General features: G+C 39.8%; 7 protein-coding genes across 11 annotated transcripts; 4 read left to right on the top strand and 3 right to left on the bottom strand.

The window, feature by feature from the left end:
- The first annotated feature begins 1,005 nt into the window (after positions 1–1,005).
- On the top strand, positions 1,006–7,685 carry prelid3b (PRELI domain containing 3). The gene is made up of 6 exons (XM_030729594.1): positions 1,006–1,234; positions 2,489–2,657; positions 3,843–3,932; positions 5,137–5,207; positions 5,335–5,437; positions 6,222–7,685. Exons 1-6 carry the CDS (start codon positions 1,203–1,205, stop codon positions 6,336–6,338), a joined length of 582 nt encoding a protein of 193 aa, XP_030585454.1. The 5' UTR covers positions 1,006–1,202; the 3' UTR covers positions 6,339–7,685.
- Positions 7,686–9,743: 2,058 nt separating this feature from the next.
- On the top strand, positions 9,744–22,088 carry aurka (aurora kinase A). 4 transcript variants are annotated; one of them, XM_030729609.1, is made up of 9 exons: positions 9,744–9,810; positions 10,462–10,527; positions 12,309–12,654; positions 12,784–12,826; positions 12,927–13,118; positions 20,803–20,941; positions 21,121–21,269; positions 21,434–21,608; positions 21,700–22,088. In XM_030729609.1, exons 2-9 carry the CDS (start codon positions 10,465–10,467, stop codon positions 21,880–21,882), a joined length of 1,290 nt encoding a protein of 429 aa, XP_030585469.1. In that variant the 5' UTR covers positions 9,744–9,810; positions 10,462–10,464; the 3' UTR covers positions 21,883–22,088. The 4 variants fall into 4 exon arrangements, with proteins under 4 accessions (XP_030585469.1, XP_030585468.1, XP_030585467.1 ...); XM_030729608.1 differs by having other exon boundaries at positions 9,755–9,810; positions 10,459–10,527; XM_030729607.1 differs by having other exon boundaries at positions 9,757–10,102.
- A 2,134-nt stretch (positions 22,089–24,222) lies between these two features.
- Positions 24,223–28,862, bottom strand: slc32a1 (solute carrier family 32 member 1). The gene is made up of 2 exons (XM_030730141.1): positions 27,888–28,862; positions 24,223–26,743 (listed from the first exon to the last, which is right to left on the bottom strand). The coding sequence occupies exons 1-2, from the start codon at positions 28,278–28,280 to the stop codon at positions 25,556–25,558; spliced, it is 1,581 nt and encodes a 526-aa protein (XP_030586001.1). The 5' UTR covers positions 28,281–28,862; the 3' UTR covers positions 24,223–25,555.
- Positions 28,863–62,297: 33,435 nt separating this feature from the next.
- arhgap40 (Rho GTPase activating protein 40) lies at positions 62,298–87,747 on the bottom strand. 2 transcript variants are annotated; one of them, XM_030728483.1, is made up of 15 exons: positions 87,570–87,747; positions 76,516–76,745; positions 75,568–75,800; positions 74,840–74,918; positions 73,873–74,021; positions 72,650–72,815; positions 72,019–72,110; positions 71,627–71,704; positions 69,870–70,029; positions 68,913–68,995; positions 67,727–67,933; positions 66,835–66,975; positions 65,976–66,127; positions 65,791–65,846; positions 62,298–65,252 (listed from the first exon to the last, which is right to left on the bottom strand). In XM_030728483.1, exons 2-15 carry the CDS (start codon positions 76,724–76,726, stop codon positions 65,146–65,148), a joined length of 1,914 nt encoding a protein of 637 aa, XP_030584343.1. In that variant the 5' UTR covers positions 76,727–76,745; positions 87,570–87,747; the 3' UTR covers positions 62,298–65,145. The 2 variants fall into 2 exon arrangements, with proteins under 2 accessions (XP_030584343.1, XP_030584344.1); XM_030728484.1 differs by lacking the exon at positions 87,570–87,747 and adding an exon at positions 76,824–76,900.
- A 16,531-nt stretch (positions 87,748–104,278) lies between these two features.
- Positions 104,279–196,889, top strand: ppp1r16b (protein phosphatase 1, regulatory subunit 16B). The gene is made up of 11 exons (XM_030729916.1): positions 104,279–104,415; positions 137,106–137,510; positions 164,595–164,665; positions 175,181–175,326; positions 177,218–177,321; positions 183,956–184,080; positions 191,372–191,497; positions 191,610–191,685; positions 191,866–191,995; positions 192,319–192,466; positions 193,131–196,889. The coding sequence occupies exons 2-11, from the start codon at positions 137,243–137,245 to the stop codon at positions 193,602–193,604; spliced, it is 1,668 nt and encodes a 555-aa protein (XP_030585776.1). The 5' UTR covers positions 104,279–104,415; positions 137,106–137,242; the 3' UTR covers positions 193,605–196,889.
- A 7,450-nt stretch (positions 196,890–204,339) lies between these two features.
- On the top strand, positions 204,340–219,145 carry fam210b (family with sequence similarity 210 member B). The gene is made up of 3 exons (XM_030729443.1): positions 204,340–205,023; positions 215,854–216,047; positions 218,267–219,145. The coding sequence occupies exons 1-3, from the start codon at positions 204,502–204,504 to the stop codon at positions 218,481–218,483; spliced, it is 933 nt and encodes a 310-aa protein (XP_030585303.1). The 5' UTR covers positions 204,340–204,501; the 3' UTR covers positions 218,484–219,145.
- Positions 219,146–229,448: 10,303 nt separating this feature from the next.
- Positions 229,449–252,042, bottom strand: LOC115779975 (serine hydroxymethyltransferase, mitochondrial-like). Its single transcript, XM_030728882.1, has 4 exons — positions 251,980–252,042; positions 234,015–234,206; positions 230,340–230,419; positions 229,449–229,647 (listed from the first exon to the last, which is right to left on the bottom strand). The coding sequence occupies exons 1-4, from the start codon at positions 252,040–252,042 to the stop codon at positions 229,449–229,451; spliced, it is 534 nt and encodes a 177-aa protein (XP_030584742.1).
- Positions 252,043–254,083: the final 2,041 nt, after the last annotated feature.

Here is a 254,083-nt window from a genome sequence, read left to right as displayed (position 1 = left end):
GCACATCCATCCATCCAAACACATTCCAAAAAGAAAAAAGAAAGGAAAAAAAAAAGCCTAGTTTGTTTAATGTAATTTTACTGAACAATTTTTTTTGATTAACTACAAGCTATAAGGCTTAGCTTAAAAATGTACTTGGAAGTGTCTCGTACTGCAAGAGATAAGGACACCTGCTTTTACACGACACAGCATTCACAGGAAATGTAAGCAGTGTCATGTTCCAGTTGTAACACGTGAATTTGCTAAAATCTTGCCCTTGAGAAATACCGTCAATAGTATGTTACAATAATTTAAAAAAAACAAAAAATACTAAAACTTATGGAAGCTTTTTTTTTTTTTACCAGTGGTGGAAGCTTCTATAAAAAGTATCAAGAGCTTGAAAAAAGGTGACTGGACTTCTTTAAAATTTTTAAGATGTCTTTTTAGAACCGAAGAAGCCTCTTGAGACTACCATGACCTGGATTACTGAGAACCTACACAGATATACCTCCATAAAAACTAATACTGTAACTAATAAAAACTCAACATTTTCAAATAAAACCTAAAATGAGCAAACCCACTCTGGAAACCTCGTGTTTAATTTTAATTTTAGCTAGATTGTTGCTGCAAAGCAAAAAAGAAAAAAAAAAGTGAAAATAAATCCTGTTTTCAATCAATAAAACGACTCTGTCACTTCATAACTGTGGAGAGAAAAGTCAGAAGAACGTCATTTAAAATGCATCTACAAAGCCTGCACACATATAACTAAGTGCTGATTTTTTACATAAAGATTTGACCCCGTCACTCGAATCTGTTGCGTCAGATGACAAGGACGCAACCTTCAGCTTGAGTTGCGTAACAAGCAAGGTCGATCTCCTCAGAGGCTGCAAAGTATGATGGGAAACAAACTTAACATGCATACTTAAGGTGAATTGCTATAATCATGCTCTTCTTACATCGGTTTGGTCAACTCTTCGTGGACTTTCAAGATAAAATATTTCTTATACCGCTATTTCCAGGGTCAGTGGACTCGTACGGCATGTGCCAGAGTAGCGGAAATGCGTCACGGACTCGTGTGACTGCTGCGGTGTGAAGGGAGTGGGCATACGGGTGTCTTTCAACGTGGATCACTGGTGTCTGTCAGTGTCGCTGTGCCTGTCTGTCGGCTCTTTATATTCACACGTCGACTCCAGCTTCACCAGCACCGACCAGCTACTTAAATCATGAAGATTTGGACCTCAGAGCACATATTCAAGTAAGTATTTTATCTCTGTGGAGCGCTTTTATGTCCGGCTTGGCAGAAGCTCGGTGTCTGGTTCAGGCAGTTCAGCAACGCTAGCTTTAATCCGGTGAACAACATATGCGTTTATAACACACAACTGTAACCTGTAAGAAGCTCCTAACCTTAACTCACAGACAGCATATGAGAAACGTAAACTGTCTGTGATGTAACTCTAGTGTTGCTAGTTTGGATGCTAAAAGGCGAAGCTAATCAAGTTCCAGATGTATTCTATTTGGTGCCGGTTTGTGGGTTGCCTTTAAAAATAATACAACACACACAATAAAAAAGTCACACAAGAGCACAGGTAACGTGCTGATTTTCAAAAATACTAACACAACCACGGTGAGTACGGAACTGCCGGCTTCTGGTTACAGATGCTTTTCTACTTGCGTAATCAGCCGGTCGGTCCGAGCCCCCCCTCCGCCGTCGCGTAACCTTTACCCTACATTTCCGTGTGCGTCACTGGGATACGGGCCGGTGCATAGTAACCATTTAAATCAAAGCGCTGACTTTACCGGTGTTTTGTTTTTAAGTGTGTGTGTGTATATATGTATTTTAACTTACTTCTGTTACATGTTTGAAAAATAGGAGATGTGATGTAAAACACACCAGTTTTATATTTTTAAGCCACAAATTCTTCGATTTTTTTTTTTTTTAAATTAGTAATTAAAACTCTATTTTTTTAACTGAATAATGAACTAACTGGTTAATTTATCGATTATTTAATTGTTACATTTTATATACTTATATATTGTTATTATAAGTGCCTTCAAGCCAAGTGTATTGTTAGAAAAGTAAGTTTAGGAGTGTAGGAAATAATATTCATATTATGAAAATGAAGTAGCAATTTCACGCACAAAATACAATGTGACAAGACAGTAGTTCAAGGTTATGCAAAAGAAAGGGGTTCAATTAAATAGTTAGAAGTGAAATAAAATGAGCTTTGAGAATTCTATTTCATTTCATATTAATGGACTTTTAATAGTAATCTGTGATCTCACTGGTGGAGTTGACCCCAGCTGAGCTTATTCTACCTACTTATATACTATCAAGCTGTTCAGTCAGGAACAATGTTTTTATTATGTTACAGCCTACATGAAATGGTCATCTGTAAACAGGCTTATTTTAACTGCATAAGCAATTTGTGTAAATGTAATGATGTGTGCATTTGGCACAGTTTTTATTACTGTTAAAATATTTATTTGTATTTTGGCTTTGCATCAACAGCCATCCTTGGGAGATGGTAATTAAAGCTGCTATGCAGAAGTACCCAAACCCCATGAACCCCAGTGTGGTTGGAGTGGATGTTCTGGACAGAGATATCGACAAACAAGGCCGCCTCCATAGTAAAAGACTGCTCAGCACAGAGTGGGGGCTTCCATCCATAGTGAAATCTGTGAGTATCAAACCCAGACGTGCATCACTGATGAACACACAATCTTCTCACGTTGTAGAAAAAAACACATAAGTGTATTAACAGCAAAAGGTTAAGGCTTTTCCATTCAGCGTGTGCAACCTTACCCTAATGGGTTATCAGGTTATTTCTGTCCAGGAGTAGTGGCAACAGCTGACCTGACTGCCCAGGCGGGTTCATGGCTGTGTGCCATGGCTCGTGCTGTACAGGACACGGTAGTGCCATTTCTTTCATTGCTCAGATGTAACCCTTTCCGCCGTGTGATGTAACTTTCCGTCTGTGTGGCAGCCCAGTTAAAGCCAGCGGTCACCTGAATTGGAACAGTGACAGAAGCCTCATCTCATATGAACTTTTACCTTCTAACGTTGACTTTAATGATAAGGCTGCAGAAAGCTGATATCATGTCACGCTGTCTTGTATTTGCCTTCTTAAATATTAGGAAATCAGTTGCTGTTCTTTAGAACTGACCTTTGCTTAGATACCAGAGTGGAGTAATGCTCACTGACGACAGCTAGGAATAGTCGCTATAATTCCAAGGACAGACACTGACCCAGTGATTGATAGCATAGTAATGTAGTCTTTAATCAGATTGTCTCCAGACAAATCACTCCTGAGCCTCGCTGTCTGCATATGAGCTAGATCCATCATATGGATGTCACAGGTGTTCAAGGTCTACCTTTATGTGCTTTTAGATTGAGACAAAGGCTTCAGTGGGAGACTAAGAAAACATACTGACAGAAACTCCAGCATCAATTTGAAGCTCAAGCTAGTGAATACAGAAACCTATCTTCCTGTAGTGTGTGCAAGTGTTTTGCCCCTTGTACCCAGAGGTCTGCCAGGAAAAAAATGGCTTGAGTTACAAGAAGTTAAATTATAATCTGGTGCAAATTTACATCTCACATTAAAATGTCAAGGTATCAAATAAAAAACCTGTTTGGGAACTGACCCAGCTGAGTAGTAGTTTAGTGTTAGCATGATGTTTACTATACACTGTTGAACTACAGCCTTAGTATTTCTGCTTAAAACATAGATTAAGTAACACAGTCATCGGGAGGTCATTTATACATTATAACACATAGATTTAATTTGTAAATAAAGCTTTCATATTCTCAGATTCTGCGATATCTGTAAGGTTTTTGTAACGTGGATCTCTTTCTTTGCCCTCAGCTCGTTGGTAGTGCACGAACATACACGTATGTTCAGGAGCAATCAGTTGTGGATCCCAAAGAGAAGACTTTTGAACTTCAGTCCACAAATGTGAGTATTTATAAAAAATAGAACATGAACTGTGGAGAACTGTAATTTCCCCATTGTGGGATTAATAAAGGTATTCATTCATTCATTCTCTGGAGCTTGAAAAAAGGCAACTGGACTTCTTTTTGTTTCTTGAAGACATTTGACCTCTCATCCTAAAGGCTTCTTCAGTTCTCAACCAAATGATGGAGAGACCCCTGTGGGCGTAGTCCCCTGGAGGTGGCTATGACCCTTTCAGATGAGAGGTCAAACGTCTTCAAGAAACAAAAAGAAGTCGCCTTTTTTCATGCTCCAGAAACTGCTATGACCTGGATGACTGAGAATCTACTCATTCATTCATTCATTCATTCATTCATTCATGGCATTAGCAAGCAGGAACAAATCTAAGGCTTTACTTCTCTTGACTGTTACTGCAAGATGCATTAGTAACTCCTAAGAATGGGAGCATTTTCATTTTCTTTCATACATGTTCTTATGAGACCTGTTTCACATGCTGTATTTTGGCTGTGTCAGATTAAACCTGTATGCACCCTGTTTAGATGGGTTTCTGTGACCTCACTCTGACTCAGCTCTGCATGAGCTCTATTGGTTAAATTATTCCCAGAATGAAGTCCTGCTTGTTACACAGGGTGATTGCTCACTTGTTAGCAGAGTATTCAAAATGCTTTTGTGTAACTTGTCTGACTGCTCTCACTGTGACTTTTGATACTGTATGGCAGGAGTATCAGACTCATTTCAAGCTATTGGAAGCATGCAGCCCAGTTTGCTTTGAGGTGGACAAGATCATTAAAACCACTGCATAAAAAGCTACCTTCTGATTACCATTTACAAAAAAAGATGAACAGCCTGAGACGTCACATGCTCTAAGAGCAATATTGATAGTTTCTCAGTATTCAGTATTCTATTATTATTGCATGTAAACTACAATTTGCAAACCACAATGGATCTTTAAAGGCACATGCAGAGTATTTTGGAACTAAATAAAGACCTCAGACAACTCATCAAGAGCAAGAAAATCCTGACTTTCCATGCATTTTAACTGTTATGTAGTAAAGCGCCCATCATCACACCAGCATTAACATTGTATTTTATTGGACCTGTAGTTTTCACATTTCACAAACAGTTATCCATTGGCTGCATATTTGGCAACTCTGCTGTAAGGCATGGCCTGCACATAATCTCACCATTTGCAGTCTCTTCTCACCAGATCACATTCACAAATATGGTGTCCGTGGATGAAAGGTTAACGTATAACCCACACCCTGAAGATCCAGAAAAGTAAGTTGTACTTCTTTTGTTACATACTGTTGTTGCACTGATGTAACTGTCTTTTATAAACACTCTGAGCCTGAAGTGTCAGGTTGTTAAAGGCATTTTTTTTAACAATGATTTCATCTTTTTTTAGAACAATTTTGACCCAGGAGGCTATCATCTCTGTGAAAGGGGTCAGTCTCAGCAGCTACCTGGAGGGAGTTATGGCCAGCACCATCTCTACTAATGCTGGAAAGGTAAGAGGTTCCTTCAGACTGTACTGTGATTGGCACGTCAGTTTCTGGTAGTTTTGCATATGACTAGTGTCAGCTAAAAAAAAAAAAAATGTCCACACTAAAGGTATTCCTTCTTATTCACATCAAGCATTTAAAGTAGTTTCAAGGTCAAGCTTTTGGCTCATAGGAATTAGGGATTGTACACTGACCACATTATTTGAAGCTTTGGCAATATTTTAATGAGCATCCACCTTTTTAACTGTGTATATATGACAGAAAATAAGGAAAAGCACAAGAGGTCCTCTTTTAAATGGAGCAGTGTTCGTTTGTGGCTCTGGGACATGAGGCAATCTACCCTGTTCAAATTTTTCTATTAGTTCTTGAAACTGTAACTAATATCTGACAAATTAAAAAAATAAATATTGCATTAAAAAACAACCTAGCTCTAATTACATGCTATCCAAGCACATATAAAGGCAAAAGTGTTCATAGCTGGTGCAAATCACAAAAAAGGCGGAGAGGTGATAATTAAGATGGGGCAGTAACAGCATCTTTGTGGTCTTGTACATCGAAAAGTATTTGTGTGGGGAAAAAAAATCTCTAAAGTATGAGATGACTAGTCGACATCAACATCTCGACGTTCTCTTCAGGCCAGTCACTGCATGACGTGGGTTTGCTTGTTCAGGCGTGCCGTCCATTTTATCCCATTAATCCTCCCATGGCCTTGTACATCTCATCTTTTCTTGTATTCTACTTGACGCAACTCTTTTCCCATGGACTAATGTTTCATTTTGTTCTTGAACAGGGCCGTGAAGCCATGGAATGGGTAATCAGGCGACTGAATGCGGAAATCGAGGAGCTTGCAGCCACAGCACGCGGGACCATCCGCACCCCGATGGCTGCTGCAGTCACAGAGAAATGACACCAGTACAGCCAGCCTCTTTTTATGATGCTTTGGTCCTATTTTGGTGCTTTGGAGGTTTTTGTATTGTTTAAGGGGTACAATTCATCCATCTTGTATACTTTTCCCATCTACATTAGATATATTCTAAGCTGGAGACTGCACCATGAAGGGATTCTGCTGAGTGTTTTCAGGTGCTGCCCGGTGGGACTGCTTTGATAGGGGAAACTCTGTGCTGAAAAGTGGGTGGCACACTCAGGGACATGTTCAAATACTGCTGCCATGTTTGAATACAGGTGCAGTGTGGATGAACTGGAAACACAAGAAATGTGCCAAAGCAGACACTGCTTTTTTTTTTTTTTTTTGTCTTTACAAATGCCTTCTCCAGCTGTGTTTTCATTTGGCAAAACAGTGTCAGAATGCCAGCATGTCTCTTCTGGTCTGAGCGCTGAGTCTACAGCAGCAGAGTCAGAAAGAAAACACAGTTCATGGTGAGATGTATAGAAGTGACTGCGATAAAGACGAACACGGGGAATGGCCGTAGACTTGGCAGGTCAAGAGCACCGAGTGTCCCAAATACATGCAAGCAGGTCAGAGTAAATGGTTTGGGTTATTGACAGTGACCACAGTCAGGTCAGTCAGGTGTTAGAGATATCAACAACGTTTTCCTGTGGGACCTTAGTAACAACAACACACTGTACTAGCCAATGATGAGAGCTTGATACTAAATTGTACTGATGTATTGTAATAACTTATGTTATTAAGGTATTTAAGTGAAATCAAGGGATCAAAGTAGCTGCCATATTTATACTTTTGAAGTTTTGTAGGACGACCTTCTCAAATGCAGCTTTAATGTAACACACGAATCTGTTTACGGTGTAGAAACAAAGGTAAAATTTCTTTTTACACACTAAACCTGAGCTTGTTATAACTGAAACAGTTTTATCAACATGTGCGTAACACTGTCAGTGTGATCACTCTGCATAGAGGCCGAGAGCTTCACACTGATTAATAATAAAAGCTGCTGTGCATTCTGGGAGAGCATTTTGATCAAACTGTTTCAGTGATTACTGTGTATTTGAGAGTCTTTTATTATTGTTGTATACTGGGAAACGGTGTGGTGATGGTGAACGCACAAGTTTCTATATATAATATATTTAAATATATTTTGTACCTACACTAGGAATATTTATTTTGGAAAACCATTTGTTTTGAAGAAGTAAGTTATGAGTTGCTTGATTTTCTTAAAGGCCGACATCACATGCTCAGCTTGTTATTTGTGCATTTTGAATGTGTAAAAAGATTCTCTTACAATTCTCTTACAAATGCACAATGTGGCAATAAAATGTTTGAACCTGTTTTATTTAAGAGCTGTGCCAGTTGTTCTTCATTCTTGTTTGAATTCTTGACTGAACCCCCCCCCCCCCAAAGACAATCACTTAATTTATACATCTGCACAGTCAGCTGAAGGCTATGACTGTATATTTTGGCATATTCTCTGAGTTTAGACACAGAGGAAGTTAGAATAGATGGAAAAACACCACACACTTGACAGGATGCATGAAGTTCTATCTTCATCATGCAGGAGCCACGTGTTGCCACATATGGGACAAATGTAATACCTACAAATTAAATGCTGCCAGTGGCTATATTTAAGTTACTTGTGTTGTTTTTGTGTGTCTGAAAAGGGGGCTTTTAAATACATTTTGTCCATTGTTAAAACAAGTAGTCTGAGGAGCAAATATCTTTTGAGTTGTATATTTATACAGGAATAGAACCAGAAAAATACTGAACACCTAGTCAGATCCAGTCATTTTGAACCAGTGTATGAATAGCTGTGTTACATATCCAGCCTGCAAAAGTACCTATAATAGAATATCCTCTCTCTTTCACGCATAAAAACAATCATTTTAAAAAGCAAATACAGTGAAAAGAAGCACAGGCTCAATGTTAAAGGCAGGTGTTTTCAGACTTACTTGAGACCTCTTAGAGGTAAGACCTCCCTATAACCCTCAAAACCTAAATATCAACCTAAATACATTAAATGCTTGTGAAGTGTCACAAACAGAATTTCTGCTGGCACTAAGATAACTTGAATGTGAGTAAAATATGGTTATTAAAATATTATTTGGGGACCCCTTGACTATGGGTCACAGTACCATGAGAGTTTGTGGACCCCACTTTGAGAAATACTGGTCTAAGGAACAGTTTTACATATGCAGGTGTAAAGAATTCATCATATACACATTTTAAGACTAAAGAAATGGCATCATAACTGCAGATGCACAGTGTACTTTGGTGTCATTTTGGCTTGATGCACCCCCGATTATCGCAATGAATTATATTTCGACTGGGCTGATGTAACCCCACGTCACAGTTAGTTGTTAATGGCTAGAAACTAAACTTCAGCAGTTATATTTAAGAACTTTAGCTCCAAGTAGTAATACAAGATCTGACTACAGATACATTTATTAGGGATACTTCATATTAATAAGTGTTCTGATATATTCTTGATGAGTGTCTTAGGTTTTTGTTAGGGTTTTGTCTGTTATTTCTATAGAAAAAATGTGAATAAATGTGAAATTTTCCCCATTGCACAGCCAGTTACAATATTTGTAATCTGTTTAAAATCAGAGAAAATGTAATTATTTTCCACAGCTGAGTCATTATCACAATTCAATAAAACACCACAAATGGAAAATGATTTCTCTGTTTAACCCACACAAATCACAACAATATCCTATGATCATTCAGAACCACTTAGATGCCTGTTTTGCTGGATATATCTGACCCTGTTTTACTGATAATGCAGAATTTATCAGCAGTTAATTAGATTAATTAGCCACCAAAAGATGTTCAAACATATCTTGCTACAGGAAATCACTTTTCCTTAATTAATGTTTAATTCTCCTCAGATATATTTGCATCTGAACCAACAGTTGGAGTTTCTCTTACATTAAAAACACACCTCTTATTAAAGACGCAAAGACCATGTCATTGGAAGATTCTTTGTAGTTTCCAATTAATCATTTCACATTTGGTTATAAGAGCATTTAGTAAATAGTCAATGCAATGAAACAAACAAACAAAATGTATGTTAACAATAATAAGAAATACAGTAGCATAGTTTAAGTAATAATAAAAGTATTAAAAAAAAAATTTTCTTTACTGTTGTAATAGTCATGCTTTCGAGCAAGTCTGACCTAAAAATATTCCAGCAAAAGCTTTTTTTCCCAAAAGGTAAGTTTCTCTATCCTGTCTATGGTGTAAAATATGCTGAAAGATGACTGTGGGCTGCCCCCTACTGTTTTGGAAGATTCCCTCCGACGTCATGACGTCACGCCCCACCGTCTGTCGTATATGGCCTCAGCCAATGGTGAGCGAGTATAGAGCATTCCCTCAGCCAATAGGAAGCAGTTGTGTATTTAAAGGTTTTAAACGGAGGCCAGTTTGAAATTAAACAAGCAGCGTTCAAAGGGTTCGCCAGTCTTAGGTAGTATCTGAACTTAGTGCTTTGATTTGATTGTTTTTTTGACATTTATGTAGCGTTTTTAGACTAAAAGTATACTAAGGTAGCGTTGTCGAAAAGGACTCTAAGTAACATCTCAGCGGAAAGTCCTTATGTTTGTAGCTAGCCACAAACGCCAGCTGTGGTCCACTGTCCGACGTAGCTGCTAGCTTGCCGTGATAGCGTTACCCTCTCTTGGCTGCTTTCGACCCTTTTAGATTCAGGGTAAATTAACGGTCAGTGATTTGCCCCGGTCATTGTGCAATATTATATTTAGGTAAGTGATGATATCATACGACTAGCTTACTGACAAATGTGGTGGTGTACGTTTTGATTTGGTGTGATTGCTAAGTTAACGTTTGGCAGCAACGTGAGGATGATGACTACTGTTAATCTTTCATCCTATAATGGCTGACAGAATAAACCATGTAGACTTTGTAATCTTTAAAGCTACTACCTTTGAGACAAATACAAGATCATCTGTTATTTATATATTATTGGTGTTTAGCCAGAAAAACGCGACGGGCTAAAGAGTTAAGTAGACTGTATGTATGTTTTTCTTCATTTCGATAACTTTATTTTTTTTTCTTCTTTTTTTTAACCCTTTTTTAACTCTCTCTACATACCTTTTAGCAGATTATGGACTCTGCTGCCATGCAAAAGGTGTCTAAAGGCACTAAACTTCAAAGGCCTGAAATTAAGGTAATGCATCATAACCACACATTTGATTTTAAATGCGTTTTTAAAAACAAACAAAAAAAAAACATTGACTCCTGTGGGAAATTTTGCTTTGAGCTTTCACCCACATTTCTTTGTGTCTCATTTAGAAAATATGTTTTGTATTTAGTGTGTGTATCACCAAAAATAGAGCTAAGAGAGAATTTACACACTGAGTTGCATGGGTGAAAATGAGCAATATGCTACTGAACATGGCCAAAAATAGTAGTGATCATAGGAATACCGATGGAGTGAACCCATCTATAGATGGGCTTTTAATTGGTGTCATTAAAATTGAATTGGTGTTTGCTAACTTAGAAACCTTGGTTTGATTAAACAAATAATCATTAAACATTAAAATGTATCGTCTATCAGCTTAGGGTACTCGCAAAGGTGAAGCTATTTGGAGAGTTTCTCATGCCTTCATTGCAACTCGACTGTTGGAGTTTGGCTTTCAAACTGGCACCCGCAAGCAAAACCACGTATACCTTATACTGGCTTCCCTACATTGGCTGCCACTTGATTTAAGAACCAATTTTTAAGATTTACTTTGTTTTTTAAAGCATTACATTGGTTGCCAACTTCTTACATCTCTGACCTTTTAACTTCACACACTCCCATTAGATCACTGAGGTATGCTGAGATTAGGGCTTGGTGATATGGACCAAAAGTAATATCTTGATATTTTTTAGCTGAATGGCGATATAGGATATATATATCTCTATTTTTTTTTTCTTCCCGAAAGGTATAAACAAAAAGGCGAAGGCTGTATGTATACAAAACACGACAACAGCTGAGGATTTCAGGTTTCCAAAACTCTCTAAAAGTCGCTGATGTCACCCGGAAAAGTCGCTACATTTGTTGCAAGTCGGTGTTTGGTTTTAAAAAAAAAAAGTTGCCAGTGGGGTCTGAAAAGCCTCTAAATCTAGCGACAAAGTTGCTAAGTTGGCAACACTGCCATGCTGTTGCTTCCTGCATAATTTACGGGTGAAGCAGTGAGGGAGAGAGGCAGGGCAGTGTGAAGTTGTGCAGAGACAAACAAGGATGACTGTAACGCAACTATATCAATATAAACGATATTGTCTCATCTTATATCGCGTATGAAAATATTGATATTTCTTAAAAACTCGATATATCGCCCAGCCCTAGCTGAGATTAAAACAGAGGCGATCAGTTCTTTGCAGTGGCAGCTACTAAAAGTAGAACCTCTTTACATCTGAACCCTTGCAGCATTAGACTCTTTCAAAATCACTTCGAAAGCCCCCTTTAATTTGTTGAATTTTAAACCTGGCTGAGTTCAGACTACTTTTTATCAGCCTTACGTTACTCGTTTTTTTTTTGTTTTGTTTTGTTTTTGTTTTGTTTTTCTATGTATTTTACCCATCTAGCTCAGTTACTATTTTTAAGTGCAATTATAAATAAACTTCTCCACACTGACTACACCTTTTCTAGCAAAGGGCATTGTTAATATGTGCAAAGTGTTTTTTTTTTTTGTTGTTGTTTGTTTGTTTTTAAATTAAATAAACTGGTTGTAGGTGTGAATGTGAGCATGAATGGTTGACTCTGTTAGCTGTGACAGACTGGCAGCCTATCCAAGGGGCACCCAGCCTTCCACCCAATGACAGTGTTTTTTAAAAAAAAAAAAAAAAAAAAAAAAAAAGGTCGGTGGGTGGCATTTTCAAAGTAGAAATAATTTTAGGGTGTATCCAATGTGTGATTTTAAAAAAGCAGAGAGGAAAAGGTGAGACATTTCATTTTTATTGCAGTCAATCTGTGATGGGCCCAAGCGGATTCCTGTAATACACCAGTCACAGATGATTCAGAAGGCTGTCGTCACACCAACTCAGCATCAGCGGGTCCTAGGTGTATCGAATGGACCTCAGCGCGTTCAGCGGCCCACGAGCTACCAGAAACCAGTGTCAAACCTCTCCATTACTGCCAAGTCTGCACACCCTGCTGATCAGAACGTGAACCCCGCTACTCAGAATGTAAATCCATCACCACAGCTCAAACCTAGCACCCAGCAAAACCAGTTGAAGACACAAATGCCCAAGGTGAAGTCAGAGTTGACAAAACCCACATCAGAATCAGAAAAGCCAGAGAAACAGTGGGGTAAGTGTAATACTAAACAGGCAAAACTAATTGATGGTGTTTCTGTCCATGTTTTTTTGGGTGCTAAAATGTATCTCCCCCCCCTCCTTTTTTTTTTTTTTTTTTTTCTCTTTTTCTCCCCACCCCCAGACAAGCCTCCCAAGAACGATCATGCACAAACCTCTGCATCCAAGTATGTTTAAGAGTGGTTCCTTGTCTTATCCATATAATCTTATGAAAGATTACAGCTTTTGGTACTCTTGCTGTAACTGGGTGCTGCTCTGCTCATACAGGAAGCGATGGAGCCTGGAAAACTTTGATATTGGTCGTCCTTTGGGCAAGGGAAAGTTTGGGAATGTCTACCTGGCCAGAGAGCGGCAGACTAAGTTCATCTTGGCTCTGAAGGTGCTCTTCAAACAACAGCTGGAAAAGGCCGGGGTAGAGCATCAGCTGAGGAGAGAAGTGGAGATCCAGTCTCACCTCAGGTAACGTCTCTCAGATTGTAGTCAACTGACATTTTGTTTTTAAATATTATCTTGTGTCATTTCCATAGACACTAAAACATGGATCTAGCTTCTGAATGAGAAATGAAGCCAGTGTGGAAGTGCCTAAAAATCTGCACTTTTGAAGGCCACCAGTTGGTGATGGCTGTGGTTGCAAAGAGACTGAGCTCTTAATGAAGTCTATGGGAAAACCACATTCTGACTTAACCTCAGTAAACTGTTAAGGTTATGGACTCAGACACTTGTTTTGAGTCATATTGCATAAAAAAAAGAAGTGTTTTGGGAAATCTTGGTCATACCATGCTTCAAAATCAGGGATTGTTTGTGGTATGAAACCGCAAGCTCATTTGTATATGAGCTGTCAATCACAGGTCAATGAGCGTCTGGCTTCAGTCAAAAATTAATTTGTTCCTATTAATGTGGGTTATAATTGCACTTAATTCTTTTTAGTTATGTGTATCTAATAAATTGAAGGAGTGAAAAATAATTGAAAGCAACACTTTTTCCTGTAATTGCATAATTCAGACACCTGTATGTACAGTTCCTACGAATCTTTAGAAATTCTGAAATTAAAATCTAAGAAAAGTCTTAAAATGCAGTATTTCCCTGTAATTTTGCATTTCAGGAATAATTAACCTTTTTTTTTTTTTTTTTTTTTTTTTTTTTTTTCTCCATGTGGTAATAAGACTGGTAGAAGTCTGAGCCCTTTAGAAGGGAAAAAAAATGTTTGGGCAGTGTATCAATGACAACAGAATTACTACTAACCTTGTTCACGCAGAGTAAATGGCAACAGGGCGGTTGCGATTGTGGACCACCTGCACTGCAGACATGTGGCATATATGGTTGTCTGCTCACCCACTGAGCCACTCTGGTGCCCAGGGTTGAAGCACTTCTCCCACAGTGATTGGATTTTGCTTCAGATATTGAAAAACCTTACAGGTGTGCAGTGAGAGTGTTGGCTCTCACTGCGGTATTGTATCACTTCCTGTTCCTGTTTCGGAGCACAGTGTTTTGCTGTCTGTTAGCTGTTCTATCTGTATAACTCGATTTATCTGGATAATAACATATTTTAGTGTAATCTTCACCTACTTTAAATAGCATACTCTTTGCTGAATCACCTGTATTCACATTATTCACTTTATTTGTTTTTAGAAATTCGCTAGCTTAGCTCAGCTAGTAGCTTAGCCCTTAGCCGACTCACTACCAGCATGGCTTCTTCTCCTGTCCCTCCTGCACTTTCCTGCTCTGGGTGTCACATGTTTAGTTACTCCTCGGCGTCCTTTAGCAGTAACGGTACTTGTAATAAATGTAGTCTGTTTGTAGCTCTGGAGGCCAGGCTTTCTGAATTGGAGACTCGGCTCCGCACCCTGGAAAATCCTGCATCTAGCCAGGCCCCTGTAGCGGGTGCAGACCATGGTAGCTTAGCCGCCGTTAGCTCCCCCCCAGCAGATCCCGAGCAGCAGGGAAAACAGGCCGGCTGGGTGACGGTGAGGAGGAAGCGTAGTCCTAAGCAGAAGCCCCGGGTACACCACCAACCTGTTCACGTCTCTAACCGTTTTTCTCCACTCGGCGACACACCCGCCGAGGAACAAACTCTGGTTATTGGCGACTCTGTTTTGAGAAACGTGAAGCTAGAGACACCGGCGACCATAGTCAAATGTCTTCCAGGGGCCAGAGCAGGCGACATTCATGGAAATTTGAAACTGCTGGCTAAGGCTAATCGTAGATTTGGTAAGATCGTTATTCACGTCGGCAGTAATGACACCCGGTTACGCCAATCGGAGGTCACTAAAATTAATATTGACTCGGTGTGTAACTTTGCAAAAACAATGTCGGACTCTGTAGTTTTCTCTGGGCCCCTCCCCAATCAGACCAGGAGCGACATGTTTAGCCGCATGTTCTCCTTGAATCGCTGGCTGTCTGAGTGGTGTCCAAAAAATGACGTGGGCTTCATAGATAATTGGCAAAGTTTCTGGGGAAAACCTGGTCTTGTTAGGAGAGATGGCATCCATCCCACTTTGGATGGAGCAGCTCTCATTTCTAGAAATATGGCCAAATTTATTAACCCTCCTAAAAACTGACTACCCAGGGTTGAGACCAGGAAGCAGAGTTGCAGTCTTACACGCCTCTCTGCAGCTTCTCTCCTCCTGCCATCCCCTCAAAACCCCATCCCCATAGAGTCGGTGCCTGGTCCCAGACCACCAAACACCAAAGCTAAAATAAGCAAAAAGCTATTTAAGCATAAAAATTCAAAAACAATAAATAATACAGCTTCATCAACTGCACCAAAAAATAAAACAATTAAATGTGGATTGTTAAACATTAGGTCTCTCTCTTCCAAGTCCCTATTAGTAAATGATTTAATAATTGATCAACGTATTGATTTATTCTGCCTTACAGAAACCTGGTTACAGCAGGATGAATATGTTAGTTTAAATGAATCAACACCCCCGAGTCACAGTAACTGTCAGAATGCTCGAAGCACAGGTCGAGGAGGAGGATTAGCTGCAATCTTCAATTCCAGCTTATTAATTAATCAAAGACCCAGACAAAGTTTTCATTCTTTTGAAAGCCTGACTCTTAGTCTTGTCCATCCTAATTGGGAAAATCAAAAACATGTTTTATTTGTTATTATTAGGGGTGGGACTCGATTAAAAAAATTAATCGAATTAATTACAAGCTTTGTAATTAATTAATCGAAATTAATCGCATTTCAATATTTAACATGATAAATATTAATTTAAGTTTAGTTGATGAATGAATCAATATACATAAGCTTAAACTTCAAGATTTTGTTTATTTTCCCACCAGTCTACTACACAGACCAACGAAGGGTGGAAGTGCTCCTGTGATAAGCAAACTCCTGAAATTAAAGTTAAGCATCATAACTGGATAGTTTTATTCAACATTAATGTCTCACTTGTTATAATGGAAATTAATCATTAGCTCAGCTGTATTCCTTGATGTTGAAATGTGTTATGCTTGTTTTAACAGCTTATTTTGAATTAAAGACTTAAAATTAAACCACAAAAAGGAGAAAAAGTTCGTTCTCCGTTTAACCAGCTGCTTTTACACAGCTGTGCTTCGCACTCACGCTTGCTAGGCGACATGAGCTACGCAGAGGTGACAGCAGGCGACGCTGATATGAAGGCTAGCTGCTCACTTCCGGCCTTTGTGGGCTGCGAAAGACGTGGCCGGGTCCTTCGCAGGATGCGGCCCCTAATTTGGACATTGTGCGTCGATATAATCTGTATGCCTGGAACTCGTGCACTGAGAAAAGTTCCACGGTGCAAAGTGCGATTAAAATGCGTTAAAAATTTTAACGCGTTAATTTCCCCATAATTAATTAATCGAAATTAACGCGTTAAAGTCCCACCCCTAGTTATTATCTATCGTCCACCTGGTCCTTACGCAGAGTTTCTGTCTGATTTCTCAGACTTTTTATCTGATTTAGTGCTCAGTTCAGATAAAATAATTATAGTGGGTGATTTTAACATCCATGTAGATGCTGAGAATGACAGCCTCAACACTGCATTTAATCTATTGTTAGATTCAATTGGCTTCTCTCAAAATGTAAAGGAGCCCACCCACCACTTTAATCATACTCTGGATCTTGTCCTAACATATGGCATAGAAACTGAAGACCTAACAGTATTCCCTGAAAGCCCCCTCCTGTGTGATCATTTCTTAGTAACATTTACATTTACTTTAATGGATTACACAGCAGTGGGGAATAAGTTTTATTACAGTAGAAGTCTTTCTGAAAGTGCTGTAACTAAGTTTAAGGATCTAATTCCTTCATTGTTATGCTCTTCAGTGCCATGTGCCAACACAGTGCAGAGCAGCTACCTAAACTCTGCTCCCAGTGAGGTCGATTATCTCGTCAATAGTTTTACATCCTCACTGCGTATAACTTTGGATACTGTGGCTCCTCTGAAAAGGAAAGCTTCAAATCAGAAGTGCCTGACTCCGTGGTATAATTCACAAATGCACAGCTTAAAGCAGATAACCCGAAAGCTGGAGAGGGAATGGCGTCTCACTAAATTAGAAGATGCTCATTTAGCCTGGAAAAAGAGTTTGTTGCTCTATAAAAAAGCCCTCCGTAAAGCTAGGACATCTTACTACTCATCATTAATTGAAGAAAATAAGAACAACCCCAGGTTTCTTTTCAGCACTGTAGCCAGGCTGACAAAGAGTCAGAGCTCTGTAGAGCCGAGTATTCCTTTCACGTTAAATTTTAGACATTAGAGAAAAAATTATTCATAACCATCTCAAAGATTTTTCTTCATGTTTGGCTGCTTTCAGCACTGCTGGTATTTGTTTAGACTCTTTTGCTCCAGTTGATCTTTCAGAGTTAACGTCAATAGTTACTTCCTCCAAACCAGCAACATGTTTGTTAGATCCCATTCCTACTAGACTGTTCAAAGAAGTCTTTCCAATTATTGATGCTTCAATCTTAAAAATGATCAATCAGTCTTTATTAGTTGGCTATGTACCACAGACCTTCAAGGTGGCTGTAATTAAACCTCTACTTAAAAAGCCATCAGTGACCCAGCTGTCTTAGCTAATTATAGGCCAATCTCCAACCATCCTTTTCTCTCAAAGATTCTTGAAAGAGTAGTTGTAAAACAGCTAACTGATCATCTCCAGAGGAACGGTTTATTTGAAGAGTTTCAGTCAGGTTTCAGAATTCATCACAGTACAGAAACAGCATTAGTGAAGGTTACAAATGATCTTCTTAGAGCCTCTGACAGTGGACTCATCTCTGTTCTTGTCCTGTTGGACCTCAGTGCAGCTTTTGATACTGTTGACCATAACATTTTATTACAGAGATTAGAGCTTGCTATAGGTATTAAAGGTACTGCACTGCAGTGGTTTGAATCATATTTATCTCATAGACTCCAATTTGTTCATGTAAATGGGGAGTCTTCTTCACACACTAAGGTTAATGATGGAGTTCCACAGGGTTCTGTGCTAGGACTAGGGCTGCAACTAACGACTATTTTGATAGTCGATTAGTCATCGACTATTAAAACGATTAGTCGACTAATCGGATTATGAATCACATAATTATGAAATTGCACTTATTTAGCTATCAGCTTTTACATTTAGCATAAGGTTATTTAAAATGTGGTAGTAACACATACTTCATTCAAAACCTTTAATCAGGTTTGCTGCTGATATAACTAACGGTCCATTTTTCCAACCATAAAAAAATATATATATATATATAGTACTTTTTTGTCCCTGTAAAACAAAGTTTGCACAGTTTTACCAGTATCCCTCATCACTAAATGTGCGGCTGAATGCTATCCGGTCTTTAACTCTGACGTCGTATCTGGGTCCAAATGATTCTAAATAAACAGCAACGGTATAACTCAGGGGTCGGCAACCTGCGGCTCATCCAGGCTTAATGTGCAGTACAAATAAGTATCCAGTTGAAGTGCATTTTGTTTTTCTCAGTTCGGCTTTTGTTGTAGTTTTAAATTGGAACATTAGTGTGATCTTGAAATATTAAAATAAAATCATTTTATTTATTTATTTTAGTTTCTCAATATATGCGTCACTCGCGGTAACCTCTACCGGCTTTGGGTAGCGGCTACCGGCTTCCGCTATTATTTGCGGCTTTTCCGTGTAAACCGGGTTCAAATGGCTCTTTCCGGATTACGAGTTGCCGACCCCTGGACTTTAACCAATGACTGGTCACTATTAAAGATGATTGTAACATACTTTATCAACTGCAGCTATTTCCGCTTCTCTTTCTCATCGGTAAAATCACAGCTGAGTGTGTTTTTTTTTCGAGTTAAAACAACCAGGGACACGGCATTGCGGCAACTTGATCACGTGACAGTTTGGACCAGGAAATGGAATTCTACGTCATCACTTAACCGAATTGCCCATGTGTGAAGCTCGCCAGAGAAAGACGGACAGGAAGATGTCTCACTACGTTTAAAAAAAAAAAAAAAAAATCACCAGTAATAATAAACGACTATTGTCGACAATTAAATTCGTCGGCGACTATTGTCGATTATTGTCGACTATGTCGACTAATATGTATAATGTAAATAAAATTGGTCCTAGCCAGGGCTGCAACGATTAGTCGACATAGTTGCAGCCCTGGCTAGGACCAATTTTATTTACATTATACATGCTTCCCTTAGGCAGTATTATTAGAAAGCACTGCATCAATTTTCATTGTTATGCAGATGATACTCAGCTTCACCTATCAATGAAGCCAGATGACACACATCAATTAGTTAAACTGCAGGAATGTCTTAAAGATATTAAGGCCTGGATGACCTCTAATTTCCTGCTTCTAAATTCAGATAAAACTGAAATTCTTGTTCTCGGCCCCACAAATCCTAGAAACATGGTGTCTAACCAGATACTTACTCTGGATGGCATTACTTTGGCCTCCAGTAACACTGTGAGAAATCTTGGAGTCATTTTTGACCAGGATATGTCCTTCAATGCACATATTAAACAAATATGCAGGACCGCTTTTTTGCATTTGCGCAATATTTCTAAAATTAGAAACATCCTTTCTCAGAGTGATGCTGAAAAGCTAATTCATGCATTTATTACTTCTAGGGTGGACTATTGTAATTCATTATTATCAGGCTGTCCTAAAAGCTCCCTGAAAAGCCTTCAGCTGATCCAAAATGCTGCAGCTAGAGTACTGACAGGGACTAGAAAGAGTGAGCATATTTCTCCCATATTGGCTTCTCTTCATTGGCTCCCTGTTAAATCTAGAAGAGAATTTAAAATTCTTCTCCTCACCTACAAGGTCTTGAATAATCAGGCACCATCTTATCTCAAAGACCTCATAGTACCATATCACCCCAATAGAGCACTTCGCTCTCAGACTGCTGGCTTACTTGTGGTTCCTAGGATACTTAAGAGTAGAATGGGAGGCAGAGCCTTCAGCTTTCAGGCACCTCTTCTGTGGAACCAGCTCCCAGCTTGGATTCGGGAGACAGACACCCTCTCTATTTTTAAGATTAGGCTTAAAACTTTCCTTTATGATAAAGCTTATAGTTAGGGCTGGATCAGGTGACCCTGAACCATCCCTTAGTTATGCTGCTATAGGCCTAGTCTGCTGGGGGGTTCACATAATGTTTCTCATTCACCTTATTTACTTTGTTTATACTCCACTCTGCATTTAATCATTAATTGATATTAATCTCTGGCTCTCTTCCACAGCATGTCTTTCTCTCCCCTCAGCCCAACCGGTCGTGGCAGATGACTGCCCCTCCCTGAGCCTGGTTCTGCTGGAGGTTTCTTCCTGTTAAAAGGGAGTTTTTCCTTTCCACTGTCGCCAAGTGCTGCTCATAGGGGGTCGTTTTGACTGTTGGGTTTTCTCTGTATTATTGTAGGGTCTTTACCCACAATACAAAGTGCCTTGAGGCGACAGTTTGTTGTGATTTGGCGCTATATAAATAAAATTGAATTGAATTGAATTGAAATTGAATTAAATGTGGTGAGACAGCAAGTGCAAGAGTGCGTGTGTGTTTTTAATACACCATATGGACTCATTTGCAGAGAAACTGCACTACATTGAACCAACTAGATATGTTGGTAGAGTTCATTTAGTCTGGGCAGTCTTTAGATATTACAAATATTGATTGTGTCAAAATTTCTAATAGTCCTCATCATTTTCCCGTAGGCACCCGAACATCCTGCGCCTCTATGGCTACTTCCACGATGCTTCTCGTGTGTACCTCATCCTCGAGTTTGCACCCAGAGGAGAGCTGTACAGTGAGCTGCAACGCTGTGGACATTTTCCTGAGGACAGAAGTGCCACAGTAAGTGTTGCCAATTTGAGACCTTTTCATAATTTTAATTATTCTGTGAAATAAACAAGTAACACAGTGAAAATGGTAACCTTTATTTATGGAGTATCCAGTTTACAAAATGTTTAATGTTCACTAATAGGATATCAGCTGCAGTGCCTGTTGTATGCTTAATACTTGTGCTGTTCTAGTACATCATGGAGCTGGCAGATGCCCTCAACTATTGCCACACCAAGAAGGTGATCCACAGGGACATCAAACCAGAGAACCTGTTACTGGGAGCCAGTGGGGAGCTCAAGATTGCAGACTTTGGCTGGTCTGTTCACACACCCTCCTCTAGGTACGCAAATGACACTTTCACTTGTGATCACATTTATGTTGGAGGTGAAACTGTGGAAGTGTTTGTCTGCTCATGTCACCAATTAGATTATCTGTGTGTCTAATAGATTTTTATTTATTAATTTTCTTAAACTAATGACACAGTTTTTATTTATTTTTGTTCAGGAGGTCTACTCTGTGCGGGACACTGGATTACTTGCCTCCAGAGATGATTGAGGGGAAAACCCATGATGAGAAGGTAGACCTGTGGAGTCTAGGGGTCCTTTGCTACGAGTTCCTAGTTGGAAAGCCCCCCTTTGAAGCAAAAACCTACGAGGAGACCTACCGCAGGATTTCAAGGGTATGACACCCCAACACCCACAGGGCTGCATTACTCCTTCTCTCAAAAGTTGATAAATATTTGTTTCCATTTTCTGTCTTTAAACATCCAGGTAGAGTACTCTTACCCACCACTGGCCAATATCAGTGCAGGAGCTAAAGACTTGGTTGGCATGCTGCTGAAACACAACCCCATGCACAGACTGCCCATCCAGGGAGTCCTGTCCCACCCCTGGGTGGTCGAGTACTCAACCAAGAAGCCAACCACCTTGAACAGTGACGAGGCCAGCCAATGATCCAAAGGTCTGTACCTGGCAGCGTATGTGATGGAGGGTGTACAAATATGAATATCAGGATGTAGGTGGTTTATGGAAATTTGCTTGTACTCTTGAGACTATAAAACCACTTCATGTGGACTTTTGTTTTTGGTCTGCTGACACCTTGAGCCACTATTTGTTAACTGTTTTTTTTTGTTTTATTAATAAAGTTTTAACGTTTTTTGTTTGTTTGTTTTTGTTTGTTCTTCCTATGGCATTTTCTGGCCTGTAAATATTTCACTGTCTTTGCATAATTATGACTTTTACTGAGCTTTTGTAAAATGCCATTACTTGAAATGAAAAATAAATTCTCCATGCATGTCACTCTGGAATTGGCCGGCGTGTATTAATAGTGATGACTGTTTTGTGTTGTCACCTTTGCATGTCAAACTCAGCTGTTTTATTTGTTAAGCCATCTTTACACTATGGATGAGTGTGGGCTTTCATTAACTTCACGTGCCTCCCGGCTTGCATCCATTCCTTGCCTGGTTTGTGTAGCTGCTGTGTCCAGGAAGCAGAGGGCGCTAGAAAACCACGATAGCTGGGAGCACAGTACAGGTGCTGGATAAGTGGTTTTCTGTACAATAAAATGTACAGTGCAGAAGAATTATCGATTTATGACCAATGAGTGTAACTTGTTGCTGCACAAGTTTAAAAATTAAATGAAAATGTTAATTTTAAAGTTGTTATAGTGTTAAAAGTTGTGATTTGTTTACTTAAATACTTGCTTTGGGGGAAACCAGAGGACCTAATCTGTGCAGCCAAAGTCCTAAAGTGGAAGCATTGTCTCGATTGACTTTTATTTCAAAGGTCGCTGAGACACTAAAATTACACACATAGAATCACTAATCAAAAATGTAAAAGCTTGTAAATCGTTCCTTCCCTGCAAGTTCTGCTGATACCATCATTTTTGCTCTTGTGAAAGTCAGGATTCTCTGAAATGGCATCTAGATTTGTAAGTGGATAGCGCTGAACCCTCAACTGTGCTTTTTACTGCTTTTACACAATGCTTAGCGGGCTGCTGACACTTTGACAAGCGTAATTGAGCATCGAACCACCGACCTTCCTTTCAGTAGCTGTTTTGCTGAGCAACAGTCATGGATGACGGAGTCACTCGGCACGATTTTACAGATTAATTAAAAGTTGTATTTAACAAGGCATCAACACCGCATTGTATCTTGTTTTTATTTAAAAACGTAGCTTTATCCGGGGGAAGACACGAAAGAACGCACGTTAATATAAACATATTTAAAGAAATACTGGAGACCCATATATATATATATATATATATATATATATATATATATATATATATATATATATATATATAAATAAATAAATAAATGGCTGCAGGTCACTGCATACAACTGTCATTTGCAGTTTCTGTCCGCTAGGAGGCTCCCCTGTCATGTGTCACTGATAATCATGGGACGACTTTGGTTTTGTGGCTCATTTTTTAAAGAAAAAATTGGTAGTTTTCCTTCACGCATGCGTGCAGTAAATGCTCTGCTTTATGCCCATAAACTGCTGGGGCGTTCTCTTGGCTTATTGAAAATCCTGATGGGTGATGGATCCGTATTATTTCAGACTACATTTTTTTTTTTTTTTTGCACATTGGAACCAAATCACCGAGGATGTTTTTGCGGCGCGAGCTATGCGGCATCTCTAGCTGTTAAGAGCTATTTATCACAACTGAAATATTGAACTTTGTAAAACCATTATTTCTGCAGTAATTTGGCCCTTAAATGTGCAGTTACTTTTGATGGATTGCGCGCTATATGGTAAAGTCATACCTTACTAGTGTGTTGTACCTGGTATAGCTGAATCTAACAGCTTGAGAGGAGGTACTATAAAATCAACAGAGTGGATGAACAGGTCGGCCATCAGGCCCTGATGCATGCCTGCAGCACAAAATCTGTCGACATTTTATTTGAGCATGCAGGAATGTGAGGCCTAGTGGAAAATGTGCGTGCTCTGGATGTCTCTGCAGACTCAGGTCTATAACAGATAGAGCAGAAAGTGTAATCGGATTGTGAGCAGTAGTATGACCCCCCCCCCCCCCCCCCCCCCCCCCCACACACACACACACACACACACACACACACACACTCACACGCGCGCGCACACATATTGTACGGTTTTGTTTTGTTTTTCTAAGTCACGGGCCCGCGCAGCCTTTACTCTGCGCCTATAACCTCACTTTGAATCCAACAAATATGAATACGACTAACCATCATTTTCTATGGTTTATTATAGAGAAAAAAAAACATGTTCTGACCGATTCTCGGTTTACATAAAGCCACACACATTTTTACAATATAATTTCACTTATTTCTTTATTCTTTAATATTAATTTTCACGATATATGATAACGACTTTGAGATATACATTCCATCTTTTTGAAACCACAATAACACACTACACATACGGTTTTATAACATTTCCACAGGACCCATTGGATTGCACAGAATGAAAAATGTCTGTATGCACATTTTCCTCTTTAATGATCTCTTTCTCTCTCTTTTTAGATTTTCAGACACCGAGTTTCTTTTTTCGAGACAGGAGTGTTTCAAAATTAAATTGAAAATTTTTAAAAAAATAACAGGCCATATGTGTTTTGTTTTATTTTGTTCCTTTTAAATGGGTGTGTGTTATTTCGTTCAGGGGTTTCCATGTAGCTGGGATCTGCGGGGCTGCTGGTCAGGTGATTGTTGCCGATTGAAAAGTTATTTAAAGTAAATAGCGAAGGGAAAAAAAAGCAGGCCTATCAACAAAGCGTTAATATTACACGAGGATGAACCGAAATTTAGAGGATTCTTACATTTCCACTTCCCAGTTTCATTATACTTGTGTGTCTAAAATATCATACATTCAATGCATAGTTGGTGTAGCTGCTGTGTACTCTGATATTTTGCATCGCCAGAATATTAAATAATTAGGAAAAGTCAAATTTTCGTATTTCTAAGGAAACGTCATCATTATTTTATTCTCTTTACGCTGTCGTGTGTTTCTACTTGTTATTGCCGTTATGTTATTTTCTGTTCTTTATCCACCGGCGTTTTATTACTCTGGCTTTAACGCCACATTCAAAGCCCGCAGTCCTATTGCAAATCACCTAGAAGAAGTGGCGTTGATTTTTTCTTTTTTTTAAAATCCCTTTAAAACATCTTAAACATCATTTAATCACATTATGTCCGTCCATCACAAACTCGAGCGTTACATAAAGTGAAGTCTCATGTGGGGAAGCACCACAAGAGCGACGAAAAGGCAAACTGCCCTTTTTGCAATTTTGTTTAAAGTCAATATTGTAAACGTTTACTCCACTGGAAATATGTACTCTTGTTGGCATATTTATACAACATGTATTGTCCGTAGGCTAAAGTGTGTTGTGGATGCATTAGATTCCCTCACTGCCACCGACTATGTGTGTGTATTTGTGTGTGTGTGTGTGTGTGTGTGTGTGTGTGTGTGTATAGACTGATGCAAGCACTGTATGAGTGCGAAAATGTCCGCGTGTGCTCTGTGCGCGCTTTTACGCATGAATTAAGCAGAAGGGACTGCGCTCGCCGGGAAGTCGTGTGTTTTATTTTATTTTATTTTTTCACTAAATGGTGACTTGCAGTTAACATCTAGTTCCAGCAATGACTTACGTCTAATCTTCTATGTTATATTTAAAAGCCTCTATGAGCCCCTCCATTGAGTGGATGAAACCAGATATGCTGCATATACCTCCTATTACAAAGATGGCGACATCAAAGAAAACCTGGTGCCATAGCAGCTTTCTCCATAAAAGCTTGAGGTGGAAGAGACTGGGAAGCAGAAAGCAAAGGCCTGCACCCGTCAGGCTGCCGGTGAGACCCATGAGGAGGGCGAAATGTGGCACATAGATCGCCATGAGCAGGGTGAAGACAACAAGGCTACATCGGAGAGTGAGTCCCCAGGACTTTAAGCGTCCATCACCTCCGTAGCAATCTGGAAAGTACGCACGTCCCCCATCATGGAAAAACGTTTTCTCTAATACCTCGACAGCAGCGAAAAACGGCAGCGGATACGACAGCAAAGCTTTGGCTACAAGGAAGATGTTAACGACAGCTCGAATGGTTGGGGGCAGGTTGTCTGTGATGACCTCCTTGGTTTCGTCAGCCCAGGTCAAGTAGGCCACCAGGGCGAACAGACCCTTAAGGATGCAGGCAGCGATGTGAGTCCAGTTCATCATGCAGTGAAACTCGCTCGGTTTTTGCATGTTCCCCTCCAGAGACGGCAGGAAAATCTGTGAGGTGTAGCTGAACACAATAATTCCAATGGAGATGGGGAACTTCTTGACATCGATATAAAACTTAACTTTGTCCCAAGCCCAGTCCCTTGCTCTGGAGAGGCAGTACGCTATCACGAGGATGTTGATGACAAAATGGGCCAACGTGCAAAGCAAGCTGAACTTGGAGACGGCTTTCAGATTCTTGAGGAAGGCGCAGGGGAGGAGAGCAGCGGTGGCGATGATGGCCCACGACTTCTGGGAAATTGGCATGTTGGGGAAGCTGTTGTACATGAGATTGCCACTGACCACCACGTACAGGATGCAAGTCATCACTAACTCTATGATTTGGGCTACATTCACGATATGGCCACCTAAAGAAGGGAATCTGGGCGCGCAGCAAGCGTTGGCAATGTCCACATAGGAGTCCCTCACACGGACGAGCTGCCCGTCTTCGTCTTCCTCGTACAGGCAGGAAATGAGAATTTTTCCCGTGTAACAGCACACGACGGCGGCGAAAATAATGAGAAAGAGTCCGAGGTATCCTCCGTGTAGGATGGCGTAAGGCAGGCCTAGAACGAACATCCCCTGCAAACACAAACAAAAATACAAAAAAAAGCATCGTTAATATTAGGCCGTGTGGGTTGAATTAAAAGTATTAATTTAAACATTCATGTCTTTCTCAATAGTTTTTTTTATTAGTGTAACCCGATCGTATTTTAATGTTTGAGGATGCTCGGCCTGACTTTTCAATGAATGTCACTCCCTTTTTTCATGTTGTGGGTTTTCCACTTGGCTTTGAGCGCATCCGCCCGCCTCTGACGTCATCACGAGCTGGAGGAGACACACTCTGACGTCAGGATGACTGCCGTGACCACAGCCCCGATAAGGCATAAAAAGGATTGCGTCGAGGGGGATTTTTGTCGCAGAGCCTCCACGCACACAGTAAATTTAAGTGTTGTCGGATATTCCCACATGAAAAAAACAAACAAACAAACAAAAAAAACACTTCTTTTTTTTTCTTGGAAAAACAGGTTTTTGCACACATTGTTCTTTGTGCCTAATATGAAATTTCACATTTTCCAGCTGCTTCTTTCCTTATTTTATTGCTAAATGTCACTTATTTGACTTTATAATGTAGACGATTTCCCTAACTTTGGTGTCATACTTGAAAATAATTTTGCTGCATTTAGTCTTTAAACAGCGGGCACATAATTATACATAACGCATTTTTTTAAAGAAATACAAGATTTGGTTTTCTGTTTACTCCAATGACTACATAATAATTCCCTCTTCCTCTTATTTATTCCCACGCGGACTAGTGTTTGAGCTTTTATCAGGGACGTGCATCGGTGACACTGGACATTACTACAGACAAAGAATGTGCGTGCTGAGGAAAGGAGGGGGCACAGGGCATCAACTATGTCCCCCTTTTTCATGGCATAAACGTTTAAAAAAATCTTTGCACTGTTCTGATAAAAAATCAAGAAAACACACTTAAAAAGTTTAAAGAAAGGCTGAATATTTTCCAGGTATTATTTTAAAAACAGCCACTTGACAGAGTTGCTTCAAAGGGACAAAGCCTGCTGATGTTTTACTTTATGTATAATTAGTTCAATGGCCCTTTTATGCGTTCGTAGGTGTTTGTTTATCTCGAATTTCCCAGATTCTTCGAAGGCGGCTCAGGCAATTAGCACCTAACCCGTTTATAATCCGTGGAGCGCGTCTTTACCTGGATTGCATTCGTGACGTTCCAGCCCGCCTCCCAAGCAGTGATTTTTGGTCTGACTTCAGTCAACTCGTTTGTCGGATCTCCATCCTTTGAGGCAGAGTGCGGTGGACCGGTGCCGTCCCTCTGGTAGTGGCTGTCCCCCTCCAGCACGCCTCCATCTCCGCTCCCCTCTCCCCCCATTTCATCGGTTGTTAAAATGTCCATCTGCATACCTTGCCGGTGGTCGTAGTCCAGGTCATCGCAGGCGGCAAAGCCCAGAGCTTCTTCGTCGGTGGCGGCCTGAAACCCCATCCTGGCGAACATCCCACTCACCTTTGCCTGGGATTTGTTGGACACAGCCGTGGCGGCATTTGACAGTTTATTAGAAAGCTTGCTTCTGATTAACGTCGCCATTTTTCGAATGTCTCCTGACTCTGTACTGTCCGCAGCTTAATTCGTGATTTTCTCCTCCAGGCAGTAAAATCAATAAATAAATAAAAATAAAAAAATAAAAAATGAGGCTACTTTGGATTGCAGCTCTTGATTCTCTGCATTAGAGAAAGCCACGAGGGAAAGCGCAAGTGTTGTTTGAAGACACCGTCGGTTTTCAGTTGCTATCTCCACTTTTTGCTCACTGTTCGTCTGCAGCTTTTCGTTATCCCCAGGTTCATGTCACCTTCAGACGTCGCTGCTCCGTTTCTGCATCTTGGCACTGCGCTCTGATGCTCGACGAGTAGCGCACCTATTCAGTCTCTGAGGCAGTTCAGCGGCGTGCGCAAAAGCTTTACGCACGACAAAAGGCGAGCCACAGGTTCCTGCAGGGCCTGTAAGATCGCTTTCTTTTGGGTTATAAGGTGGCAGGCAGCGCTTCCAGGAGTTGCTCCTCGGCTTTCAGGTGCCTTTACTGATGCCAATGCGGTACCGTGGAGCCCGGGAGGGGGGAGACAGGGAGGAGACACGTGTCTTCATCAGCCTGCCAATGCAAAGCACGTCTCCAGCCCTCCCAGTGCCCCACCAGGAGAAAACGGGAGAGATTTGCTGCATTTCTAGGGGAGGTGCTTGCAGTACCCCCGCCACCCCAACCCATAATCTATAATACCTCATCCTAACAACCAATGACATTCCGGGGGCCTCAAACCTTGCATAACTTTACCCGTATAAAAGGATGCTGAAATTTGACGAAAACCCAAGCTCTCTGGACCAGATTGTATATTATAGGAATCAGAGGTGTAATTATTTCTTCTTTTATCAATGTTGAGAAGACGACATGGGACAGCATAATAGTTGCCTTAATTGTTTTCTGGGATTACGTGGATCGGGTTTTAAACATCGCTTTGAGGTTGATTGTGATCAGGGGAAATATATTCTCGCGTTTTGTCTTTGGTTAAAGGTGGTAAGATATAGAATTTGAGTTTATGCTTTTGAAACCTGCAGCCCATTTAGTATTAAGTGAAAGTGGCTCTATTGTCAGGCTGAAGCCTTCATTCAGGATGCTCATTCATTCACTCATTCATGACTTTGTATCTGTGGCGTGACAGTCTGACCCATGGCGACGTTCCCTTTGAGAAAATTATATTTCCCTGCCAGGAGATTTATTCATTAAGAAAAAAATATACTGTTTGAACAGGAAAAATTGACAGAGGGTGAATGTTATGTCAGGGGGAATTACACCCTGATTTGGTCTAATCTTCTATTTGGATGCCAACAAACTATACTCTATATAAGTAAGTAGAATTTCTTGCTTGATACAAAGTACACCGTGATTTTAACTTTTAGCTGTCACATTTAATTTGCGTTGATCTACAAAAAAATGCTTGAAATCCTTCGGCTTTTTATTTGTTTTATTAATGTAGCTTAAGTGAGGCGGTAGCAAAGGCTCAAATTGCTGTAAACAGTTTGTTGACATTGCCTTGTCACTAGCACTTTGTGCAGTGAGCTCACCATGTTCAGTGTTTCCTCAGGCTGCAGTATCAGAGTTCGTCGTCATAATACAGAGCCCGGGCCTTGCTCAGTACAATAAAATGCCCTGAATTAACATAGGGAATGCTGTAATGCGGTCTATTGGGTTTCCATCCTGGCTATTTGCTTTGGACTTGAGAATAAAATAATACTAAAAGCTTGCGCACTGGTTTCTTCAATAGCTTGTAACCTGATAAGACCAGTGGTGCGACGCCCTAATAGAAATACAGACTCATCTCCAGCAACCACAATAACATTACAAAGTCTGTTACGGTGTTATTATTGTTTGCACAGATTAGTGTGACAGGTCACTTAATTTACGACAGATAGAGTGCCAACATGTCAGGCTGCTTTGTAAAATATTATTTAAAACTTTATTTTAAATCAATATTAACTCGAGACTAAAACGTGTTATTTGCGAAATCTTTGACGTAAACCTTTTAGGAAAATAGCTAGAAAGATCTCATTTATTTAATTTCAGCATAACTGAATGGTGTTAAGCCAAATCCACCCCGAAGCCAAACTGCATCACTACGATCACACTGACAGGCTCAGACTGGAGTGCAGGCCGAGCTCTATCGGGCCTTTGCATCAACATTAAAACCTTCAGCCCGATTTAAATCACTCTGAATCATAAAATACGAGGCAAATGCACCGCTCGCTCGGACGCGCCCTTGCTTTTGTGTGTGCCTTTTTTTTTTCTCCAAACTTCCAGTTGTGGGAACAAAAATGGCTTCTTTCCCCTTGGCCTGAATGAAGGAGTTAATGACAGAGGCTGTTATCAGCGGGCTGCAGCCCTCCTCTGATCTGCGCTCTGTGCTGTCTGATGGAGTGTGCTGCGAGATGAAAAGAGCAGCCGTGACACCACCAGGCAGCAGGTTACAGCGGCTGCAGACCTTTTCACGACCTGCTGTACACATAAAAATAAAAACAATAACAATATTAATAATAATAACAACAACAACAATACAATAACAATAATGTTACATATTAATATTTGGTTATTTAGTCTCACACGTGCGTGCGCGCGCAAACTTGTGCACGGAATTTATGCACCTTAAATTCCTTCTATCAAACAAATTAAAACCTATTTTGGGGTCTCGTTATTTTATTTATTTTTTAAATTGTTACAGTGGCAGAACAGTTTGGGGGGGGGGGGGGGTCAAACCTTATTACATAACCGTAAAACAATACCAATATCAGTTTTGTTTGTATCCGCGCACGCCGCTCTGATATCCTTGGAGGAAAGTTTATCAGTTGATCACCCATCCCGAGAGGTGTCAGAGGGTCAGGGTGCCACGTGTCAGGAGGATCCACATTTTTGTCGATACAGATATGATCGATCAAAGGTCTTTATCTGGTTTACGCTACTTTTGTGTGTTGACTCGCATGTGCGTGTCCGATATCCACTGGTGCAATTCGCCTCTTTTTTGTGATAGAAAAAAAAAATTGCGTCGTGATCTCAGTTTGTCGTCAGACTCATTTTTATCCCAGCGAGCCCACACACCCACCACATGCACCCCCCCCCACACACACACACACACACCCCATCTCTCTCGCTGTGTTTTTTTTTATTACACACATGGGTGAGCTGGCACAAGCCCCTCTCCAACCACCCCACCCTCCACTCCACTCCCCACGCCACCACCAACCCAACTCAACCCCCTCCCGCATCTTTTCCTCGAGTCACAAAATCACAAAATAATTTTCGACTGCAGGAAAAGCATTTTCTCCCAGATCATTCCGAGAACAACAAAGGCTGAACAAACAAATCACTGGATAAACCGGGGCGACAGTTTGCTTTGGGTGGTTACCATGAGGTACAGTATAGAATGAAAAGGAAAATTATACATAGTGTAGGCCTTTTGAGGTCTTTGAGCTGGTGCCATGTCAAAGATTAACAGGAGTTTTATGTTACCATGGCATCGCTGACTACAATTATAGTCCACTACAGGCTTTTGTTGCGTCCATACCTCAGCCATTAATGTTTTCAATGAAACAATATAATGGCATGAGACTATTTGTGTGTGTGTGTGTGTGTGTGTGTGTGTGTGTTTGACGCACGAACCAAGCCGAGTACAGACAAGACAGTGATGCCAGCAAAACGTATTAACGATATTAATGTAGGGACTATTTTGGTTAAGAAATGGTTAAAATTTCTGGAAACTAAAGCACCCGTCCTGTGTCATATTACCTTTCATTTAACCCATGATTGCCTGGCTGCCGCCTCTATCTGCCAGCCCAGCGAGGCAGAAAATACCACCCCAACACTCCTCAATTAATAAGGGACAGTGAAAAGGCACTCTTGGCTCTCTGGGGATTAGAGGAGGGAAATTAGCCCACATCAGGCTAATCAGGGGACCTCAGAGTCCATTAACATTTGCATCACAATCACAGGTAGCGCTCTGACTGCGCTACCGACTGGATTGTGCGTTGTCTGCTGTGAACCGTTTTGAAAGCATGGAGAGAGGAATAATTTTCTTTGTGCAATGTGAAGTCCAGGGTACAGTTCCCTTAAAGTGTAAATGTGCCTGAAATATCATTTTTGTTGCCTCCGTGGGTTCATTCTTGACACTGAGACTTTGTGAAGCCTTGGAGTCGCTCAGTTGTTGGGGATGGGTGTGTTGTTCCAGTGGTTTAGGGTTTTAAGGACCATAATCTAAGCAGCAAGTCTTCTGAATTACCTCACTACGCACTGATTTCAATTGTGTGTGTGTGTGTGTTTATTTAAAAAAAATTTTTTTTACTATTGCTCCAGGATTTGTGTACAGAGGACATTATCATAAGTCATACCCGAAATCCGAATTGCAGCTTTGACCAAAAACAGGCATCATATTAACTTGGGGGCCCTCAAAGTGGACTGCCACCTTACGAGAGGTCGTCATCAAAATATGTTCACATATGAATGCATCATTTTATTGTGTTACCCACAGTGCCACTTTCCCTTTCACAGTTGAAGGTTTTAATTATAAATCAAGCATTTAAAGCTTGTATAGATATTCAGATATTCACAATATCAAATTTTACAGGTCTCACTGTGCTGCAGCCGAGCCGTTAGACAATGTCAGCCCACTTCCACGGAGAGAAAGCCAGGTGGCATGCAGTGGTAAACCACTAAGAGCCTTTTCATTACTCCTAATGTGCCTGTTTAATGGCTTATTATGGGCTCCCGAGAGATTTCCACCAAAAAGGGTTTGTATTAGTCCTGCTTGGTGGCTTCTGTCAGCACGAGAATGACAAATAGCAGAGAAATTCTATCTATCTATCTATCTATCTATCTATCTATCTATCTATCTATCTATCTATCTATCTATCTATCTATCTATCTATCTATCTATCTATCTATCTATCTATCTATCTATCTATCTATCTATCTATCTATCTATCTATCTATCTATCTATCTATCTATACTGAATGTGAGTGTATTCTTTCTCCTCCCGCGTGTGTGTTTGATATAAAACGTTCCCCAGACGTCGTTTTGCTGTTAACCCACGGTGACTCCGCTCTCTCCATCAACCTTTGACGTCCCTTTGCCGGCTCGGCTCGGGTTTACTCTCCTGCTGCGACACATTAACATTGTAATTGCCTTTTTTGAGCACAATAAACGGAGCCAGTCCGCGGGGACCTGCACGGCCTGGGGCTGGCACAAAGCTATACCATCGATTTTTCACACACTGCCAGCATAAAAAAAAAAAAAAAATCTCTGCCATCAACAAACACAGTCCTGACCTGAGCATGCGTGTTTTTCCTCTCAGCTCAAATGATGTAGATCATCTGGTTTACATCTGACACTTTCCTTGGGGCAAAATACATGAACAGTCTATTAACAGAGCTAATTATTATTTTAAATGCTCTATTAATCAGTTAAATATCAAGCATTAATTTCTATTTTTGTCAGACATAATGATGTGTAAATGCAAGTGGATGACAAAGCAAGAAGCATCAATATCTATGACTTCACATCCACTGGGATACTTCGCTACAGTAAGAACTCCTATTTATGTGTTTATTGTCTAACTCTCTCTCTCTCTCTCTCTGTGTGTGTGTGTGTGTGTGGTCTTGTCACCCAGAGTCAAGTCAATAACAGAGCAGACCTCAGTGGCTGCTTAACGGATGTGTAACAGTTTTGTTCTCATTAAAGTTTTATGTCATGAAAGCAGTGACATCTTGTCACTCTCACAGGGATTCCCATGCTTCAATCAGGCTGCACTTTGACTGAGAGAGCTGAAAGGTTCACACAGTGTTTCATATTGAAGCACAACACACATGCTGAGTGGAACAGCGAGCGCGATAAGCTCAGTGCGTGTGCTGTTTTCAGGACATTTTTTAAAAGCATGGATTTATATTATCCATTCCATGGATGGATGGATGGATTTATCTTATTTATGTAGATGGCTTCATGTAGACACCTTATAGAAAGAATTAAATAATAGGGTACCTGATATAAGACCATCACTTTTTGTTGACAGTGATGGGATCTGGTGGCTTATGGACAATTATACTAGTAGGCTCGTTTATCATAATTAAAACACCAAATGAAGGAATATCTTTAGCAAGAGTGGTGTTCATTTCTTCAATAGAGTTCAGTTCTGGTAGTCCCAGGGTTTACTAAGGCACTTTGATAGCATTTCATTTAATTTGTCATTTAATTACATTAAATATAAACTTAGCTTAGCTTAAGCTCTGTCCAAACTCAGTCTGAATGAGCAGGCTTCGGTTGTGTGCAGGTAAACAGTTCATATGGAGAGGAAAACAGATAAAATTTCTGGTGTGTGATCTCAAAATCTTTGGCTATTGGCTGGAGACAGTTAAAAATTTTTATTAGCCTTTTAAAATGTATCTTCATACATAAATGATCACCAGCACACAGAACAAGAAGTCTTGGCTTATATCTGCTGGCTATAACAGAGTCCCACAAAATAGCCAAGTAGTCAGTAACTAGAAGTTAAAGCTTAGTTTACTGTCACTGCATTGGTTGTTGCATATGACAACTGTGGTATCACCACAGTCCCATAAAGGCCTGTTTAAACCTGCTGTTGTTGCTCTCATGAACAGGAATGCACGGCTAAAGTGATGCCTCTACTGCTGGTGCAAGCCACGCCTTGGTGTGTTTCGGCTTGTCACACAACCTTGCTCGGGTGGCTTGGGTCTGCTATGCCCTCGGGGCCAGTATGATGCTTGTATTGTGCTTGAGCAGAGGTAGTGTGAAGGCAGCCCACAGGCAGTCGCAGACTGGCTGTCTACCTGCAGAGAGCGACTGTTGTCAGATGGAGGAAGTGTCAAAAACATGTGGTACAGACGGTCTGTGGGCTACTCTTGCTTGTTCTGTTGTTGATCTGTCAGCCAGCTGTGGAGAAGAGCAAAGTTATAACAGACAAAGTGACAATAAAAATGTCCATTGTAACCACAGTCTGTACTTTTCATGCTGTGTTTTTGATCTTTGATTTAAAAAAAAAAATCTTTTAAAGCTGTTGCAGCATCTCCCTCTGTATAATCTGAAGCTCTCACTGAAATGGCGGGAAAGTGCAATAGGATGGTTGCAGCAGCTGTTAGGCCACTTTCAGAGCACCCTGCCCTTTGCAAGCATGACAGCGGTAAGTATAAATTAGGTGTAAGTTAGCAGAGTGCTAACAGATGGGTTCCTGTATTCGTCTGCATAAGAAACCTCTGTTGGTTTCTCTCTGTTTTTAGTATTTATGCTAAATTAAACTAAGCTAAGATATGCTAACTGCAGAGTTCTATTTACCCCACAGACACAATCACCTATTTAAGATCACTTATTTAAATGTGGGCACAAGAAGAAAGTAGACTACTCCTCAGATTTTTGTTTCTTTAACAACATGGGTTGCACACACAAATAAAACAAATAAAACTGTAGCTACCAAATCACTGTGACGTCTGTCTTGTCAGATAAATAAGATTTTTAGTTAGCCTTATTTAAATCAAACAGGTGGTACTTCCTTTTCAATAAACTAATGATTTAAAAAAAAAAAAAAAAACTTTCTCCAATCTAATGTGTATTTTTTAGTCAGTTGTCATTACTGAAAAGTCAGTAACACAGACACAGACTCAAAATGTTTCTTTCAGATGCACTTCCATCCATCCATCCATTCACTTCAGCTTATCCTGTTCAGGGTCGCGGGGTGGGGGGGTTGGAGTCTATCCCAGCTGACAAAGCTTTAATTGGAGCTAATTTATCTGAATTTCAGGAGTGGGACCACACCTCATATACTCCGCTTCCAGTTCCATGACTATTAGCGCGTTCCAGATTAAGTCAGACGTCTGAATTTCCGAATTTCCAGTCAGAAGTTTCATCTCCCTCAACCAGGTTTCCAACTTGGAAAGTCAGAGCAGCTCCATCAATCCAAGTTGATGTTCCAAAATGACAGTACTGAACATAAACAGTAGCAAAACTGTTAAACGTTTAATGTGTCCTGCAACTGTTGTGTATTTTTAACTCTCTTTATAAATCATACTCAGAGCACTGAGCAGGCTCTTTACATGACTGTGCTGCAGCAGTGTTTTTTAGTGCAAAAAAAACAAGTATTATGCTGTATAAGTAGTGAAGCATGAATGGTTCTACCTTGCTAAGAAGCAAAACAATCCTGTTTTTCATGGTTTTCCATCTTTACTACTGGAATGCATTAACCTAAGCTTTGACTTGTTTATACCTTTGGAGAAAAAAATATCAAGATATATTTCGTATATCGCCATTCAGGTAAGAAAAATATCAAAATCTTATTTTTGGTCCATATTCCCCAGCCCGATTAGTTCTAAACATATTTAGGGTGTTTTTTTTTCTTCACTTTTTGTCTCTCCAAAGATGTTATCCCTCTCTCCTACAGCCTGGCAACTACATGCCAATAACCAATTATGCAAATTGGGTGATGACGTCACATAGTGGCTTCTAGCCACTTTTAGGACAGCCAATAGCTACTTTCCTTACTGAGGAGTTGGCAACAGTGCAATGTTTTCATTCGTACCTGGGGATCTACCCACCCGGGAGCTGAGGCCTTCCCCCAAACCGCAGTCCCAGGCCCAGATCTATCTGTACTCCAACCACCAATCTCTTTCAAGAAACACTGTTAGTCTAATTGTGGATGTGATCCCTCTGAGTAAAATCAGAGAGTTTTTATGGTATAGAAACATCTTAAAATCAGTTGAGACTGTACAGAAGAAAAACGCAAATAGCAGGAGAGTGATTGCAGTTTTTTTTTAATCCATTAGCAGAAAAGAAATCACTGAGAATAGTTTGTTATATCTTTTTTCCTGGAGTTACTTGCATTTGCTAACCTTTATGTTTCTAAAAAGTATGCCAAGTGGTTCTTCTGCTAGCGTAAATTGCTATATTTCATTTAACAAGAGGCTGGATCAAAGGAGTAGATGAAACAAATTCAGGTGAGTGATACAGGGAATCCCTTATTTTTTAAATTAGCTGCAATGCTTTGTTTATTCTAACACATCCCAGTGTTTTTATTAGCGTAACCCCTCCATTTCCTCTCCCCATCCAGTCTGAATGATTCATTGAAATGCACATCTTGTTTGCAATTGACTACATTCACAACCTGCTGAAAGCTTTTTGTTCTGTCCCTGTGATGTCGGCAGGCCTTCAAACAGCTTTGATTTAATTGAAACTCGCCGTGCTCGTGGAGAGTGCTTGCAGTCTAATAGAGGCAACCGCTGGCCATGTTGCATACAGGTTTAGGAACAAAAACCATGTATGCTTTTGAAAATGGGTTTTTCCCCTCCGTGTCCTCCCATCCCCCCAGCAGTCGAACCGTGCAGCCACTCTGGGCTATCATTAACTGCTATTGTCAGCAGCACAATCAAGAGCGGGAGAAAAAAAAAAAAAAGAAAAATACTCCAGCACTTATCATGAGCTCAGCCACAGGAGCCACACACACACAGGAACACACACAAAAAAAATGCCCAAATACACACCAGGCGAATGGCTGTTACTATTGATTTCTGGGCTGATGTGCGAGACGTTGCACAAATACTGAGGTCTGGCTTACAAAAGGTGTTTTGTCTTTCGAGTGCTATAATTGTTCTGCAGCACCAGGCCAATGACTGGTCTATATTTAGACTTTAGGTCAGCAAAGCTGTGGATCGCTTCAGTCTGATTTCATCCACTTCTGCCTTCTTATAGAGATAAGTGTCTGCTCAGTCATCAAATGGCAAAAACTATCACATGTATAAAGTTACAACTGTGAACAAAAATCCAAGCAAGACAAGAAAACTCAGAGTTCAATCAGCTCAGAATGCTTGTTTTTCTACCCTTAGCTCTGTATGATGTCAGTGAGAGCAGATTTCCTTAATAAGGTCACCTGAAATATCATATTTGGATATGAACACAGCAGCCCCACCCCCCTGCTATTCAAACCTTCTGTTTGCAAAGAGCAGTCAATGAGAAGAAAGTTGGCTTAAAGGGAAGGGGAGCTAAAATAGCTTGTTTCAGACAGCGGATGAACTGAGGGGCTGCACCAAGGCCTGCTATAAGATAAATAAGGATTATTTTTAATTGTTAATTATGCTAAACTACACTAAGAGTAAAATATGGTGAGAGAATGAACATTTTTGGTCCATTGTAAAAACTCCCCTTTAAAAATATTTTCTTTAAAGTCTGATGACATTTCATTTTCTAAATATGGTCAGCCTGCTCCATTAAAAACATTATGCTGGTGCTATAACATATTCCTGTGTAAACTGCAGACTGTTAGCCCCTAAACATTCACTCCCTTCTGGGGCTTTGCACTTTCATTTATGTTGTCAGAAGAGGACTGTTTAGGTGTTACTTGATCACATTTAATTTTCAGCAGTGCAAAAAATGTGAAAAACTGTTCAAACTTTGTAAGAAAAAAATATTGATTAAAGCAGTCCATCATCAACATAAACAGCTGACTGAGAATCTTATAAAAAAGACTATAAAAGCAGTGCTGATCCATGTGTCACACGAGTGTGTTTCTGTTATTCCCTTGAGTGCATCTTTCATTCACCTTCATTGACACGCTGAAGTTAATCTCTCCAGTTGGTTTCTGCCTCAGTTGTTCTATAGTGAGCTGCATCCCTGAGGGCGACTGCAGTAACACATCTCATACAAACCTGTCAATAAGCTCAACTTCTCTGACTCTGCTCAACACGGGCCCTCAGGCTTCCTCCTCATGTGTCTCTACATTCACCACCGATTGCTTTTTGATCTCCCCCTTGTCCTGTTTGAGCAGAACATTAAGGAGCACATGCACAACTGCAGAGGGCAAGTGGACACACAAAATGCACACCTTTCCAGATATTATAGGCTTTTCAATACCTCAAGAGAGTTTTCCAAAGGTTAAACAACCCCTTTGTTAGATATAATGTGAACCTTTGTACATTTAATATATAAAAAAAAAAAACTTGAAATAGGTATGTTGAGTTGAGCTGAGAAGAGAAGAGTTGAGAGGTTTTATTGTCATTTCAGATATGTACAAGTATATACTGAAACAAGACAATGTTCCTCCAGGGACCAGGGGTGCTGCATAGAACAAAAAGTGCAAGACAGATACAGTACACAGTGCAGATAAACAGTACAATAAATACAAAAAAAAAAATACACACTACAATAAATACAGAAAAGTTCCTATTCTAAAAAGTAATAAAGGAAGAAGACAGGACAACGGAATGCAATAAAATCCAGATTCATTATTTAAAAATCATACATTGTGATTTTCTGGATTCTTTTTTTTAAGATTCTGTCTCTCACAGTTGAAGTGTCCCTGAGATAAAAATGACAGACCTCTCTGTAGAAGGGAAAACTTGCAAAATTGGCAGTGTATCAAATAATTATTTTCCCCACTGTACATTTAGCAGCTTAGATTCTAGCAGCAAGGTAAAATGTGGAAACAGAGTAAGTACAAATTGCAATATTGTGCAAGGGTGCAATAGTGCAATAGTGCAGTCACAGTGGTGCAATAAAATAGCTGTGTGCATTAAGCTGTGTTTCAAGAGTCCATCGAGTATGTGTGTGTGTAAGTCTATAATGTATGTATGTGTGTGCGTATCAGAGTCCGTCGTGTGTGTGTGTGCTTGTGTGTGTCCGAGTCCATCAGGTCAGGTTGGAGTTCAGGAGCCTGGTGACTTGTGGAATGAAGCTGTTGCGCAGTCTGGTTGTGTTTGTGCGGTGGCTGCGGTACCATGTGATGGATGAGATGGGTCATCCACAATGCTGAGAGCTTTGTGAATGCAGCGCTTGTCGAACCTGTTCGTGAGAGATGGAAGAGAGACCCCGATGATGTTTTCAGCTGTCCTCACTATGTATGCAATACAGTCATCGAGTATTTCTTTATTTATGGATTATTCCAGCGAGAGATTTCTTGGTTGACATTTGGAGATAACCATGCTACATTGCAGCCACGTCTAGCTATAAATCACAGTGAAATTACAGCAGAGAAATGCTAGATATGCATGGAAAGAGGCACCGTGCTGCCCCTAGTCAACTGCCCCTTTTTCTTATATCCGTTTGCTCTCCATGTTCCATCCCACTGTTTTTCACATTTTCCATGCTGCTGTTTTTGGATTCTTGTTTTGTTTCTATGACTTTAGAATTTTGTTTCTTGGTTATTTTGCATCTGCTTGTTGTTTATTTTCCTGAGTCTATCCCATACCTTTTTTTGATCCTTATCCCACTTCTCATGACACACACTTTGTCCACTGATGAGCTCAGAATAATAAAGATGTACTTGACACTATTGGAAGTTACCACACATTCAGTCATGCAGCTGAAAAGTTACCTGAGAAATTAATTTGGGGGATTGAATCCTTTTGAAGAACACTTTAATTGACTAGATGTAAGGAAATTATGTTCTTACATTTCATTCATCATTCCATCCTGTCTGCTGCATTCCTATAAAAACTGGCCATTTCTGCAGCAACAGAATTCAGACTATCAGATTGCACCTCTCCCTAATTCAATCTTGAACGTGGCGTATCGTGTTTCCACCGTGATCTGAAATGTTTTTCACCCTACGGTGCACGAGATAACATCTCTATCGTGCGCTTCTGTTTAGCTCAGATAAACAGCAAACAATATTAAACACCTCCATATCTGCTCCCTACCCGTTCTCTCTTCTCACACAATCCAGATATCACTCTCACTGCTGACTTATTGCATTTCAGTCTCGCTGCTCTCTATATTGTCCTGTAACCCTCACACCCACCTCTTCTGAATATAGTAAAATTACTGCCACCACCATTAGTGTAGTTCAGTCAGGACCATTTATAGTCAAAATTATATTGTTATTTGTATCTGGAGTAATTTATACACTGCCCGGCCAAAAAAAAATCCGCCACCTGGATTATGATCTGGGTTTGCTGCAGTTGGTCAGGTCTAGGTTCAGCAACATTATGTGCTCAAAGGATGAGGTCAGCTGACCACCTGAATGTACTGTATGACCAGGTTATTCCATCAATGGATTTTTTCTTCCCTGATGGCATGGGCATATTCCAAGATGACAATGCCAGGATTCATCGAGCTCGAATTGTGAAAGAGCAATTCTGGGAGTATGAGACATCATTTTCACACATGGATTGGCCACCACAGAGTCCCGACCTCAACCCCATTGATAATCTTTTGGATGTGTTGGAGAAGGCTTTGCGCAGTGGTCAGAATCTGCCATCATCACTGCAAGATCTTGGTGAAAAATTAATGCAACACCGGATGGAAAAAAATCTTGCGACATTGCAGAAGCTTATCAAAACAATGCCCCAGCGAATGCATGCCGTAATCAAAGCTAAAGGTGGCCCAACAAAACATTAATGTGACCTTTTTTTTTTTATGGTGGCGACTTTTTTTTTTTTTTTTTTGGCCAGGCAGTGTATTTGATGTTATGCCTCTGTTCTACTTTTAGTGTACATATGTGGGAAGCCAGAGACAGAGGAGAGCAGCAGCAGGCATCACTGTCAACACAAATGACACTGATCAAGACAAAAACAGTATAAAAGGAAAAAGTGGGCTGAAGGTGGGTTGCAAAGAGACTTGCAAATGGTGACTGGTGACCTGTCCAGGGTGTACCCTGACTCTCACCTATGGCACTTGGGATAGGCTCCACGCACCCAACCCTGAATAGTATAAAGGGGAGAATTGGAGGGATTGGTCATTATGTCAGATTAGGATATTATAGACTCAGAGACAGAGTACAAGCTTATCAACAAGCAGGAATATCTGCATGGTGCCAGTGACAAATTACTGGAAACAATAAGGTACAAGGTGTTAAGTTACATCTATAAAAATCAAAAACCACACCTGATTTATTTGGCTGTTTTCTCCTTCAAAGTAGTCAGTCATCTTCTACAAAAATGCACCTCTCCAAATACTTGTGCTTGTGTTTGAAAGTTCCTGTGTGACCAGGTAGCAAAGAGCACACTTGTTATTTTACCATGGACCTCAACCTTGCGCTGCGAGCAAACCTCAACTTCTGTGCCAAACAGTCGAGGATCATCACTGCTAATGAGAATCAGACACCAAAACAGCAGTTTTCAGAGGTTCATCAGGTGAGGAAGGTTTACAAGGTCGCACGCTATTTTTCCCCAGTGGGGGGCTGTTAACACCTAGTGACACTTTAATGTCCTGAGGTGACTGAAGGGGAATATTCAGTGCAAATAACCTTAACTTTTAGCAGTTATGCAACTGTGGGTCAATGATGATCAAAAAGGGACTTTGAAAGCAGCGGGAGTGCTTGGAGGATGGAGCAAATATGTCTGCAAGGGTTCTCAGACAAACAGATTAGCATATTCTTGTCTCTTCCAAGAGGCTTCTCTATAGTTCCAGGTATTTAACCCATAGTGGGGTTAAATACCTGGAACTGTGTGCTTAGAACCACCTCCAAAGAGGACAGACCCCACTAGGGGTTAAATATCTGGGACTCTTTGCCAGATTTTTTAGTTAATGATTTAAATTAAATTTACAAGTTTAAATTGCTTAATGTGTTTATTAGAAAGTGCTACCAGATTTTTTAAAAAAGACACAAAAAGGCAAGGTTAAATCACTCCATAATATGATTTCTGCCCAAAAAAGTACAGCATATTTGTGATGGAAGATAAAGAAGTATTTTTGTTTTTGTTTTTGGCAAAATTACCAGGAAATTATGTATTGCTTAAAATTTATTACACACTACTTAAAATTAATTACAGTATAATTATTTCTTTGTGTCCTGTAAAAACTCGACTTGTTACTCCTTATTCTAGTGTACCTACCTTTAAGTAGTTATAGGTAGATATAATTACATCCTAGTTACAAATACAACACATTGAAATACCACCCTTAGTCTTGGGCCATATTCTAAAGAACTTCATTTGCAGTAAATGCATCAAAAATATTATTCATAAAACTGTTTTTTATTTTCATTGTTCCCCCACTTGTCCACAAGTGCACCACATTTTAGTGTTAATTCTACAATTAGGGTTTGGCTATTATACTTACTTGTAATTATGGAGCATTATAAGTAAATCTCTGATCCAAACTGCCAAAAACTCTCTGGTTATAGAAATGTTTCATATTCATTTGTTTTCATATCCTTTCTTTTGCTTTCTATATCTTTGTCTGTTGGACTATTTGGATAAAATGGGACAAGTCATCACTTTGGATCAACAACTTTCTGATGTTTTTTGGGCCAAATTGTTTGGTAGTTCATTTAGAAATTAATTTTCTTATTAGTCAGCAATGAAATAATCATTGGTTAAAGCTCTAAACTGTCAGGTAGGTTTAAGTCTCTCTCACAGATATCCTCTCTGTTTTTGGTCATCAACAATTCTGCCTTGTCTTTGTCTCCTTCATATCTCCTCTTTTCCTCCACACAATCCTTTTTCCTCTTTCATTGTTTTATTATTTAATCCTCATCCCCCCGTATCCCCCCACTTGCCCTTGCTCCCGTCCCTCTTCTCCCCTCCTGCCCGTGTCCGCTTTCTGTTTCTGTGTTGTGATCATACCTCCACCCAGGCACCTGACTGGAGATAATCACCCAAGAAGAAGAAAGAGAAACGCTCAGTTTTTATCTGCAGCCACAGCTGCAATTCATTGTAGAACTGTGAATGACAGAGAGAAATTAATAGCACCCCCCTCACTCTCTCCATCTCTCCCTTTTCTCCCCTCCTTTCCTCTACTTTCAGTCAGTGCTTTCTCCTACAGCTGGTGCTTTCTGAAGGGTGAAAAGACCCAGCTCCATTTGAATGCCCCATTTTGAATTTGTTGAACAGCAGCTGTAAATTATGGGCTGCTGTAGGAGGAGATGATGATCATGTCACGCATGAAGCTGCACATTTTGAAAGCAGAAGTATCCCCTCCACATATTTTACATATAGTAACAGACTAAATAAGATGAGGTTAAAATGTTATGAAATTTAAGTAAGTTTGTTTACAGGAAAATTAAAGCGACTTGTAATCAAAGCCTGTTTAAATGATGGAAGGAGAAGGGAGGTGCTATTAAAAGACTCGTTTGCTCTTGCAATTACAAAAAGGACAATTTTGACCCAAGGCAGCATAGCTCAGTGTGATTTAAATGGCAGAGGGGAGGAGTGGTTTGCAGGGCTCTGTGTAAATGGCATGCTGGCAGGTTGAACAAAAACACTTTGCTGTGGCTCAGACAAGAGGGGAGACAGAACAGATCCAGGCTACAACCTGCGCTGACTCCCTGTCCTTTTCTACAAACATCACATTGGACCTTCATCTTTTTGATTTTTTTCTACTTTTTAAAGTTCCTGACATCGAATTGGATGAAAGACACTGATGGAAATTTTTTTTCAAACTTGTTCATTTGGGAGTCGTTTATGTAAATCACAGCACTCTAATGAAGCTCTGTCATCACTGAGTTAAACGTCCCTACCCTCTTTACTAAACAACAACAAAAAAGCTCTTCTATCGCACAGGCTACGGCTAATGACATGTAATGACAACTAATGACTAATAGGTGTCATTATCGTGACAGATGGTTGCCCCTCACTGAGACCATTTGACTGACTGCTTCTTCCTGTTAAAATGGAGTTCTTCCTCCAAACCACCATTAAGTATTTGCTCATAGGGGATCACTGGCTCATTGGGGTTCTCCCTCTAATATTGTAGGGTCTGAATTGTGTTGTGATGTGGCTCTATACACATAAAATTTGACTGAAAGATCAATTTATTTGCTGAATATTCTCTCAGTGGTGGAATACATCTATCACACGGTGAACTGAACATATTTAGTTAACTATAGTTAAACTCATCATCAGTCCCCCTCTCAGATGGTGTTCTACAGGGCTCTATTCTTGGCCCTATTTAATTTCTGCTGCCTTTACATAAGCCTTTGAGAGTGCTTAATGGTATCTTTTACCACTGTTATGCTGATGATATTCGGGTATACATCACTTTTAATCCTTAGTTTGTTTCTTTAAAATTGGACTGCATAATATCCTGGATGTTAGATAACTTTCTCCAGTTGAATGAGGATAAAACTGAAATCCTTATTTGTGCCCTAGCCGGCTCGGTCCCCCAGGTCATTCAAAATCTGGAGTCACGCTCTTCCTACAGCATATTAAAACAGCTAATAGAAACCTGGAAGTGACTTTTGATGTCACTGGGTTTTGAATATCAAAGGACTGGTCTGATCCTCTTTTTATCAACGAAGAAACATCAGTCAAGTGAGCCCTATTATATCAATTTCTGAGATGGAGATTCTTATTCATGCTTTTATTTCATCTCACCTGGACTATTGGAACTCTTGGAACCTCCCTGGATCATCTGCAGCTTGTACAAAACACTGCGGCAAAGCTCTCCTGCCTCACACCTCTGTTGATTTCATTGCACTTATTTCCCAATTAAATAAAGAATTCAATTTAAAGTTCTGGTTTTCAATTGCAAGATACTGCATAATGAATCACTTACCTTTGCAGGCATATGTCACCAGCAGGACTGTAAGATCTTCGGATCCATCCCAGAATATAGACTAAAAACTAGTTGTAAAGCTTTCCGTTTCATATTTATTTTTCTCTGATGTCCTGGCATCATTTAAATCTTGGTATTATGTCCGTCACTTTGCTGTGGCTAAGACACAAATCACAGGGTTTTATTCACCCTGTGATTTGTGTTTTAAAACTCGCTATCCAAATAAAATGTACTTGATAAACCAGACAATAGTTATATCTAAGAAGCAAAAAACTAGAAGATTTTAGCTTTAAACGGAAGGTGATGATTATTTTTTGTCTGTTGACTAATTATTTATTAAACTAATCATTGCAGTTCTATGTGCATCTGTGCAGCATATGCACCACACTTTTGTGTTCATCACTTCAGAGTATATTAAATGTGTCAATCCTCATCCAACAACACAATGCCTCTGATTGTGTTTAAATTATGGCGCTGTCGCTCCAGTTGACTCACTGATGTGAAATGATTACACAACTGTTGTGTGATTTTCTTTTGCTCCTGACTGAACGTGTAACATGTGATGGTTGAATTCTTGCTCATGGGAATCCAGTTTACCCTCCATATTGCACCTGCATCACTCAATAAGAGAGCGGGAAGAGGTGTGAATGAGGTCTGCTTTCAGTGTGCAGCACAGTGTAAAGCTGCCTAACTCTTCTTTCCCGACTCAGTCACAGAAACTGAGTCAGCGTGGCAAAATTATTTCACAGCTTTGGTTTCATGAATGTGAAAAATTTAACAAAACATTTTATTTTATAATAATTCAGTTGACACCTTTACTGAGAAAGTTTAAGAAGTGAGGCAAACTCAACAGAGATATCAGCTTTCTCCTTGATTGAAAGTCGTGAATACACAAGTCAGCCTGGTATTTTAATCAGAAGGCTTTTAGACCAATTTGACCTGAACAAAAATCTTGTGGGCTGAATTCTTGACTTTTTAACTGACTGGACTCAAATGAAATTCTGTCCAATCAGGTTTTTGACTGAATTCCCACAGAGATGCACGTTTTTACCCTTATTATATATCCTGTACACAAATATGTGTCAGAGCAGGTATGAAAACAGGACCATTTCAAAAAAATACAGATAGCTTTGTTATTGTTTGTCAGCCCCCGGATAATGAGACCAACCATGGCTCAAATGGTGTGATGAGTCATATCTTCAATTAAACATATAAGACAAACAACATGATCACTGATTTTAGAAAATGTACTCACACACAAGAGATCACATCCATTAAGGGTCAGATGGTGGAAAGTGTTCAGTCTTATAAATACGCTGGCTGGTGAGCCACAGTCCATCCTGGCATTCCCGTACACCAGCCAGTTACAGCAGTTAGATGGTTTGATTTTACTCAGCATGGTGAGCTTTAGTTTCTTCCCTCTGGATGAAGGTTTATGGATGAAGGTTTATTAAACCAGTAACCGCTACTCAGATGAGCAAATCATGTTTTATTATTTATTTTTCATTATGTTGTTTGCGCTTTTCTGTTGTCTGTGTCTGAGAATGGATGACTCACTGCAGACCAACTCTACCTAAGGGTACAACACTAACCTGAACCTCATCCAGTCAACTAATCAAATTCAGAAAACAACTGGACAAAACCTCAGTTAATGTATTTAGTGTCAACATGTCAAACTCTTTGGAACCACCCCAAACAAACACAAACAAAAAGTCTAATGTTTAAGTATATGTTTTGCTTGTATCTTAATCTAAAATGGCTCAATTTTCTTGCAGCCTTCAGCATTTTGTCACTTGCTTGATCCCATCTTGATATTTATTAAAAATTGTGAGTTTTTCTTTATTCGTCTCAAATGAACCACAGAATATGCAGATTCAAAAATAACTTCTATGTCTGTTAAATATAATTTACCTCAGTGGTCATTATCGCAGATATACTGCCGTGCTGCACTTTTTTTTATCATCTGAGATGTGTTCTGTTCTCAAACACTCTCAGATTATTTCCGCCTCATGAAGTGGCGTGGCTCTCCACTCCACTGTGTGAAGGGGTGTCTGGGGACGTGGACACGGGTCGCAGGCAGCACCACATCAGGGCATCGAGCTCCAGCCGAGTGGGAATTCATGTTGATTTTCATGCTTGACTAAGCCTGTTTTGCCAGCTGCCATTTATGTTCAGACATTCATTCTGTATGAGTGACTCTGTGCGTGTGTGTGTGTTTATGTGTGTGTGTGTCCTGTTTTGGCCAGCATAATGTGGCCTCCAGATTAAAATAGAAAGTGTCATCAGAGCAGAGCGTTATCATCAGATCCTCTTCGAAGACAAATTAAAACTCAGTTTTTTCTTATAAAGCTTCAAATGTACAAACACAAACACAGGCTCTGCAGCATGTTCTTATTCCTATCGCTTCAAAAGAAGACCTGAGAGCTTTTTCTTCCCTGCCCGACATAATTCCGCTTGGCGTCTAATTCATATTATTACTGAAATTGCCTCAAATTTGTTGCCATGGTTATTTTTCTCTCCTCTCTCTTTTAAGCTTTGTGCCTCCTCGGTGGCCAATGATTGGAGCCGACAGCAGCTAGAAGGAGTGTGTGTGTGTGTGTGTGTGTGTGTGTGTGTGTGTGTGTGTGTCAATAGGACGACAGATAGGCTGCAAGGCAGTGACCTGGTAATAGTGAATGTATCCACAGGCCATATTCCAAGATAGTTGCCATGGTCACAATAATTGGGAAGCAGAGCCATCAGAGAGAGGAGGACCAAGTGTGTGTGTGTGTGTGTGTGTGTGTGTGTGTGTGTGTGTGTGTGTATGTGTCTTCAGACAGCGGGAAAGACAAAGAAGGAAAAAGAGAGCGACAACAATTGACCTTAAGAAAAGGAGGTTTGAAGCAACACTGCAGACTAGCAGCAGAAAATAGTACTACATTAGCAGTACATGAGTACTGAGTGCTGACAAAGACACGCTGAACAAAGCATAGACAAATTAGGCACCCCTTGCTGTATTGTAATTCAATACAAGACCACACGCTATAAACTTAAAAAGTTGAGTGAGTGCTGTTCTGACAGCCAAAGAAATGATAGACTTCCCAAAGATAGGTACAGTATATCATCAAAATATTCTATTATTATAGTGCCAGGTTTTCATGTCCTCCCAGATTAACATTATTACTGCTTAAGGTTCAAACCCCCAAAGGACCAGAAACCTGTGACATTTATATCCATTAATTATTTATTTTCTTGTGGTGCAGCTCAAATTGCGCAGGAATTTGGCCCAAGAACTGGAAAATGTAAATGCTCATTCAGCCTCATGGTAATGATATAATGTAAATGCACCAAAAAGACAATGCCCTTCACACACACAGCAAGTTCAACTAACACATATATATCCAGCTCAGTGTTTGGAAGCTTGCGTCCACCACTGATTTCCACTGTATGTAAATCAAAATCTTAAATTTTTGACGTTGGGGTTAGAGGTTAGGGTTGGTCTGTGACTTAGCAACTCAAAAAGCTCAGAAAAATAACTCAAAATTGACCAAAAAAAAAAAGTTAAGTTGAAATTTTGAAATAACCTGAAATTATAACTTACAGATGGCAAAAAATGATTTTCTTTTTAAGTCACAGAAACAGGTTTCCATATATTTCAATGTACTCTACAATTTAAAAATGCACATAAAAATCCACTGTGAGGGATTCTTTCCTAATTTGCTGTAAAGTCTACTTTTTGAATCTTGATGCAGCAACAGCAGATTTTATATAGAGAGTTTAAGGACTGATTTACACATTTGTAGCATAAATGGGCAGAATAAGGCCAGTGTGATTGTGGCCACCATCATCAAGACTTAGCAAAGCATTTCTCAGTGAAATTGCCATTTACCAACACAAAGCAGGCAGGTCCTGTGATAAAAAACAAACAAACAAACTGCAGCTCCTCTAGACCACTTGAGGCTGGCTCCAAATCCCTTCAGACGCCCATGTTAAAACGCCAAACTTTATGACATTAAAGAGAATGCTTACACCCTGATACAAAAAATGGTTTTGGCCTCTGTGGGCAGTGTGACAACCCTCCGACTGTCTCAAGAAAGCCCTGGCCTGTTATTACTGATAACTAGCAGACATGGGAGGATCGTCAGCTAATGCAGCTCACCTGTGTCTTCCAGGCTATAAAAACTGGTCCTGATGAACTTCCCAGTCACTTGCTTCCACTTCATCTGGCATTAAGCCTCCATGCAATGTGCTCACATTTATATACAGGAGCACTTTTCTAATCTTACTGAACCCTCAAAATACCTTAGACAACAAGTCCTATTTTAACCACATTCACAGATCTCTATTCTAAATGCTTCAAGCACTTTATCTGCCACACATCCCCAATTTGGAATCACCAGTTAACCTAACATGCATGATTTTACACTATCAGAGCCAGTGCCTGTACCTGGAGAAAACACACAAACTCCACACAGAAAGAAGGTTCGAACCTGGAGCTGTCTTGGTGTGAGGTGACAGTGCTAAGCATTCCACCACTGTGCCACCTGAAAGCAAAAAGCCTTTCAGGGCCTCCTTATTTTTTTTTTTTACTCCCATAGAGCTTGTGCAGTGGAGGCTGATGTTGTCACAATGTCTATAAACTGAGGAGAACATTAATACACATATGTCTTGGGCTGCATAGCCCTGAAGCTAAAATGCCTTTGACAGGGTGGCTGATATTGTTTTCACAGTGTGAGTCTGTCTGCCTATTTTTCTTTCAGTGTGTGCATGTCAAATTGTAGCATAATGTGGTCCTGAGGACACCTGCTGTAACTGGAACTGCCACAAACATCTTTCTTTGCAGGTGTCTGATTTTGTTAACCCAGTAGTGCAAGATTAAAAAAAAAAAAGGGGGGGGGGGGTGTAGTCTGACCCATGAGCAGAGAGTATAGGGCCCAGTTGTAAAGGGCTAGTTGTCACATCCGCTTTTTTGCCCTTTCCCATATTCTTTCATTAGTGTCTATATCTGGTGTATACACATCATATTTTTGCATATGTGTGGTCCAAGCAGGCATTGTTATTGTGGCCTCTGGTGTTACTTTTGCAACAGCCTAAGGTTGTGTAAAAAATGAAATCCTCCAGCTGTGTTTTTAGGCTGCGCCCCTGAGTATTGTGTGTAACCCTCTCTGTATGTCTATCAGCCCTGCCATAGTCAGTCTGCAGCTGAATGAAGCGCTCTGCCCGTCTCATTGTCACAACATAAGAGCAGCAATATTGTCCTCTCTCACACTGCCATCACAGGGGTATCCCCCACCCTGACTCATGCACACACACACACACACACACACACACACACACACACACACACACACACACATGTATTTGAGACTGGTTTGCTAACCTCCGGCATCCAGCTGTCATCATTACTACTGTCCACCCACGTCTTCCCCTCTCCCCGCCTTCCCCATGCTGTGGCCAAGAAAAGCCCCCTGGACGGAGTTGTGCAGCGTGGGTGCTTCTATACGCTATGCATGCAGCATAAAGTGAAGTGACAGCCGGAACAATGAGGCGATGACGTTGTAGGTGTGTATTGAGGTTGTGGTTTTTCATTGGATGTTGGATTTACGTTGCACGATCACAACTGTGGTGCAATGAGGTGCTGGACATTTGAGGGCAAACCTGAAGGACAAAGCTGCTTATTCAGCTGTTCCCTTTTTCAAACTTTTATTTCCTTTTATTTGTTCCCATCTATCCATCCATTTCCCTAAATGCTCTTTTCTTTCCTTTCTTTTCCATGTGGGAAGAAAACAAATGTCAAGTGTACAGTATTTGGAGTGTGGGGGTATTTGATGTATGTATGGTGCAGTCTTGATGGCGGTGACGCATTGTGTGTGTGTGTGTGTGTGTGTGTGTGTGTGTGTGTCGGAGGTGGAGGGTGTGGTGGTCTCAAGTCATGAGTCATGTTGAGGAGGAGAAGCACAGTCCCCCTCCTCCTTTGGTAGGGTTTTTGAAATGAGGAATGTCACACCAACATCATGCTTCAGGGTGAAAGCTCTCTATTGTTGCTGTGCTGTACAGATAAGGTGTGTGTGTGTGTGCGTGTGTGTGTGTGTGTATGTCAGCCTGTGCAAAGGCATGCAGAAGCACACAGAAGGCCTCCTTTTCTTCTTTGAAGTGTGAATGCATGCACTTGTGTATACACACAGTCAGATTTGTTCACAGTGAGAAGTGCTGTCAGTCTAAAGTGTTGCTGCTTGTCTCTTTGTGTGTATGTGTGTGTGTGTGTGTGTGTGTGTTTGTGTGACCCAAGGGATGAAGTATCTGTCACTGAGTGAGCTGTACTTCCAGTAGTGTGTGTGCTTGTGTTTGTGTGTATTTCTGATTCCTGCCACAAATACATCAACATCCATAATCCAGTGCCAGTGCATGGAGGCAGTGAAAGGTTATCAGATCTGTAAAAATGATCTTTTAAATATGCAGTTTTACTGTAGCTTGGATGTTTTATTTGTGTGAAGCGACTTTTGGCTGCTCCCTTGTCACAAGGGGTCGCCACAACAGGTAACGACATGTTTGATTTGGCAGTATTTTTATTTTATTTATTTATTTTTTTACATCAGATGCCCTTCCTGACACAACCCCAAAAAGGATATGCATCTCCAGCTGGAATCAAACCAGTGACCTTTTATGTGCCGAGCACATGTATTGACCACTGTGCTCTCTGTGTACTTTCTATGATGTACTTTCTTACTCTTCTTACACTGGTATACATTAAATGTTCTATTTGTAATTAAAACATTTTTACTAATTTATATATTGGACCATTGGACACACACTTGGGATCAAAACTTAGCCATCCTTTTCATTGCACTTCTCCTGTTTGTTGTCCAAATATGAAATAATTTGTAGTAATATGTTCTTTTAGGTGCTCCCTTCTGTCAGATTTGCTTAGAAACCACGACCACCACATGTGGCTCAAGTGGTAGAGTGGGTCAGTCCTTGGCTCCTCTAGTCTGCATGCTGACATATCCTTGGACAAGATGCTGAACCTTGAGTTGCCCCCAATGCATATATATATATATATATATATATATATATAAAATAGTCTGACAGTGCATGAATTGAATCCCTTCATCAACAATGATATATGGATCGAAATTAGTTTATGAAATATTTTTGAATATCTCAATATTTTGTGTTTCAATTTGATATGTATTTGTAAAGATATGATCTAAATTGCCGAATTTTGTCTTGCAATAGTAAAAAAAATTTAAAAAATATAAATTTCTGGATCCAGATCAGGCATCGACTCAAAAAGTTTATTACTTCTTAGATGAGCCAAGCCCCAGGTTAAACAAACAGCCAGTCACATAATTCCCTTGGTGAAGGTAATTATGACTTGTATACATTACAAACTATGAGTGATAAACACTCATCTGATAGAAATAATTCAAATGTAAATTCTTTATTCTTCAAGTCAAATTCTTCTCAGTTCAATTTCCTTTCAATATCACATGTAATTATTTTCCCCATGCAACATTTCCCATTTACCACACAGCCTTTCCCATCTTTCACATGCAGTGGCAAAGTGGGAGGGGAAATTTATTGTGCCCCTGTTTCTGCTAATAAAGCTCACATTTATTTTCTTCGTGTGCAATGTTCTGTGATTCACAGCTGGAAGACTTTTATGTCTCAAATTGGCTTAAAACTCTAATTTGAATCATCAGTACAAAGGATCAACAACTGCAGCAAGGTACATTACAGGCTTGTGTATTTACTTACTCAATTTTGGGTCTGCTTTTGCGTTACTTGTGATGAGAAGATGAAAAACAAACTAGCACAAGCCAGTATTTTCCTAGTGCAATCCCAAGCCTGGATAAATGGGGAAGTTTGCATCAGTAAGAACATCCGATATAGCATCTTTGCCAAATCAAACATGCAGATCATCAAGTATGAGATTCATACCACAGTGTACATAGAAAGAGAAATGGAGTTAGTGCAATCTTGAAGGAAGAGTATGTATATGAATAGTGTTGTGGAGGTGACGAGAGTTTCAGACAGGATCATGAATTTGAATTCTGGAGTAAGCTGGATGAAATGGTAAGAGAGTGGTGATTGGAGCAGAATTTAATGGACATGTAGGTGAAGAAAACAAAGGTGAAGAGGAGGTGTTGGACCTTATGGTATTAAGGAGAGAAATGAGGACGGATAGATGTGGTGGATTTTGCAAAAAGGATGGAAATAGCTGTGGTGAACACATACTTTAAGAAGAGGGAGGAACATAGGGTGATCTAAATGAGTGGAGGAAGGTGCACACACGTGGACTACATCTTATGCAGAGGGAGCAGTCTGAAAGAGATTGCAAGATGATGTCAGGGGAGAAATGTAGCTAGGCAGCATTGGATGGTAGTTTGTAGGATGATGTTGGAAATCAAGAAGGGGAAGTGAGTGAAAAAAGAGGCAAGGATTAAATGGGAGAAGCTGAAAAGGAAGAATGTTGCTCAAAGTTCAGGGAGGAATTGAGATGGGCTCCGGGTGGTAGAGAAAAGTTGCCAGATGACTGGGAAAGTACACCTGAAGTGGTGAAAGAAACTGCCAAGAAGGTGTCTGGCATAGCCTTTGGACAGTGGAAAGAGGACAAGGAGACTTGGTGGTGGAATGAGGAAGCACAAGGAAGTATTTATAAGAAGAGGTTAGTAAAGAAAAAATGGGATATTTAGGGAAATGAAGAAAGTTGACAGGAGTACTGGGAGGCTAGGTGTACAGCAAAGAGAGAAGTGACAAAGGAAAAGAAAAAAAGGCTTATATTAAGTTGTGTGTGAGGCTGGACACTAAGCAAGGAGAAAAGTACTTGTATCGATGGGCTAGGCAGTGAGATTGAGCTGGAAAGGATGTGCAGCAGGTTAGGGTGATTAAGGATAGGGATGAAAAAGAATTAAAGAGTGAAGGGAGTGTGATGAGAAGATGGAAGGAGTACTTTGAGCAGGTGATGAATGAAGAAAACCAGAGAGGAGGATGAATGGAGAACAGTGAATCAGGACATGCAGAGGATTAGTAAGGAGGAAATTAGGTCATCTATGAAGAGTAGAAAGGCAACTGGTCCAGATGACATATCTGAGGAGGTATGGAGATGTCTAGGAGAGAGGGCAGTGGACCTTGTAACCAGATTGTTTGACACAGTCTTGAAGAGTGAGATGATGACTGAGGAATTTAGAAGAAGCATACTGGTATCGATTTTCAAAAACAAGGGTGACGCGCAGAGCTGTAGCAACTACTGAGGGATAAAGTTCATGAGCCATACCACGAAGATATGAGAAAGATTTGTAAGCTAGGTTAAGAAGAGAGGTGACGATTAGTGAGCAGCAGTATGGCTTCATGCCAAGAAAAAGCACTATAGATGTGATGTTTGCTTTGAGAGTACTGATGGAGAAGTATAGAGAAGTTCAGAAGGAATTGCACTGTGTCTTTGTGGATCTAGAAAAGCATATGATCAGATATCAAGAGAGGAACTGCGGTACTGTATGAGGAAGTCAGGGGTGGCAGAGAAGTATGTGAGGGCGGTGCAGGACATGTACAAGGACATCAAGACAGTGGTGAGGTGTGTTATAGGTGACAGATGGGTTCAAGGTGAGGGTGGGAGCCCCTTCTTGTTTGCAATGGTGATGGTCAGGTTAACAGATGAGGTCAGGCAGGTGTTTCTGTGGACTATGATGTTCAGTGACATTGTGATCTGTAGTGAGAGTAGGGAGTAGGTGGAAGAGAACCTGGAGAGGTGGAGTTATGCACTGGAGAAAAGAGGGATGAAAGTCAGTCGAAGCAAAACAGAATAGATGTGCATGAATGAGAGGGAGACAGGCGTAACAGTGAAGGAGAAGAGGTCGTGAAGGGAGATGACTTTTAATACCTGGGGTCAACCATCCAAAACAACAGACAGAGAATGGCAGGGTGGAGTGGGCAGAGACGAGTGTCAGGGGTGATTTATGATAGAAGGATAACAGCAAGGGTAAAAGGGAAGATTTACAAGATGGTGATGTACGGTTTGAAGGGAAAAAAAAAGAAACAAAAAACAAAAACAAAAGAAAACAGGAGGCTGGAGGAGCAGAGTTGAAGATGCTGAGATTTTCACTGAGAGTGACCAGGATGTACAAGATTAGAAATGAGTACAGTAGCAGTCAAAAGTTTGGACACACTCAGAGTGTGTCCAGACCTTTGAGTGATACTGTATATCAGAGGGATAGCTAAGGTTAAGCAGTTTGGAGACAAAGGCTGAGATGACAAAGGATGTTTAATATGGAGCTTCCAGGCAGAAGGGAAAGAGGAAGATGACAGAGAAGGTTCATGGATGTAGTGAAGGAGGACATGTAGAGGATTAGTGTGACAGATGGGGATACTAGAGATATGGTGAGATGGAGGTAGATGATCCACATTGGTGACCCTTAAAGGCAGTAGCTAAAAGAAGACAAAGAAAAGGCTCTGGTTAAACTTTTCAAGCTGCTAGCCAATCAAATTAAGTTACACAAATATTCCAAGATAGCAGATAGCTACCATGATGTCACCCACTGGTTTTGGACTCTGCATTTTGAAGCTTCAGCTTTAGTGTTTTGGCTCACATGTTGGTTTTTTGAATGAAGAAGTTACCTGTATGGGGCCAATGCACAGACACACATACTGGCTGATTAATCCTCAGTAACACCCTAATAAAAACTGAAGACTTCTGGGATGGTCTGTACCACACAGTAAATATTAGTCAGATAATCCATTAAAAGTGTTCCAAAAGGCACCATCAGCACAGTGAAAAGCAATGACTCAGAGGCCTCGTAGACACCAACTGTCAGTTAATGTGGCCATACCCCAAACTTAATTATCCAGGTGGATGAGTTATAAAAATAATTTTCCATACTCAGAGTTGTCATGAGGGGGGAAGATATCTATAGAGTCTAAAACTGTTTTTTGTACCAGGCTGTAAATATACCTCTTAATGTTGAAAAGTTGGACATTTTAACTTGGCAGTCTGTGGGGACTGACTCACTTTTGAAACCAGCCTCAAGTGGCCACTAAAGGAACTGCAGTTTTTGCCCTTCTAGAGGTTGCCCCTAATAAAATTAAGTAGCATGAACTCCCTTTTCAGTCAGTGAACTTGCTAATTTTTTTTTAACTTAATTTATTATTATTTATGTGAATGTATATTTAAAGAGGGCAGCACAGTTGCACACTGCTGCCTCTGAATCCACCGTCTGGCTGGGGCCTTTCTGTGTGGAGTTTGCATGTTCTCCCCATGTCTACCTGGCTTCCTCCCACAGTCCAAAGACATGCAATTAGTGGGGTTAGGCTAACTGGGGATTCTAAATTGCCCATAGGTGTGAATGTGAATGGTTGTCTGTCTCTCTGCGTTAGCCCTCCTACAGACTGGTGACCTATACAGGGGATACCCTGTCTTTTGCCTTATGGCAGCTGGGATAGGCTATAACCCCCCCCCCCCCCCCCCCCCCCTTCCCCCCAACCCTGAGAAAGAAAATGGATGGGTGGATATTTAAATACATATTCTTGGCCTATTGTCTAACCTTTTGCTATTTTGCGGGGGGGCTCCACACCGGTATCTTTCACCTCTCAGTTACAATATTAATATTGTGGGGTTTTTTTTGTTTGTTTGTATTTTATTTGAAAACTAACTATATTTCAATAGAGGAACACATCTTGAACAGCTAAAATGAGCTCACATTCCTGTCTGCCTGAATAAATCACTCAGCATTATCTTCACCGGAGGCAGCCTCCTTTAAGCATATTTGCACTGATGAATATTGAAAGATAAAAATGGGCTTTTCCATGCAATCATTTCATCTTTAATTATGTGTTTTATTAATGGCACTTTTTATATGGAAATGCGATTATATTACCACTACATACGTACTGCGGGTTTATTTAAAGCCACTCTTCTTTTAATTTGGCACATTTCCTTCGAAAAAATAAGGGCCGAAGTGTCCATTTGAATATCTTTGATGTTCTTTTCAGTGTGTCTTCCTGATGCAGATTCATAATCAGCCTACCGCCTGTCTGTCGGTTGTCTGCAGGAGTGATAGCACTCTCTTCATTACGCGCTTCATTAATTTAAATGCTAATTGATTCTGCGAGGGCCTTTCAGACTGAGGGCCAAGTCTTGTCTTCTCCCATTGATTGTATGTTTGTATTTGTTCGTGTGTGTGTGTGTGTGTGTGTGCGTGCGTGCACCTGCTGGATCCTGGAGTGACACGTCCTGATAGAAAAGCCTCTCCTGCCTGTCTGTTTGCCTCAAGTGTGGCACTGATATTGAGTGCTGCAAGCCTGAGAGACGTAGTAGGAAAAAAGAAAGCTCACCAACAACCAGATGAGAGTTTAAGAGGCCTCAGAGGTGGAAAGAAATGCATAGAAAATGTGAATAAAGGCAGTTGGCATACTGCATGTGACAACTGGATGGATAAAACAGAGGATGCAAGGGCAGTTAAATGATCCATGCTCTGTTGCTAGGAGACATCGGGGCTGGATGGTAGAGATAAACGCTGGGATCCACCCCTGGCAGTGAGTGGAGGGGTGGGATAGAGTCGGGGGAGGCAGAGGGTAAGAAAGAGAGTGTGGAGGGTGTGAGTCATGTGACAGAGACAGAGGCATTTTTGTTCATTGCAGATAAGCGTCCCTGTTCTCCCTCCATTACCCCCCTTTATTACCCCTCTTGGTTTTTTTTGTCTGTCTTCTTCTTGTTTCTTATTCATCTGTGCCTGATAACAACCCCCCCCACCTCCCAAAAAAGAACAAATTGCATCTACTACATCTTTCTTACTGAAAAACTGAATTTGTAAATTCATTGTTTCATAGGTTTAATTAATCAGCTCAAGTTCCCCATAGTTAGCATTTATTTCCAGGAGCTTTTTAACACAATAATGTAGCAGCACCTCCTGTAGGAGCCTTCAGGTATGTGGTGCTCACTGCAGAGCCAAATATGGGACCTGGTCCAACTGCATCTCTCTTGTGTACCACACATTGCAATAATGCAAACCTGGACACCATGAGGCCACCTACCGATTTGTCAAGTCCTGTTTTGAAACTTCGGTTTTAGCATTTTAGCTCTGGATGGTCTGTTTGTGCAGTTAACTGCAGCAAGCCATATTATTTAGATCATTCAAATAACTGCATTAATTTTTTTCCAGAATGCAACCACACCACAGCACAGTTGGGAAGTTTATTGCAGCGAGTTGAATTAGTTGAGGTGAAGCCTGAGTGGCCACACCCCTAATAAAGAAAACTTTTAAAAATATATATCGTCACCCTCTTAAGATAATAGTCTAAGTTGTCTAAGATGTCTAAGACATGGGGTGTCTGGCCCGTTGTTATGAGCCATTCAGTCCCTGTACAACTGCAACAAGAGCTTGGGCTGCATTGCTGACAATAAAACTGACTCATTTCCGGTGGGTGTTGGACTCTGCCAGGGCTGACTTTTGTCACTGATTCTGTTCATAATGGACAGAATTTCTATGCATAGCCAAATGGTGGAAGGCTTCCACCTTGGTGGCCTCAGAATCTGAAACAATTTATTGATTTACCGACAATCGATTTACCGGACTATGTCCTTACCCTCACCTATGATCACAAGCTTTCAGCAGTGACCGAAAGAACAAGATTGCAAATAGAAGTGGCAGAAATGAGCTTCCTTCAAAGGATGGCTGGCCTCTCCTTGAGAGATAGGGTGAAGAGTGCAGTCATTCAAGAGGGGCTCAGAGTGGAGCTACTACTCCTCTACAATGAAAGAAGCCAGTTGAGGTGGTTCGGGCATCTGGCTATGATGTTTCCTGGGTGCCTCTTGGGTGAGGTGTTCTGGGCACATCCTACCAGGAGGAGGCCCTGGGGTAGACCAAGGACACGCTGGAGAAATTATAACTCTCGTCTGACCTGGTAACACCTGGATAAGCTGGAGGAGGTGGCTAGGGAGAGGGAAGTCTGGGTTTCTCTGCTTAAGCTACTGCCCAGCTCTGGATAAGCCAAAGAAAATGGATGGATGGAAGGTGTAGTATATAATGACAAAGCCTTCTTCAGGATGAAGTTTTGGTGGGTGAATGGCTCAACCACAGACCTTTCAACTTAGGTTTGATAAGGTTTGTGCAGCAAAATCTATTGGTTATTTTTTAGGAAAGGTTTATGACTCAGGTTAAAAAAAAAGAGCCTTTCATAACCTTTTACAAAAAAATTCTTCCAAAGCCTTTTTTTCAGTGTGCATGCAGCTCAGGTAGGTCAAACTCCACTTACTGGCTCTGCAGTGAAGCAGCCTCTTCTGTAACTGGTTGTGTATATAAATAAAGGAAATGAATGATAAATTCAATCATAAGAGAAGCTAGAAAGTTTTATAAATATTAAACATAAAAAAAAACAAAAAAACAGTTGCAGTCCATTTGTCACTCACATCATTTGAAAAACTGGACACCTGAATTTTAAACTGACAGCATGTAATTATGTACATGCAATTAAAAGACAGATTTAAGGTGAGCACAGAGAAACTTGCACTCCACTATCTAACATCAAACTCTGATTATCATGATTCTGGTTCTGCTGGATGAAGAGTTTATTCAGTCCATCCATCCATTCTGTTCCACTTATCCTGTTCAGGGTCACAAGGGGGCTGGAGCCTATCCCAGCTGTCATAGGGCGAGAGGTGGAGTACACCCTGTACAGGTTGGCAGCCTGTAGCAGGGCTTACACAGAGAAACAGACAACCATTCACACTCACACTTATGGGCAATTTAGAATCACCAATTAACCTAACCCCACTAACTGCATGTCTTTGGACTGTGGGAGGAAGCCAGGTAGACTGATTCTGTGCACCCGATGTTTAGTTTGAATCATTTGAGTAACACCTGTTCTTTGTTTTTGCTATTTATTTAAAATATAGAAATAATTAAAAGACCTAAACTCAAAGTTGAGCTCCAAAAATCTTTCAACTGTTTTGTTTTGTTTTTTTTTAATGTGTAATTTGTCACATAAAACGTCCTCCTCAACTCAGCAAAGCCCCCACATTACCCAAGGCGACACAGTGGTGTTTAAGGCTCTGACTCACAGCGAGTAATACTTGAATCTAACTCAGCTGGTTTGAACCTGTAATCAAGACTAGGAGATTTTCTTTGGGCTCAAAGTCTCTGCTCTCTCATCCTATTCCAATCAGGATGAGCTGCAGTCCTGCAAACCTGTTAATTTTTAGAGCAATGCTGTTTCCTGTCTCACTTGAAATGATCATTAGCAGAAATCTGAAAGAAAACTTTACTTTTGTGCAAACTGTTTCATTGGTGGTGACTCCTTTATAGCCGGTGCCAGGAGGGAAACCGTTGCTGCCACCATGTAAGCACAGGAAGGAGCTTCATCTCAAACTGTCATTCCCTAGTCAATCCGGTCAACTTGACACAAAAAAGACAAAAGGAGGAGAAGAGTGCTTCCTCCATCAAATGTGAGGGAAGTAGCGAGCTCCGAGTGCACGTCATGAGTAGTTGTGAATGGAACGCAGCAGTCTGATTGGCGCAGAGAGCCGGGGGTCAGGCGTTCTGCCAGCAGCTCATACAAGGCTGCTGATTGCTATTCATCCACTGATTACAGTAATTTAGATCTGCAGCAGGCCAAAGGGGCCTACGTCTGGCAGGCTGGCTGCTGTCTGATTTTTTTTTTTTTCCCCTTTTCTTGTTGTCAAAAATGAGTGAATGGGACTTGAAAAGGAATCAAACACACAACACATTCTCAGAGAAAAAAAGATGTTCTGAGGGAGAGTAAGTGATGTGAAATATGTGACCTGATCTGGCAAAACGAGTCGCAAGTCAATTCTAATTCTAATTCTTAGGTTAATAACATATGGATCAGCAATGTATTGTGGGTCATTTTCAGGTACACGGGACGTTCTTAGCAACAATGGACACACTCTGCATATCTAATATGCAAAATAAATTTAATGATGGGTCACATATTTATAATTTTCTCATTTTTTTCCCCTTTATCTTTTAATATCACAGTCGTCAGGCATGTTTTAGATATTAATGCTGACATTCCAAAATTAGAGAATAACCAGTATTGGTACCAAGAAATTGTAAATGTCTCATTTTTGGAGGCTTAATTATTTCTCTTACTTGTAGTGCATCTAAAAAAAAATATCAAATCTATCTCTAAAAGCTCATTTTTAGAGATGCATTTGATACGTAAAAGGTGCCAGAATGGTATATCAGTTTTGCTTTTTGTCTTCCAGGCGCCTTTTTGGACACGCTGAGACCTTGAATAATCGAAGTTGATGAGGCACTTAGTCGTAAATGGTTTTTCCAGGAGAGCTGGTGATGATTAATCAAGGAACTGAGCTGCTCTGGCCTCTTCACGTGCACACATTATAAGGTTAATCTTGCTATTGATTATTGCAGCAGATTAAACTAATGCTTCACCACTGATTTTCTCTGTTTTCACATACATGAATGTTTTCTGTTTTCTCTTGGTGCATAAGTACGCAAGGGGCGGGCGGACAGATGTAACTGTAGTGCTGATGAATGACGCTTCTGTTGATGGTATCTTTCCAGCAGCCATTAGCTCATATTGAAAAAAATAAATCATGTTTTACACAACATGAGATTCACATTTATTGACCAAAAAGGGAACATTTTTCTCAAAGTTTTTCTTTCTACACAAAAGTATTTTCACAAGCTTATTAAAAACTGTAACTGTCCTTCATTTAGTTTTAAGAGTCCCTGGGTAATCACACAGATAACACTGTTTCAGAAAGGAAGCATCCTTTCTCTCACACACACAAATACATTCACATACAAACACAGTTCATAGAAAGCTGCTGTAGTGTGAACCTGTGCCCTCCGGTTTTGGTTATGTTGTTCAGCATGTGTGTTTAGACAATGCGTGTCCACGTGCTCTGCTCCTCAGGGTGCTCGCCCTCTGGGATGCTGCATCAGAGGTGACCTAGTTCTCCTGATTGTCAGCAGAAGGCAGTTTCATCAACTCGCTTTGTGCTGAGGCACTGAACTGTGCCTGGGACCCTGGGACAGGCCAATTGGACTTGTGTAATGAAGCTGATCACACACACATGCATGCGTGCACACACGCACACACACACACACACACACCACTGTCATCAGGTCCAGGACAGCAGAATTCATAACGCCCATTTATTACCTCCTGCTTTATCAAAGAAATGTGATTCCTCTGTGTGCGTTTCTGACGCATGCACTGCGCTGCCATTATTGTCCATTACAGGGAGGTGACAGAGATGGAGCGGAGGGTGTTGATAGATGGTGCTGGGCCGGCTGTCATTAGTCCGTCTATTGAGTGGAGTGTGTGAAACACTTCCCACAAAATGGCCGCGGCGCTCCAACATGGCTCCATCTGCGAGGAGCAAATGATTCACATCTGGCAATTGGTACAAAATGTTAAATACATTCATTTGCTGCTCGAGTGTGTTTGGAAAAAGCTTCGAGTAGCTTCACAACAAACAGTTCTACTGCAGAGATTTATCCTTAAGGTGTGTATGAATGAGCCATGTTTATACAATTTATCCTACTAACAGATGCATTAAAAAAGTCAGTGCATGAAGAAATATGAACAAAAACACCTGCAAATTCCCACACTGAGTATGGGTGACTTAACACATCATACTATTACACTGAGTCTCTCTATCCTACACAACACTCACAGAATAAGAAGCAACAATGGTAGTACATTCATATAAATAATAATAATAATAATAATCCCAGGATACCCCAAAAGTTTTCGCCTTCATTCATGTGTTTAAAAAAAAGACAGGAAGACCAGCTTCACTGTTTGTCCTTAACAACTCCCTTTGGAGGTACAGTAACTGTCCTTGAGGTTGCAACACCAAATCCCTTGGTGTCCAAAAGAAAAGTCTCTTTCAGCACTGCTCTGTGCAGGTCAGGAAGTCCAAGGATTTTATTTTTAATGCCCAGGAGATCGCAGGGTTTCACAGATAAAGGGATATCAGTTCATCTGGGTCTTTTTCCCTCATTGAATGGCACAGGTGAAGAAAGGAGTCGACGCAGACCAACCTCTGTCTTTGTTTACTTTGTCACCAAAGCTGCAGAACCAATTTGGATCAATAACTGGCTAATTGATCAGTATGAAACTGTCTGTTTCCAGGTTAGCTTCTGCTCCGACAGCTTTAAGTGTCCAGAATCTTTTCTCATTATTTTAGTTTCAAAAAAATGATACAAGGGTTTTTTTTGTCCATATATGTTTACACTGGCAGGCAGGCTACAGATTGCTTTAGTCCTAAAGATCATGTATAAATGGAAAAACTTGTTTCTGAAGCAAAGATAGAATTAAAAAATAAAAAACATACCAGCCAGCTGTGGTTTTCCTGAACACCTGTTTCTCAGCTGTGTATCATTTCTAATCAGCTTTTAACACCAACGTGAACAGGCCTCAGACTGGTAAAGTAACACTGGTGGGTGAAGAAAAAGATCAAGGCACAGAGCACCTCATGTATTACTTCCTACTAAAACTCTTATGCTCAAAGATGTTTATTTTTGTCTAACAAAAGTTGAGAAAGCCTGAATTCTATAATAAGACTGAAACTAGAGGAGGTACTGACCTGCTACATGTGTCAGTGTTCACTAATTACCTTCATATCCAGGTTTCTCTGTATAACCTGGTCATGTAAGTGCAAGAAAATGATCAAGTAGTGGTAACACTGGAGATAGATATCATAATTACTACTTTGATAACACAGCTTAATCACTGGTGCTGCAGCTGTTGAAGCTTAACAAAATTTCTGGCAAATATTTACAAATGAAATCTTGTATTCAGCCGACTTTCAGTATGCAATTAGATACTAATTTTTCTTCAAATATGCACATAAAACTCTTGTATCATGTTTCAGCTTTTTACAAAGCCCTGATGGGTCAAACCCACAGTAGAAAAACACTTTGCATTTGTGGAGCAGAGGCTGGCCCGGCAGAGGGGGTGGGGGTATGACTTGGGCTCTCCATAGCCAGAGGTGCTCTGCATCCCCATCTGCTCGCTCATGGTTGGATATAATTGCTTGAGAGAAAAGATGGCGACGCAAACTGTCCAGCCGGTCTCTCTCCTCTCTTCTGTGCAGCAGGTTCTCTGTTGGAAGCAATGAGTCGCGTCGGAAGCTTTTGGCTCTCAGCGTTGCAACGCAGGAGAGAAATGATGTAGTGAAGGGAAAATAAGATGGGGAGATGCAGAAAGAGAACGACACAGGGAAGAGAAAGAGGGTAGTGTATGTTCATGTGATCACAGACAGTTTTTAGGCTCTGCTCCAGGCAGATTCTCCATCTATCTGTTCCTGCTTCCTCCATCTGTTTCCCTCTCGCTTGTTGCTCACGGGATGAACAGGACATGAATCAGTGATGGCTGCTTTGAGTTGTTGCTTTTTAATACCGTCGTGTTCATTCTGAAACCGAGTCCTTGTACAGTCCATCCGATGCTGCACAGCGTTCACGTCACAGCCCCCTGCTGCCGTTGGGTCTTGTTTTGATGATCCACTCTCCTCCAGGATTACTGTTGTACAAATCTTGAAGGTGTGTGTCTGGATCTAGACAGTGCTCACCTACAGAAATAACACACAAAAATGGTACTTAAGGCCCAAATTTACTGCCTTTACAAATCAATTAAGGCAGCCACTACAATTTTGTCCATCAGCGTAATTAATTTATGGATCAATCAGTTAATCACAAGGATCACCGTATGATTTTGTTTACCTTAAACAAAAAGGAACACAGCTTGAAATGAAGATTAATAGATCATCTGAATGGTTGCTGCCTGGTTTTCTGTCAGCTGATTATGAATGTATTAACTGTTAATGAATTCGCATCCTTGTGTTTGTATCAAAACATAAAGTTTAGAGGTTTTCAGCCACAAAGTTGGACAGAATGAAAAAGTTTCTGTTGTACTGTGTCAGCTCTCATGTGAGTGCGCAGACGTGTGTAATAAGCATTTGTCTGCTCTGATAACTGCAGATGCACTGCTCTCGTCTCTTTGGCGCTTGTACACTTGATTATATAAGACCTTGGTACACTCATCAGCTCAATGAGCAGAAAGACATGCAAATGTCAGCGCTGCTCCGATTGGAGAACACTTTCACTCACCTATATTCCCTCCCACTTCGTACAGGGCACAGTCTGAATACGCCACGGAGCCGTTCCTGTTGAGAGACACGCACACAGCACCATGTATCAGGTTCTGTTTTTGCACTGCTACATAAAATAATCACACTTATGAGCAGCCAGATTCATGCAGCATGGCTAGATGACTTAAAAACTAATTATCATACCTTCGCATCTTGCCTTTTCCATTTTCAGGGCTTCTGAGGAACTGCCGGTAAAACTGGGCAAGCAGATCAGAGGCTCTTGAATTTAAGTTAAGCTGGAAATCCATTGTGCCGCTATCCAGATCTCCGACCTGGATTTTCACTGTACGATGCGGCTGTAGCACAAAAAAGGCATACAATTTATTCTCTCTTTATTTACTCATCACCTGAACTAACTTTGAATATTTAGTAATAAAAAATCGAAATAATGATTTCTGAAAAATTGTCTGAAATTTGATCTAGATTTCTGACTCATTCAACAGCTGAGCACACTTGTGTCTCTCTTTCTGCAAAGAAAATTAAACACTGTTTAAAAAGTTCACCAAACACTGTAGAATTCTCCACAAATGTGGCGCACTTCCAGGTTACTTTGCTGTACCCTTCAGTCCAGTTCAGCTCGATGGAGTTTAAGTCAGAAAAATCTGTCCTGCTCTGCCACCAGTTGAAGCCCAGTGTGTTTTCCTCTCCTGATATTCTGGGTCACTATTTTTATTTTTTATTGGTGGACTAACCAGCCTGTTCTTCTTTGTGACCTTCCTAGTTTTCTCATCACTCTGATGTACAGTTCTTCCTGCAGTACAGTGAATGTAGTAACAGTCTGACTCTGCTTTTTTTTTTAACTAAATAACTGAAGTTAGGGCACCTGCAGTAACTCTATGCTTTGCTTTCATTTTTTATTTTAGTTAACTATAGTAAACTTGGTGTATACACCTCTTGAAATTTCAATGAAATTAAAGTTCCTAATGCTCAGCAATCAGACAGTCCTTTAGGCCTGCTTAGAGTGAAAGAAGTCGTGCAGTGCAGCACTGTGACACCAGCTCACCTCTGAGTTTTTCTCCGGTTTTTCTCGGCTGTCCGTGTGAATCTTTCTCAGCAGGTTCTTGAAGCGACGATCGTAGAACTGGTAACGCCGGTTACTGTTCTCATTCAGCCTACGCACCTGGCTCATGAGGAAATTGGGGATCTGAAGAGAAAACAACATGATGTAATGTTTGTGATGAGTACACTTCTCATGCTACGAAATATTCACACAGTGTTTGCCAGACAAAACAGCGCAGGTTCACTTCTCTGGAAAGTTTTAGCCGGGGAAAAAAAAAAAAGTATAGTGACCCTGTAAAATTACTTCAACTTATAAAGAAAATATATCAGGGTTTGGTAGTGTGTTACTATAAAAATATCTTTATGGAGCTTCAAAATATGTTTAGGCCTTATTATGAAGGAGAGACAGCCTATTAGGTATAAATGAGCCTATCAGGTAAAAATTATTAAAATTTTTTACCATATGACTACTCTGCAGATCAAGTAGACCAGTAAGCCAGAGGTGTCAGAGGTGAAAGCAAACAGAGCTGTTAAATTCTGTACTTTTTCCCATGACTACTCTTTTCGTTAGTCTTGGAAACCAGAGCCAGCTACTCAGGATGAGCCATTTATGTGTCCATATCCTTGTCATCAACCGCTATTGTGGTTCAGCAAATTTGAAAGGATAATACAACATAGGCACATCTGAGTTCACAGAATATTACGTTAGTTTTATCGTTGTATAGGCTGTGCATTATTATATTTGGAGAATGTAAACAATCATGTAAAACAATTATAAATCCAAAATTAAAATATTCACGGAGATTGGCAAAAGAGCTGCACATGGCTGCGGAGCTGCAGGTTCACAACTCCTAAATACACTGAATAAATTGTTATCTCTGTGTGGGTGGTCCTACCGTCCAGAGCAGGTCCTGGTACCGGATGAGGAGCCTCATAACATCAGCCGCCTTCTCCGCCTGTCCTTTCTCTCCCCCCTCAGTCAGCCTGCTGGGGACGGCCTTATGGAGGAAGAGGTTGGGAGCCATGATGGTTGCGACGGCCCACAGGTTCATCCTGTTCTTCTTTTCCTTAAAGACCACCTTACTGAGGAACTCCAGCAGAGCCTAAAGAAATCACAGATGCAGATATGTTATAGATGTTTCAGTTGTTTCAGAATGTATTTTTCTTTTGTTAAATTGGTAAGCTTGAAGGTTTAATACACTGATCCCTCGCTAAATGTCTTTCAAAAGGATAAGAGACCACTTAGGTGAAGCACAAAATACAGTGAAGTATCCTAATGCACAGAAAGTTTCAGCTGTGACCGCTGGAGTCAAAGTAATTAGTTCAGGTGGGTTTTATGCTCCTGGTTGCTATAAATGGAGATGACTGCATACTTGTGTTTAGTGAAAGTGAGTCATGGTTAATGCAAGCCATTATATAACAGAGCAGAGTGTTTAAAATGTGGAATAGGAGCAGAAGAATACAGTAATGCGTTATGAAACAGTGCTTTTGCTCAAGTGTCATCTGGGATATATTTCTGGCTAATCTAAGCAGAGTCTGTAGAGTGTAACATCAAACATGGCAGAGCTTGTTGTTCACAAGTCCAGTTCTAACACGTGGGGTCATTCACAAATCCTGTAATACTCCTGTCATGTTTTACACTTCAAGATTTTCTTCTTTCAAACTTGACTATGACTATGACTTTGGTAGATTGTCTCCAAGTGCATGCATATTTTCAACCTTTACTCAAGTGAAAGTAGCTACAAAAATAAAATAAACTACAAAAATAATACAAATCCAACATGAAATTTACATTGGAAACTCCATTTCCAAAGATGTTCCCAAAGAATGCAGTGCAGAAGGTGGTTATCATCTTGGTAAAATAAGTAAGGCTTTCCCTGAGACAGCCGCAGAGTGGATGGCATCTTATGTTGCTCTAAAACCCATGTATACTCTATATTGTTCACCATTAATGAGACCTTTACAGATGTGAAGATGTTCTTCCACGCCTTCATGGATTTTGGTATTTTGAATAGAGTGCTGCAGGGACTGCTACCAGAAAGATGAGATTTTGATTCACTGTCTGAAATGTGTTGTCTTTACCTTTAGTGTGTTTCTGTTGGGCTCAGGCAGCAGCAGGATGAGCAGGTTCAGCATGTGAAGTTTCTGCTTCAGCTCTGTGATTTCTTAAAGAGGAAACAAATAGGTAAGACACACAGACACACACACACACACACACACACACACACAGGCGCATGGGCACACACACATACACACACAGTTCATTTCCTCTGTTTGACAAGGAATAATGGTATATCTAAAGATTAATGACAGTATGACAGGCAGCCATTAGGTTTGTTACCTTATGTCTCTGGTCGCACATCATTCATCACTTTACTCTGATCCTCCTTGCAAACTACACATCAACTAGATTATATTAATATCAATCTGTATTTTTATTAAAGTGAAACTAATGTGAATCCACTGTGCTGCTGTGTCACTGTGCATGTATTTGTAATGGCGCAGGGACACCTCTTAAACTGGTATCAACTTGTTCATCTTAATGTTAATTTCTCAGACAGAGCAGAACAGATAAGCGTCACACAGCGCTGCTGTTAAGGTGAAGAGACTTAGATAATTATGATTTGAACCCTGCTGAGCTGTCTACAAAAGTGGGCAGCAGATTGCTATGAAAGGGGGGGGAAGATGAGCTGATGCACTGCACAGTAATTTGATACAACCGGGCAACATTTGAGACACTATCAGAGGTCTAATATGTAATGTATCAATGATCCAAAAAACATACTCATTCACGTCAGTGTTTCCACTTTAACAGTGGCATACCGAATGACGGTATGGCTGTACTGTAAATATAAAGCACTGTCCTAAGATGGAAACATTTAAGGCTTAATTTAAATGTGAGACACAGGTCTTTGTCTCTGAAAAACAGCCTCATCCAAATGACTGCGGTATGATAGGTGTGTAAGTGTGACGCAAGACTGTTTTACAAATATAAAAGATATTTTAACCAGCAAGAGTTGTCACATAGTCTCCACTGACCCCTGACAGCACTGAAGGTGTTGAGGTACTCAGCGGTGAGCAGCGGAGCGGGCAGTTCCCGGATGAACTTCTTTAGCAGTGCAGCGGCGTCGTTTGGACTCACTTCATCCCAGCTGACCTGCCGTGAGTAGAAGTTGGCCTCCAGGTTCTGCTGCAGCAGCTGCAGACAGAAAAGATGTCTGTTTCAGTGCTATGTGGCAGCCTTGACCTTTTGGGGTTTTTTTGTATTTTTTAGTCACTAGCAGCCAAATGAGACTATTGATTAACACAGATCAGGCATAACTCGGTCATCATTTAAAGTTTGCAGTGTGAGTCAGTGTTGACATTTTTTAAAACAAACTCACCTGTATTGATTTAAAAAGTGTTTAGTAATAAATTAACTCTCCATGATGATGCACCTTAGGACAAAAGTGTGAATGTTGTTTCAAATAGCTTCACAAACTGAACTCACCTAAGCACGTGCAGGTTTAACTGACAACTGTCTTTAATTTGTGCCTTAGGTAAGACTGCAAAAACACTTTTACTATTAGCTTTAATTGTGTTTGAAAAATCATGCAGAAAATATGCTGAGGCACAGGACAAACGGGATGAACGTATTGACAGCAAGATATACTTTATGAACTAAAATACACTGATAATTTAACTCAAATTTACTTAAAAATAGTTTTTCTCTTTATTTAATTCAAATAATTTTCAGGAACAGCAAATACTCTCATGTTAAACTTTCATGGAATAATAGTTTGTGTTTTGTAATAATTTCCTTGCCATATTTTGCTTAAGACCCATCTAAGAACAGGCATAAGTGGCCCCCTGTGGCATTGTTAGGTTTTTTTTTTGTTTCTAGTTTTATTTTCTCCCAGTGCCTTCTGTGTTTCTGTCTCTGTATTCACGTTTCAGTGTAAATTATTTGTCTTTTTGGTTACTTCCTGTCTGCTTTGATGGTTGATTTTTTTTTTCATGCCTCTCTAGTTTCACTTTCTGTTTTTGTTCCTTTCCCTACTTTGATTGTCTGCCTCGCCCTCATTAGTTTCACCTGTGTTAAATTGTTCCCACCTGTGCTTTGTTTCCAATCATTCCCAAGTGTATACAGTCCTCTCTTTAACTTAATCTTGGTCAGATTGCCTGCATTCCTTTCTGACTCTGCTGTCTGTGCTCCTGTACTTTTTTCTGTCCTGCACTTTCTGCATTTTGCTTCACATGTCTGCATTTCGATCCTCATTCACACTAATCAAAACAATAAATGTTGGGGGATGACAACAGTTTACCTTGTGTACTTATAAAAGTAAACATTAAATACATAAATATATTTTAATTCTTTGGTGTGCTGTCAAAACTATAAACTAACCAAAGAATAATCGAGTTAAATCTCTTTGTGTAATCACTGTTATCAAACCCAGTATTAGATCATCTATCTAGGCCATTTTTCCTTCTTTAGAGCTAACTGGCACCCTCTTGTGGCTGCCGTTTAATTGATTCAATGTCACTTGTACATGAAAGGATTTAAATACGGTATCATGAGGGCTGCTTGGCACCAGGAGCTTAAAAAGCAGTATTGATTTTATCTCATTGGACATTGTTTTTCTAAATGTCAACTGTAGTTAAACTCAGTAAAATCCATTTATTTTTTCTCTTTGTTGATCAGGAATTTCTGACATTTTACAATGTCAATAGTTTGTCTGCCCCAAAACATTTTTTCTATGCTTTATAAATGAAATAATTTAATACAGTAATGATGTGTGTAGACCTTGGTATTGTACCTTGGTTCTGGACTGAGATCCTGGAACCCGCAGGATCCCCTCCGAATCGATTCCTTTTTTCTCGAGAAATGACAACAACTGCAGAGAGAGAGAGACATCAGCAGAGTCAGGCGGCAGTAGATAAGAATCTCTCGATCACCTCTGCTGGTTAAATTCAGTAACTGCTGCTACAAACAGGGTGTGGTCAAAGTGTTTCACATGCAGAGGACACAGAGACTGTTTCTGTGTAAAAATCTATTGTGTGATCAATGCATCTGAATAACAAACATCACACATAGAAGACAACATGCATAAACAGTGTGTTACATATGTCATTTATCAACTGTAAGTCTTTAGGCTGTCGAAGGACATATATGTGGTCATATACACAAATATTTTTTCTGAGTTCTTACTTCCTGCAGAAAGAGAGGAATCAAAGTGTTGGGCTTCAATTTCTGATCGTTCTCCAGCAGCGTGGCCAGTGGGACTCCAAAGAGCGGGCTCTCTGTGAAAGACCAAAGAGTCAGGCCCATCTGCCCTTATATGAACATTTGGTCTGAACAGAAGGGACATGACATGTCTCCACATTGTGTGTGACATGTCATGGCTTGTAATGCTAACCCACATTTCTGAAGATTATTTATGACTGATTAAAAATAACTAAGAATATGTAACCATAGTTTAGCCTAGCTTTCAGTGCTATTCTGTGTGGAAAATCAAGTACAAAAGATTTAAAATATACTCAGCTTATCAACAGTTGTTAAATTCAAATATCACACTGGACATAACTGCAGTTAGACTTGTTAACTATCAGCTAAACAGCAGGAATAGTTGACAGGTTTATATAGAACCACTTCTTTAGTCATTCTTTCTGAGTTGCTGTTTTGCTTTAATTTGATTACCTCACAGTCAAAATCTAAACACACCCCACATAGCTAAAGCATTATTTTCTTCCAGTGTATTTATTTTTAAAAGGTGCTAGCTTTACAGTATGCCTCACACATTTCTTAAGTCCTTCTTTAAGGACTGTGAGTGAAACCACACCTGGGTTTTTCCTCTTTCCAGTTTTGTGCCTTTTGACCTCCAGCTCTAGGAGGTCGCACAGCGCTGTCATGTCGATGAGAGCCAGCTGACGCACCTTCTTCATGTCAGCGTGGGAGAGATCTTGAATACGAGTCACTCCTAGACGGCACTTGGGAAAGATAACCCGCTGGGGAGGTGAGAGTGGAAGGAGAGAAAACCAAAATGGGAGAGAGTGGAGTTGAAATTTAGAAAGTAGAGGTGAAGAGGGAGAGAGTACAGGAAATGTACAAAGCAAAGATAAATAAATGAATAGGGGAAAAAAAAAGCATGAAATACATATTAATTTATATAAATAATACATTAATTATAATGTACTTTACATAATATCTCTCTGTGCAGGGTGTTTAAATAAACATGGCAAAAGGATATCCACGCACACTTAACATCAGTAATTAAAACCACTAATTCTGCTCTTTTTGAGAGCAAACATTCAGCCTGAAATAGAAAAATAAATCTGCTGGACTCTCTGACACAACTCTCCTTTTGTTTCCAGCTAATTCCATCATTTCTTATCTGCTTAACCCTGTTATCTAAGCAACAGCAGAGGGCTGGTTGTTGCAAATGGCTTGCAATAACATTTGTGTGCTTGTGTGCATGTGGTTTTACTTGAAAATCTTGATCCAATCAAGGATTGAAACATACACTGGTTTCTGTTGGTGTGGCTCTCACTGATCGATTTTGCCCTAAATAGCTTCTTTTTTTCTTTTTTTTTGACAAGAGTCAAAAAGCGCCTGCAGGTTGGTGACACTGCTGAACATTTGAGATCTCAAGATGTTTTATGTAGGACTTAAAAACTTTGGGAAAAGAAAGAGAAGCTTTCTGCAAAATATTCTTGCTAGTTATATTGACGAAAGTTTGAGTAAAACAAGCTTTTCAGCCCAATGATAGTCAGTACTTTTACAGCTAAGCATTCAGATTTAGAAATGTTCCTCTAATTTAGTACATCTAATCTTTAAAGAACTTAAACTGGATTAAACTGCCCACCTGATGCACAAGCCAAGCTGTTAACAGTATTGTGTTATTCTTTTGAAATATTTTCTGTCAATAGATTTGCTTACTAAAAGAAATAAATGTATTTCATTAGTGGACCATTTATAAAACATTTTAAAACCTCCGACGTTTGCCCGAAGCTCCAGCTGTGCTGGAAAATGAGTGTGAAAGGTGAGATTTGCATGGGTGCTTACAGGCAGGGTGCCGTCCTCTTTCCTGCGCTGGCTGTTATTCTGTGGCAGTTTGGCTTGTTTGAGGAAAATGACGGCCTGCTCACAGTAAGCCACATCAGTGATGAAGTATTCATCTTTAGGAGTACCTCGCTGATGTTCTGGTGTCACAGCTGAGCAGGAAACAAACCCATAAACACACACACACACACACCAGTCTATTAGTTCAATTGGGAAAATCTACTGTAGAAATGTCACAAAACCAAAGACAGAAGCAAGCAAACAAACAAAAAAATATGAATGCTTATTTTATGAGGGAGCATGACTAAGAAAATGGACAGAAATTCTTGATATAAGGAAATGTTCTGTAAAGTCACTTATCTGGCAAATCAGGGAAACACATCATTACATAAGCACATAAAAACAAGAATACTGATGTCACCGTCACCATTAACTGTGGCAGAAGTTCATCTGCAGCAGCACTGCAAGCAGTTTTGATACTAGTGACGCTTCTAAAATAACCATGCTACTGGTTTAATTAGGACTGTTGCTTGTTAACAGATGTCTGCATGTGTTCAATATTAAAAAAGTAAAAAAGTGAAAAGCAGGATTTTCAAGTTGGTGAAAAACACACACAGATAGCATCAAGCATGGACAAGTAGTTATCCAGGTATTAATCTGAAAACAGATGACAGAGCTGTGGCCTGATCCACCCTCATCAGGCCCCCCCCCAGCTCTGATGTTCACCTGATTTCATCATGTATTACAGTTAAACCTGCGTGTCATTTGCAAAATAACCCAGTGATGATGGACAATCCCAAACAAAAGACTGGTTTGATTCAGCTATTCAACATTTGATTAAATTATTTTAGAGAGACGCCTTCAGCTAGCCTTTTAGAATAGGCTTGCACCCACCTCTTTGTTATTCCCTTTAGTATATATATATATATTTTTTATATGACAGTAAGTAAGTGAGGTAACTAGCTCTTACCTGATAAAGGTGACTTTGCTACCGATGCCATGCTGTTTTGGGCTGGGTCTTCACTATGTTGAGACTCAGGGAGAAGGGTCTATTGAAGGAGAACATAGACACGTTGTAAACAAATGTAGCCTACTATCCGTTCCATAATAAGCCACACTTACAAATATCAGTTTTAAATGTGATCTCTATTCCTGGGAATGAAATGTGTGTTTAATTTTGTCCACTAAGTGAAGGGGCATGGCCTGTACAGGGTGTTTCCTTTGATAAAGCACTGATAAGGATCAGAAGAACAGTATCTCTGTTCCCTCTAAAGCTGTCTCAGACAGGCAGTGAGGACAAAGCATGGCCTTTACATGTGATTTGCCTTCATTGTAACAGATCAGCCTTTCTCCATCAAACAAGACAGCACAATACACTGGAACAACAGAAGTCCTCAATGAGTCATCACAGTCACCTGGGAACTGGGTCTCTTACATTTTACTGTATAATCAAATGCCTGTGAAGCAGAAACACTGTGCTTGCTGTAACCTTGCTTTCACACACTTTCTGCAGAAGTTCTGAAACTGGAAACCTGGGAAACTAGTTGATGTACATGTATCAAGAAAAGCTGCATGGCTGTGAAAACTTACCTATTTTCCTTAAAGTAGCCGCAGATATCCTAGGATGTGCAGCTACTTAAGACACATTTTTCTGTTCAGATACAGTAAAGGATTCACAAAATATATCATCATTCTAACCTGAGAGATGGGTGAACTGAATATGTCACGAACGTCACGGGGTGGTGGTTTGTTTCGTTTACGGAGCGTATAGGTCTCAACTCGACGCTTAACGGCTTCGGCCTGCGTCCGGGTCAGAGTGGACAGCAGGGCTGCTTTGTCTACATCCTCACTGTCCTCACTATCCTCACTGATGAGGGTCGACAAGCCAGCATCAACCAACCACTGCTCCTCCTGTTCTCCTTCTGAAAACACTTAAATACAACACTGGGATGTAAAACAACCAACAACATGATGTGGATAAAATGAGCATGCAGAATGGGTCAACACTAATAACTCTGAAGCACTTCCATGTATTTTAATTATGACTGGATTACTATAACTAACTATGGAGCTTTACTAGGACACATTTTGCTTAAATTTAAAATTTAGCATGTAAATTGGGTACTAGGAAAGCGGTCCAATAAAAAACAAAACAAAAACAACTAGCTCTTGAACACTTAAAACAGTAGTTAGCGAGTATTTAGCCATAAGAAACATAAAACTAAATGAACAATCAGAATGTATTCATTAGTGGCAAAATTGAACCAGCACTCCTGTTATAAAATGACATGAAAAGGATCCATTGAATGGCAGAATTAACACAATCAGATCATCTGAATGGGCATGATTAAAAAAGCACTCCCATTAAAAGTCAGTATTCATCAATGGCTATTTAGCTCCTGCATATAAAACACTCCCCGCCACAGACTGTTTGATGGTGTTGTCATGGTGATGAGCACTACTTTGCTGCATGAGAGAAACCTGATATGTTGCCATGGCTAATGCATCATTTCATGGAGGAACTCCACTAGCAGTTGTGTTAAACACTAATGCATTCTAATGCTATCACATTAACTAATGAGGTTTTCTTTTCTTAGCTTTTTCTTTACATTCTTACTCAATCAATGCAGGATCTGCATTATTTACCTTCCGCGTGTCTTGAGTCTCTCCTGCTGCAGTCAAGGTCTGCGTAGCCACTCCCCTGTTTGATGTGTTCAACCTCACTCCAGAACGAGTCCAGGCAGAGTTTATCGGGGCGCTGCTCCTGATCCTGGGAGGGTGGCGTGTCTCTGTGTTCGCTGTGCGAGAGTTCAGCGGCTGCCTGGTCCTGCGGGCTGGCCCAGGGCTCCACGCTCATCTCGGTGGGGCTGCGATCTCTGGTGCAGACATACACACACGTAAAGAAATCACACGCATGCATGCAAACAAATGAGCAGCAACACAAAGACACATACAAACACAGGATGAATGGTGAAGTCTGAGGTGGTGCAGGGAGGGTGAAACTGCCAGAAGAACCCAGAGAGATGGAGAGACAAAAGGAGCGGGATGGAGGGAGGGCAGGAGTGTGGAGAGAGATGCCGAAAATGGACACAAAGGGGGGGGATTCTCTATTGTTCTTGTGAAATGTGGCCTGGAGGCAAAGTACCCTACAAATCCACTAGATGTCAGTGTAATAATGTGTAATCTGTTTTCCCCAGGGTTACACCCTTCTATCTACCGAAACACATCTGTGAATGTCACACTCTAACAATGGAACATAAAATATGCAATGAACAGTTAAAAAAAATCTATACTAAATAAATTTGCTATTAGCGTCTTTTCCATACACATGCAGGAATAGCAGCCTGTATTTCCAGTGCAGGACTGAATAACAGGGGTTTTGTTCTCTGCCAACAATAGGACACACTCAGCTGGCAGAAGCACTCGCACCCTCCAGCATTAAAATGTGACCTAGTGATTGCAGACACAGGAAGTAGTCAGTCTGCACACCAATGATTCACTCCACGAGTGTGCAGTCTGGTCACATTCTCTAAGTCTTAAAAGTCATACCAGACCATACTGGTAAATATCTGCGGAGTGTCCCATGCTTTTTTGTGAAATCATCATACTTTCAGCTGTGATTCTGATGAGCTTATGAAATGTTCCTCGTACATGCCCACATCAACTACCAGTCAACTGAAGCAAGATCTGGTTATTTTTTAATCAATGCTTCGATGTCCTGAACTGGTTTCAGAGGGGAAGGGGCGGGGTTGTAAGTTTCAACAAATTTTCAATGACTGATCCTTCTCATGGCAAGTAACAGAAAGAGGAAAGAGACTCGGAAGTTTATATTATATTTTGGTTTCACTAACAATGCACTATGCACTACAAGAAGCGTCACCATTAAACATGATTAAAATCAGTTACTAGATTACTATTAAAACAGATTGTTAACATTCGAAGTGGTACTGTTGAATCAAAACCTCGTCATTTTTCAGAACTGTCGAATGCTACTAAGTAACAGCTCCACACAGATTTATTATGCAAAAGATTCGTGCTAGTTGCTTCCTGCCCTCTAAACTAGTGAGGTTACATTCCAGCTTATATACAGTACACCAGCATACAGTGTAACCTGACCCTTATCTAATGAATTTCAATAGAAACTCTCAAAAATTTCAACAATTTTCTGAACCTTTCCCAACGTGTCCCCCCCCACAATACATCTCAACCAAGAAGAAGGCAGATCATGAATTATTTACAACAGACATTAAATTAATTGTGAAAAACGATGCATAGACCCACTGTAATAGATTGGTACCTCCAGTGACATTGACATCACTCTGTCAGTAATGGCACTGTCTGCCTGTTATCTGTAGGATAAGACTCATCCTGCTAACCATCTCTTCACCCTGCTTCCTTCTGGCAGGCGATTCCGGGCCACCTCAGCCCGCACCTCCAGATCACCGAACAGTTTCATCCCCAGGGCTATAACAGAACTAAATAACCAATAACTCTCCAACCCCTACCTAGCACAACTGCACTTTATAGGAATATGCAATACCCAATGCCTTGATATTTCTGATTATTTATGCTTTTAATATATATCTATGTGTGAATGCGTGAGCGCTTTAGTGTGGTTGCCGTGTGTGGATGTGAGCATTGATCTTTTAGTACTCACATAAGCAAATTTTGTCAAGTGTATCAACCACATAATAACAATAAAGTCTATCTATCTATAACAATCAGAAAATAGAGGAAAAACAACACAAGAATCCCACAGCCAAAAGAAAACAGGTGTTTAATCACCCAACCTAAAACCAACGATATTCATTTCACAATTGCATAAAACGAAGAAGACAGTCCTCACATTTAAGAATGTGGAAGCAGCAGATATTTGGCATGTGTGCTTGTTAATTTAACCTCAACATTTTCCTATCCCCTCAGTGACTAACATCCTGTCTGTGAATGAGCTGTTTCAGTTCTAGTTGACCACACTTATAACACACAATATCTCAGTAACATTTGCACAAAATTTGCAATCCTTAAAAATCTGACATCAAAATATCAAAATCCCAAGAGAAATTAATTTGTATCACACAAATAACTGTAATGTAAACTGTGACACAATTAGCACATTTTATAAATGTTGGGACAAAAATCCAAACAGTCACCTTTGTAAAACCCATTGGTAAGTGCAGACTTCTCAACAAAAATAAACACACCATAATATCAAAGAACCTTTTTTTTGTCTTTACCACAAAATCTGTCATTTACGCTACTTGTCTTTCAGAACAGCCAGCACTCCAAAGATTCAGCAAAACTGAACCAGCTTTATCTCTAACTCTCTCACAGACCTACCCAAATTTTTTCTTTTGAGACGATGTCTTCATGTGCTTGACCCTCACTTGAGTCTTGCGTGGACGGAGCACAAGGCGGCTCAGCGTGGTGCGTGAAAATTGCACGTTGGGCATGTTGGACCCAAGTCTGTTCACCACTACCTCCTCTTTACCTCCCATATCGACGCCACTAAAGAAATCCGGGCATTAAAGTCTTGCACAAAACGAGCTTTATCCAGTCCCAGTGGCAGGACACTGAGAGAGCGAGGCAAATCTGTCTGCAGCTCTAGTTTCTCTGTGTGGTGACAGGAAGTGATGTCTTTAGTGTTGCTCGAGCCTGTGTGGCATGTTTGTGGGCTGAGCTGGAATGCAAGAGGGAGTGACAACTACCCTGAGTATTTACATATCACTCACACCTGTCCCCACCTTGCTACTCTGAGAGTACATGCCTGATGGGAATCATCTCCCTCTCTGCTTCAAACTGACATCTAATGCACTGCCACATTTTAAAACCCAACTTAAAATATGTAGCCTGAAACATTCATTGTTTTAGGACAGTAGTAGCCTCAGTGGACACAAACAATGAACCCCTGAGCAAAAGCTGATTCACTTTATGCGCCTTCATATGTTTATAGCCCTTCAGACACTTTACTGACCTTTCAGCATAACCCTGACAATGTTTGTTAAGCTCATTAATCAAGAATTCGTTGAAGGCCAGATGACGCACTCTAATCACCTCTTTATGTTACTGTATGTGCCCAGAAATAATTTAATCAAATGATTCTAAGGATGAGGGTTTTTTTTAAACATAGCTGTAAAGTTTTGACAAACTGCACATCCCTGCAGTCTAACAGCTAATGAGGTAGTAGGTTAAAATCAAATCATGCCTCATCTGTAGAAGAAAGACAATTACTGCATGTGTAAACACAGCTGCAAAGGTTTGACAAATTGCTCATGCTTGTGGTCTGACAGCTAATGAGGTAGTAGGTTAAAATTTAAATCATGCCTTACATGTAGAAGAAAGACAATTATTGCATTATTCATGCTCTCATACCCAACTTCCTCATTCAATCGCATACTTTGACACGACTAAATGTCTGATGAATGACTGTAGCATGGCTTTGAGAGGATGTGATGCATGTTGACAGTAAGAGAAACATAAAGTGAAAGTTTCTCAAGTGCAACAGGTCTGTCAACATTTCCATTAGAACGAAACCCCCCAATGGCCTCACTCAATCAGTGGCTCATCCAGGCGCTCTCAGTCTCTATTGTCATGCTGATGACCTACACTTTAACTGAGGACGTAAACAGCCACCTGGTAAGTGAAGAGGACAAAAACATCACAGTGGTTTTAAAAAATTATTTAATTAATGACAACTATGCATGTATATTTTTCAGGTGTCTGCAAATAGATTACATATTTCTGTCTGCTTTAATAAAAGCATGAAGAAACAACCTCATATGTTGCAGCTGTCATGTCTGCTGTGTCTGAATTTAGAATCAAAATTCAAAACTCTTGTGCAAATCTTATAAAAACTGAAAATACTACAGACCTCAAGCTAAAAAAAATACCTCTAACTGTGATATGGACTCCCCTCAGAGGACAGATTATAAAGAAGAATAAAGGTAGTTTTTTTTCCCCAGGCTGTCTTATTTTGCCTCAAGAACCAAGAGGAACAGAAGAATTGTTTTAGCGTTAAATCAGGCAATACTCCTGAGCTTGCCAGCAAGCCATATAGCTTGGCCACAAAACAAAGCACATCCTTCATGCTAATACTAAAAAAAGGACTACTGAAAATGTCATGCAGCTGGGACTGTTTCTTGTTGAATGGACCGCCTATTAAGACCGAGTATCAACAGGAAGCCATCCACACTGAGAGAAGAATGGACAAAATGTGAAGCTGTTGTCTACCTTACTCATTCTCAGCATGGTGGGAAACACAAAGTAACCCCAACAACAATTCTGGTGAAGGAATACAGTAATCTACTTAAAAAGAGGTCTGTGTAGTAACACAGTGTTTAATCCGTATGGATGAATTCTACAGAAAGCCTCTTAGCGTACAGAGAATGCAACAATTAGCTGTTAAGGCCTTGAGCAAACGCTTCTTTTCAACTCATCCCAGCATAAAAGATCTATGATATGGAAAGTCAAAAACACATGTAGTAAAGCTATAAATTGCTTAAATTTTACAAAGAAAAAAGCACTACAATACAGATTTCTGGCACAACTTCCCCTAATGCTAAGGTGTGCAGACAAGAGCATAAAACATCTAGCGGCCAAAGCTCAAAAATGCTTTTATTTACTATTTGACTCAAATAATAAATAAAAGTCAGTCAATAAAGTTTTTATATATACTACAAGTGTCACTGCAGCTTTAACCTCTTCAAAAAAGAAGAGTAAAATAGCAAAACAGTGATACTATAGAAGCAAAACAAAACTTCCCATCAAAGACAGTCAAACAAAAGTGGCACAACAGTTCAGTCTAAGACAGTTGGTTTAGAGATGAGCCTCAAGCCCCAGCAGACCCTGATTACACAGCGCCAAGGCTAATCCTACCTGGCCTTGTACCGTCCGATAACCCTGCCAGAAAACAGCAGCAGGGCCGCCGAGCCACTTCTCCCCCATGGCATCCTGCTGTTGTCCCCCGAAACCGCTGCGAGCTGTAGGAAACAGCAGCTGCCTGCCCCTGGCAAGCTGTTTCCTTGTAATCTCCTCAATGCACAAACACATTAGAACAAGGCCAGTCTGACTCTCCTGGCAGGCACGTCACTACATCACATCCTGAAGCAGGAAAGGAGGTCTGCAGGGGGGTCAGCAATGCAAGAAGCTGAGTGGTTGAATAGCTGACGGGGCTGGGACAGACAGAGGGAAGATATCGTATGAACGGTTTGTATGGATGGAGCTCCAGCTGGGGGCTGAACGGATGGATGGAGCAGTGCACATAACAGCTGTTTGTCTTACTGGCCTGATGGCTGGACTAAAGTTTTGGATGCTGGAGCTTCATCATTCACTGGAACAAAGAAAACTGTGAAACACCCTTTACAGTATTCATTTACTGATTTACTCAAACCCAAGTACAGGAATCTGCAATTCTGTCTTTAACTTGACCTTGGATCAAAGGAAACATCTTTGGACGTAAACCAGCTTGACATGCTTTTACGCTTTACTAGTTTAAACAAACTGTAAAGCTTAAAGTCATTAGTCATTATACTAAGCTGCCATAAAATCTGAGTTTCTGACTCCTTTAATTCCAGACATAGTTTTTAAACATGCATGTCTTTGGACTTACAACTTTTATGTTGAGAGCGCACAGCGCTAACCACTACATCATTGTCCCACCCACCTACATTTAACCTACTTAACACTGAGCATCTCCTGAAAGGCAATGTTTATTTTCTTTGCTTAATTCTTTTTATATCAGTACTTCTTCATTGGCATCTTCACATGGCTTATTTTAAATATATTAAGCTTCTTTGGTGCATGAAATATGCTACATTAGGAAATTTGTCTTGTTTGGTTTTCGGATGAAAGATACCTCATTTGAGCTGCCCTTTAAAAAGTCCAGTTTCACACCCCAGTGTTCACAGTTCCTGTGTTTCTGCTGATGAATGATGGTGATTTAGCCACTGGATAATTTGTCCTTACATTGGATTACGTCACAGGTGGGCAGGTGCACAATACATTACTTGGTGCTCAAATGAATCAGATGTTATGTTTCCTATAATGGGTTAACCACACTCATTATAAGAGAGAACTAAGTATAAAAGGCTACGTAAATACTGTGTGATTTTGGGTGAAAGATGAACAACAACATAAAATTGTGGATCTCTTTGGTTATGGTTTTGATGGTGGTCCTACATCATGACCTACCATGCAACCAACAGGAATGCAGCATGAAATGACATGCTGATCAGCACTGCACCGGCACAGTGAAAACAAATATCTGGGATTAAAACACAGAAGGAAAATCTAGTTGAGTTGTGGTATCAGACACTTGTTTGTGTGATGTGTTCCCTGCTGTTATCATAACTAGTAAGATGTCACATGGAGACACATTGTGGGCAGGGTATATAAAACTTTGGTGCCTATTAAAGAAGCTTTGGCCTTCCACCAAGAGACACTCACCGGGAATTTGATAAAGATATCTGTAATCTTTTTTTCACTCAAACTTAAAATGCATTTTTGTTTATCCAATCGCTAAAAGAACAGGAAGATGGACTCTTTTCCTTTACTGTTTGCAGACCAGTTATGGCTACATTATGTAGTCGACCCCAAAGGCCAGATTTGAGCCAAGAAAAACCCCAACAGAGGAACAAAAGTAATGTGTTTTTCTTGTGTCATCAGGACTGCAGTGAACCTCAAAGGCTGCTGAAATCTCACGCCTACAATCTCACACCTAGGCACCTTAAAGACTGGACTTTCTAGGAGCATATATGAGCTTCTCAGTGGTGTAAACATTTTTTAACAGGTACTCATTTAGATTTTTCCCCAAAAGATTTTTTTTTTTTAGGAGAAAATGTATCACTGACGCAATGAAAAATGCTTTTGTTGATCAGTCACAGTTTAAGTAAATATTATCTGTTCTTGCACGCAAAAAAAAAAAAAAAAAAAAAAAAAAAAAAAAAAAAAAATCACCCATTAAAAAGCTTCCATGTCTATATTTCAATACATGTCAAGCTGTACCAGTCACGCAACACATGGCATCCTGGTGTTGGCAGTATATCTGGTGGAACTGGTATATGATCTTTGTTACTGACATCTCAGCTCTTGGCAGTTGCTCAGTTTGTGTGTAACAAGACAAAAATAGACTAGAGACCACAAGGACGCCTCTTCTGCATCTACCTTTCTCACCAGTATCAATATGCCAAACTGAAGTCCCTCTTTTTGCATTCTCCATGACTTCCTAACCACTTAAACTAAACATTAGAGCCATGCTCCTTTTTTTGTTGCTTCCTTAAAATGTTAAAATGCCTCTTCTCAGTCTTTGCTGACTGTCTTTCCTGTGAACTCCAACCCCTTTCACACCTTATCTGTCAATCCTCCTTGGCTCAGAGACACGCCAAGAGGAAAAGGAGAGTAGAGAACGTGATGGCATGTCTTCATGTGACCCCACAGATGGCATGTGACAGCCAGCTCAGCCTCGTGCCCTGCTCTCTTCTCCTCTTGGCAAACAGGCCACTGAGCCTTTGTGGAGTGGAGGGGAAGAGAAGAGGAAGACAGAAAAGTGAAGGAGAATTGAGGTGAAGAAGAAAAAAATTCAAAGATAAAAGACAACAGATGAGAATAAAATGTGGTTACAGGGCAACACAGTCTCAAAGACATTTGTGGAAACACAAATTTTCATCAGATCACTCTAACACATACAGATTCCTTCCAATTTTTATAAGATTTGTATTGTCCACCTTAAAGAGTGAAAAAGTCCACATTTGGAGGCCAGAGACCGCAGCTAACATCCTACAAGGGAAGAATTTGGGCAACATTCATGCTGCAGATGCAAAATAGTCCTGCTGACTGACATGAAAAAAAAGTTACAATTGTTTGTTGATCATTTGTCTTAATAGAAACTGTGTCTCAAGAAGAGATTCTGACTGTAAATTAAAATAGCCATGCAAGTCAGACTGAGGCAGACTCCTCCACACCTCCGGATCCAAGCAAATGATGACAGTGTAAATGGAAACAGCTCATATTCACAGTCAGAGACCTGGCAGTGTGCCAGATGTAGGCTCACTTAGTCACAGGCACAGAAGCTCACAGAAATAAAGCATGTGATAAACTATATCATCAAATAATCATGCAACCCATGCCGGTGTGTTTTGATTTCAACCACAGTACAATTCCACACAAACCAATGAGGCATATCTGCAATGAACATGTGCAAAATGTACAAAATGAATCTGAGATGAGGGTTACAGAACATTTTTCTTGGATGGAAAAAAAAAAAAAAAGAGTCATGAACATGCTTTTTTTTTTCACCGTATACATACACACGAGCAGAAATAAGCTGCAGCAATCGAATTCCACACTAGTTTGGCACACTAATTCATCTGGGCTGGGCGGTGTGGCTGAACTTCTGAAAGCACAGATGGGAAGTGAGTTGGGGGGAAAAGCTTTAATTATCTGCTCATACAAAAATAGTGATGCATCACTCAATGTCCCTGTATGAAGCTAACCCAGTGCGTTGCTGTTATATTTTATTTCTTGTAGCAAAATTGCCCCTGAAGCAGGGGACCTGAAACTGTTTTGTTTCAGTTAATTAATGAATCATTTCCAATTTAGCTCATTAAGGCTTGCAAAAAGTTTTAATTTGGATGAGAAAATAAAGTAGCCCAGTAGTAGATCCATTTCTTGAACATTACTATGGCCTGCACCCCTCATGTGTAGGCAAATTCAGTTGAGCTTACTGCTTCAAGAAACTATGACTGGTATGAAAGACACGCAGGCCTGGTTAGTTCATAAAAGATAATAACCACCCTAAGTCTGATGATAACAACTCGTAATCTCTGAAAAGATTCCTTCTTTCCCCACCCCTTGACACAGAATAGAACCTATTTCACTGTTGACTTTCAGTTCTATTTTATTTTTACTTTATTTGTCAATGAAAGGGCAAAGTACATATGCAATGAGCATGTTTTTCTGAAACCCTAAGCTTACATGATCATAACCACAACAAATGATTGGGAACATGATCTGCAGCTTGTAACCATATAGCTCCCGCCCGGGTTAAAAAAAAAACAAAAAAACAAAAAACAAAAAAGCCTTCCATGATCATATCTCTTTCACTGAGCAGTTTTCACAAACACACATTGTCCTCTCTGACACTGGCAAATGGCAACAATTGAAGCAATCAGAGGTCATAGGTTAAGTCTTACTATGTAATACATCTTTGACATAATTATTCTTTTTCTTCTGAAAACAGACTCCATGTTGTGCCAACCAGAACAAAGATGTGTCTGCTGAGCAGTGCATGGCTTAAGCTACTGGTAATGAAAGCTAGAATACGTTCTCCTCTGCCATATGGCCATAAAGTGGATTACAAGACAGCAGTACTTTGCACTGACTCTTACCATTTAGACCTGGAAGCACATGCTGTTTAGCCTAGCTTTTTTCAGATATTAACAGGGCAGCAAAGGTTTTTCTGATTTACAGAGAACATTCACAGTGGTCACATCTTTCCATCCATGTCACTAGTATGATAATGGCCAGGAAATTCAAGTGTTTAACTCCATTTCCTAAAAGTCTGCAAAGCTACCTAATGCCAGTAATGCCAGTCTGAAGCAAAGTTAATTTTAAAGCCACTGAGGCAAAAACAACCAAGTATTAATGCTATTTTACTTTGCTTTTTTGCATTTTATATATTTCAGTTTATTGATTTCAAAGTAGTTTCTACAGATATTTGATTTTACATTGTATGCTCTATTCAATTCTATTCTATTCTATATATTCTACTTATTTAAGGTATTTTGTTATAGGGTGTGCTAGCTGCAATAACAAAAGAATTTTCACACCACTGGTAATCAACCAACTATGTCCCTTCAGGTTTACCTTTTGTTAAGGGGAGGTAAGATATACTTCTAAAAACAGAACTTGTTAGGCTTGTTATTAAATGACGTCTACTAGAAACATTAGAAATGCAGCTGTATGGAGCATAGTTGTTTTGAATTAACTAGACCCCAAATAAGACTGCATAAAGCAATGAAAACACTGTATTCTTTGCCACTCTTAATGACAAAATTAACACGGACATAAATATTTAAACAATAAGAAACTTTCTTTTTTTAAAAATGCTGGAAACTCTGCTGTTGTGTAAGTTCTGCTGATGTATATTTTAACGTTGTTTCCTAATGCAATCCCTTTTTGTGCGGATTTTAAGTTGCTTTTCAGATATCTTGATTTGTTTTCAATTGGAACCCGGAAAGACCAGCAGTGGTTTACGGCACAGCTAATGGAGATCATAATAAATAAATACTACTTAAGCACCAGAGATTTTTTTTCAGGTAAGTTGATCCTTTACTGAGCGCAGAATTTCAATTTTTTAGATGTAGCTTAAAACATGCTGCTCAATACATATCTTTATCACAAGTGAAACAGGTGAATCCACGCGTATAAGCTCAGACTCACTGAGCACGAGCCCACAGCTGCACGTGCGACGGAAAACGCCCATAGTAACAGGTTCTGAGACCCTAGCAACCAGAAACCCCTTGTAAGCTAAGAAAACACAAAAGGACAAACCTCTGCCACTATTTCTAATAAACGCAGCTTACTGTGTAGGTTACCACTTGTGTTTTAACCAGAAAAATCACCGTGTTTAACAAAGTACACACAAAAAAGGTAGCTGGCTAACTGAAAGCAAACAATAACGCGATAAATAAAAACTGTTCAATTACCTGTGAAAACGCAGCCGACGCCCCCGGTGTCCGAAGGCTCGACCGAGCGTGAAAAGAGTATTTTTCCATGTAGTCCAGGAGCAGTAGTGAGTCTTTCTGTGAATGATGACAACAGACAGATGGCTGGAGGGATGGAGCGAGATGAGATGTCCGCTATCTGTCCACGTTCTTTCTCACCTTGCGGCTGACGTCACTCCGCCGGGCTCAGCAGCAACAGACGACGTGCAGTTGTACCTCAACCTGCGCTTCTAATGGTTTTTAATTTATTAATAACCAAAAAACAACTTAAGCCTCAAAAACTGCGGCTAACAATATTAAAAACCGAGCATACAACTCTTATACATACAACTTTATATCATCAGAGAAATGTGGTCTTTTTTTTTACTCATATGGATTTAAAAATAGTAATGATGGTAATCTAATTTTAAAAATAGTGAAATGTTAGTCTAAATATCGAGAGCTGCAAAAATCCTTGTGTCTAATATTTATATGAAAGGTTGTACCAGTTATTCAGATATTTATACACAAAATATATGCACACTTTACACATTATATACATACTGTAAAAAATACCAAATTATGTACAAAAATTTTTATATTTCTTTTATGATTCTCATACTTGAGGAAATTTAAGTATTACACTGCTCACTAGACAAATAATTTAATACATGCTCGAAGTTAAAATTTTGCTCTTTTATCCACTTTGTTCATTTATATTTTGATTTACAATTTTACAATTTAATTATATATAAATCAGTGTAGTGTTTATCTTGAATACTTTATTATATAAAATAAATATATTGGTTTTGTTACCTTGGTTCAACTTTTAATATGTTCTGGAGGAGAGATTCTGCTGGTATTCATTCAAATGACCGTGCACTATTAGCTACTTTTAAAAAAAGTGCTATTTATAGTGAAGGCACCATTTGCCTTACCTTTTATGATGCAGAGGCACATTTGGAGAGGAGCCTAACATCTAATAACATTATTAGTCTATAGAGTACCCTGTGAAGATGAATACACTGGCCCCACTGATAATGAAAAGTCGTGTGACTACATGCAAACGCTGCTTAGATAAGGTATATCAAATTTACAACATTAAAGAAATAATTTTTACTTATTCGTGTACTATCTATCCACATGGATTTTATAGTACTCACAAAAAAGATGTCTCATGAAACTGCAAACAGCTGAACTTCAGCAGCTGTCACAGTGATTAGCTGCAGTGAATATATAGAGCCTGAGTCTGAATGACTAAGCAACAAAACAATATGGAAAAAAAATCTCACAAGCACAAGGTCTTTATTCCCTGCGGAAGGCTGTAAGGTGCAGCTAAAACCATGAACGTTTCAAGGAAATGCCACCTACACTAATAATCTGTTGTCAGACTGCCATTTCCGAGGTCAATAATCAACCTTCATGCTCACATTAAACAATGAATCAACTGTATACAATGGCACATTCGCATGTATCTGTCTGTCATGTATCTTCCTGAAATACATTCACAGTTGTGTGAAAATACTGCATTACGGGTTATTTTCAGCCTCAGCTGGTCAAGGCTAAAATATCTAAACACCTGCTGCGTGAACTGAGATGAAACTTTGTACAGCAAACATGTTGCCCACAGGATGACTGATGGTTTATGAGCAAGCACCCACGGGACTAATGACATTTCCATCTTTCTCACCTGGAATTTGGGTGCTAACTAATCCGCTTTCATTTAGCTCAAAGCACCACTGTGACCTAAGCCTGTCTTTCATTCTGCCCTCTCGCTGCAATCTTATAACTCTGTGAAATCACACTTTGTAGACACACTAATGCACAAGGTATGACTTACTTGCAGATATCTCATTCCTAACATACTGTAAAACCCAGTGTGAGTCATTCACTCCACCCCTGCAGCAGTCTGCTTGCAGCTTTTAGGTGGAAAAGATCCATCCTCCTGGACAGATAAATTCCTTGTGGCATCCTGTTATTGTTTTTACTGACCTCCTCAGCTTTCCTACAGACAGTCTGGTTCATTGCAATTCTCTCTCTCTCTTTCTCTGCCTCTCTCCACTTTTGTGCTTGTGTGTGTGCCTTTCAGATATACTGAGACAAAAGGAGAGTGTCCCACAGCAATAGAGGGCACACAGGACCAGTAAAGCAGCCCACTCTCTTCCTGCTATTGTTTCAAGGACCCAACTGAGGCCATGGAAGGTTATGCCTCCTAGACATCAGCTTGCTAAACCTCCTGTTGGCATGCTCCAACCTCCTACGGCTGCTGTGCATTTCCATGGAGGCAGAATATGCCCAGAGATGATTGCATTCCCTGCTGAAAGGTATCTTGCAGACAGTAATACAACCATATAACCTGAAACTTAAAATCAGACTGTTGAAAACAGAGACAATTTATGTGGTGAATCCTGAAAACAAGTGTTGTTCACAGTCAGTGTATTTCTTTGAGAGATGGATAAAATATAGCCTTTTTTTAAACATTGTGACAGTGCTCTTTGTGATGATTTTCTGATGATTGTAGTTTCTGTCTATCTTCCTCCTTCCTTCCTCCTTCTCTGTGTCCACACTGAAATGTCTCAGTTATATGCATTGCATAAAAATTATGGTGCCTAGAGGATGAATCTTAAATCCCTTACATTTTCTCAAATCCACAAGATTTTTGTGGATCTCAGGGCAATACGTCATGTATAAATTACCATGAAATCAACATTCGATCCACAGTGAACTGTAACACTTTGGACTCTCTGACTTTTCACCATCATTAATTAAAAATAAGAAATGAATCCAGTATCTTTGCTTATAAATTATAACAGTGGCCCACACATCAGTGAGCAAGTGTTTGTGAGCATGAACTCAAAAAATATTGTGGTCTGTACATATTTCAGGTGTACAAACATTTTTTATCCATCTGGAAAGTGAGCAGTAAACTTATTGCGATGCGTGTTTCTCACTCAAACATAGCCCAAACTGTAAAACAAACTCTCATTACTGTTTCATTAATGCCTGACTAACATACATTACATTACACTACATTGTTTATATAAAAACAATGTAATCCAAATAAATTGAAAAATCATAGGGAATTAGGATAAACATTTGGCCACAACATTTTTTTAATATGCTATTGCATGACTGGATGGAAGTGTATGTGTTTATATGCATTTCACTGCCCTTTCTTGCACACGCACATGGGGTGTCTGTCTGCATGCATCCATGACCTCATAACAAGCGAGGCAAATGACTGAAACTCAGCCTGTACTCTGCCTGTTAGCATTGACATTTCTTCCACTGAACCATACCTGGCACTTAATGTTGTTACCTGGTTCATGTCAAACAACAAATTGTTGATGCACTGGAGTTTCATTAGCTTACACTGACGTGTGCATTAAGCTGGATTTCTAAATCCTTCAGGCCTTTGGCTTTACAGTAGTAGTCCTGGGCAGAGGGCCAGACATCTGCTGCCTGGCTCACATCAAAACGGCACGTGAAGCCTGCCCTTCTTATGTGGTATATAATGAACCCTCATTTGAATGGCTTGCAATGACTCCTGACTGTTGCTGTGAAAAGACTGTTTGTAGGTTTTTATCAAGCATATCCAAGCAAGCATATATAAGAACTATAAGGTGTTCATATTGGACATAATTCAGTAACAAGGTGATCTTTTCTGACTAAATTCTGGTTGCGAAATCTAGTGCAATGTGCTGTGTTAGGAAAAATAAAAAATACTAAGTGTTTTTCCAAAACAATTTAATCTGTTGAGTTATTCATCCCTATTTCACTTTACTTATCACTGTTGTGCTATGTATGTGGTTTGATCACACACATATCCCGTCACAGAAAAGTAAGAGATTTAGCAGGAATGAGGAGATTACGTAAATTTCCAGACAATAGAAACTATTCAAGCTGTGCTAAAAATGCTTGCTATATTTAACTAACTCGCCTTTCATTCATTTTAATATCCTGCTTTGGGATTAACCCTCACTTGAACTGGGCAACAAAGTAGTATTGGTGAGGTGTGAGTTCAGCAATGAGTTGCAGTGACATTTGACATGGGAAATTAAAAAATGTGAAAGGGGGGTGGAGAGGAGAAATAGCAAGCAAATAATTTTTTCCCCTCTGGAGTTATAAATGAAAATGAACTCAGTCAAATGTGTGATGACCAATGAGCTTGTACTCCTTTCTCCATATTGCTCTCATAGATAGATGGTCAGCAACAATCCCCCACACCATTACACCATCACAAGCCTGAACCATTGCTGCAAAGCAGGATTAAATTCAATTCCTTTTCAATTCAATTCAATGCAATTCAATTCAATTTTATTTATATAGCACCAAATCACAATAAACAGTCGCCTCAAGGCACTTTATATTGTAAGGTAAAGACCCTACAATAATTACAGAGAAAATCCAACAGTCAAAACGACCCCCTATGAGCAAGCATTTGGTGACAGTGAGAAGGAAAAACTCCCTTTTAACAGGAAGAAACCTCTGGCAGAACCAGGCTCAGGGAGGGGCAGTCATGGATCCATTCTTTCACAATTACACCAAATTCTGACTCTGCAGACAGTTACTGTTGCCTACCTATCAGCTCAAATTAGTCAACTAGGCATTTTCATCAAGAGAACACTACCCATTCTCTGCAAATTCTGTGGTTTGGGCAGTGGTCAGGGATAAAGGCCCTGGTAGTCTGATCCCTGGCTGATGAATCTGGCTACAGGAATATAGAATATCACCTCTCGGGTAGGGAAGGACCTTCAGCTAGTGCTTGAGGTTGAGAAGAATTGGATAGATATAGTCAGGCTCACCTCAATATATGACTTGGACTCTAGAACCAGTCTCCTGGAGAAGGGCCAGCATTTGTGCCACTCTGGAGTTGCCCTCATGAGAGGCAGTGGGCAGAGGTGGGTGTACTTGTTGGATGAGAGGGTTACTTCCCTTTGCCTTCAGGTTGTGGAACCGATCCTGACTGTGGTTTATGCTTGTGCGCTGAATGACTGAATGACTATTGTTCAGTGTACTGTACTATCTGCTGCTGGGGGACTTCAATACTCATGTAGGCAACAACAGTCAGACTTGGAGGAGTGTACTTGGGTGGAACCGGCAGCACCATCTTGTGCCCACTGTGGCCACAAGATGGCGGACACCAGAGGTGAAGTGAGCTGTCAAGCTGAACAGGGAATCCTATGAAGCTTGGCTGGCTTATGGGACTCTGGAGGCAGCTAACAGGTATCAAGAGGCCAAGCAGAGTGTGGCCTCACCTATGGCCATGGCCAGTGACTGAAAGAATGAGATTGCAGATACGGTGAAAGTGAGCTTTCTTCAAAGAGTGGCTGAATTCTCCAATAGAGATAGGGTGGGGAGTGTAGTCATTCAGGAGGGACTCAGAGTAGAGCCGCTACTCCTCCACATTCAGAGGAGCTAGTTGAAGTGGTTTGGGCACCTAATTAGGATGCCTCCTATGTGAGGTGTTTCAGGCATGTCCTACCAGGAGGTACAGCCGAGGTACAGCCTGGACATGATGAAGAGATTATGTCTCTCGGCTGGCTTGGGAGCCCCTTGGTGTCCCCCTGGATGTGCTGGAGAAGGAGAATGGATGGATGGATGGATGGATGGATGGATGGAATAATGTAAATCCCAGAGATGGTTGTGTGGGTAAAACCCAGTAGATCAGCAGTTTCTGAAGTACTAAGGCTGGGCCTGTCTGGCACCAACAACCATGCCACATTCAAAGTCACTTAAATCATTTTTCTTCCTCATTCTGATGCTCAGTTTGAACTTCAGCAGGTCCTCTTAACCATGTTGACATGGCTAAATGCACTTAATTGCTCCCATTTGTTTGACTGATTAGATATTTATGTTAAGGAGCAGTGGAGCAAATTTAATAGTGTGTACCACATTACCAAACACCAAAAACTAAGAACCATACCAATATATTTTGGAGGTTTTATACTATTCAGTGTTAAAGAAAGCCTTATTATACTATTAAGAAGTGATTTTTTTGTGGCTTTTGCAGGATAAATAACCATACATTGTCCCTATATGCAATGCTTTAAATAACAATTAACACCACAAAATCATCACCTTCTTTCTATCCACACGTGTTTCTATGTTATTCATAAACAGAATGATTCAGTTAGTATATTATACTGTGCAGGGAAAGTGCTATTTATGTTCAGTTTTCAACCTTCAGTTAGTATCCACGCGTATTTAGTGCACTGCTGCAGCGCCGCCTCATTCCCACAGCAGGTCTTCTCCTTATTCAGCAGCATGTAAAACTGTTGCTCAGTTGTTGCTGAGGTAAGTAGAAAGCAGAGGGAGGCATCGCTTCCATCAGCACCACTTTGTTGTTTGAGAAACAGTGTCACACAACACCAGCACCCCTCTGTGTCACAATGTGGCTACTACAGTTGAGTGCTGAAAAGAATGTGATATCCTTTGCCACTTGAAACATTATCTGAGGGCATAAAGATACACAGTGACTGCAAGTTATACTGCATGTCTCACATATTGGCGGCGTAAGTATTTTTGTTCAGCTCCTAGCAGCTGGCAATCACTGTTCCAAATGCTTCTACATGTAATTTCTTTAAAGTGCCACTAGAAGGAGTCCTTGCCTTTCTGTGTTTGTAAAAAGCTGCAGGGTGCAGTCAAAAAGCAAATGAGGGTGAGTCGAACCCTTTCATCATTACTCTTTACTAACTGGTGACAATTCCCTGAAATTTTTTTGGAACTTGTGTCTGCATGATCTGTCGTTATTCTGCTGTGAACTTCAGCACACAGTGCTAAACAGATCAAATATTTGCTTGTTATTTTTCAGATTTTAGGTGCAGCTGTTTCCACAGTGCTTTCTTAAGTCATTTCGCTGCAAAACAAGCATTACTGGTAGGGATATCTGTAACGAGAAGGAGCAGAGTATCTGTGTTATTTGAGGAAACGTGAAGAGTGAGTTAGTTCAGAGAATAAGTAGAGATTCTCTGTTTTACTGCACACTCTTACTTCACTGTAAAGGTCCAGTGAGCTGCGTTCACAGGTGTCCCTTCTTCAAATTTCAGTCAAAATCTAAGGTGAGGTTTTCAAAGCCAAAACCTTGATGCCACGCCAAAGGAAGCTTTACTGCAGGGCAAGACCGCAGCATGCTTCCAGCAGAGAGCAAATTACACCTCTGCTGCTATTGCTGTTATGTGTTTTTAAGATTTGGAAAACTGCTGAGTCATTTTTGTGCTTATTGAAACAGGAAGAGCAGCTTTCGTGCCGTCACTGCCAGGAATGAAAGGAAGTCTCGACCACGTTCTAAACACAGGTTTACATTTTAAGCTTTAACAGTTATTGGCACAGTATACAAGGTAGAGCCATGCAATATCAAGACGAAAAAGAAGCCAGAGGAGAAATGATTTCTATTGTTGCCAATGCAGATGAGAGAGAATGACACAATGTTGAAGCACAACATAATCTGGTTAAGTGTCAAATCTGCCAAAAGAATGCTTAGACCTTCAGATCTTTCTTCAGAGATGCAATATTGTTCCTTTCAGCGTGTGCGTGATAATCACTGATTGCTTTGGCAAGATGGAGAGGAGCTCAATGTTCGGCTCAAGTGCCAGAATTTGACACAGACTGAATATGGTGCCTGCAGTCAGTGGTGGGCAGCAAGTGCTTCACTTATCTTAATTTTATGCCGCCACCTCTACTCCACTACATTAAAGGGTGAAATATCATACATTTTTACCCTGACTACATTCTTCTAACAATTATAGCTGCTAGATATTTTTCACATTATGGTTATACATTAAAAAGCCACATATGAGCTAATACAGTACAAAATGTTGTTAAAGAATAATAATATTTATTATAATAGTAATTTCTTATAAAACACTTTCTCATTGGGGTCTCTTGTTATATTTCAGTTGTCTGTGTGTTCTTAGCAGTACTACCATAGAGACGCTTCAAAGTAACTTTTTATGCGTTAACTATCATATATTTTTTATTTTTCTTACCACTTTAATCAGCTCGCAACCTCTCTAGTTTCTCACCTGCAATCCCTGCAGATCAGTTGCTCCCAGTGCCGGCCCTGCTAAATGTCAGTTCAATAAATGTCACACAGAGTTCGTTATTTAAGTTGCTTTAAACTGCTCACAGTTGCCACACATCTGCAAGCCGCTTTGGAACTGGACCTCCACCTCACCTCCACCTTTCATAGTGTGTCTGACTTAATCAGTGTCATGTTTGTTATCACTGATTGTTCTGATCTACACGGGGGTCTTGGTGCTCCTCTTGTGACCTTTTGCTTTCCATGTATGTGCGTAGGGGTAGGGAGGCCCAGGACAGAACCATACCCCCCAAAATACAAATTTCTGCAAGTGGAAATAATGTTAACTACAGTCATCCTTTAACAATAGTGGACCTGAATAAGAAAATTTTAAAGAGTCAGTGTAGACATACAGAAACATCTGTGGATGACAACAAAATGAAATTTCAAAAAGTCAGGAAATGACAAGAGGAAAAAATCCCTTTGTGCTTGGAAGGCTTTATTTTGTCTGCTAAATTCTTCTTCTTTCTTCCCATCTGAAACATCAGCAATATGCAAATAACCTTAGCGTAAGTGCTCTCAGGAAATACACTCTTGTGTGAATTCTCTTTCCTTGGGCCACAATAATGACACTATCTTTTCTGTTCTCAGAAGAATCGCTGGCACAGCAGAATTTCTGCAGAAAAAAAATCCCTACTATTTCTAAAAAAAACTCATGGGTGTACAGGTTTTAAGGTCAGCGGCTGCTGTAATTTTTCTAGAAGAAAATGCATGTGGTGAAATGTCCACTTTAATGCTGTGGCAAAAAAGTTTAAAAAGTCTGGATAAAATTTTATATTTTCTTGAAGTCATTCTAACCAGACAAGCGGTAATAAAAGTTAGTTTGTGAGAGTAACCAGAAATAAGAGGTCAGTTATGTGCAGCTATTTCTCTGTTCATTAATCTCCATCCACACTTAATTTGGTGCATTCACAGTTCATTTCACCTTTAAAAGTCTCTGCCTGCAGGAGATGTTCCCCCCTTTGATGCTAAGGGACAACGTGTCATTTGCAGCTGTCACTCATAGAGTCTTGTGCTTGCTTTGAGACTTTATGCAAGCTGTAAAAGTCCCCTCTTATTTTTTTTAAGTCATTTGCATAGTGTTACTTCATCTAGATGTTTGAGCTTCACTGTGCAGAATGATGCATGCGCAGTGTTTGACAATAAACACTAAATCTGAATTTCAAGGCGTGTACATATGAACATGATTTTGTGACATAATGACTAGTTTGGAAATCTAACTTGTCAGTGAAGGGGGAGATGTCTTGTATGAAGCACTGTTGTGTATTTATACTGTCAGTTGCTATAGTGGGATTTTAAAGCTTGAGCTTTAGGGCCATATTGTGAAACACTCTGTATGCTGAAGTTATTGATCATTCTGCCATTTATATTTTTGCTGCCATACAAAGGTTAGTTGACACACTTCAGTGCACCTATCATGATAGGGATGAGATGTGATTGGTAATCAATTAAATCTAATTCAATCATACTCACACAGCCCTTACGCACACTGTTTTTACTGTCTGAAACGGGCCTGGTTAATTAAAGTTGTTTTAAAAACTGCCTTGGCTTCACATGTTTTGTGGACATTTCTCTAAGCTATTTATCTGTTTAATGTGACTAAATAAACAATAATCAAATTTTAAAAAGCTGGATATACCTAACCTTTGCAGGTTAGGTATGTTCAAAGGTGCTAACAGTCTGTGGCTGTAAGGAAATAAAAGACTAAATCATCTTAGGTTTATAAAAGATCATCATTTATGGTCAAAAATTGACCTTCTTCCAGTGATGCAAGAAGCCTACAGATGTAAGCGCTGCTACGTGTGTATTCAAGATCCTACTGAAATTAAATAAGAAACATATGGAGTGGGACGGTAGTGTGGTGCGGTTGCTATGATCACCTCATAACAAGAAGGTACTTGGTTTAAATCCAGTCTGGGGCCTGTCTGCATGGGTTGTTACCAGGTGCTTCTGCTTCCTCACACAGTCCAAAGTCAGCAATAGGTTAAGTTAACTGGGGGATTCTAAATTGACTTCAGGTGTGAATGTAAGCATAAATGGTTGTCTGTCACTATGTGCTATCCCAGCAACCTGTCCTATTGTGTTATCCTGCCTTTTGCCCTATAACAGATGGGATAGACTCCAGCACCACCAGCATCCTTGAACTGGATACATGGAAGAAAATGGATGGTTTAAGGTTTGAAAAACCACTGTTCCTTTTGGCAGACTGCTTGAGGTATATGACCAGACAAAGACATGAGACAAGGGAGAGAGAAAAGACATGTACAGAAAGCATACGTGCAAATAAAAAGTGACTGTTTAATATGCAGTGGAGCAGAATAGCCCTTCTGTGTTATACCAGTATGTATTATATTATTTTGGTGGCATGGTATTGCTGTGGTTAGTACTGTTGCCTCACAGCTAGCAGAAGTAAAACCACTATTAACCAATATTACAATTAATTATATTCTGTTGTCCAAGTGAAACAAAAGCAAGTAGTTCTTGTAGTCTAAAACAGATCACAGTTCAATTAAAAAAAAACAAATCCTCAAGCTTGTAACTGTAGCAGTTGGATAAATCTGGTGAAAGGTTTAACATGTGCACTTGAAATGTGTGGAGCTTTAAAGCAGTACTAGGAATATTCACATAAAGTACAAGTTTCGAAAAGTATGTGGAGAACTTGAGTAGTGTTGTTGAACTGCACTGGTCGTTTCTATTGTATGGGAATGAGTCATCATGCATGTATACTGTCTTTGTTTATGTTCTGTTCTGCACAAACAGAAACATATTAACTAATTAAAAAGAAAAGCAATAGCTTGAGAAATATTACATCCACTTCAGTACTCAGCCCTGTTCACTCTATTGTAAACCACATGAGGCAGCTCAGTGATATATGCTGCAGCAGCCTGCTAGAAAGGACAGGGTGTGAATGCATAAGTTACATTATGATTCATATACAATTGATTGAAAAAAATTAAGTGGTTGATAATAAGAGCGTACTCCATCTTCACTGATGTATTAATATCTTAATGGGGGAGTTAACAATATGGACTCATTGCTCGTGGCAGCTTCTTGGCGCAGATCCAGTCTTCAAAACAGAGAAAGAAGACAAAGATATGGAGATACATAAAAGAGAGGGTGGATCACTGCTGGACTGAAAGACGTGCTGTGTACTGATTTATAATGCAGTTTTAATAGCATCACACAAAGAAAAATGATCTTTCCCAAGATGCTCCTTCAAGAGGAGTTCAGGCATAGCACTGGGTATTTTCTGTGGGCCTTCTGGTTTCATTAGTCAAACAGTTTGTCTTTTTGTCCTCTGCCTGCTATGAAACCAATGATGATGGAGAGCTTCTGACTTCAAATTTGCTTTCAAATCCATTGCTTAATGATCAGATTCATCATTTTTTGAACACATCTCAATAAGCAGCTCCACGCTCTCCTCAACCAGGGTAAAGAAATCAGTTCCACGATATGACTCTCATGTCTGTCCGCTGGACATAAAGCTGGAGCCAGAAGCTGTTTAGCCTAGCTTAGCATGAAGACTTAAAAAAAAAAAAAAAAGAGGAAAACAGCCTCTTTCTCTGCTGATACTTGTGGACTTTGTTTTGTTGGTTATCAACAAAACAACTACCTTTTTCTGCTCCTTGGGAAAAAAGTGGGCCAAGTGCAAATCCATTAAATATGTAAAGAGTAAAGTCTTAAGCCTGCACACCATTTAGAGCTACCATGGGACCAGGAAGATTGGGGTTAAGAGGTAAAAGGGGAGTATGTAGGTTTGAACAAATCAGCCATTGCTGACCCAGATTCTCAGCTCACAGTGTGCGTGTTGTTAACACTTTTATAGTTTACATAAAGTCTTTTGATTATTGTGTTTCCTAAGATGCAGATCAGGCAAATTTGTAAATGTCTTTTAGCTGTTCTTCCTTAAACACTAAGATCATTTTTCATCTAGTGAAACATGCAGGTGAAATAATAAAACTTTTCTTGACAGTACTGTCCCCAGAAGCTTCTTGGGTAGCAATAGTAATGGAATCATTGGATGATTAATAATTTAAAGGCGAAAAGAAAAGGCAATCCATTTACCTTCTCAGACAGCTTAAGGAATCCAGTCTGCCTGTGGATACTGAAGAACTTATAATCTAACTGTCCTAACAGGGGGCATTTGGCATGGGGACTGATCACGCAGGGGCTCAAGAGCCTGGCACTGACTGGTGTGCCTTCAGGTCTACACTACTCACTGAGCACAATATATGTCATTAGTGCAGGTCATCACCAGGGTATCAAAAAGTCAGCATATCCTCTTTGAGCACATTGTTATATTAAAGGTAAATGTAATCATTTCAAGGGTCTGTGGTTCAATAAAATCATACTTGTTGCAAATTCAATGTAATTTCTTTCACTGACCATTGTGTGTATAACATTTTGTCATGTTAATTCTGCTACTCTAATTTGATCATGCATATTCACACATTTTTAAAATAGAAAGATTTCGTTCTTTCACAAATTCCTTTGTTTTGTTAATTTTATTTTTTTTTACATTTTCCCACAAATCGTACACAGCAGCGATGGATTAAGAATGGATTCACATATTTGTGAAAGGCCTCCTTTCATACATTGACTCTCATTAAAAAAAAGAGTTTGCCTGGAAAAGAGTGATCGCTGCAGTTGCCTCGCTGTCGCTGAGAATGAGAAAGGATCCTCAGTGATGCACGACCCATGTTTCTCAGTAAATTTTAAGCACAGCTCCAAACGACACAGTTCGGTGAAACTGCAATGAACTTAATGTGGCTGCATAATGACAAAAAAATGGTTTGCCATAAATTTAGTGATGGATTCCAAACATTTCAAATGTGACATTTAAGCGTTTTCTAATTGCAAATGTGCTGTTTAGTAAATCAGACAGTGTTGTCCTGCTATATTGTGGGCCTTTATATACACATTTTTCCATGAAAAATGTTTTGCCTTGTCAGGGTGTACTTGCCTGAGAACATAATAATTCAAAATGGGCACATTTTTGTTTAAGGTTTGAAAAACCACTGTTCCCTTTGGGAGACCGTTTGAGGTATATGACCAGACAAAGACATGAGACAAGGGAGAGAGAAAAGAGACGCAAACAAGCACAGAAGATACAGAAATAAAAAGAGTGACAGATGAATGGTGACTTGCTTCCGTTCTCATATGCATCACATCTCCTCTGAGGTTGGCTTTTTCAGCAGAGAGTTAAGGTGGAGCAGACAAAGCCAAGTAGTATCGTGGAACAATATACCTGCAAAACGTATATTATATAGTCTATACATTATACAACCAATATCATTCTGAAATCATGAGAGATTTTTTTCTAATACCACAAAGGGCAGATGTGCAGATATGAGAGAGAGGAAATGGCAAATATAAATGTGTTCCTAATGCTAAAAGATGGTTCATATTTCTTAATGTGGGACAGCTCAGGCTGAAATCTGGGACAATCATTAGGAGTCTCATGAAATCATACAGTAAAAAAAAACAAACTTCTCTGGTCTAAAAACAAAACCTGTTAGGCCAATGTGTAAGAATCAACAGGCAATCAAAAGACTGTGTCAAACAACAAAGTGTTAAATTATTTATTGCACATCAAATCATGAAATAATTTATTAGAATATTATGGGTTAGCATTTATATAGTGCTTTTGCAGTCTTTCTAACCACTTAAAGCACTTTAGACTATGACTCACATTTAACTATACATTCATTCAGCACTTTATTCTCTGCACTTTATCTAGCTCAAAGCCACAGGCAGTTTAGAATCACCAGCTAACCATATGTGCACATCTGTGCCACCCAATATTATATGGTGAACAAAACGCAGGATCTATGAAAAGTTGATTCGAAGGATATACGAGGTGGAGCCGCACTTTGAGTTTAGTTTTCTGTCTATCTGTCTGTCTGCCTGCCTGCCACCCACCAGATAAATACTCAGTATATCAGGATGAATATCCGTGTTTATCTGATTTGTTTTGCGTACATTCATGTGCTTAAATATCCCCTATCTAAGAATGTCCTCCAAAGCACATTTTCCAAAGAGGAACAGTAGAAAAAAAGGACTAAAATAAAATTTATTATAATACATTAGAATACATTAATTATCATATCAGCTTAATTTATGAAATATTTGCTGTTTGTTTGCTGTGATTTACCTGTTGCCTGTCAGTATCAAGCCAAACTGGACTCACCGCAGTTGACTGGCTGCACAGTTTACAGCTGTTCTAACACATTCCTGACCTCACAGGTGCAACTTCCTGTTTGACGATTGCCCCTGTTTATAGAGCCATCTGTGTAAAGTCAAGTAGATTCATGACTAATCTTGACACCCCGTGTATGTGACAACAATCCCATTCATTAGCATGTTAGAACAAAATACAGAGACCATTAAAACATGTAACAAATTAAAACAAATTCAGTGACCTCACTCAAAAATTGCAGTCAACTGTCCCAGTGTGCAGTGAGTTCAGTTCATCTACTTTCTGCACCCCGTTTGTCATCATTGTATTTGTATTGCAATTGTATTGCAATAATAAATTTATAGCAGCTTTCAAAACAAAGTTACAAAGTGCTTCACAGAACAAGATCTGAAACAGACAACAAATAAAAGATTTAAGAAGAGATTAAAGTGAAACAAGAACTAAGGTAAAGGAATACTGGCAGCACAAAAGGATAAAGGGGAGAAATAAAGACAATTCAAAATGGAAAAACTGGTAAATAAAAAGCAAATCTAAAAATTGATGGCCAGCAGAGCCCTGGCTGAGAACCTCAGATTATGACCAGGAGCATACAATGACAGAAGAGTTGAGATATACTTTGATGCGAGCCCACAGCAGGCCATAAAGGTCAACAATAAAATCATAAAACCAGTTTTAAAAGTAATAGGTAACCACTGAAGGGAAGCTAAAATAGGAGGGATGTGTTCTGCTTTTTTGGTTTAAATAAGAAGTTTGGCTGCTGCATTTTTGACCATCAAATATCTAAGACAGTTTTTTTTTTTTTTTGCTTCTAGCTGCTCCTTTTAAGGGTCACCACAGCAGCTCATCTGCCTCCATCTCACCTTATCCCTAGCATCCTCTTCTGTCACACCAACCCTCTGCACGTCCACCTTCACGACATCCATGAATCTTCTTTTTGTCATTGCCATCATCTCTGAACCATTCATCATACCACATCTCACTACTGTCGTAAACCTTCCTTTGCACTCTTGCCACAATCCTTCTGTCACAAATCACACCAATATTCATCTCCACCCACTTCACCCACCGCAGGGCTCTGCGGTGTCTTCTTCACTTCTCTTATAATCTGTTGCTGTGATTGCTTGAGCCCAGGTATTTAAACTTGTCTACCTTCGCTACCTCTGCTCTTTGCATCTTCACTGTTACACCTGTCTCCTCATTAGCCACACGTATTCTGTCTCGCTTCCACTGACTTTCATTCCTCTTCTCTCCAGAGTACACCTCCACCTCTCCAGAGTACACCTCCACCTGCTCCCTACTCTCACTACAGATCACAATGTCGTCTGCAAATACCATAGTCCACCGATTCTTGCCTTCTGTCCCATCTGTCAACCTGTCCATCACCACTGTAAACAAGAAGGGGCTCAGAGCAGATCCCTGATGTTATCCCACCCCCACCTTGAACCCATCTGTCACTCCTATTGCACACCTCCCCGCTGTTTCGCTGTCCTCATACATGCCCTGCACCACCCTCAAATACTTCTCTGCTACTCCTGACTTTCTCATGCAGTACCGCATGTCCTCTCTTGGCACCCTATCACATGCTTTCTCTAGATCCACATGGTGCAAACCCTTCAGACCTTTTCTATACTTCCCCATCAACACTCCCAAAGCAAAAATCGGAAATGTTGTGCTTTTTTCACAGCATGAAGCCATACTGCTGCTCACTGCGAGTCACCTTTCTTCATATACAGCACCGGAAGTGGTCTTGTTCGGCTTCTGCATTGGGCCTATATACGTAACCGAAAAACCCCTCTCAACCCTACACCGTAGCCTACAACATAACCTACGACGTAACCTGACGTGCACCTCTGGAGAAATTTAACTACACGTCAGGTCAACGCAGCCTGCAGGGATTGTGATTACTGTGTAGGGCTCAGAGTGGATTTCCAGTTATGTATGATGGAACTCTCTCCATTTATCCAGGCTTAGGACTGGCACTGGAAGTTCACTGGATTGTGGCCCCCCTGTGGCTGTTTTTTTTTTGCATTTTCTATAACTGTGGCTACATTTCTCTATGAGCTTGCTATCAGTGTATGGTTGGTTACAAGTCCAGTCCATATGCTCCTGGTTGTTCACCTCACTTATGAGATCTGAAAACCATCTTTGGAACTGTCCCTTTTACTTGGACACAGATATTAAGACCCCCCCCCCCCCAAAAAAAAGACTTTTGGTTTCTAAAGGTGAAAAAGGTCTCTGAGGGGGACCACTTTGTGTACCACTGGCATCCGCTGTGGCTGCGTCTGCGCTTCAGTCTCCACCTCCCTCTTAGCGCCGCCCTCGAGGAGTGACTTGGTGTTGAAGTAGGGGGAGAGAGAGAGATGAGAGAGAGAGAGAGAGAGAGAGCGGGGGGGACTGTGCAGACTCATATACACACTCACACACACACACAAACGGAGGCATACACGCAGGGCTCTTCACGTCAGCTCTGCTGTGGCTTTACTAACGGGACAAGTTTAAACCTCCTGGATATCACTGTAGGCTCTCTGCTCTCCTCTCTGCTCAATGTGAACATCTCGACCCACTCTGAGGTGAGTGCAAACATCTACACATGTTGCCAGTTTTCTTTTCAAATTCGGGTGTGTTTGCTGTGAACCGCTTGAAACTAAACCAGAGGAGAGAAGAGGGGATTTTTTTTTCTCCTGTAGAGGAAAAGGGGCAGTAGACAGACAGGCAGGAGGAGAGGCATGTCCGGCTCTTGCTGGAGCACTTCGAGCTAGCTCACTTTACCGCCTTTAATGGGTCACCAAACGCTTCAGTAAGCTGTGATTAAACCGGTGAAAACCGTCGTTTCCGCTGCTGGCGCCAGTAAACACAGCTACACGGGTTGAGATTAGCAGAGCGGCTTTAACATCTCCTCATGGATGTTGGTGTAACAGTGCTGCAGTGATACACATGGTCCCCCCCCCACCAAAAAAAAAAAAATATATATATATATATGAGCACTCCAGCGTTTCTGGTTTACTTTGGGAGTGCTCGCTGGCTGACACCAGCACTGTTTGCAGCGAGTGAAGCTGCAGATGTTTATTTTGCTTTTACTTTGTGAGTTTGCGTCCCGCACGCCGAGGCTGTGGGGACTGATGTTCGGGCTTTGATACCGAGGTCTTCATGGGCGGAGCAGCGTCTTCTTAACTTTGAAATGGGAACGCATATAATTTCCGCTTTATTGTGAGTGCTCATTTATTCCTCCCTTTTTTACGTGAAGTGATTAATCTTATGTTTTATTTAAAAATAAATTATTACAGTAAACATATTAAAAACAACCCCCCCCCCCCCCCCCCCGCAGTCTCAAATTAATGTGTTCAAACTGCCCATTTTGTCCAGCTAACAGCACAAAAGCCTGCAAAGACTACCCAGCAAATGCCAAAATCAGCTAACAGCCCCACCTCTTAGACATTCAAAATACACTGACATAAAATCACTTTGAGAAGCTGTAACTAGCAATACCTGGCAAGGCTGCAACTAACAGTTATTTTCATTGCTGATTGAGTTGTTAATTACTTTAGACCAAATCAACTAATGGATAAAGTGTCCTTCACATTTTTTAACACACAGGTGGCACACACAGGTTTTTATTTTGTAGGAACACTTGTCCGAACCCTCAAAACACTGCCTTTATTATAATGCAGCAAAACCCAAATCCCTAAATTTGACTGACAGTCCAAAAGCCTAAAGAGATTTACTTCACAATGGCACAAAACAGGAATTCTCATGTAAGCAGCTTTAACCAGTAAATATGTTGGCTTTTTTTTTTTAAACATAAGTGTATAAAATGTTAAACAGATGATCAAAATAGCTGCTATTTTTGTTTCGTGATGACAACCAATTCTAAGCTTGCTACAATGCAGATCAGGCCACATTAAACAGATGTTTGACCCCTAGTACTGTGATGACATCAGTGGTGTCCTAATGTGCTGCTTCCATGTTTGCATATCGATGTGCACCAAACATCATCAGCGGTGTTCGTCTCAGTTTGTGCCAGATGCACTCGTTGTTACGACAGGTGGGCTCCTTCCCTGGCTGAGTTGGCCTTTAAATCTTTGATGTGCGGAGACATCCTGAACGTGTTCCCCTGCCGTTCCTCTCAGCATCTGCACCGGCTATTGGTTCATGTTAGAGAGGTGGTTCAAGCTGCTGTCCTGTGTGTTTGTCCACTGTACGTAAATGCAACAACATAAGAGCGATGAAGCGTATCTTTACATGCAAACACTTGAATCTGGACTCCTGCAGGTGTGCGTCACAAACAGGAGTCCAGTTTTTCTGCTGCTAAATGTACTGTGCCATGATTATGCACATTGTAGTGCAAGTTAGTGCCTAACCAGATAGTGTTTGGTTACGGCCAACCTGTGTTGCTCACATGTGGAGCTCTGTGTGCACACGAAGACGTGCAAAGCAAACAAGCAGACACCTTAGTCTAAACGCTGAAACTGACCACGCTTGGTCAGCTGTACCTGCTGAGCTCACTCGGAGACAGGGTGCAGATGCAAACTATAGTAAACATAAGGGTGCACTGCATCACTGTGAGCAGGAAAGCCCCAGGATGGATCAGAAAAAAGGGCAGTTAGACAGCATTACTCTGCCAAGGTTTAAAATGGCCTCCATGCTGCAGTTTAGTTTCCAGATTAGTTTGAGAACATCAATTTTTCTTATTTTTATTTGTGAATGTATGGCACGACTCCAAAAGTTGATTACTTCTAAATTGGGTCATCTTAGATTTGTATTAAAATTGTATCAATCTATAATGTTTTGAGTAATAATGATCGTGATCAAACAGAAATTCAATCAATCACATCCTTGGCAGAAGTAGCAACACAAGTTTTGCAAAGAAGACTGTAGACCCTTGAATATGATGATGATGTCCCTGATGTCTTTTTCTTCCATCAGTTGTTATTTTCCTGTAATGGCAGATGCCATCCTATCAGTTGCAGATTAAAGGTCAAACCTCCAGAAAGTGTGTAATAGGGGTGCTTTAATGTCGTGGTTTAATTGACACGGCATAGTATGGGGATATTTTGTGTAGTGATATTGAATTGGTACACCAAATATTGATATTCTATTAAATACATTAAAATACTCTGGGAATACTATGAACAAGAGGGCTCATCTCATGCACTACCGTCCTGAGATAACATTAGCTGAGCAAACTTAGATTAAATGGACTCAACCGAAAAACCATCCAACACTGGACACACTTAGCTTGAGAAAGCTACCTGCTAATTCAAAGCTAGCTAATGGCTCAGTCACACAAGTAAAAATAGGATAGCAACCTCCATCTACAAAACATTGTGTGCTGAACTTGTGGTGACTAAATGGTTGCCTGTACATAGTTACATGTTGCATGTAGTTGCCAACTTGACTCCATTCAATTGCAGACTGGCAACATTTATTGCAGGTTTTAGTGACAATCTAATTTTGCAGTAAAAAAATTTAAATAAATAACTGAACTGAGCGAACTTTATCGTATTGGATAAAAACAGATATTTTAAGTTTAACTTTGAGGGTATACTTTGCAGTTGAAAAATGAAGATAATTGCAGTATATGCTATTGCAAACGGTTAAAAATCGCAGTAATATTGTGTCGTGAGTATTGTGATGAACCTACTGTTTTGGCCTCGTAAATGTACTGTAACTACAAACTTTGTTTACATTGCATTAGAAAGCTGAAATTGAAACTGCCAATAATAAATTTCTGTCTCTATAGTCAGACTCATCGCAGGAGTGATATGAGTTAAAGCTGCATATTTGGTGACATTAGGCACAGTAACTGATGCCACATTTGAATGTAATACTGCGGTGTCTTCCTCCCAATATTGTTTAGCTCATGCACAAACCCACACAGGCACATTAACATGGCACTCCTCCACATTACAAACAGCAGTTATACAGAGTAATGGCAAAATTATATTCCTCTGAGTGTCTGAGTGAGTCGTCTCTGATCTCTAAGGACTCCCACTGCTATGCTTCACTACTCCCTCCTTACTGCCTCCATATATTCTCTGCAGTTTTGTGCCCTAACTGATGTTTAATTATTCCAACACGGTGATTTGACTGTTGCTCATAAAATATTGAAACAGAAGCAGCCCTGGAGGCTTGCTGAAACACTGCCCTCACTTCGTACTTAAATACGACCCGCAGTGAAACGGGGCATCAAAGCAGGTCAACACAAGCATGAAATAAAATTTCTTTTTCTCTGTATGAATTGGAAATCTGTTTCTCAGCCTCCTGCTGCTAAACATGTCTTATCTGAGCTGCGCCTGAAACCGGAGCGCTTTCTTACTATGGAAAAGCGATTATAGTAGATCAGCGTTCTGATTACAGCTAGGAACGGGCACTGACTGCTAATCTGTGGTCTTAATACTAAGACGGGCAAATTGCAGGGCAGCTATCAAACCTACTTAGAGGCCCTCTAAGTCCACAGCCTTCCTCTGATATATATTTGTTGATTTTCATTCCTGTCTTCATTTTTACTTCAAAATGGGTTTGAGTGTGAGTATTTTTATTTTGTGGTTGAGTCTAAATCACCAGTGAAGGAATGTTGGTCAGGTAAATTTGGTTTAAGTGCACTTTCACACCTATAGTTTGTTTGCTCTGGTCTAAATCTCTAGATGACTTTGTAAACTTGTAGCTTTCCCCTCTGGTATGACTTCTTTTAAGGCATGAAAAAAATAAAATAAACAAGCCAAAATAAATCAATGCAAACACATAAGAACACTATGCTCACTGATCAGAAGAGGAGAGCAAGGCATAAAGTAGGTCTTTTTTTTTGTTCTGGATTTGAAAGAGACATTGGTTCATTCTCTGCTTTTAGCTTAATTTACACATAACCTTTTTTGATTAATCTATTGGTTCACGTAAGAATAAAAATTGTCTATCACAATTTTCCAAAATTCTTTTTTGTCTGTCCAACAGTCCAAAATTTAGATACTTAATTTCCAATCTAGGAGGATTAAAGTATACTTTAATCCTTCAATACTGTGCATTTTAAGTACTGTGGTGTTTCTGCAGATATTTATCTAATTTATACAGTTCTCTGGACTGTTTCTGAAGTGGTGGGTTTCAGCTAAGTAAATACTTAAGGGATCAGTGGGAGTAGTGATGGATCCCCTGCTGACTGATGCTAGGATATCTGAACCCCCCACCCCCCACCCCACCCCGTGTGACCGCTCGCTGGGAGGATAAAACCACAAACATCAGTGCTTTGCAGAGAAGAGCTTTAGCCTCTTTAGCACCACGCAGCTCTAATCAATCTGCCCAGTGGGTGCAGGTTTGGATGCGGAGCTTTTAATTTGCAAATGGTCACCGTCCACTTAAAAGCCAGCAACTCCAAATGTGATTGTTTTCAAGATGCCACCTGAGTTAAGCCAGCATTTTCATTCAATTTTTGAAACGGCAAAGTTGACACTGTTCAGCGCTGCCGAGTTCAGCTTCAGTGAGTTGTGATGTGACTCTAAGCTGCTGATCAATAAGACAGTCGCACACCGCTGGATGTCCCAGCATGGTGACAGCAGTGTAAATGGACTGGGATTCATATATCACATTGCTCTGTGTTCTCGCAGGGCACTTTTAAACTACAAGCCCCATTCATCCATGCACACATTCATACAACACTTTTATTCTGTGCACTTTAAGCACTGTTTATCTGTTGCGTACACTCTCTAATGGATGCATCAGGGCAATTTGAGTTTCAGTATCCTCCCAAGGAGCCTTCGGCATGATGACTGTAGGAGCTGGGAATTGAACTACTACCTTCTGATTAGACCCACTCTACCTTTCTCGCTGCATTTAGTAACTTTTTTTTCCCCCTCAAAGAAAAAAAAAAAAGCTACAGAACAACACGTACCCATTTATACCGACATTACTTCTTTTCTATGAGGTCTTGCTCTCCCCGCGCAGGTACAACTCTCCTTCTGACTCTGCTCTTTCTTGCGAGTGAGCGAACAGTGAGGTTTTACCACTGACAGAGTGCATTGCATGGAAGAAAAAGTATGACACATTCTGTGATGTCCAAGCTTCTCTCAGTCATTATTGTGCATCTGCAGCCACAGTCTTCAGCTTGTTTGTGTAAGGTGATTTTTGACTCCCTGGCACCCACCCCCAGCTTGCCAGACAAAGCTTTAAATATCCACCACTGAAAGTCCAAAGCCCAACAAAATGGCATTTGGGACACTGCTGCTCTTTATAGTGAGCTTCTGAAAGGCTCATAATTGTGTTTCTAGTGACTGTCAAAGCTCAACCACACTCCCCTCACAGCGAGTCTGACAGCTTCTCATGGCTGGTTAGCTCTGACTAGCAGCTCTACGTCTCTGTCCGGGCTACATTGTAGTCCCCCGACCCTCCCTCTGTCACACACTAACCACAGGGGCTCATCTCCTACAATCATTGGTCTTGCTTCTCTGCTGTATTTTCTGAATATCATGGAGAGGGACCTGCATGACTTTGAAGAGGTATATGCCCTTAAAAAAATGAGTTGTCCATATTTTTTATAGCAGAGCTGAAGGTTATATTTTATCTTGTGTGGTGTTGTCATTAAAGCAAAAGCAACGTGTCTTTATAGGTTTTCATGCATATTGAGTGTCTTAAGGATTCAGAGTTTTTGCATCTTCTTTGGGACCACCTATTATAAATATATATGTTTCAGCTTCATTGTTTCTCTGTAAATTTTTTTTTCAGAAACAGACCGACTAACATTGTCAGTGAAGCAAGCTAGTGAAAAGGAAGTGAGCTCATAGAGTTTGAGGCTTACGCTGTGCTCAGGAAAGCATTTGACTCTGGGGGGGGATTGTAAAGGTTTTTTCCTCACATTGTTGTGTGAAGCACACTGAGCCTCTCTGGTCTTCTTTGACTTCAACATATAGGTCTTTGTATACACATGAAATTCTTGGATTTTTTATTTTTTTTTTTTGGACCCTATTGATGGTATCTAATCTATAACTTATAGAAAACACTGTATATCAGCCACTAGTGAAGACTCTGGTAAAACCTGTAAAATTGTCAGTGTTGACAGTGTAATGCTTTTATTCTGCTCTCCTGATGAGCAAAATGTCTCTTAGATTAGATGGCCACAGCTGTTGCACTTCAAAGGCAAAATTCAGCCAACACTGAAAGTGTTGTTGAAACCTTCCCTGGGTGTGTGTGTGTGTGTGTGCATGTGTGTGTGTGTACATCCCTGCTTTTTGATGGCTTGTTTTTATGAATTCTCCCTGCGCTGTTTGAGATGGTTCCTTTAATGTCTGCTTTGCTTCTCTGTCTGTGCTCTGCACCCATTGGTCTAAAATTGACCGCATGCTCTGGTGCTTGGTTGTGCCTGGTCGTGCCAAGGCTGCAGTTGCACAGTAGTTGTGTGTGTGTGCCTGCATGTGTGTGTATGACTTGTGGTTTGAGCTTTTGTGCTGTTCCTTCTGCTTAGACCTTGCATGACTGTAGATGTGTCACCAAGTTTGTCCTTTTTTGACTATGACTGTGTGCTCAAAACTCAGCACACCCGCTAGTGTTCTTAAAAATAGTGATAACTGATTCTCTTCGGCTTTGATTTAAGTGTAGGATCCCTTCAAAATGTTTGCAACTGTATCTATTTAAAAATTGATGAGTGAGCACAAGTTTATCTGAAAGCTTCCTTTTAGTAAACCTCAACAGAGACCAAGTGTTTTAAAGTATATCTGCGTCTAGACATGACGATGGTGATCTCCCACGTGCCCTTGCTGACACAGCAGTTGTGGCATTAATCTCAGAAAGGACAGAGAGTAGAGATGTACCACAGTTACAGTGACGTGGTCATTTCTCTTCTGCTGTGGTTCACATTCCCCACAGGGTTGTAATCCTCCAGCTATCAAATTACCTCCTCTAAGGATGTTATGTTTTTCTGTACTATCTGGGAGGGGGATGTGTTAAGTCATGCCAACAGATTTAAAAAATAAATTTGATATAAAAGACCAAACGTTTGACTTTAATTTCTTTTAAGTTATTTCCTGATGTTTCAAGCTATGAATTTACTATACTCTGTTCATTATCATCTACTTTACTACTTTAATGTAAAAATGGCGTGCTATTTTCATAATTATGTGGGACATAATTATGTGTATTGATGCAAATCCTTTTCTAAAATTAACAGTACAAATTTAGAGCACTGTAAACACTTTCTGGTTGAACTGTAGTGTGATGTTTATTTAAAAAAAAAAAAAAAAAAATCTAGCAATAATCAAGTCTTATAGAAATGCATCTAAGAAGTCAATAGTGACGCTTTGAAAAAAGTATTTTGGTTAAAACCAAAGTTGAGTTACTTCTGTCTCACCTTCTCCTGAACCTGCTAATTTGCTTTCCTACTTTTATAACTTTTGTTCCAGTCTGTGGTATGTTTATATTATTCACTCCTTTTCAGAGGCTTTTACCTTCCTTTTTTGTCTCAATGGAGTAAGAAATAGTGCTCACCAATAAATCATATTTTTTATCTTCTTCTGCTATGCATATTAACAACTGAAATATATTCCTACCAGCCAACTGCCACATCCTCCAGCTCTTCTGGGGAATACCAAGGTGCTCCCAAGCCAGCCAGTGAGAGCCTTCTTGGGAATACCAAGCCAGGACATGGTAGAGAACTACAGAACATTCCCTCTAGCATGTCCTGGCTCTACCTTGGGGTTGCCTCTCAGTAGTACATACGTGAAACACCTCACCTAGAAGGCATCCAGTAGACATCCTCATGAGATGGCTGAACTACTTTAACTGGCTCCTTTCAGTATGGAGGAGTAGCAGCTGTACTGAGTCCCTCCTGATCAACCGAGCTCTATCACCCTTTTTCTAAGGGTGAGCTCAGATACCCATTAAGGGAAACATACTTATTCTGCTTCTATTGGCAAACGTATTTATTCTGTCACTACAAACAGCTCGTGGCCATAGATGAGGGTGGGAATATTAGCTGACCGATACACTGACAACCTCACCTTTGTGCTCAGAGGTTCTGCTTCTGAAATATCACTTATAAAAAAATGTTTTTACTTTATTTTTCATTTTTCACTTGTTCTTGTGAGAGATTTTCAGGTGTTTCTGACTTTGTTTCCTGTAAGATTTGCTGTTGCTGCTCTAGCAACTAAATTTAATTATACTTCATAATAAAATTGTTCCATCTTTTTTTTCTATTTTTGAAATAATCAAAATAGTAATGAAGAAGATAGCCATAACAGGTCAGCAGCAACCTCCCCCCTCCACTTTGGGAAGATTTGACAATCTTCACCCCCCCCTCACCTATGTAGCCTTAGCCCCTGTGTTTAAGAAACTTGAACTACACTTTAGTGGAAAGTGCAAAGTTGACATGACCCATAGAGCTACAACTGCAAATACACTGGGTGGAAATAAAATGGAATTATCCTTTAACAAACCCCAAATGACGCATATGCTCATTCATCTTTCACTCACGGAGGAGCATCAAATTACCCAGCAGGAAGAACAGATTGTGGAGTTCCTTTCTTTTTCTGCTATTCTGAATCTAATAAATACAGACCGATATTTGTTTTGTAAAAAAATTAAATGAGAAATCTGCACGTAAGCTCTGACTCTTGCTATGCCTGCAGTTACTGGGACAGTGCAGGCTCACTGTGCACCCATCTTGGTTTAGTAGAGGATTAGAAGTGACACTTACTGCAGGCTGGCTGACTCTAACCCTTGTTTACTCTGGCTGGGTTTTAGCCGGGGACTCAAACCGTTATTAGGCAGTGAAATGACTCAAATGCGAGACAGATATCCAGACAGGCAGAGAGGAAAATGAGCAGGAGGAAAAATTCAGCGGAGATAAAAACCTAAAAGAGAGAATATATTTCCTGAATTTGCCTGGAGATGGAGCACACTGTAGGACTCCGGGGAGGGGGTATGTAGACCCTTGAGGCCAGGGCGTGTCGTGGTCAAACCCTTTTATAAATAAACAAAAAGATTGTTCTAAAATAAACACAAATTGCTCATGTCAGTGTGGATTGACAAATAAGCCCACCCAGTATCCAGAGAGGGCAGCAGGCACTTAACATGGGCTGCTGTTGTGCAGAGACACTGCAGGTCAAGCTTTCCTTGCTTTGCCGTGAGACCTTTAGTGAGACACCCCCACACAAGAAAAATGTGGACCTGCTGAAAACGCCCATTTCAGACATGCATCCATTCAGAATTGGACTCAAGGGAAAGAGGAGCAGTGTGATGTTTTCTGAAGAAAGCTTAAAAACACCAGGTGTAAGCTCTGGATCGCCCTTTTTATATATATGTATATATATATATATATATATATATATATATATATATATATATATATATATATATATATATATATATATATATATATATATATATATATATATAGCTATAAACCTGCATGCTGTTATACTGATGTAACAGAAAGTAATGGGCTCATGTAGGCAGGTGAAATAAAAGCTGTACATTTATACTAAAGGAGCATCTCAAAGAATAAAAAGGAGCCATCACATATTAATGAAGATGACAAGCAAGTGCAGCCCACAGATGCACATAACAACAAAGCAGAGTAAGAAGAATAATTAAAGTGTTTTTTTGGATGTGGCAGGACATGAATCTTTACTGCAAAGTGCCTGCTGGTGAGAGGAGGTGAATTATACTCCTTTAAAGTTTGCCTAATGGACTGTAAGACAAGAATACAGATGACTCACACTAGATCAGAGGACTTAAGCCTCTCATGCACAGGGAACTCGCAAAAATTCTGTTAAATTAGCTGAGAAAACAAGTAGTTCACACATACTGTAGGACCTCCAGTGTATATAGAAATGACATCTTCACCTGTGTTGAATAGATTGAGATACTTTTGCATGACATACCATATGTCTTGTCTGACAGTGTAATGACAATTTTTAAATCCACCCTGTGAAGTTTTTTGACCACTTGTAGCATGACTGAGTGACTTTCATCTTTGACTGTTTGTCTCTTGTGAATGAGGCAATGGAAATTCATGCCATTAAGCTAATTGACTGTTGGTGCAAATGTACCTTCAATGTATGACCAGTAAAAGACCCCAAGCTAGCGCACTTTGGATGTAATGAGTACAGGAAATTTTCAAAAATGGCTTTACAAATATTTTATGAAGAAGGAAACGCATTTAGACGTGAAAGGCTTGGTCCATTTATTGATTTAGTGCCTTCGATTTGTATTGATTAGGAAAAGAATTGGAAGCAATTTTGATAGATTAATGGTATTTTAAAGGGTAAAAAATGCCGAACTGTCTTTAAATGCATCTTCTTGAATGTGGAGTTTCCTTTTCTGTGTTTCAAAATAGTTGTTGATAAAATAATTTCATACTTTTTATAAGTAAAAAAAAAATTTTTTTATTTTTTTTTTCCTTTTTTACCTCGCCCACTGATAGGTGGAGAGAGGCTATGTCTGCGGTCGCATTGATCTGTCGGTTAATTTAGAAAATTATGAATGGATTTTGGGGTTGTTGGGGGTGGTACAAGAAACAGTTGATTAAACTGGTCAGATCACGATCTGGATCCAGGATTTTGTGAAAGGATTCTTTATCGGGCGAGGTATGTGCTCTACTGAGTGGCCTTCTAGTTTCTTGCTTCAGAACTAGTTTCATAGACTAAATGCTTGAAGGAGAGATGTGAAAATGAGATGAATCCATGATTAATACTCAAAAGGCACTCAGTAGATCGCCTACCTCACCACCCCAAATTTTCTTTGTACTGATACTATACTACCAAAATGTAATTAATTGTTCCTTGTACCACCCCCAGCAACTCCAGAAATTTTTATTGAAATCAGTTTATTATTTTCCGAGTTATCCTGCTAACAGACAGACCAACGCAACCAAAAACAAGTCTTTCCATGTATCGGTGGGCGAGGTCATAATGATAAATTGGTTTGTTACACATCAGTTGCCTTCATTTTGGTGAATATTGCTGAATGCATACTTAACTTTTGTTTGTTTTCTATTTAAAAAAAAAAAAAAAAAAACCTATGAGAAAATGTGCTCTTCTGTGTTCTGATGGGGACCATTAATGCTTTTGTCCTCAAAGCCATGAAGGAAGATTTCCGAGAATCTTAATACAACCCCCCCCCCCCCCACCCCCCCCCCCCACCCCACCCCCGTGTTCTAATGAACACCTGCTTCTAAATAAAGCAGATAAGAATTTAAAACACATACTACCAGATTAAGGGGAGCAAAGATTGCCTCTGAAGGAGGGATGCCATAAAATTTCTCCATGCAGGAAAAATCCTGCATTTCCAAAGAGTTTTAAAAATTTTCTTCTGAATGCTGAACCTGTGCTAGGCTGCCATACTGGACACTGGGAACACAAGCTCCAGTTTAGCCAGACTTTTGAAGTCAGGGTTATGTCTGCCAAAAAGGGAGAGTGAGAAATCAGAAAGACTGACCATTTCCAGATCCTACAATGTAAAGTAGTATAGCTACTCTAAAATTATATTTAAAATTATATTTGTGTAAATATTAAAAATGAATTTGAGTCTGTCTTCTCAAGTCGAAAGCATGCTTTATACTATTATTAAGCATACAAGAAGTGAAGGATTTTTGACACACACACACACAAACATGTCGAGCTTTGCTTTCTACAATTTTTTGCATCTCCTAAATACATCAGCATTTATGGACAACTGTTGCACTTCAATGTGTCTTTGCATTGGTTATACCGTTCATGTATTCTCAGCACACCTGCTTTTAGTTTACCAGTTTATTTACATCATTACCCGTTTTTTTTTATTTTGGGTAAATGCACAATTTAGAGAAGAAAATAAGTCAGAAGTAAGAAAACTCATTTTCTAAGTTAACCACAGGAAACCTGTGAAGAGCATACAAAGTGTTTTTCTGGCTGTTATTTCCTTCCACTTTTTATTCACAACACACAAAAGAAAGAAAATGAATGGCATAAGTCAGCATGTTGGAAGATTTGAGCGAGAGACTTTGCCCATGCAAATTTTCATGTATCTTTTAAGTTGTTGCTTCTTGAATTTATCCCACTAAAACATTGTGCGCCTCCATGATTCAGCAGAAAGGCGAACAAATGAAGGCATCAGATCATTTCAGCTGGTGGTTTAGTGCCAGTTTAGGTGCAGTATTGGATGCCTGTTGGAGGAATAACTGGTGATATCTGCATCCTTCCTCAGAGAAGGCTGTCAGAAATCCAGTGGCAGAATGAGGTCTAACACGTCTTGCCCTGTTTCAACTTCTTTAAATGTTAAGATGAAGTACATGTAGCACTGTTTGTTGGTAATTCAGTTGATGTATTAAATATGCACTCACCAGGTTGGACCCCTTTTACCTTCAGAACGGCCTTAATTCTTCATGGCATGGATTCAACAAGGTGCTGGAAACATTCCACAGAGGATTTGGTCCGTATTGACATCATAACATTTTTTCAGTTTTTTTTGGTGAGTCCATGCCAATTGTGGCCTCGGTTTCCTGTTCTTAGCCGACACGAGTGGCACCAATGTGCTCCTCTGCTGCTTCAAGGTTCGATGTACTGTGTGTTCAGAGATGCTCTTCTGCGTACCTTGGTTGTAGCGAGTGGCTATTTGGATTCATCTGCCCTCCGGAATCAACAAGACATTTTTGTCCAGAATATTGGCTATTTTCTCTTTTTTTGGACCATTCTCTGTAAACCCTGGAGATTGTTGTGTGGAAAAATCCCAGTAGATCAGCAATTTAGGAAATACTCAGACCAGCCTGTCTTGAACCAGTAATGCAGTGCTCAAAGCCTCATTCTGCTGCTCAGTTTGAACTTCAGTTGGTTGTCTTGACCATGTCTAAAGGTTCTGCGGGCTGCTTCCTTATTTGCAAGGGGTCGCAACGGGAGATGGATTTGTTTTATGTCAAATACCTTTCCTGACACAACAGTTCTGGGGATTTGTGTCTTTCTCTTGGTCATCAACTGGGGATCTTTTGCATGTGAGGTGAAAGATGGAGGTGTGTTATGGAGCCACTCCTCTTAACCATTTCTACATGCATAAATGCACTGGTTTGCTGCAATGTGGTTAGCTAAATGGATTGCTGATGAGCAGTTGAAAAGGTGCACCTAATGAAGTGGCTGGTGAGTAAAGGACTGTTGCATTGGGGTTGTACACTGCCCTTATGATGTAGGAAATGACATTACATTTGAAAATGCAAAAGCAAAATGTTTTTTTTTTGTTTTTTTGTTCTCTTTGAAAATGATAATTTTGATAAGTTGAGTATCTTTTAAAATATTTTGTAAATGTGTGGAAAATGAATAAAAATGAGGTATAAAATTGGAACTTCCATCATCCTGAAAGTGTCATTCAGCTCCTTGTGTGAATCTACTGGTTTTAAATGCTGATAGGCACATTCTGGTTTTGTCCAGCTGCCTAAATGCAGAATTGAAGAGGGTACAACTGTGGGACTGTTGATACAGTGCTGAGCTAGCTTTTTCAGGCAGCACCATTAATTAAAATAACAAGAATTATACTCTGCATGACTGTAGCGCCAGCAGTGTTTTTGATGCAGCCATAAATATGTTGGTCAGTAGGTCCTTGTAGGATCAGGTCCTCCAGAGAAACACAGATTTACTGCAAGATTGCTGGCTCAGTATTTGCAAACACAACGTAAACGGCTTATGTTGACAAAAGCTAATGTAACTTGCATGCTTATGAGTTGAGTTGAGCTTCTTGCATCATGTTTTTTAAAGTGGGAAATTGAATTACTTTTTGGCACTAAAACAATTGGCACTAGAGAAGCGTTAATCTTCTTCTTGGCTCAGTTCTGAATAGAGCCGGTCAGTTGAGGCATCCTTTGGCACATCAGCACCTCGCGTTTGTCGATGTGCAGCGTGCTGCCTACCTCTGCCCTGGTTCGTTACGGCAAGGGAGACAATGACCCAGAATCAAGTTGACCTGAGTGCTTTAAATCAAGGCTTCACCGGAGGAAATAAATTCTCTCCCCAGCAGCACGCCCAGCGCCAACTAGGACAAGTAATCCAGACAGAATAAAAACGTCCTCTTAGAGGGCGCTGAGGGAGAGAGGGATAAAGGAGGGAAGACACAGTAGGCCAAGAATGGAAGAGAAAGACGAGCTGGATTAGAGACTGGGTGGATGGATGGATGGATGGATGGATGGATGGATGGAGAGGTACATCTCTTCAGCAGCTTAGTTTGCTTTCTTACATAAAGACAAGTTATCACAGGGGATGCCGATCAGAGCAGTCCCACAGAAATTAAAATGAATAAAACAAGCCTCTCACATTTTCTTCTTCACCTCTACAATTTGATTCCAATGTTGAGAGCTTGATATTGAACTTGATTACTTTTTAAGTGCTGATCAGCATTTGAAACATTGACTTCTTGAAACTTTGCCAGCATGTCTGATTAGATTAGCAGACTTGTTAACTCACTGTTTAGTTTGTTAGTTCTGGATTTAAATCACCAATCTTCACCAATCTTGAAGACAGTGCAAGCTTTGTAAAAAGAGAGAAGGAAGGACCTAATACTATTTGCTTCCTGGTTGTCTGTCAATGAAACATCAAGCTCAAGTTATCTGCAGTTTTTATTTATTTATTTTTTAGTTTAAACAAGCATCACGTAAATGGAGGGATGGGTGATAGCGCCTCAAAATTATATAATGATAATTCAAGGAAATTTGAGAAAATTAAACCTTTGCTGCTCTTCAAAAGGGAAAAAAAAAAAACCCTGAATGTTTTATTGGTGATTTCAGCTTGCAGACAGCAGCATTTGTTAGTGCAAACAAAGTAAAGGGCATTTTCCATCCTCCTTTTCCAATCAGCTGCTGGCATTGATGAGAGACTGCTTAATTTGAAGTGTGAATCTACTGCCACGATGCAGCAGCAGCATTATAGTGCAACAGTACGGACAAAGCAAAAGTCAAATGTAAGCAGACAACTAGCCTAGGTAGCATTTTCCTGGAAATTTTAAGTAAAAACATAACATAACTGCTTAAACACTTTGGTTTAATAGCCACTAAAATAACCTCCATGTAACCACATCAATAATTTCCATCCACCGTTTCGTTCGCCCTTCTGTCATATGGAGCGCAGCTAGCGAGTACTCCAGCGACGCTCAGTCGAGTCATCTGTTTACTTTTGGGCCCCTCATCACCAGCTGCTGTTATCACCTCATCATGTGCTGTCACATCCTGGTTGTCGGTGTGTTTTTTGCCTCAATCTGTGAAATGAGTTTGTTGTTTCCATCTTTAGCAGGAACAGTTTTCTTACATATTTTACAAAGTACTGTACTTTGTTGGAGGTTGTTGAAGTAGCTCCCTTTTTAGGTACCAAGTCAACATCAAAGGCAGACATACAGCTCTGGCTCCCTGACATTTCTGAGCTTGTATTGTTGTTGTGTGCACTAGGGAATGTAAATGCATGGTGACTTTTATATCACATAAAAGTTTGCACTGGTATTATCGCGGACAATTTGATATGGCACAGCCCTAGCTTGTTGGCAGATTTTACTCCTTTTAGACAAAGCCAGGCTAGCTGTTTTTTTTTTTTTTTTTTTGTTTTTTTTGTTTTTTTTGGCTGAGTCTTTATGTTGAGCTAAGCTGACCAGCTGCTAGATTAATGCAACTGATGATACAAACATAAGTGGCATCTCCTCTAACTGCTGACAACAGTTTAAAAAACAAAACAAAACAAAACTATTAAAAATTTGTGGGTTTTTAATTGTTTTGTATTAAAAGACTTTTAATATTCCTCCAATTAGGACATCAAAAAAGAGGTATTTTGGTAATTCATTCACACTTGTGTGGAAAAAGATATAAAATTAGCCCAAATCTGCTTATATAAAGTGTGTGTGTGTGTGTGTGTGTGTGTGTGTGTGTGTGTGTGTGTGTGTTTGTCTTCTTGCATTTCTCAAACCTTTATCAAAGGTGTTACAGCTTTTAGTCGGCTCTTTGTGGTGTTTCAGCTCACCGCTATAACCGAGAGAGAGAGAGAGACTACCTGTTTTCAGCATTTAACTCCAAACATCCATTAACATCAGAGTCTTAAACCACACGTGTTCCTGTGTAGTTCACCAGAGCCTGTTCGGTTTTCTGTTTATCTGTTTATGTACGGCAGCAGCTGCTGCCCCTCCGCTCTCTTCTGCCGCTGAGTAACAAGGTTTCCTCTTTACTCTGTTTTCAACGGAAAAAAGGAAACTGCTGTTGTTGCTACTGGGGGAGTGGAGAGTGGCGCCCAGAACATAACACAACATAAAACACGGACAGATTGGTTCATTGCATCAGAGATCATCAAAAAGTCTGTCTTTGCACCGTGTTTACTTCCACATCTGTGAGGAAATGGAAGACACAATATGTATCATGAAAACTGCAGTACTATACAGTGCCTGCCACTGCATTGAAGGTGCGATTGCGTGTGTGTGCGTGCGTTCTTGGCTCTCTAAATGCAGATGTCAGTTTGACCACATAGACTTTAGTTTGACATGGCCAGGAGTTGTGTTTCGGGTAATGAATGTATTTGTCAGAAAGGACAAGTGTCAAATCTCAGTGTAACAGTCAAAACTAACGGTTTCCTGTTTTAATTGCCGTGTGCTGTGTCATTAGACGTTTGTGCAGTGTTTTTCTTCAACACTGGCCCAGAATAATTGGTAGTGTGTGATAATGAGGCCTCTGGGGTAAAGCTTAAGTCTCTTTAAAATGCTGTCAGATGAGTTTAAAAGTCGGTGTCACTGTCTTATAATTATTAGATGATACCACCTTTTTTTTTTTTTTTTTTGGTCATCCTGTTCCATCATTAATGATAACATTGTTCTCAGCAAGTTAAGTGCTGCGATCAAAAAAAGAATCACTGCTGAAGATGCTGGAAATATGAAGAATAATACACCTTTTAAACCTCCACGGCTGCATGCAGGTTTCCGTGCTGCACAGCACTAACAACCCAGCACTGTCCAAATCAGCGATTCATGGCTGCAAGGTATCGTGGCTCGACTTTCTCCAGACTTTATCAGACATAGAAGTACCCAGTCAGCTATTGAAGTATGGCCGTTATAGACTAGTAATTTTACCGGCGTAGGAAAAAGTGACACTAGATTCTTAGAAATGGAGAGTAATAATATTAAAAAAGAGACAGTAAAGTCCAGGGTCTGTTGTATGACAGGCTTATGGAGTCTTGCAGTCTCACAGCCTTTCAGACACAACATAATGATGGGGAGCATGTGAATGCTAATGTCTGCGAGGAGCCATCTTTATTTATAAACTGACTTCCTGGTTTTAACTTTAACTGAGTTTACTGGCTGTAATTTTGTGCCCTCACACTTTAAATAAAGGATTAGTAGCTGTGTTTATTTTTGGATTTACCAAAAATTGGTTGTTATAATCCTCTGTTTTCTGCCTATATACAGTAAGCTCCCATGTCTCAGAAATGACTAAGTACAATGTTCTTATAATAGGGGGATTAAAAGAATCCTTCAAACCAAGAGGCTAATAGGCCAACAGTTTGAATGTCATCATACAACCAACAACGTGCTAGCATGGACTTGCACTTCTGTTGTGATCTCTCGTCCTGTTTATGAGGACTTTCTGTCATTCCACCTTACCTTAGATACCTCTGACATGACCACATAGTGTCACAATTTTCCCTCTTATAATAGGGCTGACAGGCTCTGTCTTGTCTTGGGGAGCAGTTGGCATTATAGCCCTTGTTCTGCTATGTAGTCTTGGTAGGCTCCGTGTTGTTTTCTTCATGACTTTATCAGTCTCGCATCATTGTGGAGGAATTTTGTCCTAGTTTTCCTTTCAGCGTGGCTTCAGTTAATTGAGGTTTGTGGGCATTTGTGTGCACAGGTCTTGTGAAGTCACGCCACAGCATTTCAATCCGATTGAGGTCTGGACTTTGACTGAGCCATTGCAACACCTCTATTCTTTTCTTTTTCAGCCGTTCTGTTGTAGATTTGCTGCTGTGCTTGGGATCATTGTCCTGTTGCATGGCATAATTTTGGCCAAGCTTTAGCTGTCAGGCAGATGGCCCCACATTTGGCTCTAGAACGGATTCTTTGAAATACAGAGGAGTTCATGGTTGACTCAGTGGCTGCAAGGGGTCCAGGTCCTGTGGCTGCAAAACAAACTAAAATCTTTACCACTCCATCGCCGTGCTTGACAGTTGGTATTAGGACTGTACAGTGAATCAAATCAAATGATGATCATAATTTTGGCTTCCCACAATCAAATGAACATGACTGAGTGATTTTGAAAATGTGCAAAGCAAATGAAGCTTGTAGGGAGACCACGGGGACCAGTAAACTGACAAACCTTGCAAGGTGGTGACACTTGCTGATAATCATTTAATCAAGTGCATTTGATTAGCAGCACCTGGCTGCTAATTATCCTCTTAATACTTATTGAAGCATTAAAGGTGTGCTTAGTTTTTCATATACTGCTTCTACATTTTTGCTTAATTTTTGTTAAATAAACAATGACACAATGTATTGTCATATTTTGTATTGTGCTTCTCCAATTTTAAGACCTGCTTGGGATAAGTATACTTTTATTATGTCCTGATATGTAAATTGATATGATATGTAATTGAAAGAGGATGTACTTTATTTTTACCATGACTATATGTCCTTATCAGTCTTCATTAGCAGTTCCTTCCAGATTAATCCATACGGCATACTGAATAGCAAGTATTCTGTTATGCAGAATGTCTGCTCACCTAGAGGGCAATATGGTATTTGAGGCCGTCACCTTCAGCAGCACCAGTGAAAGGCACAGTACGCTGACAATTACTGCAAAGTCCTAATGTAATGGATTTGTTTTTTTTCTTCTCTGATGCCCTCAACTTTTTCATATGGCTCAGTAATGAAACCAGAGCTGGCATTCACTTTGTAAAAGTCTTTGCAGTTCAGGTAAATTAAGAAATAAGAGGGGAGTCATTTCATTTTTTATTTATTTATTTTTACCAAGAAGCTATATTGCTCATTGTGGACATGAAATTGGATCGAGCTCTTACAGCACAAATGTCCTTATAAAATAATCCCTCTGTACTTTTCCAGAAGGGGCATGAAAAGTTGACATAGATTGAAAGAGGAGCTTTGAAATGGAGGATTGGGTGCCGCACAGCTATTCACAGTAGAGCCACGGAGAAATCCTATAATAAATTTCCCATTTTTACTGTAATTAACAGTGAAATTTCTCATTCGCCTCCCAGTCCTGACAGAGTTTCTGCAGGGAGTGAAATCCTCATATCTCTGCAGTGAATGATGGCGTGTGTGTAACTTGTGCGACAGCTGTAACTCCTTCTCCCGTCTTGCTGAATGGTTTTGGTGGTCTTTTTAATCTGCTTGGCCTGTCGGTGGTATTAGTAGGTGATTAAATGAATTAGCATGACCCGGAGACATTAGCACTGGCCTGGAACACAGGGTGCAGGAGACTCGGGGTGCCATGGCAGAGGTCTTTCTGCACACACACTTCATCATGACATAGAGGGGTTTGTACAACTGACATGAATACGCACACACGTAGATAAAACACAAGTTCTGTCAGACACAATGGGACATTGTATCCGTGACACTGCTGCTACTGTGTCTCCACACGGTACGTCCTGACACAGCACACGCCTCCTTGCTGCTAAATGTCATATGATGTTACTGACATGATTTAGTGATGCAAAGAGTGCCAAGTGTGTGTGCGTGTGTTTGTGTCAGCATGCTGGTGTATAGTGACAGCTACTGTGTTTTGTGAATGCATTAGAGTTGGAATAAATAGTTTGTAAATTGATCTTCAGAAAACCAGATAATTTGTTTGATAATCATTTCAGTCACTTTGATAAAAGACAGCTTTCTAAATGTGTTCCACTTGTCTTAGTTTTGAATCATTGCAAAATGAGTATTTTGGGGTTTTTTGATTGTTGGTTTTTATGTCTTTTATATAATCAGATTTTGTCATAATTGTTGGACAATTTAATTAATTAAGGCCTCAGTTACAAAGACCTAGGGACAAGTCAGCAATCCTCTGGCTAACTATTAGTTGCTAGGGAAAAATGTGTATTCCCTGAACGGTTGGCAAGTGGTTGCTGCAGGTTGCTGGCTGTCGCAAAGAGGGTACTGCAAAGCCTCCAAAAACATCCTTTCGATTGCTTTGGTCTCTAGCAGATTGTTGCTGTTCCATTTTGCATGGAAGACCCCCACTTGTCTGAAAGCACTCGCCAGCTGCTGATTGGTAGTGACACTTGAAAAGTTCACCTTCAAAGTAAAAGCTGACACAAAAAGGTACAGCTCACTTTTACTTTAAAGGTGAATGGTCTGTTTTCACTTTGCATTGCAGTTTTCACAATTTCACTACCTCTTGGTGAGTAGTCTGTGAATGTTTGCTAACAAGTTGATGTCTTCCATGGAAGCTATGGGCAACTGTGGCAATCTGCTAGGAACTGAAGAAATCACAAGGAGGCTTTGGAGCAACGCCGTATACCTCAAGCGACCCCCTCACCAACCGGTCGAGGAATGCACATTTTTCCTTAGTGATCAGTGGTTGCTAGAGGTTTGCTGATTTGTCACTAGGTCGTTGTGACTGTAAAGGTAGACAATGGGACAGTCATTAAAAGCTATAGAGTGCAGGGACACATTCTTTATTAATATATTTAAACATTTTAATTTCAAGTTTAGTTCTGTTATTTTTCCTGATAAATTACTAATTCAGTATTTTAATAATCCTTAATTTTTTTTAAATAGATTCTGTCTTTCCATATTAATATTTTATTTTAGTCCCACAAATTAAGATTATTAATTAATTATTTTATTATTAATCAGTAATGGATCACTGAGATTTAATGTTTGTTTTTTTTAAATGTTCAAAACTGTTGTGTGTTAATGTTGCTGTCATTTGATGAAATGATTTGCCTCCATGTTTCCTTATTCTAGATGCCTTTCTGTTTGTGTGTTTTTTGTCTTGTGTTGATTTTACATCTGCACGTGGCAGGCAGAGACAGGTCATAGCATTAGAGCAGATGATATACAGAAGGATCCACACCAGGACAAAGCAGACTCATGCACTGGGCTGATTGACAGGATCACGGCTGATGGCAGCAGTGCTTTCCAGCTGAGAGGGTAGCCGTGAAACTTTATACCTCTTCATTGCAGTCTGGTCAAGTAAAGTTAGTGTGATTTATTAACTACTTGAAAGAAACTGTCATTGTAGTTACAAAAAGTGTATTTGTAATGCATTATGTGGGCATTTTATGATGATGATAGGCATTCACGATGATGTAAGTGACTGAATATGAAGTCATTAAAAAGATAGGGGGTTAATTTGAGATATTATTAAAGTCTTTCATAAGCTGTTAAATAGAGGTGTGCATACTTGGCATATTAAAAAACGTTGTGTTTTCAGTAGAGAAAAATGACCTCTATGCTGTTTTAGTCAGCACTGATTCTACTCAAACTCTGACACTGCTTTTGTAGTCAGCTAGCATCCATTTAAGCTGAAGAGTAATCTCTATTCCTTGTTTTTTTTCTTACGCTAAAATAAATTAAAAGATCACAAAAGCTTTCTTCTTCAAAACATTTTAATAAGGTGGTGAGTGGGACAAAGAGGCAATATGAGAAAAGAAAGCCTTTAGGTGTTGGTCCATTGGGCTTCATTTTGAACTTCAGGCCTGTTCATTTTATTCTTTTTTTTCTCTTTTTTTTCTCAAAGAAGAGGTGCAGTTCAACTGTTCAAAAAAAGTGACGGACTTTGAAAATTCTAATAGATTAAATCCAGTTTTAAAGCAATGAATAGGAAATCGTGCTTACCTTGCATTGCCTCAATGGGATTAACTTTCTGTTCTTCATGAACCTGCTCTTATAGACGGCACTGGGTGTATTTACGTGGGTGGGGGCGAGACTTTTTTGCATTTTCTTACAATTAGAGGAAGCCAAGTCTTCTAATTACAGATAAAACATTCAGTTGGCTCCAGCGTGGGTTGTGTTCTCAGTGTGAGTTTGTATGATTGTTAAAATGTCTGTCTTGGTTGATCATGGTTTCCAGTGGAGAACAGCTGATGCATCAGTTTATAGCAGCCCAACAAACCTGTCAGTTTGTTTTAAGAAAAGCATCTAAAAGCAGGGATGGGTTACTTTGTGGAGATGTTAGAGGCATGTGCAGCACAGACAAGTCTTTAATCTTTTATCATAAAAGGTATTTAACCAGTTTGAAAACTTTTAATAATTTTATTAGCAGTAGCATAATGCAGACATGCATTGTGTTCCTGTGTTGTCATTAGCTGTATCAAACTGACACAAGTGATTTTAAAGAGCCTTTCTGTCATTACCACCAAGGAAGTTATCCGATTGATTTGGTTTGTCTGTCTGTTAGCAGGATTTCTGAAAGAGGTGCAGACAGATATTCATCAAAGTTTTATCTTAAGTTTTGGAGTAGATCCGGATCTGGTTTGGGGAATTTTTGGAATGGAATGATTCTTTATCTTTACACTGACATTTCATATTGTATCTTCACAAAAACATGTTGATGTTTTGACTGTTGGGTTTTCTCTGGAAATATTGTAGGGTCTTTACCGTACAATATAATGCGCCTGGAGGTGACTGTTTGTTGTGATTTGGCGCTATATAAATAAAAATTGAATTGAATGTTCTCAAGAAAACATCACAGATCAATCTGGTTATCCTTGTAGAGAAAGGGATTTATGCACACGTGGCTGGAAATTTTAGCCTAAGCAGAATTATGTAGTTTTGGTGAACTCTTGTTATGAAGTGAGAAATGTACTGCATGCATTTGAACTACATCTTACTACCCTCCATGATGCCCTGTCCTGTGCAGAATTCCAAGTCAGGTTTTTCAAACTATAGATTGTACTTCCTTGTTTTCATTGTCCTGCTTCTATAGAAGCCAGATTCAAACAAACCCAACAGCACTGACCTGTGAAGCAGAGTGTGTAAATAATTGCTGTCTACTGCTGCCCCAATCAGCTGCACCCACAGAGGATGGATAGATGGATTGCTTGCTTTATGCTACATGGACAGTTTGGCTTTATGACATAGTTCGCTTTCCAGATCAAAACCGGATTTCACTCCTGGTAACAGTAACACATTCATCTGTTAGCATGATTGGAACACAGTGTTCTCCATCATTTACACATGCTGTACAGTTAATCTTTACAGACTCAAAATCCTCATTCTTACATGACAAAAGAATCACTTCATTAATTTATTTTAAATTAAAATGAACCCCCCCCCCCAAAAAAAACAAAAAAACAACTTTCATGCAGATTTTATTACTAAGTGGAGGACTTAATATATGAGTGTGTGAGAGTTTGTGGTCGACCTTGAAATCACTCGACCTTGAGCTGGATTCTTTTGCCACATAAAGTATATTCCTCTCTGCTGCTGACGAACGCGATTCAAAAATTATCCGGCATTATATGGAGACAAAATTCCTGCCAGGCATTTAAGAGGTTTAGATGAAATCCTGCCAGCGGGGTATTATGTGCTGTACTGTGGTGTGACACACTCTGCTGCCATTATCTATATGTCTGTAACCCTCAGTGCCCATTCGCCTTCATAATGATGATGGAAAGTCCAAAATGACCCCAGTTCAGCCGGTTTCTGGAGATGTTAGTGATTGAAAGATGTCAGTGCTGCTGCATACACACACAAACACAAAAAGCATGAGGCCTTTGTTGGGAACAGTTATTCCCAGCTTAAGCATTTGAACAAAAAAAGAAATCACAATTCAAAACAAACTTTGAATAGGAAGGGCTGGCCCTCATAAGTGAGGAAACTTATGAACACCCACTGTAATTGACAGTGTTTAAGAAAGTGGGACATAGTGATATGGGTAGTCAGCGAGAGAAACTACAATATCTTCACCAGATTATTTTTGAAGCTATTCCAGTGCAACACAGTAAACAGCGAAAACCAAGAAAAAAAAAAAAAACTGTTAGGGCATATTGCTTTTTGAGGCCCTGCCTTTGCCTTTCATGTCATACCTTTTCTTCTTAGACATGAAACAAGAAAGTCAATTATGAGTTGAGACTAAAAGGTTAAATGGAAAGTCGGCTTCAGAAGGATTTCCTGTCTATTGCTTTTGTGAGGGAAGAGTATGTTTCTAGAATCAAGACTGCCTGTGACATTGCAATCACAGCAAAGCAGAGTTTTTGCTGTGGCAGCTGCCAGTTTATGAAAACAACAACCTGAATAAAGTCGGAGCCAAAATTGTCTGAAAAACTGTATGTAATTGCTCTATTCTGGGAATTTGAAAAAGCAGGTCAGAAATCGAACGTGAAGCAGCTGCTGCTACTAGTGAACTGCATATGCTGCTCCACGTTCAGTGTCTAACTTGCTTTTTCATATAATTGCTATAAAATATAGGCTGTGCCTTTTTCACAAAATGTGTGAGTGTTGTACCATTCGTATCTGCAGCCAGGGAGCTGATTGAGGTCAATCTGTGATTTGTTGGCTTGCCCCTGGCGCCAGCTGTGATATCACCAGAGACTTTACAGTTACCAGAACACCCTGTGTTTTACATATCTTCAAATAGTTTATCAAGTACAAGTGTTTGCCTTATCTGATTTTAAGTCCTGCTGAAGCACCTAATGGGCCAGACACTCTCCCTTTGAGGCTACAAATGATTTTCTTCTATCAGTAAGTGTTTAATAAATGCAAGTGACTGTGTGGATGTCAGTTTTACTTTTTATGTGGTTTAATCTTACAAAAACAAGGCAGAATATCATCTATAAGTTTCAGAGAAGCAGTGAAATGTCTTTATATGCCCTCTGTCAGTGCTCCCACAATATAGCACGATAAAGAGTAAGCTGGCAACAGTTTTTGAGAAGCTCTCTGCTTCAGAGATGGTGCTTTTTAAGGATTTTTGATGTGCTCTATTCAAATGTGATCGTTAAAATAGCTGATTGGCTACCATTTTTGTTTACTTTCTTCTTACATGTGGGGGGGGTCCAGAGAAGACAGAAGACTGAATTTGAAACATCAAGATAAAAGCACAGCACAGTTCATCCACCTGAATTCACAAAAAACTATTGACTTTATTTAGTGCCTATTATATTAGTGTGTTGTGTCCTGGTAGGGTACTGTGACATGGAGAAACTATTAGTCTCACCAGTTAATGCAGGGCACCAATAGAGGAAATGCAGAGGTTATAGGCGTCTCACTGGTGCAACTTTTATGAGTCAAGATTGAAAATTGCATTTTTACACTTGATATAAAGCCTGATCTGATGATCCACACCTACCCACACTTTCTCTTTTCTCTATTTTGTGAAAATTCAATTTTAGTCATTTCTGGTTTCAGTTAAGAACTTTACTAAAGCTAAATGACCGTTTTAAGCATCTTTTCCATTTTCAGTGACTCTAAATGAGCAAAGTTTAATTGCCTTTTCTCTGGAAAACATTTTGTCTGTAGACCAGTTCCACAAGTGATGAAGAACGAGACTGCTCCATATGAAGTTGCCCAGCAGCTTGGTGATCTTTTCACTCGTGTAGATTGGAGGTGTTTGGGTTTGAAAGTAAATATGGTTATTCTGAAAATCTTTGGTATTCTTGGAAAAATTAATACTACATTGACAGCATCCTGTAGACTTATATTTTCTCTGAGTTTGCAGGTTGCTAATTATACTGAGCCTCCCACTCATCTGCGCACATAACACTCGCTGATGCAGATGAATGAATAATATGCACTGTGTTTGCATTTTGGAATACAAGTAACAATTCTTTTTTTCATTATTTCTTTAACTGCTGACTTTTATCTTGATTAATCATTTGGATGGATGGAAGGGCATCAAACCTGACATCCTACCATTTGGAAATCTAAAAGTGCCAAATGTTTGACTTGTAGTTCTGTATTGGTTTCTGTAACTCTCACACAAAGAGAAGGATTTTGGGAGTAGCAGCAGCTCTGAAGATGTGTTTGCGAGCAGTCCTTGAACAAACCAATAACACATTGCCTGATATGCTATGCATTATTTGAATGCTGATTGGTGTAAAACTACAATAACAATTAAAAAAAAAAAAAAAAAAAAGATTAAGGGCAGATGGTGACTGTGGCTGTCCCTGGCACATCCCTTATTTATTTTGCTATAGGCTTAGGCTGCTGGGGGACTTCCCACGATGCACTGAGAATTTCTTCTCCATTCATGTCTTTACACTCATGTCTTTTGCTACTGCATGCTGTTAAATACTATAGTGTTTGTTTTGTCCTTTCTCCTATGCTCTCTTTCTTGCTTTCTTCTCTTTCCCCTCACCTCCAAACTGGTTGCGGTAGATTGCTGTCCCTCCCTGAACCCGAGTCTCCCCTTCATCTGGTCTTTTCCTGCTAAAAGAGGGTTCTTCATTCCCACTGTTGCCAAGTGCTGCTCATACATGATTGTCTTTAATGTAATTTACCTTACAACATAAATTGCCTTGGATTGACTTTATATTATAAATGACAACAGGGACTAAGCTAAAGATCTAGGAAGAGCACAAACACACACAGAAGTATAGCTCCTGTTAGTAGTTGTTCCATTTTGACACTGCTCTGACAACAGAATGCTACAGCTTATAGCCCTGTAACCAGTGCAGAACCAACACACTGATATACTGGAGCCATAACCTGAGAAATGTGCAGAGGACGTGACAGTCGTTTTTCAGTCTCGAGTACTTAAGAGTTCCCCTGCACCATATGGCTGTGTGAGGGACAAATGAAAAAGTTCACATTTTGCTGCTTGTAAAAGTAATCGCTGCTGATGCACAGTAATGTAAAAGGACAGCCCAGTTAAGCATATGAACATTCTGATAAACTCAGAACTTCTGTCAGGGATTTTCTCTGGGCTTTTGACAGATGCGCAGTCTGATTTTAGTCAGAAACTTTCACTGTGAGCCATATGTGTGTTAATTCTGTGGCACAATTATAATTTGGTCAGTTGATTTGATTAAAATCAGTTCTAATAAACAAGAGGAAGTACTAAAACTTTACTACTAAGCAGATGGTGTGGCACAAAAAGTAAGGAAATTTGTGTTTGGTCGATTATTTCTTTGTTGTAACAATGCTTCTTGGCAATAAATCTTATACCATTGGAAAGCCTGTTTATTTCCCCTTAAATGATGCCACATTAGGAAAATGCATTTTGTGGGTTGAGCAGCAGAGTTGAGTATGTGGGTTGCACCTATGAAAGACTTGCCAAATTTTCTAAACCCCACTCTGCGGGGGCAAGCGTTGTCATTTTGGAGGAATTTGATTCCAGACTGTGTAATTGCCACTGGTTGCAGAATCTCATCTCAATATCTTGCTGCATTGAGTTTGCCTCCAATGATGGCGAGCCTGATTGTCAGCACCTGGGGTACCAAAAACTCAAAACAAGAGTCAATAGCAGAATAAGGTTTTTGGCATTGGCAGTGAAGATTTGGAAAAATTTTCATGGATGCAACCAACATACTCAACTCTGCTGCTCAACCCACAAATGCATTTTCCTAATGTGGCACCATTTAAGGGGAAATAAACTGGTTTTCCAACAGTATCAGTAATGGTATCAGTTTTTGTGGTAAATTGTAATTGTAACACAAAGTCTAAAACTCTTCTCATCAACAATTGGGTAGGGGAAGAAATATGGAATTTAAAATAGTTGGGTGGACATGTTATCTTATACTCTTATACTTTATGTGAATGCAGCTTTTAAAGAACGTGGTGTGAAAGCCAGGTGATGAAATGATTTTAGATTGTTTGTGTGGTTGTTTTTTGTCAGGATTTCTTTTTTTTGTCCCCGTCTTTGCTGTCACTTGTGTTCTGTGTGTGTGTGTGTGTGTGTGTGTGTGTGTGTGTGTGTGTGTGTGTGTGTGTGTGTGTGTGTGTGTGTGTAACATCATTACCTCTGCTCTGATTTCCCCTAACCTGATCAACAGTAGCTCCTGGGTTTCATATTCCCTGCACTAATGCCATTGACCATCAAAGACAGCTAAAGAAAACACTGGATGCTCCTTGTTTGTCACACATCCTTTCTGAAGTTAATTCACTTTGCCTGCTGCACTCACAAATCGCAGAGAGAGAGGGGTCAGTTGGAGCTGAGACTAAATGCCTGCTCTCAGACACACTCCCACAGCAACACACCTGTATGAACACCAGTCAAAGAAAATCAAATTATTAAACACTGGAAACCTATTTGGAACCATCAAAAGAAGAAACTAAAAGTCAAAGTAATTTAGAATTGTTTTTTTCCAGGTTCTAAAAAGAGAAAATGAAATGTCAGAATGTTTCTCTACTGTAGGACATAAAAAGCAGAGACAGGTCTTAGTTCAGGACATGCTCAGTGACTACAAATTGAAAAAGGAAGACTGTTGCCAAAAAACATGGAGAAGAAGATCGAATACATGGCCAGTGTTCAGCAGGTTACGATCTGCTTACATCCTGGGCCTGTCCTGGGCTATGTGTTTGTCCTCTCCCATTTCTTTCAGCTTTGCCATCATGTCATCTTGTTAATTTTACCTTTTGCTATGTAGCGGAATTCTGAGTCATGAAGGATAACAGGTTTGACATTGCTATTAGGAAGTCTGACCTTTGTTCTCAGGCTGCCTTGCTTTGACTTCCAGATTGGCTGGAGTCTTGCAAATGCTCTGTTCCTTCCCAAGCTTTGCACTAGTGTCATTTTGTGCTGAATTGTTCTTGCTGACAAGACTGCCATGATAGGTGAAGTCCATGACATATCCAAGAGGATAACTTGTTAACTCTGATGGGTGCGCATCACCTTGTTTTTTTTGTTTTTTTTTAAAAAAGATAATTTTCCCTTAAAACTTACAAGCTAATAAAGGCCATGTTAAATTAAAATGCACAGTGTCTTGATTGAGTCATTCACAGTGCTTTTAACTTCGCAAAATCCAATATGTTGTAAAACAAAGCAGCTTATGTAAAACTAGTTAGGTTGGTGACCCACTTTATTCACGGATATATTCCCGATCTGCTTCACTGTAAGGCTCTTATATGTTAGAACTTAATCCCAGTGGAAAAAATATTTTCATATGTGTTACATTGTTGTACAGGAATTCTCATACTCACCATGAATGTATGCACTCACTGACCACGTTATTAGGTACACCTGCTCATTAATGCAAAGACATGTAGACGTGGTCAAGGCAACCCGCTAAAGATCAAACCGAGCATCAGAATGGGGGAAGAGAAGTGCTTTAAAGTGACTTTGAACATATCATGGTTGGTGGTACCATATCTATTTTCATGGATGATCAAAAACCTTTTTACCCTTTGTAACTGAGCAGCAGTGTTGCGAGAGTGTGTGCACGTGTGTGTTTGGCTACACGGGGTATTTATTGTCTCATCACTTTATTCACTAAAATCAGCCCCTATAAACCAGAAAAGGGCGGCTGTCTGTTTGGCTGCAGTTCAGCTGAGCAAACTTTAACTCTACTTATTAAAATAGGGCACTAAAAATTTTAATGCTCTTTGTTAAAGACATAAAATGTAATATGAGCAAAACAGTCAAGTCTGCAGATCCTTTGCACTTTCTACATATAAAAATAAAACTCATCACAGATGAACTCGGGTACGGGTGCTGCTGCTGTGTGATATTGTTTATAACCTTTGTACCTTACACATCATCCAAGCGGTGTCCCTATTACCCAGCGTGGTGCGTGTCCTGTGTTAGCAGTGATGGGCATTAAGATGATCTTCAGGGTGAGTTTCATGTCGTTACTTGAATGCATGGGCCTCCTCGAGGAGGGACAGGAACAGATGCTTCTGACAGAACGAATAATATCACACAGTATTTATGCACCGAGTTGATGCTGTCACAGTACTCTGGCAATTACTAGCAGTGCTTTCAGAATATGCTTATAGGCAAAACATTAATACTTCTCGTAATCTACAGTGCAATGGATATGCAGGTAGATGTAGTTATTATTCATTCAAATGCCACACTGTTAACTTTGACCTTGAAAGCACAGACAGCATTAGAACTGCATCACTAGAAATCCAAGATATTACATAAATACATTTTATTTCTTAAATAGTTTTATATACGTAAGACCAATTTTGAGTTATTTTATTTATATATTTTATATGTATAAATTATATATTATATGTTTCCATAGTTATTGTCTTCATTTGTATACGTTTAAAAGATACATAATGGGATTTTACACTCAGTATATATGAAAAATATATGAAAACATCAAAAATAAGATGATTTTAATTGCCTTTTGGGACATTACATAACATTATTCCACCATCCAGAAAGTAAAAAAAAATGGCAAGCAGCATAAAAAGAAATGGACAGTTTAAAGAAGTAACATTTTAAAATGTTCAAAATGTATTTATTTATTTCATATCTTTATATCCATCCATCATAGGTAGTATCATATATACTTGATAGATTTTTAGCATCTACTTTAACCCACATTGTTATTACACTAATAACAGACCATCTTACAAACCAACAAATGAAATCGAGACAGGAGTTGGTACTTCTTCATTTGCTGTCTGAATTTCTTAAACGACTTCAGGTGGAAAAACTGCTGACAGCTTTAGTTTGAAATTCCTGCAGAATAATTCGAGACCCTGCAGCTAATCCTGCTGCGTGGACCTTGGAGTGATGACCCAGTTTTTAGTAATCATTCACTGAAAGCCATTTTGCTGCATTGAGAACGTTCACTGTACGCATTTGTTTTGCATAGGCGGTTGTCTCAGTCTCGTCATTTTTGTTTTTTTTTTTTTTTTTTGGAAAGAGCAAACGCGAGGACCCACTCACATCTTTGTGCTGGAAATTTGTATGCATCTAAGAGTGAACAGTATGTCAAGGTTTACTTTCATTTGTGTGCTGTGATGCCTTTTACGCTGCTCACTTGGTCGCCAGTTGAGAATGTTAACGGAAAACTTCTGTTCAGCCACGCAGAAACAGACGCGCTGTACTGGTAAGCTGGCGACTGAAAGTGATGCTGTAGGAAGTGATTGTACTGCTGGTTTCCTGTCCGTGTTTTTAGCACTTTAGTGCTTAGGTGTTGCAGAGGAAATGTAAAATGAGGTTGGTGGCAGACTGACTACATAAAGCAGCGATTTGCATTGTAGAGTCTTTCATCAGGGGATGCATTCCCAGTACACAGGTTTCATTGGTGAGCAGCTGTGGGTATGAGGAAATATTTATCAGCAGTTATGTGATAGTAAGTAAAAAAACATACAAAACAAAAACACATCTCATGCATGCAGCTTGCAAATTTTGACTGTCAAACTATTGAGTGTGTGTTTTTTAGTTTGTGAGTTTGCGTGATAAGTAATTGCGTCTTAATGCCGCCAGACTTGATAAGTTTTTCTGGCTGTGGTGTTAAAACGTCCGTGCATTGTAATGAGTGTTGTTCAAAGGAAGTAGTCTGACAAAGCTCAATCACTGCACTTTCCAGTTACTGTTCGTGTGTATTTATTCTGCATATACTGTGCTCAACCTTTCCTGCTGATCATTGCCAAAAATTCATTTTGTCCCCTTTAGAAGGTTTCACCACACAGTATATCTCTGCATATCCACACAAAAAAATGATAAGAAACTGAAACCGGCTTTTTTTGGTTCACTGATGGTGCAGCTTTCAGTTGTCAGAGAAAAAGATACTTTTATTCATGTTTACATGAATACAGTGCTGACATGAAAAGTCCCCGCTTCAACTTGCTGCTCCGGTGCTTTTTTTTTTTTTTTTTTTCTGTATCAGTTTCTCATTGTGTTGCCGTTAGCTCGTAGTATTCAGGAAGCGGTTAGCCTTGGTGGAGGATGGTAGAAAAAAAAACTCTAACAGCTCACACAACAAATGGATAACCCAGACTGCAGCCCATGCAGTTTAGTTAAAAATTGAAAACTTGACCCCTTATTCTCGCTGTTGATGTCTGAAACCTGAAAATTCTCATCTCCCTTGAGTGAAAATCTGTAAATTAGTGGAAGAAATGGAGTGGATATGAAACAAAAAAATACTGATTTCATACTTGTTCATGCCACAGTAGGCAAAATAAAGTAGATATCTAGCCAACAGTGGTTGAGTGCTTAACTATATGGTAGCCTGATCTGGGGTCTGTTTAACTAGGACACCAAAATGCAACTCTGAGCACTTTGGTGTGGTGGGTCAGACCAGTACTCCTTTTAAATGTCAGTGAGTCCCAGTAGACTCGGCAATGTTGAGCTTTTACAACTTTAATGTAAAGTCCAGAGTCAGTTTGAATAACAAGCATCAAACAGCTTTCACATTTTATTTATTGGTGTATTAAAGTTTCAACTGATAAAAAGTTTATAGCTGGTATTTTCTAACTGTGCTTTTCTCTGCATTTCTTCTTCCAGGTCATTTACTACTGCTGAAAGGATGATAATAATGGGAGGAGGCCACGGCCGGAGGTGCAGCCCTCGCTAGAATCACACTTCTCTCCCAGTTCACCCCTTTACCATCATCCAGTATTGCTGTCCAACTGTCTGGCACCATGGCCAACCACCTGGAGCTGATCCAAGAGCTGCAGCAGCTGGACAAGGTGCCCAGTCTGGAGAGACTGCGGGCGGCCCAGAAGCGGCGCACCCAGCAGCTGAAGAGATGGGCTGTGTACGAGAAGGAGATGCAAAACAAGAAGCGAAAAGCAGACAAGAAGGGACGCATTGCCAACAACCTCCAGCAATCAGAGTCCAAGAAGCGGGTGTCATTTGCTGCCAGCGTGGCGCTTCTGGAGGCATCGGCCAGGAATGATCCAGATGAAGGTAAGAGCAGTACAGAATATTAATGATATTGAGATATGCAGATCAGGAAATAAAAGGGTAGCTTATTTATTACTGTGTGCCTAATTGCAACTAGTTTGGATTCATTACTGTTATAATTCAGTAACAAAACTGCAGATTTATGTGCTGCCCAATATTTTGATTTGGCAGTAAAATAAAGGTATTATTTGTGGATGTGGAATATCCACAGTATGGAGAATGTGTACAGTTGTGGTACGGCTGGGGGTATTTCAGTGCTGTTTGCCAGATGGCAGGAGGATGAACAGGCTGCAGTGATTGCAAGCATTTTTTTAAAAAGTATTCTTTGGGCTCTGTGCTGATTTAAAAATAAATAATTAAGTAAAGTTTTGCTCATGAGCTCAGAGTTAAACTTGAGACAAAGCTTGGTGACGCCGCATTTGAATAATGACACTAATTTCAGCCTCACCTCTCCACTTCTGCTGGATATCAAAATGCCAAGGTCAGGAAAACGATTAGCTTGGCCTGCACACTTAAACTGCCAGTGGAAGTCACTCCATTCAAATTGAATTTGTTCTGCTAGGAGACTGTTTTATCATTGAGAAATAATGGAGTTGTCACACTGAGATGAAACTCTGCCAGTCTTTTAATTAAAATTTCTACGGATGGAGCCCCCCTATTTGGAGATAATGATTGTTTTCCTCCAGTACTGACAGCCCCATGTTGCTGTGGCTGTGCTAACAGTGTGTCTGCGATGCAGGAATGATAACGGGCTGCTATCTCTTAGATTTTGCATCTAATTTAACATTACTTCAACTTGAAATTGGATTGAAGTCTCTTTTTTTTTTTTTAATCACAACACTGCAGCACTACTATATATTCTTTGCTTGTGTAAGCTGTCTTCACAGATAGGACAACCCTCTCAAGGCTGATGTATTTTCACAAGAATTTTTACAAGGCTGAAGCAACTCTGCACTGTCTAAACGTACGTGCACACGGACTGCTCATTGGCACGTATAAGCTCTAGCTGGAGTGAGAAACACTGGAAGTCTTGTGATGTCTGGAGGATCTGCTCGATTTTATCATGGCATGTAGCCTAAATTAAGCTTTGGTGTAAAGAAAAGGAAGTTACTTAATTGGGTAAAAGTGAAAGCTTGTTCAGTACTTGAAAAAGGAAAATCTTTGTTGGTGATGTTGCAGTTTTGCGTGGTTGTGTGTGCGCGCGTGTGAGATGTGAGAAATGGTTTGAACATCATTTCGGGGCTTTTATTGCCGACTGTGTGTATTTCCCGGAAAGTCTGCTGAGGCTCTTAGACTACACCAGGATGTTGGGGGTGATCATGTGAGCCTTTAGATTGGTTTGAAAAACCACGAGGAAGCAAGGAACATTCAACATCTATTCATCGTTAATGAACGTTCCCTTTCGAAGATGGTTTATCAACAACAAACATTAATCCACGGCAATACGCTCACTTATGTCAGGTTAAATTTGTGTTTATACACTCGGGGTTTTTAAGACAGGGATTTGATTTACTCTTTAACATCACTGGTAATTCGTGCAGCTGTGGGCATGTTAAGATGAGATTTCTTTGTTTTGATCTTTTCAGCTGGGCTGGAAGTTTTTTCACTGTTAAGGATGGACACACAGTTTTTTTTTGCTTTTTTTTAATACTGATAGAAAAAGGAGACAAGTGCAGGTTTTTAGTTTCAGCACAGCTAGACTGGGGAGACATTATCGACGTGACGGTGCAGTGTATCGCTTCCTCTTTTGATGCAATTATTGATAACCTGGCACTAAATACCAATACTTTGACTTACCAGAGTTGCAATGTTGTGACTCCTTATGGTGGCGCTTATCAAATGAATGAGGATGAAATTAGCAGAAGTGAAGATACTCACAGGGGAGAAAATAAATTTAAGAAGTGATTAATTTCACAAATGATGCTAAATCGCAGGATTGCTGTGCTGATACAATTGCAATCAACTGTCTTATTATCTGAGCTTGAACACTGTTTAGAGACGGGTAAAGAAGGCTTGCATGTGTCTCAGGTGTACAAAAGCTCCACTGTCATGAGTTTGACAGTCAGAACAACATGCCAGCAATGAGAAAAGGAATTTTCTAAATATATTGTGATGGTTCTCAGTTTTTGATTCCCTTCCCTTTTCCATATGTCCAGCAGTGCTTGGCCATGGAGACATTTGCTATCACTGCTGTCTAATGAGGATGACCATGAAAGAGGCAGGGACACGATAAAAAGAGAAAAAGGAAAAAAAAAATCGAGACAGGATGTGTGTTGCCCACACAGCTCCAGTGGCAGCTGGCTAGCTTAGGAGCTTGATAATCTCCTCTGTCATTCCCTCTGGTCCCCAAATGCTCGATCAGGCATCATGACTCCACACGCTGTGCTGCACCAGCACACAGCACCCTTTTTACAGAAATCTTATGTGACAGTATCATTTCAAATAGGCTTATATATATATATATATATATATATATATATATATATATATATATATATATATATATATATATATATATATATATATATATATATAAAAAAGTGAAAAGGAAATCAAAAGTAGATAAAATAATGGAAAAAATCTGGCGTTTTTAGAAATCTGTTTATTGGACAAAAGTTAAACCTCCAGTCTGCCTAAACAATGATTACAAAGGCAGCGTTAGCAGTGGAGAGTTGACGATGAGGTTAGAAACAAAAGGAGTTATCATCACCCCTTTTTCATGAAGAGGACGGAAGGGAGAGAGAAGTAAATACAGAGAGACTGATTTTGACCCAGGGCTTGTTCTAATGGCCTCAAGGCCATAATAAGATGAGAGGCTGGTCTGGCTCATGTTTAATCCCTGATTGGTTGGAGTAGGCGCGTTGCTTCCTGTGATTCTTTCCCTGCTTTTTTTCTTTTGTTCCTCTCTGTGGTTTGGGTCAGGGCTTCAGAGTGAGTTGGCTGGAGGTGGTGTGTGTGGGAGGCATGCTGACCAATATGAGTGTGATTATTACACAAAAACATTTTTGTTTTTGTGTAATTTTTAAACTTTACTGTATATTGACGGATAAAGAGTGTTATTAAAATCGTGTAGATGCAGGTGTGCAGGTTTTATGCTAGGGTTTAAATAATGTATTTGTGCTTATGTGCGCTTGGGTCGGTGGGTGCGTGCGTGCGTGCGTGCGTGCCTATTCTTATTATAACTTCCCGTCTAGTAACCGAGGAGGCAGACAGACCAGACTGTAAGGAAACACAGGAGAGGGGTAGTGAAAGTACAGAGGGGTATTTTGTATATTTATGTTCCAATATGTTTGTATCTGTGCAAAACGGTTTGTGGGGTTGTGACAGGGAAAGAAGGAAGTATATTTGAGCTTACTTGAGTGTAAATAAAGTTTTAGTGTATCTTCAGTTGTAGGAAAAATTAGTTAAGGGGATGTGAAAGGAGAGAATAGTGAGTAGGAAAGGGATGGATCCTGAGTGTGAGTCCATTTCTTCGCCCTGTGATTCCCACCATCCTGAACCCATTGGCCCCTCACATTGATGAGGGTTGATGGCTGTGAAATTACTGTGAAGCACCTCGGTGTCTTTCTGCGCGCCTCTCCAGCAATTGAGACGGATGGGATTTCTCTTCTCCAGAGGACTGCCGTCCTGCAGAGGAGCAGCCAGTGGGGTCAGAAGGAACTGTCAACAAAACTCAAAGACAGACAGCATAGTGTGACCTGACATTTCCTCCTGAAACCGCTGGGTAATCTGATGAGGTAGCCCAGGAGTATTAGTGCAAAGAGGAAAAAAAAAAATATGTGTAGAACTGTAGTGAAAAAAGATCTCAAACTAAAAACTTGAAGCCCACGCACACAAAGAAAACAATTACAAATAGAGGCATTTGGAAAAAAATCAACTATAATTAGCAAGACTGTAAGTGGGTGAAAAGTAATGTGAATGAACAGGACATTCAGTACCTTTTCAGTGTCTTGTGTTGTCTTTCTGTGTGTGTGTATTGTAAGAGCTGAGTTTTTTTTTTTTTTTTTTTTGGTGGGGGCAGGTCTTCCTAGAAGCCACTCTTGAAGGTGGGTTGAAAACCAGACTGTCAGAAAGAAGGACATAATTGTTGCCACCAATAGTTGTATATCAAATGGCAGAAAAGGAACCTTGGGGCTTCAAGACCCTTCTTTTATCCATACTGCTGCTCAGTCACAGCAGTAGCTCACAGTGTGGGAGGTGGGGGGGGTGGTGGTGGTGGTGGTGGTGGTGGGGGGGGGGTGGTAACTGTTTGGATATTTTAGTGCAACATCTCCCTTAAGGCTAGTTTAGTAGACAGTCATTATTTGCAATTGTTTTTATTATATATGTAGAATACAAAGACATCTGTGGGGAAAACTGATCAGCTTGTTTTACTTCTAAATTTGTGCCTCTTAGCATAGACAGCTCCAGCGTTTCTGGTCATGTGAATGGCAGCAGTGACAGAACCAGTTGGATTTTGACTCTTCTTGAACCCAGATTGTGTTTTGGAGCTTCTTTCCCACCCCTGAACTCTATTTATTTATACACCCACTCATGTGGCAACACCCAGCACACTAATTACCACTTATTCCCCACTGAAAATCATAACTTGTAGCTCAATGTTTGAGAAGCCACACTTAAAATCCACATTCCATTTTTAGCCATGTGGCTTTTGCTCTTGGTTCCCCACCTTTTTTTTTTTTTTTTTTTTCCTGCCATATCATCCCCATAAAAACACAGAGGAGGAATAAATCTGGATTTCAGGATAGAAAAATACTCCTGCGGCGAGTAAGGCCTCTTGGAAGGAGAATTCACATGTGACTTTTTCCTTCGTGTCCCCCCCCCCCCCCATCTTAGTTATTTGTTTGCAAATTAGGTCTCAGAGGAGCTTTTGTCTTCTTCTGCTGTCTTATTAGACTGGTAAGGCCTTCCCCTCAGGCCTTAGCCAGACTTAGCTGCTCCCAGGCATGTGGCAGCATTAGAGTTGCATTAAACAAAAACAAGAGTGAAACAAAGACCTAAATATAAATACTGCACATCACATGTCACCTCTTGTCAAGAGAAGACTGACCTTTAACAGTAATGTCTGTTCAGTCTCTTTCTTTCACACTCCTCAGCTCACTGTGACTCCAGTTTTCTGATTATTTTCTTTAATCAATAGGAGGAACACACTGCATGCTATTTAAGCTCTATATGTGGTTCCAACCAGATCCTCTTATTGAAGTCAATATTAAACTGAAGAACCCAGAGAGTTAAAAGAAGCTCTGTGTTGTGTTGGATCTTCACGGTCAGTGATCTTCTGTGTTTAGGAAAATAAATCTATTTTAAGTGATTCAAGGCTGTTGGACAACTTTTAGGCAGCGTACTGCTTGGATGCAAAATATTAGACTAACACTTTATAATGTGAAATCATTTTAGACAGCAGTAACTAATGACCAACATGACTGTTTAGTTAACATTAAAGGCTTTAATTTTTGTTGTAATTTTCCTCTTCTAATCACATTATAATGTCTTGCAGTGAACCGCGACTAAAAGGCCTAACTTTAGTAAGATTTACTACTGCCAGAAGCCTTAAATGTTTCTGTACAAAATATGGTAAATTATGCCCATCTATAAACAGGATGTCTGTTTAGTTCTAGCTGCACTCTGAAACTAAGCAGTGAATGTGAATTTATGTTTAATATGAATTTCTTTGTATGTACACAGCAACAGATTTGGGATTTTTGCAGATTTATCACAGTTAGTTGCCATATTATCACAAACAGATAGCATGCAACTGTCAACTTGACTCCATTCAATAGCGGACTGATAATAGACTGATTCCGTCTTATTGGTGTTTTATCACCATCTTGATACACCACAATCGCTTTGAAGACAGCGAGTACGTTTGTGATCACACACAGTGGCTGAATCTTCTTCTTCTCAGTGGTTTTAGATAAAAAAAAACAAAAACAAAAGAACCCCATTTTTAAAAAAATAAAAAGAAGTATAGTGTGAAGGGAGAAAAATAACCTCCAAACTTGCCAGACTAACTCTGATCTCGCTCTGTTCATCAGATGGTGTCATTAACGTGTATTTTCATCAAGATGAAAGAGTAATGAGCTGAGCAGATGAAGGGGAACTGCTCACAGGTCGTGCCATGAAAAAAAATAAATGTACAGTGATGATGTAGGTCACTCTGTGAGATTAATGTCACTGCTCTGTGTTAGATTGCCGTGATAATGTCGGGCCGAGACAAAAGAGAATCAGTAAACTTGTGATGATTTGCAGTAACAGACATAAAAGGACTTTTCTTTTTTTTTACTAGCCACTAAAAGCTGCCTGAAGCTTATTACCGATTCCTCCTTTCAAATACTTTATAAAACATTAGGTGTGATTTAAGACCAGTGATATGATAAGCAGGGATTCATTAGAGGTATGCAGGCTATATTGTGGCCTGGATTTGTTCGTCCTGTTTCTGGATTTCCTTCTATTCAGTAGTAAGGCTTTGACTAGACCTCCTGTGATATTTGATGTTAAACCCAAAAATAAAGAAAAAGCCTGTTTGATTTGTTGGATCTTTTTTTTTCCCTGCTCAGCACTAACTACTAAACTGTAACATGAGGTTGTTTACTCACATGTTCAGTTAAGCCGGGGATGACCTCTGGCATCTGTAGAGTAAGCCAGCTAGTGTCTGAAACACAGGTCACTAAAAGGCTCCCATTGGTCTGTTGGGACACGAGTATCCTGCATATCCCTCAAGAGTTATGGCTCTATCCAGCCTGTTTGTTATACTTGCTTCATTATATTCAAGATATGTGGCTGTTTGTTACTAAATGTGTCTCTGTTTTGTGTGTGTGTGTGTGTGTGTGTGTGTGTGTGTGTGTGTTGTATCCAGAATCAAATATTAGCTTAATTAGTGGATGGAGATTTAAAAAAAAAAAAGTTATTTTGTCATCTTCATTTTCTGTTTTATATTTTATAGACGGACTCTTTGATCAATTTGGAAATTGGAAGCCCTAATATAAAACAGCCACTTTATATTTGCTTAAAGCTGCAGTCCAAAAGAAAATAATTCATTTTGATACAATAGCAATAACAGTGTTGGTCTGCACTGTGAGATTTTTAATTAGTGATCTCACAGTTAAATCCGTCAAGCAAAGCTTTCAACACTTCATCTAATCTGCATCATAAAGGTCCATATGGCACTTTTATGCTTTGTTCATTTATTCATTCACTGAGACGAGTTTCTTTTTCTTTTCTTTCTTTCTTTCTTTTTTTTTTAAACTATCCCTGCATCTTTGAAAATAGGCTACTTTACTCAAGGCTAAATCAAGGCTCTTTCACCACCGGTTCTTTGCATTTTTGCTATTGCCTCTTCATCCTCATCCTCCTAATCATTGATTTTATGTGACATTCGAGTGGTTGATTACTCAAGTGGGATCTGGCATTTCCATGAACAGAGCTGTGACAATAACGCATAGCCTTGTGAGGGTGGCATCTATCAAATGCTTTCCCTTTTTCAGCATCTATACTGCAGGACTGTAAAATTTTTGGCTGCATTTTCGTCCTCCTCCTCTTTCCTGCCTGGCCTTTGCGATTAGGACGGTTTTCATGATGTCTCAGGCTACCTTCAGGTCAACAAAACTTTCTCTTATTGTTGTTGGTATCTTTTCTGCTCTTGTCTTTCTCTTTCCCTTGGAGTCCTCTCCTTTGCCTCATCAGACAGAGCTCCTCCAGGCATTGCTGCTGCTCTCCCTGGCACACAGTGGCACTGCTGTCTCCTTTCCGCCATGTTAGTTCACGTGCCTCAGCCTGGGCAGAGCTGGGGGACTGAATCATCGTTGTCATGTGACATAATTTGGGATTAACAATGCTGTCAGAAATGGTTCCAGTCAGAAGAGAAGGATGCACTGGAGCGAGGAATTATCAGAACTGTGGCTTGTTTGGGCTCATGTTTGGACACATTTTTGTCTGTGTAACTGCTGCACAACAACAAAGGGATATTGATAGGAACAGACTGCTGAGTACCTCTGCTTCATTGTGTCCCTTACTTTCGCTACAGCACTCTTCTCTTCTGTTCACTTGCATTTCTTTCTCATGTGCACCTTTTTGCAAACTTAGTATGTAAAAATTAAATTGCTATACGTGGTATTATATATTACATCATCGATCTTTCCTTTTTTTTTTTTTTTTTTGGTGCATCTTAGGTGTGTTAAGCGTTAGGCTTCCAACGGGCTTGCTAAGAGCTCCCTCTTCTCCCCCTTTTCACATCAATCAATTCTCCAGGGAAAGTCCCGACTCTCAAGTTAACTCCTATTTCCATGGTAACTGAGGCAGACAGAGAGGGCCAAACAGCCGTGGCCCCAAGCTACTCAGCTGCAAAGGCACAAATTTTGCATCATCTCTCCTGCAGCTTCATGGATAGTATGCAGGAGACCAGTGGATGTGGTTGTGGCTACTAGGTTAACGTGACCTCAAGTAGAGCTGTCGTGGGTGTTGTGACCAAATTGTAGACAACATATGTAAGAGATGCAATGAAAGTTAAAGCTCACTGGCCACTTTTTTAGGTACAACTTGCTAGTCCTGAGTTGGATCCCCTTTTTCCTTTCAGTGCCGCCTTAATTCTTTGTGGCATAGATTCAGCAATGTGCTGGAAAACTTCCTCAGATTTTGTGATGATGGCATCACACACTTGCTGCAGGTTTGCCAGCTGCACATCCATGATGTGAATCTCCTGTTCCAACACATCCCCAAGGCACCCTATTGAATTGAGTTCTGGTGACACTGGAGGCCATTTGAGTGCAGTAAATTCATTGTCATGTTCAAGAAACCCGTTTGAGAGGATATGAGCTTCGTGACATGTTGTATACTCTTGCTGGAAGCAGCCATTAGAAGATGGACACACTGTGGTCATAAAAGAATGGCCATGGTCAGCACCAATAATTAGCTAGGCTGTGGCGTTTAAACGATGCTCAGTTGATACTAAGGGGCCCAAAGTGCGCCAGGAAAATATCCCCCACACCTTTGCACCACCACCAGCCTGAACCATTGGGACAAGGCAGGATGGAGTCATGCTTTTATGCTGTTTACACCAAATTCTGACCCTACCATCTGAAATTTGCAGCAGAAACTGTACCCTCAATTTCCTGTTCTTAACCCTGTGTGGTCTTTTGCTGCTGTGGCCCATGTACTTCACGGTTTTACATGCTGTGCATAAAGAGTTGCTCTTATGCATACTTTGGCTGTAACAAGTTTTTGTCTTCCTATCAGCTTAAAGCAGTCTGGCTGTTCCCCTTTGAACAATTCTCCTCTCCTCTGACATTAACAAGGCATTTTTGTTCAGAGAACTACTGCTCACTGGATATTTTCTCTTTTTCAGACCACTCTCTGTAAACCCTACAAATGGTTGTATAGGAAAATCCTCTTAGATTAGCAGTTTCTGACATATTCACATCAACTTGTTTGGCACCAGCAAGCCCGCCATGTTCAAAGTCACTTAAATCACCTTTCTTCTGATGCTCAGTTTGAACTTCGGCAGGTCATCGTGACCATGTCTACATGCCTGAATGCACTGAGAGGACTGATGAAATATTTGTATTGATGAGCCGATGAACAGGTATACTTAATAAAGCGAGCAGTAAGTGTAATTTGGAATTTAACAGCAAAATGATTAATAATAGAGAAATGAGAGCTTAATAAGCAGTGTTGAGATAAGTGTTGTTTAATGTTTAAGGCCATAAAAAACACATCCATAGCTATGAAGGGAATTCTCCACAGGGGAAAATTTATTTTTGCTTTTGTTTTTTTTACAGCTTAGGGGAAGTAAGCAGTTACAGATAAAATAAATAAGGTCCATATGAGTTATGAGAGATTAATTTTAATAATTATAACAATGTGCATTTCAATTTGCAGTGAGCTTCCAGCAACAAGTTGAAAGCACATAGAATAGTGTGATAGTATTTATAGGTTAAAATGGAGCAAATTGCAGTGTTGTAGTGATAATTCTGATATGACCTTACACTTAAGACATTTAGTATATTGGAGTTGTAGCAATGTATATAGACCATTTTTCTTTTCTTTTCTTTTCTTTTTTTTTTTTAACTATTATGCCCACTTGTAGCAAGTGGTGGGGAAAAAATCAAAATAGCCTAGTATCATAATATTTTGCATTGCGATATTGTGTTGATCCAGAGACACCAAATGTCCATATTTTATTAAATAAATTAAACTACTCTGGGGATATTATGAACAAGAGGGATCATCTCTTGTACCATCATCCTGAGATAATATTAGCCGGGCAAACTTCCATTAAATCACAAAAACCAACACTGGGCACACTTAGCTTGACAAAGCTACCATCTAATTCAGAGCAAGCTAATGGCTCAGTCACATAAGTACAATTTTTTTTTTTTTTCTCTTTCTGCGACCAATTGTAACTTGTGGCGACTAAATGGTTGCCCAGAACTTGAGCGTGTTGCACACTCATGACCATCTTTGGACACAAGGCGATTCCACAGGTCCTGTGATGGGAGGCAACCTTGCTGCAAAGAGTGGCAGCCTGACTTGGACTGACTGCAGTCACTCAGGGACGTTGTAGAAAGTCTGCAAATGATTGTAATCTAATTTATAAATGGAGACAGATTGCCAACATGTTGCCATCCGTCTGAATGAGTCTGTCAATAAGCACAACTTGATGGGACTCGACTCAACTGGCTGCCAGTTGTAGAATAAGGAATCAAACCTTTGTAATATAAGAATTAGAAATGTTGAAAACATTTTTTTGGAACAAATTGGCACAGCCTGTGTCTTTTCAGCATCATCCACTGAAACCACAGACATATTTTTTTTTTTTTTTTAGATAAAATATTGGCAGTTTATATCTTCCCAGTTTCTCAATCTCAATTGATGACAGAACCCTTTAGTGACTCTAGTGATTATGGTGAAGTTTGAGGTCAAATGAAGTTATCACATGGCAGCTAAAGTTTGCATATGGAGGTCAGGGTGGATGGAAGGGTCAACAAAACGTCAGGCTTCCATATAGAGGATTGGTGTTTGTTTTTCATTTATTAAAGCATGATGGTGGCTATTCTATAGCTTTGAGCAAACACTCATTATTGTAACAATGATGAGAAAAAATTTTTTTTTTTATTTAAACTTAAAGTAGAAATTTTAAACCAAACTTAATCAAAACCACTTGTGCCTAAAATCAACCTTAACTATAGCCACATTATCAAATTGATTTACAGCTTTAGAAAATACACACACACGTTGTTGTGCTGTTGTCAGGTCAGAAAAGACTTGCAACAACATGATATGAACAAACAACATATTTTGCCTAATGTGAAAGAATTGGAATAGGATTGATGCTTGTATGGTATTTGCTGAAGCCGTCTTAATGAAAACGTACCAGGAGGCAACAAGAAGCAGAGATGGAAGAAAAATAAACATTTTAGGAGCGTAAATGGTGAAATTGGACCCGAGCTGCAAATAAATCCACCAGCAGGATTGCATCTTATCACCTGCCTGCGCATTGGCCTGCTGAAGGCATCTAATCGTCAGTGTGGGTCGGGGTTGATCCACCATTGCCAATCCCCCAGGTGCTTGTTCAGCATCCCACTGCTCCCCCCCCCTGCTTTTTCTGAGCCACCTCATAATATCTTTCATTGTCTCTGCACATGCCCACCTTCACAGTGAATGAGCAGCCCTCCACCATAAATCCTGCAATAGGATTCTGGATTATCCGACAAGGATTAGACCTCAACATGCCAAAAAGGGGCAGCCACATTAACAACACTTAGACTGATAATGTGAAATCCCAGAAACACTTTGAGCAGCGTTTTAATTGCACATGTTGAAAGTCAGACAACACCTGTGCACTGGGAGGATGAAAGTAAAAGTCCAAAGTGTAACTCTATGCTGTCAATATGAGGTGTTACTGAAGCCATAAATCCAGACAGGAAATGGAAATGGATCTGAGCTGAGTAAATGGCAGCCACGGCAGCTGTTTACAGCCCGAGGATCTGTCAATCAGCGCAAAGAAGAAGCCTCAGATATCCTAAGTGGAACACTAATTTTCAAGTGCCGACAGTAGAACAGTAAAACCGTAGAAGTAAAATCAGCTCTTGATAATTGACAGATTCTATTCTTATTGTAAAAAAAATGTCAATTTAACCATTAATTTTATTTCCAGGACAGTCAGATGTTTGGGGGCATCGCCCTTATGACTAGCAAAACAGGAATGAGAAATGAAAAGGGCTGTTAATGCAAACCAATAATTAAATTTGTTTTTGTGGCCAGTATGAAATCTGATAATGATGATCTTACAAATACAGTAACAGATATTTTTTAAATGGAGCTGTCAATATCCATAAGATTAGCAACATCTCAATTTGTTATAAACTCATCTGTACGCGTTCACAATTATTAAATTGTGTAATTATTAGTTTGATTAAAATAAAATTAATAAGTAGAGCTGATCTCATTTCGGGCAAGCCTGTGTAGGTTAAGAAATGTATTGTTTAGAGGAGTGCAAGGGAGTGAACATCTTTGTGGATCATCTCTCCTGGTAGAGAGAAAGTGGAGCTGGGAAGTTTAAGCAATGACGTTCATGACGTGTTATGAATGAACTTTAAATGATGTCTAGGTAAAGCATAGCAACTATAGATTAAAAAATAGGGATTGTGTAAGGAAGCTGTCACAATTGCAGTTACTGTGTAGATTTTTTTTTTTTGTGTGTGTGTCTTGTATGTCATGAGCACATCAGGACTTGGCATTCATATTAATTTGTGACCTATATATTTAAGATTTTTCTTGATTATTAGCATGGTGGTATATTGGGACTTAAACCTGCAAGAAGCAGATGCTACTCAGCAGGGTTATTATAGTTAACGAAAACGAACGAAATAACGAAAACTGAAATTGAAAAAACATTGTCGTTAACTGAAATAAATAAAAACTATAATTAAAAGGAAAAAACGATAACTAATTAAAACTGAATTGTGAGTTTACAAAACTAACTAAAACTAACTGAAATTATCGATAAACTGACTTTCATTTTAAGCCTTGTGGATTGATATGAAATCATTGTTTCCGCTCTCGGAGTTTAAGCTGGGAGCGCCACAGGACAACTGTGTGAGTGCGCATGTGCGTGCGCTCACCGCGCTGGTCCGCAAAGTAATGGCTGCGGTCTGCCGAGAAAGTGGCAGAGTCCCGTATGGAGGTTCTTTGAGTACAAACACCTGCACACGACCACAAGGTAATTAACACACACAATCCAGCTACACAAGCATAAATGTGGACATGAGGTCGGCAACTTCTGTAGGTTGTGTACAGAGGCCGCAAAGACCCTGCAGGTTTAATTAGCGAGCATCTAACCAAGCTAGCTCCAAAACAGAAGCAGCTTCAGGTGGTGAGAACATCAGGATGCAGCTGGATTTGAGCTTTGACTCCTTCAAAGAGTTTGTTTTTGTTTAACACCACATGTAGGTGTTATTAATCTGCTGCACTGATGCTGAAGTTTATTGTGGAGTTTATTGTAGAATTTATTGAGTTTGGGAGTTCATGTTTTTCTTTGTTTCTCCCTGTTGATGTTCATGTGTGTCCTTAATAATACACAAATTTAGCATGTCTTGTGAACAGTTGGTTGTTGACTATATTTCTGTAAACTGTATCTTTTGTCAAGTTTTCATTACACAATAGTCACTTTTGCGCCTTGAATCTTGCACCTGATCAGGTATGAAAATACTAAAACTAATACTGAAACTAACTGAAACTAACTAAAACTAAGCATGAAACCAAAAATAAAAACTAATAAAAACGAGAAAAACCACTCTGAAAACGAATTAAAACTAACTGAATTAGAGAAAAAAAAGTAAAAACTAACTAAAACTAAACTATAATGTAAAATCCAAAACTATTATAACTCTGCTACTCAGTTATGGTGGTTTAGGGCAGCTTGGCTTGAGGTTTGGAAGCTAGGGGAGGGGAAGAGGATGAGCTGAAATGTTTTGGATGCTTTTTAAATGTTTGTGCTTCTGTCCATCTGTCTCTGCACTGGATGTGATGTGACTCATGATGAAGCCTGCTTTGGTTGCTTTTTTCAATACGTCATCTGAGCTCCCAAATAGAAAGTGATCAGTGTTATCATTATATCGTGGTCCAGATGCCTATAGATGTTTTATAGAATTGCACGGCCCCCCCTCCCCAACTGTTTTTTTTTTATTTTTTTTTTTATTTTTGAACCTTTATTTCTGACAAGGACAATGGAGAAAAAGACAGGAAGTATGGGAAAGAAAGCTGCTAAATTTTGCATTAACATTCATGGTTGCTGGTTGCCATATATCATTTATACAAAACCATTAGCTTGCCTTCACTAAGGCAAAAATTTTACTTAAGTAGCATAATTCTCCAAAGTAAGAAGTTGAAAATGATAAATGCAACACTGATGTTTAGACACATCAGTGTTGTGACTTCATGGTGATGTTAGCACTTTGCTAAAGTACAGCATTAAAGGGCAGCAATGAAGGGCATAGACCTTCACTTATTCCACCAACACAATAATGAAGCAAAAGCCTCTTTCACTTTAATCTTTGACCGTTAAATGCACAATAACAACTGTGTCTACAGGTTTAAAAGGAAGCCAGACTTTTGGCAGTATCATATTGAAATAAGCTAAAGAGGCTCAGCTATTTAAAACAATGCTTAAGGACTTAGAGTTAATCTGGTCAGCATTTTGTCTAGATGTAGGCTTGATTTCATTATGTTTTTAAATATTTTTGTAGCTCCAGCTAACATTTGCTAACCACAGAATGATGGCTGGCATTAAATTGTGAGTTCATTTTGTTTAATCACCTACTTTATTGTCCAGCATTTGAGTGCATCAGGTGCAGTCTTTCTGAAATCAAAACCCGAGGTCACTGGGGCATACAGTATGTTGTGTTTATTCTGTTTCAGCTTTAATTTGATCACGGCAACCCCACGAGCACCCGCTGCATCCCAATTCACAGTTTGTTGTGTCTTCCAGTTGCTTTCCCTGCAGTGCTATCTAACTACATTTGTTAAAGCAGCATAACGTACAGTTAAAGTTGTTTTAAAGCTCATCATGTGGAGGATAATTATAACACACAGCAGAATGCTAATTATATTAATGATCTTCTTTCCTAATGTCCCACTAAAACCAATGTCATTTAGCTGCTACTTATGGACGTGCAGAGTGGCCTACTTTGTGCACAGCTGACAGGAAGCCAGAAATGGCTACCTGGCCGCCTGTATGCATGTGTTTTGGAAGGAAATTGTTCATTTGTGGAAATTTTCTGCACTGACATTGTTTGGGGCTATTTTGGTTGTGTTAAGATGAAAGTATCTCATTTATAAGAAGTGACGCACTCTGGAGAGCATATGCACTCCATCAGCCCCTTTCCTGTTTGCAGCAAGAAATGATTGAAATGGGGTCGTTGCAAAAACCTAATGATGTTGATCAGTGTAGCTCTAAAATGACACAGTGTAATCACAACTTTGAAATACCCTGCTGTATTTTAGCAGCTAGCTAATATTTATCAGGAACTTGAAATGTTGTGATTCACGTTTTGTTTTGTTAATTCAACTGAGAAATTATCAAGATCTGCGTTACCTGAGATTTTGAAAATATTTGTCTCTTTACCTCCTGAATGCTCTGCTAAGTTCATCAGATATTTGCTGACTTTGTGCATCTATAATTTGGTGCTTGGCTTATAAAATGGGTCCTTTGAGTTTTTTCACTGAAACGGCTTATTTAGTGCAGGTGGGAGTGAGGGAATCAAACTAGTCAACAGAAGATCAGACGTAAACTATAGAACTTACTAAGCAAAGCCACTTTCAAGCATGACACATGATACATGTTATGACTATTGATCTTTTTAAGTAATGCCATTCAGACATGGGCCACAGTGATAAGGAGCAGAAATGCAGAAGTATGTAAAAATGCTCAAATAGACAGAAATAAGGTATCAGAAACTCAGCAAAGCAAATCTAAACATGTGGCTGCTTTTTTAAAGGTGTCCACATATCTTAGTCCAGTGAGAAAAAGTTCCAAAGTTTAAAAGCTACATCCTTCAAAAGGATAATCTCCTTTTGACTTGAGGCTAGGGTGAAGAACAAAAAACAAGCCCGACTTCAGATTTCTGCCCATGATGAAAGGCTGCGGTATTTACCTCCCCCCACCCCCACCCATGGCTGGTGTCTGAAAAGCTCCAAATGCGATGATGAATCTTGAACTGCATCCTGAAATTGATGGGAAGCCAAGGTAAAGAAATGTAAACTGGTATTACATGAGGCCTTTTGGAGGTTGTAAGCGATTGTAGTGATGCTGGGATGAAATAAACTGTTGAGATCAAGACTCAAAGCCTGGTTCAAAGATGTGTCTAGATTATGAAGGGTATGTTTACAAAAAGTAGAGTAAAACTCAAGTCAGCTGCTGCCTTATATGATAATTCTGTGGGTTCGTCCCTAGAAGCAATATTTCACATACAAGTAATGCTTAAATGCTTAAATTAGTGTGCCGTTAAACAAGTTGGATAAAATGCTAATAAAAATATATTAAAATAAAAGATGGTTATTTGGAGCTGGCTATGTGTTTGAAAACATGCTGTTATGATTATGGGACCTGGTACTAATGTTAGTAGGCTGAGTCAATGCGCAAAGCAATTTTTTTAATATGCTTATTGACTCACATTTGTCCTGTAATTGAAATAACAATAAGGACACCATACCACAATGCAAAATATGGAAATGGGGAAGCGGCTAGCCCAGGGGCGGGCAACTCCAGGCCTCGAGGGCCGGTGTCCTGCATGTTTTAGATGTGTTCCTGAGCCAACACACCTGAATCACATATAGAAGTCATTAGCAGGACTCTGGAGAACTTGACTGCATACTGAGGAGGTAATTCAGCCATTTGATTCAGGTGTGTTGGATCAGGGACACTTCTAAAACCTGCAGGACACCGGCCCTCGAGGCCTGGGATTGCCCACCCTTGGGCTAGCCTCACTGGTTGCTGTTCCCTCAAAAGTATCTGAAAAGATTTCTATCCATGTTTGAAAAATTTTGGAACTATATACACAATAGCTTAATTAAATTATGTTCATTTTAAGTTTCAGTGGACAGATGTCATTATTAGTGGAAGCCGCCTCAAGAACCCCCTCATTGTATCTGACTAAAATCATTTTATAATGTTTTACAGTACGCTTATTGCTCTAAAATACCAGCCTAGCATTGTATATATTTGAATGTCCTTCCCCAAGTATAACAGGTTTAGAGGGTTTATAAACCACTGTGACATGTTGGGTATATTGGATAAACCACTCTAATTGGTATCAGCAAGTCTGCGTGATTTAAGGAATATTGTGGCAGCTATTATTGCAGCACAACAAATATTTGCCTCTTCAATATAAAGAGACACACTGGAAATAAAATCAATTGGCCATTAGGAATCTCACAACTGAAACTCACGCAGCCTCTCTCATATCGGTCTTTACTTGATTCCCTCTTATTGGTGATCAGTTGCTATGAGACATGACCAATACAGGTGGACTGGTAGCAGTAAGCATCCTCAGATAAATCCTTAAAGTAAGAATATCCATCCAATAACTGTGTACTATGCACTCTGTTGTCAAAGAAGAAATTCTTCTTTTGGCATTTGAAAGATGTGCATTTGTCATGTGTTTCTGTCTGCTGGAGAATTTTAAAATAAAAGATAAGAGCATCCATGCATCCGGTATAATATGAGGCTTATTCATCTGTTATCTATCATGGGTTTTCAGAAGAGAAATAAGTAGTCTCTTAAAATGAATGCTGAAGGATCTGGCTCTGTATAGCTGCAGAAAGGGAAGGTTGTTCAATAGGTTCAGTGTGCAATGAAATGATCAATGAGAACCCAGTACATTTAGATAAAAGTGCACAAACCTGGTGTGTAGAGCCATATTTCAAATTGAATCTCTAAACTCCACACAGGGTTTAGAAATTGCTGCTTATTTTTGCATGAATGTTTAAAAGTTGCTATTTGATATCCCCTTAACAAATGCAAAATTCCAATATTGCAGCATATTTACAACTGTGCAGTTGCAACCAGTTATTGTTTTCCAAGTATTTTATGAATTGTTTTATCTATCAAATGTCATCTGAAATCTCTTCTTTTGTCTGACCAATAGATCAAAACCAACCATTACTCAGTTTACTACTATATGACAAAGGGAAACCAAAGAAACAGCCTTTTGTTCTCTGATACTTATTAAATGTTGACAGTTATTGTTTTCTATCAATTTAGCATTACTTTTAATATTATTCAAGCTGCCTGCTGCCATGCCAGCTCATCAAAAGTGCACCTTGGCAGACTTTTTGCTAAATGCTTTTGTCACCTTGATGAAATGCTTCCAATAACGGCACAAAAACACAGATGTTTAAAGAAGTGTGTTTACTGTGTTCAGAATCTAATTTTAGCATGTTAATGAGCTAACTATCCCTAAGAATAATGCACACTCGTTAGTTTTGTTTTATTTGGTTACAAAGTCCTGAACCACATTTACCACACATTTCATGGTGTTAATGCCATATCTGAACTTCATGGAAATGTATCTAAAAGGCTTCTTAAGAAAACCACAAATATGGATCTAATGATGGTGTTATGTGAGAAGATCACCAAAGTCCTTGGCATGTATTCTTTAGAGGCAGATCCCCATTTCATGGCTATCCACCCAAGATACAGAGATTCAACACTGACTCCATTCTGGGCAAATAGTTCCTTTATTTGAAAAGAATAATGGAACAAGAGCTTCTGTGTTTCACAGTAACTTAAAAAAAGTAACCGTTTATTAATAATAACCGTGATGTTAAAAAATTAAATATCAATATCATGTCATTTCACATACACTGTATGGACAAATGTACTGGGCCACCTACGCATTACACCTACAGGAGCTGAATGTCCATGAAAACCCATGCCATGAAGCTCCTGGCGCACAGTTTTTGTGCTGATGTTAATCCCAGAGGAGGTTTGGAGGGCAGCAGTTATTGAGTCAGCAGAGCGTTGGCGACTTTTACACATTAGTGCCTCAGCACTGGGAGAGCCTGCTCTGTAACTTTTCATGATCTGACACTTTGTGGCCCAGTGGTTCCTAAATGTTTCCACTTTGCAATACAGTTGATCTTAGGACATTTTACGAACTGACTTGTTGTGACATCCTATTACAGTACCACGCACAAATTCAGTGAGCTCTTCTTTCAGAATTGTTTGTAAATGCAGACTGCATGGCAAGGTACTTGATTTATATACAGTGTACCTTTAACTATAAAGTAAGGGTGTCTACTGTGTTTACAATAACCATGATATTTAAAAAATGAAATGTGGATACCGATGCAATAGTATTGTAAAATATTTGTGTAATATTTTTTGGTATGCTTTTGTAAAGTTACGGTTACACCACTGCAATACTAGAAAATTTTAGATGAATTTTACAGACAACATTACTGCTGTTTTCATATTAGTGGGTGTATTGCTGTGTGAAAAGGGCACCACTGAGTGGGAATTTGTTTGCGTGAGCAATCCGCACATGCTCTTAATGATGAAGTCCTCCATGAGTCTTCATCATTAGAAGTTGTTGGCCAGCATTTTTTTTTTTTTTTTATTTGAACAGGCACTGCAGTAATCTTATGTGTATTATGCACAGTGGAGCACTTGCGGCTTTAGTTCAACCATAGCTGGCTCATTTATTCCATCTCCTGTAGACCAGTGAGCCTTGTGATCTTTGCTGCCTTGCTGTGTGTTATTATCAGTACATTATTATCATCTAGAAATCACCAACTAGAAGAACTCCCCCAAAATGCCACTTTCACTAGGTTTAGACAGTAAAGAGGATTTACAGCTCTAATAAAAGAAAACTTGGAAAACTATAGTCTTTACATTAGTATAGATGTCTCATGGTTTACTTCAGGGCTTGCGTTATTGTTTGGAAATACCTTCTTATCAATAGTCTCTGTTCAGGAAAGTTATGACCTAAATAACTTGCGTAGGATTTTCTTCCATTTGCAACTTACATTTGAACGTGAACACACACACACACACACACACACACACACACACACACACACACACACACACACACACACACACACACACATACATACACACACACACGTGTACACACACTGTAGTCTATGATAACAGGAAGGAAGGGTGGGTTTCTCTTCCTGCACCGTTATTTGTTGATGTATCTTTTATCTTTGGGGAAGCATCTCGTCCAGCTCCGTCTCCTCCCTCAATGGGAATTTATGAGACCAACCCAGGAAGACATGCATGGGATTTGTGTTACTGGATTGTGGGGTTTGCAGATAATTGCCATGGAGATTCTTGCATGTAATGGATTGTTTTTTTTAAAATTTTCTGTTTGTGTGTTTGCTCCGTCCCACAGGGTACTTGGTACAGACCGATCTGAATCATAGTCATGTGTCGTCGCCAACTCAATCTTACTTTTCCCACTTTTTCCTTCTCTGCATCTTTTAGTACTCAAGAATCTGTTTGTGTAACTTACGACAGCATTTTAGCCCCTATGCTCCCACTCTACAGTTTGTATGGTATAAATCCTCTAAAATTCCCTATTCCCTTTTCAAAAAACTGCTCTTCCATGAGTGAGATAAGTCCATGTGCTGCTGATCAAAAGTAAAGCAGCCTTTTCAGTGTTTCAATATGATATATTCTTACATTTTTATCAGTTATGCTTTTGTAGGTTCAGCATTTTAAGGCTAGCTGATGGGGTGATTGATTTTATCTGATGATGTGGTTGTATTTCTTTCTGGAAATAAGAGATTATTGCAACTTCTTTCAAATAGAAACTGTAGCCACGAGTGTGAGATTCTTGGGGGGGGGGTTATTTCTTTTATTTATCCAGGTAAAAGAGCGGGTTGTCTACAAATCGGAAGGTCAGTGGATTGATCCCCGGCTCCTCCAGTCCTTGAGAAGGCAAGATACTAAACCCAGGGCCACAGAAATGACAACGATTATAACAAGATAATGAGTAAAAAAAAACTAGAAGCACTCAGAGAGCGCAAACCTCCGCCAAGGCCATAGGGTCACTGACGCTGTAATACATGTATCTAAATGCTGTGAAATAATCTTGCATCTTTCCCAGATGCTAGGATCATCTGAGCAGTTAACGATAAAAAAATGATCGTCGCCTCACTATGTTGTTTGATAGAACATGTGACTATGTTACACTCTAATTCTTTTCAGGCTTTTGTGCCTTGTGTTTCAGAGTTAGAAGCTAAATTATTAAAATCCCCCTATCCCGCAATAGTGAAGAATCCTTAAAAAAAATTCCTGGATCCAGATTGTGATCCGGATCACTGCCAAAATTTAATCACTTCTTCCTCTTGTCATTTCCAACCACTCCACAAAATTTCATCGAAATCCGTTGATAACTTTTGGAGTAATCCTGCTGACAAACAGACAAACAAACCAACGCGACCGAAAACATAACCTCCTTGGCGGAGGTAACAAATACAACTGACATTCAGTCCAGGCAAGTGAACACAAACATCTGAATCTTATGCAAGAACAGATCATTACAAGAGCAGCATCAAAAGCAAGAGAACTAGTTTCAATCCTTTAAAATGGACTTAGACTCCCCCCATCAGAACCATTTCTGTCACCATAAGGAAGCAGTGTGTTTGTTAGTTTGTTAGCACAGTCGGCTCTCAGGTATGAATATTTGCATTAGTGTTAATCCGTTTCTCAGTGTTAAACCTGTGACCTGGTGACCTGTCCAGGGGTCAAGACCTAGCTAGGTAAGTGGCTAATAAAATGATAAATTCATTAGCATGACAATTAGACATGGCAAACACAAGTTAACTAAAAAGTTAATTTAGAAAGTAAGTCAAACAATCAGATAACTGTAGTGCAGTAAAAAAATAGATCTGTTGGTTGTCGCCTGTTTTGTTGTTGTTTCACTAAAGCTCACTAAAGCTGCTAATTGACTTTTTAGCACTGCTTGTAATTTTAATTATAGAGATAAAGTTATGAGGTTTTGGTGTTATTTTTGTGTCCCCTGTGAAAGCTAATGTGCTCAGAAAGTTATCTGTTAATTACAGTATGGTAATGAGTTTACGGGGCTAAAAGGATGTTATTTGTTGTGGGTTTTTTGATGTTAATGTTTGCCTTCTCTGGTTTTCATTTTAAAAGACAAAGTGTTTCAGTGATTGATCTTTCAGTGGGGTGGGGTTGTGTTTGAACTCTGATTATTGCAAATCACATCTTACAGATTTGACCTTGGAGGCGTTTTATGACATATTTTGAAATGAGAGCATTCAGTCACTTCAGCACTAATAGGTCTCATGTACACATAATGATATTAATGCAAATAAAATGGAGAAGAAAGTGGGAAGAAACCTAACAAGAAAAGAAAGTGTTTTTCTGTTTGGTGTATTTGTTACAGTTTCTGTCTCTGATTTGACAAAAGAAGGAATCTCGTGCTGTCCTGTGTATACTCTGTGCCTTTAATACTCTTTATTGAAACTACAGTTTCCATAAATTGTACAGAATCTGAATTTTATGAGCACTTTCTTGAATTCTAACATAAATTGAACCAGACAGGCCAAAAATGAAAAAAGGCACACATTCCAGCATAAAATACACATTAAAAGATAGCTGAAAAAAGAAATGCCAATAGGAGGATTCATAAATATTAAATGATGTCACATCTCTGGCTGTTTACATTCATTGTTGTCTGGCTTTTTTTCTTCACACCTCTCTCATCATCATATGTCAACTCCAAACTGTATCCACACTGTCAGATTGGAGCAATCTTACACCAGTGCAGTTCTGCCTAAAAACCAATCGCATATTAACCTGTCTGGCGGGGTTGAATGTGTCTGCATTGTCTTCATATGCATTTGTGCATTTTCACATTTTTATGAAATGTATAATTTCCATCCTGAGTAGCAGACAGCGCTATCTGACTTCTGCTGCCCACAGACACTATTAGAAAACTGGCACCTTCTGATTGCTTTTGCAGACAATGGGAAAGCAGAAGTGTTCATAAGTTGCTGTGAGTGTTTCCGGTATGTTAATGCAGAGGAAAGTCTGCACACAAAAAAGTGAAGAAAAAAATGACATGCATATAGTCACAAGTCTGTATTTGTGGACAAATATTTTTATCTTGAATTTATTAAAGAAATTAAAGATAAAAAAGAAAAAAGTGTGGGGCTGCCAGGACAACGTCAGCATGTCTTGGCAACACGTGTGGTGAAAAAGTGTCATATGTGAGACTTGCCTGAGGTGGCAAACGTATTCCCATCTTCATTAATAGGAAACTGTCAGTTAATGTAATTTGTAAAGATAGGGTTGATTTATTGGATTACACACATGCCATTAATATGTGTGTAAACAGTAGTACTGTGGGACCTTAAGCCTGTGATCTGGTTAGTGTGTGTTCTTCTGTGAAGCTCTTGCAGATGCAGATCCATTTATTTACCTTTATTGGATGAATCTGTTTTTTTTAATATATGTAGGAAAATGAAATGTACTGTATGTGTGGACAAACATATTGGATCACACCTCTTAATCATATAGAAGCCATATTCATTCAGAAGGCTGGTTATACCAAATATTTGAATATTTCCTTGTAGAAAATGCTGAATTTCTCCCAGCTGTAGTTTGGAACTAGAATGCAGCTGAACCCTAACATCCCTGCATATAAGAGAAGGTGAATAGCTTCTTTGAAAAATCAATATTCTTTCATGACCTCCTGAAGTCCTGTCATTACAGCTTTGCACTCATCACACTCAGTAACTCGTGGGTGTAGTAAATGGCAAATGGACTTGTATTGTGCCTTTTTTCCTTTAGTTATTCACAAAGTGCTTTACCTCACACATACCCTCACATAGCACTGACAACACAGATCTGCCATCTGGAGCAACTTTGGGTTCAGTTTCTTGCTCAAGGACACTTTGGCATGCAGACAGGAGGAGGTGGGGATTGTGTAGGCAACCTTCTCTTCCACCACAGCCAGCTGAAATGCTGTGGTAAATCACACTGAGCCCTTAGTGACTCCAAATATTACTAGAAAACATACCATGAATGCTCATTCTTCCATAATTTATTCATTCTGATTCAGACATTTCATCTCTTTTTTTTCTATGAAGAAATTACCATAAACTGAGGCCACTTTTTAACTTGTTTGCTTGATGCATTCTCCTAAATAAGCTAAGCCAATTAGCATTCATCTATAGTCTGCACACATAGTTATACATGATATTCAGAAGGTCCTTTATATTTTGAAAGCCAGGGGAAAAAAAAAACAAAAAAAAAACTGTCTCATTACAAGAAAATCAGAGGATTCAGCTGCAAGGTGATGCTAGTCCTGTAGTTCCTCTGAGGTTTCTCGTTTACAATCCAGTTGCACACTGTTACAACACAGCACTCCAAATTACAGAGCCCCCACGGTAACACAGGTGGGTAAAAAGGTCGAGATCAATAACTTGTGGCCACAAGTTGGTAAGGTGTGGGCACATGCTAACTCAATTGCTATATGACACCAAATCTGTTGTTTACTGCACAGTGGGCGAGCTCCATGCATGAAGCATAGATACATTTGATTTGGTTTTATTTTATTTTTGGGATGCGTTATAATATCCCTCAATATTCATCATGCTTGTTGCCAGGGGATTGCACCATTTCACCTTATCGCATTATGTGCTAATCTCTATAAAGCTTTAGTTTGGCACACATCTTATCCTTTAGGGCCTGGATGCACCTTTTCAGACCAAAACCGTATTTATTATTATTAGTTTACGTTACTCATCAAAGTATTCACAGTACTCTCAATATATCAGCAAGCAGCAACAGCTCTTAATGCTGCTTGCTGATATATTGCGACATTTTTTTGACATAATTTCTATTAGATTAGCAAGTAGGAAAACATGCTTACTTATTTAATATGCAAAGATTTATTTATTTTTTAACTGAAAGCCATGTGGTGGAGGGGATTTGTGAGCTGCTAATGTAACTTCTGGTCATGACTTGAGTATCTAATTCTAATGCATTACTAACTTGTGGCCACTCAATAAAATATTAATGCAGTGCAATTATATTTTCCCACCCATGTCACTGGGGAAGAAAATGTAAGGAAACGAGGAAAGAGTGCCTGGCATTTATGGGATGGAGTCAGACTAAGCTTGCACTGTATAACCTTGGTTCAGTTCTCTCAGCACTCACCATTATGATGCACTCTTTTCCTCTCTTACATTTTACAGAAGTGTGTAATGCTGCAGTAGCTCATTTTGTTTGGTTTGGTTCAGTGTCATTGAGTTTTAAAGGCAAGTGAGGTTGGAGACATACTGCGATGATGCCGAAAATGTTCAGAGTAAAATATCACAGTTATACTACGTCGGAGGCAGTGCGTATCAAAAGCTTAATTGAGCTAAATCGATACAGGACTCTGGAAGTTATATAATAGAAATAGGTTGATAATGGCTCCACTTTAATCATTCTATTTTATTATGGAAAAAGGACTCCCTCAGCCACATTTTGCACAGTGCTCTTCCATTATGACTACTTGCCATTATTTTTAAGGAGTACTTCAATTAAACCCCCACATAAAGGAAACTTTTACGACTCACCCATTGTACTTAAATACTGAACTTCCTTCCATTCCATTTCCATTTGTATTCAGCTTCTTGTCATGGCCTCTCTTTAGCACACCCTGCCTCCCTCCTCTTTATTAGCTGTCACGAAAAAATGCAGGTCGTATCATGGGCGCTTGCCTGGGAGCTCAGACTGTTCTTAACTTCCAAAAAGATGCCAGGTGCAGCTCCTCCCAAAGACCCTGCGTTTCATCTGCTCTTCATTTTTCTCATGCAAAAAGGTGCTTGGAAGTAGCTGAGGTAGACTTGTACTCAAAATAAGCAGACATTTAGCTATAAATCAGTGGAAAAATGGTCTCATTATTAATCTTCCTGATTGTATATTGATGGTGTAGAGATCAGAGCAGTGAGATGTTGGGGAAAAATGCAGATACATTCATCTAGGTTGGCTTAAATTAGTACTCTGTACCCACAACAATAAACTTTACAATTCGTGATTACTGATTGATTGGTTGGTTGATTTGATTGAGGTTTTTTTTTTCTCCTCTCAGGCAGCATGCAGACTGTTATTTCTTAATTACTTTACCAGAGTTGAAGCTAAATCAGAAGTTATACAGTAAGGGACAGACTTGTGGAAAACATCTGAAATTTACATTGTTACATTTTAGTGGCCAAGATGGGACAAAAGCTCAATCAGCAGTTGTTACAGAGCAAATAAGTGCATCTGTCCAGAGGTACTGTGATAATTATCTCATATCTCTCTCATTTTTCTCTCAGCATTCAGCATCATAATCTGATTTATCCATTCACTTGGTGTCTTTTGTCTGGGAAGATGGCAGCCAACAAAACAGGGAGTAATAATGAGACTGAGACGAGCCCTACGTGCCATTGCCACTTCCTGCTCAGGCCGGCAGGTTTAGCAGTCAGACAGCTGGCACTTGATATTTTGTGAATTGTGGTCTGCATGGCGGTTTTATCTGTCTGGTCAGACAAACTGTGTAATCCCAAGCATTGTTACATCATCTTCCATCACAACAGTCCCTACCTCACCCCTCACCCATCCTCGCATATTTCCAAGGTCAGTTGAGTAACGTCCCGGCTGGGCTGATAATTTGAGAGATTGTCCCTGCAGAGATGCATCACGATTGTGCTGCAGGACTGATGTATTGTAGATTGATTGGGGATGTCAATTAAGGTGTATACGGTGTTGTCCTGCTTTTAACCTGCATCTGTTATTTTGTTTGAAGCATCCAGGATTTATTATTCTCTATGAATTGATCCTAAAAAAACCATGCAACAAGTGTGCCTAACAAGTGGCGACAGAAACAGATCTTTTAACTCTCAACCACAAAATAGATTTTAATGATGTGAGTGGGTTGTGCAGGAAAGTAAGAGCAGTTAAATTTGTAAGAGCAGTTTTTTTTTTTTAAAGCACTTGAAGAAAATCTGGTATTTAAACCAATCTTAGAAATGTGTGTGAAACTTCCACCTTCATTTATATTCCTTTGTTTCTTTTCCCAACAGTTCGTTACCTGCTGAGGAACAATGTGAGTCCAGACCTTTGCAATGAAGATGGCCTCACCGCTCTGCATCAGGTAAGATTATCTGTTTTTCTTTATGTCCGTCTCTGACTTCTGTGACGCATCAATCTCTGCCTGCCTTTTTTTTTTTTTCCAGCTGACATTGTAACATTTATGAAAAAACTTTTGTTACTTGGATTGCCAGTTGCATGTCTGATAACTGCAAGTAGAGAAAGACATCCTCCAGTCACATAGTTGCAGTTTGATTCTCAGCCTTTTCTGTCCACAAGTGTCTCAAGCAAGGCTCCTAAGCTCAAATTGCTCCATGACATTGTATCATTGACCATATTTATAATGTTCCAGTATCAAAAATCCATTTTGAAATATAGAAGTAGGCTTTATTTTATATTGAGGAAAAAAGGAAAATGTCTGAGGAGGAGGAAACATGCCTGCCTTTAGAATCGTGAAAGACTTGGATATCAGTAAGTTTTTGGAATGAGCAAATATTGCAACTGCAACCTTTTCAAAAAAGTGGTCAAAGAAATGAAAGAGGGAGGCTGTGTTTGCACAGTCAAACAAATCCAACACCAGTAGAAAACCAGTAGAAAAAAAAGATTAGGCTGGTATTTTCCAGCCTCAGAGGTTACCAGTGACAAGAAGCAAAAAAAAAAAAACTGGAAAAGTGCAAATAAGTGAATAAAGTGCACGTGAAAAAAAATCTGCTGTTTATCATTTTGATTGGCATAGTGCTCAAATTGACCATTAGATCAGACACATAATATATAAAGTTCCTTTGACTTTAATTTCTTTGTTTTGATCATATATTTTGATCATGGCTTTTTCATGACCATCATTATGTCTATATTGAAATGTAATAAAATCATTTCCTGATCAGTTTGCTAGGGTAGGAATTAAAGTTTGAGGTTTTCTGACACTGACAAAAGATTTTTTTTTTTTTTAATAATCAGGAAATTAGTTCAGTTCTGGGGAATATTAATTAATTTTGCTGTAGAAAATTCATAGAGGCTATGAGGCCTATTTTCACTTGCTAATGAAAGCCATTACTTACATGATAATCAAAGCTTCCTCCTCATCCAAATCAATGCTGCATGTCACTTTTCATTTTAAAGTTCTGTTACCTGTGCAAACAAAAGCTAATTCCACGTCTCATTTGATCACAAAACAGCCTCTGAATTTAAAAGAAGCCTGCTTTTGCCCCATTGTAAACCTGAAATCACAGGCTATGTGATGCTGCCATTATCCACAGGCAGTGTCCACCACTGAGCTGAAAGGTTCCTGAAAACATACCAGCCAGAAAAAAACATCTTATTTTGTATAAAAGATGGATTACTGAAGCAGCAGGATGTCCATAAACACACTGCTGTAGCTGACTGCACCAGTTTGTTTGCCCCCCCACCCGCCAATGTCAATTGCTGGAGCAGCTTGTAGAGTAAACTCAGGATTTTATTTAGGTCTGGATGACAACTTTATGGGCGAAAAAGCAGTTGTTTACAATGTGGAAGTCATCAAACTTTTTCCAACCCCCTTCCCCCCCCAAAGTGGAGTCACATTTTAATGTAAAATAAAAACAAATCTGACTTCCTAAATGATGACATTTTTAAACAGATCAAAAGGGCCTGATGCTTATTTACAACTTTGGTTTCTCCTCTTCTCTTTGGCTCCTCACCCCCCCCCCCCCCCCCTTCTCATTTGTCTCTCTCCGCAATTTTAGTATACCTCTGACAGTTTATGTCCTCTTGCCTTCTTTAACTTCTCAGTCTGCTTCAGCTACAACAACCATCTTTTTCTCTCTCTCCCGGCTGTTCAAAGCTTAATATCCAGGCTCCTGCTGGGAGGCGGTGAAATGAACACAGGGAAGAGAAAATTGAAGTCCATCAGTCACCAACGGTGTGACTGCTGTTTTTAAAAGTGGTGAGCTTCCATGAGATCAGATTGACCTTTCGGCTTTGAATGTGTGTACCTGGTAATCTGCTATTTGGATGGGTCAGCCAGTGTCTTCAAGATGAGACCTTTTTCGCGAGTGTGAATAACAGCACACGCACACATCGGAAAATATAACAGACAGTGACACATAGGATATCCTCACACACATTCTTGGTGCCCTCAGTTTGCTGTCTTGTTTTTCAGAAGCTAGATTAAGCCGAGACAGAAAAATAGATACTGAAATAGATACTGGGAAAGAAATGAGCGTGAGAACGCACAGACATCCGGCAGAAGGTGAGAAAAATGATGTGGCAGTGATGTTTCTGTAAATGAAGTGTCGTATTTGTCCAGGACTGGTCTCACCTCACTGATTCAAGACATTAATCAGCAGACGTCTTGCAGGGGTTACTGTATATACGACAACACACACAAACGCAGTCACACACGTACGCACACTTCAGTGTTTACTACAGTATTTCATCCCTTTGGTGAATGCATCCCGATTGCTTCAGCTGTGATAATGTGACCTGTAAAATCAGCCAATTTGTTTGTTTGCATAAATGTGCGTGGAACTGTGCCGTCACCAGCAGCGCGTCACAGAAAACATCCTCAGTCCTTCATTTTAATGAAACTGCTGTATTGGAACTAGTAGGGTGCCAATTCAGAGGGCTCACACAGAAAATGTCTTGGGGGGGTGGACACCAGAATTGTTTAACTTGCTGTCATCATTTCTGTCTGGTAAGTATATGCAAATGCACAGTATAATTATACTGACACACAGGCAGTAATAGTTTTACTTTGCAGTGATGTGCAGCATTTAAACGCCCCCCCCCCCCCCCCCCCCCCCCCCCCCCCCCCCCCCCCTTTTTCATAAGTTGTAACATCCAGAGTGCAAATTAACACCCAGCAAAGTGCCAAATGTGGGTAAATTTTCCATTTTGGTGGATGGGTATGTTCCACAATGGGTGGGTGAATATTTGTAATAATCATGGAATAAAACACACACAAAAAAGCACACTGCTATAGGGGGTCAAGTGTGACAAGTCTGATCACAAGTGTTGTTGAGTAAAATGATTAATTCTATGTGCAATCTTTCATTACATGTAATAGCAAATACTTAAGCAGAGCAAGATGATGATGCCTTGGCTTCGTCTTTATGCTTGTATTCTCAGTATAACATATATGGAATGCAAAAAATATTTTGTACAAGAGCTCAACAATGATCACCCACTTTTTTTTTTTTAAGGGCTCCAGTCCCAGAAGTGAGTTTCCCATTCATTCTGTCCAACAACGTTTCAGAAAATCCTCATGCAAAGAGTTTTAAGCCTCAAACCCAGCTAACCAGCTACGAGGTGAATCATGACCATGAAAAGATTTGATGCGAATTAAAAAAGTGAAGGAACAGCAAATCCCATAACCTACTATAAATCCCAGATTCCATAGCGAATGACTTCTTGAATCCTTTTCATTATGATTAAAAACAGTGTTTTATTATGATGATTATGAACATATGTTGCAGTTTGTGTTGTGAGCTTTGTGGTAAAGTATAGCCTAGTAATCAATATGGTTCAGTGCCTCATTCCTGACTGCAGTCACTGTTTGGGTGGTTTCTGAAGTTTAGTGCTCACTAAGTAACCTGACATTTGGGTGGGGGTGGGGGGTGGGGGGGGCCTTTCCATGGTAACAGTGGCCTCCACCTGGCTGTGTTTCAATTTAGGATTGTGGTTGATCATTTCTGTGACATCACAAATAAAATGTGGTTTTATTAAAGCAAGGCTGATGTACAGACTTGTGATTTGTACCATCGCTTCACAGTGTTGTACCTCGTAGCAAGTCTTTAACATTATGGCTTCTAGTTAGTTTGAAAACCTCGCTGCTGAGCTCTGTATTCTAACCTGTAAAAAGAAAAGAAAAATGTGGCCAGTGAGTCAAAACAATATCAGACACCTACCACACAATTGCAGGCCCTACTTAGATTCAAGTGTAAAGCCTTAGTTAGCTACCTTTGATTTTTTTTTTTTTTTTTTTTTTTTTTTTTTTTTTTTTTTTGTTTTTTGCTGAGAGTTTGATAAAAATGATACCATTTTCCACTGTGGTAAATATGAAGCTGTCAGCAGCGGTTTAGCTTAGCATAAAGACTGAAATCAGGGGGAAGCCACAGCCATGACTTTGTCTAAAATGAACACATTTTACCCACAATTTACATATCATGTCTTGTTTGTCTTAATGTGTCTTGCAACAAAATGAATCCCCTCATTCAACCTTTATGATTTTTTTTTTTTCCCACAAATCAGACACTGTTTGTCTTCCTGACTCCCTGGGTAAACAGTGCTGCTCTATAGGAACATTCAACACACACCCACACACACATACAAAGTTAAATCAAGCTTTTATCTACATATGTTTATTATGCGCCATAAAACAGATCCTGTTCTTTTGGCTTTTCTTTTGCTACGTTGACATTTTAACCTTTGGAGTGCTTTAACTGCAGATTTGTTTAGCCTGCAAGATATTGCACAGTAGGTAAACAAGGATATTTTTGGTCTGAAGCTATTCTGAGTTAGAGAACCGCAGTTTTTTCTAATCTTTTTTTTTTTTTTTTCTCCCCCCAACACACACCTGCCTCGCGTTGTCCCATATTTGGGAAAGCCACAGCTGTGTTCTGGCTCTGAGCGCTTGGGTTTTGCTCGGGGGGGGGGCCCTCTGTGTGGCTGAGTGGGCACGATGACCCCGAATATAAACAGACTGCTGGAGTTACATTAAAAGAAACATTAGCTGTGTTCAAGCAGATATTTATGCAGGGAGACTGAGACTGGTAGCGAGATGACTGATGTTCGTGCTGTATAATCATTTGCAGGATTTGATCATGCTGAGCTGTGAAGTTGCGAGTCTGCATTCCTGTGTGGTTCCACACTTTTCATTAGTCATTCAGCTCTTCATTACTTCAGCCTTGAAGGACTCTGACCTGCCAGCCTTTCAACATCATCTTCTTATACTCTGCTTCCAAAATTCAGTAATAACCAGCTTTCTTTCTTATTAATATACTTTCACACACACATTATATATATATATATATATATATATATATATATATATATATATATATATATATATCCTTTTTGGAAAGGGAAAAAAAATAAGAGAAAGTGACACAGAAGAGTGGTTTAAATTGTGTTCCAGCCTTGAAATCACCTTTTCAGGCTCTGTACCATGCTCCTTTGATGTCCTGCTTGTTAGTTTATTTAGCCTTTTAGGTCTAGTTCTCTACAGCTCAACGTGGCATTTGTTTTGTTTTGTTTTTTTTTTCTCATTCAGATTAATTTACTCTTCATGATTTGCATTAGTTCCTCCAGCTCTGGTAAAATATAACCCCCCTTCAGTCTCTAATCCTCTGCCATCTCAGGCACCTGATCCTGCTCTTGCTCACTTAACCCTTCGGTATTTTAGTTTTAAGTGCCAGCTTCATCACCGGCCACCCTCTCTGCCACAATTCAAATTCTCAGGCTTATTTCCTCAACATTTTGCTCCTCGACCCGAACCACAGTCTTCTCAGCCCACTTACAGTTCCCGGTAAGACTGTTGCTGTTGTTTTCCAGGCACACAAAAATAATCTGGGCCTTTGTCTGAGCCTTACACCCATTCTGAATGCCTTTCGTGAATGGCACATTATTTTCCTGTTTGCTTCATTGTCTTTTGTTTAGAGCCTTGTTAGCTTGTGGGAGAAAGTGTGTGTGTGTGTGTGTGTGTGTGCGTGTGTGTGTGTGTGTGTGTGTTTGTTTGTTTGTTTGTTTGTCACAGGAAATAAGATTAACCTAGCAGTTAACTAGAAGATGGGCTTAAGCATGTGGGTGCATTCAGAAGGCAGAGGAGATTAGGCTAGATGTTAGTTGCTGTGTAGGTTGCAGCCTCTTCTTCTGATTCTGACGACATCTGTCATGACTGTGCCGCCGGCTGGAATAAGCCAGCACATCAGTGTGTTCAAGGTCTTTGACAAGCTCATGTGTCTCTTAGGAGTCTTCCTCTTGTCAATTTTCATGAGGTTGTTCATTTTTCTTGAATTATCTCTTCCAGCTTGCCAGCTAATAATGAAACCCATAAGTTGTTTCACCGAATTACCAGTTTGTCAATTTATCACCCTCGTACAAACACACACACACACACACACACACACACACACACACACACACACACACACACACACACACACACACACACACACACACACACACACACACACACACACACGTAAATAAAGGAAATGTGTGACTCACGCACTTCTGCGTTTTCCTCTGAATCTGGTTTCTTTTCTAACATTAACACTGGAAGTCGACACACATAAAACCGTCTTCACAGAATACCACTTCTGCTTTTGGCAGCTTCAGAAGGAGGTCATAAATATACTTTGTTCTTTCCTGCTAATTGTGTGTGACATCTCACTATCTGTGCATCACTGATAGTAAAGGCCTCTTAAAGCAACTCATGCTCAACAAGTACAACAAACAACAAAAAGCAAAACAGCAACAACCACAAACACATACACGTCTCTTTCACGCCAAGCCTCTTGAAGATTTCTTCAGAAAAAAATTTGCATCATAAAAAAGGAGGAATGTCTAAGCACACCTCCTCCTGCGCTCCGTGACTGGGTCCTGGATCTCCAGACTGTAGAATTCGTGTGTGTGTGTATATATATGTGTGTGTGTATATATATATGTGTGAGCCTTTGTGATGTGTTTTTATACACACATCACAGAGATTTTTCTATAATTTTTAAATTGAGAGCAGCCGATCATGACAGAATTTTAGCTAAAGATAATGGTTCAGGAGACTGCTTGAACTCCCAGCATCCATATATTGCCAAACTTAATAGTAAGGTTGGATTGTTTCACTTCATTATTAGTCTGACATTGTCTTACCAGACTTCTTGTTTCAATTCCTGGTTTAACCGCTGATATCTCTTTTTTGAGGAGCAGCACAAGAGTCTAAGTTTGCTAACTTTAGCCATCAAAAGAAAACCTGTTCCTCTAAACTTGTTCCTTCTTTCAAAAAAAACCCATCTCTGTTTAATTGCTGATTATGATTTTACAGTGATTCAAAGCAATTACAATCCATCAAAAATGACTGTGTCCTTTATGGTTGCTTGCAGATCAGATACCGAGTCTTGTGGTCATTTTAGGGGGAAAATGCAAAACTTCACTTTGTAACTTCTCATCTGATAATCTTCTCAATGCAAATCTTCACCTGCCCTAAAATGTTTCTCACAGGATGTGCTCGTCAGCCCGCTGTGTTTCCAGTCAGTCAGTCGTCTTTTTTTTTCTTTCTTCTTCTTCTTCTCTCTTTGCATCCATTTTTACCTCTTATCTGTCTTCCTGCTTGTCCTCGGCATCTGTGCAGTAATTTCATTTCCTCTCTTGTGCCGTACATTAATTCATGTACTCCCCCACCACCAAACGCTTGTGTCAGACGCACCTTATCTGAGTAGCCTTGTAAGTCGACGCTACAAAACTCCAAAGAATGTACACAAATCAGTTTCTCTTACGTCAGTGTGGGTTAAGAGTCTTTTTTTTATTGTTGTTCAAGCATTAAGATTAAAGTTTTATCAGAGAGCTGAAGGGCAGCGTCAGAGGAGGAGTGCAGGTGATGGATAGAATAGAGATTGAGGGTTTCTTTTAAAGCCAGAGGGGATGTACTGTATCGGGTACAGAAGGTAACAGTCTGAACTGTCACATCATCTTACAGACACAGCCGAGCTGTTGTTGGCTTCATGACATCGATAAATAATACTGAAGGGGTATTTATTGTCAAATGTAGCATTTACTTTTTTTTTTTCCCTGTTATATACATTTCTGCTCTTTAAGTTTGAATAAAGTAGGCTGCTTAATCTTCTAAAATTACTTGAAAGCAGGGACTCAATGTAAATGATGCTGTAGAATGGAGTATGTAGTTGCTGTTTACATATCCCAAAGTCACTTTCTTCTGTCTTCTAATCTGCCCCTCCTGCTTCCCTTTCTTGGCACTTCTATCGAGTTGGCTTATAGTTATGTTTTTGCCTCCCTTTGTATTATCCCTGCTCTCACTCCGACTCTGAGAACTAGAAATCTCTAGGGATTGCACTTTAGCTCATCTTCTATGCAAATCCGCAAAAAGAAAAAAGTTTCTCTGCTCTCTGCACCTCAATTTCCCAAGGTTTAAATGGTGATTATGTACAGTGTGGCAGAAAATTCAAAGACAAGTTGGAAAGTTGATATTTCTGACAGTACAGAAAGAAATACTTAACATCGGCGATTGCAGCTTGCAGGCAGCAGCATTTATTACTGTAGACAAAATTAAGGGCATTTTGAGAAAAATAGCTTAAAAGGCAGGGTGACCAACATGCTTCTCTCAGAGAATGGAGCTGCATGGAGCATAACAGGTTCACTCTAATTAAACTACTTATATGCAAGTGAATTGACCTCCTGCTGCTTAAAAGTAATCATATTTGGTTTCATAGAAATTTTTTCTGCATAGACCTACAGTGGTCCTTTTGTCATATAATGTCTGCATAGATTTCTACTGTGCATGCCACAAACATTTTTCTCTTAGGTTAATCTGACAATTATCTTTGCAAGTAAAAAGTTTGAGAGAAAAAAAGTGAAAAATCCATGACAGTCCATCACAATCCCCCAGTTTACTAATTGTGGTTGTCGGCAGTCTTTTTTTTCTTTTCCTTTTTTTTTTTTTTTTGTCTGACAATAGATTGAAACACAAATGTGATCAATTTGCAATCAAATGAAATGGAGAAAAGCAGAAAATCATTTGAGAAGATGAAGCAAAAATATTTTGCAGATTTAGTTAATGCAATTTACATTCATGTCCCTGCAAACTGCACGCAGACACAGAGTGGTGAGCTAACAGAAAAGTCGCATTCCACCAACTTTGACTAATTTTCATCCAAATTGCAGAACTGAAGTGACAATATAATCACATGGAAGTTACACAGAGGTGTCGGTGATTTGTTGGATTGCAATCAAAGATTTAGAAAGTGGAAACAATTTGAAACTTGCGTGTTAGCAGTGTGATTCACAATACATGCTGAGGTGGCTGCTGCTTCTCAAAGCCTTCGCAGTATAAGGGGATTACAGATTTTATTTTATTTTTTGTTCTTTTGTTCCTTGTTATCTTTATGTTGTTCCTATTTGCTGTCATTCCCCTTTAAAAAAAAAAAAAAAAAATCTTCATTGAAGGACTTTTGGGCTTTGTAATGGGATTATCAGCAGTCATTTTGCCAAAGGTGATTTTTGCATTTTATTGTGACAGATGTCTCATTTGTGTACATGGGTTCTTTGTATAAAATAAGCAAACAAAACAAAATTAGTTTGAAAGGTTTCATTAAAAATGCCTTTAACCAGATTCACCTGTGCAAATAATAATAGAGGCTGTGGCTGATGTGCCCTTTTCAGACTTTGGAAGCAAACTGTTTGCTCTGAAACCCTCGGTTTTCTGATTATTTCTGACCCTCCCAGTGTGACAGAGTAATTCCATCCTTCGTGTTGGCACCTTCCTGCCTCCTCCTCTGGTTTTCTTTATCTGCCTTATCCATCATCATTGTCTTTGTTCAGCAACATGTTACTGCCACACTCGCCAATTAGCTCTGATGGAGAAAACTGCAGTTGCTGACAGCTGCCTGATTAGAAGATGGTTTTCATGGAACATTCTCCCCACCCTGTAATCACACTCATTTTTTTTTTCCAAGGAAAATACTTTGTGACCCTCTTGCCTTTGTCCATGGAACAAACCCACACAATGACTTGGAAGTCAGAATGCATGTGTTTAAATTGGCTCAGTTTTGCACTCTAGAGTACTCTGTTAATATTCCTTAAAAAATATACTATGTAGACTTTGTTTGTCTGTGTTGTTGGTGACAAATTAGTCTCCTTTTTTATTTATTTTTTGTTACTATTCTTGAAAGGATTAAGATGCCTAAATGTACAGCTTCAGTGAAGCACAGCTTTTCTCCTCCTCCTCTCACATATATATTTTTGACCAACCATCTTGCTTCTTTTCATATTTCTTAGTTATTTTCCTTTTCCAAGGTTTGAAGACCAGGGCTTGAAAGTCATATTTCAAAATTGGGGGTTAAATGCATCCCATAAGGGGGATTTCCACACTTTATTGGGGAGGAAGGGACAGTGGTGACCTTAACAACACGTCATATATTGTTCTGATTATGTTTTGTTACTCTCCTCTAACTACAGATTTGCTATAATCTTCTGTCTCTTTCTCATTTTCTCCTTTTGGCCAGTTCGAGTGACAAGTTCAGTTGATGCAGATTTACATTTTTGGCTCGCAAATCATATCTGCGTGCCTTAAAGTTCACATCATCAAGAGTTGAAACAGCAGAGGGAGCTTGTAGTCTTGTAGAGAGGAGTGCTCCAGGTGTTGCACAGTTGAGATGTTGGCCCACCTCTGCAGCACTTTCGCCCAGTTGCCCTGCATTCTGCACTGTAAATGTGTGCAATAATTTCCCCCATTATAATTACTAGATTTACAGGAAGGTATTATGAACTCAAGTTCAAGTCCTAGAGATACTGGGCCATTAAATATTTTGTATAAAACCAGAACCAAATCTAATCATGTCTCCCTCTCTTTACCCCATCTCTCTCCATGCAGTGTTGCATAGACAACTATGAGGAGATGGTGAAGCTCTTGCTGGACCGAGGAGCCAGTGTTAATGCTCAGGACAACGAACTGTGGACACCCCTGCATGCTGCTGCTACCTGTGGCCACGCGGGACTTGTTAAGATACTCATCGCACAGTAAGTCATAAAGATATGATATGTCAGGGGTTTCCTGCAGCACAGCCCTTATCTTATCTGAGATAAAGACCAGTGTCTAAATATGTTCTTATGAAATCTAATATTTAGCTCATTAAGCTTCAGGAACAGTGAGTAATGGCACTGCCTTAGGCTGTAAAAGGTCATGTATGCAGTGAGGAATGGTAGGTCTGACTTTAAATAGATGAGATTCAGCTCAACAGGTCAGTTAAGGGTAAATAATCAAAGATCAGTTACAGTTGGATGCTGATTAACTGAAGTTAATTTGTTAACTAACACATTCTGTATAAAGTTAAAAGATTATTTATCTTTCTACCAAACTACACCTGAATAATTATATTACTGTGATGTCATAGAGAGGGGGATATCCTTAATATAATCATTTTAGGTACACTGCTTTGGCTATGGGCACAGAAGCCCCACCTGCCTGCTGTTAAGATCTTCTGATTGGCTGTTCTTTACAAACATAAGAGTCGGCTTAAAGACAGAGGAGCTAAAATGGCTTCCTATGGGGCCAGTATAAGATAAATAATAGTAATTTTGAACCTTGAATCCAAGAAGCTGGAGCAAGAAATGAGCATAATGGGCAACTTTCAGTTGAAAGTTTTAATTGACCAGCTGTATAATGAATGGCTGTGAACAGGCCTGTGAATGGTTAGCCTGACAAAAACATGCACTTACACCATAGTCTAAAATTAAGGCATATTATTGCCATGCTGTCAAATGTTCAGGTATAAATGCAGCTACTGTACCCAGTGAGCACACTGGCAGTTTGGAGGAACCTGATCCAGACAGATTAGGGTTTTTTTTTCCTGTTCCAAAAACAATAGAAGCTGCAGCCTTTTAGTAGCAACAATTAATGCTAATGCACCTATCAGTAGAACACTAACAAATTATACAAAAAAGAGTGGAAAACTGGTTGTCGACATGGTGGATATGACCCTGTTCTTTACTTAAAATTGGTGTTATAATGATATTAGAAGATGTGAACCCTCTGAAGGTCAGTAAAGGATAAGGCTGAATTATTTCCAGCTGTAGGATGTGTAGTGGTTTAAAAATGGCACAGATTGAATTATTACCCGTCTTTGATATGCAAATGTTGTTAATAATTCAGTAACACTGACCCGAATTCCCATAGGTGAAAACGTCCTTGCTACTGTGTTTGACACAATGCCAAATGCGTGTAAGAAGTATAGATGACTCACGAGTTCACACATTGTGCACATGTTTAATTAGGTTTTAATTAGTCCGAGTTTATTAGGTTTTAATTGCATCCTAATGAAGCTATAACAACAAAACACGTGCACACACAAAGAGGCAAAACAGACAAATTAACATACGCTGTGTGTACACATTTGTATTGTTTCTTCTTGTTAACATGACGGGCTGAATTACAGCCTGTATGCAGAGCGTAGAAACACACAAACACACTGCTGCCATCTGTTGACATGCAGGACTCGTCAAACCGACTGTGCCTGTCACATGGGTTCATTATCTGCAGTGAAATTAAAAAGAGCTGAATGATGCAGGCCCACTTGTTCTGGGATGAAAGACATTAATTTGGTTCATCAGTTAGTGCTGTAACTTAGATTTATTTTGTTATCCCTGTCCAAGACTTTGAGTCCTAGATTAGTGGTTTTCAGTCTCACTTTAGATCGGGACATGAAAGACAGGCCTGTTTTAGCCTGTTAACTGAAGTTATTTAGAGTATTTTTTCACTGGTACTCCGGGATCACAGATGGTGCCATGAAATATAATATATTAAACACTTTTCCTCGTGCAGTCTTCTTGTTAGCCTTGCATATTGTACATTTAGAGCATTTATTAACTCGGATTAGATTTGTTTAAATATTCATTTCCTCATTTCCCACAGTGGCGCAGATCTACTGGCAGTCAACTCTGATGGAAACATGCCCTACGACCTGTGTGAAGATGACCCAACACTGGACATCATTGAGACAGCAATGGCCAACAGAGGTAGAGAATAAATGTTTGAAGGTTCAGGTGCTGGTGTCTGTAGAAAGAAGGGTTAGACTAATTCAGTTCCAGGGGGGGAAAAAACACTTCCACTTGAACTCAACATGCCACCATTTATTTCCCCGGTGATAACTGTTCATTTCTACTCGGCCACCTTATATTTTACCAGGTCGAATGACAGCTGATAGCCTTAAGAATTTACCAGCAGAGGCTAGCTGGTTGAATAAACTAGAAATGCATGAAATACATGGTATCCTGTCTAAAAGCTGCTCATCCTTGTAGCACAGCAATGTAAATCTACTGTTTTTAGTCCTAATATAAGTAAAGCAGACAGACAGTTTAATCAGCTTTCTTGCACGTTAACACTTTAAAGAGTCCAAAAACAAAAAACACAGATAAAGTGTGAACGCTATAATAGGCGGTTGTTTAAAAGAAGAATCTAGCAGAAATTAGAGATGGATAAGTGGACAGGATGGGAGGAAGGTGCAAAGCTTATTTTAACCTTTGCGGCTTGCAGCTTTTGGCAGTCTTAAGACTGCTTGTCACAAGAACAGATTGCTAAAGAAGGTGGCAGCGGAGTCGTGACCTCAGATCGCACATAGTGTCGGGCACAGTTTTTATGATTGACACTCTGAGGAGCTCAAAGTATTCAAAGTTCTCTCTCTCTCTGCCAGTGGGGCGTAGATTAGGATACTGTATATTCATGCTGTGTCACTGTAAACAGCTGCAGATGCCACAGTTTGTCTGTGCAACAGGAGTGAAAAAGAGTTCAAGGAGATCAGCACTGACACAACTGCACCTCAGTGATGGAGGGGGAAACTTGTGCTGTTTGCATTTCTGTCTGTTTGCGTGATGTGAAAAAAGACACGCACAAAGACGGTTGAGGCGACAGACAAATTTATTTCCACTGGAGTAGAATCAAGCCTCTTAACACGAGCTGTTTTCAGTGTTTTGTTGTTGTTTCCTGGTAAATGGTTACATCCTCAAGCTGGCATGTGTGCTCGCGGCTGGCAACAAAGCAACAAAAACTCACAGCAGGGGGTGTTTCACTGTACTGTAGTAAGAACTGGCTGCTTAAGTGTGTCCCATTTAAAGTAGCAGCAGATTTTGGGAAATGTAGTTAATTCTTTCTGATGAGAAGATTGATTTTTTTTTTTTTTTTTTTTTTAACGTGAAAACATGTACAAATGATATTTTGCTGCTTTGCAGACTGTGTGCTAGACTTTTCTTACCAGTACTGAATGGAGATTTGAGAATGTTGCTTTCTGGCAGGAAATATTCTGCCACATTAAATTGTATACTGAATAATATGCCAAGTGGCAGTAAAATGATGCAAAGTTGCAAACCAAAACAGAGACTGGTCACCTTCAAAATAAAGGTAACGCCTTTTGAAAGATGTTGGATGTAACAGTAAGGGGCCTTTACTTTGAAAGCAAACAGTCTCCATTTCTAGTTTATGACACACTTTTCCCAGTTTTGCTATCAGTTGGCGAGTATTTACAGACAAGTGGGTGTCTTCCATGTTAACTTCAGGCGACCGTGGCAGTCTGCTCGTGACCAAAGCAATCAGTGCAGCACCGTGTACCACTTTGTAAGGAATTTCACGTAGCAGCTGCCAGCATTAAATATGTGTGCACAATATCCTGGATCCTATACATATTTAATCTTTTTTGACACTGAGTCATACTATAGTTGCCTTCTTACCTCTGCTTTAGAGATTCAACAAACAGCTTTAAAAAAAAAAAAAATGTCAGTAGTACATAAATTATTTCACATGCTTTCCTTTGAATCCCATATAGAGTAAACACAGAAATTAGCTCCACATTAGCTGTCATGAGTGTTTCAGGACAGCTTGCTGCCTTACCAAACTAGTTGCTTATTCACATGTTCTCACCTGCTTGTTTACTTGTGTGAGTCTCTTGGTTGATGTTGATCTAAGCTGTGCTTCAGAAGAAGGAGCAAAAACAAAAAAAAGGAAAGAAAAAGTAAAACTTTCCTAAGTTGGTGAAGGTGCCCTTCAGCATAACACTAAATACCAAATGCATGATGGAGCTGCTTGGGGGTAAACAGGAGGAAACTATAGATTCAGGGTGTTGAATGAGAGCATTGGGAGTGCTCAGTCATATTTCCCTGGATAACTAAAGGCCAGAAAAGCCTAGTTATGGCACTTGCAAACAAGTATAAGGTTAATCATTTTGATTTTTTTTTTTTTTTTTTAACAGTACAAACTGGGCACATGAAGTCACATTGTGTGAATGTGAGGTATTATTGGAAATGCACAGAGAGCAGTGACTCTGAGAGGGAAAACAGACACTCGAAAATGAGGTTCTCAGTTTACAATAGGATCTCTCGAGCTGCAGAATGCAGATAGTGGTACAGTAGGTGAGAAGAATGATTATTAAGCTGATCAAAAGCAGCGCGGTGCTGCTAATTGCTCCCGTAATGTTCTCAGCACTGTACTGGTGGATAAGACTTCTCTCCCCCGAGACACTGCAGGGATGGGCACACAACACAGCCAGTCTCTCTCCAGTACACACACACAGACACACACAGACACACACACACTTGATATGCAGCATCGACTTATTCAGTGCTTCCTTGATCCTTCCCCGTAGAGCCCAGTTCATCTGTGATGAGCTGCAGTGATTCGGAAGGGATCTGTCTACCTCAAACTGGAGGGGTAAAATGGAGTGGGGCATGACACAGCTAATGCAGTTTTTTTTAATTTCTTTTTTATAAGCCCCAGTAAAATCCAAACCTGCAATAAAGGGAGGACAGTAATGCATTCTACATATTCTGAATATTTTTTTCATTTTTGAATATCATTGGCCTATTCTGAATCACCCTTTGAAAGGAAAAAACCTTCCAGTGCAGCAGCAGCAATAGTTCCTCAGGTTGTATTAAGAGTGTGTAGACAGCAAAATGGTAGTTTCTTACCTTTTCAGTCTTCTACAGGGCCACATGTTTAATAAATCACTATGTCCTGCACATTAGTTTCACTATAAGAACCCAGAAATGAGCATGCTTCCAATAATATGGTGGATATTAATTGGTTACCCTGGGAACACCTGGCAGAAGCCCCAGTCTGTGAGATCTTTAACTCCCACCTCCGGCAGAACTTCGACACCATTCCGAGGGAGGCTGAGGACACTGAGTCCGAACGGACCGTGTTCCACACCTCCATTGTTGAGGCTGCTGATCAGAGCTGCAGCTGCAAGGTGGTTGGTGCCCGTCGTGGTAGTAATCCCCAAACCAGATGGTGGACACCGGAGGTGAAGGGAGCCATCAAGCTGAAGGAGTCCTATCAGGCTTGGTTAGCCTGTGGGACTCTTAGTCGAACCTCAGATTCAACAGGAACAATGCAGTTTTTGTCCTGGTCGTGGAACACTGGACCAGCTCTTTATCCTCTCCAGGATATTTGAGTGTGCGTGGGAGTTGGCCCATCCTGTCTACATGTGTTTTGTGGACTTGGAGAAGGCGTTCGACTGCGTCATTAAACATTTGAGTAACTTGCTAAGATTGTTATTTTCTGCTTTGCTGTTTTATATCCCCACAAATTCAAGTTTTGCTTATCCAACACATAAGCTGGTGTCAGTTTGCCATGTGGGAAGAAACCTTATCTAATTTATCTGTCTGCAGACAGTGTAGGACCAAGCTATTTAAGATTAGGTTTAAAAAGCAGAAGAATACCACATAATAGCAGAGCTACACTCGAAAGAGTCTGTCCACAGACTAGTCCCTGCTATCTCTTCTGTATCACTGTAAAGCTTCAACACATTCAGTTAACAGGTAATTAAATCTGATAGGCAGGTTAATGCATTATTACTACTGAATGTGCTGCAGCCTGCTGTTGCTTCCAGTGACAGCTTGGAGATACTTGCTCAGTAATAAAAAAAATAAATAAATAAGGCATCCCACGGCCTGCTTACACCATGAGCACATCCCTTTTTCCTTCTCATCCCTGTGATGCGTTCATGATGTATACATAAAGGTGCGGTCGCAGTACTTACCCAGCTACTGAAGTGGAGCAAGCATAAACAGTAACATTTTTTTTTTTTAGGTGCCAGGTAATTTCAAACAGCTCAACAAATAACACCAAGCACACAAACTGTTTCTGCACAGTTTGTCATAAAACATGTCTGGGAGCTTAATGTAAAGCTGCTGTATTTCCCAGAGAAAGGAAAAAAACATTAATATGTGACACTAATAGATGGAGAAAAATGTAAGAAAGAGAGGAAAGGAGAGGAAGATGAGATTATTTTCAAAGATAAATTCTGCTCAGCAAGGGAAATTTTGTAGAGTGTATTGTCTTTGTTTTCAAATCAGATATTGCATCTACACATGATGTTTCAGTGAATTATGTTTTTGTGAAACATCTTGTAAAACAAATTGAAGTATAGTAATTTTGTGTTACTCACTGCTACACCCGATCTTAGGGTTCCCCCACCTTCCAGATCCCACTTTAACCCCTGCTTCTGTTAGAATAAATGCACATTTTAAGATGAAATTCAAAATGGATACAAGTGCTGTTAAGTGCAGTGTACCCAGTTTTAGCCAGCTATGCAGCCATCACAACACTCAGCATCTTTCAGAACAGTACCACTGCCGGAAATGGCCACAGCTTTGCCATACCAGGTGTCCAGTATGATAATATGGTTGCTTTTTATTAAGAGTTATAGACATTTCAGTTTAAGAAAAGCTCCTTTCTGCTTAATCATTTAAGTTAGATGCTACTTTAACAAGTAGCCCCAAGAAAGGACACTCTGTTGCCTTATGTGTGGAAAATATATTTAATATATTTATATAAGCCTGCTGCACATACACACTAATGAACAACTGGTCCATGGCTTTGGGTGAATATTTGACCATATCCTGTGACACTCTTCTGTCATTGTATTTGTATGAACTATTTGGTTAGGGGTCCTGTTTCTTTTCCCTTTTCATTGCACATGATGTTCATGTCTACTCTTTTCTTTTTTTTCTTTTTCATTTAGCTGAATGTTACTTTATACCTCAAAAGCGTATTTGCAGCACCTGAAACTGATGTAACCACTTTTACCACTGGTGATGTACGTGCCTTGAAAAAGCTAAAAACAGGGAAACTTACTTTGTTTGATGATGAGGAATATTTGTATGTTTTTACATCTTTTACATCCTTGTGGGTTTTTTTTTTTTTTTTTTTTTTCAGGCTGCGATGCATCACTGCAGCAAAATCAAAATATGAAAGAAGTGAAATTTGTGACATGAGTACCTGAGAGACTGTTGTTTTCTGACAGGAACAACAGAAAACACAGAAGAAAATATTTGCTGGAGGCATGAATTAAATCGCATAAAGGGGTCCTGTCTTTTCCTTGACTCGTGAGTTTTTTAAAAACCCTCCAGCTGACTGATTGCAAATTTGATTCACCCTTGTAAGTGCCTTCATCACGATTGCTAACCTTCACATGTGGCACCTGCTAAAAACAAGTGTGTGACATTGCAGCAGGAGTTGTGTCAGCTGACGACTGGCTGCATCTGCCTTCAGCTTTACTTGCCCAATTTATTGCTGAGAAAGGTTGCAGGATTTCAGCCCTGTGACCTAACAGGTGCTCAAATATCACCTGACTTCTACAATTTATTTCAAATAAAAGTGACCAGTTCCAGTGGAGTGTCCTCCATAAACAGCATTTTAAGGATGAATAAGTATCCAGTTACTCAGCAATTCAAAATTATTTATTCAATTAGGGTAGGGTGTTTATTTTGGTTATATGAACAACATGGGCTGCTCTGATGTAGGTATTTTGACCTCATGCAGCAGATCCATTCTGAGGTTAACTCACATATTCTGTTAGTCACACTGCAAGAATATAAGAGTCACAGTCCTGACTGACACTTCTTTTAATTAACGCTGTATGTCACTGAGCCACGGGAGGATAAATTCTTTGCTGAAGTGTGGCGGTCTCAGTATTTAGTCCTACCTGGCAGCAGGAAGATGGATTAAAGGAGGAATTTAGAGTGGCAGCGACATCCAGAAACACCTGAGCTTGAACTGGGTGAAATCGTCTTTGCAAACAAAACCTCTTTGCCAAGACGTAGTAGGAGAGCCAGCATGAGAATAAACTACTCTGCTACCTGGAGAAAATGGCCACTTTATTTCTTTTAGATAGTCAAATCCAAATATACGCAGCTCTCCACTGATTGTCAGACAGTTCTACAGGAAATAATTGCTTTTTCAGTTGCCAAATATAAAAAAAAATGTACAGTATGTGATGATTAAATTCACTTTCAGTGTTAGCATTGTTTTTTTAATTATTACCAGTTACACATTTCTTTTAACATTTTGATTACTGTTTTAGTTTTAACAGTCCAAGGGAACAAAAAGCACTCATTTCTGTTTTACTTCCTACTTATGGAAACTGCTCCTTACTGAAAACATCCTGTTTAATGTAAAAAAAAAATAAGATGTTACTGCCATTTAAAGGTTTTACAGACTTTTACATTTGTTTACAAGTCTTGGCAGTATCATACCCAAGTTGTTTTTGCCTCCGATCAAAAACTGTCCATGTCAGCAGGCTGCAGTTATGTATTTAAACTGGACCAAACTGTGTCCCTTGTGATTAACGCTGGCTGCTCTGCCTGCATGTTTGACTGACAGGCATCACCCAGGAAATGATCAACGAGACGCGAGCGTCGACAGAGAGGAAGATGATTGGTGACATTCAGGAACTGCTGAGTCAAGGAGAGGAGGTCAACCAGCAGGACTCTCAGGGAGCTACTCTGGTAAGAGTTTTTCTGCTTTGATTTTCTTTTATAGCTCAACTAAACTCAATTTAAAACAGGATGGCGAAAGTTCTGGTGGCTTCATTATTTCAAACATTTAATTCAGTTTCTGTGGAACAAAATGTGTTCAAATAAAACAAAGTGAGTTGTGTATACTGCATAAATACACTCAAGTTAATGAAAAATGTAATGTAAAGTGGCCGATTTATGTGCTCAGGGTGCACCACTTTGGCAAGGCAAAGCTCTGTATGTGGTGTTAATAGGCAGTTAATGCAACTGCCTTTCTGTAGCTGCTCCAAATTGCATTTTCTGAGACAGAATTGATTGTGGCTTTAAACTAACTACAAGAAGTGTTTTGTTACTGCGGGTAGCTGCTGTTAGATTAGTTTGACACAGATGAGGGTAGAAGTTATTGCTAGAGAGTGGATCTATTACGCCCTTTCCGGCTCCATATTTTAGCCTTAGATTTGACAAGAGTTGTTTTGCACGATACACAGCTATAAAATAATTCTTTTTTTTTTTTTTTTTTCGTTTTTGGCCACTGCGGCCTTTTGTCGGCAGTAGAGGGAGACAGCAAATATACAAGAAAGATAAAGGGGAAGACACGCGGGCAAACTGGCGACAGGTCAGGACTCAAACCCACGCCGGCCGCACTGCAACGCGGCATATATATGTGGTCACCTGCTCCACCACTGATCCACCCGGGAACCCAATTATTTTTCATCCTGTAGTGGGCCTTGGTGCAGCCCCTCAGTTTCACTGTCTGGAAAAGAAAAAAAAAAAAAGATTTAGCACGCTCTCTTCTGTTCAGCTGTTTGCTCCTCATAAACCGAAGGTCTGCACAGAAGATGAGCAAATGAGTGTACTACGAAGCAAGTTCCCCATGCCAGGCTTTCATTGTGTTAGCTGGCTTGACAATGGTGGTTATCAGCTTTCTCTTTTAACCCAAGCCGCGACCGCTGCCTTCAGACTCTGTGCAGGCTCACATAAAAGTGGGCATTTAACACGTCATTTCACTCTTCTGAACAGAATGAATCAGTTGAGCACTGCCTACTCCAAACAGATATTATCAGATGAACAGGTGATGGAGATTTATAAAGAACATAAAATAATCTATCAGTAAAAAGCAGCCCTGCTGCTGCAAAGAAGATGAGAGCAGAAAATCATGCACATAATATTTTATTTCTTGGTGCTGCTGTTTATTGCTTACATGAACTGCACATTAGATCTCTGAAACCTTTTATACATTTAAACATTAAAAATCATTCACTGTGTTCATGTCTGAGACTCTCCCATAGCCTAATAAAGGACATGTAGAAATCACTTAATTTGGCGATTTATCAGCAGATTAGGACTGAGCATAAAAACATTTATGCATTTTCTGCATCACCAAGTGAACACATGCAAATTCAGTTTGCACTGCTGTAAATACAGCAGGGCTTCATTCATGTTTTTAGTAAGATATGGCTCAACAGTTTGCATATATAACTGCTGAAAACATAGCTCTTCCAGACCATTTTAAATCAAAAGTCTTAACAAAAGCTGCTACTGAGCAGGTTATGTGTTCAGCACCAGTTACCAAGTAAAAAGAGAGCCACCTTCATGACACTGGAAAACTGTCTTTAAGGTCAGCAAAGCTCGCCGTCTCATTAAACTCACTTTGCAGTACACCTCTCAGGGCGTCTTTGCCCATAGCCAGACCTGTGTGCCTGTGATGACCATATTAGGTATATGCATTTTCAATAACATCGCAGCCAAGAGTAGAAAAAACTGTATGAACTGGATCGTTTAGAGCAATCTGCATGAAACCTGAGCTTCTGGCTCATACGGATTATTTTGATATATGCTGACCTCATTATTGGAAACTTTGATCATGTTTAATATGAGCACCACCATAGTCACCATGTGATGGGAAATGAAGTAAAAGCATTTAAAAAAGTAGGCAGTTAAAAATGAAACAAGACATTAGAGAGCTAAAAATAAGTGAACCCTCCTACTCACCAGGTTCCAGGTGACGTGCTGCAGAGAGAAACACAAACACACACAAACCTTTCACCTCATTATCAGGCGTCACAGGTCTGAACAAAGGGAAAAAAGCAAATGGTGTGTAAATATTCAGTGGACCGACTTTATTACAGATTCACCTTTTAAAGATTATGTGCTCTCCAACGTTGTCTCATGAGGCTGTAAAACCTTCAAAGCTGAACAGGCATTTAGAGCCTCATTATAATTTTTTTTTTTTTTTTTTTTAAAGGCAAATCAGCTGTATGATTTTAAATGGTCTGAGTGGTCTGGTCAGTATACCTGCAGTCATTATTTAGGCAAATGTTAGATTACAGTAAACCTGTACTGATAAATGTGCATTTAAGCAAAGTAGGAGTACATAATGAGAATCATAAAAGCAGCATTTCATCACAGATCAGATTTTAAGTCATTAATTTAGTTCATTTATCAGCAGCATATTCTGGTCATGTGCCCTGTTGCCTTTTTGTGTGCTCTTTATGTCACAACTAAAACTTGACAACCCCTAAATTTTAAAAGTTTGATGCATAATACTCAAATTACAAGTGTGATTAAAGAGAGTTGAAGCGTGCATAAGACTGAAAACTAAGAAAGGTCCTCATATCTTTATACTTTACTATACAGTTTGAATGTACATGAGCAGTTTGTGTATTAATGGGGCAGTGAACCTAAAAAATGAGTCCCTCGATTTGTTTTGTGTAGAAATTCAGTGCAGTGATGCAATAAAAGTCAAGCAAGGTACAAAAAAAATCATTAGCACATAATTTACTGAGTAGGGCGTATAATGTCAGATGCTTTAATGAAGTCTTTATTATGTATTAGGGATTTAGCTACACAGGGGAAACAGAGTGACGGATCACTGGATGAAAGTAGCTAGGGGATGGTAGTATCCCAAAATAACCCTGTTAAGCTTTAAAGTCTTAATACAGATTGTGTGATTGAGCTGCTTGTCCCTTTGCTTTCTACATTCTGGTAATCTTTATTCCAGCATGATGAAGCAAACTAGAGCATGCCTTATTAAAATCCTTGGCACAGATGAGAGGAAGAGACCCTGAACTGGCAGGAAGTTATGTAAGGTTAATCTTTTGTTTTCCAGTGAAATACATTTTTTGTTATCCTGTTTTGATGTGCAGGCACAATTTCTATGTCTTGTGACTGCAGACAGTTTGAGAAGAGAAATATTTTTGGAGGCATGAAATATTTCAATTATGCATGAAAAAAGTGTCAACAAATACAAAGTAAGTAGGAAAGAAAAGCAATAGGTGTCATATCGTCACCCTCTTAAAATAATGGCCTGAGTCATTTTAACGAAAGTCTTAAGCGGTTGTTGTGTGTCAGTATTTCCTGTTGTCTGCCTCTTTTACATTGGCAAATATACCAATGTATTTTTATATACATATACTGATATACTGTACTATACTGATATGGACTGGGTAATGTGTTAGGAACGAAAGGATGCCAGATCGTTTGATGGAAATGAAAATGATCAACCTACCTGGTGGCATCAGATGCACCAAAATATAATGTCCCAGAGATGTTCTGTTGGATTTAAGTCAGGCGAACATGGGAGTCAGTCAATTTCTTCATCCTCCAGGAACTGCCTGCACACTCTTGCCCCATGAGGAGAGACATTGTTGTGCACTGGGAGAAACCCAGTGTAGAGACCCACTGCACCAGTGTAGGGTCTGACGGTGGGTCCAAGGATTTCATCCCGATACCTTATGGCAGTCAGGGTGCTGTTGCCTAGCCTGCAGAGGTCTGTGTGTCCCTCCATGGATATGCCTCTCCAGACCATCACTGACCCACCATGAAAACCAGTCATGCTGATCGATGTTACAGGCAGCATAATGTTCTCCACAGCTTCTCCGGACCCTTTTAGGTCTGTAACATGTGCTCAGTGAGCTTGCTCTCATCTGTGACAAACACAGGGTGCCAGTGGTGCACCTCCCAATTCTGGTATTCTCTGGCAAATGCCAGTTGGGCTTCACAGTGCCAGACAGTAAGCACAGGGCTCACTAGAGGATGTTGGGCCCTCAGATTACCTTCATGAAGTCTGTTTCTGATTGTTTGGTTAGAGACATTCACACCAGTGTCCTGCTGGAGGTCATTTTGTAGGGCTCTGGCAGTGCTTATCCTGTTCTTCCTTGCACAAAGAAGCTATACTGGTCCTGCTGATGGGTTAAGGACCTTCTGGCCCTGTCCAGCTCTCTTAGAGTTAACCGCCTGTCTCCTGGAATCTCCTCTCCTCCTGAGACTTTGCTGGGAGACACAACAAACCTTTTACCAATGGCATGTATTGATGTGCCATTCTGGAGGAGTTGGGCTATCTGTGCAACCTCTCTAGAGTCCAGGTATTGCCTCATGCTGCTAGTAGTGATACTGACCTGAGCCAAATGCAAAACTAGTGGAAAAGAAAATAGTCAGAAAAGATGAGGAGGGAAAAGTGGCCTCCACCTGTAAAACTAATTCCTGTTTTGGAGTCAAAGATAGTCTGATGAGGAGCTGAAAAGACATTACAACAGATCACTTATTTTTTTTATATTGAAGATATCTCCTATTTCCCTGACACAAAGGTGGAAATAACTACAAAACATATTGATATATCCACCAACTGTCAGCCAAATTGTAACAAAAATCTTTGAGCCCAGAATTTCACAATTGATGGATCCATTATTCCATTATCTTGTCTTCTCAATTACTGTCATCTCAGGTTTTGCTTATTTTTAAGAAAATTGTTTTTTAATACTGTCAAGGAGAATGAGTTAGGCAAGTTAAGTTTCATATACACAGAGCATTTCAAACTGGAAATGAAAAAGTGAAATACATTTTTAAATCAAGATAAAGTTTTTTGTTCTAAGGGAAATTATAGTGATGTTATTTTCAGGTTATTTCCATCCTCTAACCACACATTTAGCATGTTGTGAGACTGTGGGTGAAAACTGAAGACAAGAGAGTACTTGTCTTGGTCAGTGGAAGGGTAAATCAGGACAGGTTCCTGATGACACTGTGGGAGGAACTGGAGTGCTCATAATATGCCAACATTATGAAACATTTTGGCATTTGTGACACTGGCAGTGTAGCCCAGTGTCACAAATACCCGTTTGGTTCGGACTGAATATCTCAACAAAGACTCTGACGATCCCATGCCATTACCTGTATTGTCAGCATGAGGTTGACATTTCTGGTTTTGAGTGAAATGTCTGAGTAAGTGGTACAGACTGTCATTAGATGAGGTTTAGTGCCATCAAATTCTCTCATTTTTTATGTTATTTATTTTTATTTTTTAAAAAGCTCTCTTTTGTAACTTCAGCTTTGTTCTGATCAGTTTGCTTTGACATGGTTTTTATCCTGTAAGGGACACTTGATGCTACAAGCTAAACTTTCATGAACATGATCACACCACTTCCCAGCTGCAATAAACATCTTTCCCACTTGCAGGATATTATTCATATTATTCATTCTTACAGACAGAGTTTGCATGGGGTCTTGGCTGAATGAAAGGATAAGCGGGGCAGCATGTTGGCATGGTGGTTAGCACTGTTGCCTCACAGCTAGAAGGTCTGGGTTCGAATCCACCTTGCTCGGGGCCTTTCCGTGTGAAGTTTGCATGTTATCCCTGTGTCTGCATGGGTTTTCGTACTCCAGTTTCCCCTCACAGTCCAAAGACATGCAGTTAGTGGGGTTAGGTTAATTGGTAGTTCTAAATTACTTGTAGGTGTGAATTTAGGCTGGCAACCTGTACAGGGTGGTACCCTGCCTTTCGCCCTATGAGAGCTGGGAGAAGTTCCAGCCCCTCCACCTCCTATCTCGGGCTCTACACTAGATTACTTGATTAGTTTTCTTTCTAATTATCTGTTAGGACTTTCTCTGTTAGGTTGAACAAGTTCTTCTCTAGCATTGTCACCCAAACTGTGGTGTTCCACAAGGTTCAGTCCTGGGTCCATTATTATTTTCTTTCTGCATTCTTCATTTAGCTGATTCATTATTTTTCTGACATTTCTTATTATTTCTATGCCGATGACATTCAGCTGTATATGTCTTTTAAGCTTCACCAGCTGGATAGTCTGTCCACCCTAGTCCACTGTTTAACCTGGATTAGTGAATGTTTCTCTAGTAATTACCTTGTTCCAAATGCCAACAAGAGCCTTTGCTTCTTTTTGTTAAACTATTAAATCCAGCATTCAAAATCTTGGCATAATGTTTGATTCCCCTCTGGGCTTTGATTCACATGTAAAATCTATCTTGTGTTCCTGTGTCTTTCATTTAAAGAACATTTCTAAATTGCGGCATATGGTCTATTTTGCTGAACTGGAGAAAATTATTCATGCATTTGTGTCATCGTGCTTAGATTACTGCAGTGCTCTGTTTATTGGCTTAGATAAATCATCCCTCTCACGCCTCCAAGCTATACAAAATGTTGCAGCTAGACAATTAATGTGTTCTAGTAAGCGAGCTTGCATTACTCCTATTTTATATTCTTTACATTGCTCCTAGTAGATTTTAGCTCTTTTTTTTTTTTTTTTTTTTTAAATTAAATTCTTCTACTCACATATAGAGCAGTCAGATTCAATCTGTGGCACCAAGACTATTTTTTAAACTACCTGTTTACTTTATTCTGTGTCTTAAGTTGATTTTTGTATTACTATTATGGCACTTAATTTTCTTATTTATTTTACTTTATTTTGTTGTTCAGCTCTTAGTGACTGCTTGTCTGTGAGAAGTGCTTAAATAAATAAACTTTATTTTACTTACTTAACTCCTGTTTTGCTTCAGTTTAGTTTCAGTTAGGTTTCATTGTGTGAAAATGTTCAGTTAGATGCTAGGATGAAAATTAATATGCTAACATTAAGGGTTAAGAGTGCTTTTGGTCCCATTTAACTGTTTCCCTGTAAAATGGAATTTCTTAACTGCAGGTTGGGTTGTATCATGGCAGCAGGATCTGCTATAGCTTAGCATCCCTAATTTGAGCAGGACCCTGAATGATGCCACAGTGTTGTACATCTAATTTGTCACAATCTTAGAAGATGCTCAGTAATATACTCACATCTTCAATCTTAGAAGCAAGTACATATCTGTTTCTATAGATTTATGCAGATGTAATGTCTATAGTCAGCAGTTGTAAGTTACCACTGCAACATTCTTTTTCATGTACTGTACATTGCAGCTTTAGTGTAAATTTCACACTCTGGATTTTTTGCATGCAAACTGTAAATCTTGAATCTTGGAGGGGGAAAAAAAAAAAAATCAGTGTTTCCTCCTGTTGTTGCAGCTACACATTACAGCAGCAAATGGCTACGTGCAGGCTGCAGAGCTGCTGCTGGAGGGGGGGGCTCGTGTGGACCTCAGAGATTCAGATGGATGGCAGCCTCTTCATGCTGCAGCGTGCTGGGGTCAGGTAAGGTAAACACAACAGGAAAGAGATAAGAAGCACAAGCACACACAAAGGTTTCTGGAACCATTAATGCAATTTGCTTCCATTGTTGTTGTTGTTGTTGCTGCTGCTTCAGATGCATGTGGCGGAGCTGCTGGTGTCTCATGGAGCCAGTCTCAATGCCAAGACCTTCCTAGAGGAGACTCCAATTGGTATGTTTATCCTTTGCCCTAGCACTCACTTGTCAGCCCACCTGGTGGTGTGTTAAGAAAACAAATGTCTCATCTCAACAGGGTCTCATTTCCAGGTGGTTTAGTCAGTGCAAGTTTTCCAATGAGCATTATTTCTTGCTAAATGCTGACAGTGTACCCTTTATTCTTGTCCCTTTTAAGATCTATGTGAGGATGAGGAGTTCAGAGCCATCCTGCTGGACCTGAAACACAAGCACGACAGTATCATGAAGTCACAGCTCAAGCACAAGACCTCACTGTGCAGGCGAACGTCCAGTGCAGGCAGTCGTGGGTATGTGCTGACATCTGTTGGTGCTGGTATGGCTACTGCAGGCTTTGTTAGTTGGAGAAAATGAGTGGGGTAGGGCAGAAAACTGACACAAGATCTGTGCTTTGTGCTTACAGCTATATTTAAATTTAACAGGGGAGGAGTTCATAGAGGTCTTCACTTACTGACACAATGGAATTCTCAGTATACTGTGCATATAGTTTCTTGTGCTATTTAATTTTCAAATGTAAAACTGTCAAGTGTCATCACTTGTGAAATTACTCGTTTGGTAAGCAGTTGTTTTTCTAGTTGGTTTATCTTACCGGAAACTCCACTTGTGTTCACAGAAAAGTGGTGCGGCGAGCCAGTCTGTCAGACAGACACAACCTGTGTCGTAAAGAGTATGAGACCGAAGCCATCGTGTGGAGGGGAGGAAGGGAGGAGGAGGACGAAAAAGAAAAGGAGTCTGATCAGGAGAATAGCCAAGTAGTTAATGTAAGACCTTTTTTTGTTTTGTTTTGTTCTTTTATGTCATATTTTAGTCTTGTAGCTATTTTTAGGGATTACATAAACAACTCTGTACTTTTGTTACATTTCTAAGCTTTGGGTGTGTTTTATTTTTTCGCGGGGTAAGTGGGGGAGGTGTTTGGCTTGGTGAAATTTACCACCCCCTCACATACACTGTCAGATGACAGTGTTTTAAAAAAACAAAGATAATCTGTCCCACTCATCAGAACCTAAATGTCACATTTAGGTATATTAGATGGAAAACTTCCCCCAATAGTCAGGAACAACTACACAAGAGGAAACCCACAGGAGGAAAAAAAAAAAACTGAAATGCGATCCTCCACTATCAGTAGAGTCTATTGTCAGTGCTGCTTATTGTAACCTCGGTATATGTATTGCACGCATTACCAGCAGACTATCAAAAGCAGGTTTTAAAACAATGAGGCTCTGGCACAAAGTGACTCTGCTGGGAGACTTTTTCTTTAATGAAGCAAATAAATTGTCATTACATCTTGTTTCATTAGAACTTGGTAGCTTGGGCACCAGATCAAAGATATCTGATCAGCCCTGCACAGTAAGGCTTTTGTGTATTTAATGATCTAAAAGAGAAGCCTTATAGAGGATTAAAGTAATCCTTATTGATGTCTTGCAGGTCAAGCCCATTGTAGCTGTGGAGCTGCCCGACAAGTCCAAGCTGCCTACCATCCTCAAAGATGGCAGCAGCAAGCAGAACGGCCTCATTTCCACAACAACATCCATGCCACCTCAGCCGCCCTCCAATGGCAGCACACCAACGTCCAGTAAGGGTGGGGTTATCACCACCCAGCCATCCCAGGAGGAAGCCTGGCCAAAAGAGCGCGCTCAGACTCTGTCAGAGCTGAAAAAGCAGAGAGCTGCTGCCAAACTCTTGAACCACCCTTTGTTCAATGGTCACCTTGGTAACGGTTCCACAGACTCCTTCACTGATGCCAAAACCTACTCTGAGGATCCTCGCATGCCGCTGGTCTCTTCTAATGGCAACACTGTGTACTACACGCCAGCCAGCGGCGACCCACCCCTCCTCAAACTGAAGCAGCCCATAGAGGAAGAGCAGCCGAAGTCACGGACCTGCTGCTGCGTGTCATAGTGCCCTAGTCATGTGACTGTTAACGGAACAGGAAGTGTTTTCATAGAGAGGAGGGAAGCAAGGGAGGCTCTGTGGAAGGGAGGAGAGGAAAGAAGGAAAGTCTTGCAACATCCTTCGCCTACCTACTTCAAACCATCTTCAGGGAAGATGGGTAGCCTGCGTAAAGTCTGAAAACATTTCCTTTCACCTCCATGTCTCGTGACTCCTTCTTTAAAGTGCAGCTGAGAAGTGGAAAGGAACAAAGAGGTGCTCCCTTGGATAAAATTCCTGCCATACATGGAGTCAATAATAAGAGAGGATGGGGAGTGGGGTTTTTTTTTCGAAGACCTTTTACCTGGAAAGGTCAATAATTTAGAATCAGGAGAGAAAATTGGAAGGTACCGCATGCTCTACCCTGACAGATGGAAGCCCACAAACAGATTGGTATCATGTCATTAAACACCATTAATTCCAGGACAAATTACTGTTGTTATCAAACCACATTTTGACACATTCTTGTCATTTTCAAATAAGCAGGATGGTCATCCTGGAAGGGTCCTGATATATTGTAATACACCATGTTGTAGTACAACATATCAGCGAAGAGAGATCTGTGACAGTGTTGACACGCTGCCTGCAAAAGTAAGGAGGAGGAATGCCATAAAACAGTGTTAAAATATTCATGAAGTGTACTTCTACAGTGAGAGATAAGCAGAAAGGGTAAAAGTACTGCACTAGTGTTTGAAACGGTCACTATATTCCATCAGCTATGCTTCACCTTACCGTCCTCTCATATGGAACCTAAACTGACAGGTCATGCTTTTGTTTTATGCATAATTCACATTGTGCACACTCGTATAAATAATTTAAGCAGACATTGTTGAAAATTACTGTACATGTTTTATTTATGAAATGTAAAATGTAGAAAAACAAAAGAAAAAAACATATGGTTCCTGAAGCTGAGTGTATTTATTATTTGGATGGTGTGTGCAGAGTGTGAGTGAGTTGGTGTGGGGAGGAAAATCTTCCCAGCCGAGCACCTTCTGACATGGAAAAATGGTTCAAATGAAATGAGGGTTATTGTCTGCTTTATGTACTTGTAATTTAAAAAAAACAAAAAAAAAAACACACACACAACACAAACAGTCCTATTGGATGGATTCATGTACTTGTCACTACAAATAACAGTGTTGTTTGTTTTGTTTTTGGTTTTTTCCTGGTGGCCATTGTGTGGCTTTACTTTCCCTGCCCCCAGTCACTGTATTTGTCTTATAAACTGAAACTGTATGTTATGTAATGATTACTGTAAATGAAGAACATGCATTTAGGAGACACAAAATGAATGCTTGAGGCCTCAGTATTTTTGGTATGTAGCAAGCCCATACAATACATATCAGGTAATGCATCATAAATCCAGCACAAAATATACTGTCCAAAAACAACAACAAAAACAGCACATGCAGTGGATTGGCTGCTGAATTAAAGGAATAACTCGACTTTTTTTTTTTTTTTTTAAATAATTGATGAGAGGAGGTAGCGCCCCCAGCTGGGTAGCTGCTGGCTATATATAATATAATATAATCAGTATATTAATATGCAGAATCTGAAGACAAAGGAAGTTTTTGTTTTTGTTTGTTTTTTGCCATCAGAAGTTATCTGGTTGCTGTGTTCTGACTAGTATTGAGCAATTTGCGCCTCAGCAGGGTTTGGCTGTATGCTGGTGGCGTCTGTTGAGAGCAAAACAGTTCTGTGCATTAACCTGAGTGCAGCGCTAAAACAGTCAGCTATTGTTTGAAGACTTAAAAACGAAATCTGCAGGACTGTAAACAATGTCAACTCACATAACAGGAAATCTTGACCTAAATACCAGGAAATCTGGATATTCACTAGCTACACTGAAAGTCCTGAAAAACTGACCATTGTCAAGTCACTAGAAGAGAACTTTACAGCTCTCAGTGTCACATAAAGAATACAATCAGTGGGAGACAGCTAGCCTGGCTGAATCCTTTATCTTAGTTTCAAACAAGCAGCTGTTTGGCTTAACAGAAGAAAAAGCACACGTGGAACTACTGACCGTAACAGTGACTTTGTCTGGTTCAGCCTCCAGTGAGCGTGCGCATAGCAGGCTTACCTAAAGTGAAATAAAGCCATTAACTGCAGGCATCCTTTTCCTGCCTTGACATGTCAAAAATAGAAGTTGTTTTCTTTAAACATAGCTTAGCGAGTTGTTTCGCTTTGTTTCTAGGCTTTATGTTAAGGCAGGCAATTTCTATCTGTCAAGACTAAGAACAGGATTAGTACCGATCAGGTTATCAAACTTGCAGCAAGGAAGTCAGATGACTCCCTAAGGTATTCCTTAAATTTAACAGCTCTGTTAATTATGTTTGTGCCAAAGAGTCTTCCGTAAGTTAAAAAAAAAAAACTAATATGGACATTTGAAAAGTTTGGTGGAAAGCTTTCTGATGTTGGTGTTTGCATCTTATGGCCAACTTCCTTGAAAATGTGATCACCTATAATGCCACGCCATCACGCTTCTTCCTCGCCACATCAACTGTACAGCGTTCCAGTATTTGTACAGACGGGTTTGTAAATATGTTTGTATCAGTATTCCTCCTATGTTCCCATGTTTTTGCATTTACATGTCTGTGTTGTTACTGTTGAGGAACATATAGGAAAATGCAGTTACACATATTGATGAATAGTGTTTGCAGACTTTTGGTTCTAAAAGGAGGAACTGTGAGACTATAACTGTAGATTCCCCCTCAGAAGTCCCAAAATCTGTCCGCAAAGTCAAGCGCTACCCAGGTATCTCCAAGTGTTAGGACACCAGTGTCTGTGGTGCATTCAAAACTGAATGGTGGAATTTTTCTGCATGATTTTTTTTTTCTGCAATGGTCAGTTGGTTTTTCACCTCGGTTTGAGGAAGTAAAAATGAAGTCAAAGAGTTTGCCATTTCCCCTATGTTCAGTACAGTGACATCATCTTGTTATGAGTCAGCTAAGTTCAGGCCACTGAGAACAAGTTGATAAATTCCAGCTGTGTTTCTTTATTAATTAGTTTCAGTCAAACTAAACAGGAATTTTCAAGTACCACCTGCTTAGAATGAGGCAGAAAAGGACCGTCGCCTGTTAAGAAGTAACTTGTGATCTCATGGCATACACAGATCAAGGTTTGTGTTTAATTGCAAGCTTAGTTGTCGATAAGGATCAAATTATGAAGGCAAAACTACTGATTTTTGTAATTACTGGAATATATTGATGGCTACATTAACATATTTTGAATAAAATGTATATTTTGAGAACTTTACACGGTGAATCTGAATCTTTTAAGCTCCTGTATTGCCAATTCATTTCTTATGGTTTTAATTCAGATATTTCCTGCAGGCTGTGGACATAAGATAAAACATCTATTTCATTCAAATATATTTCTGTTTTTTAAACACTGTAGATTGAAAATCTGTAATTAGGTTTTGGGATATCAAAAAAAGGGGCTCTAAGAAATTGATATTTTTCAACCATTTCTTGGCATTTCATTTCATGTGTATCGTACATGTTGAGGAAAAAAACTGAACACCCAAAGCTCCACTATCTTCTTTAAAGTAAATTCAGTTGCTGTTTTTCTCTCATGTTTGTGCGCCTTACAAATGGTCCTAAATTCAACCGTAGACATCTGCTGTGCTTTCACAACGTCTGCAGTTCCTGTCTGTTCTGAAACAGGCAGAGACTGTGCTGTCCTTCATCACGCAGCCAGCAGGGTCCTGGCCAGACGTCAGCTTTTTCCTTCAATGATTTTCTTTTTCTTTTTTTTTTGCTTTGCACTTGCTCTCATTCACTGGCTTTAGGTTCATCAGAGGTCAGTATTTCTGCAGTCTGCACACAGCAGTGGGAAGTAAAGAAAGCAGTTAAGTAAAAGCACTGGTATAACGTAGCACAACATGGGCTACAGCAGCAGAAGACCACAGCAGGTGCCACTCCTGTCAACTAAGAACAGGAAACTGAGGCCACAATTCACACGGCTCACCAAAATTGGACAATAGAAGACTGGAAGATGGTTCATGGTCTAATGAGACTTGATTTCTGCTGCAACATTTGGATGGTACGGTCAGAATTTTGCATGAACAATATGAAAGACTGGATCCATCCTACCATGTATCAACGTTTCAGGCTGCTGACGGTGATGTAATGGTGTGTGGAATATTTTCTGGGCACACTTTGGCCCCCTTAGTACCAAATAAGCATTGTTTAAATGCCACAGCCTACCTGAGTATTGTTGCTGACCATGTCCATCTCTTTATGACCAGTGTATCCATCTTCATGTTGCAACACTCAAATCATCTCAAACTAGTTTCTTGAACATGGCAGTGAGTCCACTGTACTCAAATGTCCTCCACAGACATCGGATCTCCATCCACCTTTGGACACATATACTGTTACATATGCTAATGATGCTAATATTAAACATGGTTAAACATTTTAAATATGAGGTCAGTGTGAGCACAAGTTAAGTTCTGTTTTTTTTTTTCTTTTCTAATTTTGGATCTGTATGATGTCAGTAAGAGAGCATGTCCTAATATGTTCAGCCTCCCATTCTACTAAGTATCCCAGGAACCACAAGTAAGCCAGCAGCAGCAAAATCAGAAGAAAGCTGAGAGGGAGAGTGTTCATAACGAAAGTTTAAGACAGTGAATTAACTCACAGGTTGCACCAAGGCCCAGTAGAAGGTAAAAAATATGAAATTTTGTTTGAGCATAATAGGTCCATTTTAATGTTGACTGTTAGTGCCCTGTTGGCACAAATAAAATGGTCTGCCTTTTGGAGAAATTTATTAGTATCAACAGTACATTGTCACATTGTCACGATTCATAAGCCTGTCAGTGCTGAAACTTTTAGTTTGTTTTTCAACCCCCTAAGCCACTAAAAAGGTCAATTGGTGCAAACATTTAAGTCATCTCTCGGTCCTTCAAAGTGTGCTGAGCAAATGTTAGCAGAAATCATTTTTGGATTTGGGCACAGTCAGTGTGTCTAAGGCATATTAGACAGAGGGAAGGACAACGGTGCTGGAAAACACATGATCTGGACTACATTAGCCTCCTTTGTGTTGCCTGGCTTTACTATTGTGCCCTGACCATACTAACTAGAGGCCAGCTGGCTCCAGTCCAGGTCCTTCAGTCCTCTTCACTGTGAAGGGCAAAGTGGATGGGTTCCAGAAAGAGCATACAGACACATACTGACCACTCAGCTGACTGTGCTGGCCGCATAAATGGAGGGATGCTGATAAAAGGCACTAAGAACCAGGCAGGAATGTGCTCCATAAAGCAAGAAAATGAAACAGTGCCAGGAGCTGAATAGGCCATGGGATCAACGAATAGCCGTTTGCACTGAAGGAACAAAACGATATGCAAATGAAGGGTGGATGGCAAGCTTTAAAATGGATCTCCACTGGGAGGAGGCCACAGTTACTGAGTGTCCAGCCAAGACTGATAGAAGAGCTGCACAAAAAGAATGGATGGATGGAGAGATGGCTCACTGGGTCAGAACGTCTTCTCATTCCCAGGATTCGTTGGAACGAACGGGGGTTCCGTGGGTTATCTGACCTGAATTTAAATTGTCTAAGTCAGTGAGTGGATGTCATATTCACACATGGACCAATTGAAGGTAGTTGCTCATTTTAAGACATGGCACAGCATTCCATTAGACACTTAACATCACTTTAAGAATTATATGAAGCCATTATTAGTGACAAGGCTGTGCTCTACATAAGGACTTATTGACTGCTTAGATGCTCAACCACATGTGACTTCCTTAAAATGATCAACTGATATTCAAGTTGTCCACATTATTTTTCTTCTAGCACACCAATGATGTTGACATGTGTTGATGTGAACTTTGGGATGAACTGCCGTGAAATGTTACACTTTCTTTTTGCACCATTATCAGACACCTTATTGCAACAAAATCACGTCTCTGTGTTTGTTTATTTATCCGCAAACTCCTCCTACAGGAGCTCCGAAACAAAACTTAGCACACAAGTACATCTTAGGCTCCTGAAGATATTATGGCCTAGCAATGGGCTAAAAGGACTTGTTTTTAGCATTTATGCACCTCTAACACCTTGAGAAAGCATCATATCATTTTAAATTCATAAGAATAACATCTAATTTACATCCACAAAATTTCAGTTATGCATGATATATTATGACACCATCGAGTTACCTGGCAACTTCTAGCAATGGGCTAAAATGACCTGTTTTTAGCATGCACCTCTAGCACCATAAGAAAGCATCGTGCTATTTTAATTTCATGGCCAACAGCATAAACAATACTGTAGCTGTACTGCACCGGTTTTTATTATTTGTCTAGTGCTTTGGCTGAGAATTTTTTAATGCTAATATTAGCATTTAGCTCAGTCTTCAAAGTCACAACAGTACAACTTCACCAAGTCAATGAATGAATGTCACCCAGCCTGTTCCTGTTCCTTGCAAATGCAGGTACATTTTAAAAAGCTAAACATTTGCCAGCTATCGTGGTTTTGAGACTGCATCCTGGCTGATGCAGTCACTCTTCTGCCCTCTACACAGATTTTACATGCATGCTAATCTGACTGATTCATAAAACACCGACTACAAATGGAAACCAGAAATTTTCCAGTCCCCAAATTTTTGTCCCCTGCCTACAGATTCTGCAATTTCATATGCATATGCATATTACAGTGATTATTCTGAAAAGCTTTGCAGGCCTTTGTTTTTCCCCACAATTGGTGAGGAATCAATAAGGGAATTAATAAAGAATCAAACAAGAACAATCGATAATGGACTTGGTATCAATAAAATCTGATCAATATTCATCCCTTGTCATGAAATGCACCAATATTCAGACAAGTGTCATATAATTTCAACACTTGAGGAAATGCTACAGTGCCCAAACTCTTATGCTTTGTTTCAGTAAACTTGATTTACTGGATTCCAAAGTGTGTTGACACAGCAGCAATACTTCCTTCCCTTAGCAGGAAATATCCACAATAGAGGGGCTTCTGGATATCTCCAACCTTTGATGTTGGACATACCCTCAGTCACCAAAATGTCCAGAACACTCAACACTTTCAACTGCAGTTGCACTTGTGTCATTATTTGAAAGTAATTTGAAACAGTGGAAAGAAGGATTTGTAATAAAGAGTAAAGCTGTGCTTGCTATGGCTTCACTTGGCGCTGTCAAGGAAAGCAGTCAGATCTGCCTTTAGATAAGTGATTACGAAATTGTGCTGTCAGTATTTTGGCAACGTGCATTCAGATGGTATTACAGCAGTAGTTACATCAGCCTAGACCACAGCTGACTTTCTGACTCATTTAAAGAAGGAACACTGGGGTGTTTAAAAAAAACCCCAGAGCATATGTAAAAGTACAGTCATAATTACAACAGAAATGCACTTATAAATAAATAGAAAATATGCCCTACAAACACTACAGTGCTGTTTACCACAAGTGAGCAGTATGTGAGCACATTTCACAGCTCAAACCATGTTTTGTATTTGAACTGAAGTCACACTAGCTGCATTGTGACCTTAAACCAGATGATTCACCTAGAAAGCTGAACAAAACCACTCACTTTCAGAGTAGGAAAACCACCAACTGAACAAGCAGCTAAATTTATTTAAAAGGGAAAGTCTACCTTAACAGTACAGTGAAATTGTTTCCAACCATTTTCATGTTACCTCAAATAGTAAACCTGCATCTCATGCGTGTGTGATCCTACACCATATATTCTGGTCTAAATGCAGGCGGGAACAGTTCAACCAAAGAATACGTTTTTAGGTTGTCTCAAGTTTAGTTTGTTTCAGTTCGTAGCTGCCTTCAGCCAGCTCTTGGTTGGACAATTCACAACAGCTGTTTTTACCCCAAAGAGTAGGCAAATACAGAGCATTAAGAAATGTCCTGAGAAACATCAGTTCAGTTTGTAGCCTGCTGTTTTACTATGGATGCTGTGAAACAGGCTCATGTTAAACAACATTTCTCAGGTTTTAGGATGTGTACACTATGTTCTCTTTAACAGTTACACCCAGTCCAACCAATCTGTATGTAAGAATGGATGTTTAAATGTCTTCTGTCCTGAAACTACAAAACAAAATCTTCATGTCATCATGAGCTTCACTGGGGTAAAAAAAAAAAAAAAAAAATTATATGCATGGAAAAAAAACCCCAGGCTTTTCCATTTAATGATCTAACTGAAGCAGTTATTTCTGTTTGTGGGAGGCATCAGAAAGGTAAACTATGCAAATACATTAACCACTGTCATATTCTTTCTTACCTACTAAAAGGATATAGGACCAAATTACAACTGTGACTATGATTTTAAATGTAATTGCCATTTTAAACTCAGCCCACGTGCTGATTTTGTGGTTGTGCTTAGAAAAGGTCAGGGCCGCCACATCTGCACTGTCATTTTTTTAAGGCTTCCTGCCAACATCCTCTTTATCTTTGCTCCTACTCTCTCCTACTCCCTTCTCTCTGCCTTTAACAGTGTGATTGCGAAACTATTCCGTTTACCTCTTTTGGAAAATGTTGCAAATGTCAGCAGAATACATGAAACTCTTTACCATCTGAGAGTATTTATCACACGACTAAACAGTCAGTGTAGGCATGCATCAGCATTCTCTGATGACATTGGAATATTTGAGGAAGCATGCTTTACATTTGAAAATTAAAGGGTCTGTGCAGTTTCTGATCTTGTGGTTTTCAACACTTCCTTATTTAGATTATTCTCATATTGACGTCTGTTTTTGCACTCTTGTGCAAATTTACATGAAAACAGAGACGAAGAAAACCAAATTGAAAAAAAATTATGTTTAAAGCCCAATTTAAATGCAGCATGTCATGTACTTGTACTTGCTTATGTCACATATATTGAAAATGGAATTCTTTCAGCATACTGTAATTCAAATGGTTTGAGAGGAAAACAGATTTCTACACATCACAAGAAAATCTGACTAGTGATGGGAGATGCTGGTCAAACACAGGTCAGATGGGTACAATGAAGACTGATACAAACATGAAAGAGGCAAGATATCGTGGTGCAATGGATTAAACCTCCAAGGACGGGGGCTGCATTAGTATTTAATATGCAGTATATTTGAGATCTGGAGAAAGACAGTCCATTTAAAAATCCAGGCTTTGCTTTCTTTTCTAGATTTCTACCTTCTACAGCTTCAACATTTACATGTCCTGTTTTCACTTCATTCTGTTGCCCTTTGACCACAGCCTTATCGCTCTCTAATATGACATTGCAAAACTCAGATAAGTTTAAACAATAATAAGAAGTGTAGATTGTACTAGGGCTGTGCACACTGTGAGGTAAAGGGTGCTCAGTAATGTCTCTACTTGTAAACAGTCTAATGGAATTCATCTGTTCTGCCACCATGGTTACAGTCCATCCATCCATCCATCCATCCATCCATCCATCCATCCATCCATTTTCTTTCACTTATCCGGGGCCGGATCACGGGGGCAGCCTAAGCAGAGAAGCCCAGACTTCCCTTTCCCCAGCCACCTCCTCCAGCTCATCTGGGGAGACCCCAATGCGTTCCCAGGCCAGCTGAGAGATATAATCTCTCCAGCGTATCCTGGGTCTGCCCCAGGGCCTCCTCCTGGTTGGACATGCCCTGAACACCTCGCCCAAGAGGTGCTCAGGAGACATCCTAGTCAAATGCCTGAACCACCTCAACTGGCTCCTTTTGATGTGGAGGAGCAGTGACTCAACTCTCAACTCTTTCCCGAATGGCTGCACTCCTCACCCTAACCACGGCTACTGTTACCAAAAAAAAAAAAATATTACAGAGGTGTTATGTTTTAGCACTGAGGTATTCTAGTACTCTGACCCATTCATATCTAACACATCTTAAGTGAGCACTTTTACACTAAGCACATAATTGAAGAGCTGTAATAATTCAGTTCAATTCAGTTGTATTTATATAGTGCCAAATCACAACAGTCTCCCTGGGGCACTTTATATTGTAAATTAGAGACCCTACAGTAATACAGAGAAGCCCAACTAATGATGAAATGCAGAGTGGTGTATAAAGCTGAGTAAAAGAGGTGAATGAAAAGAAACACTCAGTGCATCATGGGAACCCCCGCTATATAGTAAAACTGAAAATTAAATTGAATATAAAGTTACCACAATTGTGTTCAATTTAATTTTCAGTTTTAGTTATATAGCGGGGGTTCCCATGATGCACTGAGTGTTTCTTTTCATTTCTTTTCAAAATGTGTAACATTTTGCTGATGTCTTTTATTTTTCACCTTGAGTTTATCTGTTTGATTAATTGATTTTTTTTTTTTTTACGGCTATGCAAATGAAAGTTTTGCAGTAACTAAATAAATAAAGTTCACGAAGCGTTCATACGACCATCAGCTAGACTAATATTTAGTTCCTTCTTTTTTCTTCAGCTATTTGTGTTCATGCTGGTCCAGAGAGCAAAAAGTAAGAGACCCCTTTTATTTTAATTAATTAATTAATTAATTAATTTTTTTTAGCCAATGCATTTATAAGCAGTATCGGGACCTGCATAAAAATGTAACTGTACAAATAGTTAAAATACTATACCAACACGTTTAACATGAATTTAAAACGCACTTACCAGCCTTTGAAGTTTTATAACTCAATTACATGAATCAGCACGGTTATACCTTTAAGTACCCCCTCCCTTCACTTCAGTCTTTACTATCTGCGGTTGCGCGTCAGCCCTCATTGGCTGTTGCTGATAATCGGTCAACAAGAGGACCGGAGGGACACCCGAGGGCACAGGGCAGCATGTTTACAGCTACTTATGACCGTAATTAGTTGTCCGGCACGACTGAGACGCTTTATTAGATTTTTTTGGTTTGTTTGTTTTTGGAGACACTAAGCTCTTGTGAACGCCGTCGATAATGTTTTTGTGTCGTACAGCAGCGGCTCTGGATGTGGCTTTCAAGTCACAGGGCTCGTTTTTGGTGCGAGTCAAAGCAAACAGACTGAAGGATGTTACTTTGACACTACGCGAGGGCCACTCGTTCCAGCGGTACCGGTGTTTCTGCGCATCCGCCAGACGCGTTGATCTGGCCCCTGTGCACCTGGGTAAACAGCACCCGGAACTCATCCAGAACTGGGACGTGACGTCTAGTTTTGCAGCCAGAACGGGCTGGGTGCATTTGGACCGGGTGACCGCTGTAGCTGTGAGTCTTTCTAAAAGCGTGCACCGTGAAGGCGCTGAATGTAATATCATCAGGGAGCCGTTCGTTTTCACAAAAAGGCGCCGTAACAGCGGGGGAGACCCGGTGGGTAATGTTTTGTTTAAAGGTAACTGGGATATTTCCAGTCGACACTGCTCCACCAGGACAATGCAGATCCGATCCTCATCCACACAGACGGCCGCGAAAAAAAGCGAGGAACAGACCGATGACAACAAAGGGGTAAGTTAAACCTTTAACACCAGCTCATCTCGCTAGAGATCAACTAGTGAACACGCTGTCCGGGCCTCTGAGACCTACAGGCAACACATTCAAAACACGTCTATAAAATATGCAAAAAGAAAACGCGCCGCTTTTTACTCCCCTCATAACAGCCCTTATGTGAGCAAGCCAGCTTGTTATACAACACTGCATGACGCGCACAGCTATGTGGGCCGCCTGCCTTTGCAGAGAATCCACAGCAGTGCATGTGTAATTGATCTGCCTTCACCAAACCTGTATTTGAAGAAGCACACGTACCATTTACAGCGCTGGGAGAGCACATGCTGGATCACAGCACTGTGCGCTGTCATCGGAGCGCTTACTCATGGTTCCTTTTAAAGCAAGTGTCAGTGAGAGGTGGTGAGTCATTCTCACCAAGTATCTGAAGGAGTTGTAAAATTCAGCTTGCGTTTTCGCACGTGCTCTTCGTGGGTAGGTGAGTTAACACCCGTGATGCTAAAAGAACTGAAAGTGGGCGGACATGACAAACACTATTGTTTGCTGTGCATCATCTTTAGCTGTGTGACAGGTTCCACAGGATTACATTCCCATCATCTCAGATGATTTAGAAGTACAAGGCCACACCGTAAATGATGCAGTGAGCTCTCAAAGAAGATGCTGCCTTGCTTTTTACCATGTTCACCATCGTAGCAGCATTAGTTTATTAGAAGAGCTGCAAACAAGTTTGACTAAGGAGCTGTCCTAATAATTAATCATTCATTGGCTGGTTTAAGATTTTCAAATATGAGATTTGCAGTTTTTGGACAGTTTTGGACAAATGCAGACAAATTAAGCCATTTGAAGAAATGTGCATGCACATTTTTCTCTTTCTCTTTATAGTTTCATATTCTAAACAGTTCATTGAGAATAGATAAATAGATAAGAGAAATAACTCAGTTGCAGCCATACATAACTGAGGCTGGTGGGAATGTCATTCACTGTGATATGCAATTATAAACCAAAGGTAAGAGGAAAAATAATACATGATGGTAGAGGAAAATTATCAGAATCATCAGGCTTCCTCATCTAGGCTTTATAGTTATTTATCATATATCATAGCATTGCTGCAGACATTTGTTCTGTAAGTTCTATTATTTAGCAAGTCACAAACGCACAACCAAAGTTCCACAGTTTTACCACCGTATTTACACTGGTTGCTGCTATCTTGGATTGTGAGGTTGGGGTTGGTGAAGTTGAGCCTAAGAAATTCCTTAATAAAACCACACATTAAATAGGTAAGTCAAATGAAAAAACAAAAGAAACAAAAAAACAAGAACTTGATGCAGTGTAACTTTTTCAGGGACAACTTTCCAGCATCTGTTTTAGCCTCTGATCAGGGGGATTCACTGTTTTACCGTTTCCCTCCTGCTGTATGCATGGGTTTTAGGGGTGTTGTGTTATAGTGTGATATTTAAAAAGTGATGTAAGGATATGTTGATGATAAATGATAAATGTTGATCATAAATCATCATGTTATTGGTCTTTTTATAGGCTTTTGTATAGGTATGGGAATTGCAGAATGACTCAATGCAATTCTATTGTGATACACAGCTAATTGCTTCTAGAAGTAGTAATGATACTACTTCTAGGAAATGTTATTGCAATACAGCAATCATGCGATACAATACTTGATACATTATATTGCTGACATCTGTGATACAGCATAATATCTATGTAACTGGGAGAGGGAAAAATACTGCTGAAAAGGCAAAAAGCAAGACCAGTGTATGTGTATACAGCTTTATGGTCTTGGGATGTGTGTGTTATTATTCAACTATAATGCTCAGTTCAATTAACCAGCTCACTGATTTGCATTTCCTTGCATTAGACTTGTTCTACGATTCTACAAGACAGGACAAAAGACATGCTGTGGAAGAGAGCCAGAGATTAATAACTAATGATTGAATGCAAAGTGGTGTATAAACACACAGAGTGAAAAAAGGTGAGAGGAAAAAGATCATGGGATCATGGGAACCCCCAGCAGCATAGACTTGTTGCAGCATAACTAAGGGAGGGTTTAGGGTCACCTGATCCAACCCTAATTATAACTTTGATCAAAAAGTAAAGTTCTAAGTCTAATCTTAAAAACAGTGAGGGTGTCTGTCTCGAGATTCCAAATTGGGAGCTGGTTCCACAGAAGAGGGGCCTGAAAGCTGAAGGCTCTGCGTCTCATTCTACTTTTAAATACCCTGGGAACTGCAAGTAAGCCTGTAGTCTGAGAGAAATGTGAGGTCTTTAAGATAAGTTGGGGCCTGACTGTTGAAGACCTTGTATGTGAAGAGAAGGATTTTACATTTAATTCTGGATTTAACAGGCCGCCAATGAAGACAATATGGGAGAAATATGATCTCTCTTTCTAGTCTCTGTCAGTACTCTTGCTGCAGCATTTTGGATCAACTGAAGACTTTTCAGGGAGTTCTTAGGTTCAGTTCATTCCCGCAACTGCATTGTGGTCATAGGGAGGCATGAGAGATGCTGACATCGCTGTCTTTCACCACTTTGGCCCTTCCTCGACTTCCCACAGAAGGTTGTTCATACCCTGACTGGTCCAAGCCTTGACATCGTCTGTCCAGCATTTCTGTGGTCGTCCTCATCATCTGCAACTGTTCCCTGTAGGATTGTTTTGGACAAGGAGTCATGTCTTACAATGTGCCCAAACCACTGAGGCTTCCGTCTTTTCACCATTGAGAGCGGGTGTTCTTGGTGTCCTGCTAAGGTGGTGACTTGGTTTTTAGGACAACCTGATGATAATGAATTACAATAATCCAGCCTAGAATTAATAAATGCATGAACTATCTTTTTCAGCATCACTCTGAGACAGGATGTTTTTAGAGCTATTGCACAACTGCAAGAAAGCACTCCTACATGTTTGTTTAATATGTGCATTGAAGGACATATCCTGATCAAAAATAACTCCAACATTTCCCACAGTGTTGCTGGAGGCCAAGGTAATGATAACCAGAGTAAGTATCTGGTTAGACACCATGTTTCTAAGATTTGTGGGGCCAAGTACAATAACTTCAGTTTTATCTGAATTTAGAAGCAGGAAATTTGAGGTCATCCAGGCCTTGATGTCTTTAAGACATTCCTGCAGTTTAACATCATCTGGTTTCATGGATAGATAAACCTGGGTATCCTCTTCATAGCAATGAAAATTGATGCTCTGCCTTCTGATAATGCTGCCTAAGGGAAGCATGTATAATGTAAATAGAATTGGTCCTAGTAAAGAACCCTGTGGAACTCCATAATTACCATTAGTGTTTGAAGAAAATTCCCTATTTACATGAACAAATTGGATTCTCTTAGATAGATATGATCCAAACCACTGCAGCATAGTGCCTTTAATACCTGCTCTGCATGCTCTAATCTCTGTAATAAAATATTATGGTCAACAGTATTGAATGCTGCACTGAGATCTAGTAGGACAGAGATGGGTCTTCTGTCAGAGGCCATAAGATCATTAGTAACCTTCACTAATGCTGTTTCTATACTACGATGAATTCTGAAACCTGACTGAAACTCTTCAAATAAACCATTTCTCTGCAGATGATCAGTTAGCTGTTTTTCGATCAGTTGGCTAATAAAATATCTATTGTGTGCCAGCTTACCTAGCAGAACCGATGTCATGTATTGATAAATATTTTGTCCCAGCCAAACTTTTGTACAGATATGGTCACAGACACACTTTAGTTCCCCCTGTAATTCATTTGCCAGTATGGGACAAGACATGCAGTAAAAGCTAAAGATAAATTTCATGGATGGCAGTCTCAAAAATATTGCCACAGATATTGTGGTAGTATAGTATTTGTCAATTCTTTTGACCACAATAATCATGCCGTGAGAATCTGACAGAGTGACAGCCCTGTACATTGCATGTGAGTGTGTCTTTGTCCTTGTTTGCATGTCACTGTGACTTTGCATGCGTTTTTATGCCTCTGAAAAGCTGTTATCAGACACAGCAGTCCCACTGTTCCCCTCCTATACACTCTCCCTGGCACAACTCCCTTTAGCTGCTCACTCACATGACCCTCCCACAGTGTTGCCTTCCTTTACTTTTAGCTTGGCCTTTCTCGCCTCTGAAAAGCAAAAGCCTGCTCCCTCACCCACTCTGGTCTCTTCCATTGTCCATTGTTGACAGCCTGGTAAATATATTGCCAAGTGTGACTTCGTCCAGGGTGTTTGGGCCAAAATTTAGGAAGACAAATTCTAGCCAAGAGAACAGATAAGCCTGTTTTTCCACCCATCTTCCTCTCTTCTTCATTGTTGCTTCCTTCTTGATTAAGTGGCTGACTAAAACCCACAAAGAGACAGTCTGCCAGCAGAGACTTACTGTAGCCAAAAAGGAAGAAAGGGACATGAATGGAAGTTCCTGTATGTAAAGGCTAAATGTCACATATAGTAATGAATGGCCTTGTTTCCCACAGTCATAATTTTAAAAACAACCAAGTGTGTCACTTTTGCAGATGTCACAGAGACCATTCAAACTACATATAAAAGGAGCCTTGACTGTTGTTTGCAATTTCCTAGAAATTAGGTATACACATCCATGCCCCTACAGTATTAACTTTATTATATTGCTCATCACCTGACAGTCTGCAGCATCAGCAAGTCAAGATAAAAAAAAAAAAGAAGAGGCAATTCTTTCATTTCAGATCATATACTGCAGAATAACATTCCTGTCAGTGCCACAGTAGGCAGTTATATGTACTTGGTGAGAAAATGGATTCATGCAGACTGAGGTATTTCCTGTGTGTGTGTGTGTGTGTGTGTGTCTTCCTCCAGAGGAACTTTGCATTTCATCTTGAAAAGAGAAGAAATTTGAGTAATATGATGATAGCATTCAAAAATGCTACATGCTACATCTTTACATAATTCGAAGAATAGCTTTTTTTTTTTTTTTTTTTTTTGCTTTTTTTTCCTAAAACATGCTGATAACTTGATAAAATGACTTGATATTCGTCAAATTTTCATCATTATAACCCTGCAAATATGCTAGTGTCACATGTGCCCTGATTCCCCTTTGTCAAATATTCCCAAGAGGAGTTCCAGCTTTGGTGCAACTATTGTCTTTAGTAACTTGTCTTTATTGTTTAGTGGAGCAGTCCCATCAGACAAATTATAAATTGGAATGGTAGTTACTTTTAGTATAATATTTGAACTTATAGTATGGTATACTGTATAGTGCTCATAGCAAGGCAAAAATATAGATTTTTGTAAACCTGCAGTCAAAATGCTTTTACATATGACTGTTTGTAGCTATTGCCTTTACAACAATGCAACCCCCCCTTTTATTTAACTTAAAGCTCAGTCAATCCTGTCACAGGTTTATTAAATCCTGATTAGTTTTCTTTGTTGGGAGAAAAGTATGTTGATACATTCCCAGCATAAGCACACAACTAGAGACAGCTGGGTCAAGTGATGGCTTTTTAAGTAATTGTTTAATTACTGCCACCTTAAAAGCCTGTGATACATAACCCATTAATAAAGATAGATTGATCATATTTAAGATTGAAGCATTAATTAATGGTAGAACTTCTTTGAGCACTCTTGTAGGAATGGGGTCTAATAGATATGTTGACGATAACTATTGAAGTTACCTCAGAAAGATCAATCTGAGAGAGTCTAAATAAATATCTGTAGTATTGAAAGTAGCTGTACATAAAGATATGTCTATGAGATGGTTATGAATAATTTTTTTTTTCCTCTAATGGTTAAAATTTTATTTGTAAAGAAATTCATGAAGTCATTACTAGTTAAAGTTAAAGGAATACTTGAGCTCTGACTCTTTGTCAGCCTGGCTACAGTGCTGAAAAGAAACCTGGGGTTGTTCTTATTTTCTTCAGTTAGTGATGAGTAGTAAGATGTCCTAGCTTTTACGGAGGGCTTTTTTATAAACAAACTTTTCCAGGCTAAGCATCTTCTAAATTAGAGAATTTAGAGCATCTTCTAAATTAAAGAAACGCCATTTCCTCTCAAGCTCACAGGTTGTGTACTTTAACCCACACCGCACTGCCATCCACACCACCCTATCACATCTGGAGAACAAGGACAGTTATGTGAGAATGCTGTTCATTGACTACAGCTCAGCATTCAACACAGCAATATCAGCTGAACTTACTTGGGCTGTCGAACACCATCTGCAAATGGATCCGGAGCTTTCTGACAGGAAGGCCGCAATCTGTCAGAATGATCAATCACACATCAAGAACAGTGACTGTGAACATTGAAACACCCCAAGGTTGTGTACTTACTTTGCTGTACACTTTCTTTACTCATGACTGTGTTGCCTCCCAGTACAAAACCAGTATCATTAGTATAATTGGACTAATCACTGGAGGTAATGAGACAGCAGATAAGAGAGAGGTGACAGACCTGGCGGCATGGTGCCAGGACAACAATCTTTCCTGAAATACCAGCAAGACTAAGGAAACTGTTGTTGATCCAAGGAGGATGAGGGTGCAATGCATACCACTCCATATAGGAGCAGAAGTGGTGGAGAGGGTGAACATCTTCAAATTCCTCACATCAGTGACAATCTCTCCTGGTCACAGTCACAGCAGGGTTTGAGAAGGCTGAAGAAGTTTGGCATGCCAGCTGAAATTCTTAGCAGCTTTTACAGAGGCATCATCAAGAGCGTTCACACCAATGGCCTCACAATCTGGTTTGGGTACTACTCTACACAGGACAGAAAGGCTTTTCAGAGGGTGGTGAAGACTGTCAGAACCATCTCAGGAGTTGTCTTACCATCACTGGGGGACATTTACCACACCAGGTCATCAGAAGAGCACAGAACATTATAAGATTCAACACACCCGCAACACGGCCTCTTTACACTCCTGCCATCAGGGTGACTGTATCGATTGTGAAATCAAGAACCACCAGAATCAAGAACAGCTTTGTTGCACAGGCCATTCGACTTGTGAACTGCCACCTCTGACATGAGGACTGACACACACATACACAGTGCTCCTGTTTTGTATTTTGGACTGCAAACTGCACATTATGCATATGACACTTTGCTTACAATACCCCACTGTCATACCATTGCAAAAACATACTTCATTCACTACAACTTCCTCTATATGGTGCACCTTATAAAAGTTGTCTATTTTGTATAGTTTCTTTTAGGGCTGCAACGATTCATCGATTAACTCGATTAAATCGATTCTAAAAATTTATCGACACAAATTTACGGTGTCGATGCTTCGTTTAAACTCTGCAGCGCTCAGCTGTCTCGGTGTAAGCGGCGCTCCTCACTAGCATTAGCAGCATTAGTGCTGACGTTTTTTTGTGGGTTTATTGGGGGCTGGCAAACCAACATAGAACTGCATTACCGCCACCTACTGGACTGGAGTGTGAATCACTCACGTATACACAAGCACACATTCTAAAAAGCTCTCCGTCGCTGCCATGGATTTCATTTAACACAGAGTGGATCATCACTAGAGTTGCCACCTGTCTCGTAAAATACAGAACCCCGTATGTTACGGGACTCCGTGGAATACGGCTCCATAACATGCGGGGTTCCGTACTTTACGGGACGGGTGGCAACTGTCGCTGACATGCATTTCCACGCCTCCACTGCTCTCTGTGTGTCTGTGTGTGTTGTGCTCGCTGAGAATTTCAGCTGCTATTTTTGTCTTTACTTCAGCTGTAGCTACCAGAACTGGTTTGCTAGCGAGCGCGGGCCATTAGCACTAGCGATGGTTCGGTACCGGAAGGCCCGCCCCCCAGGACCGAGGGGCTCCTACAAAATATTTTTTATACTTTAATCCCTTATTAGTGACTAAATATAGACCTGCAGTAGAAACGTATTTTCGAGAATGCTTGTGAATACAAAGCATTACACCATTACTCACACATGCGCCATGGCTCCCGCAGCCACTAGTTTTTCAAAACACTCGAAGCAGGCAGCGGTTTTAACTGCGCAAGCGCAAAGAGGCGAAGCTGTGACGGTGAGCTCAAGTAGTGAAAAATGAAACGTTTTTCCAGCGTCCAAAACAGCAGCTTTTTCTTTTAGTAACCACCATTAAATCTGTGAAACAGCTGGAGGTCCTTCATCAAGCACCTGATCAGCAAGTGTTAAGGTGAAGAAAAGAGAACTTTGTAGCTGCTCCATTCACCGCTGTTTGTTCACATGGCGAGAAACTGCATTACGGAAGTTAAAATATGCAGATAAACTGTTAATAAAAAAAAAAAGTATTTCTTATCCGATTACTCGATTAATCGCTGGAATAATCGATAGAATACTTGATTACTAAAATAATCGTTTTATGCAGCCCTAGTTTCTTTATTATTTATTTATTTCGCCTTTTATTCCAGTGTGCAATTAAAGTGGCTTATTTACATTTTGAGAGAAGCCAATTCAGTCTAATAGTAGTTTAAATGCAGTGTTGAGGCATTTTCAGCACCTACATGGATGCTAAAATCACCCACTATAATGATTTTATCTGCACTCAGCACTAAATCAGATAAAAAGTCTGAGAAGTCAGACAGAAGCTCTGAGTAAGGACGAAGTGGATGATGGATAACAACAAATAAAACTTGTTCTTGAGTTTTCCAGTTAGGGTGGACAGGGTTAAGAGTCAGTTTCAAATGAATTAAAGCTCTGTCTGGGTCTTTGGTTAATTAATAAGCTGGAGTGGAAGGTTGCTGCTCCTCCTCCTCCTCAACCTGTGCTTCAACATTCTGACAGTGTGACTCGGGGGTGTTGATTCATTGAAACGAACATATTCATCCTGCTGTAACCAGGTTTCTGAATAAATCAATATGTTCATCAATTATTAAATCATTTACTAACAGGGACTTAGAAGAGAGAGACTTAATGTTTAATTAATTAACATTTAACTGTTTTACTCTTTGATGAAGTTGAGGATGTTATATTGATTTATTTATTTATTTTTTCTTTCTTTGTGAATTTTTATGCTTAAATTATTTTTTGCTTACTTTTGGTTTGTTTTCTGGTGGAGACATATCAGGACTAAATGCTGGCCAGGGAAGTGCTGGGATATGCTCTCAATCCAGGGGTCAGGTGTTGTCCTGCTGAAACAGCTGCAGATCAGGGTGCTGCCACAAGAATGGCACAAATACAGGCTGAAGCGCCTCATCTTGGTATTTCTGTTAAATCAACTTTTCGCCAAGAACATTCAGATCAGAGATGGTGCTCTCGTGGATATGCAAAGCTGCAGCAGCAGCCAATAGGCCGGCCTCGGTCACCTGCATTGGCGATAGTGTTGTAACCTAAACCAATTCTGAGGTGCACTAAGTTCATTTGTGTTTGGTAAACAAATTACCAATCAACTATATTTGGGTTTTCTAAAAGGTTAAATGATGTACTGAGAAATGGAGAATGAAAACTTATATCATGACACAAAACTTGTTTGTTTTTGACCATATGGCTTAATGGCATAAAACCATTAAGGCCTTAGCCATAAGGCCAGATGGACGGTTGTGTTTATTTACATACTGTTTACAAACTACAGGCATTCTCAAGTCTCCACCATCACTGCTCTGCTGCAGTCTATTTACTGCGGTCTGAATGTCGTTATTGTGTGTTGCAGTTCACTAATCTGCTTCTCACACATTGGAGTGACCTGTGTGCTCCCTGTTACGTGTCAGGCAGCTGGAGTGTGTCTGGTGCTTGTTCATCTTGGAGTGGTGCGTGTCTGGGCTCACAAGCACAGACTGATGTGTGTGAGAGGCTCTTTGTGTGTAGCACAAAGTGACTGACTTTATTTGAGTGTGTAAGGGGCTGAGTGATAATGTGAATTACCTAAACAACACAGCAGTAGCAGCCTGTGTTTAATCAGCTGACTCAGCTGCTCTGTGAATAGGAGGCTCATAAAAAAAATCAAGGCTTTGTTTGACCTTGAATTGCAAGAGCACAGAGAGTGTCTGCATTATGATGCTACTTACATTTCTAAAACTCCTAAAAACATCAACAATGAAAGTATTGTTAATGTTTTTAGGAAGTAGCATCATAATGTAGACAACCTCTGTGCTGCTGTAATTGTAGGTCAAACAAAGCCTTGCAGACAGGAAAGTCTGTGCAGAGAATGACCTGGAAGGCCCGAGGTCAAAATGGGATACGCCCCCAAGGGTGGTGGAGAATGACCGAGCGAAGATCCTGTGGGACTTCCAGATACAGTCAGACAAACTAGTTATGGCTAACCAACTGGACATAGTAGTGATAGACAAGCAGAGGAGTGACGCTGTAGTGATAGATGTAGCAATACCAAGTGCCAGTAACATCAGGAAGAAGGAACATGAGATGCTTGGGGGAAGGGGGTCTGAGAGGATGTGGAAGGTGAAGTTAACAGTGGTCCCTGGGGTATTCAGACTGATATGTGAGAGAGAGTTTAGGGGCAGTGACCCCTAAACTGGGGGAGTGACTCCAGCAGATTCCAGGAACAACATCCGTGCGCGCGCACACACACACACACACACACACACACACACACACACACACACACACACACACACACACACACACACACACACACACACACACACACACAACTGGTCAATTCCTTAGTGCCCTCTGTTGCCACTGATTGTGCTCTTTGGCTTTGTTGCACTGGAAAGATGTCTTAATAATATCATTGTGATGTGCAGTTGTATTTGAGGGCACCATTGTTAAATGAAATGATCTTAATTCAGTACAAGCATCTTCTTTTGCCTTGCAGTCACGGTCTTGTATGTTGCCTCCTATACCAACAGAGACAGATTCTCAGCCCATCCTCCCATCTCACTCTCTCCCGTTTTGCACTTCCTTTTTTTTTTTTGGTTCAGGATGTTCAGACTTTGAAGGAGGCATCTACTGCATCATCTGAGAAGAGCCTGGGGAACAAGGAGCCAGATGGAGAAAAACCCAACAAGACCCAGCAGCTTAAGAAAGTCTTCAAGGAGTATGGAGCAGTGGGAGTTTCCTTTCACATCGGGATCTCTCTCATGTCTCTGGGAATGTTCTACCTGCTAATATCCAGGTAACAAAACTACCTGTCTCTGCATATTGGCTGTTTGTGCATCTTATAAAATTTACATACATGAGATTAAGGAATGATTAAAAACTGACTTACAAGTCCAAGTTCATAATTCACTTATGTACTTAACTGTTTTACACCTTAAAGAAAAACTACAAAGAATGCAGACCTACTGCTGACTAAACAAAGGCAGTCACTAAAGGTTATTTTTATTACCAAAAACATTCCATAAAATATAAAAATGATGAAAGTATGCCATTACAACCACACAAGTGGCATCTTCAAATTGACTGTTCTGAATTACAGACTAAAAAATATTTACTATTATAAAATGCATATACAATTTTGATATTTCTCCAAAAATGATTCAGAACAGTTAGTCGGTAATATGCCATGTGTTAGCAACACTAAAACCTGATGTGGGGAAAAGTTAACATTTTGTTTTATTCCTTAACAGTAATAGGTCCTCAAAGGATAGAAGAGACCTTGTAGGTGTACCACACACTAAGTTTTATGGATAAAGTCTTTTGTACTAGAGGATAAGAGACTTTCTGTTGCCCATGAAACAACAGTCCACACAGCTGAATACCACATTTTCTGAAATCCTTTCCAGTCCATTTGGGAAAATGTAGGAAATCATTAACTCAAATAAACACAGATGAAGTGTTAAGGGAAAACTTCTTTTACTGATATTATCCAGCAGTGGAAAAGCTTCTAAGTGTAAAAATTCTCTTTAAGCTGAATATGTCCTCGGGAATTGGCCGATCCTTGGGTTGCTTTTTCATTGAGGAATGCAGATTGGCAGTAAAGGGACCTCTTCCAGATGCAATAGCAAAGTACAGGCTCCTCAATATTTATATGCTGCCAGCCTTATTTCACTGGCTCTGGATGCAGACATTAAATTCACGCTGAAGTGTAATTTGCTCGTCTTGTAAGAATTTGATTTTGAAGTCTTTACACCCTGTCTGTTGGTGGTGATAGACGTTGAAAAGCCAAAGCAGCACAACACACCCATGCTTTATCAGCCCAAACAATTTTCTGTGTGGCCACATGCCAGAGACACGAATACCAAAGATGCTTTACAGATATTATCTGACGGCTTTCCTTCTAAAGCTGATAATGACCCTTGAACTGAAAACTGACTCTCTGTAAATGTTGTGCATTATCACTGTGCAGCCACAGTACTCAAGCATGTGGCCTGCTAATGTGAGACTGTGTGCTGGGCAAACAGCATTCAGGGTGTAGACGGATTGTTATATTTAGCTGACGTAAACATGCTAAGGGCAACAGGGCTGTTACTCTGTCAATGAGTGATATATATGCCGTGAGGTCTGCTGTTGGCACATTGTTTACATATTTGTTTCCCCAAGTAGCTTAGATTAAAAACAGTGCAAAACCAAAGCCCCTCTTACAAAAGCAGTGGTACATGCATTTTTTTAAAAAATGCAGGTTAAATCTATGGTGCTGATATTTTTAGTTTAAGAAGTTAAAGTTAGAGAAAACAAATTATGAAACGGTCTTCATAGCACCCTCTGGTGGAGATAAAGGTGAATTACAGCTGGAATTAAATTGGGCAATGACAACTTTTAAAAGATATAATCTAATTTATTTCTGGTCTATACTAATTCTGTAATAAAAATGCTTAATATAGTGTTTTATTTATTTATGTAATTTTATTTTAATTCCTTTTTTACATTGATGTAGACTATTGATTACTGAATCTTTATGTATTTAAATGATTATTATGATGATGATAAAAATGCTGCATGGCCCCAAATATTGGCGTGTGTAGTAAACTGTTTCCATTCATTCATATGATTAAAAATAAATGTAAAAAAAAAAAAAGTTTTATACATGCCAAAGACAGACAGTTCATAAGTATTTTGACAAAAAAGCATTTCTTTGTATTTTTGCCTCTGTGCACAAATCAAATAAACAAGATTTGATTGACTTGCAGACTTTCAGCTTTAATTCCCATTTAACATGGTTGGTAAATAGCTCATTATCAGAACAGACATTTAAAGACAATTAAAGTGGATGACCGCAGAATTCAGTGTTAGATTGTCCAATTATGTTTAAGCCTCTGAAAATGTGAAACCTCATAAATTAAAAGTCTAATTGTTTGCTTTCAAAATCCACTGTGGCGGCGTTATGGACCTAACTGTATGCTTACGCACGTTCTAGTCCCTTTTTTACAAATTTTCTGTCATTTGTGTTCCCAGTGGAATCGATATGACGGCCATGCTGTACAAACTGGGCTTCAGCGAGGCGATCGTTCAGTCTAAGACGGCCGCCGGAACCAGCACATTCGTCCTGGCCTACGCCATTCACAAGCTCTTCGCTCCTGTTCGCATCAGCATCACTCTGGTGTCTGTGCCTCTAATCGTGCGCTACTTCAGAAAGACTGGACTCTTCAAACCGCCCACACCTGCACCCTGATGACCCCTCTCTCCTCCTCTGCTGCCTCATTAAGCAACAAACATCCTTAATAGCCATAAAGCCTGTGTAATTCCTGACTCATTTGGCTTCAACTTGAAACATCTTTGCATTCGTGAATTCAGGTGAAATAGTTCCTTCATCATTTCCTGCTGTGAGATTGAAGTTTGAGGTCTTTGGCTCATCAAACACAAGGACATATGTTACGTAAATGATCAAATATTTATTTGTAATCAGAAGAATGGACATGAAATATTTTTAAGGTTTCCTGCAGGATTAAGTGAATCTCTTCTGCACTGTTTTCTAGCTGACTTGGCCATATTCTGGTGTTTTATGAATCAGCAGAATACTTGAGGTCTGCTCTGTCCCCTACCTCTCAGCTCTTCTTTCTCTCTCTTCTTACTGTGCTTCTCTCTCCCCTTCATATCATTTGCTGTTGTTTTCCCTTCCTGCATCCCCCCCCCCCCTCATTTCTTGACATCCATTTCCAGCCCTTCCCTCTTTCTGCCGCTTTCCCTCTTATTCCCTTTCCTCCTTTTTATTTTCCAAATACAGCAACCTGTAATAACTGCAAGAACATTAATATGAGTGAAGCTGATTGTATTTCATTGCAAACTTTGGATGAAAAATGTTGGATTTTTTTTCCTGATTTGCGTATTTAATTAAAGGGAAGTTATCTTTTAGATTTTGTGTGTTCTTGTTGGAAAATACCACCTTCACACAAAGCATTTTACATTATTTGCCAGCTTTGTTAATATTTAAACAGAACAATGAGCAGAGAGAATCGGTATATTCACAGTAGCAAATCCTGAAAGTGAGCGCTCTCCTTAGTGCTGCGGTGTTACAGTGTCTTTGAGCTCATTGCTTTGAGTTTAGAGCCCCTAACGTCACCATTTAGAAGAACTATTTGTCACATACATATACATGCAGTATGTAGCACACACAGCATAACGTGGAGGAGGGGGCAGCTAGAAGGCACCTGGGGAGCAACCTGGGGGGTTAAGGGCCTTGCTCAAGGGCCCACAGTGAAGCCAGTTCAAGGATTCAAACCAGCATCCACTCAGTTCTCCTCTAGGGCACCACCACTCCTTTCTGCCACTTTCAGTTCACCTTCAGCATTTCCATCATCAGCAGCCTGTTTTAAAAAAAGAAAAAAAAACCCCAATGTACCCTGTAAAAAAGTTAACTGTGAGAATTGTGGAAAAGTTATTTTTGAAGTGTAGTACATTATAGATAATCATTTATAATGTAAAAAAACAAAAACAAAAAACAAAAAAAACAACATTATAGATAATCAACTTACAGCACAGTTGATTACTTTTCTAACAAATGCTTTAAACAGGACAATAAAACAAGTCCTTGCCGGTGTTGGCTGATCTGCTGTTTTATGAAATCTAAAGTCATTACAACAGTCATCTACCAGGAGATTTAAGAGCACTTTATGCTTCCATGTGCTGACAAATTTCAAGGAGTTGCCTATTTCTTTTTTCAGCAAGCCTTTTGCTGACCTTATTACTGTGCTTGATTGGCCTGTATGGAGTATTGGCAAGATGAAGATGAGAAACACAGACACAAACAAATAAAGAAGCTGAAGGGCACTGTGAAAGAAACTTGGGCTTCAATAATGCCTCAGCAGTGCTACAAGCTGATCACCTCCATGCCGCTCCACATTAATGCAGTAATTTATGGTAGATTAGCCTAACCCAAGCATTAAGAGTATAAATGGGCACATTTTTCAGAATCTGGATATTTTTGATTGATCTTAGCAAATATTCTAATAATTGGATTTCTGATTTTTATGAGCTATAAGCCATAATCATCAAAATTCAGACAAAGACTAGAAATATTTCACTGAAATCATATTAAATGATGATGTCAACCCACCCTTTGCAGCTATAACAGCTTCAACTCTTCTCAGAAGGCTTTCCACAAGGTTGAGGAGTGTTTATGGGAATTTCTGACCATTCTTCCAGAAGTGCATTTGTGAGATCAGACACTGATTTTGGACGAGAAGGCCTGGGTCGCAGTCTCTGCTCTAATTCATCCCAAAGGTGTTCTGTCAGGTTGAGGTCAGGACTCTGCAGCACAGGCAAGTTCTTCCACACCAGACTTGCTCATCCATGTCTTTATGGACCTTGTTTTGTGCACTGGTGTGCAGTCATGTTGGAACAGGAAGGGGCCGAGCCCAGCTGCTGAAAGACAACCCCACATCATAATACCCCCTCCAATAAACTGCTCAGTGCAGTCAGACAAGTACTGTTCTCCTGGCAACAGCCAAACTCAGACCCGTCCATCAGATTGCCAGATGGAGAAGTGTGAGTTGTCACTTCAGAGAACACATCTCCACTGCTCTAGAGTCCAGTGGCGGAGTGCTTTACACCACTGCATCCAAAACTTTCCATTGTGATTGATGATGTAAGATTAACAATTGACTGTGGAATATTTAGTAGCAAGGAAATTTCATGACTGGACTTGCTGCACAGGTGGCATCCTATCACGATACCACACTGGAATTCACTGAGCTCCCAAGAGCGACCCATTCTTTCCCAAATGGTTGTTGAAGCAGTCTGCATGCCTAAGAGCTGTGGTCATGGAAGTGATTGGAACCTGGATTCAATGATTTGGATGGGTGAGTGAATACCTTTAGCAATAAAGTGCAAATGACTAGTCTCCAACACTGTTGGTGAGCATTCCACATGTTTCTAAACAATTTATGATCCCACTTCTGACGCTACTTCTTAGGGTGGCAAGTAGCGACTGGATAAAAGCAGGACGCTTGAGGCAAAGCAGACCAACCAAGTGTTTATTCACCAACACTGAAGAACACACAAAACAAAACACAACACTTGGTGCTACATGGAACCTTTAAAAGGTGCTCAGGATGCCTGGGGGCTAAATATATACTGTTTATCTAAGCAGAGAAGAGGACCTTCATTGCATCTTTGTTGGATTATTGATGATCATTATCAGATTGCCTTTCTGAAAATGGAGCTCTCCTTTTGCTCTCCACACCTACTGGTTACCTGCCAACCAACCAAAGCTTGCTCAAACATGACTGGACTACTGGCAGACCACAAATGGGAACCAGAACACTGCACTAAAGATCTGTGTATTAGAATAGAATAGAATGCCTTTATTGTCATTATACAGAATGTACAATGAGATTGGAGACACATGCCAATATCTGTTTATAGAAGTTATTGCAGGTTTCACTAGAAGCAAACAATTTCATGATTTAAAATTATTTGAATTTTTATTTATGATTTGTTTTTAATCTAACAGAGGAACATGCAAAGTGAGGAAAAAGGTTGCATTTTTGGTTGCACTTCTTGTTTTAACCACACTGAGGAGCTCCTGAACTCCAAATACAGTGCTACATCATAGAGTTCTCAGCTTGTACTCTTAATGTCTTTAACATAGATACCAGCAATATATCACTTAGATATCTAAACTTAAACAAACTGAACTCTCTCACATAAACAATACACACAGAGGAAGACGAAGGTGGGGCCTCATTAGCCACGATGAGGACAGGGAGCTGCCATCGCCTCTCCATCCCCTGTATGTTCCCTATGGCTAGGAACAAATTGGTGACAATGCTTCCAGCCACTCTGTCTGGCTACCTATGAGGCACTGGACTCTGTCAGCTTCATCTCCTTCCTCACACCTCTGCAGTTGTATGTTAGAGTGTGTGCACTGCCACAGATACAAACTCATGTGAAAAAAGAAAAACATCTGCTTTCAATTCAAAGGTTTTACATGTCAGGATATTATAAAAAAAAAAATCCTCTGGTCTTTTTCAGGTTATAAACTTCTTTAAATCCAAGTTCAAATTAACAGCGTGACATTAGACTGTGTCATTATTTATTAAACAAAGCTAAAATGCAGGATAAGTATATCCTTAATTTTTCCATCCCATTTAAGTGGGAAAGTGACAGCCAGGAGCTGATAGTCAAATACACTTGATTAACTGCTCACCACAAATTGTGAGCGCACCTATGAAAGTAGATGTTTTGGCAGTTAGCTGCTCTGCGGTCTGCAGTCCATCACGCTACAGTGAGAAAGATTATGTCTCCTCCTCATCCTGGCCACATAGAGCAATCTACATGGCCGGGATGAGGAGGAGACAGAGACAGAAGCAGCAGGTGAGCTATATGATCAGGCAGAGAGTGCAGGAGAGGGGACTGCAGTGACACCCAGACTAGGCAAGGCACAGAGGAAGAGTAGTGATGAGATGTTGGAAGAGTATTTGAAGAGGAAGGAAGTCAAGGAGGTAGAGAGAGAGAAGGAGGGAGCCCGGAGGGATGACACAACACACTTCTTGCTCAGATTAGCTCCAGCCACGAGGAGACTCGCTCCACCAAAGCAGTCATGGATAAGAATTCAAATCCAGGAGTTCGTCCATGAGGCAGAGTTTGGGCCCATGTTTGAGCCATATGATCATTTCTTTAGCTTATTGATTTCTTTACGTATGAAAACTCAGTTAAGTAAACTAGCTTCAAGTTTTTTAAATTCTGAAACATTTCACCATTTAGCCAAATGGCTTTGTCAGTCAGAAATGAGTGAATTGTTTTCACCGGATGACAGTTTACCTTTTTATTCTCACCGTACACTGTAGGCTGCACTAATGTTCTCCAGTAGAACTTCATCTGACACAGCTGGATCATGCAGGTAAGGCTCGATATTCGCATGCACACACAGCATCATCTTGCAGTCCTGTTAATAATCACTGCAGGAACTGAGTCTGTATGAGTTCAGGGTTATAGTTCAGCCCATCTTTTTCTCTCTCAGATGCAAAGAGGACTTTTTTGTCTGAGATCTATAATAGGGATCAGGAACTGGACAGAGGTTTCTTTTTGCTCCTGAGCAGCATGGGTAAGTGAATGGTACAGTTCTGTGGCAGCTTTCTCAATGAAACGTGTCTTGATGACTTGTGTTAGAGAGGTAAGTGTGAGATTGTGTCTGCTGTCCAAATACCTTTTTAGTTTGACTTCAGGTGTGATGGACTGGATGACTGCCTCTATAATTTCACTTTCATCATAGCCTTGATGTAACCCACCTTCACTTTGCCTTTCCAGGCTTCTGGAATTTAGTTTATGTCCTGCTTCTACAATTTGTCCAATTATTCTTTAATCTTTTCTACACATGGGGTGCAGATTAGAGCCGGCTCTAGCCATTTTGCTGCCCTAGGTGAGTTGAACCCCCGTGCTGCTTGTTGCCTGACTTGTAGCTGTATTCAAACATGCAGCAATGCTCACTGTTTAACTATGAATTACATTTACTGTAATTAGTAACAAAGTTCAACTGTGATAACAACAATAGCAATATAATAAAATAATAATAATAATAATAATGACAGTATACACAGCAGTGATAGAGAACCCAAATAATTGACTAAACTTACATTGATTCAGCGAGTGGTGCAGATGTGAATGAAAGGCCTTCTGCAGCAGCTTCTACAGGCCTCTGAGGATATATAAAACATCCAGGACAGGACACAGAGAGGACATTTACCTGTTACTGTCTGTACAGTATAAGCAAAGCTGCAGAAGACAGACTACTACAAAAATATTAGTTGTGATTATGTAATACTAAAATAAGAGATTGTTACAACACTACAGTATCCACAGTACCATTACTAGGCAACTTTAATTTGTTTAACCTACCTGCCCCTGTGGGAAAAAGTAATTGTCCCTTAACTTAGAAATGGTTACAAGGCCATTTCTAAGGCTTTAAGACTCTATGATCATGAATGACTGGTGATTATGTCCATTTCACATGCCCCAAATCAGACTGGTGCTGCCTATTGTGGTCCAAATCAGTTGTTGGCCAGCTGCTGTGACCCCCCAGCACTACGCTACCCAGGTTCGTCACAGCGCAGTCGTGCTGGGACTAAGAGCTGCACTTTACTCCACAATCAAGGAGATGAAGGTGGTCAAGGACGTATCTCTACTGGAGCAGACTGCCCTGCTCAAAAATAAAATAGAAAGAAAGTCAGCAGGCCCCAAGAAGAGCTCGAGCAAAAAGAAGAGCTTCTTCAGAAAAGGAGGAAAAAGACAAGCAAAGAAAGGAAGATACAGAACAAAAGAGAAAGGCGGACAAAGGTGAGGAAAACAGTGAGAGAAAAGAAGACGAGAAGTAGAATACCCAGGAGTGAAGACGAAGTAATGCCTGAGAAAAAGAAAGGACGGCATAGAAGAAAGAACGGGGGCTTGCACTAGCAGAGCATCTGTCACCCTCTTCCTACCTTACCCACTCCCTTACCCCATCTCATTTACTTTCAGCATTGTCTAGATAATGTTTCATCTATAACAAAATATTAGTTTTTGTTGGTGCATTGTGTGCTGTGATAGAGACCGTTACATATAGCTGTATTTACACTAGTTTATAAATGATTCATAGTGGAAGTTAATGGGCATTCTTTATTGAGTTTACTTGATATTTTGGGACCTGCCATCCTAATTGTCACAAAGAAAACCTCAATCAGAACTGTTCACAACTCATAATTATTTGTCTTGTAAACCTAAGCTTTGTGTAGCACAGTTTAAACACGTGTGTGTTAATATAGATGATACCAGTACTCACCTTTTCCTGATCGTCTCCTCAGCTGGATGTAGAGCAAAAGGAGTTCAGTCACCTGCTTAAGCGCCTCTGGGGCAGGTTAGGGGAGTTTCATTGAGATATTTTTAATATGTGTGTATTTATTTTAAAAAATGCTTGTTTTTTTTTAAGTGAACAAAAAAGTCCAAATAGTTTTTTACATGTTGGTATAGACATTGTCCATATAAAGAGGTCATTTAGAGTTACAGACTCTGTTTTTAAAAGTACAGTTGCTACCATTCATTACTGTCAATCAAATCCTGTTGTGTTACAGTTCTTACAGACTCACTGCTCCCTGCATCCATTTGAAATGGAAAGCCCTCTACTGTCAGTGGACAGAAAAGCTCCATTTCTTAACAACGCTTCTATTGTCAAACAGTGGAACCAATTATGTAAAACAGTAAATACCTTTGGGCATATCTGTCCTGTAACTGGTTACTAAGTTGCTGCTCTACCACCAAACCAGGGAACAGGTTTGTGTATGAGAGACAGAAAGAACAACCAAGAATGGAAAAGTGAGAAAAGCAGGATCCAGGAAGCGAGTAGAGAAATGCAAGAGATGTGTAGTGTCTGACAACGTTAGCTAGGGAGACACGGAGAGAGATGAGTTCGTCAACATGGTGGAGAAGGGCATCATTGACCCCACGAAGGTACAGCTGACCAGACGCTCACTCACAAGGCAGATTTTTGGTGCTTACTTTTCTCTCGACTTCCTACTTCAGTAATTAGTTAATCTAGCTCATCCTGCAGCTTGTACCCTTTTGAAACTGTAGGTTCTTGGCTACAATGACCTTTATGCTTCCTACCTCAAAATCACAAAGGAAGAGAAGGAAGAAAAGAGCCGCATGGCAACTCAACTGGAAAAAGCAAAGGCAGAGAAGGAACTGCTGCAGGAGACTGTGGAGCGTCTGCAAGAGTCTGCCCAAAAAAACACGGCACAGAGAAAGGCAAGGAAGAAAAAGGAGACTCGCTGCTGGATACTGTGAAATCTTTGCAGGAGTCTTTAAAAACAAAGCAGGAAAAAGAGATGATCCTTACCACCAAGCTGGATGAGCTTGAGGCACATCCTACGATCGAGGCAGAGAAACCCAAAAAGAAGAAAAAGAAGCACAATTGGTTCCTTCGGCTATTCACTAGAAACGCTTCATAAAAATCTGATTTATTGTCCTAAAAATCACATTTATATACAGCTAAATATGTCAGTGAACTCCTCAGAGGTATGGTAAGAAATCATTCCTTTTTTCCATCACGCACCCCCCAACCGGCCGCAGCAGATGGCTGCCCCTTCCTGAGCCCGGTTCTGCCAGAGGTATCTTCCTATTAAAGGGAGTTTTTCCTCCCCACTGTCGCCAAGGGCTTGCTCAGAGGGGATCTTCTGATTGTTGGGGGGCTCTTTAAACCAACCACTGATCAGTTCACTGGCATTAAATTTCAGACTCAGCAAATATGTAAACATGATTCCTCAAAATTGTGACATTACACTGTCACAAAGTGAGGAATCATCCATTTAAAACATATTTGCTGAATCACCTTTGGTTGTATATGAATATAATTTTTAGGCCACTGAGACCAAATTTAAAATAATAATAAAAAAAAAAAATGAAAGTGTCTGTGTAAATGTTTTCATGTATATAGTGTAAAAAAAAATCCTGTTTTATGGTAAATTACTGGCAGCTGTTGTTGCCATTAAAAAATATGGTACAACACATGAGAAATTACAGCTGGCTGGCTTACATTTTGAAAACCAACAACTGCTTATGGTTAATTGAGAAGAAATAACAGATAAAGCCCAATGCACACAGAGACACACTGTTAAACTTTCAAAAACTTTTTGCATTTCCACATTTTTGTGAAAAACATTTAACTGATCCAATTACTCGTCCAGTATGCAGGTATGACAGTGTTGAGATCTTCTTTAAAACAGTATGTGTCCATATAAATATGAATAAAATCCATGGTGTGTTGCACAAACATGAAAAAAGTAGCCACTTGCCTGGCTGATCAAGGGTGTCAGGGTCCAGGTATGACTGAAGAGCGTACTCAGGATGGGATGGAGTCACATATGGACATGATGTTCATGAAGCTGGAACTTAAACTGTGTGTTATCACAAGTTCAGCTTGCAGACCCCACGTTAACCATCAGGAGGGGCATGATCCTTTCTGCAGCCAGAAAAACAAAACAAAACAAAAGTTGGATCGATGCAGTGCTGAAGCTTGACGCTGCCAGCACGCATGTGACGTGTGAGAGAAAGAAGACCTAGAAAATCAGCTCCTTGGTTACATTCAATGTCACCTTTTGCTCAGCCCAGAACCGAGTGGTGATATGAGTGAACACTTCATCTGTGGTTGGCCTCAGGTTTGATGAAAGGCCCCTACCCCTGCAGGCAAGGTTGAGTGTCAATGCCAGCGTCATTTCTATAGCACATTTAAAAGTAACAAGGCTGATCAAAGTGCTTTATGAGTCAGTTTAAAACAAACAAGATAAAACCATAGACTAACAAAGTAAATACAATAAAATAAAACATAAATACTAACAAATGCAATAAAACTGAATAAAAACAAGGTTAAACAAAAGGACACCACTCAAACTGAACCTGAATTAAAAGTTTTAAGATGGCATTCAAAAGACTGCAGACTGTGCAGTACAGATATCAAGTGGCAGGTAATTCCGGAGTCTACAGGCAGAAATGACACAGAAAAGGACCCATCCCTCTGGGGTAGAAGAGAGAAAAATGAAGATTAAAGGAAGAAAAAATACAAGAAGACAAAGGTATGTATCCATGAGTAATTACGTTGTTAACCAACAACACGTAACAAACGGTTATGTAGTTAGCCATCGCTAGCTGGGTAGGGATCATCTCGGTGCAGACTGAGACTCGTGTCTATCATGTCGCAGATCTCAAAAAAAAAAAGCAACGTGTCAGCCTGTGTCACCAACCTCCATGACGAAGTGTTTCTAGTTAATATACATTTTGCTTGGATCTTATTGTCACAGTCCTGAGTTTATGACCCAGCATTTTCAGTTTGTTTACATTCAGTTTTCTTTTGTTTAAAGTTATTAGTTCATTGTCGTTTTTGCAGTTTTACATTTGTTGCCTCTTTTTCTGGTAATTCCTAGTTGGTTTCTTTGTTTATGTCCTCAGGCTTTTTAGTTTTATCTGAATTCTCTTCTTGGCTGTTGTTTAGTTTGTACTGTAAACTTTAATCCTGTGTTTCAGTTCTCAGGTGTCCTGTGTTCCTGGGTCTGTTTGGTGTTTTATTGTTTCTGTTACTGTAAGTAGATTTAGTCCTGGTGGCTGTTCCTTGTGCTGTAGTTTAAGTCCACTGTCAGTGTTCCTTCCTCTTGTGATTAGGTATGTGGTGTTCTTGTTCCTCTAGTGTAGGTGTTACAGTCCGTCAGTGTGCCTGCTTCCCTGTGTTGTGTCAAGTTTGCGTTTCTGTTTCCATGTCTACTTCGTGTTTTACTTTGCCAGTCTGTTCTCTCCTGTGCTTTGTATTCAGTTTTGCTTCCCTTGTCTTGTTCAGCTGTGCTCCCTGATGTATCTCCCTGATTGTGTGTCTGTGTCCTGTTCTTTGTCACATCGTCTCACTTAGGTAGTGTACTTCCGGTTCCAAGTTTCCCTGTGTATTCCTAGTTGTTGAATTATTAGCTCCAGTTGAGCTTTCCTAGTTTCCTTGTACCTGATGTGCAACCAGCAATAAAGCTGTGCATTTCTGGGTTCATGCGTTGCCTCCTGAGTCCTGCGTTTGGGTCCTCCTGCCTGCCACACTGCTGAATTGTGGCTCTTATATATCAGGGCTGTTGAATATTTACAAAGTTCAGTGAATGGGGCATGCTAGCTGGGCATATCTTGGCTTTTTTCATGCAGCCATGTTCAGACATAGTTGTGCATTTTTAAGCTGTGTTAAATCTGATTGGTTTACTCACTGTTCCAACATTTTGTTGTTTTTACACTGTGGTCAGGTTGCATGGCTAGACTACTTGACCTTGCTTTTATGCCTCATTTGTGGTCTTGGGGTGCCACCGTGTCATTTTGTGGTATAACATTGTAATAACAAATTTACAGCACTTCTTGTAGCACTGGGCCCAATTGCTGACCACTTGTATTAGATATTATTTCACTGATGCTCAGCAATACTGTATGCTGCATAATTATTATTTATATATCACAAATGGCTTATTTATTAGTCTCTAAATAGGTGAATTTGCATAGTTATGCAAAAATATACATCTTTTGGATGAAAACAGCATGTCCAACATGTCCAGAAGCAGTTCAAACACAGTAATTCACATATTTCCCAAAACGCCTATGCTGTCTACATTGGATATGACCTGCATTGATGATGGACAGTTAGGAACAGTGACTACTAACTGTCAGGCAAGTCCAGGCCCATGATTTGATCACGGGGATTGAGCACAGTGGTATAAGTGGCAAAGCTGGCAGGAGAACCAGAGTGCAGTTTGGCATTGACACCCCACTGAGCTGGGTCCAGGTCAAATGCCTCCAGAGCTTGCTTCTGACAGAGGAGCTCAATTTGGTCAACCACTTCTGCTGCACCATAATACCTGAGGGCAGAGTTGGACGGGTTGAAGATGGAAAAATATGAACTGCTGTAAATAACCTGCTAGATTAGGCTTTTTGTTAGAATTTAAAACAGCAATGATTAATAATTTTTGGACACTGGGAAGCAGAATGATGCTATGAACAGAACACAATATTTTCTTTTAAGCCAGTATGGTGAACAGCAATTACCAGCTACTTGCTATCAATTGTACACTGCTTGGTGTTGTGCAGGTAGACAATATTAAAAAAACAAACAACAACAACAACAACAACAACAACAAAAACAGCTATCTGCAGTGGTTAAAATCAACACTATGACAGCTGTACATGCAGATAAAAAAATATCCTCTATAATCTAGGCTCATGAGAAGCAAACCCTTTATCTGTAGTATTGATTCTGCATTGTCAGTCTGTATATTGTGATGAAACGGTTTAGGTTACAGCCCCTTTAATAGCCTTTGTTGTTCTCACATTTTCCACAAACAGTACTTTTGTCAAGAAATATCTACAACAATCTAGACCCAAAACTTTCACGGCAGATCTGAGGCCTCCCTGGTGAAAACCAAACCTTTTCATCGGCACACAAAAGAACACAGTATAGATTAGTGTGTTTGTGCATGCCTGTAACAAATATCCTCAAGCACATCATATCAACAGTGTTAATAAACAGAGGTGTGGCTGAATAAAAACTTACCTTCTCCCTGGGTAGCCTTCAGAGTATTTGTTGTTAAGACAGGAGCCGAGAGCTTCTAGAGCTGCTTGGCTGCAGAAATTCTGTGATGAGAACACACACAAGCAGACACACACTTAGATCAATGGCACGAATGGGCAGAAGGGACAAGGACGGCAAATTAAAGTCTGTTAAGTGATAGTGAGAAATCCCCCTCTGGCTAGAGGCAATCATTACAGTATTGAACCTTTGGACTTCCATAGACTAACACTCTGCACTTCACAATGATTATCCCCTTGCTGCTGAAGGATACACGATAATGTAATAAATGTTTCTGCACATGCTGAAACACACTGGGATTGTTGAGATGCACTGAGATACAAACAAATTTTAGTCACTATATTTTGAGGAAAAAGAAAATATAATGTTCCCCTTAAGGTTTTTTCCCCCTTTATAACTTCTCATTTTGTTGCAAGATGAAACTTATTGGATGAACTCATTGACTGATACATTTTATGAAGTTGATGTTAGCAGATGCATTCCTTGACCTTTTTAATGTGGATTTACTGCAATACATTAGAGCTGGAGAAATTAAAACCTGAGTAATTTTCTCCTTGTGTTTGTGTGGGTTCTTTCTGGGTACCTCCTCCCACACTCCAAAGACATACATGGAGAATGAATACAGGGAAATCAGACATGCAAATAAACTGAGAACAAACCTGTAAGCAAAACCAAGAAACAACCTGAAACGTAAAACAAAACAGGACTACACAAAAAGAAACTCAGAACACTGGGCCACCAGCCCAGGACCATGACGCTCGCTCTATGGCAATTGGGATAGGCTCCAGTGTCAAACATAAGATGGTCACAAATCTCCACTGGGTTTGATCTTTTTTCAGGCCTCACTGAAACAGTGAAACTTATCAAATCCAGGGGTCCAATTCCTCCCCTAAAAAATCTACTCAAGGACAAAGTCTACGAGTCCAAACCTAACTCTCACATTAGAGGCACATTGAGACTCGCCATCATGCCATCAATATTGTATAAACATTAAAACAACAATGTAAAAAATTATCAAAAAGGAAAAAAAGAAAGGCCTTCATACTACAGAGCTGGGTTTCTTTAATAAATTTAATGTGTGGGTGCTATTGGCAGAATGTAAGATCTATTTTGAAGGAAAATTCTACTATAACAATGCACTCTGTGCAGATACTCAATAAAAGTGCTGTCTGTGGATGATATGAACAGGACCTCCCTCATCACTGGCAGCACATACTGATAAAAAAGCATGGCCTATATTCAAACAAACTTACCACTAAAGCCACGTTTCCATTAGTATCTACTCAGCGCGGCTCGACTCGATTCGGCGTGGGTGCTTCCATTAGTACCTGGTACCAGGTATCAGGTACTTTTTCGTACTCACTCAGCTGGGTTTCCAAGTGATCCGAGGCGATCTGAAAATGTGACTCGGAAGAACAGCATGCCACTGATTGGCCAGGGAGTGTCGTCGCTAACAGAGTCATGAGAGCAACTCCTTCACCAGAATCAAGTGTGCCATTTTTAAAACCAACAGCAAGAAAATGGAGGTACACAAAGCACGTGCATGCCCAGACCGACAGTTTGCAGCAGTAGTTTTGCAACATGAGAGCCAGCTGAAAAACACACACACAGCATACATATATTATACTAAATAATGATAACCTTCATCCATTACAACATTGTACGGGGGACTTATGCATGATGATATTAAACTGGCATTAGCTATTTTAGCTTGCCTCTATCTCATCCATTGTAATGTTTTGAGCCACATACAAATTATGTCAAGACACTACTGTCCGCGTTGCTATATCGACTCCACCCACACTGAGGTGGTCCTCAATTGCAATGGAAACACAACACGATCATGGCGAGTCGTGCCTAGTTGAGTCGACCTGCGCTGAATAGTTACTAATGGAAACGCGGCTTAACTAAATCCTTGCAGCCCTGACTGTGTAACATTACTCTTTTGTATACTGACACAGTGGTCAGTAATAGGATCTGACATAAAATGAACACAGACAAATACAGTGTCATTTCTATCTCTCTGAGTGGGAGGGTGTTGGTGGTGTGTTGTGTGTGGTTATGCTAATCCTTCACCTGGGAGCCAAGAGGAGATCAAGGGAGATAACAGCTCCAGTAACAGCTTTCTACTCCATCCGTCTGTCATGCTGAGTATTGTGCATATATTAGAAAAGGAAATGCATTTGCTTTTAGTACCTCTGTGTGTGTGTGTGTGTGTGTGTGTGTGTGTGTGTGTGTGTGTGTGTGTGTGTGTGTGTGTGTGTGTGTGTGTGTGTGTATGTGTGTGTGTGTGTATGTGTACAGTACATGTGTAGAATACTATGTCATCTCATTGAAGGAATGTCTGCCTGAGCTGTACTGTGATGTGACTTGCAGAGTGAGTTGGGGAGGAGGCAGAATGAAGATATCAGCTTTATCTCACAGTAGAGTGGTCAGGCTTTGTGTTGAGAGGAGGCTGACATACTCCACTGAACAACTACTGTGGCGAAGACGAAACAGGAGGAGAGAGAAGGAACAGCAGAAGATAAAACCTTGTCTGCTCTTCTGAATAGTAAAATTTTCCATTTCACACGATCCAGCCTTGGAATGAAAACAAAGAGCTGCCCAAAATTTTTTGTGATAACCGAACTAGTCTTGAAGTTTCTTATGAGTGATTTTTTACTATTAAAGAAGTCAAGTTTAAATGACTTCCAGCCTACCCTGCACAGTTGCTCAGTGGGTGAATAATGACTTAATAGCAAGCCTGATATGAATTTATTCCTGTCAGAACTCATGATTTCAGTTTTATGAGATGTATGTATGAGACAAAGGTCAGTTTTACAAGCCTCAAAGGCCACTGGAAACATTTAAAACAGAAAATTTAGAGTTGTACAAGATTAATATATACAGCAAGATGATTCAAGAATAAATAAGTTGGGAGCGTGTGAATTTCAAATGCAATAGCTATTATCATGTGTTGCATTTGATGTGCCATCTATCACAAGCAAATAACTGGAAAGACTGTCTGACAGACTAAACCCTTTAAACAACTGAACCTGCCACCTGTTGGGATATTCATGGTATATTCCACATGTATATCTTACGTACATTTACTTGCCTGAGAAATTTGTTTTTGATTGGAAGATAAAATAACTGATTAAAAATACATAAGCTTATAATGTTCTGTGTCATCATGAACTTTGTGTTCTGACTGTATAATGAACCACACTGATGGAGACTACACAATGATAGAAATGGAGACCTCGAGGTCACCCTGTTGTTGAAATGCTCTACATAAGCTTTTTTTTTAGGTTCCTTCACACCTTACAACTCAATGACAACAGTTTTAAAGCAATGGGAAAATCAAACCACCTGTTCTTAACTGAGCAATCAAGAACTTCAAAATGCATTTATTAGTGTGGTAGGCATGGCCTATTTTTTCTCCACTTCAATCAAAATGACCTGAGGAAACAAAACCATTTATACATTAACAAAAAGGTGTTTGCCAAGTTTTTTTGACTTCCAAAATAGGTTCAAATTCAGGTCTGAGAACATGTTAACCTACTTTTTGTGCTGCCCATTCTCTCTTCACTATAATTTGTTAAGTAAATATGCACAATAAAAAAAAAGCACTAGTTTTACATTTCAAAGATCTAGTACCTCTGATGCAATGAGCTCCAAACCACGGCACTGCCTGTCCTTCTCCTTCTGCAGCAGATCCCACATCTCGGGGTCATCCTGGGCCAGGCTCTCCTGACCCGTCCAAGGACGATCTTCATCTGCTGTACGTGTGGCAGTGTGAGACTGGTGGGCACGCACACTGAGACAAACAGGTACCCGCTGGCACAGTGGCTGGGGGTGGAAGGAGGGTTGGAAATATGAGGAAAAAAGAAAACAGGATATCACAGTTACAGTAGAAATGTTTTCTAAAACTGTGCCATTGCACCAAACTAGGTCATAAGGACTAAAAGGAGTTGCCAGAGTGTGTGAGTGTGTGTCATCCTGTAGCTAACAGATGGTTTTAGTGGATATTCCAGGCTCTTGTTGTGTAAGTAAAACTATCTTGTGTATTTCCCACCTAATCATGCCATTCCTATTGGCAGTCTCTTGAAAGCATATCATCCCAAAGTTGAGAAATTGAACTGAATTAAATTAGTTTGAATTAAATTAGTTTCAGAGATCATAGTACGGTTAATTTGCCTGTCATCTCTACAAGCTGCTAAATTTTCATTGCCATCTGACAGTCTTTGGTCACTACATTGCTGCTGTTGTCCTATTACAAAGAATATAATTTCTTTATAGAGAATATTTGATCATTTTATACATTTAAAGTGACCTATATGCACAAAGAGACATTTTAAGCCCTTTCAACTACTGTGCTTCCTTTACACTCTAATATGTAGCCTGGTATAATTAGAAGCTGGCATGTTTTCATGATATCAATAATCAGCATGGTTGTTCAATTATGCCTCTATCAGCACTTCTACAAACTGGGACTGACTTTTACAGCCTCAGTGTACCAGAAGGAGGCATATAGAGAACAGATTCAGCACTTCCTGCTTATCTAATCTGGACTGGGGCTGGCGAGTTCTTCCTCTGCTGCAATGCTTGATCATGTGAGAGTGCAGACTCCATACAATTTTCACTGGCTCTTTTAAAAAGCAAATCCTGGTCTAAATTTTCAGTGTTCCTGTCAGATACCACAGATGCAGTGCTTGGACAATTGGAAAACATTTGAATACACACAAAAAAGATCTAAGTGGATTCCCATTATAACTCAGCCAAAATAAGAGTACTGTGTGGGAGAGCAGTAAGAGGTTAAATAAAATGTTGACAGGTTGACTGCACTCAAAACAAATTGGCTCATTCTCTTCATTTAACCAACAATATGATGATGATGACTTTGTGCCAAGATCAATCGCCCCACTACGAACCTATAGTTATCATCTGCGCAGGTGTGCTGGGGTGTGAGGGACAGCCTCCCTTTAATAGCACCATTAAAAAGCAATTAACACAATGCTTAGGACTGGTTAAGGACACCCATAAGAAAAAAAGTGTAATTATGTTTATACCGTGCAGTGCAAATTAAGTTTGGGTATTTAATCATTTGAAGCAGCTTTATCACAGTTTTTAGGACATAAAACCACCACCAAATCTTCTCTGAACACTAAAATGTCCTGCTACAGTATAATTCAAAAGCCTCTACATCATCCCAATAGAGCACTTCACTCTCAGACTGCTGGCTTACTTGTGGATCCTAGGATACTTAAGAGTAGGATGGGAGCTTTTAGTTAGGGCTGGATCAGGTGACCCTGAACCATCCCTTAGTTACGCTACAACAGGCTGCTGCTGCTGCACTATTTCATTTTCATTTACCTCTTTTCGCTCTGTTTATACGCCACTCTGTATTTAATCATTAGTTATTATTCATCTCTGGCTCTCTTCCACAGCATGTCTTTTGTCCTGTCTTCCTCCCCTCACCCCCCCATCGAGTCTTTCCTTCCCACTGTTGCCAAATGCTTGCTCATAGGGGGTTGTTTTGACTGTTGGGTTTTCTCTGTAATTATTGTTTGTTCTTTACTTTACAATATGAAGCGGGTGTGCAATAATTTATTTGGTTGCATGATCAAACAAGCAACCGTCAGTCATGCTAGCTGCAGTACAACTGTCATTTTTCTTCTCAGTTCCAGGATATATGTAATTAAAAAAACAATAAAAATCACTACTACTACTGCTGGATTCAATCACTATACATATCAACTCCCTCAAAAAAAAAATAAAAAAATCAAAACTATGTTTTACATTTGGTATCCATGTTATAATTCAATCCATAACAAACTTTCCTTCAATATTATTTGAGAAAATTAAAATTACACATCTTTGCCAAAAGCTTGAACATGAATTCCTAATCAGAGTGAAATAGCTGTGATTAGGAATTCTTTTAGCTTAATTCATAATAATGTCCTTGGTGAGTTAGATAAAGTGACTGTGCTGCACAGCTTGTGTCTTGCAAATTAGCTTCAACCAAAACATTCATTTTGTATGTATATCCAGAATGGCATTTCTTATACCTATAGCTCAATTATATTCAGGGTTTAAATGTGGGGCTGACTGGATGACTAACAGTCAGTCTTCTGTAGCATTATGTTTGCCATACAGCAATGGCACAGTTCAGATGCCTTAGAGGCTTACTTTGTACTTGAAGGGCATAATACAAATTCTAGTCGTTTTTAACCAAGTCTCCTACTTCAGAAAGAAATGAGACTAAGAAACAATAATTCTAAAAACTAAAAACAATAAGTCTGCTGCATTCAGTAATGTTTATTTCTGCTAGTCATTCATTACTATGCCTGCAGAGCTGATTTTTAAGTGGCTTGATCAAAGAGCAAATAACAAAAACTATATTGACCATTGGAGGACTGAATTACAAAAGAGGAAAGCTTTTGATTAATGACCAGTAACTAAAATAATGTCTCACTGCAGATTTTCAACAGACCCCAATTCCCTCTGGTGCCATGACAGCAGGTGTGTACAGAGGTCTTGCAATTTTAAGCCTGTGCATAGGTGATGTGAGCTGACATGGACACTGACAGCTAGAAACAAGCTACAGTTGATGGCAGAAAAACATCAGAATATGTACAGCAACAAAAAGTGTGCACAGTACATGCATGCGCTGTCAGCAGTGCTGTCAGCTGACTCCATGTGTTGCCATCTGTCAGGCTAACACTCTGCTGGTGCAGTCCTAATCATTTCTCAAGCTTGTGGCCCAGAGTTAAAACAAGCACAATCATCATAATCCAGAAGCTTCAACAGCAACATCTCACTATGAAGCTCAATCTAACCTTCAGGACTAGCTGTGTGAAGTATTAAAGTGATTTTATGTTGGGGGTCTAAGGATGGCATAAGTCTTTCTGAGGGAGGGGAACAGCAACTGTACACAGTCAGCAACTTTAAAAAATGTTGATTGAGTGAAAAAGATGAGTATAAAGAAAGGGCTTTATGAGAGGAGCTAGAGCCAGCAGCTGGGTAGCTTACACATATCTTCTATAAACCGATATATAACCAGTAAATTGATATGCAGACTCTAAAGACAAAGGAAGATTTCTGCTATTGGAAGTTATCTGGTTGCTGCAGTCTGAGTTGTATTGAGCAATTTATACCTCAGCAAATTCTGCTCTCTATGTTAAGCTGACCTGACTGAATGGAAGGTGCCATAGTATCATGTTTTTTTCTTTATATAATCTTCTATTACAAGATACACTTGCCTGTAGAAGTTATCCTTTGCATGAATTATATTCTGTGACCATGACAAGTAGATAAGTTATTCATATAAATGATTCTATGCTTGTTGTTATTGTTTGCAGACTGCTGTTGCACTCTGTATTGTTGTTTGACCCCTTTGCAAAGGCCAATTAAAACCTCACAAAGACAACCTTTTTGTGCAGATTGATTTTTTTCAGATTTCCATAACAGCAGATAAAGAGTCTGTTGAGAGAAAAAGGTGAATGCATTGATGAGAATGCAGTGACAAAATAGGCTATTGTTTGAGATTGGTCAGATACTCCCAAGACCACCCCTTTCGTGTAAACTCTGGGTTAACTTTGGAGTTGATCAGTGACTCCAGATAACAGAAAGATACCCTGGGTATGTTGACCTTGCTTAGTAGTATGGGGTCCAGTACATCACCCTAGAGATCAGCTGATGAGCACACCATCCTGGCCTCTGTAACTGTTGGCAACATATTCAAAACAGGTGTAAAAATATGCACAAACCAGACACTTTCTTTTTTTCATAACAGCCCTCATTGTGAGCAAACCTGCTTGTTATTCAACACTCACACAGCTATGGCCACCTGCCATTGCAGTGAATCCACGGTAGTGCATGTGTAATTGATCTGCCTTCAGCAAACCAATACTTGAAGCGGCACAGGTGGTATTTACAGCACTGGGAGAGCACATGCTGGATCACACTGTGCTATCAACAGAGAGCTTACTCATGGTTCCTTTAAAGAAAGTGTCAGTGAAAGGTGGCGAGTCATTCTCACCAAGTATGGTGAAGAAAAATGGGTGGGTTCAGACCAGGGTTATTATAGTTAACGAAAACGAACGAAATAACGAAAACTGAAATTGAAAAAACATTGTCGTTAACTGAAATAAATAAAAACTATAATTAAAAGGAAAAAACGATAACTAATTAAAACTGAATTGTGAGTTTACAAAACTAACTAAAACTAACTGAAATTATCGATAAACTGACTTTCATTTACTTGGTTTTTTGGGGGGGTTTTTTAAGCCTTGTGGATTGATATGAAATCATTGTTTCCGCTCTCCGAGTTTAAGCTGGGAGCGCCACAGGACAACTGTGTGTGTGAGTGCGCATGTGCGTGCGCTCACCGCGCTGGTCCGCAAAGTAATGGCTGCGGTCTGCAGAGAAAGCGGCAGAGTCCCGTATGGAGGTTCTTTGAGTACAAACACCTGCACACGACCACAAGATAATTAACACACACAATCCAGCTACACAAGCATAAATGCGGACATGAGGTCGGCAACTTCTGTAGGTTGTGTACAGAGGCCGCAAAGACCCTGCAGGTTTAATTAGCGAGCATCTAACCAAGCTAGCTCCAAAACAGAAGCAGCTTCAGGTGGTGAGAACATCAGGATGCAGCTGGATTTGAGCTTTGACTCCTTCAAAGAGTTTGTTTTTGTTTAACACCACATGTAGGCGTTATTAATCTGCTGCACTGATGCTGAACTTTATTGTGGAGTTTATTGTAGAATTTATTGAGTTTGGGAGTTCATGTTTTTCTTTGTTTCTCCCTGTTGATGTTCATGTGTGTCCTTAATATTACACACATTTAGCATGTCTTGTGAACAGTTGGTTGTTGACTATATTTCTTTAAACTGTATCTTTTGTCAAGTTTTCATTACACAATAGTCACTTTTGCGCCTTGAATCTTACACCTGATCAGGTATGAAAATACTAAAACTAATACTGAAACTAACTGAAACTAACTAAAACTAAGCATGAAACCAAAAATAAAAACTAATAAAAACGAGCAAAACCACTCTGAAAACTAATTAAAACTAACTGAATTAGAGAAAAAAAAGTAAAAACTAACTAAAACTAAACTATAATGTAAAATCCAAAACTATTATAACCCTGGTTCAGACAAAAGGTGCTATCATCTGAACTGTGTATCAGATCCAGATGTAAATACCTGGAAATAAAAGCTGAGATGGTGATCTTTTGTCTCACTGATTTATTTTATTGGACAAACCCAGATGTTTTCAGTCTACAACAAAATAAAGGGATTGGCCTCACTGTTTTAATACTTTGGGAGGGGAGTGTATGAAGTAAAATAATACATGGTGATAAATGCAGGTCAACTTAATGTCCCGATGTTACTAGTTTAAGTACATAGCTTCCTCTGGTGGAGATAAAGGTGAATTACAACTTTAACCACATGGAACTAAACGGGACAATGTGATAAAACTTTTAAAAGATATGTTATAATTTATTATAATGTATTTCTGGTCTATACGAATTCATTTTACTAATGCTGTAATACAAATGCTCAATGTAGTGTTATTTATGTAATTAACCGTAATTCCTTTTTACACTGATGTAGACTATATATGATTATGTATTTAAATGATGATGAAAATAATGCAAATATGCTACATGGCCCAAAATATTGATGTGTGTAGTGGACTATTTTCATTTATTTGATTTTAAAAAGAAAATTAAAAAAAGAAAAAGAAAAATGTTTTGTACATAGAAAATACATTTGGGGTCATAAGTATTTGGACAAAGACACATTTATTTGTATTTTTGCCTCTGTACACAAATCAAACAATCAAGATGTGATTGAAGTGAAAACTTTCAGCTTTAATTCAAGGGGTTCAACACAGTAAATGCATAGCTCCTCATGAAAAGTAATTGGACAGTTGGCTGTCAAGCAGTTTTATGGACAGGTGAACCCTGTTCCCTCATTTTCCATGGCGTAGTCAAGAAATGCTACAAGTCCATCCATCCATCCATCCATCCATCCATCCATCCATCCATCCATCCATCCATCCATCCATCATCTCACCCTGGACAGGTCAGCAGTCTGTTGCAGAGAGACAGACAACATTCACGCTCACACTTATGGCCATTTTAGAATCATCAATTAACCTAACCCCATAAAACTGCATGTCTTTGGACTGTGGGAGGATGAGAAGTACCCGGAGAGAACCCACGCAGACATGGGGAGAACATGCAAACTCCACACAGAAAGGCCAGCCAGATGGTGGATTCAAACCCAGGACGTTTTTGCTGTGGGGCAACAGTGTTGCCCTTTATATGAGTCATCATGAACAAAAAAAGAAAAAAAGAAATGAAACTCTCAGACAGAGAAAAAACTTTAGAGTGGCCAAGTCCATTCAGTAATCTGGTGCAGTCTTAAAAAGAACAAATACACTGGCCAGCTCAGCAACACCAGAAGGCCTGAAACCACAGGTGACAATAAAAGTGGATGATTGCAGAATTCAGTGGATGATTGCTAGCTTGTCCAATTATTTCTGAGCCTCTGAAAATGTGGGACTGCGTATAAAAATGGCCGTAATTCTTAAATAGTTTATAAAGCATTTTTGAAAAACCCACAAATTAAAGCTGAAAGTCTAATTGTTTGATTTTAGAATCCACTGTGGTGATGTACAGAGGCAAAAATAGAAAAAAATGTTGCCATTGTCCAAATAACTATGGTCCTAACTGTACATATACACACACACATTCAGGTCCTTCTTGTGAATTTTCTGTCATTTGTGTCCCTTCAGCAAGACGACTGCTGGAACCAGCACATTCGTCCTGGCCTACGCCATTCACAAGCTCTTTGCATCAGCATCACTCTGGTGTCTGTGCCTCTAATTGTGCGCTACTTCAGAAAGACCGGACTCCTCAAAACCGCCCACACCTGCACCCCGATGACCCCTCTCTCCTCCTCTGCTGTCTCATTAAGCAACAAACATCCTTAATAACCATAAAGCCTGTGTAATTCCTGACTCATTTGGCTTCAACTTGAAACATCTTTGCATTCGTGAATTCAGGTGAAATAGTTCCCTCATCATTTCCTGCTGTAATAGATCAGAAGTGTTAAAATGTGTTACTGTGAGATTGAAGTTTGAGGTCTTTGGCTCATCAAACACAAGGACATATGTTATGTAAATGATCAAATATTAATTTGTAATCAGAAGAATGAACAGGGATTGTTTTTAAGGTTTCCTGCAGGATTAAGTGAATCTCTTCTGCAGTTTTCCAGCTGACTTGGCCATATTCTAGTGTTTTATGAATCAGCAGAATACTTGAGGTCTGCTCTGTCCCCTACCTCTTGGCTCTTCTTTATTTCTCTTCTTACTGTGCTTCTCTCCCCTTTTTATCTTTTGCTGTTGTTTTGCCTTCCTGCATTTCCCCCTCATTTCTCTTGATATCCATATCGTCTTCACTTTCCTTCTTTTTATTTTCCAAATACAGCAACCTGTAATAACTGCAAGAACATTAATATGAGTGAAGCTGATTGTATTTCATTGCAAACTTTGGATGGAAAATGTTGGATTTTTCTTTTTCCTGGTTTGAGTATTTAATTAAAGGGAAGTTGTCTTTTAGATTTTGTGCATTCTTGTTGGAAAATACCACCTTCACACAAAGCATTTTACATTATTTGCCAGCTTTGTTAATATTTAAACAGAACAATGAGCAGAGAGAATCGGTATATTCACAGTAGCAAATTCTGAAAGTGAGTGCTGCAGTGTTGCAGTGTCTTTGAGCTCATTGCTTTGAGTTTCCAGGATCAGCCTGTTTTAAAAAAAGAAAAAAACCACTGTACCCTGTAACAAAGTGAGCTGGTGAGCACTGTGGAAAGGTTATTTTTGAAGTATAAGTAATCAACTTGGATCTAGATCATGATCCGGATCGCCACCAAAATTTAACCAATTGTTCCTGTACCGCCCCCAACAACTCCAGAAATTTTAATCAAAATCTGTTCATAATTTTCCAAGTTATCCTGCTAACAGACACAGCAACACAACTGAAAAGATAACTTGTCTTTACCCTCTGATGATGATGTTGCATTCAAATATCTCACTGGCTTTGCTGATCTTCAGATCTAACCCTTTATAATTATGCTCAATTTTGGCTCATAACTCATTGCATTAGAACTATATTAGAATTGAACTAGTGCATCTCAAATAATTAGAATATTGTGAAAAAGTTTCTTTTATTGCATAATTTAAGTCAAGAAGTATACATGAGCACACTTTTCAGAAGCTCGAAACTTCTTTATTGTAAATCCTTTTTTGATTGATCTCAAGTGATTTTCTAATAATTGGATTTCTGATTTTCAAGTTATAATCATCAAAATTCAAAGCCACTTCATGTATAATGAATACAGAATACATTAATTTAACTTTTTTAAATTAAATTATGAGAAAAATTATCAATTTTCTAAACAATATTCACTTTTTAGAAGCACTAATATATACAATAGATTAAATGTAATTTATTCTGTAACTTAATTATATAGAACTGGTTAGTCACCAACACCCATTTCTAAACAAATTTATGATCCCACTTCTGAAGCCACTTGATGGTACAGCCGGTAGTGACTGGATTAAAGTAGAAGGCATGAGCCAGTGATGAGGTGCAGATCAACCAGATGTTTATTCACCAACACTGAAGAACACACAAAACAAAACAAAACAAAATGAAAAAGCAATTTTGCCCACAGACAGCACAGCTCTATTATAGATAATACTAACTGACCCCTAAGTCATACCACAATACAGGGTTACATACTGAATTAAACTAATAAACTTAACACACAGCTTATCTAATAATCTTGATTAACATTAAATAATTACTACAGAAAAAGCAAAAACTATTAAATATTTCATCATCTGGTCTACAACCTATAAACCATCCATCCCCTCCTCAGTTACACTTGATGCTACATGGAACATTTAAAAGGTTCTCAGGACGCCTGGGGGCTCTTTTTTTTTTTTTTTTTTTTTTTGGCCCGAAGAGCCTTGGGGAGAAAACACACAGGTAAGAAACACAATCTTGGACTTAAAATATCTATACACATTACCTCAGGTAAAACTTAAGAGCATTTTCTGTTGGCCTAACCAAACTTGGCATATTAATCTATATTTCTGTTCCTAGGGCAGACCTTCACCGGTACCTGCTGGGAGGCTACCAACAAGGAAACACCTGCAGAAAACATCAGTCAATAAAACATGACAAACCTCTTTGTATGAGTGTATTCTTTTAGACAACTAGGGTCAAAAGTTACCAACATGTGAATATATACTGCTTATCTAAGCAGAGAAGAGGACCTTTATTACATCTTTGTTGGATTATTGATGATTGTTATCAGATTGCATTTCTGAAAATGGAGCTCTCCTTTTGCTCTCCACACCTACTGGTTACCTGCCAACCAACCAAAGCTTGCTCAAACATGACTGGACTACTGGCAGACTACAAATGGGAACCAGAACACTTCCTGCACTAAAAATCTGTGTATTCACATGCAAATATCTGTTTATAGAAGTTACTGCAGGTTTCACTAGAAGGGAGTATTTTCATGTTTTCAGTGTTTACATGAAATGATTTAATTGCATTTGTTGTTAAGCTAACAGAGGAACATGTAAAGTGAGGGAAAAGCCTGCATTTTTGATTGCACTTCTTGTTTTAACCACACTGGGGAGCTCCTGAACTCCAAATACAGTGCTACATCATAGAGTTCTCAGTTTGTACTCTTAATGTCTTTAACATAGATACCAGCATTATCACCATGAAGCAGCATCACTCACACACTGCACACCTAAGATGCAACAAAATGCTGCTCTTCGGTGTCTAAAGTCATTGAGGACATTTTGTGAAATTACAAGTCAAAAATGGTTTTACAGTATAACTGCAAAACATTTGAATGCAGTGGTGTACTGATGGTGTGCTACATGTTTCTTAAGGGGTTAGGTCAATCACACACTGACCAGTTTTTCTCTTCATAAGAACTCGTTATTCCTGGCTCTGTTTTATCACAGCAGGTCTAGTCCCGTCTCTCTTCACTTGCCTTCCTTGAAGGTTTGATGGGTCAGCCAGCACAGCAAGCAAACCTCAGCTGGTGCGCTGTCCCTGAAGAGCAACAATATATTGAATGGTAGCTGCCTTGAACAAGACCTCATCTCTTCTGTGTGTGTGTTTCTTGGCCCGGTAAATAATTCAGCCAGGAGAGTTGTATAAGGAGAATTAAGAGTGCACAGTGGTCTGTGCCAGACATCAACCTCGGTTTTTCAGGAATAGGAGCTTTGGCAGCACTCTGACACAAACTTATACAAACTGATCTCACACACACTGAATACACACAGAGGAAGAAGGAGAAGCCAAGGCCTCATTAGCCATGATGAGGACAGGGAGCTGCCATCACCTCTCCATCCCCTGTATGTCCCCTATGGCTAGGAACAAATTGGTGACAGTGCTTCCAGCCACTCTGTCTGGCTACCTATGAGGCACTGGGCTCTGTCAGACTCCTCTCCTTCCTCACTCTGGTGCATTTGTATGTTAGAAAGAAAGAGAGGGTGTGTGTGTGTGTGTGTGTGTGTGTGTTTGTGTGTGTGTGTGTGTGTGTGTGTGTGTGTGTCTGTGTGTGGACAAGACATGTATGAAAGAAGGAAGACCTAGAAGATCAGCTCCTTGGTTACATTCCATGTCACCTTTTGCTCGGCCCAGAACAGAGTCATGAGTCGAGTGAACACTTCATCTGTGCTTGGCCTCAGCTTTGATGAAGGGCCCCTACCCCTGCAGGGGAGGTTCAAGGGGGTTCATATCCTTGCCTCAGCGCCTGACTTGTGCCTGCTGCACCTTTTATTAAAGTCAAATACACCGTCAGCGTCACCACTGTCACAGCAGCACAAAGAGTGAATCCATTATGTTTGTATACCCGAGCTGCTTTTCGACAAGAGTTGGAAGGCATGTGTGTGTAGCAGTTGCAAAGTGCTGATGCATGCAGTCATATATAAACATATGGCAAAGTGCATATTCTCGCTGTCATGCACACACACACACACACACACACGCACGCTCAAACCCACTTCCTGACAAGCTGCTTTTTCTTCCCCACCTTTGCATCTTTTATTTAATTTCTTCATTCTTATTATTCCTCAGTTTCCTCTCCATCATTTTCTTCACTTGCTCATTATCTCCCCTTATTACCTTCCCTCCACCGTCTACCCATCTCCTGACCTGTTCAGTATACTCGTTACCCCTTCACAGTGTCGTCGTCTAGACGCAGAGGCACCTACTCCGTCAGATTCACAGGTTCAAAGGCATCCTATGAATTTCTTTACAGAGAGGGCTGGCATGAGGTTTCAAGGAGCACGCAATCATACACACTGCGTACACAAACACACACTTATTCTTTCCCTCTCGCTGAATAACTACTTTTCTTCCTTTTTTCCTCTAACCTTCTTTTCCTCCTTTTTTTTTTTTTTTTTTGGCCACTCCTCTTCTTCTTCCCCACTCCACACTCTCCCCCTTTTCTTTTGCCCTTTTTTTCTACCCTCCCTCTCTCCGTCTCTCCTCTCCTGTCTCGGAGTTAAGTTTAGCAGATGCACCTGATGGCAGCACCATCCTGGAGCACCTGTCAGCTGTCTGCCTTCATCACCGCTCCTCTGCTGCCACAGAGGCCACAGGGAAGTAAACCTGGAGACAGTTGCTACTATCAACAGCTGCATCTTATTATTTTAAACACTGATGCCAGTCAGTTTTCACCAGAGATGTGCACATTTATTTTGTGTGCGCGCTCCGCCTCCCCCTCATTCTCGTTGCTCCTCCGGATTCAGAAGCTCAGCTGCTAAATGTGAGCAATTATAAACGAGCAGAGAGAGAGAGAGAGGGGAGGTTGGAGACGGAGAGGCAGTTTATCTAACCTGTGACAGAGAGGAGGAGGGAGAGGAGGCAGGCAGCAGGCATAAGTTGTTAAAATATTTTTGGCAGATGTGGATTATGCTTTTGACTGTCGGTAACTGCAACTTAGACAAGCGACAGGCAGTGTGCTAACAGGCAGCTGGGTCAGTCAGTCTGAGCTGTGTTAATGGCACACTTCAGAGTACTAGATGCCGTTTACAGAGACACGTAATGACACCGCGATTCTTCATCCTTTCTCGGGTCTAATTAACACCACAGCTCCTTTTTCCATAAAAACGTGGCCTCCAGCTAGTGCATAGTGGATTCACAACAAATGAACAAAATAACAGGACAAGAACAAGAACAGCATCTGAGGTTAGTCGGAGTGGACAATTGTTGATCTCTGTCCACATTTACTGCTGATTTTATCTGGTTCAAAGAGTCATAGCATCCGAATGCATGCGACTTTATGTGTGTTCCTGTTCGTAGTAATAGCAAAGGTGTCCCTTTGTGATACATTTGTTGTCCACACTTCAAATGCTTTACTGTTCCAGGCCAGATTAAACCCCTATTGCTTCTGATTTCCTTGAGTTTTCATCAAAAAATTTGATGACAATCAATCTCACACTCCAATGTAAGTATAAGATAAGTGGACAAGAATGTATTTGTAGACTTTTACAAAATATTGAGTGCTTTCTGTTATTCAACATCCTTTGTCCAATATATCTATTGTATCTATTATTTCTCCTCTGCACATGTCCAAACCATCTCAGCCTTGTCTCTCTAACTTTGTCTCTAAACAGCTCAACCTGAACTGTCCCTCGGATATACTCATTTCTAATCCTGTCCATCTTGGTCACTCCCAACAAAACTCTCAGTATTTTCAACTCTGACACCTCCAGCAGCTGTCTCCAAACGGTACATCATAGCAGGTCTCACAGTGCATTGTATCATTTGTATGTGTGGATGAATGCATGTGCCATGTGTGTCTTTTTATTTCACTGTCCCTTAGGCTGTTGTATGTGGACATACACAAAATTACCACAAGTATTTCACTCATCCATGTTCCAGTCGGTTGACGTGTGTCGCTGAATGGGGAAAAGCAGTTAGAAACGTGAACGGGTTGATGGTGTACCGGGGACTTCTGTTTAGAACTAGCTTCCTCATCAAAGTCACACAGTCGGCCTGCATTCCCGGTTACTCGCGATCTGCTGGGGGTGTCTGCACCGACTACAGGGGCCTGGCTAGGTATAGGATTTTCAAGGGTGCAAAGCTGGTGTTATGCCAAAAAGTGATCGTGTCCATAAACTGATTTCCGATGTTTCTATGTGCTTTTATGTGTAATGTCTTTGCTTATATTGGCGAATAGAGTGTAGTCAATAGGCTTTATGATGGGCTTATATATAAAATGAAGAAATTACCTGTTTTTCAAGTACGTTTATGACTCTGCATTATTGCGCCTACATTATAATAAATTCAGTCCTCTTTGGTCACTTAAAATATAGAGTATAATATTATATTTGTTGTGATTTCTGCTGCCCTCTTGGCCAAATTTCTCTTTAAAAGACATTTTTAAGGTCAATCACAGTTTTTACCCTGATAAATAAAGAATATATAAAAGTCACTGCCAAAAACTGATTGCAGTTTCTACCTTGTGACAGAAATGTTGTTTCTTGCTCAAAATGACTCCATATCATTCACAAGAGATATGTTTGACATATTTTTCACAGATTATAGATCAGCAAGTCATTTACAACAGTTTAAATAGAGGCAATCATTTTCTGGCAAATACCGGAAATCACTTTTTGGCAGACGATCAGTTTTTGGACAACACTGGGTCTCCAATTCACTCAGCCAAAGCTACAAAAGGGCTACAATTTTTCCAGTGTCGTTACTGCTAAAGGAGGCAGAGGAGTAGTAAAACACCTGACAGACTGCAGGAGAAGAAGCCATGCTGCTGGTGAGTCAGCTAAGAGCTAAGCTCATAGCTATGCTAACATGGGGAATTCCTAAAAGCATACTAAGTGAAAAATGTGGATTTAATTTACAGGTAATTTAGCAGAGAGTGTGCTTTGGATAAAGCACATGAACACATGAATGGTTTGGGGATGGCCTCTTCCTGTTCCAACATAATGTCTTTATGCAAGGTCCATAAAGACATGGATGATTGAGTTTGGTGTGGAAAAACTTGACTGACCTACACAGACACCTGACCTGAGCCAGGCCTTCTTGTTAGACAGTGTCCCATAAAAATTCCTCCTCCTAAACTCCTAAACCTTGTGGAAAACCTTTCCAGAAGAGTTGAAGCTGCAAAGAGCGGGCCGCCATCATATCATATTAAACCCTAAGGCAGACGAGCAAATATTTTTGACATTATAGTGTATAATAAAATATGTCTCACGTCCTTCTGCAGTGAGTTTTAGATTTTTTGTTATTAAAGTTTTTATTTTCATTTTTTCATCTCAATACATACATTGAACAAAATAAAACTTCAACGGACAATATACCCAGCTTAATAACACTTATAAACAGATCCAAGTGAATGACAGGGACTAACATCAAAGTGAAGAAACATTTTAGAACATAAGCTTATACATAGTAATATATTATTTTTATTTATTTAAACTTTATTTAACCAAGAAGGTCCCGTTGAGATTAAGAATCTCTTTTTCAAGGGAGTCCTGGCCAAGATAGGCAGCAACAGAATATAAGTAAAACACTGTTAGAAAAATTACATAGTTAAAATACATGTTCAAAAACATAAAAGAATTAAAATTTTAAAACATTAATTAAGTGAAACAAGTACAAATTATGCAATATATGAATATATATATTTGCCAACATATGTATATTGACTAATGAAAGGTCAGCAATATCAGTGGGATAATTTGGCATCTGCCTATACATGGTTGTCTATCTCTTATATGCCGAAAATGTAATCCCAGGCCCTTATGGATTCTTCCTCTTCATTATTAATCCTTGCCAACATATGTTTGTAACCAGCAACCTCTGCCAAAATTTCCAGCCACTTTTTGATGTCTGGAGGCACATTACTCTTCCATAATCTGAGGATTGTCTGAGCCACTGTGATTGTTCCTGATTGCAGTAAAATTTAGGCAGTCTTGGTACGTCTGTTTGATCCCCTAATGCACATAATCTTGGTGATAGGGAAATTACCACACCAAGCTATCTACTCAGATGGTCCAGGACCTTCTCCCATTAGGCTCTTTAAAATAAAAAAAAAATTAACAGAACTTACAGAAATACATCTTCAGTATTTCACTGAATGGTTTACTTTCTCAGCCTCATCTGTCAAACAGTAACCACATATTCTGTTTTTTTATAAGTAATTTTTTGTCTTCCTTTTTCAGTTGCCAAATTTGGGGTCAAATCAAACTACAAATATCAATTAAAAGTCTGCATAGTACTTAATACTGTACATAGTACATGTTATTTCGGGATTATGTGGTAGTTGGCATATTATGTAGTATATTAGCCATTTACTATTATCCTTTTGTCATAGGGACAGTAAATGCCTGTATTAAAGAAATGAATTCAAATATTATTTGAAGTAGTTGCATCATCAGCCAGGCCTAGAATGTTTTGCTCAAGAACTCATTGACAAATGATAGAAACTAAACATATGTCAAGAGAGAAAAATTGTGTGTCACCAAAAATAACGTTTCAGATTCACAGAGCAGAGATAATCAGTCATGATCACTTTTGTTTGCGCTGTGGGAGAGGAGAAAAGCCCAACTTCAGCGAGTGCAGACACAGTGTCGTAAACCATTACTGAGCCACCATTACAGATCGAAGTGTGTTTGCCTGTACACACTTCATAATGAATGCATCTCATAAATCCTCTCTAAACGATTCCTCCTTAAATGATTCCCACAGCTCAGACTGTCTGCTCAGTGGAGGGCGCTCATGGATCAAACCATTAACAGGAAACCAGGCCAGGGTGACGAGCAGAGGGCAACAAGCTCAGGCCCCAAATCATCACCCCGCCCCAGCCCACCACCCACTACAATCCTAATGGAAAGCAAACAGACAGACAATTTCTTTCAATTAGCCCAAACTGGCCAGCCCAATAAATTTTAGTTTGTTCTTTAAGACGTAAGGGCCCTGTTGCATGTCCTGCTGAAAATGAAGACTAATGGGGTATTGTAGAGCTGCTGAGTGCTTGATTTCTTGCCACTACAGCACTGCTGCTCACTGCTCTTCCCTTCTTCCTTCAACTAACTGGAATCAGTGCTGACCACGCACAACACGAATGTTTAATTCATTTATTCACGACTTGGTTTCATTTTCTGTTTTAAGTATTATTCCTGAGTGGTAAGGCGGAGCCATTCATCTTAGCTTGACAACAGCTGTGAACGCACCCATCGTTCACCCTTGGTGTTGGCTTAAGTGATTGCACACAGTCAGCAGCCCACTGTGTCACCTCAAGTCTTTTAAAATAGAAAATTTTAAGCCAGGAAAAATTTGCACATTGTGTGTAATATTTACAGTTGTGTTGAGAAGTTTACATATAATCATCAAGGGCATGAAAGTCATTTTGACGATTTCTTAATACTGTTTTTTTTTCCAAGGTGGAATGATTGGAAAAAAAATAACTGGGTGCACAAGTTTGAATTTATTTTGGATTTTCCCTAATGCACACAAGGCCAAAAATATACATACAGGCTCAAATATATACATACACTCTCTTAAATCTTTGACATATCTTTTAACTTGACAAGGCCTAGCCTATTATCTTCTTGTTAGTGATCATGATTGAGTATAACTGGTAGTTTCCCTTTGCCAGGATAAAAAGGATTTGTTTGACAGTAATGACCAATACTCAGAAAAATGGGGTCCAGGGCACTCACTGAATACCTAAGTAGAATTGTAGATTTACACAAGTTCAGAAGGTTTCTTGGAGCCATTTCTAAACAACTTTCTAAGATCATTTCAATTTCCAAGATCATCAGTTCAAACAATTATATGGAAGTAATCCAGTTTTACATTGCTGTGCACTGAGAGGGTACCGACCAAGAAAGAAGCCCTTGCTCCAAAATTGTCACCTACAAGCTGGACTGAAATTTGCACCTGCCCAAATGGTCAAGCCAAATACCTCGTGGAGAAAAGTTTTATAATCAGAAAAAAACAATTATTGAGCTATTTGGCCACAAATGATAAGAGGTACGCTGTAAAAAAACAAAAAAACCCTCTGTAATTTAACAGAGTGTATTCTATAAATTTGATACAAGAACTGTCTAATTTTACATGGATTTGCTCATTAAATGAGATATGTTGTGTCATCATGAAAATTTTCACCAGTAACATCATGGGAGAAAAAAGTCTAATTTTTATTATTCCATCTATCCATCCATTTTCTTCCACTTATTCATGGCTGGGTGTGGGGGTAGCAGCCTAAACAGAGAAGCCCAGACCACTCTCTCCCCAGGTACCTCCTCCAGCTTATCTGGGGGAACACAGAGGCGTTCCCAGGCAAGCTGAAAGATATAATCTCCCCAAGCTGTCCTGGGTCTTCCCCGGGGTCCCCTCCTGGTAATACCTCACCCAGGAGGTGCCCAGGAGGCATCCTAGTCAGATGCCGGAACCACCTGAAGTGGCTCCTTTCAATGTGGAGGAGTAGCAGCTCTACTCTGAGTCCCCCCTCCCAAATGACTGCACTCCTCACCCTGTCTCTAAGGGAGGGCCCAGCCACCCATCGGAGGAAGCTCATTTCCACTGCTTGTATCATGATCGCTTTCTTTTGGTGACTGTCCAAAGCTTGTGACCATATTGTTGAATTTGGGTCTTGTGCAGCACTAATAAGAGACACGGAGCACAGAGAGTGATATATCAATCAGAAATATTGATAGGGACATAACATCTGGCATTGGATATTGGTAGGGATGTGTCCCTACCTAATTCTATTCCCCTGTGTGAACAAGACCCTTTTGTCAACTATCAGGAGTTAAACTCCTCCACTTGGGCAGAAGACGAGGGAGATGGGAGCGGGAGATTGGCAGACGGATTGGGGTAGTGGCTGCAGTGATGCATTACCTACTCCATATCAATACAAATATCTAGTATGATCTGATGTGTTTTCAAAGTGTTCTTTAATTTTTTGAGCAGTGTAAACTGATTTGCAGGTTAGTAAGTAAAATAAATATTCGATCCCCTACAACCCAGCCAGAATTCTGGCTCTCACAGACTGGCTGTGTGCCCATGTGGCACACCTATTACAACCAATCAATTACAGATACACCTGATCTGAACTCATTATGTGTATAAAGCACACCTGTCCACAAACAGTTTCTTCCACTCCAACCCCTCCACCACCATGGGCAAGAGCAAAGAGCTGTCAAAGGATGTCAGGGACAAGACACCAAATATAAAATAAAAAATGATGTCATTGTCACTTGTACGATACCATATGGTTGTGTAAAATGCTGTCAAATACCAGTTACTCTTCATGTTGATTAAATGCTTTTCACTTACTGTTGCAATACACAACTACCCCCCAAAAAACAAACAACACACACACACACACACACACACACACACACACACACACACACACACACACACACACACACACACACACAAAAAAAAAAAACAGACAGCCAAAACAGTTCTGTTCACTGAAATTATTTTATTTTCATTTTTTTTTAAAATCTTGTACAACAGTCCACTACAAACAACCTAATCTAAATTTTTTATATCTCACTAATCTACAAATATTTAATGCCAAATAAAAATAGGCAATTGAACAGACAGTCTTATGAACAAGAATATATCTAGCTCAGTAAGTCATCCATTTCTTCTTTTGTCCAGGAGACAAGCATACATAATGTGTTAGGGTGACTGTTGTGCTGACTGTTAATACTGTGTAATGTATGGGTAATGTTACCAGCTTACACCAGAGCTTTAGTAAATAGTTCATACAGCTCCATCATAAAAGGCTAAATCCCAAATATTTGTAAATTGTTTTTTTTAAGAGTTCTGTATTTTAGGGATGTGTAATATGATGATAGCCCTGTGACAGACTGGCGACCTGTCCAGGGCGTACCCTGCCACTCGCCCTATGGAAGCTGGGATAGGCTCCAGACCCCGCAACCCTTTTTATGTTGATCCTGTAATCATTCCTTTTTTAAAATGTTTTATAATTTATATAGTAATATTTTCATTTTTACATTCTGAATTTAAAAATTTGCCCAGAAGTTCCAAATAAAATGTGAAAAATAATCACATATGAATGAGTATCATTTATTTTCGAGTATATAATTTAAAATTGAAAAAGAAACAATCCTTTCCATGTGGTCATTATATACATTAATAATTCATTGAATTTACAGAAAATGTTATATATCTTGATATATTTATTATTATTGGAATATGAGATTTTGATCATATCACACAGCTGTTCCAACCAGTACTTGACATCATTCTCAGACTGGATGCTTGCCTGTTCCTCGAGTCGCCTGTTTTATGACTGACCTCTGGTGGCACATGCTGTGCACGGTAAATTCTGTAGTGTCCTGATGTTTTAATCTAATAGAAAAAGGGTTGTATATTTTAAATGGTATTGAAAAATAACGCTTCTGGTTCTTCTAATTAGTCTGTTGTGGCCTTAGCTGTAATTAAGGCCAAAACTATACTAGTAAACCTGCAGCTGTTAAACAAATGCAGTGGAGTAAAAACTACTTTCTGACATCCAAAATGTGGGATGTACAAATATCAAGTACATGTACCTCAAAATTGCAGTTTGTGTAGTGTGCATGTATCTGTACTAAGCA

This window comes from Archocentrus centrarchus, chromosome 5 (assembly GCF_007364275.1).
Source record: "Archocentrus centrarchus isolate MPI-CPG fArcCen1 chromosome 5, fArcCen1, whole genome shotgun sequence".
In the NCBI taxonomy this organism is placed as follows: Eukaryota; Metazoa; Chordata; class Actinopteri; order Cichliformes; family Cichlidae; genus Archocentrus; species Archocentrus centrarchus.
Note: the sequence above shows the minus strand (reverse complement) of the source record. Positions and strands in the feature narration are given on the sequence as shown.

Coding starts and splice junctions, on each gene's coding strand:
- prelid3b (XM_030729594.1), top strand. CDS start 1,203: ATGAAGATTTGGACCTCAGAGCACATATTCAA. Junction 5,208..5,334: donor CACCCTGAAGATCCAGAAAA/GTAAGTTGTACT, acceptor ATCTTTTTTTAG/AACAATTTTGACCCAGGAGG. Junction 5,438..6,221: donor TCTCTACTAATGCTGGAAAG/GTAAGAGGTTCC, acceptor GTTCTTGAACAG/GGCCGTGAAGCCATGGAATG.
- fam210b (XM_030729443.1), top strand. CDS start 204,502: ATGTTTTTGTGTCGTACAGCAGCGGCTCTGGATGTGGCTTTCAAGTCA. Junction 205,024..215,853: donor AGACCGATGACAACAAAGGG/GTAAGTTAAACC, acceptor TTTTTGGTTCAG/GATGTTCAGACTTTGAAGGA. Junction 216,048..218,266: donor TTCTACCTGCTAATATCCAG/GTAACAAAACTA, acceptor TTGTGTTCCCAG/TGGAATCGATATGACGGCCA.
- slc32a1 (XM_030730141.1), bottom strand. CDS start 28,280: ATGGCGACGTTAATCAGAAGCAAGCTTTCTAATAAACTGTCAAATGCC. Junction 26,744..27,887: donor ACGTCACGAATGCAATCCAG/GTAAAGACGCGC, acceptor TTGTGTTTGCAG/GGGATGTTCGTTCTAGGCCT.
- LOC115779975 (XM_030728882.1), bottom strand. CDS start 252,042: ATGATACAAGCAGTGGAAATGAGCTTCCTCCGATGGGTGGCTGGGCCC. Junction 230,420..234,014: donor TGGAGCTCATTGCATCAGAG/GTACTAGATCTT, acceptor TTCTCATCACAG/AATTTCTGCAGCCAAGCAGC. Junction 229,648..230,339: donor GAAGGCTACCCAGGGAGAAG/GTAAGTTTTTAT, acceptor CTCTGCCCTCAG/GTATTATGGTGCAGCAGAAG.
- arhgap40 (XM_030728483.1), bottom strand. CDS start 76,726: ATGAGCGTGGAGCCCTGGGCCAGCCCGCAGGACCAGGCAGCCGCTGAA. Junction 75,801..76,515: donor AGACTCAAGACACGCGGAAG/GTAAATAATGCA, acceptor GTTGTATTTAAG/TGTTTTCAGAAGGAGAACAG. Junction 68,996..69,869: donor CACCTTCAGTGCTGTCAGGG/GTCAGTGGAGAC, acceptor TTCCTCTTTAAG/AAATCACAGAGCTGAAGCAG.
- ppp1r16b (XM_030729916.1), top strand. CDS start 137,243: ATGGCCAACCACCTGGAGCTGATCCAAGAGCTGCAGCAGCTGGACAAG. Junction 175,327..177,217: donor GTTAAGATACTCATCGCACA/GTAAGTCATAAA, acceptor CATTTCCCACAG/TGGCGCAGATCTACTGGCAG. Junction 192,467..193,130: donor AGAATAGCCAAGTAGTTAAT/GTAAGACCTTTT, acceptor GATGTCTTGCAG/GTCAAGCCCATTGTAGCTGT.
- aurka (XM_030729609.1), top strand. CDS start 10,465: ATGGACTCTGCTGCCATGCAAAAGGTGTCTAAAGGCACTAAACTTCAA. Junction 13,119..20,802: donor GAGATCCAGTCTCACCTCAG/GTAACGTCTCTC, acceptor ATTTTCCCGTAG/GCACCCGAACATCCTGCGCC. Junction 21,270..21,433: donor GTTCACACACCCTCCTCTAG/GTACGCAAATGA, acceptor ATTTTTGTTCAG/GAGGTCTACTCTGTGCGGGA.